General features: G+C 46.1%; 2 protein-coding genes across 4 annotated transcripts; one reads left to right on the top strand and one right to left on the bottom strand.

The window, feature by feature from the left end:
- Positions 1-20,395: 20,395 nt before the first annotated feature.
- LOXHD1 (lipoxygenase homology domains 1) lies at positions 20,396-171,321 on the top strand. The gene is given in 43 exon segments (XM_030968988.1): positions 20,396-20,822; positions 37,831-37,945; positions 38,988-38,999; positions 47,720-47,800; positions 48,598-48,782; positions 62,639-62,737; positions 64,375-64,523; positions 67,461-67,584; positions 69,318-69,568; positions 71,361-71,496; positions 74,915-75,075; positions 75,399-75,485; positions 78,037-78,172; positions 80,845-80,999; positions 84,307-84,467; positions 91,442-91,518; positions 92,350-92,546; positions 92,876-93,068; positions 93,895-94,055; positions 96,783-97,080; positions 97,605-97,759; positions 99,124-99,257; positions 100,165-100,313; positions 101,499-101,603; positions 102,327-102,455; positions 103,204-103,368; positions 107,702-107,883; positions 112,641-112,757; positions 117,198-117,360; positions 120,051-120,205; positions 120,992-121,201; positions 123,249-123,372; positions 126,782-126,816; positions 126,819-126,992; positions 131,598-131,783; positions 135,314-135,441; positions 139,344-139,461; positions 147,563-147,740; positions 153,065-153,250; positions 164,795-164,965; positions 166,122-166,260; positions 167,749-167,910; positions 170,841-171,321. Coding segments are annotated over 43 exon segments (6,951 nt in total).
- Positions 171,322-176,157: 4,836 nt separating this feature from the next.
- On the bottom strand, positions 176,158-231,785 carry RNF165 (ring finger protein 165). Of its 3 annotated transcripts, XM_030968422.1 has the most exons (8): positions 231,670-231,785; positions 191,723-192,032; positions 189,688-189,813; positions 185,141-185,270; positions 184,035-184,139; positions 183,419-183,514; positions 182,187-182,293; positions 176,158-181,067 (listed from the first exon to the last, which is right to left on the bottom strand). In XM_030968422.1, the coding sequence occupies exons 1-8, from the start codon at positions 231,728-231,730 to the stop codon at positions 180,950-180,952; spliced, it is 1,053 nt and encodes a 350-aa protein (XP_030824282.1). In that variant the 5' UTR covers positions 231,731-231,785; the 3' UTR covers positions 176,158-180,949. The 3 variants fall into 3 exon arrangements, with proteins under 3 accessions (XP_030824282.1, XP_030824284.1, XP_030824285.1); XM_030968424.1 differs by lacking the exon at positions 183,419-183,514; XM_030968425.1 differs by lacking the exons at positions 176,158-181,067; positions 182,187-182,293 and adding an exon at positions 182,510-183,284.
- Positions 231,786-232,070: the final 285 nt, after the last annotated feature.

Here is a 232,070-nt window from a genome sequence, read left to right as displayed (position 1 = left end):
GCTCACCAGATGCTGACTGTCCTCAGCAGGGTCTTTAATGCACCAGCTGTGTGTCTTTATGCACAGATCATTTCCATCTCCTCTGCTGAGTATTTTTGGCCACCCCCAGTGCAAAGTTTTGCTAAGTATTGCTAAGCTGTTGCTTGAAAAATGTATTTTTATGATTAGAAAACGTTATAGCTGCAAGAGCAGAAGATCTGATTTCTGGGGATTAATTAACCTTTATGTTAACAACTTTTTCATCTATTAGCCTTTTGATTTTTAATTCTATATGCACAACCAGCAGGAAAAAGCAAACAAGATGCTCTCACTTAGCAATCAAACATGACATTAAAATAGTTTGGCCCTACCTCCTTATCCTAAGCAAGACTATTTTTATTAAAAACTATTGGGTTTTGTTACATAATTTTATAGCATGATCATGGCTATTTAAAGGAGCTTGCTATGAAGGACAGCTCATTGTAATCCATCCATAAATCACACAGACTTGGACGGGCCTGGTTGAGTTGTTAACCTTGACTCTCTCTTTTTAGGTCTAATCATACCCTTTGCACAAGAAAACCAAATCTGGCTCATCTCACAGTGTCACGTTTCATCATTTTTGAGTGAAAAATGAACTTTCTGCCAAGTGGAGAGCTCAGCCTGGCTTTTTCTAAAGCTGCTGTCAAGATCCTGCTTGTTGAACAATTGAGGCACAACCCCTGTGTGAAAAGAGCCTGGTAAATGCAGGGGTGAGAGCCTTTCCCTTTGTCCATTGATTTCCAACAGCCTGGGGAGCACTGATAGCACAGCTGGGTGTTGTTCACATTCTCCATTTACATGTGGAAAAACAGACTGGGAGAAGTTGAGTCTGTGCCTCCTGCAAATTCAAAACAACAATTCTTGGGGTGAAATGAGTCTCTCCTAGGTTCAGGCATGTCCCGTGTAGAGCCAACATGTGAGCTCCTTGCCAAGGCTCTGTTTAGCAGAAATACAGCCCAGATTTATCAGTTTAGGCCAGGATTTGGTTTTGTTCCCTACAAAAGGCAGTTTTCCTGATCACCATCCTGCCTTTGTTCTCCCTCTGTGGAGGGAGGCACCAGAGCTACATGGAGATGTCATCCCTCAGCTTTCCAGGGCCAAAGCTGGGCATTGTTCTTTCTGAAAGATGAACTCCTGTCCTTGAAGATATCTGCTTAAAAAAAAATAAATAAAATAAAATTGGGCTGACCCTAAGCTTGGAGCTGATTTGCATAGCTCCAGAGGGAGTGAACATGCAGCCGATCTGTAAGGCTGTAATTTAGGAAGCGCCTCCATGCCCCCAGAACCAGCTTGTGTTGCAGAGCAGTTTGTGCTCATGATATGGGCTCTGATATTGGGACGTAATTGCTTTTCTAATATCCATGTATTATTTACACCATGCTACTGTTGCAAGCTCCTTCTGACTCCAGGTCTGTTGTTGCTGTACTGTATTTATTGGAGCAACGCAAGGTCAGGCTAACCTCCACTGCTTGTCTGTAAATGACCCAGCAGAAACCAATAGTTTTAGTGCTGGAACACCACTGTAAGTGAGACACAAATCAGGACCCTGAAGTATTAATTTACTTTATTGCCATATCTTTATAGACGGTTATTAAGTGCTTAACTATTAACTATTAATGTTGCTGCTTTATTTATTACACAGAGATATGTCTTAAGTGTTTCCTGGGTATTTTTTCAGGAGAAGGGCGTCAAGGGAAAACAGATCAAGACAGGCACATCAAAGATGATTGGATCAACAAGGAGTGGGACAGCATTAGTCTTCAAATTCTAACTAGAATTGGTTAATATCTTTGCAAACCACAGTCCAGAATTCAAAATCTATATAAACATGACACTGCAAAAGATAGTTCAGATTAGTCTGATTTTTTTCAACGTGAAATCACAGATTAAAGTGGGCTGAGGGGAGTGTGAGGGCTTTGTTGGCTTAAAATCTAACTCAAAATATCAGCGTAGTCAGCTCTGCCATGCAAAGAGCAGCACAGGAAAATGTCAAGCAGAAACATTCCCAGACACAGCTCATAACTTGCCCTGCTCATATTTGAGGGGGTAATGTTCCTGCTCACCACCTACTCATTTCTTTCCTTGCTCTGAGCATCTTGTCCCCGCCTTTACCTTCAAGGACACGTCCTTAAGTGTTCCACATCTCCACCTGTGCTAACCATGGAGCCCTAAGGCACCCAGGGGCAATTGCCTCTCAGAATCATGATCTGATTGTCAGATTACGGCTTGCTGATGCTCCTGTGGGATGGAAGCAGCTCAAACCCCCCCAGTTCTGGCAGAGTGAGACAGTTTGGGGTGCCAGAGCCCTCCCACAGCGCTGGTGTGCCCATCAGTGTGGTGCTGGGCCGCCTCTCCTGGCTGTGCAGGATGGCTCCTCGTGGCCATTCCCTCACAGCCATGCAGAAACTCTGCCTTTAACAGCAAAATATCTCAGAAATTGTCCCCAAGCCACTCAGCTGAGCTGGTTTTTGTGTAAATGAGTCACAGTTGCTCTGCCCTTTGCTGAATTCCACAGCTCCAGCTGACAGTGGACTCACTCCTTCTGTGATGGAACGTCTTCTTCACCCCACCAATACCTCTGCCTGGTTTGAATAAGGGTAGTCCAAATATTTTTATGCTTTTCTGTCTTTTTGAGGAGTTTTCTGTGGTGTTAAATATATATCCAGGAGGTGTAACTGCTGCCAGATCAAAGGGATGCCAAATAAACCATGCCAAATGAAAAATTATAAAAATTATAAAAATTTCACAAGCACAAATTTTATTATTTAATGAGGATGTTAATGCAGTGCCTGAGTAGCAGTTTTTCCTCTTGCTATCACAGTCAATGAGACTGATATGAAAAACACCTAAAAAAGCAAAACCCAACCCAACTCAAAGGACAGCTGCCAGATAGGAAATGCAGGAGGAGAAGGATGAGGTGGGCAGGCTGGCACTGGTATCATGTGCCTGGGAGCTGCTCCATATGCTTGGAGCATATTTGCATCCAAAGGAATGGAAAGACCTTTTCCTTCATATTGATTATTCCTGTGTTTTGATTTTTTCCCACATCTTTCACATATGCTGGGTTTCCATTTGATAAGCTCTGGCTCATTTATTCACCTTTCAGCAAACCTCCCTGACTCTTTTTCCCTGCCCAATACTTGAATCAGCCCACACCTTCTTTAGCTGATTAAGTTATTTTCCACTTCACAGTTTATTCCATAACAGACTAACTTGCAAATATATGAGAGCTGGTGCATTTTCATTCCTTGAAAATGTAGTCAGTAATCAGAAAAAGAATTCATGTTAGTTCTCTCAATTTAAAAAATCCACGTTGCAATGTATCTTATTATTTATTAACTCCAAAGTCTGACTCAGACTGACTCTTTCAGTATGTCTCTCATCACTCCCTTAAAATACTCTTTATATTGGAAATAATAAGCTTTGAACTTCTGACACAAAAAGTCTCCAATACTCTGTTCCCTCAGCCCTCTGAAGCAGCTGAGCTCACTAACCAGCTCCATTACTTGTTTCAAGGTCTGTCCTTTTGAATTTACAAAAGCCAGCAAAGCAAAGACCACTTCAGTAGGTGCTCACCTGAACACAGGCACAGAGCACTGGGGCAGGCGAACAGAAATGGTGCCTAAATTCAGATATTTCTCTGAGGGATGGTGTGCTGCAGGGTGAACATCGGTGGTTGGTGTTGTGGGCTGGCAGTGCCACCCCAGCTAAGGCTTGAGCACCTTGAGACCCCCCCAACACCCCCTGTGACAGGGCTGATAGGTTTAATGCCTTCAAAGTCCAACATTAAACCTCAGAGTTTGCTCTTTCAGAGACACCTAGTGATATATCCTTTTGTTGGCAGCCAGATCTTCACAAGAGCAGCTCTGTAATTATGCAGCGTTTTAATTACAGCGAAAACTATTTGTTTTACAATAGAAAGTGCAGCTGGTGAGTTGTGACCTGAGGAAGAGCAGCAGATGGTGTCCTCCACGCAGGGCTTCTTCAGCACATTTTCCTAAGAATTCCTGCTCTGACCTGATTTTCTTCCTACTGCAAAGCAGCAGTGACCTGCCCTTTGGTCAGGAGTACAAGCTGGCCATGGTGTACAGCTCTCCCCAGTGTCCTTTGTTCCTTTTCCCAAGCAGAAAGTGCTGGGGAAAGAGGGAGGGAATCTGTGCTGAGGTCTGCATGCTGAAAAGCACAAAAATATTGTAAGGTCCTTTTGTCTTCATGACTGAATATCCTCAGTTAAATAGGATTGACTCCATCAAACAAACCTGGGTTGTGCCTTGAGAAGTGGATTTGACTCTTCTTTGATGTTGAAAGTCAGAAACTGCAGGTTTTCTCCACCTTTGTACAAGAGGATAAAATGGATCTACTCTCTATTGTATGGAGAAAGTCAAAGCGAATTAAGTGGGAATTCTTGGGTGAACCTGCAATGGCTGAATTAGTGGAGAATTCTTCTTCTTCTCATTATTATTATCAACAACAACAACAACAACAACAACAACAACAACAAAAATAAATAATGAAAATAATGTTGATAATATTGTCATTGTTAATAATAATAATAATTTTCTTCTTCTTCTTCTTCTTCTTCTTCTTCTTCTTCTTCTTATTATTATTATTATTATTATTATTATTATTATTATTATGTATAATTTCCTTGACATCTCTCAGAAGCCAATGGGTCCTTTCTGCTCTGGCTTCATATTTTTTTAAAGCCCTCATTAACTCAGTCAGGGCTCCCAGCTGACTTTGGCATGTAAATACCCCGACTCCCTTCCTGGCTGAACTCCTCTGCTGAGGGCACCTGAGGCCTTGGGAAGAGCTTTTTCCTCTCTCAGGTGGCTTCATTGAGGAACCTGCACCCAGGAGCTGGAGGAGGGAACAGGCTCAGCACTTCCAGAACAAGAGTGGGCACCATGTGGTTGGGGAAGAGGCTGCAGTCTGCTGGTAGGGCAGTGGTCTTCACTTTTCTGTCTTTATTACCCCCAAAGTAAGTACACAGACCCCCTTCCCCTCCAGGAAATGAGCTGAAACAACACTCAGTTAGAATCAGAAGCTATAATATTATTTTTGTTTTCCTGCTGTAATCAGATAGAAAAAAATAATACCTTCAGAGTCTTTTATCTCTATAAGGAGAAAGAAGGAAAAATATGCAGAGAAAAAGCCTTCAGGCTGAAGGGATGCAGCAAACTGCCATAATAGCTTCTGTTTACTTTGAGCCTAATACTGATATTCTGTAGACAGGTAAAAAAGCTACACTGACACCCTTTGTTGTTTGTTTTGTTACTTTTTTTTTTTTTTTTTTTTCCCCAAAATCTCAAAACTTATATAATTTTTATATCATCCCCTGCAGGAGAAGACAGGTGACATCAAAAATGAGTGCTGCTGTTCTTTGGCACAGGTGGAAGGTGCCTGTAAGAGCATGCATAAATTGGGGTTAAGAGCAGTGGAGTGCCCTGTTCACTCCCTGCCACAGCTCCACTCTCAAAGGAGCTGAATTTACATAAGTTAATAACGAGGAACTAAAAACCTGAATGATGATTTGGTAGCTTATGATTATAATAAGCTTCTCCAAATCCATATGGCTGGGGGGGCATAGGTTAGGCTGCTGCAGCACGAGACAGGAGTTTTATTAATATTTTAAATGAAATAACGCAGACTTGAAAATTTAGGGTGGGGGTGAAGGGTTCCTGACCAAATAATCTTTAAAGGTCTTCTATGACCCAAATAATTCAATGTCCTGACCCTGGCAAAGAGGTTTGAGCTGTATTGAAAACCTTAATGGCAAAATGGTAAATGGTCAGGAGGTTTTCCTGCTTTATTTATCTTTATTTGCACATGAGGTGGTGTGAAAGTAAATCTTATCAAAAGACCAAGAGTAGTTACACTGTCACAGGCTCTTTATTAATGACATATTTTAATTATTCTGCTTTGTAGTATCACATGAAAGAAATTAGGGTCCTTCAAATAGATGCACGATTTCTCCTTTATGTGTTGGAGATCATGTACAGCTGAAACTTGGAGCAGTTCCCTGTTCTTTGAGCAGCTTTAACATCACCACAAAAATCCCTGTTTTGGACCCTGGGGTCTGAGGCTTAATTTTAAGCCTGTCTTGGGTGTGCTGCTGGACTGAACCCCCAAGCAGGGGATGGAGGATGCCCAGTGAGGCATGGTCTTAATTACTGATCTCTGAGGCAGGGATTTTTTTTTGGGTGGGTTTCAAACATCTTGGAGGCTGCTGTGATAAGGGATAAGGAGGGGGAAGTTTGTCCTTAGCTCTGCCCAGAGCCCATGAGGAGTGCACAGGCTGCTCTTCTGGTGACACTGGTGGGCACTGGTGGCCTTTGTCTGAGGAAATTTTCTAAAAAACCTATTTAGGTGCACTTATTTAGCCCTGGTGAAAACAGCACAAGATATGTCTCAAGGTAGGACAAGAAGAGTTGGGAAATTTGGCCTTATGCAATTTCTTTGTGAAGGGAATAAAAATAAATTCCATGAGTGCTTTCTCTACAAAGATCTGAATGGGAATTGGCTCTCAATCACATATGCCTCCTAGATTGTAGACACACATTAATAACATTTCTCTCTATGTGTCCTCTTGTAAAGGTGCCTTTTATACATGGGGGTTAGTTTGTTTTGCTTGGGGTTTTCTGTTTGGTTTTGGTTTTTTGGTTGGTTGGTTTTTGGTTTTCTCCGTGTCAGGTTATTTCATCTGCTTTATCTTGTGTGTCTGCTTTGATATTTCATATCTGTCCTTCATGTGCTGTGGCCCACTGCAAAGACAGTGTTAGCTGGGCTGGATTGCTTTTCTCCTTTCTGTTTGTCCTAGTGCTTCAGATACCTGTTTACAGTCTGTGTACTGTGCATACATATTTGCACATTATCCCAACTCTCCCTGCTCCTGCCGTGGTGTCCTTTTCCCTTAGCAAATGGAAGTCACTGTCATCCTCCTCTTTGTTTTGGAGTTCTGCTGTGTAGCATCACAATCATCGCTTAGATGGATATTGAGGGTTGGTCTTGAAGCAGTAATTTCAGAAATCTAATTTCAAAACTACCGGAGTGGAAAGAAAATCATCACCTGCTTGCTTCATGGTGGCTGGTGCTGCAACACAGAGTGGTGGGGAAGGGTTTGCTCTGGAGAAAAGCAGGCTCAGGGGGGACCTTGTGGCTCTGCACAGCTCCTGACAGGAGGGGACAGCCGAGGGGGTCAGGAGAGGGAATTGTACCAGGAGAAGTTTAGATGGGATATTTGGAAAAATTTCTTCACAGAATGTGTTGTTAAATATTGAAACTGATGGCGCAGGGTGGTGATGGAGTTCCCATCCCTGGAGGGATCCAAAGACCATCTGGATGTGGCACTTGGGGACAGTGGTGGCCTTGGTAGTGCTGGGGAATGGTTGGACTCGATGATTGTGGAGGGCCTTTCCAGCCTGAATGATTGATTTCTGCACTTTCCAGCCTGAAATCTGTGATTTCTGCGCTTGTGCTTCAGTGGGTAAAGTATTCCAGGGCTGGTGCAAATCCTTCTCAGGAGTGAAAACCTTCTGGGTGCAGTGGGGTTTGACTTAGCTGCTTTTGGCTCTTGATCTACGTCTTACAAAATGGAAAAAAAAAAATCCCTCTGCTGATCTGTCAGTACATGCAGTGACATAAAAAGCATGTCTACAAGTGTGAAAGCAAGTTAACCACCAACTCCTACTGTGATGGGACCTGTACCTGTGGAAACAGAGTTCAAGCAATAATGGTGAAAACCTTGGCATGGTCTCTGTGCCAGCCTGGGCACCCAAAGCCAGTCAGGCTTCAATTTGCACATGCCAGTACAAAAGGTGTTGTTGAAGCTGAAGCCGGGAGATAATTTCTGGGGAGGTAGTGAACATTTATTGTAACTATGCTGAATTCTCCAGCATTGGAAGCTTTGCTTCTAAAGCTCCCAGCATTCCCCTGCAGGTATCAGTGTTCCCAATCTCAGGATGATCAGCAGGACCTGGAATCACCAGACTAAAATAGAGCTGTTTACCATGGGAAGTGTCAGTGTGAGTAGGTGCTAAACTTGGTTTGCCCTTCACTGGGCTGTAACAGAATTTATTGGTGGTTTTGCAGAAGTGGGCCAGGCAGGTTTTGTTTTGAAACACCAAAACACTGACACAGGCTGCCCACAGAAGCTGTTCCATCCCTGGCAGGGTCCAAAGTCAGGTTGGATGGTGCTCGGAGCAACCTGGGATAGTGAAAGGTGTCTCTGCTCATGGCCCATGTTCCCACCCAAACCAACCTGGGATTTTGTGACCTGAGGGTTTGCCTCTTGCCCACTGTCACAGGAGGGAGAGCATTTGTGCAGCTGTGCTGGCGTCACCTGTGGACAAATAACACAGAAGGAGCTGGGAAAGCGGCTAAGGGTACCTGGGGAGGGAGCTGGTGTTGTGCATTTAGGGGAGCTTTATTTGCATGTGCACGGCTACTTACAGCCATATTCAGATAAGGTGTGTGAAGCAGTGAGTCCTGCTGGAAATAACTAGATCAAGTCTGACAGCCTGAGAGTAAATCCATGGCACAGACAGATAAGGGGTATTGCTGTTGCTTGGGTTAGGTCCGGATCCCTGTAACTCTGACAGCTTTTCTATTTTTTATGTCAGCTTAATAGAAAGTTTTGTATTTATTTGCTGTTATCTGAGCAAGTTCAGCTGCGGTTATTTTACTTTTATCCTTTCCCAGACACACGTACGTACACTTGCACTCTTGTTTCTTGGCAGCTTGTAACAACGTCTCTAATCCTCTTTGGCAGGAATCTTTTAAACTAATTCTCTTTGCAAAAAGAAAAAAAAAAATTAAAAAGAAAAATTGGTGGTGATAATTTTATGGCTGATACCAGAAAAGAGGTGAACAAATATCTGAAATAAGAAAGAAGTTTGGCCAGAAGTTGCCTTTCAGTACCTCTTTGGAGTAGTTTGTGTGCTGCAAAGCCCTAATACCTCTCCAAGATAAGGAGCATTGGGTGGATGAGGATGGTATGATGAAAGATAGCCAATGCTACCAGGGTGACTCAGAGATTTGGTGGGAATTAAAAGAGAAATAAACCCATTCAGCCTCTCTGTGTTTAAGTAGACTCACAGGTACCACTTGAAATCCTATGTCAGAGTTTGGATAGGGCTTGTAGGATCCATAGCATTTCCAGTCTGTAAAAGAACTGCAGAAGTGGTTTTTTTGTTTCCTCCTAACATCAGGTCCTGGAAATTCTGCCTTGTTGTGAGCTTTCTGGGAATGATTAGTGTTAGAAAAGGTGAAAAATCAAGAGGGCACAATTTTTGTACAGGATTGCAAAAACAAAATTTTGTTGGGGTATTTTTGTTTGTTTGTTTAGGATTTGTGTGTGTGTGTGTGTGGTTTTTGTTGTTGTTGTTGGGGTCTTTGGGGTTGTTTCCTTATTTTTATTTTTTCTATTTTTTATTTTATTTTGAAAGGAAATAAAGCCCCAGCAGCTCTGCCCCTGCTCTCAGCTCTCCATCCTCTCTGATGCCTCACGTGTGAGATTTGCAGCTGTGCTTCATCGATGGCTGGTGCATTTTGCTCAACACCCAGACCTTTGGGGTTTTAGTGCAGTTGTGGCTGGTGACTCAATGACTGCTGAAGCAGGACACAGGGATGGAGTCAGGAGGTGTCCCCAGCTCGGCTGTGCTGACCTGGTGGCCGTGCTCCTGCCCTGTTCCTGTGTCCCTCTTGCCTGCACAGATCCTTTGGGGTGAGGACTTTCCCTCTCAGTGTGGTTTCTGCGCTGCTCAGCACAGCAGGGACCCAGTCCCAGCTGGGAACACTAATGCCACTGCAGGCTGAACATGAAATTACAAATAAAGGCAATTTTCCCCCTATTATCCTGGAAGAGAGGCTTCTCTGGTTGGGGCTATGCTGTTAATGACCATCTTAAAATCTAAGACAACATTTGCAGCAGGGAAGTATTTAAGGTGTAGACCACAGATGTGTCTGGGCACTGCTGCCAGGAAATTTCTGTCCATGCAGGTGCTCCATCCCATGGGAGAGGAGGGTCAGGGGCAGCCAGGGAGGCTGAGCAACATTTTGGGAAGTTTCGAGTACATTGTGGGCACATGGGAGAGGAAATCAATACAACAGTTTCAGAGGTAATTTGGCAGCATCTGAAGAGCTGAGTGTTTGAGCCCTTCTGGGGTTGTTGAATTAGATCTTTCTCTTTAGGTGAGCAGGGCAAGGGTAACTTACAGGATTGAGATATTTTCTCCAAATTTCTGTGGATTGAATAGCATGCTGGGGACCACAGGTCTTAATCATTGCTGATCCTCTGGTCTCCAAGACACAGGTCTGATAGAGGAATTGGAAAGGTTTTTCCACAAAAGCTGTGGCTGCCCCATCCCTGCCAATGTCCAAGGCCAGGTTGGAGGAACCTGGGATAGTGAAATGTGTCCTTCCTCACACAAGATGAATGAGCTTTTAGGTGCCTCCCAACCCAAACCATTCCAGGTTTCCCTGAAATATCTTCAAAGTTTAACTCCATTAAAGTCAGAGGACACTCATCGGGGTCTGCATATTACTGCCATTACATCAATTATGGGTCTGAAAGCATTCATTCCTGCTGTCAAATACCAACTGTGGCTGTGGCTTTGCTTGGCAGCCCTGAATTCTCATTGGGATCACACTGTTTAATGGCTGTACTCAATGATCTTGGAGGCTTTTCCAAACTTAATGACTCTACGGTTCCATGTTTACATTAAATATTCAAGGTACTTGGATTCAGAAGACAGTGCATAGGTTTAAAATTTAAAAAAATTTAAATGGTGTTCTTTAGTTGGGTAACTTTTAAGTAAACAGAGCTGTAGAAACATCTGCAAGCTTTGATTTTAATTTAATGTATAATAGCTTACATCATATAATAAATGATGTTGTGTGATTTGGATGTAATTTTGAATTTGTCAGGAAGCTCGCAGCCAAATTGTTGAAGTTAATGGTAGTTCTGCAATCAACTTCACTGTGTGTCAAATCAGAGGAGCCATTATTGAATTTTAAAAGGCTAAATTACTGTGTTGTTTGTATTAAATCTTAATGCCGTTTCGGATAACAGGAACACTTTCCCTTGGAGATATGTGCAGGATAGGGTTTCTGTTTCTGGATAGAGAAATCAAACACGGTTTCAGTGAAATTGCTTCAATTCCAATCTTAAAGGGTTTAGGTATATCCAAAAGTAATTTCAAACCTGTCCTAAAGGAAAGAATAAATTCCCCAGGTCAGAGAGAGTGTTGGAGTACAGTGCTTTTTATGAATTAGGAGAACTTAGTAGCGCACTGCAATGATGGTAATTAGAGAAATTAATGTACTGAGGTGGCTTATCATTCAGAGTAGGGAAAAAATACATTTGCATTTCTTTAGGGATGGAAAAGGAAGGGGAGCTGGCCTGTACTTGCTTTGAGGCAGTCTTGCTTCCCCTGACTGCTGCTGGGTCCCTGGAAAGGAAGGGCTGTGACAGCCCAGGGTGAAAAAGGTCAACACTTGTGCCAAGGAAAGAGGGGGAGAGATGGGACCTATTTGCTGATATTTCTGTCCCAGCTTTGCTAAATCAGCTTGGGCAAGGGGCTGCCATAAATCCACTATCTCCACCCACCCCAAGCCCAAAATTATCTTTTCAAAGGGTGGAAAAGCTTTTGGGCTGGGCTACTTTCTGTTGGGTTGGTTTGTTTTTAAGTTCTGTGAGATGTTGAAGAAAACCAGAGCTCTTCTGGAGCTTTCTCCTTGAAACCCCAGCTTCCTGTCTCCAGAACAGAGGTGGTCCAGCCCTTGGGGCATTTTTGTGTCATCCTCTGGATATGCCCCAGTAAGTTCATGTCATTCCCATGCTGAGGATCTACAGAGCTGGATGCACTATTTGTGTGAGGGCATGCTCACGATTTCCTGGTAGGTTTTTCTGCTGCCTTGTAGGTTTTTCTTTTTTCCCCTCCATAATTTTTGTCTATCTGTGTGGTCCCCAGCCCAGCAAAGCCTCTCACGTGCAGGAGGAGCACTGGCCCGTGGCATCCCTGCTCTGCTGGGAGAGCCTTCCCATCTCCCTCAGGCAGTGCATGGCAGCAATAGATATAATGGACTCATTTGGATAATTTAGTACTTGCTTAGTGTATCTGGTTTCTCTAGTGACACTCTGACGTTCATGCTTGACTTCCCCACCTCTCAGATAATAAATGAAAGAGGTTTCACCTTGTTGGCAGCGCTGGCATTGGCCCCATTATCTTTCCTGACATTGTGTACTCAAGAAATTAAATTACCTGGTTTCCTGGCTACCTCCCTAATGAATGCCATTAATTAATATGCTTTTCAAAGGAGGAGGTGTATTTATTCTTAATCCAAGGGAGAATCTCTTTCCTGGCCTGCCTGTGAGCAGAGCGCTGAGGTGGGAGCAGGTTGGTCAGTTTGCAGGAGACTTGCCCACATGGGTGCTCCCTAAACAGGCCCTTTGGCTCATAACTTGGTTTATAGTGTTGTTTGGTTTTTTTTTTTTGGAAGATCCAGTCCCAAGAACATGCAGGTTAATGAAAAGAATGATTAACTCTGCAGGTGGTAGATCAGTGCAGCAAAGATGTGCTGATCATGATGCAGTGAAAAAGGGATGGAAATGCAGCCTGATCTATTGGTAGGAATTACCAGGAATGTGTGGACCTGACGCCCTCTCTCCCTTTTTTTCCCCCCTTCAAGTCTCCTCTCCCCGGTGGAAGAGGCAGCCCTGCATATGGATGGATATGGGGCTGTTAGCCCAAGCTGGGCAGAGGTGTGAAAAGCAAACAGCTTGGAGTTCAGGGGTGGCTTTGAACATTCTTCTGGATGGAGCAAAATGAGCTGAACTTAGGAGGAAGAAGATCAGGGCTGGGGCAGCGGGTGCTGGGATGGGTGCAGTGCCCAAGACAGCACTGGAGTGAGAAGGGGGATGTTGGGCTGGGATGGTGCCTGGCCTCCCCCACAGACATTAGTTTTGACAGGGTGGTAGGGAATGAATTTATAAGGGTGCAAATTCCCCCTTCGGAGCTGTGCCAGTGCCTTGGCAAGGGAGGAGTTGAGAAGGACCTGGAGCTGCAGCTGGATCCTGAGGCTGTGCAGGAGCAGGCAGAGGGGGCCAGGGCTCTGCAGGGAGGAGCAGCGCCCCAGGTGCAGGCAGCAGGGATGTGCTGCACATCCCTGGGAGAGATGCAGAGTCCTTGGGATTGCTTAACCTGCTCTGAATTTCAACATTGATCAGTCCCAGCGGCCCAATTCATGCTTTAAATGTCACTGTGGTCAATACCTCACAATACAAAGCTTTTAGGGTTCTTTACCCCTGCTGCAGTGCCTGGAGGTAGCTGCTTTGCTCCTGGCACCCCTGGCACTTCTGCTGCTGCCTCTGGTTGTGACCTGTGGTGCTCCTCTTTGCTGGGAAAGGACATTGTCCTTTGAAACACCTAAAGCTGAGGTGAGTCACAGCCTTCTCAGGAAATGCTGGATTTTGTAGCCTTCTGGCAGAACAGCCACATCAGAAAGTTTTAGCAGGCAAGGAGGCAGGCTGATCCTTCCTGGGGGAAACTTAAAATAACCCTGTGCAAGACAATGGAGGCTCCTGGGTGGGATGCTCAAGGACTTGGTGCAGAAGGTGCTCAGAATAACTCTTCCCATGCTTGCTGCTTGGGATAACTTATATTATGATCAGAAGGAAAAGATGGATTGCAGTCTTGGGGCTCAGTCTCCTATTCTCTTGGAATCAGCATGACTTGAGCTGCAAGTCTTTAAGGAAAAAGTCTCTTCAGTAGGAAGCCAGGTGCAATACCAGCAATTGTAGCTAATGCTGTAGCTAGAGCTGCCTGCACAGCTGGTTTAAATAGAAATAATGTCCTTTAAGCTATTTAGCTGATATTTTTGTCCCTTCTGCACTGGAGTTTTACCTGTGTACACCTGAAATTCCTGATCTTCTTATCACTTACTTTCTTATCACCTTGCTAAAAGGCAGCTGAAGAAGCATTTGAAAATATAATAAAGCCCTTTACTGTTTTCTCATATTGTTAAACTCCCTTGAAGAGGGTTTGGATCATATTCTTCCCAACACCCCGTTGCACAACTCCTTTAGTGACAGAGCTTGACTTCTCAGCTTCAAAGCCCCTCTGTTTAAGCCGAAAGTTGCAAATAGAGATTTTTTTTTGAGCTTGTATTTGCTGAGTACATATACACTCAGCTTGACTTCTTAAGGACACATAATCATAGCCACAATCACAGTTCAATCTGGTTTTAATTGTTGCTAATTAATTCTTAGCGGTGCTTAAATCTTGTGAATTAAATGGATTAAAAAAAAAAAAGGAAAACAAAAAACAAAACAACATCTCTTTCTTGTTCTTTTAAGACTTGTTTTTTTAAGGGTTCAGTTTCACACTAACTGCATTAAAATGTTTTTTTCCAGATTTGTGGCTTCTAAAATAATTTAAGATCTTGAATAAAAATTAGTGAATTACTGCATGCATAACTTGCCAGCTGTGGGCATCAGGAGCAGATCCTGCATTTCTGGAAGAAGCCTTCAAACTGAAGGCACAGCAGCTCCAGAGAAAAGCAGATGAGGGCATCATACTCCTGGTTTCTATGGGAAGTCTCATCAGAGAAAAGAAAAAATGTGCGAAATCATAAAATCATAGAATAGTTTGGGCTGGGAGGGACCTTAAAGCTGACCTTAAAGCTAACTATTCAGCTGGAATTCAGGGACACTTCCCTCTATCCCAGGTTGCTCCAAGCCCTGTCCAGCCTGACCTGGGACACTTCCAGGGATGGGGCAGCCACAGTAAGGAATTTCTCTCTAATTCCCAATCTAAATCCAGCCTAAACCTGCCCTTTTTTCATTTTGTGGAGGCTCCATTGAGCTCAGTGCTCCTGCAGCTGCCGTGGCACCCGGAGCTGGACAGGTAACACTGCCTGTGGCTGGGTCCTGGGAGGTGCAGGTGAGCACCAGGGGCTGCCCCAGGTGCCAGTGGGGTCTGTGTTCTGGTGCCTGGGACACCTCTGTGCTGTGGAGAAGCCCAACAAACACCTGTGGCGAGGTGGATTTAAGATCCTAACTTCAACCGCCTGTTCTTGAAAGATACGCCATCCATATATACATTTTTGGGTTTTTTTCCCCGTACAAAATCTGTTAAGGGCCTTCATGCCCTGTTGCTGTTTTCAGGGCTTTTTCTTACAACCTTGAGCGAAGCAGTTTCCATCATCCCGAGCCGGAGGTGGCTGTGGTAGCTGCTGGCTGGAGGCTTTTGGGGACTCCTTGGATTTCAGCATTTCCCTGCGGAGGGATGCTGCTCTCCGTGGGACGCTCAACACCTCGCTGCGCTTTGCCAGGAAACATTTATCTCGGCTAAGCCCTGTTCTACCAGCAGAGGCCGATATGCCCATGTGCTTGGGAGCGGCGAGCTCACGCCAAACCCCCACGGATATTCTAAAACCCTTGCAGCCTGCCCGAGGTGTCTCTGTACCCCGGCATCCCCGAACTGCCTCTCTCTGCACCCCTGCGTCCCACAGATGGGATTCCCCTGCGGGTTTTGTTATTTGAGTAAAAAAAAAATAAATAAAAAATAAATTTAAAAAGAAAATTTAAGAAAAAGTAGCGAGTAGCCAGCTGGGGTGGAAGAAAAAAGCCAAGCTGAGGGTAGGTGCTGGGATTTGATTAAACCTGCCATGACTGTGCTGCAACACCAGCCAGCAGCTCCCACAGCATCTCCTCTGCCCAGCCTGGGGTAACCTCCTGCACCGCTCACGTGTGTGGCAGAAAAATGAAATGTCTCAGCTAAAGGAATCCTTTGGTATTTATTTTTATGGTGGTAAAGAAATCCATTTTCCTGAGGAGAGGGACTCAGTGAGTACATCTACAATAAGTATGTGATGTGCTGGGCCGCAGGGAGCACTTCCAAGAAACTATCCAGAGGTGGGGGTAGAGCCTGCTTTAATGCCAAGAATATGCACAGGAAAATAAAAAGAAATCTGAAGCTGTGTGCCTGGTGTTTCAGATGCCCTGGGCAGAGCACTGAGTGCTTCAAACTCACCCAAAGCTCTCGTAACTGGAGGTCAAAGTTGCCCTTTTTATTCACATTACACCTCACCCTGAACCCCCCATGGGTTTGCACAGGGGAAGCAAATTAAAACAGCTGGTTCATAAAACATCTGGGAAAGTGCTTTGCCTGTAGTTGACCTAAGCCTTGCTATCTGCCCCTTGCAGCCACTTTCATTGCCTTCATCTCCATGGGCTGTGCTGGTCACCAAGAGAGCACTTAAAACATAGACCATGCATGCAGACACTGACTTTATTTATCTGTTTGTTTTGTTTATTCATTCATTTATTTCTATATTTAATTTTGCCCCCCAGACTGTGCAAGAAAAATGAGAAAACAATCTAGCCTAACCATAACTGCAGAGCAGCTTGTATTGAAAAACAACTTCTGAAACAGGAGGCTTCCCTGCATCTGCCTTGGGAAGGAGGGTGGTGGGACAAATGTTTCTAAGGTTTCTTTGGGATGTGTCAGCTGTGTTGCATGGCACGTGGGTACAGGCATCTGGATTTTATCATAATCAGTGCAAAATAGGAGTAACAGAGAAGAGAACGAGCTAAAGAAAAGGTGTGTTGATGCATTGCCTAATATTTAGGTAGTAATTTTTGTTATTAATCATATAATTGCCTAATAATGGGTAATTCCGGGTTTAGCACTGGACAGGTTTCCACAACTTAGGGAAAAAAATTTACAGGTGAGTCAGGACCTCAAAAAGACAAATTTTGACCTCTTTCACCCTACCAAATCTGTTATAATTCAAGAAGTCTCCCTGGAACATGGTGTTCTGCTGGGCTCTGGCCTGAGTCTTTCTGGGAGGGAGGATTTGGGAGAATCTCTTGCTGAATGTGGAGTTTAAGTATACACCCATATAAATACTGTTGACAGTTGTAACTAATGGTTCTCACCAGTAGCTTGCTTGCTTTTCTGGTACTTCTTTATGCACCAATAAATCCTATTGTTCCTCTCCCAGCTGTTATTCACAAAAAGTACAAAGGCGAGGTGGAGCGTTCTCGGCACTTTTCTTTTTAATTAAAATGAAACGACAGACGAAGGAGGAGTGTGGAGCAAAGCTGGATCAAGACATGGTAAATGTCTCTTCTCCCCCATCATTTCAGCCTGTTTGAAAGAGGGGATTCATCTCTGGCTTGCACCTAAAGTCCTGCTCTACTGCACCAGGACAAGGTGAAGTGTGAGGCTGGGGTTATCGCAGAGGGATGGTTCTCCCTGGGACAACTGTCCTGCTGCTCCAGGGTGCTTTTAGTGCCTCAGATCATTCCTCATGACACAGGAGGCATTAATTGCAGCATTTCTGCAAAGTGGCTGGGTTTTGTCCTTCTTTGGGGCTGCACCAGCCTGAGGCTGCTTCCAGAGGTGCCGTGAGCATCCTAAATCTAAATCTCCCAGTGCAGGAGGAGAAAAAGACATTTCTCCTACTCCAACAGCTCCGCTTTCAAAGCAGTGTTTTTTCTTTCTTGGTGAGGTTGGTTTAACACTGGCACAGGTTTCCCAGAGAAGCTGTGGCTGCACCTGCACCCCTGGCAGTGTCCAAAGCCAGGTTGGATGGGGCTTGGAGCAACATGGGACAGTGGAGGGTGTCCCTGCCCATGGCAGGGGGTGGGACTGGATGGGCTTTAACAGTCCCTTACAAACCATTCTTTAACACTCAGCTGTCAAAATTTTGCTGCATAGAGCTGGAGCTGTTCAGAGCAGCAGCTCTCAGGGACTCGATGTGATGAAGTTTTTACCTAAAACATAACAATGAGTCTTGCTTTTCTCAGGGATTCCATGTTTTGGTTTTTTTTTATTTTTCTAAAGGCATGTTTTTATTCTGTGCTGTAGTGTTTTTTTGGTTTTGTTTTCTTTTTAATTCTTCTTGCTGGAGAGGGCTGGCTTTTCCACATCCAAAGCCTAAATCCATCTCCCAGATTTCAGCTGCAATATTTACGCCTGCAATTTCTGCTGTGTGCTGATGGCTGTCCCAGAGAGGGGAAAGGTAACAGCTAGGAATGCACTGAGCTGCAGAGCATCTGTCTGGGAAAATGTGCTGCATCATCAAATATCCCTGCAGGATCCTTGGGACTGGCACCATCCACGTGCCTGCATGGTGCCTTTGGAGCAGTGTGCCCTTGGTGCCTGCTGAGACAATTGTTCCATGCCTGCTCTCAGAACTGACGTGCAGAGATGCACTATCTGCCTTTCTGCTGCTTTCCAGAAAGTAAGGACCTGAAAACAATCAGGATATTTCAGGCACGATGCAGCTCCTGTGGCGCTGACATCCTGGGAGTTTGGCAAGTTGGAGCTGTATCATAAGGGACAACAGTGGTTATTTTATTTCCTTTATGGTTTTAAGAGCCCGGAAAAGCCATCCTCATGTGTAATCCCAAACCTGTGCTTTAACCTACTTGGAAGCTCTCCCTGAATAATCCGCTTTATGATCCTTCATAGAAAGAGTTTCACTCAGCAAACAGAGACCATTAAAAATGCAGTTGCTTTCTAAAATATTATCAACATTAAATTGTTGGAGATTGGTGCCAAACAACTGCTAAGGAGGGAGGGACTGACCCACACCAACCCTGCAGCCTCTGGGCCTGGTGCTCTCCACCCACTTGCTCCCAGCCCACGCTGAGTGGGCTGCACATCCTGACATCAAAACATCTGTTCCTTGTGACAGCCCAACCCTCCTGCCATCCTCTCCTTCCAGCTGGGTCATGGAAGCCCCCAGTTTTGCCATGTACATGAAAGTTAAAAAGTTTTAGATCACGTACATGAAGGACCCATCGTGGATGAAACCTCTGCTTTACTGGCAGTGCATTGTTAACCTGGGCAGCACACCATCAAGAAAATCACATTTAATTTAGCACTTGAGGAAGCTGTGGGCTGAGTTATCCCACAGACAGAGTGGGTGGTGCAGGAGGTTCTGCATCATCATCATGCTACAACCCTGCCATAAATCCAGCTCTTCCATTACTGGTGTTTAAAGCCAGGCTGACTGCCCTGCCTGCTTTATGTGCGCTTCATCTCCACTGGAGAAATTCTGTATGTTTTTTCTAAACCACAGCTTTTTTATTAAACTTAATTATCTGTGATAAAGCCCATAACAGCACCTTTGAAGAGAAAAGAAGATATTATTTTTCTTCTTTTCTGTTCTCATTCTGTCAGACTTTAAATCATCAGCTCCCGACTGCAGCTGAGATTGATCCAATCTCATGGTGTTTGTCCTTCCCTTATCTGCCATGAGAGCCTGCTGGAACCTAGGGCACAAGTGGGGTGTTGGGCACAGTTTATGCTGCAGTGCTGTGCTGTTATATCATTTATTTTTCCTGTTTCTTTCCTATCTCTCCTCAATATTTGCCCCTGGAAGAAGTCAGGTGGGCATACTTGTGCTTGTGCTGAGTTATTAATCTAAGTTTTGTTTCTATTTGGTTGGCCAACACAGGCAGCTGCCCGGGCACCTTGTATACAGCACAATTTATTTATTATCACTGTTTGGAGGTTCTGGTGGTAGGTACAGCACAATACCAGGTTGGAGGAGCTGGGTGGAGGAGTAAATTGTTACTGCCATGACATCTCCAGGCAGAGGTCCTGGGGGTGTTTGTCTTTTCTGGTCACTGGTTAAAAGAAAAAAAAATCCATGTAAAGTTGAGAGCACTGTTATCAGTAAGGTGATCCTGACACCATGAATAATGGAGAGGAAATACAGTCCAGTGAGATATGGTTGCTTGGTGGGTCTCCTTTTTCACCTGCCCATCTGTCTTATAACCACATGGCTGGGCAGCACTAAGTAATTTTTCATGAGGTTTCTGAAGCTGCTACATGCCATAAGGAGGAGAAATGTCTTTGTTTTCCCCTGCCCTGGGCTGGCATATGAAGGACAAGAAGCGACTTGACCACGTGCCCTCACCTGACCAATTTTCCAGGGAGTTACAGCCTTGATTGGCACGTCCTGATACCCTAGACCCAGATTGTCAACTGACCCTGAGGAGAGGCTGAGGCAGCTCTGAAAAAAGAGGAGAAAGTTCTCAGCACACACCAATGAATAAATAATAGTAAGGAAAAGGAGAGAAACCCCAAAGACAAGGAGAGGCAGAGGAGAGAGGAAGGGGCCTCAGTCAGGGAGGTGAAGGAAGGCAGGAAAAGGCAGAAGGAGAAGGGGGATAGGAAGGGACTCTGGGACACACCTGCACTGAGCCAGTGGGGAAGAAGGACATTGTGAAACAGGGGCAGCCCAGCCCCAGGCAGGGAGAGGAGAACAGAAGGACTTTGGCAGCTGGAAAGGCAGCAGAAGATTAAGGCAACCCCAGAGCGCTGTTAACAGGGTTGGGGCGCAAAACAATGACATGAAAGAAAAGACTGAAAAGAACAAAACAGAAGAGGAGGAAGAGGAGGAGGAAGCGGAAGGGGAGGCAGTGGAAGAGGTAGCTGAGGAAGATGGGAAAGATGAAAGCCAGGAGAAAAAAAGCCAGGAGGAAAAAAGCGAGAAGAAATCAAAGTCTGAGGATACAGAGATTGATGGGGAGGTGAAGAAAAAGAAGAAGAAAAAATCCAAGAGAAGAGAGTATAGCAGTGAGGAGGAAGATGACTATGAGCGCAAAAAGAAAAAGAAGAAAAAAGGCAAAAAAAGCAAAGACAAGAAGAAGAAGAAGGGTGACAAGCCCAAGAAAGGAAAGATAGATGAAAATTTTTTGGAGATGTACGAACAGGAGCTTCGGGACTATCATTCGGACTCCTCCAATGCCACGGAAGATGAATACAACAAAAAAAAAGGTCAGCTCCATCTTTCCCCACTTCCCCTCTTGGGCAGGCACTGCTGGCCCTGCAAATGCCCTTGCTGGGGTCCTTCCTGGGGTGCAGGCACTAGTTATTCCTATGTGGGTCATATTTTTGTTAAACAAGTATGTTAATTGTTTGAGGTGTCACTGACAGGTTGTGTCCGTGTGAGCTTTTCTGTTTATGAAGCCGCTTTGCCGTGCGTGTGGCACTGCTGTAATTACATTCTCCTAATTAATATTTGCATTGTGGGGCTGTGCAGAAGCTGCAATCAGCAGGCTCCCCCTGTGTAAGCAGGATCCATGGCAGAGGTGTGTGGTCCTGATCAAGCAGAAGCAGCAGGAGCGTGCTGGGGATTTCAGCAGCCAGAGGGGTGGAACGCTTAGGATTGATGTAGAAGCAGGATGTCCAGCACACCAGACCTCTGGCTGTTTTTAAGTAACAAAATCATCTGGGGAAATATCAGTATTAGCCTCTAAACCTTAGCACGGTGTTGTTGCAATAAATAGACCACTTGTTTCACAAGCAGGCAGTACTTTGGTTCTGCACGGTGAGCTGTGCCCAAAGGTGCATCAGAGGAGGTTTGGATTGGACATGACTAAAAAATTTCCTCATGGAAAGGCTTATGAAGCCCCGGCACAGACTGCCAAGGGCAGTGGTGCAGTCTCCAGTCCCTGGGATGATTTAAAGGCCATGTGAATGTGTCATCTGGGGATGTGGGTCAGCAGTGGCATTGGCTGTGTTGGGGCATGGTTGGACTCGATGGTCTTGGAGGGCTTTTCCAGCCTAAAAGATTCTGTGATTCTGCAACTTAAGGCTTCAGGTGACTCACTCAGTTTCAGGAGAGGACCATGGTGTAGCTCCACGATAAGAAGAATATAGACAGGAGGATGATAGGAGGATGCTCCCGAGCACAGTGAGGTTATCTCCGTGTCAGGGAGGTGGGCAGCAAAGAGGCCGTGGGTGCAGAGGGGTGGTACCAACAACCAGCAGCTGGATCCGGGCGTGCCTGGGGCAGGACACTTCACCTCCATCACTGCTGGTCCCCCACCAGTCCATGAGAGTCACAACACGTGCTGAGAGAGAGCTGGGTGTGCCTGAGGAGTGGTAAAGCACCCCACACTCCTGGTGTGGCTCTGGGTCAACCACACCTGGGGGTTTCTGTCGTGGTGACAATTGGCTGGGACAAGAAAAATTTTCCCATTCCTCTGAGAAGAGGAAAAAAAGTTGTTCCATTCCTCTGGGGCAGAGAAGTGAGTCCCTCACAGATACGCTGTATTTAGGCCATGCACAAAACCTGCTTCATTTGTGATGGCCCCTGAGGGGTAGGGAGGCTGTCCCACCTCATACTACGTTTTTTAATATAGTTGAGCACTATATAAATATAATTTATATAATATAATTATAATTATATAATATAATTATATAATTTACATAATTCATCATTTCTATAGTTTATATATAAATTTATAATTTAAATTGTAAATTACAATCATATTATGAACATATAATATCTATTATTTATTATATATACTTATTTATTATTATATTATATATCATGATTATAATTATAATTACATTATAAATCATAATTTATATTTTCTAATATAAATTATATATAATATTATATATAATATACAGTCTATACAATATAAATTATATATAATTCTATATTAATTACATTATATAAATTATATAAATAATATATAATTTTATATAATATAATTATGATTATATTATATTATATCATATTATATTATATTACACTACATTTTATATTATATTATATTATATTATATTATATTATATTATATTATATTATATTATATTATATTATATTATATTATATTATATTATATTATATTATATTATATTATATTATATTATATTATATTATATTATATTATATTATATTATATTATATTATATTATTATAATAAATATAATTTGCACTTTTCAAAGACTGATGCTACAGCAAACATTTGTAATAATTTCTCCGTGGTCTTCTGATATTAGATATTGGGAAGAAATTCTTGGCTCTGAGGCTGGGGAGGCCCTGGCACAGGGTGCCCAGAGAAGCTGTGGCTGCCCCATCCCTGGAAGTGTCCAAGGCCAGCTTGGACAGGAATTCAGCTATCCCCTTTACTATGCATCATACTGCTATTCTTACTGTTTTGAATTTAAAAATTAGATTTTTTTTGTGCGACTTATTTGGAGGCTGCTGCCTCTTTTCTCCCAAAGGGCCATGGAGTGAAATGGCTGCTGCTGGCCAGGCTCTGGAGAATTGTGTGACCTCTGCAAAAGCCTCCCAGAAGCTTTGGGGATGTCAGCTGCCTTTGGTGCTGGTGAATATTCAGCAGAGATATATTTCAGTCCACAAGCTGTGATTCCTTTTGCTGTAAAAAAGAAAAGAGAGATGTTATAAATGTTTTATAAGCGGGGAGTTAATGCTGCCTGTGTCATCTGACATCCTCTTCATCTTATTGTATTAGCAAACAAGAGGAGGGATCTCCCCATCAAGTTCAATCGATGACTGAAGAACAAGGCAAATCCAGCTCCTGGGGACAGGAAAACAAAAGATATCAAGTGACTGGGTGATAGTGTATCTGAGAAAATTAAAGCAGAGATAGCCAGGCATTTTTAACTAAATTGCAGCTGTTGTCCATTCCTGTGATCATGGTGTTAATGAGATTGGTGATTTATTAATAAGTGTTTGCAAAGTTATTTCTACAGCAGAGTAAGGAAAGCTACCGGGAGACTTTATTGTGGCTTTTCAATGTTTGCAGGGGACTTAAAGGAAAGATGTAGAGAGGCTTTTTACCAAAGGCTGTAGTCATAAGATGGGGGGAATGACTTTAAACTTAGAGAGTAGGTTTGATTGAACATAAAGCAGAAATTACTCCCTGTGAGTGTGGTGAGGCCCTGGCACTGGTTTTCCAGAACAGCTGTGGCTGCCCCTGGATCCCTGGGAGTGTCCAAGGCCAGGCTGGATGGGGCTTGGAGCAGCCTGGGACAGTGGAAGGTGTCCCTGCACATGGCAGGGGGTGGGACTGGATGAGCTTTAAGGTCCCTTCCAACCCAAACCATCCCACAGTCTTGACTGCCAATAACAGTGCAAATGTTTTGTGTAAGAAACATTTAATCAGAGGAATCAATGACTGTAGGTATCCAGAGAGTGTTCACACAGCTCCTGGGCTGCCCAAACCACCATTAAATCTTCTGCAGGTGACAGATACATGAGGTTCAGGTCTCTTTCAGAGACAAACACTTTGGAGGAATTTACCTCATTTTTTTCCCCCATACCTTTCTCTTGATATCTCAGGTCTTGTCTGTGATGGGGAAGAGTGAGACTGGCATGATTATTTATCCTCCCACTCAAGTTTGTGGCCATAGAATTTTGAAGGAGGGGACCAAATGTCTCTATCTGTTTTCTGGATGACTCCTGCCAAAGTCATGGATATCTCAGTGTTGCTAGGAAGAAAGAAAATGTTTCTCTTTCCAAACATGGTTTCATGCCATTAAATGTGTTTTCCCTCTGGCTGAATCAGTAGCTGCCACCTTGGTGAGCCCAGGCCCAGACGTGCACAGGGTGTGACAGATGGTGGAAAGCTCCTTCCTGTCCTGTGTCACAGCAAAATGCTGATGGCTCAGGAGAACTTCAAGCTTCCCTTTTTAACGTGGCTCACCAAGAGGCATAATTCACTTCAGAGGATAACAGTCCATTTTTTGGAGGTCCTCATGATGGTAAATTACTCCATTTTTCTTTTCACTCCTCCTTTTTTTTTCCTACTAAGTTTCAGATATGGATATTATGGATATTATTACACATATTATCAGTAAGTGGTGGAATCACCGTCCCTTGATGTGCTCAAAAAACAACGTGGATATGGCACTTAGGGACATTGGCTGCTGGTGGGCTTTTCAGTGTCAGGGAATTGTTGGATTCAATGATCTTAGAGGGCTTTTCTAACCTGAGGAGCTCTGTGATTCTCTGCTGCTTTGTCCTTCTTGCACAATGGGTCAAGCTGGACTTCAGTGATGTTAGCAGTGTGAAAATCATAACATGAAGAAAGCTACTCAAAAAATGCATGTTTTTGTTAACATGTTGCCTCAAATGGTGATGGAACGGGGAGACAGCCGCTGTTGATTTGTAAATAGATATGCAAGCTGCTCATCACTTCCCTTGATGTGTGCCATTGGATTTATTGTGTTATGTTTATCACATCATAGTCGTGAACCAGAAAAGGGCTACACAGAAAAAGCATTCAGGACACGCTGAGTTTATTGCTAAGTTCTGTTTAATGCAGTTTAGCAGCAGTGGAGGAGAGCAAGTGCAGTGTTGTGGCCAGCTCTGTCCCTGCCCAGAACTGCAGCGATGCCTTTGCAGACAGTCATCACTTGCAGCATCACCTTGTGTGCACCCTGCACCCACGGATCTTCCCCAGCTGAGGCTTTGATTAATATTCTGAGTCAGGGTGAACAAGGACTCCTCTTTGGAAGACAGGTATTATTTTCACTCCTTGGCACTAAAATGAGCTTGGGTTTCAGGCATAAAACATTCTGAGGAGAGCTTTGTGCCAGTGGCAATTTTATATCTCGCGATCCGCTGGGAGATGCAAACTGCGCTACTGAGAGAAGGTGGTTCTGAACACTCCTTGGAGTTATGGATCTCATCTGCTTGCACCCCAGCATCTCCCACAGCTGCAAATGACCACAGAAAATATGTATTTTGAAAAGTTTAGATTATTTTAAATGTTTGTTAGATGTTTGTGAGTACATGCCTGGAATAGAGAGGACTTTGGAACTATTTAATTGAGTCTTCCAGTACCTGAAGGGAGCCTACAAGAGAGCTGGAAAGGGACTATTTGCAAGAGCCTGGAGTGACAGGACAATGGGGAATAACTCCATACTGGGAGAGGGTAGGTATAGTGTCACCTTGATTTTTTAAAATTTTCTAAACCTTTCTAAACCTGACATTTAGATTCTTGTAACAAACTTTCTCACACACTTTATGTAAATACCTTATTATTTTGCATTCTTTTATGGAGGAGGAGAAGAAATTTGATGGACTGTTGGTTCGTCCAGTGTCACTGGAGAGGTGGCACTTTCACCCTCCAATCCGCTGTCACTTCTGGAAATCTATAAATGTTGAAGTCAGAAATTAAAAGATCTCTTTTACCTTGAAACAGCAGCGTATCTGTGTCATGTTATTTTGTGTCCTATAATAACAGTTTAGAGTTAGAAGTTAGGAAGAAATTCTTCTCTGTGGACGGGTTGAAACACAAGATCTCCCATCCCTGAAAGTGTACAAGGGCAGCTTGGATGGGGCTTGGAGCAACCTGATCTAGTGGAAGGTGTCCCTGCCCATGTCAGGGGGCTTGGGACTCAGCTGTCTTTAAGGTCCTTTCCAGCCCAGACCATTTTATGATTCTGTCAACTATCACAGAAATTCACTATTGTGTGACAGAACAAGCCAATAATAAATTAGTTGTGATACTGAAGTGTTGATTAGTTTCAGGAGTACACTTGAAAATAACTTTTATGTCAGGGCTAAAAATCTTTGTGCCCATCTATTAGACACCCCTGCTACACACCTGTGTATTCCCACTGGAGAGCTGAAGTTGCCTGGAGGTGTCATGCTGGAACTGGGCCTTACAAATTGGAAATGAGTGATTAAAATGCTGGGAGAGGGGCTTTGAAAGGAATCACAGCAGCTCTTCCTAGTCCATAATGAGCCATCGACTTGCAGCAGGGATGTCACTAGTCACTGGTGTGGAAAATCAGTGTCATAAAGCAGATGAACGCAAATAAACCTTTTTGGAGCAAGCTCTTGCTGGTATCTGGAGGTTTGCAGATGTCACCTTTCCTTTGCAGGTGTGTGTTTGGCCAAGTGCAGGCACAGAGCTGCGGGGAGCAAGCACTTGTGCTCCCCCACCTCTCCCTCTGCCAGGGCAGGACCCCAAACATATGCAGAATTCATTCTTGTTAGGCACACATGATCCGTTTGGGATGGCTCAGTCCAGCTGGCAGCCCCAAAAACAGCATCCAGGAACAGCTGTGGGTGCCAGGCTGCCAAAAGCACGGCACAGCTGATGTGAAACCCGCGAGCAGGAGCCTCAGCTCCCCAGCACTGCTGCTCTGCTCACACCCAAAACAATCAGCTCTGAATGGAGTGGTGAGCTCACTTTTATAGAGCTCTGTTTTATACCCTTGATTGCCTGTGGGTACCTTTCAGATTGAGTGTTTGAGTTTGGACTTGAATAGAAAATACCTGAGAGTTCCTGGAGAGGAGCTGAATGAGCTGGCACTGAGATGGATGTTAAATGCAGATCAGTATTTTCAGTCCTGGATGATTTGCCCCCAGCCCAAAAAAACTGAATCCAACCTGGATTCAGTTTTCTATTCAGTTATCTATACTCGATCACATTAGAATAATTCAAGAATATTTGGGGTTTTTACCTTTCCCTCTTCTGTTGTATCCCTCGTCCCTTTCCTCTTTCCTCCCTTAACAACTGAAATTCCTATGTCTTTAAAACATCCAAGCTTTGCCTGGGTAGTTTTTCATTCTCTGGCTGCAGAAAGAGAACTGAGGAGATGCTTTTGTCACAGGTACATCAGTTCCTCTAGAGGTACATCAAATTCCAAGTTTCAGGACTGCATCGATATTTTAAGGATCATTAGTTTTGTTCCCATTTATACCTTGTTAAATATACATCTTCTAGGCCCTCTGTGAAGCTGTTTATCATCCTGTCCCTGGGAATTTGGACTAATATCTGAATACTGTTCCATTAAAACAGCAGAATTACATCCATCAGGATGGGAAGTCTAAGCAAAAAATAATACTGAGCTACAAGTGGCTAAGCACAGAGAGGGGGCCAGGGCAAACCAGTATTTTATTCTAGCCTGGGACAATCCTACAGCCTCAGGTGAGGTGGCTTATCCAGCTGAGACCCAGGAAAGCCAAGAGTCATGGTGGATTTGTTCTCAAGAGCCTCTGATCACTGCTGGGATGTGGTGTTTTACTGAGGGTTTATTTTAGCTGTCAAACATGCAATCAAGATGTAGCTTCAAGATTCACAACATGTTTTTGTCTGGTTAAGGCCTCCTCTTGGTTGACTACTGCTGCTCCAAGAAATATTTATTTACTTATTATCAGTGTCTTGTGGGTGCAGCTATTTCTCCAGGCATTGTCAGGGGAGGTTTTTCTTCCTTGCAACACAGTGACACAAATACCTGAATGGCAACACTTAAAGAAAGACTGAAAATAATAATTGTGGCTTTTGTTGATGGATTTACGTGCACTGAAAGACAGGCTGGACACTTATCACTGAGGAGTTGTGCATTGTAGCTGTAATTCAATGTAGTTTTTGGAAACCAGGTTTTTTTGGCACTTTGTCACCTGATGTTCAGAAATGTTGTATTTTTCAGCATCAGTTTGGAGGTCTGCATTTTATAGACATCTGTATTGCAGTAGTATCTAAATCAGAATTTCACTCTGATCTGTAAGTGTTAATTAAGACATATTTGTAAAGGAGGCAGAAGCAGGAAGTGGAAAGGCTACAGCAAAATTTTTAAATTATTCTTTTTATGGTGCTATTTGAATTGTAGAAACTCTGTGCCATGACTGCTTAAGTTGGGTAGTTGTTATTTATTCCTAGAATCATAGAATCCTGGAATGGTTTGGGTTGGAAGGGACCTTGGAAGTAACATAATTCCAGTACCACTAGACCAGTTTGCTCCAAACCTCACCCAACCTAACTCATAACAACATCTAACAATGCTCATGTAAATATTGGTGACACGCATAACTTGTATTTATTACAACCTTCTATCAGGCATTGTTCCCTGCTTAGGCCAAGCATCAACATGAAGCACAGCTAGAAATCAGCTCCAAATGAGCTGGTTCCTCACCCCAGAGCTGCCAAGGGTGCAGTGTCCCCTTGGGCTTGCAGCCAGTGTTCCTGTTGTGGAGTGCCTGTCCCTGCTCATGGTGGCCTCACCTGCTGCTGGCCTTGCCAGCTGTTGACTCACACAGTGGCTTTGCCAGCTGTTGACTCAGTGGCTTTGCCAGCTGTTCCCTCCTGAACACATTCCTGTTGGATTCAGTGCCTCAGGCCAAAGCAGTTTTGAAAGGCTGTTGATGTGGGTGTGTTTTTCTCCGTGTTTTGCTCTGTGAAAACAGCTCAGCCATTCCCTGGAATAAAGGCTGTGAGAAATGTCTTGCCTTGCTCATGTCAGGGAACATCCAACACCTGCAATGCCTCCAGGCCAGGGTTGCTGGGCAGGAATGGGCAATAAAAGAATCCTTGGTGAAATTGCTCTTCCTCCTGCCTGGGTATTGGGGTCAGGGCTGGCAGCAAGGAGAGGGTCTCTCCTTGATCTTGGTTTTCCCCTGCCTAGGTGACTAGAAGAGGGTGGGATCTTGTTAGAGGCTGGTGACATAGAACATAAAGCCACAGAATGGTTTGGATTGGAAGGGATCTTTAAGCTCATTCAGTCCCTCCCCCTGCCATGGGCAGGGACACCTCCCACTGTCCCAGGCTGCTCCAAGCCCCATCCAGCCTGGCCTTGGGCACTGCCAGGGATCCAGGGGCAGCCACAGCTGCTCTGGGCACCCTGGGCCAGGGCCTGCCCACCCTCCCATCAGCAATTCCTTCCCGATATCTCATCCATCCCTGCCCTCTGGCAGTGAGAGCTTTTCCCCGTGTCCCATCAATCCAGGCTCTTGTCCAGTGTCTCTCCCCAGATTTTTTTATAAGCTGTCTTGAGGCAATTGAAGGCCACCAGAAAAGTCACCCCAGACCCTTCTCTTCTCCAGGCTGAGCTCTCCCAGTGCCTTCAGCCTTTCCTCATAGGAGAGGTGCTCCATCCCCCTAATCAGAGACATGACAGACAGCAGGGAATTACTTCCAGCTGCATTCTGCAGGCACATTGCTCTACCGCAGACTTTGTTCAGTGCAGCAGATAAAATCGATTTCATATTTTACCCAGGCTGTGCTGCACACCTCCCATTGGATAGAAATGTCTAATGTTCTTGTCAATAGTGGTGACTCAGAGGCACCCCATGTCCTGGCAGGTCTTTCTTGCCTCCCAGAGACAATGAAAGAAAAGGAGCAGGTTTCTGTTGTGAGTGCCTCTCTCCCCTGAGGCACAGTGTTTTCCTCCAACACAATTTAAGCTTGAATAAAAAAGATGTTGATTGCTAAACTAATTCTACTTTACTGTTCCAGCAAAGAACTAAGGTGGTTTTTCCTGGTAGTGCTCAGGCAAAAATACTCTTTTAAGTGGTAGCTGGACCACCAGGTGAATCGAGTCTGGCTTCCTACAGTGCATGAGAATGAAATGTTAATTTTTACAATAGCTGATTAAGTAAAACACACTCCAAACCATGACTACTCTGACTGTGGGAACAGGCAGGACAGTTTTCAGCTTTGGATTTATATTTTAAGAGATAAATGATATTTCAGAGCTCAAGATAATGACACTTGTGTGTAGCAGCACTAAGTTTGCTTAGAAGAAAACCTCCCTAATTCATGTCCGTGACAAAGTCTCAAAATGCGAGATGCTATTAATTCTGCAATTCCTTGTATAAACTATGGATAGCAAAATGTGTAACAGTGTGCAACCAGTCCAAATATTTGTGAAAAAAAATCCCTCTCTTTTGCTTTGAATAATTAATTTGGCATCCATGCCAGACTCCAAAGCTTCTTTCCACGAAGCATATAAAGAGCAGGCAATCTCTCATAGAGTGTGGGCCCAAATCTGCTCACAGTTCTGAGGTACAAATCCAAAGCCATTGTGCTCAAGTCAATGGAGTTAGTCAGGATTTGCTTCAGAGTGAATGGGAGGAGAATTTGACTCATTTTGTGTATGACAAGAGATTATTGCACAAATTGTGGCTCACTAAAAACAAACAGGCAGCGATTTAAAAGGCTCTTCTTTGTGGTGGGTAAAGGATGGTCCTGATTAAACTGTAACCATCATAAGTATTTAACTGATGTGTTCACAAGCACAGAGCATTGTTTTGTCAAACATAACCTATAACAGCCAGCACAGACCCTTAAAAACTTCCAAGTATTTTGCATAAATGTCAAGGTACTCTTCAGGTGCTCCAAGACAAACACACTCCAAAGTGTTTCAGTAGAAGCCAGAGTGATTGGTGCTTTGCATGAATCAACATGAAGTGAATATTGAGGATAATCAGTGAATTCCCAGCTGGAGGTGCAGCGAAGTGCAAACAGCCATTAGTGCTGCTGAGGTAAATGCATCCTGCCAAACAGAAGCGTCTGAAGGTAGCTCTGAGAGACACAGCTTCAGAGCAGTTGGTGTTGATTTGGGCTTATACTCAAGATGAGTCACAGAATCCCAGAGTGGCTCAGGCTGGGAGGTACCACAGTGGGCTCCCTGGTTCCAGCTCCCTGCTCCAGCAGGGTCATCCCAGAGCACAGGGTACAGGATTTTGTCCAGATTGCTCCGGAATATCCCCAGTGAGGGAAACTCCACACCCTCTCTGGTCTCTGTTTCAGTGCAGACTTCCTCACTCTGCACAGTGAAGAAGTTCTTCCTCATGTTTAGATGGAACTTCCTTCTGTTTCTCCCTGCTCCTCTCCTTCCATTGATCTGCATCACTGAGAAGGGCCTGGTCCATCCTCTGACACATCCCCTCAGAAACCTGTGGGTTTTGCTTTCCCTCTCCCTTCCCTAACTTCTCACTATCTTTTCTGTCTTACTTCACCTGCTTAATCATTCTAGTGGCACAACCCTAACTTTTTTCCCTCCAAGGGACAGTCTTGCTAGACAGAAATTAGGCACCAATTCAGTTCTTCATATTCACTTCATGAGAACGTGACCTGACAGGGCCTGCAGTCACTGCCACAACTGATGGTGAGCAGTGCCATGTTGTTGGAGTCAGAAAAACCTGAATTTATCAGCCAAAGCATTCTTCTGCCCTGGAAATATTCCTTTCTTGGGCAGCTAAGGGAACTTTCCATGCTCTTGGCTAAAGTGTCCCAGTCTGCACTTGTCAATGTTTATAGCTTTACAGTAATTTTAGGAGTCATTTTGAAGCAAATGTTTCTCTACTCTCATCATTGAATGGATGGATTTATATTAGCCCACTTCATGTTTATCATCTCCTCCTGCAAGGCAAGGAAACGGGTGTGAGTGTTTCCAGCAGCGATGCAATGTAACTTGAAACTGATTTTATGCTCTCTGTATCCTGCACTTGAAATGGCCATTTCTGAGTGCTTGTTTTCAACAAAGAAAGTACTGTCTGTAATTTCCTTTATTGAGCTTGTATTTGCCTGAGAAAAGCAGTAATGGGTTTGCAGTTCATAGCAAATCAGCCCTGTTTAGCTTGCTGGAACTTTCACCAGCTTCTGAAGGCTTCGTGCAGGATAGCTGAGCAGTGGAGTCAGCTGGGGATTCAATATCTACCAGAGGAGATAAGTGAACTAAATTCCACTTGATTGAGATAATATTTGGAACAAAAGAGCCTGTATCAGTAAGTTTATTAAAGCTTTGTATTGACTCAGCCCGGCCTATCGGGAGAAAAGCAAGATTTGGAGACTGGGCTGAAAGTCAGTCATTCCCATACTAACACTTTGGGGTTCTGTAACTTGGCCATGATCTGAGCACTCAGAATAGACTCACTTTGACCTTGAGGCAGGGTTGTTTGCCATCTAAGAGCACTTGATGTAGGAGCCTTCCTGTGAGCAGAGGCCCATGCCGCACGATGATCAGACTCGGGTCCAGCCTTGCCCTGGTGGTCTCCCTCTGGGGCTCCTCTGCCCACGGGCTGCCATAAACTTCATAAACTTCATAAACTCAGCCAACATTGCTAGGAAAAGCAGTAAGGAGTACCACAGAGTGATTTGGCTTGGAAGGAACCTTTAAGAATATTTAATTTCAAGCCTCTGCCACGGGCAGGGAAAGTCTCCAGTAGAGCAGGTTGCTCCAAACCCCACAGCAGCATCAGAATGCTGGCTCCATGACCTGACCACTTGGGTGAAGGCCTTTGGGAATCCTGTCCATGTCTGAAGGGAAGTGAATGACCAGTGAAAGTATTTGGAGACATGGGAATGTCATGGTTTACACCTTGTGTTTGACCAAGAAGGAAATAGGGGCATCATGGGTGTAAAGTCATACACAGGGAGGCCAAGAAGCCTCAGCCAAAGTGCATCTCAGTAGGTTAAAACAGCAGGAACATGTAAAAGGAGTTGGTTTTTTACATCCCAGAAGCCAAAAGTTACTGCACAGTTCTGAAGAGGCACTTCGTAGGAAAGTCTTTGGTGAGCATTAGTGGCCATGATCCAGAAAATAATAATGGGAGTGGACCCTCCGTGAGGACTTGGATCTTTTGAGTGATGAAGAGTGTGAAAAACAGGGACTCAAAATGGGAAGATTAGAAATACCATGAAGCCATCTAAAAAGGAAGTAGGGAAATTGGTTGGAAGATGTATGAAATTTATAGGATACCTAAAAATTCAATTTCTGTATTTTCCTAATGTTGTCTTTCAAAACTGGAGCACTGAAGTAGTAAATTTGATCCTTCTAACCTAGATGCCAGCTTTGGTTAGATAACGTCCACAGATATCCAATTTCAAGCTTTTTAGTTAATTCAGTGTTACCATCCTAAATCACTAAATACAAGATGTTTATGCTTGGGATTTGCTACCACTGGACAAATTCTCTCAAAGCCAGAATATGCAATTATTCAGGAACAAACTTGGGGGTGGTTATGAAATGTCACTAACCTACAGTTCTTGTTGAACTATATCATGGGTGCTGTTCCCAGCAAAGGGGCTGGGGTACAAAATGTTCATCCCCACCCCAGCTTTGCCCTTTCTGCCTCCTGGGCCCTCAAACTGCAGAGCAAATATGACAGCTGTCAAGGGCCGATAAAAAATTATTGAAAAAAAAATGCAAAGAAAAGAAACCATCCTGAATCTATATTGCTGAATTCCCATGCCTTTGAAGGATGTGGCTAAATAATCTGCATTTGTCTCCTGCCTTTTGCAGAAGGAGCTGGCATCAATATTAGCATTAAACTTTAATTTTCTTCCTGCTAAGGAAATTATGGGCCCTGCATCCATGACATCACTGGAAATCTGGGACATCATGTATTTGCACAGCTGGCCATCCAGCTGTAATGCTGAAAAAGAGGTGGCAGGGCTCCTTCCCCCTTCCAGCAGTGCACTGTAACTTGTGTCAAATGCAGTGATGTACTGATGTCATCAACCCAGACCCTCCTTTTGTCCCTCAGTGCCAAGTTAATTAACATGGTCTCAACCCCAGTGTATGGCTGGTAATGGCATGAGCTAATCAAGCAGGGCTCAGCACATCTGTCCGGGTAAAAATTACACATCCACATGCTGCCTGCCCACTGCAGTGCATGGAGGCTGATTTTGGGGCTGTGGACCTAAAGGGCAGCCCATCTACTCGGGCTGTCATTGTTTTCCAACTGTGAGAAATCAGTTGAGGGATTTGGTTTTTATGGTGGGGAAAAGTGTGGCTTGGTGGTGGGTTTTGTCTTAGACAATATCCCTGTATCCAGTCGCCTCACTTGCTAGGGATTGAGAAGGGGGCAGATAACTTTCTACAGCTTCAGCAAGGAAATTAGGATTGTTTGCATAGATAAGGTGATGTCAATACCTGCACAGGTGCAGCAGACCAGCTCAAGAATGAGTTCCACTTGACAAGTAGGTTTATCATGTCAGACTCTGTTATATGGACATATAACCTATAAGTCCTAGCACTTCTCTAGCAGTAAAAGAAACTCACTAGAAAAACTGTCTGAGCTTTTGAAAGGTCTCTGGGAACTTACAGATTGTTGTGATGGCTCTTTTTTTCTCCTCTCATGCTGCCTGCATGCCAGCACAAAGTTGAACATGACCTGGCCTCACCCCTGAAAACCACAACAGGGGCAAGTTTTGCTTAGGCCCTGTGGTGAAAGAGGAGACAATGCCTAAAGATCCTTTTCCCTAAAAAAGCTTGGAATCGTGGAATCACTGAAGTTGGAAAAGCTCTCCAAGATCATCAAGGATCACCAAGCTTTGACCAAACACTTGTTGTGAGCTAAACCAGGCACAAAGCTTGTGGAGGGATGCTGAGCTGTAGCTGCCATTTTGGCAGTGCCCATAGCAGGCTCTGACAGTGACAAACACTTCCACGGCACAGAAAAGTCATAATGCTCCTTGAGACGGTCAGGCACAAGAGGCTGCTCAGGATGAGCACAGCAATATCCCAACTTGAGCCAGTTGTTTCCAAAGCTGCAGCCCTGGGGTGGCGGGAGGTGACTCACCGGGACAGGGCGGGCCACAAACCTCCCTCCTGCTAATGGTCCATGCAAGCACCTCGCCTGTGAAAACACTGCTCATGATGTGCAAGCTGTGGATCCTGAAATAAACACGGGCAGGAGACCTTTCTCCTTTTTAATGCCTTTATTAAAAGTGATCAGCTCGGGTGGGGGGAACCGACAGGCCGCCGCTGCTCCCAGGAGTGACTCAGAAGGAGGAAGAAGAGGGCAGCTGTGTCCATTGGTCTGTGGGCAGAGCTGGGGATTCTGTCCTCACGAAAACATCGGGAAATCCCTTGCTTTTTGGTTCAACATTCAAGGTCCACTGTCTAGCCAGCATCTTTACGTCAGGGTGAGGAGTAAAAAGGCCTTGGTGGATACTAAATTCTGTTCCTCATGTCTAGTCATCACTTTGATGCGTCAATTTTGTGTTGGCTCATTGTTTTAGGGGTTTTTGGCTAGGTTTGGTGAGGGGTCTCTCCCACTGCATGCTGGATCCGATGTCATTTGCATGTCAACTCAATGTCCCTTCCCTTCCCCGTCTGGGTGCCATCTTCCAGGACCAGCCGTGTGTCACTCAACAAAAGGGGGATTCTTAACCATCAGCGACAGGAGTTAACGAAAACAACCAGTGATTACAATAACAAACAGTTAGAACTCCACCCTGGCAGCAACTGGCCCAACCTGTTAACTCTGCAACCTTTTAAAAAAATGGGCAGCTGTTCTACTCATAACAGTTCCCATATTCTTCTTGGGGTTTTTTTTGTGTTTGTTTGGTTTGGGTTTTTTTGCAAACAAATCTCCTCTTCCTTTGAGCCTGTAAATGAAATACACCAGCCCAAGGGATGCTTAAAATGTTGCTGAGCACAGATCACAACTTCCTGTATTTATTACAATAATGTCCCCTTTCCTGTCCTATCTATATTCATAGGAAGGTGAGATTAGGAAAATATTGCACTTTTTTTTTCTCAATGCAATAGAGCTGATGGAAATAAGGAATAGTTTTTAATCAGTTTTACATGAGTGCCCTGCATTTTGCTCTTTTGGTTGAAATGGTGATTAAATTTAGTTCTGATGATGTTTTGAGGGAAGGGAGTTATTGTGGAAAAACATTTGATGCTCAGAGCAGAGTTACAATATACTTTTTGTGTCTTTTGAATAAATACAGAGTAGAATAGAGTTGAGAATAGAATAAAATAGAATTCTAGAATAGACTAGACTAGACTAGAATAGAATAGAATAGAATACAATACAATATAATGCAATGCAATACAATACAATAGATATGTGAATAGAATAGATTAGTGATGTAGTGAGGGAGAGATGGACACTAATAAAAACATGTAACTGTTCTGATACACCCATGAAGAGGGACATTTTTGCAGCATTAGTTGTGAGAAGTCCCATAGTTAGCAGTCAGTTTGTGCAGGATGAAATGCTGAAAGTACAGCCTTCCCTCTAGCTGATAGGTCTGAGGTTGAGATGCCATCACTAGATCATGAACATCACATTGTCTGAAGCCAAAAAGGGCCATCAGGGTGCATAGCTTGGCCACAGGCAAGGTTTTGTTATTTTTTCCAGTTCCTTCTCTGTTGAGCCAATGAGGACATGTCTTTCAGTAAAGTAACCTGTTTTCAAACCTCAAGTCTTGTTCTAACATCACTCATCATCCTAAGAAATGTATGTCTGACTACAGAATTTTTGTTATTTGAATCTGTCTACCCCTGCCTTTTGGCCATTGGATCTTGTGATGCTGCTTGAGTAAAAGGCATTTTTTAACTTGTGTGTCTCCCAAGAAGAGATATGTGTGTGTAAATAAAGCTATCACTCAGTCTACTACTTGGGAAGACAAATAGATAGAGCTTTGAGATTCTAATTTAAGTGTTTTCCTACCTATTGTCAGGGGGGTTAGGTTGGATATCAGGGAAAGGCTCTTCCCCAGAGGGTGCTGGCACTGCCCAGGCTCCCCAGGGATGGGCACAACCCCGGGGCTGCCAGAGCTCCAGGAGTGCTTGGACAATGTTCCCTGGGATGCATCCCTGGGATGCACAAGGTGGGATTATTGGGGTGTCTGGGCAGAGCTAGGAGCTGGACTTGATCATCCTTGTGGGTCCTGTGAGACACTGGAAAGACTGATGTCCTGTTGAGCGAGTTTTTTTGGGGCCTCCTAGGCCTCTTCCAATTCAGGACACTCTGTGATTCTCCTCACGATTTACCATTTTGTCTTTGGTAAAATCTCCATAACAACCAAAATGCAAAATTCCTGGCTGTAGTGATGTCCCAGCTCCCATACAAATATCTTATCAGAGCAGACAGGAAAGCGTGCATTGCATTGACATGTGCATAAATGAAAAGTGGCTCAACAGCTTTAACACTTCACATAAATTCATCTGCTCTATGTAACACATGCTCGTGCATTGTGGTAGGGGAGGCAGCATGTTCACAGAGAGGTATTTTATTTGCATCAAGGTCCATCCTAATCCAGTCCCTCTCTGCTCATGTAAGGTGTCTCCAGCAGTTTTGTTTGATATGATGATTTTCCACAGCTGGGGTTCACCACGCCCTGTCAAGAGATGGATTTGTTTGGGCAGTGGGTGCATAGATCCCTCTCTAGGGTGTGTTTATCTGCTCAGGTTTGGTGATGACTTGGATCTACAAAGGGTGAAGGCTCTCTCCTGTTGTCCTGATGTTTCTTTTCTCTTTCCACAGTGTATGAGGTGGTGACAGTGACAGGAGACGTCCGAGGAGCAGGAACCGACGCCAACGTCTTTGTCACTCTCTTTGGAGAGCACGGCATCACTCCCAAGACTCATCTCACCACCCAGTAAGTGTCTGAAAGGAAGTCTGTATCTTTGAGGCCTGCTCTTCAGGGACTGCTAAAGCATTTTGATGAAACATAATATCATGCTGATGGATGTGGAGGGAATAAATCTATACAGTATTTTAAGATCACCAGGGAAATCTGAATTTTTGCCATTGCATATTTCGTACCCAATCCGTTGCAAACCTGCATTCCCTTCTGTAGGTGGAAATCCATGTTACATAAGGCTCATATTTGCAAGGTGTGGGGATGTTTGCTTTTCTTAGAGCTTAATTTTGGAGCTCCCAAATTAGGAGCTGAGCATATTCATTGCTTGTTGAAGTGGGCATAATGGGCTGTATTCCCATGCCTAGATCCCACAGAGGTCTCCATGCTAGTCAGGTACAGACAGAAGTGTCCCTGAATGATTCTGAAGAGTAACTCAGTGGGTTTGAAGTAATGTTGATAGATGACCACCTACAACCAGCCATAGGAAATCTGAGGCAAGCAGAAATGGAAGAATTTAAGCCAACTCCTAATTTAGACTGCTTCCATCCTATCTGCTGTATGCCTTGCTGCACACCACTGTAGTTGCACATCACTCTGGTGGCCCTGTTCTGTTTTCCTCCAGCTGATGTCAACACCATCCTATGGATGGATCTTCTCATTTCTTATCAGCATGTTGAACTTTGTGGGAGCCATATTTTATAAGAACCTATTAAGATGCTTTTGACTAAATAGCTTTTTTCCTTTTTCTTATTTAATTTTTTTAAAATTTATTTACAAAATGAGCATCAGGGTCAGCAGGCGCTCATTTCCCGTGAAATTGAGATGACTTTTAACAAAGTACCAGCTCTGCATGTACTAACTTCCCCTTAGTCAGGCAATTGCACTAAGATAAATCAGAAGATAAATCAGAAATCCCTTCTCCTGAGGGTCTGGGAGAGGCTGTGTGTCTCTGTTTTTCGGTGTTCTTATTGTTTTGGTTTTCTTGAAAATGTGTTTCAGAATTATTAATCCTGTGCTAATGTCACACGGTAACTTCACATTTTCTCCATTTCTACAGCACCGACAAGAGGTACCTGCAGCTATTTTAAATTTTACCCTCAAAAGAGCTTCTCTTCCCAGTGAAACAACTCAAACATGAGAGTCTGTAAAGAAAATGATATGGGAATGGTAAAGAAAATACATGAAATTTCAGCCCTGTTTGCCATATTTCAAATTCAGAAACCAGAGCTAGGAGAAAAAGTTCTATTATCCCAGAAACACCAGGGAGAGCTTCCTGATTGTATATTTTATGTCTATGTGAAATGCTTTGGTTTTTGTTGTGTGATTTTCATCCAGACATCCCAACAAACTGACAAAGTGGAATGCCATTTTCTTTGATGTAACAGAGAAGGAAATGAGGCAAGGACCTAGAAGGGAACGTGGTTCCACTGCAGGTCAGTGACAGAGCTGGGAGCAGCAGCAGCAGCTCTGCTGGGGAAAGAGCTTCTAGCCTCCAGACCTGCCCTGTAGTATTTGACAAAGCCACCAAAGCAACATCTGCTTTTCAGGGAGTTGACTTGTGGTCAGCACTTACATAAATGGCCATTTCACTGGGAAAGCACTCATCTGCTTGAGGCTATGGAAAGAACCCAAATATTACCCTAAAAAATTAATAAATAAACTCTATGCCCTTTAGAGAAGTCAAAATATGCCCATCAGCTGTGGCGTTAAACATGCTGCTGGCTGTGCAGGTGGTCTTTGCTGGCACTTGGGTTAATGCCTCCTCTTTCCTCCTGCTCTCACCACTTTCATTTTGCAAAAGGGAAAAAGAAAGGACACACAGAGATTATTTTAGGTTGCAGCAGCAGCTCTCTGAGCTTGTTTAGACCTGAGTTAGCCTTTTGGGCTTGGTCCCTGTTGCTGCAGTGAGCAGATGGCTGAGGTGTGGAAAGCAAGGATGAAAGAAGCCAACCTTCTGCAGTTCAGGGCTCTTGAAACTGGTCCCGCAGGAGGTGACCGCTAGAACTGCAGCCACAGCTTTCTACTGGGGGTTTCCCAAACATCATCAAAATTTCTGTGTCTCTAAGCAAAGTCTGGCACTTTACAGTGCTCCATCGAGGAACGCTGAGAAAAAAATCTAGTCTGGACCTAGGAGTGCCTTCAGACCTGCTTAATTGATAGTCTTGTCTCCTAATTATGAAGAAATAGTGAAATAGTCCGTTTGCCCCCCTCCCCACCCAAACTTGTTATGCAGCTTTGTGAATATGGCAAAAGGATGGAATCTCATGCATCTTTCAACTAAATGTTTACACGAGTTCACTTATGACTGCAAATGCATGACATTTTATAGGTGTTTACATTTCCCCATGTATGACAGACAGCTGAAATATCATGCATTGCCTAAAGATGGTTCTGCCACTTTGCCTTCTGGTTAAAACGGGTTTTTCCTGTTTCTTTCCTGACTGTGTGCTGGTAGTGAAAGACATGACTGTCCAGGTCTTTTTGTCACGGGCTGTAAGGGGGAAGACATGGCAAGCTGATGAAATGTTATGTGTTTTTAACATTGGCCAGCAATATGGTAACTGTGAAAGACACAAATCTTTGCCATGACTGGTCAGGAGGAGCATCTGTTCTGGAAGTGACAGCACTCAAAATCTGAGCCAAGAGCTGAGTTTCAAAGGGGGGGCTACAAGAAAGGACATGGAATGACAGGACAAGGGGGAAACTGCTTAAAAATATCAGAGGGCAGGGTTGGGTGAATATTAGAAGGAAATTCTTGGCAATGAGGATGGTGAGGCCCAGAGAAGCAGGGGCAGGGATACTCCAGGCCAGGCTGGATGGGGTTTGGAGCAACCTGGCGTAGTGAAATGTGTCCCTGCCCATGGCAAGGGGTAGAATGAGATGGACTTTAAGGTCCCTAAGGTCCCTTCCAACACAAAAACCTTGTGATAATGTGATTTATTTTGGAAAGGAGGTTCAGGCAAGCAGCTGAGTGCCTGGGTGGGGCTGGGATGACTCCACCTTTGCAGTCACTCTCTGCTGGTTTGGGGGGACTCTATCACTGGTGCTGGCAAAGTGCTGCTTGGGCCCAGAAGCTCTTGGCAAAATCCCACTTCAAAACCCAGCTCATGCAACTCTTCAGTTCCCCATCCACCACCCTGCACCAGGTACAGCTCAGCCAGAAACTAAAAGCACTACCACAAATTAATTTCTTTCCATAGGCACCATCACGGACACGTGGGTGAACACCAAGGCTTTTCTTGGTGGCATTTTGACAGTTGTCAAAACTTTTCCCATAGGTGTGAATTGATCCTCTGTGGTCCCACTGTGAGCAAAGAGTGCTGATCCTCCACAGTATTTTACTTCTCCATGTTTATGTGCTTCCCACCAGGCTGAGGCTGGGGAAATGGTACAGCACTCAGCTGGGAGTGCCACTGCTGGCTCATTCACAGTTGTTAGTCCAAATCCATGTTTTTCTTGCTAGTGTAACTTTTTAGTGTCAGGCTTACTTGGTCCAGTTGGGGACAACTGCAAATAATGTCACAGAGAGGTTTTTACCTTGAGGGAAAAAAAAAGAAGAAAGAGTTAAGAGAAGATTTAGCAGCTATGGCAATGTGGAAGAAAGATGAAATAATTGGTGACAGCTGGCTTTCTACAGCTGGATTTCTACTATTTGATGACAATACAAAGGATTTTTTTTTAATTTCTGATGCTGAAGACAATTAATTGGCAGTCTCTTCTACCTGATTTTGGGTGACCGTACGGAGTTTTTCCTGTTCCTTAAGCCAGCAAATACATATGAATTGCAGAGTATGTACAGGATAGTCTCTAGAAGATGGTTATGCTTGTAGCCCTAATATAGTTAAGGTAAAAGCCCAGTGGAAGAAGATCTGATTTTGTTATTTAACCTCTCTGGAATAAATGAATAAATACAGGAAAGAGAGCTTATTTACTCTGAGCAGTTAATATAATAAGTTAGGAAGGGTTAGGCAGTTGGTGCAGAAAGAGCTGTTCAGGTTAGGAAGGGAACAAACACCAAGTGCAGGAGGGAAGGATTCTCACCTTGCTGCCAAAATGCTGCTTCAGTGAGGAGCTGTGATCCTTTTCCTTTAATGCCACAGGAGGTTTCCCATTTTACAGCTGTTTATGTATCTGACTGTGTCCTGATTTATGTCTGCACAATTCTGCAGCACCTTCAGTGCTCTCTAAAGACTTAATGGTCTGGGACAGCGTTAAGTAACAGCACATTTTGGAGTCCATATTCACTTCCAAAAAAGAAACTAAATGGGATTTTCTTCCCTCTCTCTTGCTCAGCCCTATTAGCCAGCCTATGTCTAGTATTTCAGGAATAAAATACCTGAGAGAGTGCTTAGACTGAGGTGTTGAACAACCTAAATGTAAGACTGGATATAACTGGCATATGTATAAATTATAATCCACCGGCAGCTATGAACACAGCAGCTGGTGGTCCAAGAAAGGTCAAGCCTTAGAGAGAAAAACAGGACTTTGCTTAAAATAGCCAGACTTTTAAGGGAATTCAGGTGTTAGACCCAGGTCTCTGCTGATCAAGAGTCAGCTGCATTTTTCAGACTGTAAAGCCTGGCCAGTTTTCCCCTTGGGATGAGAGTAAGCTGTATTCCTGGAACAAACCCAACCATTCTGTCTTGCTCAAAGCCCTGCCCCTATCCCAACTCATTAATGTCAGTCTTAAAAATGTCTGAGCTCGTTCTCATTGAAAATTTTAAAATATTTCTCCATGGGAAGGGGATGAAGATTTTCAACAGACTAAAATTTACCTCAATCTGGCAAAGTGAATGTAATTAAAAAGTGTTATTTAATACTGGGAGATACTGAGCAAACTTTGCGCTGTTCTTGGTGGCACTGTTTGCTTTGCATACAGTTTCTCTAGAAAATAATTGCCAAACTGCAGATAACAAAGACATCTCCATGCACAGCAGTGGGGTTGGAAAGAAATTATCTTTAAGGTCCCTTCCAAACCAGGACATTCTATGAGTCAATGATTTCAAGATAAAGCACAGCTAAGATTATCTAAATTAAACACCACTACTTTATTTTGTTTATGCAAATCACACCACCAAAGATGAAAATATCTGGTATTAAGATGATGCTGCTCCATGCAGTACACAATGAAGGAGCACTTACTCAATGTCTGTAATTAAGGCTGTCTGAATCTGTACCTGGAATGCTTATGGATAAGGCAGAGCCTGCGTGTCCTCTGGCACTTTGTAAAGTTTTGGGGTGGATTCAGACTCCCAGGGTTTTGGCCTGGTGTTTGGCTCCTGGGTGTCATCACTCTGCTGCAGCCCTGAGCAATTCATCCCATCCAATTAAACCCTTTCAAGTGGGGCTGTTTTTTCACCAATTTTTTTTCAGTGCCTGCTGAAGCAGGATTCATTCTGCTGGTCGATAATGTCCTTGGTGCAGACACTGACAGTGGCTGTGCTTTTCTGCTGGTTTCTTTTCCATCTGGAGTGGTTTTGGACGTATGCTGCCTCACATGGTACTCCCAGCCACCTGCTGACTGATGCTGTCAGCTTCATGACAGCAGCCTTGGCTAAATATTTGCAGACCAAACTCCCTGGAGGATTTGTTGCTCCAAGGAGGAGGTTAATGATGCTGCTATTGGAGCTCTGTGCTAAGAGCTGCTATGGTTTGAACATATGGGGGATGTTATTTTTTTTTGTTGCAGTTAGTTTGTACATGACAATGTCCTCTCTCCAGGAGTGATCGATAGTGGATGTGTAGGGAGGGACAGAGGGATGAGGCCAACACATTGTCAGCATTTTTCCAATACCTTTTGCATCTTCTGGCAAGATGCCATCTTAGCCAGAGGCCTGATAACACAGGTTCACACAGCCCATAATGTGTGTTAGACAACCTGAGGATGAGGGAAGCTGTCTGTACTTTCAAGCCAGGAAAACAACAGGGACAGACCAGTGCTCATCCCTGACACCTTTTCATGGCACCCTTACAGATGGTACTGGCTGAAGGGTGGAAGGGAAATCCTACATGGAAACAGGACATGGAGAGAGAACACTATAGCAGTTGCAAATATATGGGGAAGGGAGCAGGGTTCATTGTGTGGTTTTGGGCAGAAATTTCCTTTCTGTCCCTCTCAGTTCAGCTCTGACACACATAAATTCTGGGGACAGCTCTGGGCCCTCAGGACAAGAGAGACACTGAGGGGCTGGAGCCCCAGGAGAGGCTGAGGGAGCTGGGAAGGGGCTGAGCCTGGAGCAAAGGAGGCTCAGGGGGGACCTTGTGGCTCTGCACAGCTCCTGCCAGGAGGGGACAGCCGGGGGGGTCGGGCTGTGCTCCCAGGGAACAGGGACAGGAGGACAGGGAACGGCCTCAGGCTGGGACAGGGGAGGTTTGGATTGGATATTAGGGAAATTTTCTCCACCAAAAGAGCTGTTCAACTCCAGAACAGGCTGCCCAGGGTGGTGGCGGAGTCGCCATCCCTGGCAGGATTTAAAAACCACGAGGATGTGGCACTTGGGCACGTGGGTCAGTGGTGGCCTTGTCCAGCGCTATGGACTCAAAGTCCTTGGGGGGCTTTTCCAACCCAAATGATTCTGTGGTTCTGTGGCATTCTACACTGCTCATCCATGGTGCATGAGAAACTCCCCTGACCTAGCAGGTGAACCAAGGAGCATTTATTTTTTCCTAGAGAGTGGCAGCCTTTAGGATGGTTTGGGCTGTATGACTTTCCGAAATCATCCCCGATACTCAGCTCCTCCAGCTGCTGCTAAACATCCATGGCAGGAGCGGGCAGACCTGTGGGCAGCATTTCAGGTAGATACAACCAAGAACTGACTCTTTCTAATGGTTTAATGGAGCATTTTTAAAATTTTGTTTGAACTGACATCCAGAATAACATTTTGTGCTTTGTGCAGCCCTTAATCCATGGCGCTTCTGCTGGCAGCTCTGTGTGTACAAGGCATTTTCAGGTAAAACACCAAATGCAAAGGCAGTTTAAAGGATTGTTAAGCAGGGATTCAAAGCTAAATTGGCTTAGGTTACTCCATCACTGCTGAAGGTCATTATTTTTATGCCTCTGCTGTGATCAGTATCCAGGTTTTCTGTCTGTTCTTAAGAACTGACCTGTGAAAAGGGTGCTGTTAGCTGATCAAAAGGGAAGACTATTTTCTACAAACACTCAAAATTTCCATTTCAAATGTGACTTTTATTTAGGTGGTGGGCCCACTCTTTTTAATTCACTTTCATAAAAAAAAAAATTTACTTGTACAAATGTTTGTTTTATGTACTTTTGCAAAGAAAACTGCATTATAGAGGCTTTCTGGTTATCAACCCATCAAGAACTGGCAAAACTCTCATGGCACTGGCTCTGTTGTCTGTGCCCATGGCCTGCAGAGGAGATGCATGCAGGGATTTAAAAATGCTACGCTTGAATATGTACCAGTTCTTGCAGACTTTTAGCAGCACCACTAACCCAACCAGGGAACAAAGTGTTCTGAAGGATTGTACATTTGCAAAGCCACAAGCAGTGCAGCCTGCAGGCAATTACTCAGCTGAAAAAAATCTGAAAACAGCTTCAGATTAAAAAAAAAATTAAATTAAAAAAAAAAATAGTAAGAATTTTGTATACTAGTCTTTGATGAACCTCCTTAGATGTTTCTTACAAAGCAGTTGGGAAAAATGCTGCAACAGAACATGGAAAAAAATAGAGCTTCTAGAGCCAATCAAATATGTCAAAATAAACAAACCCAACCAAAACATATTTCTGGAGTTGCTCTGGTCTGTTATTTCAGATTAATGACAGGGCTCTGGTGAAATTCAGAAGATCTTTATGGTCTAAAATCCCTGGGTTTGAACCCAGTCAAGCCTGAACTTTGCAAATTTAGTGCTGCAATTTCCAAGTCATATTTTTCCTGCTTTATTTGTCACCAGGGCTGTGCAAGCCAGTGTGCCTCATTGTTTGGTGCCACAAGTTCCTTATGGTAATCTGGCTGTGAATGTCTCATCCTAGTCCTAGCCTGGACCAGACTCTGACACAGCCCAGCTGTAATTTCTCCTTTTCTTTCAGTCTTTCATTTTTCTAGCCTACATTTCAGTGTAGCCATTCACTGTGGGATATTCCCTCACTCACTCCCTCCCCACGCAGTGCTAGAAGGGAGGACTGGATTTTTCTTTCCCATTGATGCTGCAGATCCATCTCAAGGGAAGAGACTTGTCACAACTCTTCCCACCCTTCCACAGCAAGGCTTCCCAGGGGTTTGACTCCTGGGCTGGGTCACGTTTTCCAATGCTTCCCCAAGCTGTTTTGGGATGCACTGTGCATCTGCTCAGGGGGCACTTTTGGATGCCCTGAAGAAGAAGGTGTGCTCCCCAGCATCCCCCCCTGCAAACAAGAGAGCCCAGCACGGCGGCAGGAGTGCCACAAACCAGCAGCCAGTGGGACTGGTGCACTGGGAGCTTTGGGCTGATTATTCTCACTTAATACTTCCATGCCATCTCCGTAGCAGTCTGCAGCACTGCATCGATCTCTGAGCCAATGCGGGGAGAAGCTGCTGTCATTACGATGCTCATTCAAGCCTGACAGACTAATTGCCTTGCACTCGCTGGCTGCTTTCACTCCAGCAGCCAGGCTGGGGGAGGCTGAGCCGGGTTTAATTGCCTCTTGTCTTCACGGCAAGGTTAACCAATTTTAGCCTTTTCGTACGCTGGTGCTGCGCCTGGCGCGGGGTGTGAAACAGCAGAATGGACGAGGAGGAGGAGGAGGAGGAAGGCTGGGCATGGGTTTAGCAGGGCACAAAATGACCTGTAAGCAAGGCACACACAGGTCCTTCAGCAGCGTGGAGAGCAGCACGCAAAGCCAAACCCCCTTGCTGGGATTAATATTCATTAACTTTCTGCGTGCAAACCGCTTGTCACCGTGGCTTTGGGCTGCTCGAGTGCTGTGGTTTCTTGTTCGTTTTAATACAACTTCTGGGTTTTGCTGTGTTTAATCATCCGTAGCCATGCTCAGCAGCCCAGGGGAAATGGGGGCCCATCAGGGAGGGCAGGTGGGAGAGGCTGCGTCTTCAGAGCTTTGCCTTGATGTTATTCATAGTGTTTTCATGGAAAACACGAGCTCAGAAAAGGACAGAGCTGCTTGCCAAGGATGACGCTGCAGGCTAGAGGCAGAACTGGGAATTAAGTTCTACATCCCCTGACCTGGGCCAATAGACTTTGTATTCTGCACTTGCACCTGTGAAATACAAACTGCACATTTAACACTTCCCCAGAAAAGTCAAACTACCTCCTGCCTACAATTGTTTTACTTGGAATGAGATACAAATTTTAGGAGGAAGCACCACAATTTCAGTAGTTGTTTGAAAAAATGATGGGCGATGGGCCTGAAAAGTTGGATGTGGTTGGATGCTTTTATCTCTGGCTGTGTCCTGGGCAGATCTGTGGCCACACAGGGAACTTGCTGGAGCCCTTTGCCCCACCACCAGGAGCAGGTCTGCTTGATGCCTGGAGGCTAGGATGGCAGGAGAGGACACATCTGGGAGTGGGACTCTGAGGCAAAAAGCATATCGCATTTCCCCCAAAAGCTCCTACCTCAGCTTCTGGAAGAACTCTTGGGAGTCTCAGAAGGAAAAAAAGTCTGCTGAATGTCAGTACCTAGAGCATCCAAAACCTGTCACTGGGGAGAGGGCACTGAAAACTAGGTCTTTCCAGCATTAGGAATGACACTTCTTTATCCTTACACGCTAGCACTTGCGTGCCTGCTGTCAAGGCTGCTGGTTTCTCACCATTCCTCTTGATGCATGTGCATTGCAGGAGCAGCACGGCCTTTGAGAGGAGCAAAACAGATGTGTTCCGAGTGAAAACCAATAACGTCGGACAAATAAAGAAAATAAGGTACCTGCACAACGCTGCTACCACAGCACCTGCTCTGTGAGGTGCTAATAGGATGACAGGCTGTAGAGGTTTAAGCATTGCCATGTTTTATTCATTATTCCTTAGCGTGCTCCCATCAAGGTGAAGTTAAGGGGTGGTAAAAGCTTGTTTACTGCCGAAGATTTGAACTGAAGTGTGAAATCACCTATGGTATTGCTTATAAGTATCCATGCTCCCCACCAAGAATTGTATTTCTGTCGTATGCAATCATGGGGAAAGACGTTTAGGACTGTTTTAATGTCCCAATGGAGGTAAATGGGGTTTGCCATCCACTTTTGCTAACTTAGTGTAATGTAAATGATAATTATTATGTTTAACCACTGTCTGACTGACTGATAAAAAATTTAAAATTACAAAGTAGTACAAAGAAAGCTGGGAAGAGGTGGTTAAAATGATGCAAGAGGAGAATAGAGCAGGAGGGGTACTGGGTGGGAAGAGATTCCCTTATGTTTCAGGTATGCAGTGCAAGGTGAATGAATGCATATGTTGAATGAATGTGGAGGTGTAGGTATGTTTGTGAGCAGATAAAAGATTCACAGACTCACCTGTGATCTCTGCCCATATGGAGGGCTGTTATTTTTAATATACCCTGTAAAAGCACATAAGTTCCTTGAAACTCTTTGGACAGTCAGCCAATAACGGGAATTATGTGTATGTACAGTTGCTCTAGCCTCGCCTAGTAAATAATATTCCACTAAATTATGGTGCTAGTAGCCAGCCTTAGCCAGAATACTGAAACAGGGCTGTTCTTCCTCCAGGATTGAGCATGACAACACCGGGCTGAACGCGGGGTGGTTCCTCGACCGCGTCATCGTGACCGACATGAACAGACCTCACCTCCGCTTTTACTTCCCCTGCAACAACTGGCTGAGCAAGGAGGATGGGGATGGGCTCTATGTCAGAGACCTCATTGGCAGCCTGGATCCCATGGATGTGCCCAAAAGTAAGGTTTTTAAAAAAAAAATACAAACTACTTGGCTTCCTGGTGCCTTGTCGGAAAGGACAGGGTCGCTTTGAGATGATCTCATAGCATAAAAAGTAATTGTGTAGTCTAAGCTAATTCAAGTTTTCTTTATAGTCAGTGGAGAGAGATATAGGAAGATGCAAGATGACTCAAGAGGGTAATTTCTTTTACCAGTGTTAGATCTGATGTCCTGGGGTGGGATAAATCACTGTTTGGAGAAGCTCCAGTCGTTCGTTGAATGCTGAGGGATCTGTGATGACAACATTAAATTAGATTGAATACCTACATGTAGATGAGAGGCATCCTACCCTGGAAGATGTAGCTGGTACCCCTGTGTGCTCCCCAAAGAGGCAGCATGGTTGCAGTCCTCTCCATAAAGTTAAGTGTTTCCAGGCTCTGGTGATGTCCTGCAGGAAATTTCCACAGAGGACCCAACCCTTTCGCTGTAACTCTGCGCCAGTTTTGCTGTAACTCCACATTGGTGTTGCTGTATGTGTGTATGATACCCACACTGAGCTGTTTTTTCAGCGTGTTTTTAAGCTAATGACGTTGAAATGAGGCTAGGACAGCTTGCACACCAGACGTGTACTCCCAGATTGGTACCAGCGTGGCAGCCACGCAGGGATGTATGGTGCATGTAACGTGAGTGATCAAGATGTGAAAGAGGAGCCAGCAAACCAGCCTCAGGTGGGATGTCAGCTCTCCATCTGCAAGTGCTAATGAGGAAACAGAGTTGTGTGTTCCTGATAGACTCACCAGGACACTGCTCCTTTCTGGGAGCTTAATTTTGGGCATGGAAGGTAAGGCCATCAGCTACAGGTCTGTAGGGAAACAGGTCTGCGTGGTTTGGTGCTAAAAAGAGGACACCTGTGCTTTTGCCAGGATTGAATCTTATTGGAAATAATTAGTAGACCTCTTGCAACAGTGTTGCTGACATTACCACTTAGGAGCAATTATTTGGTAAAACCAATTTATTGCCAGACTTACAAATGGCTGTGAGCATTGACAGATGCTCTAGAAGGGCAAAGTATTGTTATTTTTATTGAGGTCATGTTAACAGTGAAAAAATACACTAAACTGACCCAGAATTGTTGAGTACTTTTGCACTGTTGAGATACAATCTTCAAAAAGAATGCTGGTATGTCAAATATGTAAGCATTAAAGGATGCTGCATGTGAGCTAGCATGCACAAATAATATCCATTAACAAGAAATGCATATTGGAGCATTTTAGAAATGCAGACATCCCCATGATGACTGCCACAAGGGTATGAGATAACGTCTGGAGATGTTATTTGCCAAAAACCCACCCAGTTACTACTGGGGCTGAGTGTGCTGAAGTATCTTGCTACATTTTAAATCAAATTGATTTGTGAAATGGAGAATCTAAGGACACTTGAGGGGCAGGAGGGCTCTGGAGAAGGTGGTGTATGAGTCAAAGCAATGTATGATTAAGGAGAGGTTCCCTTGAGGAGGAAGTCAACCATTCAATCTTAATAGATCTTTAAAAGACACAACACCTTATCCAAATTTAGTATTGCCTCTGCCTGGGAGAAATGATTCAAGGGAACGTGTGTGATTTCCTCCATCCTGTTCAACACCTGTCTCACAGCAGGAAAAGACTCGTGGGCTAAACCCTCAGCTGGTACAGGAGAGTGCAGCTCCAATGAAACTGCTGGAGCCACTTTGCATTTCACAAGCAGAGCAGCCAGTCCCGAGCGCTCGCTCTCCTGGAGAAGCAGCTCTGGGATATGGATGAGCTGCTCTCCACGTGCTTGGCCCGGGATAAATATGAGTAAGACCATCTCCTGAGCGTGAAAGAAGAGATTTAGGCAGGCATTTGTCAGAAATGCATCAGCTCTCACCACGTTCATCAGAGATAAAGCCCCAGTGCTGAGCGGCGCGGGCTGGGCTGTGCGCGAACGAGGGAGCTGGGCCGAGGCCAGAGGCACGGGTGAAGGGTTGGATGTCTTCCAGGTGGCAGGTCTGAATCTGTAAGAGGAGAGGGTTAGCTCAGCTATCTCAGGTTGCAGTTCCCCTTGAACCATAATTAATGAAAGATAAACATCCCCAGACTGCTGTGGTGAACTGCCAGCTGCAAATGTAAATGTATCTGAATTAATATGCCTCCCTCTGGATCTGTAAAGGTCTGAAATGAGATTGTGATATGATTTTTGTTGTACATACAAGTCGCTTGCCCTGAATTTGATTGGGTTTTAGGATATTTTGTTTTTTTCTTTCCAATGGATTAAATAGTGATGTTTACTCTTTGAGTATTAATATTTTCTAGGCCCCTAGACAATGAAAAATTATGTAAGTTTATGTAAGGAAAGATAAGTAATTCCCTCCTAAGTCTGTGTTCCCATTAGCAGTTCAGTGCCATATTCTTCTCCTTTCTAGTTATGTCTCTTCAATCATATCTTCAATCCATTTATTACTTCAGTTTTTCTTTGTAAACCACTCAGACACTGTTGCTGCCAAACTTACTTTCATGCTTTGCTTTCATGCTCCATTTGCTGTCACAGTCAGGAACGTTTTTGGAGGGAATCAAACAAGTTTTCTCCAGGTTCCCTCTGCTGCAGCACCCTCAGCTTTTGATCTTCTCCCAGAGAACTTTCCCGTCTTTGTCATGAGGATTTACCTTCCTCATTTGGAACTGGAGGTCACTGCTGGGACCTTCTCTGTGCTTTGCGTGGGAAGGATGTGGGCTTGAAAAAAATAAACTCCTTTTCTTTGTCTTTTTTTTTTTTTTTGATTCATTGAAAAGGCATCTGAAGCCTATTTGAAGGGGAGCTGTTTGTGCTTGTACCAAAACTGACTAAACTATGGGCAGACTCGGCCTCTTTCTTGGTGAGGAGCACAGGCCAGATAGAGAATTCCTGTAGACTGTGAGTTAGTTTTGGAGAGCTTAATTTTAAGGGGAAAAAAAAAAAAAAAGTGGAATAATTTAAAAATGCAGAAAAGGATGTGTGGCAGAAAACCAGTCAACGAGATATATATTTATATGTATATATATGTATATATATATATGTGTATATATATATATATATGTATGTATGTATGTATGTATGTGTGAGTGGAAATATATAAACATATATAAATATATATGTATGTATGAATGGAATTTTTGGGTCACACACACCCAAAACCCAAAAGTAGAGTACTTTTCATGGTCCAAATAGAACTACCATGGATGTCTGGCATGGCAATTGCAGACAGCTGAGTGACTGCATTTACTTACCCGAATGAAATGCCTCCTGTCAGGTTCCCTGTGGAATGCCACGCGCTTCTCAAGGAGAACAGGTTACATCTTAAGTGTTCCTGCTTGAATGACCCTCTATTCCCTGTATTCACATCCATGGCATCATATGCCCACGGGCCTTTGACAGGGATAATGTCACAGATTCTTATTTACCCAGCAGCTTCTATTGGCAGCCTGGATTAATTTACACTACAGGTATTAATTACAAGGGAGGGCCATTGTTCAGCTTTGTGCTGCTTCACTTGAGTTTATGAAGCCTTAGGATTGTATGGCTGTGGCTGAGCCTTTGTGCAAGGGACAGGCTCAAAACTGGAGCCAGGTGCCGGTTTTCCTTTGAGTGTTGCCGGTTTTGGATCACTCTGAGGGTGTCTGATGTCCTGCCAAAGTGGTGGGGGTGCATTCATAACAGCTTGCAGCTGCACTGGGAGACCTGCTGACCCCCTGGAGGTGTAAAAGGAACATGAAATTCAGGGGTCAGCTCATGGAATCACAAAATCCTTCATGTTGGAGAAGCCCTCCAGGATCACAGAGTCCAACCATTTCCCGAGCACTGCCCAGCCCACACTGACCCATGTCCCCAAGGGCCACATCCACATGGCTTTTGAACCCCTTCAGGGATGGGGACTCCCTGGACAGCTGTGCCAGTAACTGAAGTCCCCAGCCCCTTGTTTGATTCTTGCAGAGTGGTCAGGAGTCATTTGTACCACTCAGTGGACAGATCCCCATGTCCCCCACCCCATGGTGACTCTCCTTTGCCTGGACCTTGCCACCCTTTGCCTCATGGTCTTCATCCCTGCTGGTGGGACACCAAGGTTGTGTCTTCCTCCATCCCTATGTGTGATGGATACAGCTTTTCATCACCTGGCTGGAAAGCAGGGAGCCCTGAGAGCTGGTCTTCATGTGGGTTGCAGGATTTCTCAAGACATAATAACAAAACATATCTGCAAGGCTGAGTTTTGTCCAGATTCATAAAAGATGCTGAGGTTTGGTCGGGTTAGATGACATGTTGTTTATCCAACAATAAACTTCTTTTCTCAGGGGGTGACCACAGGCAGTTAAGGCTACCCAGCTGCTTGGGGTTGGTCTGGGCTCTGTGCAGTGTAACCTCCAGTTATGCTCAGAACAAGGGAAATAGATATTGGCTGTTCCTGATTTCCCTTGAAACCTCTCACTAATCAAACAATGCTCTGTACATGCTTTACTCTGAGAAAGCAGAATCTTTCATTTGCAATGGGGATGTTCACTCACTTGGTCCTTAAAATCATGCTCAAGAGCAGGGTGAGCTGAAAACTAATTCACTCTCCTGTGCAATTCTATCTTATACTAACCTGTCAAATTTTGGTCAAGTCTTTGCAACCTGCCTGTTGCAAATGAGGTTGATAGCCAAGGACTGGTTTTCCTCTGGCTTTTAGGCCATCAGCATCCTGAAATTATTTAGGATTGGACATGACAGGTTATAAATGTGCTTGGGACAGCAACTCATGTCAAACTCTTTCAAGGCTGAATATTCCCAGTAGGACAGAATTTCATGTGTCACACCAAACTGAAGAACTACTTCTATCTTTACTATTTCTGGGTAAATTTTAATCTTATTTGGCCTATTAATAATGAAAGTGAGGAGCACACTGGTGTGACATACCTTGACCTTGGGGATGGGAGAATTCCAACACAGCTGCATTGTGTTTAATTTTTCCATATTTAAATGTATTGAAAATTGGCCACCTATTGCTATTCTTTATTATTATTATTACTATTATATTTAAAAAAAAGGATCACAAGAGGAGATCAAATATAGCTGTTCTTTATCTAGGTGTGGGTCTTTTGCAGTCAGACACAACATTTCTGCTTTGCTGAAACAAGAAGCAGTTTTGAAAGGGAAAGTTGTTGGTTGTGTCAATTCTGGCCTGATTTGGGGCGATACATTGTGCATCTGAGAGTTTGCACAGATATATCCTAAGGGAAATGGCTGTGGAGTCACAATGAGCAGCTGGGATTTGGATTCTAGCAGAGAGGTGAAATCAGAGTGGTGAAATTTCTTTGAGTGTTGGTGCAGGCAGAGAGGGGTCTTGCCTTTCAAAACATTAGAAAAATGTCTATGAACAAGACATTAACCCACTCCAGGTATTCTCTGAGGTTTTCAGATCCACTATGACCTAAAACTCATGTATTTGAGCTGTGAATGTGAATGTGAACTTTGCTCTTTGGAGAATTCTCGGGTTAAGGCTTCACACTTCATTGTCCAGAGTTTTAATGCTGGCTGTTGGCTTGAAGGCTCATGATCACTGACCTGGCTGTGACTTGAGGAAACATCTGGAGCAGCAGGTGTTGGTGCACAATTCACTTTGAGTCAGAAGCTAAATCCTCCCTTCCATTCTGGGATGCGCATGTCCTCAAGGGCTGGGCTGGATCAGAACTGAAACTGTGACCAATATTTCCCAATTATGTTAGAAGCTCAGATAAGGAGCAGAATTTGGGGTGTGAGGCACCAGTTGATGATGCCCTGTCGGATTTGCAACCTCATTTTATAATAGGTTGGGCTTGAAGGCCAGCATTGGTCCCTCATGGATGAGACTTTCTCCCTGGAGGCATTTAAAAGCTGTGTGGATGTGGCGCATGGGGACATGGGTCAGTGGTGGCCTTGGCAGTGCTAGGGGAATGGTTGGACTCCATGGTCCTGGAGACCTTTTCAAACCTAAGTGACCCTTGGATTCCCCTGGGTTTTGTTTCAAAATGAGGTCACACCATTCCATGCTTTTGGAAACTTTCATGGCGGGAAAAATGAAAAAAGATAATTTCTAAGGATGCAGAAGTTGAGGAAGAGGGAATGAAATATTAATATGTGTTATCTTCTCATCAAAATGCATCTTTATTTGCTCTGAAAACTGGAAGTGTATAATCAGCACAGGAAAATGCAGATAAATATATTTATGAAATACATATGAGTTGTTTGCTTCTGAATAATGGCGAGTACCCTCTGTGTGCAGGATGAGGCCTTGCTGCATGGTGAAGCATTCAATAAACAGGGTTTGTAGAAGGAGTAAAATCTTCTACCACCCATGTAAAAGACTGGGGAAAAAAATTGTCATGCTACCTGGCGTACTGAGCTTCCAGAAACGTCTTTTCTTTTTGATCAAAAATACTTTGTTCTAACAAGGACTTCACTTTCCCTGCAAACTCTACCCAACTTATTGTCACAGTGTCCAAAATGAGGGAGCTGTGGACATTTTACTTGTCGCACCTTTTTTTTTCCCTTGTGTTTTTTTCTCTTGTTTTTGTTTTTTTTTTTCCTAAAGATAGGTAAAAGGAATGAGAAATGGAAATGTAAAAGTAAAAAGAAACACTGGTGACTTGAAAAACACAAAAAATGCACAGAGACATGAAACGGGACAGAAAAAGAGATTTGTAATTCACATAGAGAGAAAAGATTTTGGAGAGGCAAGAGTGTGTGGCTGGTAAATAGATCTCTGTGTACCCAATACGAAACAGAGAGTACAGCATGTTTTTGAAGACATGTGATAATTTTGACTAATTATGTCTATATATGGAAATTAATTCAGCTTTCAGTTTTGAAATGATGTAACTTATTTAAAAAGTTCTGATCTATTCAAAGCAAGACTGAAGTACAGTTAACAATATGATTTTCGACAATACCGTAAATTTATTTCACTCTTATTTCTCAGCAAATGTGTTTAAACCAAGAGGATATTCTCAACGATTTCTTCAATTTTTATAATAGCAGATGTGGGGAAAGCAGAAAAGAGATATTTCTTTTGTGAAATATTTGGCCTTTTTTTTTTCAATGAGCTCCCACCCTGGGGCTGAACTAATGAAAAATAATGATAAATCTTGGAGAATTAGATGAACAAGGATTTCTGCACCGCTGTCACAAGGTGAGTTGCCATGTGCTAAGCTCCATGCCTCTGCAACTAAACCACCATTGTCTCCTGAGCAAGGTCATTTAAAGCTCACTTCAAAAAGTCATCATCACTTTGAAGTCGCAGTAGGAACATCAGTTTAGCATATCCTACAAGCAAAGCCTCCTGCATGTGGTAGATTGCCTCTCACAGGCCCTGCAGAGGGATGATCCAGGCTGAATCCTAATACATTAACTGTTTGGGTGCACGCCTTGCTTTCATACAAGAGCTGCAGGAAATGGAGGGGAATCTCATGGTTTGTGGCCAGGGTGGGGAGGCCAAAGGGACTGGGTTCATCATGGGAAGGGCATGAACAGTGGCTGAGGGTGATGCATTATTCAATCAGAGTCACAAAGTACCCCGAGGCCACACAGACCCCCAAGGAGCATCAAGTCCAAACCCTGGCCCTACGCAGGACAACCCCAAGAATCCCACCCTGTGCCTGAGAGTGTTGTCCAGATGCTCCTTGAATCTTTTCCTTTTCCCATGCCTCCTTGAGTGACAGCAATGATATCTCTCAAGCACACACTTTTGGAGAGCTCTTGTGGGATTAAAGGAGTGCTGAAGCAGGTACAAGGCAGCCCTGCATCTTTAGTGCTGCCTCCAGTGACAGGAACCCCAAACCCTCGCAAAGTCTCCTCAGCATTTCTCCCCTGCTAACGCCAGGTTTTGGCAGAGGTGCTCACAGCCAAAAGGAATGGAATCACAGAATGCTTTTGGGCTGGAAGGGGTTTCTAAAGCTCAGCTATTGCAAGCCCCCACAACGAGCAGTCACGTTTGCAACTAGACCAAGCTGCTCAGTGCTCTGCCAAATGCAAAACTCCTCCTTCTCCAGCACCCCCTGCTCCAGGTGTGCTTGTAATCTGCATTTCCAGTTTGAACCCTTGGTTAAAGATGCTGTTCCCCACCTCTGGAGGCACTGCTCATTAACAAACGTAGCTGTCAATCACCCTTGAAAGAGATTAATTATGTTTGAGCTCTAAACCAACCCTTAGAATTCAACACTTTTCTGAATGGGAGAAAAAAGTCCTCTTTATCTGTGTGCCATTGCTTTGTGCAAGAGCAGGACTGAGTTTTTAGACAGAACTGGCTGCTGGTGAGCTCAGAGGAACCCCTCTGCTTTTACAGGGGTTGCTTTAGGCTCTAATCATATTTTGCTGTGCAAAGCTGTCTCTGGGGTCCCTGCTACTGTGTCACAAAGAGGTTTAATGGGTGGGCTGGGTGAGTTTTCCTTTCATTTGTAGAGACTCAGTTGCGGGATACACAAGGCCAGCAGGACATCTCCAACCAGAAGGTTGCCAGAAGCTAATGTAGGAAGAGGTTATTTTATCCTGGTGGGATGAGCTCTCTGGCAGGACAAACAAGAACTAAATTCAAATGTTTGCTGTGAATCAAGTGTGTTGGGAGGCCAGGTCCCAGCTTTGTGCCCTAGCCATAGGCTGTCTGACATTTTAAGGATGCTCTGACCCAGAACTCCGTCACTGAGGAGCTTGCTGTCAGCAGTGGTATAAAGGAGCTTCCACTTTGACAAGTCAGTCCCTTCCATCAAGAAGAGGTTTTGTCAGACAGTTCCTGGTGGGCTGGAATGACTGACTCGATCTGACAGGCAGGAACCAAGGCATCTGGGTATTAAACAACCATCCTGAGCTGGTGCAAGGCTGTGGCATACTCAGGTTGAAACTGCACCTCGTCTACAGGTCCAAGCGCCTGCCTCTCCCCCCAGACACAATTCTTTTCACACTAACCACAAAAGTATTCCTTTTCCAGCAGCAATTCAGAGATGTTAGCAGTGCCTCTCCCCTATCCACCCAGCCCCTTTCCCCCAGCCCCCTCCCAAACCTGCCTGCTCAGTGCTGAGCAGCACAGGATGGATCTCAAACACTGCAGCTCCTGGGAGCGCTGTGAAAACAGAGGGATAATTGCCAAGAGTTGCCTTAGGAGAAGGATCCATCCCTGCCTACGGCTTGGTTCCTTGCTTTTAACCCCATGTGCTTTGCCAGTGAGGGCTGTGACATTTCCCAGATATTGGATGCTGCTGCCCTGCTCCACAGCAGGTCAGGCAGATGGGAGGCAAGCACAGCTGGGAATTCACTGTGCCCCGCAGGAGGTGATAACCCCAGGTAATGAAACACAGTCAAATTTGTTTTCCTGATCAAATCTCAGGCTTCTGCTGCAGGAAACTCAGTAGGTTGTGCACAAACACACTACCTAATGCCCCAAATAGTAGTAGATACAAAATTTCTTTAGGCATTTCCATCCTAGGGTGCTTCAAGTGACCATGATATCATACTGCCAAATAAATGACATTAACAGATGAATATCACACGGCTGGACAGTCAGCTGCAGGTTGCAGGTGGCAGGATTTGTCTGGGATATGTCCATGCATTTTCCATGGCTGGAGGCAGGACAGAGGCTGCACAAGAGCACCCAGGGGTGTTGGGTCTGGATGGAAATATTCTGGGCAGTGTATGGGGCTAATGCTGCATCCAGGATGGGGATGACAGTGGGGACAGCCTGGATGGGCAATTCTGGGGGCTGGGAGAGCAGCAGCCCCATGCCCTTCATCCCCCAGGATGTGTTGGGAGTGCATCCCATTCACAGACAAAAACCTCTTGGGCTCTCAGTGGAGAGAACCTGACTCCAGCCCACAGTGCAAAATTAACCTTTCCTCTTGTCTGTTGAAAGCTGAGGCTGAGTTAATCAGTAGCAGACAGGCTGATTGACTGCCACTCCACTGCTAAATTAATGCAGTAGGGTCACATCAGTGCCACCCCACCGTCTCCCAGAGATGGCATCCTGGCAATGCCTTCAAATGCAGACACACAACTGTGAAGAAAAGGAAGGTGCTGTTACCACACAGGGCATGTACACTTGTGCATTGCAATGTGAAAGTGGAAAGACAAGAGAAAATAGCTCCTGCTCTTCCTACTGATTTTTTTGTTGGCTGTTCTGCTCTTGGCATCTTGCAGTACGTGCCTCTGAAGCTGCTAATTTTGCTCCTAGGAAAGCTCCCCTCCCCGTGCCTGTGCTGCAGTGAGCCTGTGCACTGCTCGATGGAGGCACAGCTTTTACATTAACATTTTGCATGTTCTCAGTGCTAGGAGAAGCATTCAGGAGGGAAAAAAAAATATATATCCAGGCAACATCTTGATCTGTGTTTTACAGATGAAGTCAGAGCCATGTACTGGGATTAAAAAAAAAACAAAAAAAAAAAAAAGTCAAGTGAGTATTTTTGAAAAGATGCTTCTGCCACGGGCTTAAAAAATAGGGAACAACATCCACCCATGATCAAAATGAAGAGTACTTGACTTATGGCAGATCTCTTCCTGGCTGCAGTGAGAGCTTTCTCTTGCATGCTTTTAGCAGCTGAATCCTCGCTGTCTTTTTAAGAGGCAGCATCCCTTTCCATTTAAATTGCTCATCCACCATGTCACTCTGTAAGATGTGCTGATGTACGAAGCACAGAAGGACCCCTGAGCAGCATGAAGAGCTCCTCTCCTTGCTGCAGCTGAATGTCAAATTGCTTAGAGAGGGAGAAAGTGCTGGCAAAAATTCAGCATGGCTCAGGGTTTGCTTTCTGGAGATGGAGGAGCTGAAATTTTTTCTGAAAGCAGACCTAAGGGTCAGGTGTGGGGACAGGTTTGAGCATCCAGTTTCAGAGTCGTTAAGAAGGAAAAAACCAAAGAAAAGACCTTATGAGCCCAGTCTAGGCATTGTTTGTGAAGCAGGAATGTGCTCTAACCTAAGCCAAGGACCTCTAATGCTCTTGGGGTAGTTTTGCCTACAGAAACACATCAATGGGGAAAAGAGCCATGCCAGGACATGCCACACACCACAGCCATGCTTATATTAGAGGGGACAACATAAAACCCTCACAGCATAGTGCCCTGTGACTGCCACCAGTCCAAAGTGATGGCCCATCCCTGGGCTCAGGAGCCAGCTCTGCCACAGGGCTCCTCGTGCTGACACTGAGAGCAGCACTGTGTGTGTACAGAGCCCTTGGGACCCCTTGGTGTTGCAAGCAGGAGGTCAAAATATGTCATTCTGGACCTTAGACTGAAAATACAGCCATGCTGAGAAACCTTTAAAGGTTTTTGATCTGGCAAGTAATTTCACCAGCATTTTCCTTGCTGGCCAGATGTGCCCTAGCAGTAGCCACGCAAGGTGCCCTTCCTGCACTGTGTGTGCTCACTTGCTTTTCATGGGCTTGTTCTCTGCATGTCTTCCTTGATGCTCTGCATGCATTGAGACATCCCTCTGGTCTCAGAGTCTCTATATCTCAGAGGCATAAAGCCTTTTCCTGCAAGGGGAATGTAAGCTAAGCCACTGTAGCTTGTCCTGTTATCCTGTCAGGTTCTTCTGGCTCCCAAAAAGTGGAGTGGAAAATTAATCACTGACATCAGATTAAATATTCTAGAGGAGGTACAAGGAGCAAAGCTTCTTGCAAAATGTGGTCTGTAATTAAAGACTGCAAGGTACAATGGGTCAGTTTTAGTTAGAGCAGCTTAGTGTCCAAGTAGGAGATGTAAATTGCACCATCACCACAATTTGCTAACGCAAATGAACACTTTTGGTGTTGATGTATCTCTAGCAGGTTGTTAGAGCTCTGTGAACTGAAGCTAAAGAGTCAAAGAGAATCATTAAGGCATTTTCTCCACTGTCTGAGCCCAGCTCTGTTCTTCTCTTTCTTGTTATTTAGTAATTGTTGCAGTTTTATCATTATTATTTTATTTGCCATCGCATGTTTTGCGATGAGGCGCCAGGGATGTCAGCTCGATTTTTAGCCTTTTCCCAGCACATTCATTAAACTGTGACAGGTGATTTTCCCTTCTGTTTGGGCTCTGCCCTTGCACTCCTCACCCTGGGAGCTGAGAGCATCGTTGTGATTCAGGGGATGGTCCAACAGCCGCTCCTCATACGTTTGCTCTCACGTCCTCTGCCTCTGCGGGAGCACGTGCACCAGGTCTCTGCTGTATTCTGGAATAACTTTTAATATGCACTGATTATGTGGGAGGAGGTGGGGGATCTGTTCTGGGAATGGTAGCCCAGTGTTGGTGATGTTCCATGGCTCCTGAGAATCTGTTTCTGTACCTGACTGAGAAGCCCAGGAAAGATTATCCTCTAACTTGGCACTTGCCAAAGGGGGAAAAAAGTTGCAAACCAAGAATCACGGTTAATGGTTGGACTTGATGATCTTAGAGGTCTTTTTCAGCCTTAATGATTTCATGATTCTGTGGTGCAAGAAGTTCTATTTTTGCCAAGGATCTGTGTGTGAGGAGACTTGTGCATTTGACCCTTTCACAGAAGCAGCGTGCTCAGGACTCAGAAATACAGAAGTGACATTGCATGAAACTCTCAGCATCAGCTACCCAGGGTTCAGTAACAGGAACTCTGTTCAGGGCTTGTATGACATCATGTACTGCTCAGTAGCAGATTTTGCATTCATCTTCTTCTGTTTTGTGCCTTGCTGCCTGCCTCCAGCACTCATTTTTCACTGCAGATACAGCACGAGGTGTCTGTTATGGCTGTCTGCTTGGAGGTGGTCAGGGCACTTCAGTGTTAGATTTTGAAAGTTGCTCACACTTGGCTCAAATTTTGCTCATATTTGGCTCAAATAAAGTCACACTGAAAGTCATGAGAGTTTTTCGTTGGTTCCAGAAGAAACTGAGGTCACTTTTGCTGTCCTTGGGAACCAAGTGTGTCCCACCCTGATCTGTCTGAAGAACTTGCTTCTCAAATTCACTGTCATGATGTGTGTAGTGTCCATGATGTGCCTCATCCACATGGGTTTAGTGCCACAGATGATGTATCTCCACAGTGTTACAGCTCCTGGGTCTACTATTGTTTTCTCATTAAATAAAAAAGACTGGATGACTGTGGGTTTTTTTTTTTTGTTCTTGTTTTTTTTTGGGGGGGGTAGGGTTTAAGGAAAGGGTGGCCACTTTCATATTTTTGTTTCATGCAGTGTGGCTGACATTTCAGAGACTCATAGAATGCTTTGGGTCCATCCAGTTCCACTCCTTGCCATGGGCAGGGACACTTTCCACTGGACCAGGTTTGTCAAAGCTCCATCCAGTCTGGCGTTGGACATGCCCAGGGCTGGGTTGTCAACAACTCTGAGCAACCTGTGCCAGTCCCTCACCACCCCCCCAGGAAAACAATTTCTTCCGTATATATTCAGTCTAAATTTCTCCTTTCTCGGTTTAAATCCATTGTTCCTTGTTCTATCACTATGATATTATTTCCCAAAACTACTTGCTTGGTATAAACTAAACTTTCAAAATAGCTCTAGGAGAGAACTGGGGTCAGGCCTGATCTTGGGCAGACTCCGTAACTCATCGACATTCGGAAAAAGCACAGCTGGTCCATAGGTCCTTTGTATTCACATCAAAATTTTCACTTTCTCTTCTATTTCACTCCTCAGTGTCAAGGCCAGGAACCAAGTGATCTGTCCTCCTGCCCTGGGCAGTGAATATGCAGTGTCAAAATCCTGTGGATTTTATTCCTCTTGTGGAGAAGGGGGTCATTGTACCAAGAGCCGCAGTTCAGACCACGCTTTCAAGACAGCACCAGCACAGCCTGGATTGGTCTGTATTGTTGGGTTTTGCATCAAACCATTGAGTTATTAATGTGTTGGGATTTTTGCCTCCCTCATTGCAGTCAACAAATACGTGGTCCGGGTTTTTACTGGCGAAGTCAGCGGCAGTGGAACGGATGCAGATGTCTTCATTAATATCTTCGGTGAGAAAGGAGACACAGGTATTCAAATGCAAATCATTTCCTAAAATATTTCCTCCTGCTCTGCAGGCCTGTGATCTGAACAACACACACACACACACAAACACAGGCAATCTGGCAAATGCAGAATGATTTGGCTGAGTGAAAGGCACAACAAATGGTGTGGGGGCCCTCACATCCACAACCCCTGGAAGGTGCATCTGCAATGCAGCAGCTGTGGCTGGGTGTGGGCATGACTCAAATTACCCAACGTTAAAAAAAGCAGATTCTGGGAAAATGCAGTGTAAACCACCAGCAGAAAGCAGTGGAGAAAGTGCCAACCCATAGAAGGGTCCAACACCAAATTGCATTTACAGGGAATGCAGTGGGAGCTGTGTGTCTCATTTTCCAGGTACCTGGAGGGATAATGACATCCCTTCTCTGTGGCAGAGGTGATGGCTGAGCCTGCTTGGCCACTTGTAAAAATAATTTAAGCAAGGTTTATATTAGTTGGGTTTGAACAGCTTTTTTTAGAAATATTGTAATTATTTTTAAGTGTAGATTGTACTGCAACAGTGGTCTGGAAACTTTAATTTTTTAAAAAATTAATGGAATCATATTAAAAGATGTGCCCAAACCAAGCTCTCTGGGCCATGAAGACAAGTGGGTGGAGATTCCTGGAGACTCCTGTAACCAGGGAGCAAATATTTTCTTGCTTCTACACTGCATCTGTCCTGTCAAATTCAAGAAATAATGGTATGATGTCTGCCAAGTGTCCTTGAACAGATTATAAAACCTGGTGGATAGGGCTCACCCTTGATTAATCCTCCAGAGTTTCAAGGGGGATTCATCTGATCTCCCTGAAGACATCCCAAAGTGGGAGTCTGAATCTTAGCTGCGTGTCCAGGCATTCTGTCATATCCACACAGAGAAATAACACCCCTAGAGGATGATTCATCCCCTCTAAGGTAAAAGGGATGAGTTGCCCGCTGACCTCTTTCTCTGCACTGGAGCCTTGGGTGGGTTTCATCCCACTCACAGCATCACACAGGCTGCAAACGGGGGCACAGCTTTAATACTTTTCATAAAGGCAAACCCCTGTGGGATCAGGAAAAAGCCAACAGCCCTGGCTGGGTCCTAATTTGAAAATAAATCCTTCCTCTCGGATACAGCAAAGAATTCTGTGTCCTGAAATGTCAGAATCTGCAGCTTGTGACCAAAGCCTTTCTTGAACAGTTTGGAGATTTTCAAAGACAGTAAAAATAAAAGGGAAATGTGGTGATATGAAAAAAAAAAATATTTAAGAGCCATCTGGATATATATTTCTGAAAGCTCTGAGAGCTGCAAGTAACTGTGACATTAGAATGGAAATCCTGGTCTTTTGTGGGCTTGAGAAAAGGTGCCTTTTTTATTAGAATAGAAAGTCCTCTGCCTTTACCTTGAATCCTGGGTGCAGAGAGCTGATATCTAGGGAATATTTGATTCAGTCAGTGGTGACTTTCTGACATTCCTAAATACTCCTTCACTTACAAACATGCGTGTTCCAGTAACCCTTTCCTCCTTGGAGTTATTATTTATTTCTTATTTGTTTGGGGTTTTTTTGTTTTGTTTTGTTTGTTTGTTTTGTTGTGGGACTTGTTTGTTTTGCTTTTACTTTTACTTTTTCTTTGCCCATTCAGGTATGAGGAAACTGGACAACGACAAAGACAACTTTGAAAAAGGAGCAGAAGACAAGTTCACGCTCGATGCTCCGAATCTGGGAAAATTAAGAAAAATTAATATCGGGCATAATAATAAGGGAGGCTCTGCTGGCTGGTTCCTTGCAAAGGTTAGTTACTCCTGAGACATTCAACATAAGCATCTCATGGGCTCAAAATATCTCACCCTCTCAGTGGTCTGATAGCAAGAGATTTAAGGATAATTGCTGGTGATACAGGTTACTGAGAAGGACACAAATCATTTCATTCTCTTGGCTTGACTCATTACCATGACCATAAAAATACCAGAATCCAAGAGTTATCTGTTGGATCTGTTCACAGTGAAAATTTGCAGACTCACAGCTTGCCCAAATTTAAATGATTTATCATTGGCTCAGCAAAAGAGATATGCTTGCCACAAAGACCCTATTCTTCCATTTTCATTTTAATCTCCTGCTACAGGGTAGGAAGGTATTACAGCTTTTAGGATAATAGTTGAAGGAATATTTTAAAAGGGGAAGTCTGTGGCTGTTCTCTGGTCTCATTTTCTTTCCTCTGCTGAGGTAGTTTAACACAGCTGGCTTTAATCCACAGAAGACCTGACCCCATATTTGTAAATCCTCAATAACAGGATAGTTCAGTGTAATACAAATGCAAATATTAGCACGTGCTTCTCCCCCACCACACAATGCAGGAAAAGTTACAATGTTGGCAGCCCATGAAAAATGTGGAAATGACAAACAGAGAGGTTGTGCTCAATGTCATAAATAGTGGGGGACAAAAAACACAGAACCTCATTCTCACATCAGAGGTGTAACGATGTAATTTTTGATGAGGTTGGCGAGGTTCCTCAAGTCCCCAAAACCTGGTGTAATGTCTACTTGCAGCCATCGCACCAACCCTGTACTCTGCCACAAGCCTCCAGGATATTTAAGTAAATAAGTAAAATGCAGCTTTGGCCTTGCAAATTCAGATGGAAGGTTGGAGAACTGAGCTAAAATAGCTCTGTTATTGTCTACTGGTTTTAGATGGTTTTTTTTCTGTAATTTGGTTCAATGCTTGGACAGTCTAGTGTTGTCACTCCAGGATGAAACTCTTTTCATGTTTCTTGTGTTTTCAGAGTGGCTTATACTCAGAGATGGTTTTCCACCTCTAAATGTAATAATAAACCCACTGAAAGGAACCCAAAGAGGATCAGCTGGTAGAGAGGCATTGGAGTGCTGATATTTCTCCCAAACCTTGTCTATTTTAGTCTCTAGCACTCCAGCTCTCTCATGCTGACAATCCCAGCCCTGGCAGACTCTGCTGTCTGTGTCTGTGGAGGCACAACAGGACTCAGGAGTGCTACAGGCAACAGCACGGTGTGGGATGAATGACAGGAGGGGAAGCTCTGTTTCCCAAAGAATGGTTTCATAAATTTATCACAAAGGACAGGTTTCAGATTCTCCCTCATTGTTGAGAAAAGTGTCAAGAGCTTTCTATCCATAATAGTGATTTTTTTCCCCCCTCTGACACAAACCCACACAGAGGAGTAGAGATTTTGATTTCTTCTGACCAAAATCCTTTAATACTGTTCTCTGCTGGTTTAAAATACTACAGTAACTCTATGGCAGGATTCAGGAGTCCAGCAGAAGATATCTCAGCAGGAGATGCCAAAAACTAGTCTAATATTAAAGGGGAATATTGTTCCCCAGCTTGTTTCAGCAAAGTATCACAGAATTCTAAAACAATCTGGTTTGACAGCGACCTTAAAGACCCTCCAGTCCCACCCCCTGCCATGAGCAGAGACACCTTCCACTATCCCAGGCTGCTCCAAGCCCCATCCAGCCTGGCCTGGGACACTCCCAGGGATCCAGGGGCAGCCACAGCTGCTCTGGGCACCCTGGGCCAGGGCCTGCCCACCCTCCCAGCCAGCAATTCCTAATTCCCAAGATCCCAAAATCTGTCCCTGCCCTCTGGCCCTGGGAAGCCATTGCCTGGCTGCTGTCCCTGCATGCCTTGTCCCCAGTGGCTGTGCAGCTCTCCTGGAGCCCCTGGAGGCCCTGGCAGGGGCTCTGAGGTGTCCCTGGAGCCTTCTCTTGTGCAGCTGAGCAGCCCCAGCTGTGCCAGGCTGGCTCCAGAGCAGAGGGGCTCCAGCCCTGGCAGCATCTCCGTGGCCTCCTCTGCACTGGCTGCAGCAGCTCCAGCTCCTTGTGCAGTTGGAGCCAGGGCTGGGGCAGCTCTGCAGGTGGGCTCTCACCTGAGCCCAGGGGCACAGGGGCAGGATCCCCCTGCCCTGCTGCCCACGCTGGGGCTCAGCCCAGGGCAGGGGGTTCAGGCTGGGGCAGGCCCAGCTCTCACCCACAGCACCCCCAGCTCCTTCTCCCAGGGCTGCTCTTGATCCATTCTCTGTTCAGCTTGTCTTTGGATTGCCCAGCCCAGGTGCTGGACCCTGCCCTTGGCCTTGTTAAACCTAATGATATTTGCACAGCTCCACCTCACTGTGGTCCAAATCCTTCCAAATTAGAAACTGTTTCCTGCCACAGGGTTTTAATGGCAGTGCCTTTGCAGTGGTTCCACTCTGGAGTAAATGTCTGGAATCTAGTGATAATACTGTGTCACACAGACTCATCTGATGGTCTGGATTTGCCCTGAATTCCTAGGCATTATTTTATAACAAGTCTGTAAAGCAGAGAGGGAGAACACAGGCTGTTCCCAAAGCAGAACAAAGAGCTGTCGTTCAGCTGATGGAGAAGAGTAGCCAGCAAACGGGCTCTGGAGAGGAGGAGGACAGGCCAGGCCAGCTGGTCTTGATAGCAGAGACATCTGGTCTCGTGTACTGCTAGAGATGCAGAGTGGGCTAACTGGATAAAAAAGAAATAAAATAAAAAAGCTGTGTTTTTACTCACTGACTGTCTGAAATTCTATCAGCACTAATTAGGAAGTGGGGTGGGATCTGCTGGAGTAGTGAGTATGTTAAATACCAAGTGAGGGTGTGTACATTAAGCTTCTGCTCTTCTGCCACCCCGTTGTGTAAAACCCTTGCTTTTCCCATGCTGTTTTCCAATGTGATGTCTCTTTTCTCTTAGGTGATCATTGAGGACATAGGCAATAAATGTGTGTACCAATTCCCAGTTGGACGCTGGTTCGCTTTAGACGAAGATGACGGGAAAATACAGAGGGACATTCTTGTTGGGGGCACTGAAGCCACAGGTAAAATCATGGCCCAAAGCCGTGGTGGGAAATGGGAAATGAAGGCTATTAGCAATGTTTTCTTTAGAAGATTGAATGGCTTTTGCTCAGGGAGGCCTGCAGTGAAGGATCTGCTGTTCTGTGTGAGGGTTTCTGAACTGCCAGCACATTTCCCACCTTTGTGCCTCACCTGTGAAGCTGTGCAGGACCTATGTGCTGTTTTATCATCTGGTGCACCTGGATAAGGGGCTGGTGGGCAGGGAATCAAAAATACAACTTGTACCTTCAGCAAATTGCTCACCAGCACCCAAGTAAAGTGTTTGTTATTTCCGAAAGCACAGAGTAGTGAATGTTGTACTTCAGTTTCTTGTCTGGGGGGCTAAACATCCTTTTACAAAACAAGAAACACAGTGCTGAGCCCTAAATCAGTCTTTTTTATTATCCAACATGGTTAAAGAAAAGACAGCCAAAGTTTATGTCTCTGTTAAAAGAAATCTGGATGTAAAGTCCATAAAAGATCTTGTCATGAGGGAGAAGATTATTTGGATAGCGTCCTGCCCATATTTATTTAACAGCACGAAGGCTAACACTGTAATGATGCTTGTAACAACTGTTCTTTGCTTCCTTGTATGGACTTCAGCATCTGCAGTCCTCGTATTTCCCCCTGCATGTGCATGAGGAAAGTGGTCTGGGAGCAGATCCCTCACTGCAGGATGCTTGTTAGGGAAAATCAAGGGAAGAAACCAGAAATAAATGTAATTAAATCCCAAAAAACTTCCTTTTTCTTTTACTGCTCATGACTGTGTATTTTGTTTTCCTGCTCTCTGGGATTTTGTTGAAGATACATCAACAGTAAAGCATGCTTGAGTACTTTTTAATGTAAATTTCAAAGGGAGAATTATTTGTAAGAGAGTGAGTTCTGACGTTTTTGCTTCATCCCAGGTCCCTGCTGAAATTTCTGTCTGATTTAATCAAAAAACTTGGCTTAGGTCTCAACTATTTTCTATGTGCTACTGTAGTGTTTAGGTGTGTTTTTGATGCCATGAGACAGGTTTAAGATGTGCTTTTCTGTGAGGTAAGGCTTGTGGGAAGAAGTGTTTTCATTCTTACACCAACAGTTGGAGATAGAAAAAAAAGCCCCATGGACACTTTTATGTAAATGGGTTTCTTTTCAGAGATACTTTTATTTTTACCAGCTGGGCTGGAAAACCAAAGCTTTTTTTGCTGAGATCTGTGGGTTCTCACTGTGACTGTGGAGGTCCTGATGGCTTCAGCACATTATAGGCTAAGAAACAAATAAACCCAAAGTTTTCAGAGTTTTGTGATATTGCAGATTTTGCCACCACTGTTTAAAGGAACACTTCTCCATCCTCTCAGCATTCTCTGACCTAATTGGTGCTTGGTATTTCTCAAAATCAAATTACATACATGCCAATTAATTTTTTTTACCTTTCTTCACCTAATCAGCATCACAGAGTGAATAAAAAAGATTTTTTTGTTCCCCCATTGGGCCATGGAATAGGGAGTTTGTCACCCCATGCCTGTTTTGCTTGGGCAGTCTGAAGGTAGATGTGCATTCCTCAGAATTATGTGTGGGACAAAAACAAATGAAGCATTGCACTGTTTGTAAGAGAGAAGTTAAAACAGACCAGTGGGAAATTAGAGTCTCCAACATAAATCCAATCAAAGCCACAACTCTCAAGCTCTTTTCCTCCCTTCTTTTTTCCCCCTAACCAAATTTCTGATTCCTCCAGGCATTGTGTACAACGTGGCTGTAGTGACCGGAGATATCAGAGGAGCCGGCACCAACTCCAAGATCCATGTAATCCTCCACGGCTCCAAAGGCCTGAAGAACAGCGGGAAAATTTTCTTGGAAGGAGGTGAATTTGAGCGTGCCAGGACGGATCTCTTCAACGTGGAGATAGCTGCCCTCCTCAGCCCTCTCAGCAGAGTCACCATTGGGCATGATAACTGTGGGGTCAGCTCTGGCTGGTATTGTGAGAAGGTGAGGCTTAATTACCATAAACTCACGGAATCATTCGGTTTGGAATGGTTCAGTTTGGAATGGGCTCATGGAGTGCTACCACGGGGCCAGCACTGCCAAGAGTTTTGTCTGCAGGCAGCTGCTCCCCATTCATAACCTGACCCCGACAGCCCAGACCAGCTCAAAAATAAATAAATAAGCCTGCTTTTGTTTGGTAGGCAATATCCCCGGTTTAACAAGTCAATATTATACATCACACACGAGAGCAGCTGATTGCCTCAAAGGCAGGTTAGATGCATAAGTCAATCACTCGCTAATTGGGTTGATTGCCCCTCTGCAGTCACAAAGACAGAGATTATTGTTTGCTCAGCTCCAAAAGCACCTTCAGATGTTTGCCCAAGGGGCCAGACAGAAATGCAGCCTTGGATTGTGCTGAGCATTTCAAAGTTATCATCTATGCTCAGACTGCCCTGAAGTTTCTAGATGCTGTTCTGGAGGCTCAGAAATAATAATAATATTATTTTTTTAGAAAAAAAAAGGGAAAAAAACAAAAGAAAAACCCAACAACAACAAAAAAACCCTATAGAAAGTGGCTGACCACAGCTGCTACTGGGAGGCAGTGGAGAAATATGCAAAGTTGTTGCCCAACAACTTATATTTATTTGAGAAGAATTCTACACAGCAGTGGGGGAAGATGTTGGAAAATTCTTCTAAGTTTAGCACATGGTGTGTGATCCCTATATCCGTGGGTAATGTTTGGTTTTGTACCATCCAGTGCTTAGTACACATGCCAGAGATTAATGTGGCCTTGTGTTAACTCCCTGCATCTGTGACTAATAAGTTTTGTGCCAGCTAACGCTTCCTTGTTTGCTTCCACCAGTGATTAATACATACTGGTAGATATCTTAGTTTTGAGAGTAAAGATGGAGTGCCAGAGCAAAGAATGATAAAGAAAAGTGCATCACAACCTGGACACAAATTTGAGATACTCTCCAGGAAAGAAGATTCACCAGAAGATCCAGGACAATAAGCAAATTTTGGGAACGGGATGTTTCCAAATGACCACCAAAAATCCCCAAAAGACCCCTACTCATATCCAAGTAACTTAATGGAAATAATAAGCATATATTCATGCATACAGGAAGTGTAATGAATATGTGATAGAAATGTGACAAATATGTATTAGTTTGATGTTTGGTCTTTTTGGTTGCTGCTCATGCTTTGAGGTGAAATTCCCATGCATCCAGCATCTTTAAGAAGTAATTTTGTCCTTCCAACCCAGCAAATTGGTTGGAGAGTTTATTTCCCAGCTTTTGGTGGCAATAGTAGATCATCTACAAGGTCATCAGGAGGGTGGAGAGGAAGGCAGATGCCCACCCTCAAGCTACAAGGAAATTCAGTTTTCCTGGCAAGCAAAATCAGCTTGGAATGGATATGTTTGAAGGCTTTTTGTAGCCTGTGTTTTCTGCAGAGCCCTGGCGTGGTGCAGGGCCTGTGCTGCGCGCTGACTGCTGCAAACACCCTGCCTGCTCCCATTCCTTTCCCTCCCGGTGTTTCACCTCTTCCTGCTTGACACATTGTGATGTACTGCTGCAAAAATGGCAATAACGGAACAGATGAGTCGTAGCTGTATTCAAAACTGGGATTTGTGCAACCGGTCTGGCTCATATTGGTCAAGAAAAGCTGATTTTGAGAGCAGGACCAAGACCTCCAGCTCTGTCTTTGCTCTGTTTGTTTAAGTTTTCGGTGCCAAGGTCCTGTGGGCTGCCAGTGGCAGAATATTCAAGCTCACAGTCCCAATTTCTTTTCCCAGGTGGTGGTTTACTGCCCCTTCACTGGGATTGAGCAAACTTTCCCATGTGGGAAGTGGCTGGATGAAGACGAAGGGGACGGCCTCATCGAGCGGGAGCTTTACGAAATGGTCTCCCTGCGCCAGAAAAGGCTGAAAAGTAGGTGCAAGTGTCCAGGAGCCTCCTGTGGCCATCACCCCTCCTCCCACAAGCCACATCTCCCTGAGTGTCACCTCAGTGACATGGGTATAGCCAGGGCCAAGGAGATGTTTAGGTGGATTCAGTCACTGGATCACAGAAGGGTTTGGGTTTGGAAAGGACATTTAAAGGTCGTCTAATTTCAACCCCCCTGCCACGGGCAGGGACACCTTCCACTATCCCAGATTTCTCCAAGCCTCATCCAGACTGGCCTTGAATATTCCCAGGAATGGGGCAGCCACAGCTGCTCTGGGCACCCTGGGCCAGGGCCTGCCCACCCTCCCAGCCAGCAATTCCTAATTCCCAATAGCCCAAAATCTGTCCCTGCCCTCTGGCCCTGGGAAGCCATTGCCTGGCTGCTGTCCCTGCATGCCTTGTCCCCAGTGGCTGTGCAGCTCTCCTGGAGCCCCTGGAGGCCCTGGCAGGGGCTCTGAGGTGTCCCTGGAGCCTTCTCTTGTGCAGCTGAGCAGCCCCAGCTGTGCCAGGCTGGCTCCAGAGCAGAGGGGCTCCAGCCCTGGCAGCATCTCCGTGGTCTCCTCTGCACTGGCTGCAGCAGCTCCAGCTCCTTCTCATGGTAGGGAATGGGTTTCAGCTTTGAAAATACTGCTTTAGGGGAGTATAAAATTAAACTCCTAAATATTTTGAAGAAATATACTCATTTCCTTAAGGTCCACCGGGCTTGGGCTCCCTCAGACATCATCTTACCTTTGCAGACAAGCCAGGCTACGTAGCTTATCACTACAGAAGCAAAGCTTTCTTATTAGAGAGAGACAGGAACAAAAAATACGACAAGGAGACAAACCTTGGTGGGGGAAGGGAGTGAGAACGGGAAATAAAACAAAACTCTTCCTCGTTGACTTCAGCAGTTTTTATTCCTGACCTAGATAAATAACAGGTCCCAGCCCTGTCCATGTGGCAGGCGTGTGCTGGCTGCAGAGCCTTTTCTCTAGAGGGAGGCAATGGCACACATTTGCTGGGAGGACTGCTCCGTGCCGTGCCATGCCATGCCGTGAGGGCATGTTCATCCATCCCCAAATTCTCCAGCTCCACCCTGCTTCTGCACCAAGCCAAGAAATATCGCTGCTGCCCGGCCCGTGCCGGTGTGCTCATGTGTAAACAGAATATTTTAATTAGGATAATAGACACGGTTTAATCCGAGAGTGCTTCGGGTGGGCTCCTGCTTAAACAGCAGTTCATTTGAATAAGCTTTATCTAAATGTTAGTCAGCGTTGTAACCACATTGCACCTCCTGACTCGGTCCATTTAGCTAAAGCATCTGCAACCTTTGACCCCCTATTATCAGCTCTGATTGTTATTGACAGGCTAATTCCCTTACCACTGCATTGCAGGAGATAGACGGAGAGCATTAGCCTTGAGAAATCTGTGACCTTTAGCTGCCAGATTATAGAAGTGCAAGACTCGGAGTTGGAAAAGACCTATTATGTCATCCCGCCTATCTCCCTGTGCACACAGGACTGTCCCTTTCTGCAGAGATGATCAAAGCTGGCTTCAGCCCCACTTGGGGTATCCATGGTGAAACGTCTTCCAGCACAGCATCCAGAAGCTGCTCCCGCAGCAGATTGCAGCTCCATATGTAGCTTGTATTTTTTCTGTGGGTTTTTTATTCCCTCCTCTCCTTATCTTGAGTGTTATCCTGGAAACTGTTGTGCCAGGTCTTGTCCTCCCCGGTGTTTCTGCCCTGGGCTTTTGAGAATTTCCAAAGTGCCTGGATACCTCAGTGTGGAAGGATGGGAACCCGGGGGATGCGCCCAGCAAGCCCTGGGAGGATGATGATGGGTATTTGGGGAGATGCCTGGCCTTCTCCAGCCGCCTCAGCCCTAGCTCAGCCACATCTCCCCTGTGTGGTTTCTCCCTCACAGCCCTCTATCAGCATTTAATCCTGGTACAAGGTCCCGTTTCCCCCTCCGTGCGTGCTTCACTCCTCCCTTCCCTCAGCAAGGGGTCAGGGAGGCCAAAACAGACAGACGAGAGCAGCCTTTGGTGTCTGAATTGCACTTGCTTTCCCCAGGGAGAACAGGCTTCTCCATCACATGCCATCCACAGATTTTGCTTCATTTCTGCTCATCTAAAACTTGCTGATGCTTTTCAGAGAGGAGTGATCATGAATATTTTGTATATTATTAAAACAGGGGCAAAACTTTTTCTGAGAGATCTCTCTTCCCCTCCTCATTTTTTTTTTCAGTAGCTCTTGTCTCTTTTTTATACAGTCAAACACTGAGTAGACCAGTAAAAACCTAATTTATATGCATGCCATCATATTTTTATATTCCATTCTGGGCTCTGAAGGTCAAGCTGTGCTAGAGTGGGCTCGGGTGTACCGAAAGGGTTAGCAATTCTCTCATTAGGATTTGTTAATAATTCAGCTGGTGTCTGAGTGAGGAAAGAAAGCTGTTCCTTCTCCTGTAGGTGCAGCAAGGCCTGCAGAAGTGACACACATTGTGGTCAATAAGGCATGCAGATGAGGGGCTATCTAGGGGAAATAATGTCACCCTTATATATGCAACAATATTCTGGTATGAAAACCAATGTAAAGTTGCTGCAGGTGGACTGGACTTATGGTTAAAATGTTGGACAAAGACTTCAGATAAAAATCTGGCAGATTGGCCACAATCTTTGGGTATGTCATGTAGTATTAAAGAAAGTGTTAGCTGAAGTTGTGTCAAATTTAGGCAATTAAATAATTCAAAACCTTTTGGAAAAGATCTTTACACTGACTAAAGGTATTGTAGTTCTGAGTGTGTTTGTCCCACATGGTGCAGCCTCTCTAGGGATGGATGCCTGAGTGGCCTTTGAGACAGCCTGTCCTGCAAGAAGCATTTTTGGGATAATTAGTTCAGTCTTGGGAGGCTTTTTATTTCAGGATGAGGTGATAGCACGTCGGTGTCCTATTCCAGACATAGATCATACAAGTTTTTAGGAGCTACCTGGAGCTGCATTGCACTGTGCACAAGTAACTGCATACTGACAAAAGGAAATAAGACTATTTCCCTGAATTTATGATCTTTGAGGCTGGAGTTGCAGGTATTCGAGAAGTGAACTGAAACTACAGGGTTGGGTCACACCCCTGCATTACCCTGTTAGTAGAGTGTAACAAGAGAATATGGTTCACCTGAAAAGAGGTTGTTCATGTTTTTCCTCATTTTCTTTTAAATGAAATTGGAGATTTATGTTTCCAATCTCATTCCTGCACATCATGCAGCAGCTGATTATGTTTGAGCAGAAGAGGATGAAAGGTCTTTGTCTTTCTTCACCCTATCCTCTCTACCTACCAGGGGAAACCATGATAATCATGTTTTTTTACCAGGTTGCCCTATAAAAATTACTTTTTAAAACAAATATCTTTAACCTTTCTTTCTAGAAAATCCCTGGTCTCTGTGGATCTGGACAAGTGACATTAAAAATGCAGGAACAGATGCCACCATCTTCTTCCAGATTTATGGAGACAAAGGGAAGTCAGATGAGATGAAGCTAGACAACAATTCAGACAACTTTGAAACTGGACAGACTGACAAATTCATGGTATGAATCTTGTGCAAGTGGTAGATTCGGCTTGGTATTGTTTTCCAGGGGTTTAGCTTCAATCCTGGGCAGAAAATCATCAATATGAGATTTTTACTCCATTAGATCCTTCTAAAGTTGAGATCAAGTCAGTCCATTTGGTGGTGATGCAAATTATTTACTTGCATATGGATGTGGCTTGTCTTCCCAAAACAGGGAATAGGCTGATATTTTTGACTTCTCTCTGATTTAGCTCTTAAAAGATGATGTTCAGAGATGCCCTTTGTGTGTGTGCTTTTCTGACTTACAAAAACGGATGTTGCACCCTTTCTACCCATTCACAGATAGAGCTTCCTGATCTCGGCAACTTTTATAAGCTTCGGATATGGCACGAGAAAAGAAATCCCTTTGCTGGCTGGCATCTGAATAAGGTGAGGGGACAGCAAGGGAAGGTAGAGCTGGAAAGGCAGGCTCATGGCAGAGCTCTCAGTGCCAGTCCTGGGTCACTGTGCTCCCCAGCTGGCAGCTGAGCTTCATGGGCAGGGCTCTGAGGTGCCTGCCTTGTCAGAAGACAAGATAAAATGGTGTTAAGTTGCACCTGAGAAGGATTAGATTGAACATTAGAGAAAATTCCTTCATGGAAAAGGCTGTCCAGCCCTGGCAGAGCTGCTCAGGGCAGTGGTGGAGCCCCCATCCCTGGAGGGATTTAAAAGCCATGTGGATATGGCACCTGGGGACATGATTCAGTGTTAGGCTGGGCAGTGCTGGGGAAATTGCTGGACTTGATGATCCTGGAGGGCTTTTCTAACCCAAATGATTGTGTGATTTTGTGTGTGGTAAATGAGAGCAATGGGGAGAGGCAGCTCCCAACAGCTTGGACTGGTGGTGAAAATCCCACATTCCCACTCTTCCCGTGTCAGACAACTGATGTACTCATCTCACTGCTACCAGGGGTTACTTACTTGCTCTTCTGAAAATTTCCTATTCTTAGACACCACTATTTTTTAGAAAGGCAAACCTACCCTTCTGTGGCTTATTTACAATGCCCATAAGAAAAGAACTGATTCCAGCAGAGATTGCACAGTGTAGCATCCCCTGCCCTGAAGGGCTGACAGCCCTGTGATGGGGCTGAACTCCTGCAGGCTGGAGGAGGCCACGGAGACTGCGCAGAGGAGAGCAGCCCTGTTCTTTGTGGGAGATGACAAGGGTGACCTGCTTGATGTCCTTTGCTCCACCAGCATTGATTACAGTGCTATCACCCCTCGTCTGGACAGAAAGTTCACCTCTAAGCTTCACCCCTGCTCCTCCTGAGCAGCTTGGATGGCACTCTCTGCTCTTAGCAAAACACACACTTTGCTCTGGATCTGTAAATAAGTGTGTTGATAAATCACAGTTTACCACTTGGAGCTTTTTCTGGGGCTCCTCTAATGCGCTTTGACAGATCCTGCTCTCCTGCATTGCCATGGAGCTGTAAACCATCCACTGCCAGCGCCCATCTCCAGGGGTAGGAGGGCATCAAGTGCTGCTCTTGTCACCACATGGTGGGAGCAGGTGTCTGGCTGGGGTCTCTTATGACAAAGAAATTCCTGGTCAGATTTTGGGCCACTGCAATCATCCCTATTAGTTTGTTCACAGATGATGAGCAACAATGTTTGTATCTTCCACAGCTGTATATTTGCCTATGATATCTTATTTTCCTGCAAAAAAAATTTGTTCAGGAAGGACAAGAGGTAACTTAGAGTGTGTCTAAGATTCCCTTCTGGCCAAACTGTCTAAGTAAACCTGGTTAAGATGCATGAAATGAATTTATGTTTTTCTTGATGGTTGGACTCATTTTAGGCCTTTTTCAAACTAAATGATTCTATGATTCTATGACTTTGGGAAAATAAGTCCGTCCATATACATCTATTCTGATGTTTTCTGGATGGATCAGGCTCATGGTACCTGAATCCCATCACTTGTGCACCCATTATAGCATCTAGGAAATTAGATGAAACCTGACTGATGCTTTGTTCCAGTCCTCCCACATTTCATGCCTGGTTTGCTTCATGTTGGGTCAGGCTTCCATTCTCTATCACAAGAACCCAGAGCAGCCACACTGGTCAGACCAAAAGTCCCTCGAGCCCAACATCCTCTCTCTTGTGTCACATAAGGTCATGGTTTTAGAAGTGTAAGAAAAAAGACAAGCATTTATGATACTTCCTCCTAACATTCTTTCAGGTTTTGACTATTTCCAGTTGGACACTTACTTCCTAAACTGATCTACGAAACAGAAAGCATTTAGCAGGTTTACTTTTCCAGTTATTGGTTTGCAGTTTCCAGCCTCCCCTTGAACCTTAATAGCTTTTGGCAAGGACTTCACAGGCTGATTTTGTCCTTTTTTTTTTTTTAATTTTGTTCCACAGGTGTCATTTGATGCCCTGTATTTCTTGAGGCAGAAGAGAGAACATCTGATTCCTCTCTGCCTTCTCCATTGTCACCTGTGATTTTACAGACCTTCATCACAACCTTGCTTTACACACTTCAACAGACAACTGCAGAGCACCACCTTATTTGCTCATTGCTCCTTTGGGAGTTACTGCAGATCTTTTTTTTCGGGGTTCCTGCAATTTTATTTTTGTTTTTTTTCCCCTCAATGCATTGATTCTCATCAGCAAGGACCCACAGCAAAAGCCCCATCTCCAATTTGCTCCTTGGGGTTGTAGAGTGGCACACGATGAGCCATTTACAGAGCCCCAGAATCCCTCAAAAGTTCCTCAATGCCATGGAATGATTGGAGAAAGGAAGAATGAAAAGCCATCAGTGTGGCAGACTTTGCTCCATGCATCACTACAGTGCACAACCCGAACAGTCTCGTTATTAATGTGTTTTATTTCTCTGCTGCTACCTGATCTTGCCTCCCTGGCAAAAAAACCTGTCAGGATCTTGTTGCTTTTTTGCCTCTGAGCCTCTGAACTCACACGGTGTTTTGGTTTAATGAAGGTAACTCTGCTGAAAACGCTGACAAAAGAAAAATACACATTCAACTGCGGCCGCTGGCTAGATATAAATGAAGAGGACAATGAGATCGTGCGGGAGCTCCCCGCCGAGGGATCTCTGGTGACTGAAGTCATGCCAGGTGAGAGCCACGGGCTCTGTGCAGAGGCTTGCTTAGGACTTGAATAGAAAGAAACCCTCTTTGTGTGAGAGATGCACAGGCAGACTGATGCAATTCAATTAACTTCTCTTTCTGGCACTTTCTCTCTGCAGTATTTTCTGTGTGCATCATTAGCTGCATGAAGCTCGAGAAATCCCAGCCTTTTATTAATTTTTTTTTTTTGTGGGAACAGATTTCTCTGTGGTGGGAAATGGAAGAGATCTGGCCACAGCACAATCATTTCCAGGGCTTGGGTTTTTTTTAAACTTGTGATTTTTTTTTCCAGTCTCCCTTAAAATGTGAAATGCAAGGTTTGAGGAATATTCATGGAAAGCAAGCTTAGCTGAAATGCAGTCTAAAATTTGACAATCATATTTTGGGCTTTAAAGTTTTATTTAGTTATATGCAAATTCATGCAGCTGTATGTATAAATATATAGTAAGTTGCACAGCACAGTGGTTAGTGCATATGCCTCTTTCAGTATGTATGAGCAATCCAAACTGTTTATTCTTTTAATTGAACTGGAGATTTAATTAAGGAAAGCTACAGAACTTTGCCCTGGCTTCTTGAGTGACCACTTCTGCCTTGACCTTGAGTCACAAGAATTAAATCTACTTAGCAGGAGAATTTGGAAGAGCAGAACATCTCAAGGTAGCCGGTGGGATTTTTCATCTTTCCACTGAAGCACCCACACTCTGCAGATCTTGAGTCCCCCATTTTCTGAGATTTCTGGCTCTGACATTGGTGATCTGCATGCAGTGGAGCAGTTTCTCAGAAGAGGAAGAGTAATTGTAATTGCAGATGTTATTAAAATGTAAATAAACCTGGTTTTGAAATGTATTTTTAATCAGCTGTGGAGAGGGCAGCTTGAATCCTCACTCAGGCACTTTCCTGTGTGGAGAATTTGTGCTGATCAGAGGTGAGATGCAGCATCTCCGTGTTGGGCTTGCAGGAGGATTTTAGGATTTTGGAGGGAGGGTGGAGAGCAATGCTTCTTGTCCCTTGCCCAAGCTGGAGAAAAGGGGCTCTCTCTCTCAAAAGTTGGTCCATAGGCTGGCTAAAAATGTTGTTTTCCCCACACACATTGCAAAGTTCCCCACCCCCAGGGCCATCTTGGGAGGACAAGAGTGGAGGTAGCAGGACAGGGACACTCCACTGCATGATGTTTTTCTTGAAAGGGCCAGGATTTTTATGTCCTTGTTTGGAGGACTTTCATGGGTTCTCTCAATGCTTCAGGCCTTTCTATTTCAGCTTTTTTCCCCCTCTCCTTTTCCTAGTGGTGATATGGAAAGCATCTAAGTCAATACACCAGCAGAGCCACCAACTGGAAGAAGCACGAACACCTAAAGTTAACTACAAGACTGTCAGAAAAGCAGCAAATTTTTAAAAAATGGTTTCTGGGGTTGTTTCTGTGGTTTCTGTCTCTCCAGTGATCAAGTATCGCGTGATGGTGTGCACGGGCACCATGAGCGGCAGTGGCACAGATGCCAACTTCTTCATGTGCCTCATCATTCTGGGGTTGTTTCTGTGATTTCTGTCTCCCCAGTTATCAAATACTTCGCCTGCCTCATCATTCTGGGGTCGTTTCTGTGGTTTCTGTCTCCCCAGTGATCACATACCATGTGGCGATGTGCCCGGGCATGGTGGGCAGCACGGACACCAACATCTTCATCTGCCTCATGATTCTGGGGTCATTTCTGTACTTTCTGTCTCCCCAGTGATCAAATACTTTGCCTGCCTCATTGTTCTGGGGTCATTTCTGTGGTTTCTTCTCCCCAGTGATCAAGTACCGCGTGACAGTGTGCACGGGCACGGTGAGTGGCAGCGGCACGGACGCCAACGTCTTCGCGTGCCTCATCATCTGCCTCATAATTCTGGGGTTGTTTCTGTAATTTCTGTCTCCCCAGTGATCAAATACTTTGTGTGCCTCATCATTCTGGGGTCATTTCTGTGATTTCTATCTCTCTAGTGATCAAGTACCACATGACAGTGTGCACGGGCACGGTGAGTGGCACGGACACCAACATCTTCATGTGCCTCATGATTCTGGGGTCATTTCTGTGGTTTCTGTCTCCCCAGTGATCAAGTACCGCATGACAGTGTGCACAGGCTCGGTGAGCGGCACAGACACCAACGTCTTGGTCTGCCTCATTGTCTGCCTCATCATTCTGGGGTCATTTCTGTGATTTCTGTCTCCACAGTGATCAAACACTTCATCTGCCTCATCATTCTGGGGTCATTTCTGTGGTTTCTGTCTCCCCAGTGATCAAGTGCACGCGTGACGGTGAGCAGCATGGACGCCAACATCTTCGTCTGCCTCATTGTTCTGGGGTCATTTTTGTGGTTTCTGTCTCCCCAGTGATCAAATACCACATGATGGTGTGCATGGGCATGGTCAGCGGCATGGACACCATCTTCATCTGCCTCAGTGTCTGCCATTATTCTGGGGTCATTTCTGTGGTTTCTGTCTCCCCAGTGATCAAGTACCGCATGACGGTGTGCATGGGCATAGTGAGCAGCACTGTCACGGACACCAACATCTTCGTCTGCCTCATGATTCTGGAGTCATTTCTGTGATTTCTGTCTCCGCAGTGATCAAATACTTCATGTGCCTGATCATTCTGGGGTCATTTCTGTGGTTTCTGTCTCCCCAGTGATCAAGTACCGTGTGACGGTGTGCACGGGCACGGTGAGTGGCAGTGGCACAGACGCCAACGTCTTCGTGTGCCTCATTGGTGACCAGGGGGACACAGGCGAGCGCGTCCTCTACAACTGCATCAACACCGTCAATAAGTTTGAAAAAGGCAACGTAAGTTCGCGCAGTGGCGCCTCAACATGGTTTTGTAAATTAATTTTTCTTTTTTTTTTTTTTTTTTTTTTTTTTGAGTGTGTGTGTGCAAACTCAGGTGGTTTCCTTGCCAGCTCGGGCTAGGGAAGTGGGGAGAAATGAATCTTGCTGACAGAATGTCGTAACAGGCTGCAGCTGGAGGGAGGCTTGGGTTGGGGACAGTGTGCCCTTGCTCGATGTGTGCTCATGGAAGAGTCTCATGGTTTGCTCTCCCAGCTAAGTTCTGACTGCTGAAATTGCATCTTCAGATTGGGCAATGCTTCCAGGAAATCTTCCAAGAGTAAAAGAGAGGCTTTTCCCTTCCATCTAATATAGCAAAAATTTGACTCCCTGGGGCAAAGGAAGAAAAAAGCATCTTATTTAATGTGAAAGTCAGAACCCAAAGCCTAACATGTTTCCTTTGTAATTCCTCCAGTCTCCCTCAACCGTGCTGCGCTCAATTTTATGTCTTATTTTCTACATATTTTTGTCTGTCCATGTCCAGAATGCAGGGGGGTGGAAATGGACTGAAATAAAGACAGAGATTATTCTCTGGAAAGCTGGAGATAATGAAGAAGTCAAACAGTAGTTAAAGTCCTTGCAGCATTGGCAGTATCAGCAAGCAAATAGTTTGCTGATCTGATCTGTAGGGTCAAGCTACTTAATATGTATCCAATTTTGGATCTCTAGGGTCCAACTTAGACTGGTAAATTGTAATCAATATCTCCAGAAGGAGATTTTGAGAATCTGATCACAGAACTCTGCAGGTTTCCCATCTCTTGTGTCATTATTTGATTGAAGGTTCAGAGTGGAAAGAAAATGAAGATAAGAGGAGGTCACGTTTTCAAAATAGACCGTTGAATTTAGGCTTCTGAAATATGCATTAGCACTTTGAATTTGCCTTTGAGTGTCCAGAATTTCCAATTCTTCACTGAAATCACCGAGTTCTTCTGGACTTTAAAGGAACTTTCATCAAGAATTTCTTGTGCTTTCAAGATCTGTCTGTGGAAATGTGGCAGTGTGAGGGTCCATTCTGCTTCTAAATCATATATGCTTGCATAAATGGACTTCGCAAACATCTTCTTCTTTTTTGCCTATGCATTGACATTATAGATATTTTAGTTTTAAAAGGTAGATCCAAGCTGTAAAGGATAGCATTTTGTCATTTGATGAAGCCTGTTTTGTCAAAATGTTAGCAAAATGAGTCACGTTTTGGTGCTGAAGACTGTTTCAGTGCCTTTCCAAAGAAAGATGCTTGGTTTGCAGAGAATACAAATATTTTAAATGCAGATAATGGCTATTTTATAGGACAAGGTTCCATCCTTGTCCATGTTCATGCTGGATGAGACTTGGATCCACTTGGTCTAGTGGAAGGTGTCCCTGCCCATGTCAGGTCACTTTAAGGTCCTTTCCAACCCAAACCATTCTAGGGTTCTGTGATGATTCTTTGATATTTATACACAAAAATAAGTTGCAGGCTAACTTGCATAGCTAGTTAGCTATGTTATGTTAGCTATGTATTCTCCTTGCACAACTTGAAGGAGGATAAAAAGGGAAAAATAGTTTTGGCAATCAAATGGTGTGATTAATAGCATGCAGATGACATAAACCAAACTAGAGCCTTTTAGAGGAAAACTGCTCTCCTGGCACAAGGAGCTGAAAGCTGGTGAATGAATGGGAAGTTGTTTAAGAATTGATCCTGACAAACTTAGAGCTCATATATTCAAGAGGCTGAATGAGTATATCTACACTGATTAACTCAGATGCCCTGTTAAAAAGAAATGTTGCTAAGTCAGTATGGTCTCTAATCTACAGCCACTTAAACCAATAGAATGTTGATTACCAATTTGGCTTAAAAAGTTTGCCTGCAGATGCAAACTAACAGCCTGTGTAGAAAGTAAGATTTAAAGATGCCTCTAAATTAAGTGTTTGCCCTGTTGTGGTTCCAGTTAGTTACTTACTCATTAATTTATATCAACCATTAATAAGTAAGGTGAGCATCAGGACTAATGAATTAAATTATATTGACTTGGACTGAGTCAGTGAGGTTTTGATGCCTTAAATCTCCAATTCAGCAGTTTTGAGTGTGTAAGTAGCATTGACATAGGTAAGCCCATCACTAGCACTTTAAGCAGTGGCAAAATGCTTAGCTGTCTTCATTCTAAAGGTGACTTTGGAGTCCTGAATGATGACATACTTCTTATGTTATTTAACAAATTATATTATTTAATAATTTTCAGCATTTGCATAAATACTGCCTTGCCACCATGCTTCCTGGGAGCTAGCTGGATATATGCTACCACCATGACTGCTTTTGGGATGTGAAGAACAACCAAAAGATGGTGGTTTTCTACCTCTTACCTAAGCAAGGCATCTCATCCAGATGGCCACCAGAGCAGTCATGCCTCCTTCTTGGGCTACACGCTGCAGATATGCTGTGTGTTTACACCCAGGATTTACCATGTTAGTGCCATGTGTGTGCGTCTGTACATGGGCCACAGATACTTTTGCCTGGCCTGGTTGCCAGAGGAGTAACTTGCTGTCTTAATGCATTTCTCTTCCCTCATCCCTCAGGGATTGTTGGTGCCAGTCAGCTCTTGGGAAACAGAGCTCTGTTCTTGAGGGGCCGTCCCTCGAGCTAATCTGTACATTGGTTATTTGAGCCTATTTCCAGGGGGAAAAAAATATATATTAAATCCATGTCTCTTGTGAGGTATGGAGGGTATTTATCTGCTGGGTTTGGTTCACAGCACCCTCCAAACACAACTCATGGAGCAGCTGGAAATACCCCTGTGCAGCCCTGCCCATACTGGCATGCCAGGGAATTAAAAGGGTTTAAACTGTGCTGGGTAGTCAATGCTGCCTGACTTTAACACAGTGTAATGACTTTGAGCTGTACCGCCAAACACCTCCATAGATTTGGTCTGAAGTGACCTGCTTCTTACTTCTCAGAAAGCTTATGTCTGAGCAGGGGTTTGAACTTGGATTTCCTGCCTCTCTGTATGAATTTCTTAATAATCAAATTATCTTTTTTTACAGCTGTGGAGGGTGTGCAATGACATGGCAGATTTAAAGTGCTGGTGGATCGTATATTTACAAATTTAACCTTACACATCTAGCACAAATATTCTTTTTATTCTTTGGTAAATTCATGCTTTCTCCTTCATCCTATCAAGAATTTTCTTGCAGCGTGCTGATGATGTTGGTTTGATTGCAATAATAAATTTGAGTTGTTTGTGTGCTTTTAAGGAGAAATATTGCCTTACCTTTTTTATTCTCCTCCTCAAAGGCTGATGAATTCTTCATTGAAGCAGTAACGCTGAAGCAGGTGAGGAGGGTGAGGATAGGGCATGATGGCAAAGGAGGAAGCAGTGGCTGGTACCTTGCCAAAGTGATAGTGAGGGAAGAAGGACAGCCAGAAAGTGAGGCTGTGGAATTCCCCTGCTACAGGTACTGGAAACAATGCTTGCAAATTAAGTCTCTGTCTCTGCATTTGCCAGACTTTGAAGAGCCTAGTCGTTGGTCCATGACTGGAATTTTCTGAGCACAGCTTAATCCTTTTTATTTATTCATGTGTTCATTTATTTTTTGCTAAGCCTGAAAGCAAAGAGTGTGTTTTGGGAGGTTTAAGATACAGTTAACTCCCCTTACCAAATGACCAGCAATCTGGATTGTGAACTTCTCAGCAATTAGCTCAGTAATGCAGAGAATTTCCAAAAGACAAAATGCAACCTTCCAGTACCACACCCAGTCTCACTGCAATTGCCTGCTGCAGAAACACACTCTGCAATCTGCTGGTGTTACTGCATGTAACGAGGTTCTGGTCCCTCACATGCACATCCCATCTTTCTCAGAGCAATGGGATGCTATTTTTGTGTTGGGAGCATGCAAAATTTTTATGCTGCCATCTCGAGAGCTCTTTGCATGAGGGGAGATGTACATCTTGCAGACAGAGACAGTGTTAGGGCAGAGGGCTGTGGCTTACCCCTGTGGGTGAGTTATAAAAGTGTAGTCTTCTCTTCCCTAGACAATCCAGTGGCCAAAAGAAATGTGCTGTACTGAGGCTGCCTGTGAGGAACAAGAGGCATGATCTGTCCTGGCACTAACTGGGGTCTGCCTCACCACTGCAGCACAAACTAGAGAGAACTGGGTGAATACTTTAAAGACTGTCTCCAGTGCACTCCCACTCACCCTCTCAGGATGTCCACCCCATAGGAGGGACATCCAGTGAGTTCCACTTAACAACACCATGTACCTATTCTACAAAATCATCTCCCAGGGACAAGTGGAATTGTAAAGCTCAAACACAATTATTTTTAAATTGAAGACAAAGGTAAAGCCCCTAAGCTGGTTACTTGTCTCTTTGAAAGAGCTCCTCTATAATGAGGGGAGCCAAATACAAAGCAGGAGCCAGCCCCAGCCTCTTGGCATTGCTAAAGCCCCATCACATCAGAGAGCAAAGTCACTGTGGAGACAGCACGGAGCAGCAGACACAATGTCATCTTGGTTGTGAAAAGCAAGCCACTGTCTCCCTTCTCAGGGAACAAACAGCCACATACTCATTGCTGCCTTTTGATCATATTTAACAACCATATGTTTTACTGAGTTAAGCAGGCAGGCTAGACAGGTTTTTCCTTGGACATGAAGTGTCCATGTGAAGGGCTGTTTTGCTCAGGCTCCTCAGAGATATTTCTGTGTCTAACTGCACACAGCAGCTGGCTCATTTTAGAGATTTGATTTTTGAATTGTATCCTTATGTGACTGCTAAATTGGGTGTCTTCCATCAGCTCAGAGTGACTCCCTTCCCCTTCAGTTTGTACCTCTTGATCAGAAACACCAGTGGGCATTCCCCTCAGGCCAGGGATGGCAAAAGGACTGAGAGAAAAAACCCAAGATCTTATCCCCAAAAACATTCATGGTGTACCTTCAGGCTCCAGGTCACCAAGCAATGGAATTCCACTCATCTTTCTAAATGTCTCTTTTCCCAAGTGACACCAGTGTTGCTCACCAGTGGCTCTATTTGCTGTCCTTGTGCCAGCATTATCTCTTTCCTCTCAGATTGAGAAGGTGACATGACTGATCGCCACCAAGCACAGGGACAGCTGCTCCCTCTCACTCCCTTTGGTGCCGGTGTCTCCCGGGAGACTGCGGCACCATCGCAGTGTACGGGTGTCGTCATGGACTCTGCAGAGATCTGAGGGCAAAGGTGCTCACCCACTGCATCCTCCAAGGGGAGGGATAGACACTTCCATGGCCTGCAGCGTTTGGGTGTTGCTCTCCACTCCTGTAGGCCAAGGACAGCTTATGTCCTCGCTGCTTTGGCTGGAGCTCAGGGAGTCCTGCTCCACGCGCCTCCACAGGGGCAAGAGGTTGGAAAAAGTTTTGTCCAAGAAGAGGAAATGCAAGTGAGGTTAGTTAGAGACTCCATCCAAGGGGTGCACCAGGGAAGATTCTCTTTCTGCTTGTTGTTGTTTGTTGCTTGTTGAGACATGTTGTTCTCACTGCCTCTATCCCCAAACTTGATTACCTTCCACTCTTCCACGCAGCACAATTTCATGGTCTGGAGAAAACACCTTTTGCTGCTGGGTTCATACTGAAAACTACTCCATTGACCTTGTGACACTCAGCTGCTCCTGTGAGACAGCTAGGGGACAAAATGCCTTCCAGCAGAAACACATCTCACCTGTGCAGAAAGCTCCAGAAACACATCTCTCCTGTTCAGAAACCTCCACAGGCTCCTTGCCCCTGTGCAAACCAGGCTGCAACACACATGGGAGCAGACACTCTATCAAAAAGCAGCCTAACCAGCTTCCTCTCTAGCTAATATCTTTAACATACCCTTATAGATCTTCATTGCATAGAACTTGTAAAAATCTCTCTGTTCTTGTTATTTACATATTTATATACGCAACTATGTTTTGCCTTTTAATTTGGAATCTTTTCTGTGACTCCATAGGATCATCTATCATTTAGCAATCACAAGAGCTCTGTGAGAAGAACTAGCTTTGTTGTACAAGGGAGCCAGCAGAGATAAAGAGAAGCTAAGTGGATTAATTGTGAGTTTGTGTCAGATTCAGGAAGAGCATCGAGAAATAACGACTCCCAGGCCTGTGCTTTCAACTCTTTAAACAGCTGGCTTAGAGTCAGTGATTTTTAAAGTGGTCATCTGATCCGTGCTTGCAAGAAGTAAATGCAGGTTACTTCCCCAGGCGTTATTTGCAGAATTCCTAGTACATCACTTGGATGCAGTACTGTTCCTCCCTTACGACCACATGGCATTATAATATCCATGCTTTTAGGAGCTGAATACTGAATCATTCAGTGACATCACTGAACAGTTTATACCTTGTAGTACCTGGTGTGGTTTAGGTACAGTGATGATGAATACTGCTGCAAAGCTCAAAATTAAGGCAGTTCAACTTTTGCCTCAGAAATGGAGCCAAACTTTTTTGAAGATCAGAACTGAGTTTTTCTGGTGTCATTTTCTCCTCAAAGATCTCTGGAAGTCCAGGAATGGACTACCTGACAGGCTCTAAACTAGCCTATTTTTTATAATATTTATATACCAGAAAGAAATGAATTTTCAATCAAAGTCGTGAGTTCGTGATAGGATAGAATTTTACATGCTATAAATCATTACAACTCCACTGAAATCTTCAGTGATACATCATTAATTTTTTTTTTCTAATCATACGGCCCCCACCATCCTAATTTGTCTCCAGCACAAGCATAAGGGAACATTGTTAATTCTCTGAAGAACAACAGACCACAAATGGGATGATGCACTAGGAGACTCCTGCAAAAGAACATTTATTCAATCAAATGCCAAAAAAATGTTCATCATACAAAGGAGCCAGAGAAACCTCCTTTTCTTGCCTAAAAATAAACTGAGATGTCTATCTCTTTTTACACATTTTTGTATATAGGTTATATTTAAAGGCACACACAAATACATATGTGCCTCTGAATCTAATGGATGTGCCAATCATTCTAATTGCACTCAAGCTGGGTTTCAAACACTTTATATGATATCATATTGTATTTTTTCTAGTGGTCACCTGAATCTCTGATCCTCTAGAAATTCTGAAGTGGCTTTCATGTCATATTTCTGTCCTCTTTGAGTTATATTGGTCATAAAGCATCTCTTTAAACCAAGGATGTGACACAGGACATGGCTACACTCTTGTAAAATCCACAGTGGCATGTCAATTACGTTCACTGAACTCATATAGAGCTCTGATAAAATAAAAGATTTTGACATGCCTTTTGTACCAGGGATATGATGGTGCTGCACTGAAATATTCTATTTTCTGCAGCCAGATGTGTCAATCCATTTTGTGTTTGGGGTAAGACTATAAACCCCTGGTTTCAATCTGCTGCTCAGTGATATGCTGTTGGAATTACACTGAACTGAAATTAGGATATTGATGCATATGTAATGAAAGGAAGGGATGCAGGGCGTTGCTCATCCAAATATTCCCTCTGTCACTAATCTTCTCCAGAAAATAGTGCTGCTGCCACTCCTGGCTGTTCTCTTGGCTGAAACAGCACAAGGAGCTTTAAAGACACCTCTGCTGATAACCTCCCTCTCCTCCTCCAGCAACCTCCCTCTTCCAGCCCAAGATATGCCCCTTCCCTTGCCATCACTATCTACCAACACTGGCAGAGGGAATTTCTTTATCTCAGGGTGTGTTCTGCTTTTCTGATTTGCTTTTCTCCTCTGTCCTCACTGCTGAAGCAGTTAGCATTTGCTGTGCTGCACAAAGGGATCTGTTTCTTGTGGGAGGTATTTTTATCCTGCCACCTCAGTGCAGGAGAGATTCACTCAGATTTATCCCAGATACCCCTAAAATGTCAGCAGTGGCAAAGGTGACAGAAAACAGCCGCATGTCCACTGGCAACAGAAACAGCATCTTGCAGGGCACAAAAAAGAGAAGGAAAAGAGTAGAAGTGTGTCTACCTTGTGAACTTCTGCCTTCCTGAAGTGGTCCTGGGGTGATGGCTTAAATTTTGTGGGTCCTCCCAGTTAACATCCATGTACACAGAAGCATCTTGACTTTTGGGATGACGTGATCCCCTAGTCATTGGATACCTGTCCAAGGATTTGAAACCTCAGCCAGCATCAAGAGCTACATAAGACAAAGGTATTAAGGACCACTTTTAACAGGTAAAATAATCCCATCCCACCCCAGCCCCAAACTATCAATAAAGGCTTCCCTTCTTAAGGCAACGCGATGTCTCAGCATGCTCTTATTGCAATCTACCCTTGCTCAATTCTTGTCATCAGTTTCATGGTCTTCGCCACGGATTTTTCTGCTCCTCTATCCCACTACACCCCTCGGCCTCCTCTGAGGCCCAACACCATATCAGATGCCCTCACGTGGTGCTCGTGTGATCACATGTCCATGTGCTCTTCATCTTTAGGCTGACCACCTGAGCTTTTAGCCCTGCACAAGGCCACCTGCTTTACTGAGAGAAAGGGAGGAATTTGGGTGGAGTGCATGCACAACAACCTCCCAAAGCTTAGAGGGAAGCTGTGGCTGGAGATGTGTGTCTGCGTGGTGGGACTCCTGTGCACCCCTTTTGCATGAGAACACTGCTGCTCGTGCTTCCAGACTGGCTCTAGCTCATGTTTGGATTTCTTTCCTGGTGCTGGCTTTTTTTTTTTTTTTTTTTGCATGGTTTCTTTGTGCTTATTGTTTTCCTCTGGGTGGGAGGAGAGGGGAGAAGATTGAAAATGTAATATTCCTTCAGATGGATGAATTGGAGACATACCATCCTGGGTCTTCCAAAATATCTGGTCCAGCTGGTGATGACTTTGAGCTGTGCTGGCTTTTAACCAGCAAGGTGCCTTAGGTTTGATCCAGCTCCCAGCAGCTCTCTTTGTTCATGTCCCCAAGTCCTGGTTCTGAGGGTCATTTTCAGGTTTCCATACATACTGACTCACTGTCAAAGTCAAAGAGGGAAGCTTCCATGGGAGGTGAGCTCCCCTCCTTTTCGGCACACGGGTCAGCCAAGGACAAGGTTTGTGTCACAGCGACACCATGGGAAGCTCACAGGGCACATGGGCTCCATGTGTTTGTGCAGAAGCAGCTGTGCTCCAGCATGGCCACCTTTAAAAGAAACAGTTTCTGGGGATTTGTTTTTACTCCTTCTGCTTCTGGAGCCATTTAAATACTCTGCATGACCCGGCAGAGAGTGCTCATTTGTCCTTTTCTCGCCCCTGCTGGTTTGAAGCAGTATTTTTAGCTGCTGCAGATAGATGTGCACCTGGGAACAATGAGCATTCTGGGAACTGCTCCTGCTCTCACAGCACCACTGTGGGAAACCTGACCCCAAGCAGATGCTTACAGGAATATACTGAGTGCTGCAGCAGCCTGGGTGGAGAGAGGAAAGCGACAAACCTCTGCCAGGGCCCTGGCTGCTTCATGCAATGCTTGCTGTAGGGCACATGATGGGGTTGAGGCTGTGAATCCTTTACCCTGATTGTGAAGGAGTAGCTCTGAAGGTTGCCAGGCTAGCAGTTAGTTCCCCTCTGTTTTGGGAGGGGCCTTTTAGAGGGGGACTTAAGAGGAAACTTTTGGAAAGGGCATGTTATGGTAGGATAAGGCAGAAACTATTTTAAGCTGAAGGAGGGCAGAGAGATAAAATATTAAGAAGAAATTCTTTACTATCAGTGTGGTGAGACCCTGGCACAGGTTGCCCAGAGAAACTGTGGCTGCCCCATCCCTGAAGTGTTCAAGCTCAGGTTGGATGGGGCTTTGAGCCACCTGGGATAGGGGAAGGTCCCTGCCCATGGCAGGCAGTAGGAGCTGGGTGGTCTTCAGGGTCCCTTCCAACCCAAACCATTCTATGATTCTATGATTTTCCTTTCAGAATTTTTTTTCCTTTGAGGTCACGCTACAGTTTGCTTTGTGCCCAGCTCCTCTTCTCAATTAGCCTAGTTGTATCTTTAGAGTTGAGAAACTTTGCAAATCCTTCCTTTTTGCTGATGCCAGCTGCCTGCACATACCCAGCCCCGAAAATGGGAATAACACAATTCATCCCCTCCCTTCAGTAGTAGAGGCTGCAAGTCTTTCTGGTCATCGAAGGTCAAATCTTTCAAGACACTAAGACTGCCTGTTCACAGGAATAACTTGTGGTTGTGGAGCTTGTGCTTTTCAGACAGATGGACATCGCAGCAGATGCTTATCTACTGCGAGCAGAGCTCTCACAGTCCCTCTTCTTGGGAAAATGGAGATTTAAAATGTGGCTGCCGTATGGTCTGGTCAAGTCCCTGCTAAGACAACAGAGATACAGAGCCCTCTAAAAATATCTTATTGACTGTAGTGTGGATATGGGCTATGTGTGAAGCCAATGTAGATTATGAAAGGTCTAACAGGTGCTAATTATTCAAAGATAACTTACTTCTGTTTGTAAACCAGATGGCTTGACAAAAATGAGGACGATGGTCAGATTGTCCGAGAATTAGTGCCTGCTGGGGAGTCACCACTGCTAAAAAGTGAGTTTAGCTTGGAAAAAAGGTCTGGGTTTTAGTTGTACATGGATGTGTTTATTTGCTTTATTCTTCTTAATAATTCTTGTCAGTTCCCACTAAATCTACTGGGCCTTTTTTGCCATTCTTATGCAAGAAGCTGCAGTAGGTCATGCTGAGAGAAATGCCTCTGACTCTTAAATTCTAGTTTATGAATGGCAAAAGAACATAATTGCAACATTATATAGGTAGAAAGAAAAGGTTTTTAAAGTTGTGATTTGTTTAAGAACTGCTTTCTTTTATATCTTTCCCTGAAGGATCTTGAATTGCTACTGTTTTAGTAGAGTAAATGCCACCAAATAATGACATTCTCTGAAGGAAATCACGAAAAATATTATATTGTCCTTTTCTGGAGAACCAGGGCTCCAATGCTACAATTTTCTTTAGAAAATGGTGCTTGCACAGTGCAGGTTGTTGTGTTTAGAAAAAAAAAATACAAAGAAGGTCAAAGTTATTGAATTAAATTGTTAAGTATAAAAATGGTGAAATAATCCCATTTGCCTAAGTGCATTTTTATGCTGTGGGTAATCATCTAACAGTGAGAGGAAGGCATACAGAATATTTTATGCTTACCAGTGTCCCTATTGGATTTCTTCTTTATTTCGGTTAATAACTCCAAGGTGTGACAGCTTCTCCAGCATGGCCCTGAGGTGCTGGATGCATGAATGGAGGGCAAGGCCCTTTCTGTGTCTGTATCTGGAGCCTTCCTCCCCTGTCAGCTGTTAGAAGCCAATTGCCTGGCTGGGCACTGGCAGTGCCACTCACCTGTCTGTGTTTTGTGCATCGATCTTTCTCCAGATGTCAGTTATCACATCAGCGTGAAGACGGGAGATATCCCCGGTGCCAGCTCAGATTCCAGGGTTTTCATCAAACTCTACGGTGAAAAAGCAGACTCCAGCAAAGAGTTTCTCTTAGTCTCTGATAATGATCTAGGCAATTATTTTGAACGTAGTCGAGTGGATGAGTTTACTCTAGATATGATGGATATTGGAAAGGTAAGAATCAATTGCAGGTGGCTCTATACTTTGTGCAAGTGCCTGAATTCAGGAGCAAAATAACATTCCATATTGAAGGTGATGAAAGAGCCTTTGACATTCACACTGGATATTAAGAGGCACATTTTACATAGATTTTACACCAGTGTATTGTGTATGCTGGCACGTGAGGAGTGTTTTAAGCCTGCAGCTAAATACATATATTAACTATTTACACGAACACGGTGGAAGAGCACCGTGCCAGGGTAAGGAGACTGTTTTACATTAAGCAAATTCCGTTGTGTTGGGTTTTTCCCTGCCCTCTGGGTTTTTGTTTGCTTTTTCCAAAGATCAACCGAATTCTGATTGGGCACGATAACGTGGGTCTGCGGTCCGGCTGGTTCCTGGCCAGTGTCCAGATCACAGTTCCAGTCCAGGGAAGGCAGTACATGTTCCCCTGCAACCGGTGGCTTGACAAGAATGAGGCTGATGGCAGGGTGGAGGTGGAAGTCTACCCAAGTGAGATTTTGCCCATTGAGAAATGTAAGAGAACACGTGCTGCTTTAAAGATAGGGCTAAATGTGTATTGCTCCCATCCTTCAGGGCAAGGTCACCACTGTCTTAGACAATAAAACCAAAAAAATCACCATTCCTATGGGCTTATATTTGTGAGGAAAGTAAAATATTCCCCTCATGTTTTCTGAAAGAGTTGGAAAAACATTACAGAGATTTTCATCTCCATTTCTTGAGACCATATGAAAAATTTACATCCTGGGCAGCACAACACAGCACAAGACAATGTGCTTCTTCACTGCAATATCAGTGGGTTCTTCTTTTTTCTACATTTATCTGCCCCAGTACTTTTTTCTCTTTACACACCAGCACATGCCCCATCCTGTCTTTATTGCCCTGTTTCCTGGAAGGGAGAAGCTGTTTGATAACTAAGTGCCAAATCCCTACTGGCCACTTGACTTTTATCAGTAGACCCATTTTGTTTTAAGGCTGCAGTTAAAATTTGCTGCTGGGTCCTGAGAAAGAATGCTGTGGTTTTCCCCTGCTCTCTGCACCTCCCTCCCTTGCACTGTACAAAGGAGATCATTCAACCATTCTATAGTTAGTCCTGAAACAAAATTCCCTTTTAAGGCTCTGTTTTGCACCCCCCTGACACTGGCTAACACTTGTAAAAGGAAAGCTATTAGGTTAGTCCTCAGTGAAGAGTTCTGTTATCTCACATTTAGTTCGGATAAGAGCAAATGGTCGGCTATGTGGACATTTGTTAAGACAAGGTAATTTAATTTCAAACCTGAGCCCCCAGGAATGTTGTTATCTGAGTTTCTCTGCTGATTTAATTGCTTTATTTTTGGACCAGTGATAAACTATGAGGTGTCTGTAGTCACTGGAGGCGTGCGAGCCGCAGGCACCAACGCCAACGTCTTCATGCAGATTTATGGTGAGACTGGCAAAACGGAATTGATCATCTTGGACAACAGATCCAACAACTTTGAAAGGGGAGCCACAGATATCTTCAAGGTATGATGAAGGCAGTCACTGCCACTTCTAAAAGGGGAAAGAAATTATCAGCCAAAGTTGAGACATCAACAGAGCAACTGGCCCAGCTATACAAAAAAAAGACTTTTCAAGAAAATTGCATGTCTGGCAGTATCAACTGTCCTCTATCCTTAGTTTTGGAAGGCTTTTTATTTCTTTATGCGGTTTTGTGTTTTGTCGAGGGGCTTCTATCTTCTTAGGGGCTACTAGCAAAGGTGTCATTGAAATTTATGATCTAATAGCAGTATTTGTTTATATTTACTTTCAAAAGGATCTCAAAAGACTTCAAACTTTGGGCCTGACCACGTGTTATTGCCAATTCTCATTGTGTAGCTGGGGGAAAAAGAAAACACCATTGTATGAGAGTAGAAGGAATCCCAGGTTTGCCTGTGGTCACACACACCATTAACTACGGGTACAGATGTCAGCCCTGCAGAGGTTTGCAGCTGTAATTCCTGAGAATGTGTGAATGCCCCATGGATTTTACAGTGCCTGTAACACTGTCCCAGCAGGCCCTGCACAGCCCTGACACTCAATGTGCACAGCTCAGCCCTCCAGGTATCAGGATGGTCAGAATTCAGAGCTTTTTAAAAATTCAGGTTTATACTGCAGAGCCCACACCTCTTTCTGAGCAGCCCAGCAGCAAAGGGAGTGTTTAAAGGGCTGAGGCACCTCCAACAAAACTCTAGGGAATGAGCCAGGTCTTGTATAATCCAGCAAGATAATCCTGGGCTGATTAGGCTGCCCAGCAAGTGTGGATCACAACGTGGTCAGGCATCCTCTCCCTTTGGGACCAATGTTCTCTTCTGCCTTGTTAGCTTGGGGTTTCTGCCCAGAGGAACCATGGCTTGCAGGACAGGAATGGTCCTAGCACCTGCCCTGATGTGGGATCAGAGCAAAGACAAGGTGCTCTGTCAGAGCCACATCCTTCTGTAGGGCAGGAGAGACCAACATCTGGACAGTGAAGCAGAGAGCGCAGGTGGGCACAGGATTTCAGGCACATCTGCCACATGTGCTCACAGCACAAGACTTGGCACAGCAGTGCCTAAGTGTTCCTGAGAATTTGCAGCCCCACAGAGGCTGGATCCATCTCAGCACGGCTAAGCTTGCAGCTAATTGCTGAAGGTCCCCTGAATCATCAAGACTGGGATATCCTTCCTGCTGTCAGCGGACAAATGGAGGTGCCTTTATCCACAGCTTCACCAGTTTTGTACTGTGTGTTTTTGAGATCAGTTCACCTCCTCCTGCCTCATTTTCTTGCTTTACTGAATGGAGTTACTGATGTTTATATATTTTTAATGAGTTTTTGGGGATTTGAAATGAATAGTACCTTATAAATGTTTGCTTTTTAAAAACTCTCTATAATTTTAAGATTAAGTTTCTCTGATTTTAAAGGAAATAAGCTTTCTAAAATTTATGAGTAAGAGCTATTAGCCAATATAAGATTTATAATAAAGCCATATGTACAGTGTTCTGTTTACTTAGCTTTGCTTATATCCTCTCTCTGATATTTATTGCCAGATTTGAAAATTATGCCCATTTCTGTGATTTTTTTAATAAGCACACAAGGCAGAAGCTCTGGAGCATTAATAAATAGATCGTCTATCTCTTTCACTATATGAATGTTTACAAAAAGACACAGGCAAAAATAAGATTCTGTGAGCTACATGATAATAGGAAATGCCATCAGTCATGGACAAGGCATGCAGGATGATTACAGTAAATCTAAGAGTAAATCCGTGTAAGGAAAGATACATTCTTTATGTCAGGACAGTGGGATCAATTTCAGTTTTCTGATAAGCATCTTGTGTGCAATTGATTTTGTTTTAATCTACAAAACGCTTCTAGACTAAAACCTTACATGCCAAGTGCCAGATTTCAGCCTGAAGCAAATGTTTGCAAGTTTTATAACATAAACACTGCATAACAGCATAAGCAATCACCAGAAACAAGTCATGGGCTGTTGAAGGATTGTGTGGAGTAAAACCTTCTATCCAACTTCATTAGGTAGTAATCCAGACAGATAATCTAAACCAAGAAGGTTTTGTGTCTGCTGTGCTGACTAGAGGGATGTAAATCTTCTTACTGATCAGCCTTCTGCCACTGAAGCACTGTAACCACCAATGATTGTATCCTCTCTGCTCACCAAAAAAGTGAGAAAATACTTCTCTAATTTTCCAGATGAGAAGGAGGGAGAAGGGCACTCCAAACCCACAGTCTGTGTCAGAGATCGCGTTATATGAGTTAACTGCCTTTTCACTACACCATTATTGCTTCTTGCTGGGTTCATATCCTGTGCTGAGTATGAAAGGCATCTTATTATTAATTTCAAAATGCCTCATGCACTGAGAATCTGTAAAAACCTGGTGAGGTATTATCATATATTCATCTTCAGCGACAACACAGAGACAATACAGGTAAGGAGAGCAATGAGGAAGTAGGGAGCCCAATAAATATGAATTTAGCTCCTCTCCTCACCATGGCTGCTCTGAATGTCTTCAGCTTAATCCGTTCAGATGATATTTGGTGATGGGAAGTATGAAATAGTAAAGCAGAAAGGAAAATGTAAACTTGCATTAGGAAATTGTTCTTATCCTTGCTTAGATAATTTTGTGTGATGGAGGCCTTGCTTGTCCTTTTTAAGAGAGTGCTTTATGAAATTAAGATTGTCTTCTATCCCTCTGGGTGCTGACTTTCCCTGGGTGGCAGAGAGAGGCTGCAGATGTTGGCAAGATTTACAAGATCCGGATAGGCCACGACGGGACAGGCATTGGGGATGGCTGGTTCCTGGAGAGCGTCACGCTGAAGCGCCTGGCCACCAAAACAAAGGGGTCGGATGAAAACACGGAGAAGAAAAAGAAGTCTAATGAGGAGGAAGGGGAGGAGACCAAGGAGGAAGAAGGAATGGATGTCTACACGTTTGTGGCACATCGCTGGCTGGCTAGGGACGAAGGGGATAAGGAGCTCGTGGTGGAGCTGGTGCCTGATGGAGAATCTGACCTGGAGGGTAAATACCATAGGGAGAGTGTGTGTGTGAGTGTGTGTGTGTGTGTGTGTGTGTGTATCCAGCCTCTCCATGAAGGATGATAACCACATTTGGCAGGACCATTTATCCCCCACAACCACCCCGTTGCCCCAGGCATGCACTGGATCTGTGGCGGGTCAAGCTAGGGAGGAAGAGGATGGTGGGTAAGCTAAGGCAGAGCGCAGAGGAGACAGCCTGAAACTGGAATATCCTAAAGGACTCCCATAGGATTCATCAAAGGTCATCTGGAGCACTTGGATCAAGAGTCCCAGAGGCCCCCACTGCAGCTGAGAGTTTAGCAAGATGTAACTGCTGTTATGGCCAAAGAGAGGGGCTGGAGGAAGGCAGAGCTGCTCATGTTTTAATATAGATGCCAACAAGCTCCAGGCAAACTCTTTATGTGCTGGCATTTTGGGGGTTAAACACTTTTGTGGTGAGCCACAGATTTGATGAAATATGGCCATTTCTGGGGTCCTTCTGACCTGCCTGTGCTATTTTACTTGCAGAAAATACATATGAAGTCCGCGTCCTCACTGGGACTGTGGGGGGAGCTGGGACAGATGCTAATGTCTTCCTGAGCATCTATGGCATGCAAAGAGGAGACACGGGTGAGCGCCAGCTGAAAAGGTCAAACAACCTCAACAAGTTTGAGAAAGGACAGGTAATGCATGAACTCCACTCACTCAAGCAAGAAGGAGGCTGGCAGGGCTCTCTCGGTTGATGTGCTGGCCGTTCACTACACTTTCTCCTCACTTCTTTCAATTTTTTTTTTATTTCTGAAATATATTATATAAAGCAAAATGCCTCAAAACATTTTCCAGGGGAGATTCATTTGAATAATAAGCTGAATACCAATTCCATGTTGGAGCCATTTTCTGCATCTGCTTCCTGCAAGCTTTCTGGTAATAATGCTTCCTTTCAGGAATACTTAAAACTTACAAACTTTAAATTAATATTGGAGAGTATTTTTTGGGGGAGTTCAAGCATGTAGATATTTAGATACAAAAACTATTCTAAGTACCCAACTAGCCAGGGAATAAAAGCAATATCACACAGTGTGCTGTAATTACGTTATAATCCAATCCAATTAAAGATCATCTCTTGCATGTTTAGTATTTGCTATAAAAAGTTTATGAGCAATTAACAAAAATCTACTGTTATAGCCAGGAGTTTTTCAAGGAATAATTCTGAAGAACAAAAAATTATAGAAACAAAAAGCAGCTGTGGAAAACTTGCAACTACAAAAAAAAAAAGAGCCCTAAGGTTGTTAAATAAGCTGTTAGCTGTGATTTATGAGCTTGGCACTGGTGAAACTGCAACCTGTACATAGTTCTTCATTCAGTGGGAAGAGCTCCAAGCTGCAAATGTAATGCTCCTTACTCTGGGGAATACAAACCCAAAGTCTACCGACATATTAATCACATTAAGATGTTTAAACTGTTATGATAACAAGGGCCATCCTGTCACACTAACACAGTTAATAAATGATCCTCTTGGTTGTGGTAAATGGCAAAAGGAAGAAATTCTGAAATATTTGAAATAAAGCATATGGGCTGCATTTTGGGGCTGTCCCATGCAGAGCCAGGAGTTGGACTCAGTGATCCTTGTGGATCCCTTCCAACTGTGGATATTGGAAGATTCTACACAGAGGTGAGCAGGAGAATTTCCATGGAGCCAACATGGTTTTTGTCCGGTTCCAGATTCAATCTGTGGGAAAATACTAAGCCTGAAAGGAATGATATTTAGCAGAAAGGAGTTAAACTTACAGAAAGCTGTTACTGGGATGAGGTAAAGAGAGGAGTGAAGGGGGGAGCAGCTCCAGGGCTGTCACTGCCTTGTAGGAGCCCAACATGAGTGTTAATGGGAGACCTCAGAGCTCTGTAGTTATTTTTGTACACCCACACAAAGAGTACAAAGAGAACTTACAAATAGCTACGTTTTAATGGCAAAAAAGATTATTGCCCTTGGCCATTTCTTTCCTTCTTTCTTGGAAACACAGCCATTTGACTCTTGCCTCCTGTGCAGGTAGACGTGTTCACCATCAAAGCCATCGACCTGGGCGAGCTGAAGAAGCTGCGGATCCGCCACGATAACTCTGGCGCCAGCCCCAGCTGGTTCCTGGAGCGGGTGGAGATTACTGACCTCAAAGAGAGCACCACGTGAGGAGCCTGTTGTGCCCTTTTCATGGGGTCAGGAAAGGGGCTGTGCCCTCAGGAGCCTGCAGAGCTGTGGGGAGGCAGAGGAGATGCAGGAGGGCGTTGTTGGAGCTCCTCAGGGAATGGCCATCCCTTGGGAGCCTTGTGGTCCCTGTGCCATGACACAGAGTGTGGGGCCATTCTGGGGTACCCGTGGGGGGGTTTGCTGTCCCAGCACCTCTGTAATTTGGGAACCAGCAGTGTTTGGAAGGCAGCCTCAGCTCTTTTCTGTTTCTCCTCATGGGATGGGCTCATGTCTCCCTCCTGGAGCAGAGGCTGCACTCAGGCTTTTCCCTTCTAGGCCTCACTTTGGAAGTCTCTGAGTTTTATTTGCCCTTTCTACTTAATGCAAAGATCTAGGCCAAAAGCAAATTCTGATCTAAGCAAACTCTCATGATTTCCACAGACAGCTGGATGAGCAAAGAATGGGCTGCTCAAAATCTGAAATATAGGCTTGCCTTCGAGCTGGAACTTGCTGGAAATCACATGCTTAAAAGTTGCACAATGCTCTGATGGGTGGGACCACTCTTAAGGACAAGATGGGTTCAGTCTTCATAAACATAAAATGCCTGGGAGACTGGAGGTCCTTGAAGTTACTGAACTCTTTCTGGGAGTGAAATTAAAATGAATCAACCATGTGGGGCTGGCAGCCCAGAAACAGCACTTAGCAGTATGTGCTCCCTAACCTATTTATGGATTTAGCTCCCACAACACCAGATCTCAAGGACGAAAACAGAGGTATTGCTCAGCCTTGAGTAATCTTGTTGTTTCATTTTTTTTTTCCTTCAAGTAGCCTCTGATCTGTGCTTGTTTATGTTATTAAAGCCTGTGAAGTCCTGTGTATACACCGGGTGCTGCTGTCATTTTTTAGGTATTACTTTCCATGCCAGCGGTGGTTGGCAGTGGAGGAAGATGACGGTCAGATTGCCAGGGAGCTGGTCCCAGTGGATGAAGCATTTGTAAAGAAAGACTCGGAAAATGAGGGCCAGTCTCCTGCAACCTTGGGCCTGGAACAGAAAGGTGGAATGTATATGTTGGCCTTGAATTTCTTCCAGTGTGGGGTTGGAAAGGAACCAGGTTGTTAGTGCTGCTGAGGGCATTAGCAGTGAGCAGGAGCAGTTACTCACTGTGCTGGGAGTAATTTTGCCCCAGAATGAAATTTTCAGACATCAATGAAGCATCAAGTTTGTTTGCGAGGAGTGGACCCTCCTCATTTTTAGTTGATTTAATCTTTCAAGATTGGACCCTAAGTGACAAGGCTAGGAAGATGGGTAATAGGCTCAGTTCTTGTTTTTGAACTGAAATGCATATTGGTTGCTAGTATCTAAGGAATAAATCTCATTCATTTCACATCATGGACTGTTATGGTTAAATGTTCCAACATGAAACTGAGCAGAGAGGAAACACACCCAGACAAGGAGAAGGGACCTAAATTTGTCTCACTCTCCGTCTTGCTGCTTGTGTCTGTTGTCCTCCAAAACAACTTTGCCTCATTTGTATATAAATTTGCATGGTAACCACAGAGCAGTGACACACTCCTGGGTCACTGGGACACACTCAGCAAGGTGCTGAGAGTCCAACATTTTAACTTATTTCTTTTGGAAAGAAACCATGACATCCAGCTAGGGAGGAAGTATTCAATTTTGGAAATCTTGAGGTCATAGCAGCTGAGTGAACACCATTATTAGACTTTTCCATGAGATTTTTTTATTAGTTTACTGCATTTTCTAGATGATGTTGCAGTAGAAACATCCCTACTGATGCTGTTCTGAAAGGTGTGTTTGTGAATATGAACTGTATATGTCAGTGTACACACTTTCTGGTATGTGTTATATGCACATGTATTATTTAATGCCAATGAAATTAAGGGGGGGTATGTGGATTTTTTAAATGAAATATTGCAGTCAGAGGCAGCTTTGAGGAGGGTTGGAGGTTCCCAGGAAGCAAATGGGAAGGCTTGAGCACATTTCTTATCTGTAGATATTCAGGCAATGTGCTGAGTGACTGGAGCAGTAGAAGATTCTGGAACCAGACAACCCAGCTCACCTCAAGGGCTACCGGAGCATAGGACAGGAATTAGAGATTACAGCATGGTTGTGATCAGTCAAAACAAAACTCAAACCAAGCACACATTTATGCAAGGAAGAGTAGAGTTAACTCCTGGTTGGACATCACACTCTTAAATTAAGATATTTTATCTGGCAGCTAAATCCACGACATACACAGTGAAAGTGAAAACGGGGGACAAGAAGAATGCTGGGACAGATGCCAACGTTTTCATCATACTCTATGGAAGTAAAGACGATACAGGTATGGCTTCAAATGATGGAAAAGGAAAGCAGCTCCCTGTCTGACACCTGAAAAGACAGGTCATTGTTTCTTTTCATTTCCCCAATACCCATTTCTCACTTCTTTTAGTGCGACTTTGTGTTTTCGCAGTCGGTGCACACGTCGTGGTAACTTGGAGCACAGCACCAGCTGCTGTAAATCACTGCCAAGCTTTGCGATGCTGATTTGCACCAGCTGCTGGTCTAAAGGTTTTAATTTCAATTATAGAAACAGCACAGTTGACTGGGACTACATTATTGAGCAGTGAATGCACTGGATGATTTGCTTTCCTCAGCAATGAATCAGCATGCTCCTGAAACCCAACCCTCCTCTGCCTCTTTGAGTGGCCCAGAAGTATTTAATCAGCTGATGAGCAAATCCTCTTGGAAGCAGCTGAGCTGTGTGTGCAGTGGCTGGGATGCCTGTGAGAGTGACAGGGGAACTGATGGGTAGCACTGATTTCTTTAGCTGCGAGCACAGCACAACAACATTGTCCCTGTTGCACTGCCAGAGGATCATTCAAGGGAGGAATTCTGTATATTTTGGGTGTTGATACAGACTTGGGCTCAGAGGGAGGGACAAAGCTCAGATCTTGAGATGAAAAGCCAATTTTTGCATTTTAGCCCCTTCCCTCATCCCACTGTTGACATTCCCAGCGGATTTGTTTCACATGCTGAACAATGTCCTTTTGCATCGCCACAACAGGGATAGTCAGCCTAAAGGCCTCAAAGATTAACAAGAACAAATTTGAGCGTGGGAAGGTAGATGAGTTTACAGTGGAGTCTGTGGACATTGGAGACCTGAAAAAAATCAAGATAGGCCATGACAATAAAGGTAAGATAATCTGCTCTGTAAAGCAGTGTTTCTAGTGCACAGGGTGCATTGCTGTATAAAATAACCTGCCTCCAAGACCCCAAACGTAATTTATCTCTTGGTGACAGATCCTTGCTGTCACTTTGGCTGCTGCTGCTACTATCTTTGCTGCTGATTCCATTCCCATGTGACATTAGGAGCTCAGTGGTGCCAACTTGAAGGTAGCTTTGCATCCTCTCCCTCTGCAAGGGTCTGCATAGTTTTACAGCCAATCTTTAGAGAGATTTCACAGGTACAACCAAACCCCATATTTTTTTTATTGCATGGGACCTATAGGCTCATTTCACTTCTTTATTAAGGTTTTGGTGATATTTTGATAATCAAGTCTTGGCTGCTTTTTTAGACAGAATTCTGTGTATCTACTACAAACAAGGGAGGCAGTGGAGCTATGCATGGATCTCTTCCCCTATGGGTCAATAAATACAGATTTATTGATAGCTGCTCTTTATTATTACAGAGGCCAATTGATAAAAGTGATGCAGTAATTAGCATTTCCACATGCACATCTTTAGCCTGACACTTATAGAAATGTGAAGCATTTTACCTCAATCCTGGGCAATTGCATCCAATGATCTTTAAGCCATATATTCTACATTCCCTTTGGCAACAGACAGAAAGATTTATTTCTCTGAGGCTTGGCGGGCAGTGATTCATTTGCTGTTGTCTGTAAAGGCTTCGTGGGTTATTCACTGTTATCTTTGCACCACAGGTAATTCAACTGGCTGGTTTCTGGAATGGGTGGAGATTGATGCCCCATCCCTGGGACAGTGCCTCAAGTTCCCCTGTGGCCGCTGGCTGGATAAATCCGAGGATGATGGAGCCATTGAGAGAATCATCTTCCCTGCAGAACTGCAGACAGTAGAGTACATCCCATGTGAGCAGAATGCCATTTCCCCAGGATACACCTGTCATTACAGAAGATAAAAATCTCACTGTCTCATGCAGTTTTATAGGTTTCACCTCTCCCTTGAACTGGCTTTGGGAAATTTAAAAGTAGATCTCATGCCAGCTATTCAAATTACTACAAGAAAGTTCCACTGGGTGCTCTAGATTAGCATTTACTACGTTTGCCAAATCAGAGAATCATTAGAAGTCATGTGGATGTGGATGATTTTCTTTTTCTTCCCATTTCCCCATCCCCTCCAAGTCCGCTGCTCATTCCAAGCTGTCTTTCTTGTCTCCAGTTTCCCTTTGATCTTGCTCCATTCTAATATTGCCATTTCTGGTGCCAAAGCAGACACTGTGGTCTTGCTTCCAAGTCAGTTCTTCCAGTGCCTTTGGCATTGCACACTCCTCTCTTGCTGAAAGACCCTCTTCCAGAGTTTCTTAGTGTGGTGCTTTTCTAGAAGTGTTGCACTGATCTGCCTTTTTTAGTGTTCTCCAATTTTTCCTTACTCTTCACTCCCCTCCAAATTAATTTTTTGGGTAAACATCCTTCTGAGTATGAGCTTGAGTCTGCTATGGCAACTCAAACTCTTTAGCTCTGGAATCTTCTTTTCCTTTTTGCAGAATACTAAGCACCAGATCCCATGGTTTTCTTGAAATAAATGAAATATTTTGCTTACTTTTTAACCCTCTCCCCTCTCATTGCTCCCCTTTCTTAAGCATCTTTGACAGTGTGCAGAGTACAGCCCTGAGACTGTATTTGACTTGTCCCTCTCTGATCTGCTTTACTTCAAGTGGTTGATGAATTTTGCTCACTGTCAGGGTACTGTCAGAGCTGCCTTTTCCTTACATTGGGTTGGATGCCACAATGATGAGGGATGAGGTCTGACACCTGGGAGTTGATTTCCTGGTCATTCGTAAGAAGAGCTAAAAAATTTCACACCAAGGCTGTTTCTCCACTCATCCCCAGTGTATGCACTGAAGGTATCAAAAGCCTTATTGCCTGCAGTTCTTTATTTAGATATCAAAATTTAGAGCTGCCCAAACTCCCTTTCTCTGCCTCAGTTTCCTTTTTCACAAGTAGTTGTAGGAATAACCACAAGGAAGGCCATCAGCTGTTTTGCCTCCTTCTTTTTTATTATGAAGATGAAGGTTCATGTTGAAGGTCCCTCTCATGTTCAGATCCCTGTACCCTGCAGCCTGTAAGCTGAAATAATTTCTTCTCTGAGGATCTGCCATTGTCATGTCTTTGTGCTTCACCTATTCTTTGATCAAGGTATTTTTATTTCTCATGTTGAACCTTCTTTATCCAAACTCTCTAGAGCAGAAGAAAGGATTCCCTTTGCTCCCTTCTGCACTTTTGTCAGTCCAATGGAAGACAAAGTAAATTCACAGAATTGAAACGGATCTTAAAAATCATCCAGTCCATCCCCTGCCATGGCAGAGACACCTTCCACTATCCCAGGCTGCTCCAAGCCCCATCCAGCCTGGCCTTGGGCACTCCCAGGGATCCAGGGGCAGCCACAGCTGCTCTGGGCACCCTGGGCCAGGGCCTGCCCCACCCTCCCAGCCAGCAATTCCTAATTGCCAATAGCCCAAAATCTGTCCCTGCCCTCTGGCCCTGGGAAGCCATTGCCTGGCTGCTGTCCCTGCATGCCTTGTCCCCAGTGGCTGTGCAGCTCTCCTGGAGCCCCTGGAGGCCCTGGCAGGGGCTCTGAGGTGTCCCTGGAGCCTTCTCTTGTGCAGCTGAGCAGCCCCAGCTGTGCCAGGCTGGCTCCAGAGCTCAGGCTCTTGGAGCATCTCCATGGTCTCCTCTGGATTCCCTCCAGCAGCTCCAGGTCCTCTTTAAGGTGGGCACTCCAGAGCTGGATGCAGTATTCCATGTCTTTGTGTCTGAAAAAATAAATTGATTAATAGATGCACTCCTTTTATAGGAGTGACTGTACCTCACAGACTCAATACATGCTTCTCTTCTGTTTTTACCATGTTATTCCAATCAATATATATTTTGATGCAGATGTTGACTATATAATTTATTAATACGGAATATTTTAATGATGTAGGAGCTTCTGGCATGCTGTGCCTTTGAGCACATAGTTCATGTTATCCTGATTTTTGTCAGCAGTCCACATCCAGCCTTTGGAAGCAGTCAGGCCTCTCTGGCAAACATTTTCCACCAGGCCCGCTGTCAGCTTAGGCTTTTTCACCATTTGAGCCATCCCCACTGTGCTGTTTACTACATTCTGGTTTCCTAGCAATTAACCTGTGGGTTTCAGTTTGCCAGAGGTAACTAAACTGGCTTGATTTGTTTTATGATGACTCGTGCCAGAATTGTTTCACGGTGAAAACATGTCATCCACAGTCCAATTAAAATCATCCCTGTGGGTATACAGCTTTAAAAGTGCCATGTAAATGAATTGGGCATCTGATAGCTGAAAGTTGTGCTGTTGGTGACCTTGTTAGGGCGCTGCTTTGCTGATTCAGTTCTAAGCTGCTGTTAATATTCAAGCAACAAGAGCAAGTGCTACAGCCTTCAGCAGAGAGGATAATTTTTAATTCATAATGCATAGTGTGTGATTTTTGGTATGCAGGATTCCCCCCCCCACCCCCCCTTCTTACATTCTGGAAAAGCTATTCCAGTGTACTTGCAGCACAGCAGAGCAGATTTCACTGGGTTGGGCAGGAAGAATATTGAGTATCTCCAGGCTGACTCTCTATAGAAGAAAACTTCTTCATCTCTGGCCTCCTGAGAGCTGTATTTAGAGAGCCTGAGCTTTTAATGGATGATTAATGTCTTATATGGATAATCAGAGTTACTCCAGCAGTAATAGAGGTGGTGCTGAGAGACTTCTCCCTACTCTAACAGAGATACTGAGTCTGAAACACAGTGCAAGCTGCTGTAATGTAAAGATCAAAAACTACTGAAGATGTGGCAGAGTAGGAGGGTGAGAATGACAAGCAGCTGACAAGACTGTAGTGAGGGATGGGAAAGGATGGAAGTTTTTTAGGGATGCATGAGAGAGGGATGGCCAGGAGCATATCATGGCCATGGCAGAATCCTGATGTTGAAGGCCGTGCCTATGGATAGTGGGACTGAGGGAAAGCCTCCTCCTGAGGCAGGAGAGGTCCCTGCAGAGCTGTTCAGGGATGCCCAAGTCTTACCTGGTGTTTTGATTTCAGAAAGGATTTAAAGGAGTTTGGGACAGGACACAGTTTGGGACACGATACAGTTTGGCACAGCTGACATCACATGTGCTCATGACAGTGGAGTGTCTGAATTGCCATTGTGGTTATTTGGTCATTCAGAGGTTGGATTGGGGAGTGATTCAGCTAATCCCAAGGCAAGTGCCTTCATTCCTTGATTAAGTGTTTCTGCACTTTATTGACTTTATTGCTGACATCTGGAGATGCACACACTTGTCCGGCAGACATGTAAACCTATGTTTCTTACTCTGTGAGCTGAACACCATCTCACCTTGAAAACTGAGGATATATTCAGCAAGTCCACAGCAGAGCCAGGAACAGAGCCCCTGTTCCCATATCCCTGGGTCAGCCTCATTCCTGGGCAAGTCTGAGTCATACTCCAGCAGGACTCAGGACTGAGAAGCTGTGAAGACAGAATAGAACAAAAGGAGGCAGCATATTCTGGGGTCATGGGACATTCTGGAGAAACCACAGGAAAAGGATATAGGGGTATTTATGGTCTTGAACATTACTGTTCTGCATCCACCATCATTCTGAGTTGTAATTTAACCTGTTTGCCTCAGAGTTTCAGGGGAGGTGTTACCAAGTGAAAAATGGAACAGAGGAATTATTAACTTCCTTGTGATGGATTTTTGTCATCTGTTTAGTAATGGAAATATTAGGACTTTTTTATCAATAAGACTATCTTGAATATTTTTCACTGCCTCCAGTTGTCTTAACTTCATCCATCTTCTTAAATGCTCAAAAATTTGCAAATTCATGTTTTGTTTTAACTCTTGAGCTGTTGAAGTAAATCTTGTTTCACTAACTTTGGATGGCAAGTACAATGAATGTCATATGATTAACTTAAAAACTCATTACATCAACTCATATCAAGGTCAACTTGCCTTGTAAAGAAAAGGAATTTCCTTATGAAATGAAATTCCTTTGTATTCTCATAGGACTGATCAACCTGATAATTTAACTGACCACAAGTGATTGCTACCCTCTCCTCTTTCACTGTTGAGATTTAGAACTCATTTTTTGTTTCACTATTTTTTTTTTTCCTTAGGGGCATTGCTATGCTGGCTCCTAACTCCTTTTGGCTTGTTTCTGTTTTCTGTCATTTCCTGAACCAGTTGTTCCTTACGAGATCACAGTGTACACCAGTGATATTTTTGGAGCTGGCACGGATGCAGATGTCTTCATTGTTCTTTATGGAAGTGATGGGATTTGCACTCAGCAAAAATCCCTGTGCCTCAACAAGAGAGAGCAAAGGATGTATTTTGAAAGGAATTCAGTGAATCAGTTCATCGTGGAGGTAAGATTGAAGCATGGGGAGCATTGGGGAGCATGCAGTGATCAGGAATAAACACCCTCAGTCCTCTCTATTCTTGTACTGTGAAACCATCAAATTTATTTAGTCAACAAAAAGTGCTTTAATAACACCTGAGATGAGGCTTGAAATGGTAGAGGAGGTCACAAAATGTAGCTGGCCCTTTACCAAATGAGGAAGGCCATGTGTCAGCCCCTGCCCCTCCCTCCTCCTCACCTCCACTGGCCCCAAAGATGAGTTTCCAGGTTCAGGAAGGGCCAGAGGTCGTTTCCAAAATGACAATGAGAGTGGAAATCCTGACCAGGATGTGTCACCACTGCTCTGCTCCTCACTGGTCTCACCCAGCTCGGTCACTGCTGCTCTGCTCTGGCCTGGGGCAGCCTCACCTCGAGTGCTGAGGGCACTTTTGGGTGCCACAATATTAAAATAGTCATCAAACTGTTAAAGAGCATCCAAAGAAAGCCACAGGGAGGTGGTGGACCTTCAGGGGAAGCTGTGTGAGGAGCAGCTGAGGGCACTGGGTCTGCTCAGCTGGAGAGGAGGAGACTGAGGGGAGGCTCCACCACAATTCCAATTTCCTCACGAGGGGAAGAGGAGGGGCAGACACTGATCCCTGCACTCTCATGGACAGACAGGACTTGAGGAAACAGCATGAAGGGGAGGTTTAGGTTGGATATCAGGGAAAGGTTCTTCCCCAGAGGGTGCTGGCACTGCCCAGGCTCCCCAGGGAATGGGCACATTCCCAAGGCTGCCAGAGCTCCCGGAGAGTTGGGTCAATGCTCCCAGGGATGCCCAGGGTGGGATTATTGGGGGTCTGTGCAGGGCAGGAGCTGGGCTCTGATCCTTATGGGTCCCTCCCACCCCAGGGAGTTCTGTGATTCTGTGATTCTCTTGCAGTTTGCAATACTTAGAAGCATAATGCTTTTCCTTCTGTATCCTCAGGCAGAGAAACCATTTCTTTGCTGCAGACAATGTGATTTTTGAATACCCAGGCTAACTTTTTGAAAGATCTTACCAAGTATTTCCTGAAGTGTTTGCACAACTGTATGCAAATAGTAAACCAGTGCACATCAGAGAGTGAGCTCATTTACATCCACAGTATTAAGCAATTCCTATTCACAGGATATTCCTACTGCTGAGAATTTGTAAGAGGCAAAAAACACAGGCAGACCTGCTCTGGCTTATCCTGTTGGTGCTGCTCCATGCCCTTCGCTTCCCTTCTTCCTGGCTACAGCACCAACACTGACTTCACAGAGGCTTTTACATCTTCTCTCTGTTTTGAGTCTGGTTTGTTTTCATAATTGAAGGGAAATTTTAAACCAATTCTTAAAATGCTTGCAGCCCACACTGTTGTTGTATGTCATGAATAATAAAATAAATCCCCAGTGTGATTTCTTTAAAACAAAGAATAAGACTTTTATTTCAGTGGAGTTTCCACACAATTTTTCATAGTAGAGGTTGCATTAATCCACAGGTATAAATCTTAAACTGAGTGTTCTGCTTAAGTCTTTATTACATAAGATTTATTTCAATTTTTGTGGAATCTGAAACATCACTACTTTTCCTAGATTAAGTGAGAGAAAATGCAGTGTGTTCTACCGATTTATAACATCATATTAACCTGTCCTCAAACTTCATTCTCACTTCACCAGTTCCTCTTTCTTCAGGAGATGGGAACAAAGCAAAATATATTTTTCTTTCACCTGCTTGTGTAGGGCCATAATTTGGAGTTCAACAGACCTTGAAAACAATTTGGGGGGGTTTCAGAAAACACAAACTGGGAATTGTCTGTTTGCTTTGTGGTTTTACCTCCCTCTATCATTTTGTATTTTGCAAAAGAGGCACGAAAGATTAGAGACTGCTCTTAGCTGTGCTTCCAAGTGATGATTTGCTGGAGATGCCTAGAGCAGGGCAAAGCCTACTTCTTCTTCAACATGGATCTTGACTGCTCAAGCATCATTTTATTGCTATGTATTGATTAAAAGTCTCAGTGAAAGATGAGTATTTGGACAGGACAAAAGAGGAAAAATAATTTTTCCCTAATGCATACTTGTGTGCATGTGTGTGAGTTTTAGAAATGAGTTTGGGTAGTTCAATTATTTTGTGGTGAATCTTGTGCTGTCTAAAGTCGGAGCAGGGCTGCTGGAGTCAAACCCAGTTTGTTCAGTGTGGTTTCCTTGGGTAGTGCAGACCTACTGACCTATGGAGCCTTCTAAAACTACTGCTGTCTTTGCTTCTGTATGGCTGGAGAGAGAATGGAGGAGTCTCCAGTGAAGCAAATGGATATGCTCCATTTTCTATCCAAGAAAATCAGACTCTGAGGCCCCAAGGACAGAAGGACAGCTCAGTGTTCTACATGCAAAGGTTTGAAGCCAGCCTTGGGTGTTTGAAGGCCAGATACACAAAAGTTTGCACTGGAATAACCAAAAGCTAATACTTAGGGGCAAATTTCAATTTTTCCTGTTCAAGCCTTTGAAAGGGAAGTGAGTTAAAAGTAATGCACCAGGAACAAATTACTCAATTATTAAGGGAGGCATAAAAACCCAGTAGCAACTTCATAAGATAATCAACTTTTTGGCTTTCTCAGAATGGCATTGGGATTCTCTGGCAGAAGAGGAGAGACAATATAAAATGCCAGACTGTTTGTATCAGAGTTATTCTTCCAGTATTAAGAGAGTGCACAAAAGTGTTTAAAAAAGAAAGTGAATTTAAAAGAGCAGTTTAAGATACAGCTGCATTTCAGATTCACAGAACCACAGAATCAATTAGGTTGGAAAAGACCTCTGGGATCACCAGGTCTGGCCTGTGACTGATCCCCACCTTGTCACCAGAGCACTGAGGGCCACATCCCCTCATTCCTTTAATACCTTCAGGGACAGTGGCTATACCACCTCCCTGGGCAGCCCATTTCAATGTCTAATCATCCTTTCTTGTGAAGAATTTCTTCCTAATGTCCAAACTAAACCTCCCCACAGCCTAGGACTGTGTTCTCCTCCCGTCTCTGTTCCCTGGGAGCACAGCCCGACCCCCCGGCTGTCCCCTCCTGTCAGGAGCTGTGCAGAGCCACAAGGTTCCCCCTGAGCCTCCTTTGCTCCAGGCTCAGCCCCTTCCCAGCTCCCTCAGCCTCTCCTGGGGCTCCAGCCCCTTCCCCAGCTCCGTTCCCTGCCCTGGACACGCTCCAGCCCCTCAGTGTCCTTGTTGAATTGAGGGATCCAGAACTGGACGCAGCACTCGAGGTGGTGCCCCACCAGTGCCAAGTGCAGGGACAATTTCCAAGCAATTGCCTTCATTCCCACTCATGCAGAGAAGCCTGAGATGAAGGATTGCTGCTGCGCAACCAGACCTTTCTCATACAGTGGGTAAATTTGTGCAGAGCAAGGTTCTCTCCATTTAGGAGCAGAAATCCGGGGAAAACTTTTAGCCAAAAAGCAAATTAGGGCATAACTCCAGAGGAGGCCACGGAGATGCTGCCAGGGCTGGAGCCCCTCTGCTCTGGAGCCAGCCTGGCACAGCTGGGGCTGCTCAGCTGCACAAGAGAAGGCTCCAGGGACACCTCAGAGCCCCTGCCAGGGCCTAAAATGGACTTTAAAAAAGAGGGTTAGAGGCTTCTTATATAGGCAGATAGTGACAGAGCAAGGGTCAATGGTATTAAACTGACAGAGGGCAGGGCTAGATGGGATGTTGGGAAGGAATTCTGGCCTGTGAGGGTGATGGAGCCCTGGTACACATTTTTCAGAGAAGCTGTGGTTGCTCCATCCCTGGAAGTGTTCAAGGATAGGGTTTGGAACTCCCTGGTCTAATGGAAGGTGTCCTTGCCCATGGCAAGAGGGTGGAACTGGCTGACCTTTATGGTCCCTTTGAACCAAACCTATTCTAGGATTTTATTTTATAATTCTACAATATATCAGCACTAACATTTCCTCCCCTGGGACTTCAAACAGCCTGGAAAAATATGAAATAAGGTAGAGAAGTGGTGTCTGAAAAGCCACCAGTTGTTCACACTGCAACATTTCCCTTTTTAAAAAATTTTTTGGGGTTCTGCTTGTTTGGTTTTGTCTCGGGTTTGTTGTGTTGCTGAAATGGCTCCTGAGGTATAAAGAGTCTTTTTTCCCAGCACTGCAACCAAAGAAGTCAGGATTCCTCGGGCTGTGGTTCTCAAGGTTGTTTAGTTTCTCTTATCACATTCTCTTTCTGCCCTGCTGAGATCTGTCCAGCAGGTTGGTTTGTGGCACAGTCCCTGCCCTTGGGGTGGTGCTAGCTTTTTATGCTAAAAACTACATGTACTTTATTTACAATAATTTTCCAATACCTATCACCTATGTTAGGCAGTCTGTCTCTACTCTAAACCAATCCAAAAGTGTCACCATCCCAGCAGAAGATGGAGGCCAAGAAGAAGAAGAAAAAAGACAGAACATGCCCAGATTCCTCCATCTTGCCTCTTGAACCCCTATTCTAAAAACCCCAACATTCTACTTTTTCACCCTGTGATAAATTCACTATCATTCTACTCAAACCCTTGTGTCTTTTACATCTTCACACAAAATTGGTAACTTTTTCCGTGGGCTAAGATCGAAGGCACGGGTGTTTTTGACCCCATGCCAAGGTCTCTGAGCCCCCTGCCAGGGTCTCAAGCCATCCACGGCAGTCAGAGGAATGTCCCGGGTTCTGACAGTTTTGGTGCTTGTTCTGGTGCTTGTTTGGTACTTCTTTGTTTCTTTGTTTGTGTGTTTGTTTCTCTGTAGCTGGAGGACGTTGGTGACATTATTGAAAAGATTCGCATAGGACACAACGGCGGAGGGCTGAACTCGGGGTGGCACTTGGACCGTGTGAAGATCCGGAGGCTGCTGCCAAACGGGAAGGTAGGCTCTGAAATCCCTGCACATCCCCCAGGAGCCGCCACTTCCATCTCCCAGATTGCATCTCCTGTGTACAAAGTGTGATTAACAGTGAAAAACGGCTCCCTGAAGAGCAGTGCGCGCTAAACTCGCTGGAGCCTGGGGATCTGGGGACAACAAACGCGTATTATCGTGTTTTGTTCTTCAAATGTTGATGATAAGGCTCTGAAATAATTACTTTTTTTGAGGCTTCGTGTTTTCATGTGTACTTCTGTTTTGAGGGATCACAGGGAAGGGAGTGGAAAGTGGGCGTACTATTTTAAAATAAAAAAGTATTGTTGCCAAACACGGACAAGAAACAATTTTGTCAGTCTCTTAATCCTGGAAGAAAAAAATGCAGGGAGCCAGCAGAATTAAGGCAAGCGAAATGCCTCTCAGTGCAAATCCCTGAATCACATTAAAAAAATCAAGTTAGATGATGGGATTTTTTGCTGTTCATGTGAACAAGACTAACACAGTACAGTCAGATTGGTCACCTTGGTCCTGTCCACGTAAGAAAGTGTCCCTCAGCCCTGCTTTCATATGCTGGCTGTAGCAACAGGGATGAATCTGGCTATGGGGAAATTCAAAAGAAAAACACCTCTTCAGGGCCAGCTCAGAATTGGAGCTGTAGCTGCATTGGAGAACACTGGGACTCTTTCCCCTTATTCCAAAGGGATGTCAGCTTTTATCTCCCCTTAGGTCTGCCCACTCGTCAGGTGACTTCTAATGCCAGGATCTAAAACAGCTTGTTCAGTCATGGTGATTCCACTTCTCATCTTGATTCCTCCTTCAGAATTTACAGGATATGTTTTATTCTCTTTGCTACACAATCAACTCACAGGTCTTCCTGGAACCATCCTCACCATAGAATTGTTTCTGGGATTGATTGGGTTGAAAAAGAATTCCAAGACCATCAAGTCCAAGAATTCCCCCAGCACTGCCAAGGCCACCACTTACCCAGGTCCCCAAGTGCCACACAGCTTTTAAATCCCTCCAGGAATGGGGACTTCTCGACAACCCTTTCTGGGAATAATTTTTCCCCAATATCCAGTGTAAATCTTTCTTGGTGAACCTTGAGGCTGTTTCCTCTCCTGCTGTCTCTTGTTCCCCAGGAGCAGAGCCCAACTTCCAACTGGCTCCAACCTCCTGTCAGGGAGTTGTGCACAGTGAGAAGATCCCTCTTCTTCTCCCATTTCTATCCTCCTGATCAAGCTTCTTCACAAGCCAATACCCTTGGATTGCTCTTCTTTATCACCTTTTTGACAATCTGACATTACCAGATTCTCAGCGTATTGCCTAGCCCTTGCTTAGATTAATGAACAGGTATACAGTGTTTTCAGAGATATTGTTGTTGGTCACAAGCTGGAGAAGATAAAGAGAGGGGCGCCCAAATGTGTGGAAACCAAGGGAAAAGACATTCCTGGGCTGCCTGTTTCTGCACTGGCCTTAAACTGAGCACTTTGGGAAGTGCCTGAGAGCTCCGTCTTGGGTGCTCCTCAGCTTGCCAAGAGAGGGTCCCAGGGCTGTACCCCCTCCTCAGTCACTGCAGCAGCTTTGAAGGGCAGGTGGGGAGGAACCTGAGGGGGGAGGAAGGGAGGAAAGCCCTGAACAACTCGGGAATGGAGAGATTTACAATTCTGCTGATCTTTTGATTATGGCACGGGAAAAAAAAAAGAAGAAAGCAGAGCGCTGCATGATGCCGCTGATCAGCCGCAGGATATTATGACCTGCCACAGGATAGCAATATGCTGCCAGTGCTTCTAAAAGCTCTGCTACCTGATTAGACTGCTAAGATGTGTCTAGATGTATCTGTAAAGCTGCAAAAGAAAAAATGAGGTCAGTAACTTTTCAGATTAAATTGAAAGCACTTGGGTAAGAAACTAGGATTGTTGCGTGCTGAAAAAACCTTCTTGGCATGCCAATTATGTTTGATAATTATATCTCATTTGTTACAACTTGGAGAAGGGGAAAAGCACTGACTTTTAACACAGTATCATACCCTGCTTCTAGCTTAGGTCCAGACTCGGACTCTAACAAATTCTGTTCAGGGCTGCAAGAGGATTTTACAGTTGGTAATATAAACCAGGGCACTTTACATCACTTAAATATTAATACAATCACTAACAGGGAAACCCCAATAAAAACCATGGCAATGGCATGGTGATTATCAATAATGAGACAATTAACTCTTGCAGTAAGTGCACATTATGCCCCACTGTGCTGTCACTCCAGTGCCTAGATATCTTGTTACCAAATAAACAGTGTTTGCATCCATGGCCCATACAGCCAGCAGCATGAATGTTCAGGAGCTGCTGAAAGCTTCAGTGAGAAATGTGACTGAAGTGGGATCTCTATCAGGAGGAGAGAGTTTCAGCACTGAAGCATCGTTCTGGAAAGCCCTCTCTTCCCAGCCTGCAGGTGTGGAGATAAGCACTGTTCATCAGCTCCGCGTGCAGTCAGATAATACAGGTTAAGTGGTCAGACAGCCAGTGCAGAAATGAGGAGGCAGGAATTATTAGGTGCTGCATTCTGCTTGTGTCGCATAAATAACACTTGAAAGTAAAAAGATGTGAAATCACCTGAAGTGCTGCTGGTTTTCTTTGACACCATTTTGTATGCCATGCTCCAAACCTCCTCCTGGAGTTAAACATCTCTGTCTGGGGTTAAACTGCAGCGCTGCGGGGAGCGGCAAAGGGGAGGAGAAATGGCCTTTCATTAGCAGCAGAAGGTTTGGGCTGTGCGTACTCCAAGTGTGATTCTGCTGCAGACAAAAACATGCAGCCACACAAGCCCCTTGGAGGGGCTCTGCTCCCACAGACCAGCTTCCCTGGCATCTCTGGGTGGGGACACTGTGACCTGCTCATTCCAGGCTGGCTGTGATCAGAGCGCTCATCTGCTCCTGGGCGCACAAGCTGTTCCTCCCCACTGACGGTGTCAGGGAGGGCAGGATCCGCAGTTCCAGGCTGTAACGCACAGTCACAGCAATGTTCAGGACTGCTACAGCGAGATCTATTCCCTTCCCTTGCCATGTATTAATATTTAATATTTAAATAGAAAAAGTAGTGAAGAAAGGGCCCTGTATTGGCTTGGTAAGTAATCACAGCAGGGTAATTAAGGTGGAAATTATTCATAAGAGTGTCTACAAGAGAGATGGAGAGGGATTTTGGACAAAGGATGGAGGGACAGGACAAGGGAAAATGGCTTCAGATTGACAGAGGGCAGGGTATTAGATATTAGAAAGAAATTCTTGACTGTGAGGGTGGGGAGGCCCAGGTTTCTCATAGCAGCTGTGGCTGCCCCTGGATCCCTGGGAATGTCCAAGGTCAGGCTGGATGGGGCTTGGAGCACCCTGGGATAGTGGAATGTGTCCCTGCTCATGGCAGGAGCCTTGGGACCAGATGATCTTTAAGGTCCCCTCCAGCCCAAAAATCCCCTCTGGGTTTCTGTTAACCTCCATTGGTATGTTATATATGAAAGTGATGCCACACAATATGCTGGAAAGAGCAGAAAGTCCCTGTGAAGGGTAAGAGATAATTTATGAGCTTGTCAGTAAAGAAAGGGCCTTTTTTCTGTATTTATTTACTGTGAGATTAAAACTAACTTCCTTTTTTTGTTTTTTTTTGGTTTTTTTTGTTCAGACTTGTGGCCTCTGTGTCTTGCATGGTGGCTTATACTCCTCTCTTCATGGAGTCATAGCCTGGGGTACCCAGCAGAAAAGCTGCCTGCATCTTACCATCTTGGAGGCCTTTTGGGAGTCTGTTCTTAATGAATAGTCTGGGATTAATTTTGTTTACCAAGTGGGAAACACATGTTCTATTGTTTTTGTCTGTTTGATGATATAAATCATATTTGTTTCCACCAAAGTGAAGTCAAAACAAAAGATCAAAAATTAAATCATTATTTTTCTCCTCTTATTGCATGTATGGGAATTGCCTGGAACCCAGCTTGAGTCACCGAATTATAGGCGAAATCATGAAGTATTGAGCTCAGGAAAAAGAAAAAAAAAAGAAAAAAAAAAAAAAGCCCTACTGGCTTCAAAGAAAATGCTGCCTGGATAAGGGTTGAAAAGAAATTGGTCTCAGCAAAGTACAGCTTCAGCAGGAATGGTGCAGTCCTGGTTAGGAATTTACAAGTTTTAATACTGGGAAGGGCAGAGATCTGCTGGGTCACGCAGCCGCTCTCACACACCCACTGGGAATCCTGTTTTCTGCTGCATGCTCAGTGCTTCTTCTGAGAACCCTCAGATGTCCTCTTTCTGGAGGAAATGCATTTCTGTGTACAATTTTAGGTCTACCTCTACACACTCGTGCACACATACATGAGTTGAAAATCCTTGCCTGCATGTCAGAGTGTTTTCAAAGGGAAATGCTAACGTGTGTTTGTGTTGTTTTGAAGAGATTTCCTCTGTCATGTTGACTCCAGGGCTCGGAAACTGTCACATTTCCATGTGAAAGATGGCTTGCAAAGTCTGAAGATGATGGTGAGACTGTCAGAGAGCTGGTGCCGTCTGATATTTTTACTGAAAAGCTCATGAAGGATGGGACACTCAAGCAGATAGAGGAGGAAGTTGAAGAACCTTTAGAAGGTAATATAATCCTAGGAGTAGGTAGGGATGATTTGTCTGATTTTTTTTGAAGGAAAACATTTGGATGTGTGGTTCAGTGCCATGCTGGTACCACTGTTCACTTCTCTTTCCCTTCCTGTTCTCTGCCTCTCTCACACCTGGAGCACTTCTGTGCAATAATGCATTATTTTCCTCTGGGGCTTTTAAGAACCTGTCACAGACACCCTTCCACACCCATAGTTTCCATGTCTCTTCTGATGCCTAACAAAAATCTTACATCTTGTCTTCCAGGCTCTGTTAACCTCCCTTCACTCATTTGCCCAATTTCCCCTGTCCTGTGCGCTCTGCCTCTTCCTTTCCCATCCTATGAGTCTAATTAATGCTCCTCTTTCCTCCCAAAGTTGTTTCACATACATATGCATAACCTTTAAAACCTGGGTCATTGCAGCCACCTTCACTTCATTAAAGTCCCTCCCAGGAGGAGAAAAAAAATTCTTGTTCAGCTCTGAGTTTATCTTACAAAGTGGTGACATTCGGTGTTTGGCGTTACTGGTAGCTGAAGCAAATGAAAAAGAACTGAAATTTCACCCCTAAGTCATTGCTTCTCCGTATGGCCAGCTGCTTGTACCTCTTTTTCCTCTAGAAAAAGAATCTCCTTTTCTCACCCAGAGCTCATTATGTCCTTGAGAGAGGTCATGAACTTCCTCATCCTGAGCAGAGAAAAAGGAATTCAGCTGCCATTTTCATTCTTGGCTCTTGCATCTGGAAACAAGATGATTCAACTGAGAAAATAAGTTCTGTCACTGCTTCTTTTCTTTCAGAGTCTGACTTGCATTTGCTGTAGAACATTGTCAGGCTGGAATTAATGTGGATTGTTTTCCATTGCCAAGGGAAGAGGTGCCTTGCTGGAAGGAAGACTGGTGTCCTCCTTCCTGGTAGCTTAAGAGAGATTTCTTTTCCTGCAGAGGCAAAGGCAATTTTAAAATCAATGACTAAGTGGTAAAACTCTGGCAAGGGTGGCCCAGAGTAGTGGTGAATGACCCATTCCTGGAAACATTTGAGCTCAGGTTGGAGGAGGCTCTGATAAACCAGGTTTATTCCCTGTGGAGGGTGTCGCTGTGGACAAGGTGGCCTTTAAAGGTCCCTTCCAACCAAAACAAATTGATGATTCAACGATTTTCTGATATCTAAGTGCCTGCATGACATTTTCCTTAACTTGTTAATTTCTGTTGCTTTACCTTGGTTCAGTTACCATTTGTTAATTAACCTACGTGACTCACTTTTCCTTCTGAAGGCAAAGCCTTGAAACAAGTTTTGCAATCTATGGAATAGAGTGTTTGGATTGTTGCAAGTTTCTTCTGGCATGGAGCTAGGGCTAAGTTTGGGAACTTCTGCTTTAGATATGAAATATCTGGGACAAGCATTAAATCTGCGTGTCTGTGAGTCCTCATACATCTTGGGCAGCGACACGGTGTAAATGACACTGATGGAAAATCAGCTCGTGGTATTCTGAGGATCATCTTTTTTTTTAATAATACACTGTGTTTTAGTCTTCAAGGTTTCTAGAACTAGCAAGCAAAGGCCAAGGAGGGATGCATTGACTAATTAGACAATATGCATTGCTTCCTTCATTATTGAAGTAGCAGCTGTCTCTCAAATATGGAGCTGTACTCTGTAGGATGTATGTGAGGAGGAAAACCAGAAAATCCGGCACTGCACACAGTCCTGGTGGATGTTCTCAGGTGGTGACTCTGATCCATTTCTCAGAGAAATCAATGGAAATCTTTCATGGATGACAAAGCAGAATAGGGTCTGTCTTACTGTGAAAGAAGAAAAAGACAATATAGCAATTTTCTTCAACACTGTTAACGTACACAGAATCCTAACTAAGACTTTGTGCCTCTTGCTCATTTGCATTGCCCTGGGATTTGCAGGGAGCCATCCTCCATGGCTCATATGCCACCAGGGTAATCAGAGACTTGTACAGACCCTGACTGTTTTCCTGGAGAGGATGCTCTCAGTAACTGTTTGTTTTCCCCATATAATTGGGAGAAGAGTAGCAAAATAAAAATAGGAGTATTTAACAGGTTTAGTAAAGCACATTACTAAAGGGTTGATGAGGTTTTATTGTCTCATCATTGAGCAAGCTAAAGAGAAAGGATACTTAAACAGCACAGCTCCAGCCCTTCCTTAATTAAATACTCTCTCAGCAAAAGGACCCAGAAACCTGCTCTCTGTCTGTATGGGGAATTTGTAGAGATACATGCCATTAACTCCTGTAGTAATTGCACATCTGAATTCCCAGTCTTTGTTTATGGAAGATGGAGTATTAAGGATTCACAGCTCTGAATGGCTTGTTCTCAGATCTATGTCCCTGGAGCCTCAGTATGAGAAGGTGCTGAGCTCCCTCACCTCTATCGACTTCCCATCCCAGAATGGCCATAATGATTCTTTGCATTTTTAACCATGAGCTGTGTGATCAAAGCAACATACAGGCATTGATTAGCTGGAGAAAAGGAAAGTCAGCAAATGTCAGCCCAGGGATTCTCCAGTCTGTGGATTGGAAACCTCAAAGAAAAACCATATGGGGTGTAATACCTCTACAAGTGACGAGCAGAAAACCTGGGGAACATTTTCTTAGGTAAATTCAGTGTCTAACAAGGATCTTAATATTTCATCTGACCAGAAACCATCTCTGTTTCTTTCTGCAGTTCACACCTACAAGATCAGCGTGTTCACTGGGGATATCTATGGTGCTGGGACAGATGCTAATGTCTTCCTAAATATCTACGGAGACATGGGGGACATGGGAGAGAGAAAACTCAGCAAATCCGAAACAAACTTCAACAAGTTTGAAAGAGGACAGGTACAAATGTGAAGGGTTAATGACACTTTCTGTTTCTCAGTCTTCAATCTGTCAAGTCAATGACTGCCTTTATAGGCTGAGTTTTCCTATGAGGGATGAATTGATTGATTCCATTTACCACATTCATTACCTCTTAAAATGCTTTGTATGGATTGTCAGCTGGGTATTACAGCTGACAGGCACTGCAGCAAACAGGCAGATGTTCCTATGAAGTCACTGATGGACAAATTATGAGCTTGGTCATGGAAACTGGCTTGAGCTCTGAGCTGCAGACTCCCACAGTCCCTGTGCAACTGACTTGCATGTACACAGTACATGCTGGAACTCACCACAAAACTTGTTAAATTGATGGGACTTAAACTTCAGCTGTATCTGGGAAAGTAACACCAAAAGTGATGTTCTGTGGTCACCCCATGGGTCACTTGGATAAAATGGAGGCAAGGATTGACTCATCTGGATTGTTCATGAAAATCTAACTGGATTAGAAAGGGAAGTATACTTAAAAATCTCCCAGGATTTCAATATTCTAACTGGTTGTAAAAGTAGTGTTTCTTGCAGCTCCCCTCCTAGCAGAAGCAGGCTTTAAAACGTTTCCCTGAAGAACAGTTTTAGCCTACAGATATGCCTCAGTAGGCTTCTGCAAAGCTTTTAGCCAAATGCCATCCAGCAATATGGAATCTAAACATATGTGTTCTGTAGCCTCCCTTTTTTTTTTTTGGCCTTTTTCCAGTAGAGGATCTGTTGAGAGTTTGTTAACAGAATCCACTGCTCTTGAACACCCTGCAGGAGGACACATTCACAATACAGGCTGTGGACCTTGGCATTATATACAAGATCAAGATTCGCCATGACAATAGCATGCTCAGCCCTGACTGGTTTCTGGAAAAAGTGGAGATCCTGGATGAAACCACAGAGGAGTCATTCATTTTCCTGTGTGAGCGCTGGCTCTCTAAAAAGAAAGAGGACAAAAAGATAGAGCGGACGCTTTATGAACAGGTACGGTTATGGCTCACAGCAGATTCCACTGCTACTCACACAAATAAAATTCTTGAATATCTGGTGGAAGTCCAAGGCAGCTCATTAGGGACTCAGAGGGCTTTTGGCTTATGCAAAATGAATTTCTGGTTTTCAGACGAGAGCCGAAAGTAAGGGCCACTCTCAGCCCATTATCAGTAACTCTGTAATTTGCAATTTCAGCAGAAAAATCAAGGAGTATAAGTGGAACCCTTCAGATGAGAGTTCACTACCTTGCTGATACACAGCATTTCTCTGCTGCTGTCCTTGCCATGCCCACAAAGCAGGTGATTAGTGGGTCCCACTATTCAAAGTCCTCCAACCAGAGTAGTGGATCCTTTCACTTCATCCTCACTGGGACTGGGTGTTTATTTCTTTTCAGATCCCCATTCCACCACTGCCTGACATAAAAGCCAGGTCCCTTTGCTACCACTCAAAGCACCAAATGTTTTTTTAGTGAAGTGTCCTTTCTACTTGCACGCTCTCTATTGCTTACGAGCCTAGTGCAGCTAATTGGAATTCGAGGTACACGCTCTAATTAAAATTAGCAAACAAGATTAATAGACTTCTCTTACTTCTATACAGTGAAACATAATAAAGCAGCTGATTATAAGTTCATTTTATTTAAGGAGTCCACTTTGCAAAGTAGGCTGTAAGTGACAGTTACCACTAAAGTGATCATCAATGGTATTTTCCTGGACTCATCCTGAAGGCAGCAAAGTGGATGTAAGAGGAGTTACACCATGGATGAGTGTTGCCTTATGCTGCCTCATAAAACTGCAACACACAACCCCATCAGTGCTTGTGGACAGGCTTACCCTGTTGCTTATATCAATTGATAATGAGGAAAAACTAATCACTCAATTTTTTTCTAATTATTTGACAGTGTGCCTCGCACTGTCAAATAATTATTTGACATTAGCCTCACATCTATTTTTTTACAAAAACTTCTCATTTATTGGACAATGACACCAAATGCCTTGCCAGGAACTCTTCAAACACAGCCACTGTTTCACATCACTCAGGTTTGCAGTACTCTGCCTCTTGTGATATTTGACCTGTACCTAATGAGCAGCCCTGGGAGAAGGAGCTGGGGGTGCTGTGGGTCAGAGCTGGGCCTGCCCCAGTCTGAGCCCCCTGCCCTGGGCTGAGCCCCCAGCGTGGGCAGCAGGGCAGGGGGATCCTGCCCCTGTGCCCTTGGGCTCAGGTGAGAGCCCACCTGCAGAGCTGCCCCAGCCCTGGCTCCAACAGCACAAGGAGCTGGGGCTGCTGAGGAAATCCAGAGGAAGCAGCAGGGTGATCAGAGGGATGGAGCAGCTCTGCTGAGAGAACTGGGACCATTCAGCCTGAGAAGAGGCAGCTTTGGGGTGACCTAAATGTGACTTTCCAGTACCTGAAGAGAGCTGACAAGAAAAATGGAGAGAGACAATTTAAAAGGGCCTGGAGTGATGGGACACGAGGGGTATGGGTTCAGATTGAAAGAGAGTAGGTTTAGATTTCATATTAGGAAAAAATTCTTCCCTGTGAGGGTGGGGAGGTCCTGAGGATGCCCAGAGCAGCTGTGGCTGTCCCAGGATCCCTGACAGTGTCCAAGGTCAGGCTGGATGGGGCTTGGAGCAACCTGGGACAGTGGAAGGTGTCCCTGCCCATAGGGAGTTGGAACAAGATGATCTTTGAGGTCCCTTCTATGATTCTATGAGCTCTGGCACTGCTCCATTGATCTGAATTTCAGACAACCTCAGACAATTTCAGACAGGTAGCACAGAAAAGGTCACAACTCACAAGACCCTTATGTCTATTATATTTTCTTTTCATGTAACACACATCCAAAACAGCCTGCCAGGGTTACCAATGAAGTAAATGAAAATCCACCAGTACAATACAAGTCACATTTATTCGAGCTACGCTGACCAAAAAGGTACCTGGGGGACTAGAGGCATTTCTTCTCATGTTGTTCTTGGAGGCACATGGGCACAGGGGACACCATGAGCACTCAGCCTCATTATTTTCCCAAACATCTCCCACCCAGAGCTACAACGGCGAGAGGAACAGCCTGGACGAATGCTCCCTCAGTGTGTCCAGCCAGGACAACAATGACGACCTGAAGGAGCCCAAAAAATCCAGCCTGGTCAAGGCAGCAGAGGAAGGCTTACGTGAGTGGTCGTGCCTGAGTGTTTGGTTGCATGCATCCATGTGCTCTTGGCTTTCAGTGCTTAAGAGGCTGCGTTCATCCCGCCAAAGAGCCAGGAGAGGCAGAACAATTATTTCTCCTTTCCTTGTGCCGTGACTGCTTTGGGAAAGGCTGGATCAGGACTTGTGTTTCTGTGTTTGCTGCTTTTCCTGCAGCTCTCTGACCTCAGCAGTGGGATAAGTCATGAAATTCACAGAAAATCCAGTGTTTCTAAACTGTTTGTTTGACTTTATTGAGATGGCATTTCAAGATGAAATTTTATTTAATTTGAATTTAAATGTGATTTATTTTTAACCTTGTTAGGATTCTTTTTCCTTACCACACATAGTGTGCATCACAACAGCTGTCCTGTGGGTCTAGTGGCGGGTGTCCCTGCCCATGGCAGGGGGGTTGGAATGAGATAAACTTTAAGGACCCTTCCAACCTTGCTTTTCTATGATTCCGTGATCTATATACCCTTTTTATGACTACCTCGGTGTTCCAGGACAATGACTTATGAGCTAAACTGAAACAACACTTCTTTGATATCCTACATGAGGCCTTTTAGCTTTAGATTGAGATTTTAGATGTGTGATTACAATAGTATGTTTTATTGACTAACTGAGCAGGAGCTGCATCGCAGTTACTGTCTGTCTATGTGCTTTTAATCCACAGCAAGCGCAAAATGATTAAATTTATCTTAAGCTTCCATGGTAAATGAAGTGAAAATTATGTCACTTTCCTTAGGAGTTAAAGATAGCTCTCCAGGGGGACGCACACAGAGCCCAGAGGTGGCCACAGGGATGGTTTGCAGCTCCTCTGGTGCCCAGTAGCTTGAGGTGTGATACCTGGGTTGCACATCCCACACCTTTCACTTGGAAGCTGATTTAATGCTGCACATTTCTAAAGCTGGGCTGCAACCCATGTGTCTTGGGGCAGCCCTTCTTCTGTAATCCCACATTGTGTTCCAATTAAAAAAAAAGGGATTTCCATGTTCCTTCTGATATTACTTCTGTGCTGTGACAATGGATAACATCTGCCACATTGGCATTCCATGTAGTTTCACAAATAATGGGAGAAATATCATCATTTCCCAGGAGAGCCCCTCTCCAGCAGAGCTAGGAGAGCAGTTCCCACTGTCCCCATTGTGCCAGGGTGGTCTGTTTTCCCTGAGCCCTGGAGCTTGTCATCACCACTATCTCTGCTCAGTGACATGGCCTCGTTAAGGAAGCTGCTTCCTGAAGGAATGTCAGATTTCCTGAAGGAATGTCAGATAAGATGGACTGGGTGAGCCAGGCAGCCACCTTCCCAGTGGGATAAAAAGCCAGCTCAGCTGGTTCACTCAGGAACTGGGAGTTGGCTGGGAAAGGGAGTGACTTTTGTCACTCAGCCCAGTCCTGACTGTGCTGAGATCAAACTGGCAAATGTCTTTGAGGGGCAGGAGGTGCAGGACGTGAGGATGGAGCTCAGGGAATGGTCCTCTTGGCTAGGATGCTGCTGGAATCTGAACTGGGAACCTTCTCCCGCGTTGGAGGGCAGCCCTGGAGATGGCATGGATGGATCCCTAAGGAAACCCACGCTCCTGAGAGGGGAACACGTGGCCTTGGAGCAGCCTATGCTGGCACTCAAGGACAAGGGGAGATGGGCTGGAGGACCTGGGGTGTCCTGCTGTGGCCCCTTGCCGCAGGTTTTGCTTTCTCCTGTGTTTGAAAAGGGGGAAATATGAGTCCCAGATAAAGAGGGAGAGAACAGGGAGGGGAGACAAACTAATTTAAGGATCCATTTTTCCAGCTTTCAGAGGAAAGAACAGCAAAGGATGTTTCCTGCTCTCTGATAGTAAGCTACTCTGGATCTCTGTATCCGTTATTTAAAGTGGTAAATTATAGCTACTCAAAGTTCTCATTTCTTTTTTATAGGTGTTTCAAGTACCTTGGCTTAAGGATCATCTAGAAATGCTGGTAGTTCTCTGAACCTAGTCTGTCACAGCAGAACAGGACAAAACCTGTATGAAAGAAAATGTCCCTATTCAAAATATACTTTATTTAAAAGTCTGGAGATGTCCTAAACATGACCCCTCAATATATTCTTATAAAATCTACCTTGACTACAATAAACCTCTTTCCTGCTAAATGCATCATGGTGCTGATATACCCACTAGAATGCAAATTATACCATAAATGGGAGAATTTTATGTCGGTACATAAAATCCTCAAACTGGGGCTGAACAAATCTTTTTGGGTTCTGCTCTGTCCAGAGGTAAGGACAGATTTGTTCAGCATGAATTTATGCCTTCTCTGATGTTGCAAAAGTATTCTGAGTCTGATGTGAACGGTACATATTTTCTAGTACAAACTCCACCTCAAAAATGTTGTTAGTCATCATAAAGCAAAATTAGATGTCAATCTTGGGTAATCTGCAAACCAGCCAAATTTTTTGTCAACTTACAAACTTTTTTATTTTTAATCAGAAAAGTGATGATGAAGCCAGGCTGCTTCAAGTCTGTGACGAAGCAAGTTTCAGAGCTCTGAGTCTTGTCAGAACTGTTTGAACAGCCCTGCACAAATGTTCTGAGAAATCAAACGAGTATTCAGCGACCAATTCTGCACCGCCTGCTCGGCTTACCCAAATGAGCTTTTGGAAAGCCCTCGAAAAGCAGTCTGGCACTTCCTCCCTTTTAACAGCTGAACTGAAATTTCTGAAAACCACAGAAAAACCACCTCCTCTTTTACCAAGCCTTGCCCTGAAGGCTTTTCCCCCAACCAAAATGATTATGCAACACACAGAATTATTGAGTGACTTGCCTTTAATACAAGGATTGTTCTCTTCTGTCTGGGTTTGAACAGGGATGCTGAAACCCTGAGCTGCCCCATAGATCACAGCAATCCTTGAATGAGGCACAAAGGAGAGCATTTGTGGTTGTTCTGGGACATTCAGTCGGTGATGGCTTACCTTGGAGTCAGCACAGATTTATTTGTCTTTATTGAATGGGGAGTGTAAGATCACTTTGGCCTAATAGCCTGTTTAAGATTTAGGTGCTCAGACTCATCTTCAGGAAGGTCTCTTGGTGTCAATAAGAATTCGGGCCTTCTGCTGTTCTGTCATGCATTAGGGAGAAATCTGGACTTATAACCTCCTTGAAGCCAGTAGGGTTGTCTGGGGAAATTAACCCTTGCAGAATTCAGTCCCAAGCGCGCCGTGGGAAAGTAGTCTCCAAAGCACACTTGTAGCCCAACAAAGCATGATGTTATCGCTTCTCCAAATGAATTCAATGGGATGTGAACCTATTTGGCATGCACAGCTGCTCCCTCTGATGGGATGGTTTTCTCAAGTCTCCTAGAAGTGCATATGTGTGTGTGGGTTTTGTGCTGAGCAAACCTCTCTCTGTGTGGCAGTGATCCCGTACCACGTCACCGTCACGACGGGCACGGAGAGTACGACTCCAGCACCGACAGCCGTGTGTTCATCATCATCATGGGCCCGCAGAACGTGCAGACTGAGAGGCTGTGGCTGGATCTCCCAGAAGGAAAGGACGAATTTGCAGATGGCTCTGTGGAGAAATTTTCAGTTTGGGGCCTAGACGTTGGGGAGATCAAAAAAGTGGAGGTATGTTGTGACCGCAGCGCGAGCGCTGGAGGCGTATGAAATACGTGGCCAAATAAAGCACGTGGTTCTGTTATTCTTAGCAGTGGAGGAAAGGCTCTTGGGTCTAAAAGGAATGTAAACAAGACTTTGCTGATGAGATTTTGCATGCCTCTGAATCTCTAAATAAGTATGCTTTACTTTGCATAAAACCAGGATCCTCGTGAAGCGGAAGATAATTGTGAATTGTAAAGAAGTTATAACATGTCCCAGTTTTGTCCCATCCCTGGCACTGCTTTTTCTTACTCAATCCCTGCTATTGCTGGATGCAGTGAAGATTCCCAACATGCACTTCCCTGGTCTTTTTCCTAGGTGATTTTTTTCACTACTTCCAATAGGGTTTCATAAATTGTGAGAAACACATCTTGTATAATTTCCCAGATAAACAGGAAAATTGTTTTCACAGCTTGGAGGACACAGACTTAGAGAACAAAATTAATCATAATTTGTAAGTAATGTGCTCAAATAGATTTCGGTACAGGAACCATTTTTTCTGTTATGGCTCAGGGAGACACAATTTGCATAGACTTTCCATCACTGGGCTTAAACTTCGCATGAATATTCCAGAGTGTTTGTGTACATCATTCTTGTTTCATATAGCAGTTCCCCCTCCTTAAAGCTTGCTCCAGCCCCTCAAGTACTGAAACCCACAGCACCTGAGGACTCTAGGAGCCTATTTAATTTTGTTTTTACCACATCCCTTTGTGGAAGTAATCCTATCTGTTGATGTGTGTGCCTGTAAAATGAGAAAGAGACAAGAAAGAAAGATAAATCCTAACTAATAAGAAAATCTTTGCATCTGTATGTCCTGCTGTTGCAGCTGAGGGACTGTCACTCGCACTGACTTTCACTCAAGCAATGAATTCTGACATCTTGAGAAATTTCTGTATCAGATTTGAGTTTATTATCAAGCCATTTTCTTAATGCACTCCCAGTTATTATGTGCATCAGTGGCACTTTCTGTCTGGCCCATCTCGAGGTCAAACTTTTTATAGTGAAGCAAGTGCATCAATCCCTCTCTTCCACATCGTGCACACAGGGAAACAGCCATGGAGTGGGACAGAAAGGGAGGAAAATAAAAGTGTCACCCCTCAGGGTCAGACAGACAGGAAGAACAGCCTGAAGAAAGAAATATAAAGGGATGCGGGAAAAGATGCAGTGAATAGGGTAGAGAATGGGTAGAAAATAGAAGTAGGAGAAGATGCTTTGAAATAGACAGAAGCAAAGCAAAAATTAATTTGAAAAGGAATACAAATGGGAAAGAAGATAAAAGGTTGCAAATAAAATGTAGAGAGCTAGGAAAAGAAATAACATATATCTTTCAGGCTGGTGATGTTCCTCTACACTCTTTCACCCCTGTACTCAGTGATCTCACCAGCCTTCTGCCTCACCCCTGGCTCCCTTTTCCCTTCTGGTTTGTGACTCCCCAGCTCACAGCTGAAGGAGCCACCTGCTCCTGGCCTTCTGCCTTCCCTCATACAGTGCCCTCAGCTTGGAAGGTCCCTTCTTTTGGACCCGTGTCCCAGGGATGACATTGATGTGCTAGTCTGCCGTGGTTGCCATGGCACCAGTCCGCGTTTTCCTTCTAGAAAATTGCAGTGTTCAGGGACATTGCAGAAAATTGCTGGTTATCTACTTGGGGAAAAGTGAGGAACAGCTCGTTCTTGGGTTTGGCATTTGTCTGTTAGTGTGGAAGGTGAAAAGTTCTGAGTGTGAGTTACCATGTGAAAACAGCATAGTATGAGGATTAACTTTCCAGGAGCCCTCTGTATAACCCAGGCAGCAGACTGTACATTTAGCAGGGCGGTGAGATTTGCAGTGTGATTCTACTCCTAGTTTGGTATTATGCACCTGCTACAAATGCACTCCACTGAGAGCAGAAACAGTGGAACACAAAGTAATTTGAAAGGGACCCATTTATTCCTGTCTTGTAAGCATACAGATATAATATTTACTACTGGTGGACTTTAATAGACGCTCTGACATGAAAACAAATAACACAAGTTATTTGGTGTAGACACTTTATACTGTTTTCGAAGTAATTTTGAATATTTCTTCTCCTAATGAATGAAAGTATCTCTGTTCCTAGACTGTTGTTGCTGCAGAGAGACACAGATATGTCTAGGACAGTCCTGCATTGGTTTGTTTTCACAAACCTCTTCTGGTTCAGAGCCTCTCCCCACCATGAGCACAGAGGAAGATCAAGGACACCCAAGTGTTGCAAATGCAAGTCCAGCCCCTCAGTGACTAGGGACCTGACCCTCAGGTTTCTCTAGTATTCCCTGAACCTTCTTTCCACAAATATTCTCTCAGATTTTCCCTCTGCCACTGTGCTCAGTTTCTATGTGATCCTGAGCTGCCCAGTATAAATTGTGAATCTCAGTCTCAGTGATGTGCAGTCCCTCAAGGACAGGAGGAACAAGTTATAAAGGGTTTCAAACAGCCCAAGTAAGGATCTGCCTGCCTTTGAAATTCTATCATTCTAATTTAGCTCAAACATCTCAGCCCAAACCACTTGCTGTGATATTGATATGCACATCCAGGCTACACTGCTGGCGTGGCCATGGCTTGGCATTATTCACTCCATTGGCATGGTCTGTCTAAAGATTTGCCTGGAATTGAAAGTCAAATCCTGGTGTTCTGTTCCTGAAGTCCAGCCACAGGGAGGCCTTGGCTGACACAGATTGAATTTGTCCCAGAATTTACATTGTTCCTGAGGTCCTTGGAAAGCTGTGAGTGCATGGGTTCTCCAAGGCAGCTGGATGCACAGGTTGCTTCTGGCTGTCACTGATATCAAAGAAGTTGAAGTTCGCTGTGTAAATTTGGCAGCTAGCAAGGTCTTTGAAAGAAACTTTTCACAGGGAAGCTGTGCAAAGATGGATATCCCATCTATGGAAGTGTCCAAGACTAGGCTGGATAGGGCTTGGAGCAGCCTGGGATAGTGGAAAGTGTCCCTGCCCATGGCAGCAGGGTTAGAATGAGATGGGCTTTAAAGTCCTTAATGCTTCTATGATGTGAGCAGGTGGAGGTGTGCAATGAACCCAAAAGACCAGCAAATTTTATTAGGCTCATTAGGATTTTCCCTCCAGCTGCTTTGTCACTGCAGAACCATGGCCCTGAACTTTCCCCACTACCTCATCCATGCCATCCTGCAGCAGAGCTGCACCAAGACTCTGACTTTGGGCTTGGAGATGCTCAGCCAAGCTGGCAGGGAGGGAATGGGAAGGCAAATGCTATATTCCCATTCACCTCACACCCCAAGAATCCGAGGATTAATGCATCCATTGTAGACTTGAATTTCCCTAGTGGTTAGCTCTAATTTTCTGCAGCTGCACAGACATTAGTAGAGCAATAATACTCCTAATAGCAGTGATGGCTGAGACCGTCAGACAGAAAAGATCGCTTGTTTTTGGGAAGAAAATAGATACCACAGATATATCACCCTAGATGAATCTGCTATTAAAAATTGCTTTCCGAGCCTCCCTAAATATCCTAATAATTCAAAAACAAAAACCAGTGAGGTATTTGGACTAAGGACCTCATTTTCCTAGAAATGACAGAAACAAAATTTTCCCTGAAAATAATTAAGTGCAGGTAGCTCATTGGAACAACTGACCAAGGTTGATATATTAACTTGGATACATAATTTTGCTTCCAAAATTTGCCCCAGGTTGAATTCCCCACCTTTTTTTAAGAGGGACACATGCAGGTTCTTGGAGAAATTTACACTGTCAGTGTTGTTTTACTGCTGATATACCTGCAGGAACCCTGGTTTTTGGCAGATTCTGTTCCAGGTGAGCTCTGGCTTTCATAATTAACTCATTTCTGCACTGTCTCTGTATTTCTGCAGGATCTCTGGCCCTGCTGCCACCCCAAGTATCCTTCCTCTTTCCACTTAAATTTTTTCAGGAGCTCCCTGTTAATCCATGCAGGCTTGTGGCCACCCTTATGTGACTTCCTGGTCTCCAGGACAGATCATTCTTGAGGCTGGAGGAGGTGGTCCTTGAAAATCAACCAGCTACAGATGTAAGCTCCATCTGTTGTCTCCTGTACAAAGACAGAGCTTTTGCAGTCTAAGGGGATGGGAAGCAGAGAAACAGCCTCATACATTCAGTTCACTCATATGCGGATTTGTGAGGGAAGTGCTTGTAATAATACATGTGGGTGTTTGCTGAGCGTCTTTCCTGTTGGCTACAAAGCTTTGAATAATCACTTCCAAGTGTAGTGACAGAAGAGGAAAGGCTTGTAAAGGTGGAGAAGTGTGTCTGCTGCCAAGTGAAAATGAGCATACAGAGGTGCAGGAACAGAGTGACAAGAGGCTGGACATGTTTCCATGTAGGTCAGTCCAGTTCACCTTGCTTTTTTTTGAGACTGGCCTTCCCTCATGCACAGCAGTTGATGACCTGAGCTCCCTTGCCCATGGCAATGGCACCATTTCCCTCCATTCCCGTGAGGAATGGTTTGTTGTGATGGAGTACACAGCCTCCGAGTCCCTCCTTGCCAGGTGAATCATCCCCTGCCAGAGAAATCCCCTTTCCCCAGGAGGTGTTTTCTCTCTGTCCCCCGCAGGTGGGGCATGATGGTGCTACCCCAGAGAGCTGCTGGATGATGGAAGAGCTCACCATCGTCGTGCCCACCAAAGGTGTCATGTACAACTTTGTCTGCAAGTGCTGGCTGGCCAGAGACAAAGGGGACGGGCTCACTTCACGGATCCTCAACATCCTGGATGCAGCATGTGTTAACATTGGCATCAAGGTAGGCACCAGGCTCCCTTTGTGCCTTTAGCTGCTGCAGGGAGCTCTGCTGGCATAGGTCATGCTTCAGCAGCTCTCATGCTTTGACTTTTGCAAGTGGCTCGAGCCTTTCCCTTCCCTTCCCTTCCCTTCCCTTCCCTTCCCTTCCCTTCCCTTCCCTTCCCTTCCCTTCCCTTCCCTTCCCTTCCCTTCCCTTCCCTTCCCTGCCCTGCCCTGCCCCTGCCCTGCCCCTGCCCCTGCCCCTGCCCCTGCCCCTGCCCCTGCCCCTGCCCCTGCCCCCCCTTTCCTATGCTATTTTATTAGCAAAATCTTTAGGCTTGGTTCAGGATCACGACTGTTTAGGGCCGTGTTTAGTGAGGCTGGCTGGAGGCAGCCATGGCATAGTGGGAGGGCAGAGCAGGTGGGGCACAGTGCAGCAGCCTGTCCTCACCTCGTCACCCACTGAGTCACCTGGTACCCATAGAGTGGGAGCAGCTGCAAGGTGAAGGATTACTTGTAACTCATCAGATTAGAGCAGTGCAAATATCCTAATGTTTTAATCCCTCCATGATGTGGCTACATACCAAATTTTCTAACACGAGATAGGGAAATAAATAATTACTGGAAGTGGTTGAAACATGAAAACATTTGTAAGCCTGATTTTTGGTGAGAATAACTAACTAAAGTTGAATCAGTGATGAACAAAACTCTATCTTTTTTTCATTCAAATATATGAATTTTGAAGTAATATCTGCTATGCCATATTTCAAACAAGTACAAATTGAAAAGCTGAGCTATGCTGATTTTGGATGTAAGATTTGTAGCAGAAATAACAGTCTGGATGAATGTGACAATAACACTGTGTTTAAATACCTGTGGCAATTTAAAATCTCTGTAGATGTGCTTCTATTTACAGCCAGGTTACACTTTCATAGTACATTATTTTTTCTTTATGCTGCTCTTGATCCCCAAGCTAAAGATATTCTCCTGAAATCTTTCTTGTTCCCCAGACATGCAAAAAATTGATAACTTTTTTAGCACTTGTGAAGGATTCACCAAATCAATGCAGATTTCAGTGGTGGAATTGACCTAGGAGGGTATTAAAACCTTCCTCAGACTTAATAGCAAGGTTAAAACCAATCTCATAAAAATGCCCCATCTGTCATTTAACCTCCTGGATGAGGTTTCCAAGCCTCTATTGGTGAGCTGATGGCTTGTCCATAGATTGAAGTGGATCTTAATGAGGACTTATGTTCAGTCTTCCTTTAACAGCACAATCCTGAATATTTATTTTCATAAACACACCAAAAATAGACACATCTAGCAACAATTTTTTCCCTGTGATGTTGGGCCAGAAACTTGATGGGAGACTTGAAGGAAATCTGGGGAGATGCTTGGGACATGAAAACAGAAGTGAGCATTTGACTTTCTGATTAGTCTCCTAGTTGAGGGAATTTGGGACTGTTCTCTCGTTAATAGCTGTAGTTAGAAACTGAGTCTTACAGGCATTTTAGAGTTCAAAGACAACTGATATGTTTAGCATCATTGGGAAGATTAATACTTTTCTATTTGTTTTTCCCTGCTTGGCTTTTGTACAGCTGTACGTACCCATTTCAACCTAATTTTCTTCTTGGCTTCATATTCCCTCTTTCTGCTTTAAATTGAGTATTTGCTTTCCCATAGTTGGAGAAATTACTCAATGTCCACCACAGCCATTAGAAGCCTTCAATGCAGTGGTAAAAGAGTTTTTCTCCTTCCTGTAAAAAAATAGGATGCATTGCTAAGATTTAGAATACGTGTGGATGAATATGTGATCAACAGGTTACTCAGGTTCAAAAAAATGTGAAAAATACCTTTATATCATGTTATTCCTTTGCACTGTTTATTTATGTGGCAGCCAAAATTCAGGCCAATAAAACTAGGCTAGCAGGGCACTATTTAAAATATGTTTCTGTATGCTGTTTCTTGATATTCTTCCATGTCTTAAAGAAGCCTTGGTACCATAGCTATGATCTTGGAAGCATCTAAGTGGCCTAGAAGTCTTAAAACCCCTGATGGCCACTGGGATTTGCACATCTTTGACATATTTATTCAGAGTCTTATTGTTCCCATGTCAGGAGAAAAGAACAAAATTAGGCTAGTAAGGTGAAAACTATAAAAAACACCTTTTCACAAACTGGCATGCCTTCAGAATACACAAGTTCTGGGAGGACTCTGCAGCTGATGCAGTAGTGGGTGTCCCCTTGGAGAGCAAGACAGCTGAATTTTTGTACCACAAGGAGTGTTCTGATGTATAAACCTCCAAACGATTAGTGATATTGGAATAAACATTGCCCAGATAAACACCAACGTTTTGGAGGAAACATTCTGCAGCCAAGAAAAAGAAACAATTGTTTTCCTGGGAGACTCTCTTTTAAAATTAGCAAGAATTTGGTGCAGTACAGAGCTGCAGTGCTGGAGGTGACCAGGCAGAGATGCTGGTAGCAGAAGGTTGGAGACCCGGCTGTTGATGTGATGGTTGTGACTCCTCTGAAGAAGCAGCTTAAGAGATCTTCATCACTGGTGTTGCAACAGGACAAGGGATAATGGGTTTAAACTGAGGGAAGGTTAACTTGGATTAAATAAAAGGAAGACATTTTTTACACTGAGGGCAATGAGGGCCTTGGCCAGGATGCCCTGAGCAGCTGTGGCTGCCCCTGGATCCCTGGAAGTGGCCCAGGCCAGGTTGGACAGGGCTTGGATCAACCTGGGATAGTGGGAGGTGTCCCTGCCCATGGCAGAGGGTAGAACAGGATGAGCTTTAAATGTCCCTTTCAAGCCAATCCATCCAGTGATTCTGTAATTCAGATGTTGTCACAATAAATGTGTCTCCTTAGAGGCTCAGAAAATCTGTAGAAAAGGTCATAGATGGAAAGTCCTGTAGTAAGTTTTGATGCCTAAGTTTGCCTCTGAAATCAATGGTGTGGAGAAGAACCAAGAAGCTGTGTTGGAACCTTTTCTGTCAAGGAAGCAGATCTCCAGGAAAGCCTGATGCCTTGCGAAGGCTGGCCTAGAACAGAGACTAGACAGAGCTACAGAATGAAGTAGGGATTTATTAGGAGGCCTCAATGGATCCACCTTGGGGAGTACAAGAGCCCAGCCAGGGCTGCACCCAAGATGAACCCAAAATGGTCACAAAATGGTCAACCAGTCACGGGGTCTTACGCTTTTATAAATTCTGGTCCACTTGCACATTGGAGTTAATTGCCCAATTACAGCTTTAGGTTATGAAGTCCCATCCTTCTTGATTTCATCTCTTCAATCCACCATTGTTTATGCTCTTGGGCCTGAGATTTGGATCATTTGTCCTTGGTCCCCAGCTAGAGAAGGAATTGTTTGGTCTCCCTGCTCTGTGCAGAGACCCTACCATCCCCTAATATGAAGCTCAGACCCACACACTAAAGCAGCACAGAATCTGAGAAATATGAAAGCTAAAACCTGAGGCATCAGCCCTGTTTAGCTTGGGTTCAGCTGTTTAAATGAGGCCTTCTGATTGCTTCCAACCCTCCCCAGGTCCTCTACGAAGTCACGGTTGTGACCGGAGACATCGAAGGCGGAGGCACCGATGCCAATATTTTCATGACTGTCTTCGGATCCAATGGGAACACTGAGGAGCTGCTGCTGGAAAAAAATGGGGACAGGTACAGTAGCTGTCATTTTTGTGGGTTAGAAGTGGAGTGATGGCAGATTTTAGTGCCAAGTCAACAAGCACTCAGAGCTTTGATCTTGCTCCCACTGAAACACATTTATTCCCATTGACATTATAGATTCAGACCCTCCCCCCTTGTAAGTATCTCTGTCAGATTTTTAGCAAAGCAAAGGAAAAGAGAGCACTGTATAGCCAGGGAAAACACCCTTTGTTATTTGTGCAAGTTTTGTTTAACCTGTTCCTCAGTGGCTTTAGAGATAAGCATCTTGAACAAAAGTATGAAGTCCTGCATTGTCCCCAAGAAGAACTGAGAACATTGCCCAGGAGAGCTCTGGGAAGTGGATGGCTGGTGGCACAGAATGCTGCACTGAATGCCCTGATTTTACTAAAAATGACGAACCTCATGTTTTCTTCAGCAGAAACAGCTAACAAACACTATAACTCTAGCCTGATGCCAGCACTTCCATAAGCCAAAAAATCCACACGTGCCACCACTCATCCACTTCCCAATGCTTTTTTGTTCCCTCCTAGCACCTTTCCTAGTACAGAAAGCTTTGGCATGCTCAAGAATGAACCATCTTTTAGTGGCATCATGCTTAAATTTAATTAATTGACTAGCTCTGATCTTATTCAGCAGGGCATCTACAGAGCATCAAAGGGTGGGAGCTTTTGGCCACGCAGTTTGAGCTCAGCTTGCTGAGGGAATGCTGGATAACTGAGAGGATAAGGTGCACCTTGCACAGAGGTGTTTGCTCAGGAAATGTTTCACTTGAAGCTGTTGTAGCAGAGTGGGTGTCTGGACAAACATAGCTAAGATTGAATCTTCATGTGTCTAGTTAGTAACAAGCACGAGTCTTGTCTGTTGCGAAAAAAATGCAGCAGAGGTGCTGTTACCTAAAATATCTGTGAGAAACATAGCTGAGTCATGCAGAAAACCACAGCTCTTGGGGCTTGCTGCTCCCCATCACAGAGGAACATTCAACACGTGGGACGATGCCCCTGGATTACCAGCAAGTGTGGCCTTCAGTGGCACCCCTCTTACAAGACCCTGAGCAAGCCCAGACTGGCCTGTCTTCCACTCATTTAATCCTAACACTCAGTCCAGGTAGGCAGGAAAATGGACCACTGATGTTTGGAGTCAGAAATGAAGCAGATTTCACATCTGGGTGTGTCAACCAAAAAATCTCCAAAGGGAATCAAGACATCTCCAGCCCCTCAGGAGCATGGCTGTAGATTTGCTGCATCTGGGGCAAGCCATATCCCTAAACTTTGTGGCCTCTAAAAACACATCCCATTTGTCTACACGGGTGGGATGGACAATCTCTGATATAAGAGTATGAAAATGCAATACAGGAGAATAGAAAAGTCTCTGTGTTATTAGTTGCTTTGGTTATCATCTGACAGTAGAGGAGCTGTGAAAGGTGTTGAAAAATCACTGGGGCTGTGTAAAGAAAAGGAAGTGTAAGGCACAACTCTTATTATGTTAATATCCCCAGGATGCTGTGCTATTCTGCTGGCACATCTCTGTATATCACACCTCCAGCTGCACAGAGCTCTTGTCATCTCATTAGCACCCTCTGCAGAGGACATTTCATGTCCCCAAATTCACATCCTGCCTGCTTCCGCACCACTGCCACCAGTCTTCATCCAGCTGCTAACAGCACAGGCTCTCCTGGCTCTTTTCCACATGGAAATCTCTCCAGCCCTTGCACCAGCAGAGCAGGGGATGGGTGAGAGCTGCTGCAACCAAATGGTAAAAGGCACTTCATCTTTATTGGGGCCATCCAGTGCCAATTCACTCACAGCAGCTTAGTGTATTACCAAGAGCCGTCTGTCTAACCTGCCACAGATTTAAGGCAATTTTCGCTACATTACACTTATTGCCAAGACCCCTGGGCAATGGAAATATTTATAAGGGCAGGCATGGGTAGGAAAGCTTAATGAAATCCTGTAGATAAATGGTTCAGTGTCCTGAAAACGGAATAGCAGCAGTCAGCTTGTCTGGCTACTTCTTCCCTTCTCGATTTTTATTTTTTTTCCAGGTTTATGTTCATCTTCATATAAATTAGGGATAGCAAAGAGCTTCTGGGTCACCCATTTTGTCACTTTGGCAATCACTTCCCTCTACTACTTCCCTCTTGGAAGAAGCAGATGAGTATCAGTGTTACAAACTTCAAACAAGGCATTTGCTGAAGATAAAGGATGTTTTATTTTGCTAGCAGGCATTTTAGCTTAGAGCTGCTCAGCCTGGAACCCTCAGAGTGAGAGATTTCTATGGAGCTTTGTAGGTAATAGTGATTGCAATAAAAACTAATCATAGCATCACAGGACAATTCAGACTGGAAGGGTCACACCTTTTTGTTAAATAGATGTGGAAATCAATCCAGTCCAGGGACAAAAGTACATTCTATTTCTCACAGTGAGACAGGCTGCCTCTGTATTCGGTACCACAGAAAGACAAATAAGAAGGAAAAGGAGTTTTTCAAAGAGCAAACATAACCCTTAATAACTAGAAATGGACTGGGACCAAAATGCCCTGTCCAAATGCCTCTGGGAGTGCAGAGGAAGCAATGCCTGGATGAAAACTGAGAGGCTCGAGCCAACCCCTATTACTAACATCTGCAGCTATGCATGCTCAGATAATGGTGCGAGTATAATCACATTCATCCTGCAGGGGGTAATCTGAACAGAGGTTGGTAAAGAAAATGGGTTTTTTTTCTCCACATTCTGGCACTGCACAGCTATGGGAGGCTGTGTGCACTGCCAGGAATGAGATACCATCATTATGGATTGTTTCTGTTATGGCAGTGCCCACAGTTTGCAGGGCTCTTCCCAAACCTCCCAGCACACTCAGGAAATTCCCCCACAAGGAGAAGTTTGCATGAAGGAGAAACCTCAAAAGCAGAGTGGTCACTACATGCTTGGTAGACCTCCTGGGTTTGGCTGCCATTCTCCTTAGCAAGGATTAGATTTCCAGCTCCAAGACCACAGTAGGTCCCCAGGAATTTGAGGGAGCAAACGGGAAGATACACTTGTTTAGAACAGAGCAATATTGAGCCTGAGGCAGCACTTCCACTGAAGCAAGGCTTTCCATCAACACCAGTGATGCCAGGAGGGAGGGAAGGTGCAGTCCTAGCCAATGTAATCTTCTTTGGGAAGCACATGTTAGCTGTTTTTTCCCTTCTCCTGCTTCCTGCTGATTGCTATGGATGAGCAGCTCCTGCACATCCCTGTGCCTGTACACAGCAGCCACGCACCGGGAAGCTCTTTCACACAAGCTTACACAAACCCACCCTGGTTCTTACCAGAGGCAGAGACAGTCTGCAAATCCAAATCCCCCAATTCCATCAGGTTGGCTTTGTCTCCACCCTAACACAATTTGCCTGTGATTACTAAACTTGGGCATTGGGCTCCAATCCCAGTGCCACATTCAGCTGAGCTGCAGCAACTGCCTCTCTCCACAAAACGCAAAGTTTTGTGCTGAGCCTCAGGGGGGAGGAGATGAGGCAAAATTATTTTGCCTTCTAGCTGGAACTGGCCAAGGACAGGCAAGTGGGCAGCTGCCAGGAGGGAGGCAATGTTTAGAAGCCTGACTGTGAGCTGCTATTGTTCCTGCTACAAACACAACAGTAATGCATGCCACAGGCTGCCTGGAGCAGCTCCAGGTAGGCTGTGTTTTCCAGGGAAGGAGGAATCCCTGTCAAATCTGCACGGAGGTGTCTTGCCAACAGCAGAGTAGCTGGTGATTGCAGCACAAAAGCTCAAGTCCAATAAAGAACACCCATAAACTTTTGATTTGAGGCTGTTGGCACGGCCAGGGCTGCAGCACGGGATGGAGATGCGGAGAGGCTGTAAAGCAGCAGGAAAATCTCCCTGGTCTTGCAATCCCTGCAGGTTTGAGCGGGGCCAGGAGGACAGTTTCATCATGGAGATCGCTGACATCGCGCCCCTCAGGAAGATGAGGATCCGGACGGACGGGAAGGGGACGCGCCCGCACTGGTTCATGGAAAGGGTAACGCTCTTGGCATCACGGGTCTCTCACAGCCTGCCTCTCCTGGAGCCTCTCAGCCCCTGGCAAAGAGGAGAAAGGCACCAAGGGGCTCATTTTCATTAATTTTCTACTTTTTTTTTTCTGTTTGGTGTCTCAAGGTTTTTCTGCTGGTTTTTCCCAGCAAGAATTGAGTCACGAAAGAAGAGAGCAGAGGGAAAAGCTGTGCTTTAGAGCTTTTCTTGTGGTGGAATCATCATGTCTGGAAGTGTTCAAAAGGCTTGTGGGTGTGGCACATTTGTGGGCTATGGTTTTACAATGATCACTGTGGCACTGGATCAATGGGTGGACGTGATCACATTGGACATCTTTTCCAGCATAAATGATTGTATGGTTTCACCACAGATTCTGCTCACTCTCCTCTGCACGAGCCTTGGTTTGTCACCAGGACTCCTGCAATATTTTCTGGTCCCTGGATTGCACCCTCAGCCCCTGCAGATCACTTCCATGTGGGAATCTGCATCCTTGGGAGGGTGGGTGTTTGTCTGCTAGACAGAGACACGCTGGGCTGGGTGGGACATTTCCAAATCCATCCATTCCACTGGATCATCCCATCTCTCCTCTCTCCTTCTCCTCTAGCACACACATTTATTTCTTTTCTTGTCCATACAAATGAGGTGTCTTTTTTATCGTGCATTTTGTATGCAGCATGCAAATTGATGGTGCTTTCCCCTGATGTCCTACCTTGCACAAAAGTACAGTGCTTGCCTTTATCTTTGCTGTCAAACCATCCGCTCCTTGTAAGGATCACCTCAGTCTGGGCAGTCAGAAGTTGTTTGCTTGTTGTAGGTCCCTATAGTTATATTTGTAAGACAGAGGGGGAATGATGTGCTGATTGCAGACCATCAGATGTCATTAATGGAGAAACACATCTCTGCCATTTTCCTTACCATGCTTTTCCTGGAGATGACATCCTTCTGGGTTTCTGTATCTTGACCTTTTCATGAGAACAGTTTAAGACCTAGTAGCTTAACCATGGTCAGTGGGAACACTGCATGTTTTTTTAATTGGGTCTTTTTATCCTTTTTTGACTAATTTACTGCAGTCTTTTTCACATAGATAATGTGTTTTTAAACATTGACCCTACATAGCTACCAGTCTTCAGTGAAGTGATGAACTTCACTTTCAGAAGAATTTCTGTGCTGCAGTACCATTTTTACTTCAATATTTTTACTTTTAAATTATTTTCTCAGCAGCTGGGGAAGGAGAGGAACTGAAAGAGGAGGAGTTCAGGCTGGACATTAGAAATAAATTATGTACTGTGACAAAATACTGGCACAGGTTGCCCAGGGAGATTGCGGCTGCCCCATCCCTAGAATTGCCCAAGGCCAGGTTGAACAGAGCTTGGAGCACCCTGGGATAGTGGAAGATGTCCCTGCCCATGGCAGGGGGTGGGGCTGGATGAGTTTTAAAGTCCCTTCCAACCCTTAACATGCCTTGATTTTATGATGATGCTTCTGCAGCTCCTCAAAGGATTAGACCTCCAGCATATATCTTTAGAACTGATGCCACAGATGCAGAGTTTTTCTCTCTGCGCCTAAGGAATAACTCAATCTGGTGTCTGATTTGATTCAGATGTCTTGGTCAAACTCCCTTTGTAATTTCTCACATGCTTTCCCCTGAGTTTTATAAATCTTATTCATATAAAATGAAATCAAATAAAGCGTATTCATCCAGAGGCATTCCAGGTCTTGCAGTCATGAATCAGCAGCAGCACAAAGGCAAGGGATGGCTGCACCTTTAGGTGTGCCTCCCCACCTTCCTGTTGCCTTGTCTGTCCAGGCATTCCAAACCCTCAGCCTGCTGGACTTTCCTACCAAAAGCAAAGACTTCCCAGGGAACTGGGCTCAGAGGACTCTCATTTGGACCTATCCTGTAGACCTACAGCCACCTTCCAGCTCTACAGAAGCCGCAGGTGGACCATGCAACAAGAACAGGTCATGAGACAGACTTAAAAGAGGGCTTGTAAAAACGAGGAAGAGCAATTTTTTACACGGGCAGATAGTGACAGAACGAGAGGTGAGGGTTTTACATTAAAAGAGGAGAGGTTTAGGTTAGACATTAGAAAGAATCTCTTGGCTGTGAGGGTGGGCAGGCCCTGGCACAGGGCACCCAGAGCAGCTGTGGCTGCCCCTGGATCCCTGGGAGTGCCCAAGGCCAGGCTAGACAAGGCTTGGAGCAACCTGGGACAGTGGAACCTGTGGCAGGAGTTTGAACTGGAAGGTCCTTAAGGTTGCTTCCAACCCAAACCATCTTTTATGATTCTATGATTTTAGAAGCTTATGGAAATGATGCCTATAGTTCCTAATTTTTTTTTTTTAGATAAACACATCACAGAGGATTTTTTAACTCCAGTGTTACGTAGATAACTGTATTTATTGGTTTTCTTTCCCACCTTCCCTGCAAAGGTAAACACAGCATTTGCATTCCCAGGCAGAGGGTGGCTTGCAGAAGCATTCTGGAAGAGGGGAGGAAGGATTTTTGTTCTCTGATTTGTATTCCAGCCTTAAAAACTTACGTAGCCTGGTGTGACATGAAAACTGATCGGAGCCCATTTCCATTTCTGTCAAAAGTGCATATTAAGACTGCATAATGAAATACTTGTGGGGGTAGTGCTAAACTCTCAGACAGATGGTTCACAGTTAGTGCTAACTAGCACAGTGAAATGAGAAGCTAGATTAAGCCATCAACCCCGTAATTAACCATTTGTTGCTCCATTTATCTACACGATATTCTCAGTTTTCTTGTTCTATTAAACTAACAATAAATGATCTTTTTAATTCTCTTTGGTCTTTTGGTAAACTGTTGCTAGCCATAATTTATACTGCTTTTAGTTCAGCAGATATCGAAATGCATAAATACAAATTAAAATGCATGAATTATCAATGATTCTGTACACAGCCAAAAGATTCAATTTACAAGCAGGCAAGTAGTCATATTTTTTTTTCTGTCTACATAAAATACACTAAAATTTCATTCAGAATCTCAGCGAAGTAATGAACCTGGTCCTGCAAATTCAAACTTGCTACCACAAGTAGCAATATGTTTTAAATGCTAGTACCTAAACCTCTACAGGGAGCAAAATTTGATTACTGATGTTTTGCAACAAAATGAACATTATTGATCATTACTATGCCCAAACAGGCATCGTGAATGTTCTCCAAAGTTGAGCAATGCTTCCTGATCACGCCACTGCTGGAGGGACACAGAGTGGGGATTTTTTTCCACTGATCTGATGCTGAATCTCATGTTCTCCCACACCAAGCTGCCATGACACTGCTCTGTGTTTCTGAAAAAACAGGGAACAAAATCACAGAATCACAGAATGGTTTGGGTTGGAGGGAACAATAAAGTTCATCCCATTCCACCCCTGCCATGGGCAGGGACACCTTCCACTATCCCAGGTGCTCCAAGCCCCATCCAGCCTGGCCTGGGACACTCCCAGGGATCCAGGGACAGCCACAGCTGCTCTGGGCAACCTGTGCCAGGGCCTGCCCACCCTCAGCATTAAAAAATTTTCACTCTAATTAGGAAACTTATCTAAATGCATACTTTGGAAAACTCTTCCTGGGATAGCTGCTTTCTCAGTCCCTGTGATGATTTCACCTGCTGCCCAGTGTCTTAGCTTTGAAGTTGAAAATCTAGAAACAAGTAAGGATGAAAGCTCAGTGAAATAGCAGGAATTATGAGACTGTTGAATTCTGCAGAGTTGCTTCCCTCAGAATTTTAATGTTACTTTGTGCTGTCAAAGCCAGACAGATAAGAAGCTGCCTTAATGAAGCACTAATTGCATTGCATTCAAACGTCACAAATAATCCTGCATGTGGGACTCGGTCTTTATTCAGTCCTTTCTCCTTTGTATAAAGGAGATTAGGAGAATTTGAGAGTTATTATTGAGAATTGAGAATTATATAGCTGAAGCTGACTTTTATTCTTTGCAAAAGAGAGAAGTCTTTTTGTTTTACAGTCAGAAGTTCCTAGGTTTAAGTGAAGAATAATGACATGCAACAGAAGCATGAAATCCTGTGTATTTGAGCCTTTAAAGGTGAATTCCAGGAGCTGTATATTTTGGTGTCAGAAGAGTGGGAGACTCTGTGGAGCATGTTTTACATGACATCTGGAAAAAGGCTGGGTAGGGGTAAATCAAATAATCGGACATGTCAAACCTTTCCATTGCAGGAGACAGTGTGTAATTAATTTCAAATTGTTGGTTTAATGTTCCTGTCAACTACTGTGTTTGCTCAGCTACAAAGCAAATTATCAATGTGTTATTCATACACGCTTCTGCCACTTTCTTTCCATGGCTTATTGGTGTTCTACAGCCCAGTTAAGCTCCTTGCATAATTAGCAAGGAAGTTTGAGCTGAAAAGCACACTGGATGCCCACAGCACACTCTAGGTATCCTAAAAAATAGCTTGGGTGCAGTGCAAAGTAGTGGTCTCACTGCCAAGCAGGAGCTAGTTTTACTGAGAGGAACAGGCAGAAATTAGATATAGTCTCAGCTCAGCTCACCGAGATGACTTGCTTGACCCTCATGATTGAAACCAAAATCCTCCATCATCGTCTGTGTGTGGAACACCCACAAACATCTCCTTGCAGGATGGGATTAATTTTCTGCTATTTTAGTCACTGAAAAAGGCTACATTCAGCTTTCATCCCTTCCAACAAACTGCTCAGGGCCCCTGTGTAGTCATGAGACAGGCAGACCTGAGAGAGGGGGCGATGCCTCAAGAATTCCTTACCTGCCCCCAGTTTAGGCGGGATCTGGGGCTTCCCTGGGGATACCCAGGTCTCACCACACGATGTGCTTGGGCTGGATGACCAACACTGAGGGGGTCCATGCTGTGTAAGTGAGAGGCAATGTACCCACATTGTGACCCAGGGGTCAGCCTGCCCCTGCTGCTGTTTCTGTGTCCCTTGCTGTGACCACAGAATCACAGTTTGTGTTGGAAACAACATTTAAAAATCATCTCATTCCACCCCCTGCCATGGGCAGGGACACCTTCCACTATCCCAGGCTGCTCCAAGCCCCATCCAACCTGGCCTTGGGCACTGCCAGGGATCCAGGGACAGCCACAGCTGCTCTGGGCACCCTGGGCCAGGGCCTGCCCACCCCCCCAGCCAGCAATTCCTAATTCCCAATAGCCCAAAATCTGTCCCTGCCCTCTGGCCCTGGGAAGCCATTGCCTGGCTGCTGTCCCTGCATGCCTTGTCCCCAGTGGCTGTGCAGCTCTCCTGGAGCCCCTGGAGGCCCTGGCAGGGGCTCTGAGGTGTCCCTGGAGCCTTCTCTTGTGCAGCTGAGCAGCCCCAGCTGTGCCAGGCTGGCTCCAGAGCAGAGGGGCTCCAGCCCTGGCAGCATCTCCGTGGCCTCCTCTGCACTGGCTGCAGCAGCTCCAGCTCCTTGTGCTGTTGGAGCCAGGGCTGGGGCAGCTCTGCAGGTGGGCTCTCACCTGAGCCCAGGGGCACAGGGGCAGAATCCCCTCCTCTGCTGGGGGATCAGCCCAGGACAGAGTTCGACTTCTGCGCTGACATCCCTTGGGCAAAAACACTCATAAAATTAATTTCTTTCCCCTGTCTGCTCCTCCCACAGCACCAGCCCAGAACAGGTCTCTGTTTCTGTCCTTACAGCAAGATGCACACAGATGCAATCACACATCCTGGGTGAGGGGCTGAGGATGGGAAAAGCTGGCACTTTGCTCCAGCAGCTTTAGTAGCCAGACATTTTTTTCTCAGACAGCATCTGGAGCGCTCAGCATGGGCTGGGTATTTGTGAGAGGTCTGACCTCTGTGTCTATGAGTGCTCTCCAGCTGACAACTCTAATCTGCTTCTATCCCCACTGCTTCCCTGACAATTCCCTGCAAGATTTGCTCAGGACATTTTGCTATAACAGTGTCACTGTCACTCCCAAGCAGAGATGGGGTACCGCTGGCTGAACCTCTGCCAGCATGGAGTTTACGCCCTGTGGTGGGGGGAAAATAGACCACAGATTTTCATAAATAGGGAAAATAGATTTTCAGTCAACCTGACAGTACTCACAGTTCAATTTTGCAAAGAAAACTTTCTGGGTTGGACTCGTAAGAGGATGCAGGTATCGTTCACACATCCTTGAGAGAGGACACTTCTGTGACCCAGCACAAAGGCCACCAGCTGGGCTGGGGGAGACCTGATTTCTGCTTGGTTCAAAGCAAGGGTCTGATTCAGTATCTCTTGACTCACAGAACAGTTTTTTTGACCACAAAGTAATAGTGTCACTGGCTTTGAATAAGAAGCTTTTTAGAAAAGTGGGACATCTTCTACAGCCAAAAATGTCCTGTGCCCCTGGGACAGGGGGTGAAGGTGCTGTGCTACAGATCCCTCTTTAGCATCAGGCAGACTGAAAACCCCAGATGAGTGTCCTACCCACAGAACCATTCAATGCACAAACAGCATGGCTTACTGATCATCTCCAGTGTAGCTACTGCCCTCTTTAAAACAACTTTTTTATAACCTGGAGCAGTATTCTCCCTTTGAATTGCTGAAGAATCCAGCAAGGCAATAGAATTGGTTGGGGTCAATAGAAGGCCATGGACTGGGACACCTGGAGTTTGAAGACAGAATTTGAGCACATTTTATCTCAAGATAAGTTTTACTGAGGTCTTTTTTCCTTAGGCTGATATATGAGACACAGTGGAAGGGCACTGAGATGGTCACAGGGCTACAAGAAGCATGTGGCACACTAGGAAAGGCAGAGGAAAATGGAGTTTTTAAGCCATGACAAGAAAAGGCTGAGGGGGAATCTTAGTCACAGTCTTCTGCTGCCTGAAAGGAGGTTTCAGAAACCATTGATCCACACTCTCCTCAGAGGTGGACAGCAAAAAGTCACGAGGCAATGGACATGAGCTGCACTGAGGAAAACCCTGGTCAGATACAAAGAATAAAATCTTCCCAATGAGAGTGGTGCACGCTGGGATGAGGACTCAGAGTGCCTGGGGAATCTGCACCCTTGGAGATTTTCACAGCTCAGCTGGACAGGGCTTTGCACGGCATGCAGCCACGCTCGGAGCAGGGGATGGAGCTATGCACCTCCGGGCATCCTTTTCAATGGGACATCTCCCACCACTCCTGGGTCACTCCTCCCTAATGCTATGCCACACTTCCCTGGCACTTCTGGGCTCATGGCCTTTGCAGAGGCAGCGTTTTCTGATGCTCTGCTACACACAGGTACAGCCTCTGCTGCTGTTAGATGGAGACACAAATGGCAATTTACACCACGGTCCCCTGCCTTCCCTTCAGCTCCCCCAGTTTAGTCAGAGCTTACTGCTAGGTTTTTGCTCCAGGCAGGTGTAATGCTTTCCTCCCACTTGACTGATGCTCCACTGAGCCCACACAAAACAAGAGACATAAAGGTGGGTATTTTATTAGGCATTTGTTGGAATAACTTGTTGAGCTGCTCTGAATTCATTCCCATTCTGTTCTTATCACCACAGCATCTGAGTTTCTTCCACGACACGTTAGATAGTGTGACTAATATCTGTTGCATACTGTTTGTTCTGTCACCTTTTCCCAGAGGGAGAAGTGTGTGAAATATTAAGTTTTTGCTGGCCTAATTTTATCTTGTGCCTTGTTTTAACTTGTTTGGGCTTGCGTCTCTCTACAATGAATTCTGCTTGTTCACGCAAAGGAGACAGGCAAAATAAAGATGCTGAGTGCTTCCAGGAGAGGTAGTGAAGTTTTTAATCACTCTGTTCCTTCTTTGGAGTGAATTCCTTGCTGGCTTACAAGAGAGGTCTGACCCTCTTAGAGATGGGCTTTGTCCATTTGGTGAGAGGACCAAATTTCTCCCTTTGCTTTGCCACATGGTAGAAAAAGCATTATAACACTGGGAAGACCATTTCTCAGGACAAACCAACACAGCAAATACTGTCCATAGGAGAGAACTCCCTTTATCCCAGAAGAGTTCAGTGTGGGCTTTGGAGCTATGGCCAAGCTCTCCCCATGTCCTATAACATCATGCACTTTATGAGTTTAACATTTGCCCTCATTCAAATGGTAAGGTTTTTCCCCCCCCATTTTGGCTCTTCACAGATCACCCTGAAGAACCTTACTAACCAAGAAGTGGCCACATTTACCTATGGGGATTGGCTGTCCAAGCTGAAAAATGCCACGGGAAGCCTGGTGTGTGAGATGCCAGCTGTCATAAACGACGAGCAGATGATGGAGGACACCACATACACTCTGCAGGTTAAAACCAGTGACATTGGAGGTTGGTCCTTGCTGGGTATTTTATTAATTTTCTACTATAAAGTTTGTTTTTTAACAGTGAAAAAAAAACCCCATCTGCTTAATTTGAAATTATATTTGAAAAAACATAGTTTAGTTGGAATACAACCACTTTGGCTGGCTGTTCACCGCGGCAGTGTCTAAGAGACTCATTCTCATCTGAGCTCTGGCAATAACATATTTAGACACAAGGCCCAGGTCTGACTGCTCTTTGATTCCCTAACAGAAACTATTACCAGACCAAGCTGCAGAGGTCAGCAGCCACATTTTTCTTTTTTGGTCAGGTCCATCCATGTAGGGTCAGAGCTGGTGTGCATCAGGTTTTCAGTCAGCACTGTCTGCCTTGCCTAAAGCAGGCAGCAATAATTCACCCACCTTTCCAAAGTGTTTTGAGACCATTTATCTCAGGCTGTGAAAAAAAAAACATTTCTAAATGCACACCGGATAGAAGAGGTGCAACAGAGTATACAGAAAGAGCTTCAAAAGCCAAGAATTGGGGTTTCAATGTAATTTCCTGGGATCACTGCCTCTTTCCATGGGAAATTTTGTCAGGCTGCTGGATGAAATCTGCTGCCACATACAAAGTGAATAGCGCCAAGATGGGGCAAGCCAGACATCGTCTTGTTTCAAAGGTGTCTTCCTCAAGTGAGATTCTGTCACACCAGTGCACATAACCAGCTGCTGACCTCCAAATATCTTTTCTTTATCCCTTTGTTGCTTTTTTTTTTTTTCCCCTCTTTCTCCTGGTTTTATCAGCAGTAATTTATGCAGCTTCTAAGGTTTGATCCAAGAATATCAAAATTTCTCTGGCAGAGCATCTTTGTGCCACCTTACCACTTCTTATCTATCTTCTCTGCTGGTTGCTTGTCTGAAAAACATGCAGTGAAATACAAAAAACAAAGAGAGAGAGAGAGAGAGAGAGGAAGATTTCTTTATGTATGTGGCCATCCATCTAATATAAGGGTAGATCTTTCTTTGACCTTTTTTGTGAAAACCAGCCCTAACTCACAAAGGTGATAGAAATAGAAGTGAGGGGAGAACAGAAAATGACAGCAGCAGCAGACAGATCTGCCCTTCCCATTGAATGAAGGATGACAGGTATTAATGAAGAAACATTTTATTTCATTATGAACAGCGACAACCAGCAGGAAAGAGCAGATTACAGAGAGGTTTCAGAGAGTCTGTTTGTGATTAGATCACACAGCTCACTGACACAACGCTGAACTTCATCCAGCTTTTCTAAAGCAGGTGCAAGTCATGAACCATCTCCCCCTTTTGATCATTATGTATTCCACAATTACTCCTGGTTGGACCAATTCAGGAAGGAAAGACATTTTATCCTTGCTGATGTTTAAACATGTTCTATCATCTCCTGCCACACTGACATTGTTGAGGAGCAGCAATATTCCAGCACAAGGGCTGGAATCAAATGTGCTTATTTCTAGGTATAAATTATTTCTTTGCAGCGGCTTTCAACTTTCCAGCTTGTAAAAGTCACAGAAAGGGAAAAAAAACCCAAAAACCAGGCAAAATAATCTCACCTATTTGCCACTCTCTGAAAAATTATATTTCTGGTTTTAGTTCCTCCTAGTCTAGACTGTCTCTGGGAGAGATTCATCTGGGAGAGAAGTCCTCATCAGTGGTCTGGATAACTCTCCTGAGGGTCTCTGACTCTTGAGTTTTTCTTCATCAGACTCAGGCAGAGACTTCATTATTAAATTAGGCTAGATGGCTAAAGTTAAGGAAAATTAATCCCACAAAGACGATTCTGCAGCAAACTAGAAAGCACAAGCTACTTCCTCTCCACCACACACACATGTTTAACAACAGCATTGTTTTACATTTTCCTCAAGGAAACATTTAAGTTACATTTTGTCTTTCACAAAGTCACTCTGCTCCGGTGAAAATTTAACCTACAGAGTTTGCAGCAGGGAACAGCTCTGCTCCTGAAAAGCTCAAATCACCTCTTTTCCACCACCAGCAGTACCTCAGATGATTCTCAGGCTGCACATAGATAAGAGGAGGTTATTAGGGCATACACCTCCCAAGGCAGATGGGAAATCTTTGGACAAAACCAAGGTCTTCATCTCAGATGTAAAGCACAATCTGATTTTCTTCAAGGCAGGACCCATAGACATAGATGCAATAGGGGCAGACCACCTGATGGCTCTTTCTGAGGCACAAAAACGTCCTTTGGCTGGTTAATTTTTACTTTTTCTATGCAGGCATCACATACGTGTTAATGCAATAAAGATGGAGAGTGAATAAATACTGCTTTCTCATTTTCCAGGCATTAATGCAACAGAAGCTTCTTATCTCTGCTGTTATAAGATTAATTAGGATGTTGTCAACTCAGTTCCAACCTACAAATTACATAATTTAGGACAGTTGGTGTCAGCTCATAGTGCCTTATATAGGTCTTTTTCATGTAAAAAGAAAGACATTCTTTGGCCTCAGAAGGCTGTGACTCAAGCCCAGATTTTGTTTAAAAATGAAGCATCTGCTCATATAATCGTAAGGAATTGTATAATCATAGAGATTTCTGTTTAAAGGGTCCTCTAGAGGTTATTTCACCCATTTTCCTTCTCAAAGGAGTGTTGCCAGCTAAGAGTGCCCAGCCAAACACCGGACAACTCCAGGAGCAGTGATGATGCCACCACCTCCTCAAGCATCTGCACCCAGACCTGCACCATATTCCTAAGAAACTTATTTTTCCTCATTCCCAGCCTGAGCATCCCCAGCAACCTGTGGCTTTGGTTTCTTGGGGAATGATGTGACACAGTGCATGGCCCTGTCATGCCTGCAATGGGGCCCTTGTGCACTGCCCCAGCTCCCCTCAGGGCTTCTCCTCTCATTGGTGTGTCCCAGCTCTTGCTCCTCTTCGAATCCACCCTCCAAGCTCTTCTCAGTGTCTTGACACAAATCCAAAGCAATTCAGTTTGGAATTCAAAGCACCAGTTTGAATTCCACTGAGCTCTGGAAACCTCCTGCTAGCTCAGATCCAATCAGAATATGAAAGATACTGCTGCAAACTTTGGGACATCTTCAGCTTCTCTTCAGCATGTGCAAGGTTTATTCCAACCCACACAGAGGAGTTTGCACTTCTCCTTGCTGGATTCCATGGGATTTCTTCTTTTCCAGCCCTCAAGTTTCTCAAGGTCCACCTGGGCTGGAATTCTGGCCTTCGGCGTGTCAGTCACTCACACAAATCTACCCTTGGCTGGAAACCTGCTGAGGAAACACTCTGCCATTGTTGAGGCTGTTGATGATGAAGTCCAGCTCAGTCCTGCACATCCCAGGATCAATCCATGAGCTATTGCACTCATCACCAGCTAGAGCTGGTGCAACCACAGTACCTCCATCTCTTCATTTGTCAGGTTTTTTACAGTTCCTAAATGTCCCTGGCAGTTTCCTGGAACTGGCAGCAACAACAACAACAAAAAAAATATTAGTGACCCAAATAAGTGAAATGTACATTGATTTAACATTTCTGTTTTTTACTTTCCCATCTCCTGCTAATTGCTTGTGAGGGAAATGTCACAGCATGAGACCTTCATAAGTTTCTTCCTGCAGGGACGGTTTTGCTAAGAAACAGTTGGTTCTGTGCTTTTTGAGACCTGGCATTAATTAGGAGCCTGCTCCTTGCAAGGAAAGGGACTTCAGTTTGCTTTGTTCCTCACCTCAGCAAGCTTTGGGGTCATAAAAAGTACTGCCAGATGAACTGCCTGGATCCCTGATGCTTTCTCTTCCTACTTAAACCCTTCCCAGGGAACTGTTGAAAATTGGCCCCAATTTAACATGGGCAGCTACTCGCATGGACACATGTTGCTCTGCCTTTCCTCTCTATGACTCTTTTTCTCCTCTTTTTCTTCTAGCAATTTCTTTTCCCCAATCCTTCCATAAGAACAGTCATGATTTCTTCCTAACTTCTGTATTCAATAATCCTGTGGAAGTGGGACCTTTCTCCAGAAGTTTACAGTCCCCCTAACTTTGTCTCTGCATTGTGTTTGAATGGAGCTGTGGGAAATACTGCCTGTGTGGCTCAAAGTGGATTTGTGATACTCTTGTGCATGAAAGGGCCTGGCAGGAGGTTAGACTTTCAAAGCTGGGCTATCCGAACGAGGGCAGCAGATGCTGAGTTTCTTTGTCAGGCAGATTTGAGCTTGATGGTCTGGTTTTCCAAAATTTGAGGGCCCTGGTTCTGACACAGCAATGACTGTCTGCCCATGTGTAATCTTATTTCTCTCCGTGAATCTGCTTTTATATTACAGTGTCAAAATTAAAATGCGGTCGTTTTGGTGGAACTATAAATAGTGCCAGGTGAAAATGTAACACTTGCAGCTAAAATGTAAGGTCACTGCAGGTGGTTTGGTCTTGAACTTCCCAAAAGTCAGGAAAACAGCATGGCTGTTTTCTTTGGCAAAATAGGGACAGTAGAGGACAAATGATGCTCAATATCAAATAATATAGATCATCTTGGAAATTTTTTAATTTCCTAGCATATACACAATAAGAAGGTGGAAGGTGGTAGGTCAAACTGTTGCATGAGAAATTGTGACTTTTTCCATTGACTGCTGCATGGTCAAAATTTTGAGAAAGAGCAATATAGAAGGGAGATCTGTTGTGAAGTGGGCCATGAGATGCCAATAGTGGCTTGGTTGATGATCTGTACGTAGCTCTGAAATCCCTGTACCATCAAACACAGCGAGAGCAGGAGGAGACAGACCCCAGCAGAAGGATCCCGAGTGCCACAATTGCTTGGAGAAGGTTGTGGGACAGCAGGAGGGAATGACTGAGTGCTGAAAAAGAATACTGCTTCAGTGGGAAGCCCAGGACACCACTCTGTGGCTAGAAAAGTTATAAAGTATGTTCTTTAACACTCCTCAGCAGATTGCTGGACTCTGCTGGGTAAGTCACTTTACTTCCCCAGCCACTTTGGAATAATGGGAGTTACTACCCTGGCATCCCCTGCAGAGTGCTGTGATGGGCAGTCCTCCATCAGGAACAGAAATTTCTGCTTCCCACTGCACTGCCACCACCACAGTCACTGCACCTCAAGTGCCAGGAGAAAGCATCCAGCTGTATTTGCAGGATGGACTGGAAGAGCTGATTGTCCTCCCTGCAGGATCCTGCGCAAATCCACCGAAATGTCTTGGCAGTGCCCAGAGAAACATGAGCACCCCTGCAGCCTCTTCCAGCCTGCCTTTGCTGCCTCCCCATGCAGCTGGGGCTGGGAGTCAGCCCAGGGTGGCAGGATAACCCTGGGCATTTTTAATAATGGCATTTTTCTCTGCTCTCTCCTTCCAGGAGCAGGCACCGACGCCAACGTGGCCTTGATCCTCTTTGGGGAGTATGGGGACAGTGGCACCCTGCCTCTGAAGGAGTCCAACAAGTCCAACAAGTTCGAGAGGAACCAGATGGATGAATTCAGCTTCTCTGAAATGCTGAGCCTGGGAGACCTCTGCAAAGTGAGGATCTGGCATGACAACAAAGGTCAGGGCAGTGACGGGGCGGTGGGAATGCTCAGGATGTTGTCACTTGAGGGAACACACAGACACAGGGCAGGCTGAAGGCAGAGTCCCCAGCTCTGTTTCAGGCTGGGAAAAATTACCTGGGTAATTTTACCCAGATATTGATTTTTTTATTTTAATTTTTTCCAGGATTTTACGCAGGTCCGGGGAGCTGGTGTCCCAGCTCCCCTGTCTAGACACAACCCTTCAGGGTGCCCCTCTCCCTGGCTGCTGGTGCAGCAGGTCCCCAGACTCAGTCTGAGCTTACAGCCACCTCTGCAGCACTGGGGATGCCTCCCCCAGAGCAAAGCCACCCAGCCTGCTGTCCCAACACACTGAGTCCATCCCCACCTCTCACACAGGCCAGCGTGGTGCTCCCAGAGCAATTTAATATTCTCAGCCTGACACTGACACGCGGGGAAATGCAGCCTGGCATAACACAGCGAGCCTCAGAAGAAAGAAATAAAGATCTGTGTCTGGCTTTATTAAGATCATTGCATCAGCCAGTGAGCACGCAGCGTGCTGCTCAGAGAGGCTCTGACACTTCCCTGCTGCTGGACACCCTGACTGGTGTCACAAACTGCAGAGCAGAGCTCAGTGGGACTGTCATAGTCATTTGTGTTGTCATTCAGGCACCAAGTGGTGTCTTGTAACAAATGCATCACTAACACTGCTGTGGTGACATCCCATCCCATCCCATCCCATCCCATCCCATCCCCATCCCATCCCATCCCATCTTCATGCAAAAGAGATTATACTGCATTAGCAATGGCTAGCTCACTGGTGGCCAGCCCTTGCTGCAGCCCAAAGGTGAAGCTCCATAGCTCACACAGGCTCACACCTGAGCCACTCTTAACAAAGCTGTTTGGCAGCAATATTTATCACAGTCTGGGGAGAAATGGCAAAGGGACCACCTGGTCATTACCTGGTTGCACTGAGGCAGCTGGTTTATGGCTGGGACGGGTTTCATGCCAGCATTGATGTGATGTGACCTGGCCACCATCCTCTCAACTACTCCAAGCTGTGGCAGATGGGGAAGGCTGCATGTCATGCTCTAGTAATAAAAGATGCTATCTCTGGATTAGACTTTCCCATTGGAAAGTCTTTGAGCGGGAGAAAAAACACATCTAATGGTAGCCTCTGTCTGCAGTGAAATATGGGAGATACATCCACCTAACATGATTGTTTACTCCCAGACACTGCAAGCTCTGAGCTCATATTTATCACTCCCATAACACAGCACAATTTAGTTGATTAAACTCCATAATATCATGTTATATAGCTGGTGCTGAATGCAGTAAGGGAGCTGCTTTCACCTGTTTACTTTGCCAAAACACTAATTCCTTAGATCTGCAGTTTAGATGTAGATATGGAAAGGGCTATTGAATGAGAGTTTTAGCTCAATAAACAGGCTTTTTGGCTGTTCCAAGACTGGTTCAGACATCCTTCTGATAGCTCCAAGAAATCAACATGGACTTGCAGATTTGCTTTCAAATCTATTACCAGCTGAAACGTGTACTAAAAGAACTTTTTCCCCAAGTGGGATCATGGCTCCCTGGCGACTGGCTGTGCTAACAGGATGAAATAACCTCACCAAGCAGAGCTGATCCTTAGGGCTCAGGCACATGGACAGACTGGGATGCAGGAAGGTGGGAACTGGATCAGATCAAGGGTCTGAGCAGCTCTTTCCAGCAGCAGCATCACTGGCTGCCTGAGGAAGAGGACGGGCTGAACGTGTAATCCTTTCACAATCCTCTTCATTTCGCATGATGAATAGCTCAGGGCATTTCCTGAAGTGGGTATCATTTTTGTCCATTAAATAATTTCCAGTGATTTTTCTCATTCGAGGTCTTGCCCAGGCCCTTCAGGTGCCATTGGCACCCACACATCCTGTGGCAGTGAGTCCCATGAGTCTGCTGCCTCCTGCGGGATGAGCAAACCCTTTTCATCCAGGAGGGTTTTGTTGCCTTTCCCTTCTTGCACAAGTGATCACAGTTCACCCTCTGAGTGCCACTGGTCATGCTGCTGACACAGGTTGGTAATTGCTGGCTGTGTGCAGCTGCTTGGTGGCAAAGGGAGGTAACAGAGTTTAGCCTTAGGTTAAGCAGTAAATAGGCTCAATTAGTTTAAATTTGCTCTGGGCTAAGAACTTGTACCCAGATTACCACCACAAGTCAGCTAAAATACAAAGCTGGGTGTCTAGAACCTAAAATATGTATATAAATACACATGGCAGCCTCATATTCTCTTTCCTTATTTCCTCATAACACTGGTTTCCACTTATAAATACTAGTCCTTACCAGGCCTGTCTGACAGCAAGGTTAATTTAAGCCTTGGATAAACACCATGCTCAGGTTTTGTTCAGCAAAAATGTTCTTGCTTTTCCCCACAGAAAGAAGGAAAACTGTTGTTTAAATCATAACATATGTTGTCTACATTGTTCTTGCATTAGTCATGTGAAAGGCATCTCCTATCTAAAACTTCACACAATTCAGCATGACAGTTTGTTGGGTGGGTAGAGTATTTATTACTGCTGAGATCCAGGATATAGCTATCCTTTAACTATATGCCTGCTCCCTATATATAATTTATATAAATTGGCTGTGGCACTGCCTAGAAATTCCTGGCTCTATTTCTTTTAAATGAGTAGTAGGGTCAGGGGTCAAGTATGTTTTTTGTCAGATGTGTGAGGGACTTTGGGTATTAAATAAAAATGTGTTTGTATTTACCATTGCTCTGAGGCTTCAGATGTTCATCATTCTTTCTTTACCTCTTTTCTGACTTTTTTGGACTAAATGGTTCTCTACCAATGGCCTGTGGAAGGCTTGGCCTCACACTGGCCCACCCCATTGCTCCTTGAGTCCTGAATACTTGGAGCATGCTTGGTGTTCTTTTCCTGATCTTCTAAATTATCAGTCTCAATCACAGAATCACAGAATCACAGAATCACAGAATCACAGAATCACAGAATGGTTTGGGATGGAAGAGACCTTAAAGATCATCTCATTCCACCCCCTGCCATGGGCAGGGACACCTCCCACTGTCCCAGGATGGCTCCAAGCCCCATCCAGCCCGGCCTTGGGCACTCCCAGGGATCCAGGGGCAGCCACAGCTGCTCTGGCACCCTGGGCCGGGGCCTGCCCACCCTCCCAGACAGCAATTCCTAATTCCCAATAGCCCAAAATCTGTCCCTGCCCTCTGGCCCTGGGAAGCCATTGCCTGGCTGCTGTCCCTGCATGCCTTGTCCCCAGTGGCTGTGCAGCTCTCCTGGAGCCCCTGGAGGCCCTGGCAGGGGCTCTGAGGTGTCCCTGGAGCCTTCTCTTGTGCAGCTGAGCAGCCCCAGCTGTGCCAGGCTGGCTCCAGAGCAGAGGGGCTCCAGCCCTGGCAGCATCTCCGTGGCCTCCTCTGCACTGGCTGCAGCAGCTCCAGCTCCTTGTGCTGATATTTGGGGCCAATGACAACACCACATGAGGTGCCCCATCAAGGTTAGTTAGGAGAAATACCAACCATCCAAAGGCTTCCTTCTCCTTGCCATATCAAGACGCCAACAGCCTGCCTGTATTTCAGGATAAAATGCATTTAAATGCCTTTGCCCATCGTGTTCACTGTGCCATGCACCACAGCTCAGCATCCTTCTCCCTTGGTGCAGCCTTGCTGCAGTGGCTTCGCTCCCAGTTCTCATCTTTTGTTTATCCTTTCACTGAAATTTGACTGCAGTGGGGTGTTCAGAGTTGAAGAGACAGTAATTGCCATGGCAAGCCTATCAGGAGGTCTTTAAATTGCAAACACCGTGTTTTCATCCTCTGGAAAAGCACACCGGTTTTATGGTCCCACTTTAATGCTTTTAAATGCCATTTTCCCCACAAAAACTGCTGAGTGACATCTCTGTATGAGACATAAAGGAGGAATGAAGCCCCCATCTAATTTCTCTAACTTCAGTAAAAATGATTAGGGAGGAAGTTGTTGCTCATTTGAAAACGGGCAGCTTAAAGACTTCACAACTGCAATTTCAAGGAACTTGCTCCTGATTTTTTTAGATGTTTAGAGCTCACCAGTGAGATTCTGGTAACAGCAAAGTGATATGAATGAAATTTAGTTTTAATTTTGCTCCATGTCTTTTTATCTTGCCCCTGTTTACTTTGAGATAGTGATGTTCAACCTAATATATTTAGACTCCCTGAGCAAATTTAATCACTTCCAGACTCCCCATCTCCTGATCTCAGATAGGCACTATGTATTTTCTCATATCTCAGTTCATTTACTTCTACATTTATGCAAGATCAGTATCTGTAGGTCTGTAGAAATGCTGGCTTTCTAAATATAGGCCTCAATTTTTTTAAAAAAAAATTTTTTGGTCTGCTATAAGGACTAAATCACCACTCTGGAAGAATGACGGAAAGTTTGTCAGCATCTCAGTAACAGAACTGTTTACCTAGAAAAAGGCTGGTTTCCCTCCTGTTTTATGTGGCGGGTTTTTGGGTGTTTGTTTGTTTGGTTTTGGATGGCTGATGCCTTTTTCTCCATGGAACAAGGAAGTATGGGAAATCTGGACTTAGCTCCCTCATCTGCCTGAGTAGATTTGAACCCAGGTGATAAGCAGTCTGTCTAAAGTAATTAATTTCAGATTCTTGATTATCTCAGTTGCCATCAACCAAGGGGAGCCAGGAAGAGTCTAATTATGGATAAACCAGACTTTTCTGCGTTGTGGGAGCAAAGACAAAAGTAAATACCAAGGTTATGAAACCAAACTTCTTCTTTGCCTCAGCAAGGCCTTTCTCTCAATTCACCAACTGCTCTGACATTGTCCAGCAGAGTTTTAAATAGCCCAGCTGCCCCAGTGACTCCTTTTGGGTGGCTCTTCCAAAAGAGAAAGTATCTTATTCCCTTTTTGAGTTGGACTCAAGTCAAAACAGTTAATATACCCTCCATTTTCCTTTCCTTTCCCTGAAGGAATTACCTTTTCCAGGAGCAGTCTCTTGACTCAGATGTTAAATGGCCCAGGCCTTGAACTCACAACACACAGCCATTCCAGAGGTCTGGTTCTGCAATTCATGGACATGATTCCAAGCCTGTGGGGCGCTTGTAGGCCATAAATTATTTTTTAAAAAAAAACCAAAGAACTGTCTTTTTTAGCCCTTTGTAAGGATTTACTCAGCTATCAGGCCCGAGAAGGGCTTTTCTAAGCCCTCCCTCTCAGCTCTGGACTGTTGCCTCATAAAATCTGCTGATCCTCAGGGCAGATTTGTTGAAGAGTTTCTGCTTTAAATAAAAAGTGAGAGGACGAGAAATAGATGTGTAAAACTGCCCTAGGAGAGGAGAGTCCATCACACTCTCTGTTTTGCTGGTGGCTCGGTACAGAGGAAGACAATGCCAACTCCTGCACATCCTTCTGCATGCATGGAACAACTACAACTCAGACTGGGCTCAAGTGGGGGTAGACTTGCAGCATGCCACCAACTGTGGCATGGCTGATTAGTCCTTCAAATTGTCCAAATCTGGCCTCAGCACCTTGGGAGATGCCAGCAGTGAGCCACAGAGCCCCCTCTCGTGTGCCTTGCACCTTCCTCTCTCTTCAAGGCCAGGTTTTTCACCCAAAGGTGTTGTCACAGAGATAAGGATTGCACCCTGTGAGGATTATGAGACCCTGGCACAGAAGAACTGTGGCTGCCTCACCCTGGAAGTGTCAAAGGCCAGGTTGGACAGGGCTTGGAGCAGCCTTAGATAGTGGAAGGCATCCCTGCCCATGGCAAGGGTGGAATGGGATGAGTTTTAATCTCCCGTCCATCCCAAACCATTCCATGATTCCATGAAAGGTGTGCTACAGGTGTTACAGCTTAACCAAGAGATACTGCCAAGGTATCACAGTCTAGAAGTGACATGAAGCAGAAAAAAACACGTGAAGAATTCAAACTGCAGACCCACAGAGAACACAAAGCCTTTGGTGTTGACCTTGTGCATTCATTCCTTTCCAATCTCGTGAATTGCAGAACCTTTCAGAAGGAGCCCAAAAGGACAGATGTAGCCTTAGAATTATCATTTCTGTAAAAGCTTCTCTTTTCTACAGGCCTCTTTTGCTCCTCTTGGGGACAAATTATCCTGCATCCTTTGTAAAAGCTTTTGCTTCAAGTATCCCTCTATAAAATACAAAATTTCCTTCAATCACAAGAACATAATCTGAGAAACTGTTCCATCTCCTGTGTGAGTTAAGTGTTTTTGCACAGGAGTAGTTCATCTGTAAAATGTGAGGGCTGAGGAGTGGGGTGTGTCTGAGGGTAATTTATGGGTGGTTTTGACCTGAGTCAAATCCTGAACTCTGAACAACTTGCAGAGACAACAGAGGAGAGGGGGCGCAGGGCACCTACTTTCTAAAACTATCCCAAGTGTTAATCTTCTGCTTTCTCAAAGACTGTGAGAGGTTTTTTTTGCATTGCCTGTCTGCCCTGATGAGAAATGTTGTGGTGTGAACCAACATGAGCCTAAAGGAGAGATACACAAAATGGATCTATTTTTATTCTGCCACTGGCTTGCTGAATGACCTTGCGTAAATCACATCCCTGTACCTCATTTTCAATTATGTAAATTAGGGATAAAAATTATTCACCTTCCTAGAGTGTTTTGAGACGTACTGGTGCACAGCTAGATGCTATGATTTTAACACCTCACAATTAATGCTCCGTTTCTAGCGGTTTGAAGCTGCTATCAAAACTCCCACCACTTTCTGGGTGATGCCTCACGAGGTGGGGTTTAGGGATGAATGCTCACCTCACCAGGCAGGGGACAAAAAAATGTCAGAGAATGCAAGGCTGATGAGCTATCTGTGCTATGGCCGTCACTTCATGTGTCAGAAAACGTGAAATTTTTTAAAAATAAATAAATAACAAATGCAGTTAAGGGGCTCAGGAGTGCTGGCTGGTGGCTGTGAATGGCTCGGCAGCAGCAATTCTTCACTGGCCCTTGAGCAGTCAATGTCCCTAGCAGGAGGGATTTTTTACTCCTGTGGAAACATAAGCACCAGTAATGACTACTATTATCCTTGATCAGACATCAGCTGCGTCCAAAACCAAACCAGAAGAGATATTGCTACAGAAAGTTAAGGGATAGAGAAGATAGTCAATGAATATGGCTGGAGAAAGTGGAGACTTCCATGGACGTGTGTGTATCCAAGCATGGATGTGGCTCTGACTGCAGATATGATCCCACCAGGACTTTATTTGCCAGGAATAGTTAATATTCACCAAAGCAAGGTCAGGGACCAGGTGCCTGCTGAGCACTGAACCCACCACACTTGTTCCACCCCATTTTTTTCTCCCATCCTCCCATGTTTCTGCAGGTGTCAGAATGGTTTAATATTCTAGGGGTGAGTACAGGCAAGTCATGGCTGTTCCTGAGAGAGGCAAAAGAAGCTTCTGGTGCTGCAGGCTGGGGTTTTAGCTAAATGAAGCAGTAATGTCATTATCTGTGTTTCATCTGCGCTTCTACCGTCAGGCTCAATTGTGCTAATCACTGCAGAAATGGGTGACAAGGAGCTTATAATCCAACCTGTCCAATGTCAGGAAAGCACAGACTTCCAGCATCACCTGGGGAAAAAGGAAAAAAGGTCCTGTCAGGGCCTTTTAGGTGGTCCCTGCCCAGAATCCCCCAGTGGCCAGCTTGGATCCTTTTAGGAAAGAGGATAAATGAGACAAATAACTTCTTTTGGATAAGGACATTTGGGGAACAGAATACATTTCCCTAGATCACACTGAATTATACAGAGTCAAGCAAGCAAAGTGATTCTTTTTTCCCCAAAGCTCTTCTCTTCCTCTAATTACATTTGAAATGTTTTGCATGCTATTGAAAATGTCACTTCCAGCTGCAGACCATTAAGGAGCCTATGTGGCACTGCCATGGGTTTTATTAAGGCAGGTTTGTTGCTGGGGATTTCAATGGCAGCAAAATGAGGCCCGGGGTGAAATACCTTTTGTTACAAATGTTGAACACTTGTTTTGGTGGTAGGGGACCTTTCACAAAGGCACAGTGCTCGCCAAATTATTTTAAAGACCAAGGGATGAATAACGAGGCAGGAACTACTCAGATGTGTGCTATTTCTTCCCTTCTGCCCCAAAGCATTAATGGAGGCAAATGTGGTGGTCCTGGTTTGTACTGGGCTCATGGCAGTTGTGCAGCTGATGTTTTCCTGAGCACTTGTTTTCCTGCTACTGCTGCTTGAGATGCCAACAGGACACAGGCAGGTCTGCTCTGGTTTTTTCTGCAATCATCCAAAACTGAGCGATGGAGCAGCTCTGGCTCTGTGGATCAGAGTCAGGGACAGTGTCCAGGGGAAAGGCTGATGGGCCATTGCTGCAGAGATCCTTCAGTTTCTCCTTGCAGCCAGGCTGTGTGGGCAGTGGTCAGGATCTGGGGAAGTCCTTTCACACTCCTATATTCACATCACCTTTCTGGCTCCTCTTGCTCTTCTGCTTATGCTGCTCTATTAACCCAGCTTGGGCTGTGGATTTGGTGACGCTGGGGTAGCAGTTTCCTTTCCTATCATTGCTTAGGTGCTGTAGAGTCTCTGAGCCCATTGCAAAAGTCAGAGAGGAACAAAAGGGGTGAACGGGATAATAGCCTGAAACCAGGATTTCATGACCTGGACAGCAGTTCTGCAAACATGACTTGTTCTCCTTCTGCTGACGTGATGCCCAGCACACAGAGCCAGCCCAGTAGAGGGGAAGTCTCAGATTTAGACTCTGTATATCACTGGCCTTTCCACTTTCTTTTCCATACCAATGCAAAGAGCAATTTTATAAATAATTTCCCAGTCCGAAACAAAAGAAAAACAATACCTTTTCCAGTAGAGCAGGGTGCATTTTTCAGACATGAACCAACCCTTCCATTTCCACATCAGCTTTTAAATGGTGTTTAATGCTGTGGCAATGAACCTCTTGATGTGACACCACTCCTGGCACAATGGGACATGGACAGGGTGGAAAATATGCTGCTATGGACGTAACCAGTGCAGCTTTTACCTGGGGTGAGCTATTTCTCCTAGAAATTAAAAGTACTTAGGGATCCAAATACAGGTCTCATAATCTAATTTAAGTCACTAACAATCAGGAATGAAAATGAGAGAAGGCAAATTTTAGTGAGAGAAAAATGTTTTTTTCTTTAAAGGAGACAGGAGGATGTTTAGGGGAAGTTGTACCATTTTTCTAGGACCGTCCACCAGCTCCTTAATTTACGTACGCCTGTGCTGTAAGGGACAGCCCTGTTGGCATTTGCTTTTCAGTGCTGATCCCTGACAGAGCTCAGCACTTGCTCTTTAAATAGCCCAGAGCTGATAAAAGCATTTTTGTGGGGAGGAGCTGGCTTTGTCCTCAGCTCCAACATCTGCAAGAAAGTCAGGTCAGTCCCATCTCTGCCTCTGATAAAAGAGCAGGAATTTGTTGCAGCTTCTTGGTGAGTGTGGCTGCTGGCATCAGGCTGGAGAAGAGGGAGGAGGGCATGTGCATCTCACCCAGTCTCCTTTCTGGTACTTCTGTTTAGCACTGATCCTTACCCCATCATCCTGTTTGCTGCTGGCAGCCAGGCTGACATCAACAATTTATTCCATCCTAGTCTGCAGGCACTGACATCTCACACTGCAGAAGGCAGGCATGTTTTCCTTCTTTCATGCTGTACTGTTGTCACCATGTAAAGTTTTGATGGAAGCAGAGCAGCCTCCTGAATATCCTGCAGAGATGTTCACTGAACTTAAATGGAAAAGATCCTACCAAAAGATTAACAGCTGACACTGCCAACATGTGTAGAATAAATTTCCGAAACAGCCCCAAAGAGCAAGTTGCTTCAGTTAAATCACAGTGGGAGCCCTGGAAAACTTCACAGAATTGTAGAATCACAGAATGGTTTCGGTCGAAAGAAACCTTAAAGACAATTGTGTTCCAACTCCCTGCCATGGGCAGGGACATCTTCCACTGTCCCAGGCTGCTCCAAGCCCCATCCAGCCTGGCCTTGGGCACTCCCAGGGATCCAGGGGCAGCCACAGGTGCTCTGGGCAACCAAATTAAAGCAGATGGAACCAAACTCTTCTCACCAGTGTCCAGTGACAGGACAAGAATGAATGGGCTCAAACTGAAATAGAGGAAGTTCTATTTAAAATAAGAAAATAAAGCTTTTTTCCCCTCTGCATGGGTAATCAGACTCTGGCACAGGCCACTCAGAGAGGCTGTGGAATCTCCATCCTCGGAGATATTAAAAACCTGGCCACACCTGGCCCTGAGGAACCTGCTTTAGCTGAGTTTGCCCTAAGCAAGATGTTCTGCAGATGAACATCCCAGGCACAACGACTTTGCAATTCTGTGCCCCTGAAATTTAAGGGGTGAATGGTGGTGTTGGTTGAGGTCTGCGCTGCATAGCACACAGTTTAATTTCCTAACTTGGAGAAGGTTCAGGAAGCCAAAGCACAAAACAGCAATGGCTGTGAGGCTGGTAAAGGACTGCCAGCACATGGTGTGGAGGCTCACAGTCCACAGGAGAAGGGCAGCTTGTTGACATTACTCAAAAAATGTGCCATCATTTTCTATTCAGGGATAATGAGGATTAATTTTTGCAAATGTAGGAAACAGGCACACGGCAGTGAATTCCTGGAAGAGCAAGAGCTGTTTAATCTCTCCAGGATATACATAATAAGCGAGCAGATATGTCTCATCATGAACATAACATTTTTTGTCTGACTAATAGCAGGACTTGAAAGTAGAACTGTCAGAACCTCCCATCCCCACCGAGGTCAACAAGTGCTCCTGTGATTTTAACAAAGAAATCAGGAAAACATTCTCAAATGCTGTTTTCTTTGTCTTCAAGTTGCTTTTCCAATGGGGAAAAAACAAACTGAACAAACAAAGTAGCAAGCTAAAAAGGTGCTGTGGCTCCTCAGAAGGCCCCAAGGGAAATGTAAAGTGATTTGGTCATCCATGCTGGAACATCCATCACTTTACTCCGTCCTGTTTTCACATCCAGTCCCAGCACTCATTAATTTGCCCTCGTTCCTTGGCAAGGATGGGAAGTTTCCCTGCAGGTGCTGGCTGGCAGGGCCGAAGGAGGAAGCTATGTTTCACATTCTGACTTCAAATCCAAAGAGGAGAGAGCCTCAACCTTAGTGCTTATAAAAAAGATGGGGACAAATGTTTTAGCAGGGCCTGCTGCAAACAGGGCAGTGGGGGTGGTTGAAAACTAGAAGAGAGTCAATTTAGATCAGATATATAAAGGAAAAAATTTTTTACAATGAGGGTGGGGAGGCTTTGGCACAGATTGCCCAGAGCAACTGTGGCTGCCCCATGCCTGGAAGTGTCCAAGGCCAGGCTGGACAGGGCTTGGAACAACCTGGGATAGTGGAAGGTGTCACTGCCCATGGTAGGAGAGCTGACCTTCAAAGGTCCCTTCCAAGCTGAACCATTCCTCGATTCCATGACTTATAGCAACTACCAAGGAAAGGTACCTCCCCTCCTATGTGCAAACATTCAGACCTGTATTATTTCTGTTGTTTTACCAGGAATTGCCCCAGGCTGGCACTTGGAATATATTGATGTGACGGACTCTGCCATGGACAAGACGTTCCGGTTCCAGTGCGATCGCTGGCTGGCTAAGGGTGAGGATGATGGGCAGCTCATCAGGGAGCTGGCCTGTGCCAATAATGACATCCTGGAACTGAAGGAGCGGACTGGTGAGTTTGGAGTGCTCTTGTGCCATTTCCTGAGGGATCTCGGAGGTCATAGGACCACATCTCCTGCAAGCTGGAGGCGCCCATGCAGGCTTTAGGGGTTATTTCATGTACACTTCAGTTCATGAGTGCAGTTCTGGGATAAGAAATAAATGAAACAGGACTTGTGAGGAAGAAATAGATCACATTCTGGGTTGAAAGCAAAGAGGGGCCCATCTGCAGTGGTTCAGTCCATCAGTGAGCCATGAGAACACATGGATATGATCTCATTAGAAGTAATGTGCTTGAGCCTTTGAGGTGGAAAATAAGTTCAGTCCTTAAAGCTTGGTAAGTAACATTGCTCCAGCTTCCTCCTTCACTGGTTCTGGGCTATGAGCTTAAGAGTCCCAGCTGAATATCACAGCTGAGCTTAACAGCCCATGGTCCTGGATCTGCTCTGGGTAATCCCACTGGGGCCAAGGCAATTACACTGCTGTCTGATGTGGGGGTGACTCAGCCAACAAGAGTTACTTAACCACACTGAGGATATGCAGAGTCCATCTCAAGAACTACTGCACCAGTGCTCTTCTTCAGGAGAATCCTGGAGACAATAATCACATTATTTCTGCGATTGTGCTCTGCCCCTGAAAAAAATATCAGCCTTGTGAGGGCCATTCTGGGTACTTACAGGCCACCACAGCATCTGAGCACATCCTGTTAGGTGCATGGATGCCCTCACTCTGATAGGAACAGTGGCACAAATTTAGGGAGAAAAAAAAAAAAAAAAAAAAAATATGGAGGATTCAGGCTGTGTTTCAGATGAAGTGCTTAGCACAGCATGGATCTGGACACAGATTGTTCAAGAGGGACCTCAATCATCCTTGTGGGTCCCTCCAACACAGAATATTCTATGATTCTAAGAATAGCTCCATCTATTCTTGCTACCCCATTGAACAGGACACGTATTTTTCATGTATTCTATCCCCAACCACTTAGAAGTGAAAAGTCCCACAGATTTCGGTGTGTTTCCACCCTTATTTTGCAAATGCTTGCTGTCTTGTGTGCTGTGATAAATATTAGGAAAGGGATTTTTAAGCAAAGTGACAGCCAAATGAAGAGATCTTGCAGGCCATCTGCTCTCCCTTTTCTGTTTAACGTGTGCGTTAATTGTGCTTTAAAGCCTATGAGATTGTCACAGTAACCAGCGACAGAGAGGATGCAGATACAACGGAAAACATCTGGATCATCCTGGAAGGGAAGATGGGCCGCTCAAAGGAATTCCTCATGGAAAACTCTTCCAAGAAAAGGAGATTTGAAAGGTAGTAAGCAGGATGGTGGACTAGAGGAACCCCCACACCTGTTGTTGTCCTCCCCAAATGCCACATCTTCTTGCCGTGGGGAGCTGTGTTTGTGCCATGCTGCTTCCAAAAAAGCTTGATGGCTTCCCACTTGGATTACAGGGAAGATATCAAGTGATGGTGGGCAGCCACAGAGTAGATTTTATAACAGCAAGAAAAAGGCATGTGGCAAAAGGAAACGTAGATATTGTGTGTGTGTGTGTGTGTGTGTGTGTGTCCTTTTGCATCGGTACATACAAAGAGGCTCCTGGCAAGCCCCCAGGGAGGCTGTGTGGATTCTGAGCTGGGAGGAGCAGGAGGAAGCTGGAGGTGGTTTTAGTTCCTTTTACAGCATCTCACTGGGAGTGGGAATCAGAGAGAAAGTAATAATAGTTGGAGGCTAGATGTTGTCAGAGCTGCTCAGATTTGACTCTGCAGACGGATCTGGCGGGTAAGGCTGCGAGATCACTGTGGTGTGAGGAAAGGCAGGGATCAGCCTCCTGCTGGAGGGACATCCATGGAACAGGGGGCATATTCCTTCTCCCACATGGGACCAAAGGGCTCCAGGTGTGAGCAGGGTTTTCTGCTTGTTTGAGGACAGGGAACACCCTCTGGAGATGGAGATCTCGCCAAAGTCACGGGCACGGCTGATGTTCTGCTGCTTTGCAGGGAGGAAAAGTGATGGATGACCAAATCACTTTTTCTGGTAAAGGAAGGTGAAATTCTGGCCTATGTGGAACACAGTATGACTGACTGAGACATCACATGAAATATGAAAGAACAGGAGGAGCTTCTTGAGCTGACGGTGCCTGTGGAGGAGTTAGACACCCCTCTTCATTAGGCACAGTCTGTCCCTTGGAGGGACCAAGGGCCAGTCCAAGGAAATAAACCCAACAGATACTCAAGGAACACAACAGGAATCCAGTCAACGCTTTGTCAGAAACCCATCAGGCCTGCCCATGGCAGGGGTTTGGAATTAGATGATCTTTAGGGTCCTTTCCGACCCAAACCATTCTGAGATTCTGTGATTTAATTGTTCATGTGAGCTATTTCCAACTCGAGCTTCAGGAAGGGTGGCTCAACTAGCAAATTTAAAACAGCTATGGTGGGTAGATGTGTAACAGATACAGTATCTGTCAAGAATGAATGAATAAGTGCTGGAGGGGAAATTAGTCATTCTTTAGGTTTATCTATAATGAGGCAAATTGATTTTGTATGTGGAACAGCTCAAGTTTATCCTAGAAAGTCCTAGTGGCAACAATTTAAAGTGTCACCCCTAATCAGAGAAAATACTAAATTTAAATATGGAAATTATACTTTGTGTTGAATGATTGTAGGTTAAATCAAATGACTGTAAATGAAGGCTTATCTTCTATCTTCCATAGCCATGTGCAAATTACTTAATGTCCATATGAGGCAAGTCACTGGCAGCCTCCAGGATGCTGAAACTGCTCCCTGTTTCTCCTGTAGGGGAGCAACTGACACATTCCAGTTTTCTTCAAAGAACGTTGGTGATATTGCAGCCATCTGTGTTGGTCACTGCCCAAAGGATGGGAAGAAGTCATCTGCAAAAGCTGATGTCTTCTGGCACGTCCAGGAGATTACTGTGACAGAGATGGAGCTTTGCAACAAGTAAGTGCCTTCTCATCTGCAAGGAGCTGCCCTGGGAGGACATGGGCCAGCTGAGCAGCTCTGCACACATCCTCCTGAAGCATTTCAGGTTTAGGAAATAACAGAAAGTCTTGTTTCCTGTTATGTAGTTTGGTGTGTCAGGTCCAGAACATCCTTGTCTGACTTGCCTGTGCAATTTCTGAGTTCTTAGAGAGGGTATTTGCATGTGCAGGTAACTTTGTAAACAAGTGGGCTGGGGTGAATCTCACAGCCAGCATGAATTGAGGTCTCCCATTATGGAAAATAACCAGGGTGGCTGAAATTCAATTGTAGGATACTCTGCACAGACTGGTCTTTAAGTAAGCCTTGTGAAAGATTTCCCGGAAACGAGAGTAAGACAAAGGCTAAGCCTCTGATTCCGACCAGTTTGGATAAGAGATCCTTCTGGTCTGGTCCAAAAGGCCACACGTGACTGGAAGGGTGCAGTCCTGCAGCTCAACCATGCCTGAAGAGCCCTGAGCATGGTCAGGTCATGCACACTTTGATCTGAGTCCCATCTTTGGGCGGGGAGCAGATTCCACAGGGACTGTGCAGGAGCAGAGGAGATCACCCATCTGCAGAACAAACTGCACTTCACTGAAACAGTTCACGACATTAATTGTGGATTTCTTCTCTTCTCCACGATATTTCCATTGCTGCTGAAGAATTTAACTACGAGGAGTTTGCTCCAGCTGAGACAATTGAGTGTTTAAGAAGAAATCCTTGAAGTGGTGGTGTTTTTTTTTAGAAGCTAAGAGTCTCTCCTAGCAAATTAATCAACCAACTGAAGAGCCTTAATAATATTTGCTGAATGAAAACTCAGTCAATTGCATACTAAAACATGCTCTTTTCTGCTGGTGGGGAAAAGCCTGGAACCCTCTAAGTCCAGCTGTGCAATCAGATCCGTACACTGAACTCACTGGGAGCATGCTGAAACTGCTGGGACAGTGTGCTGTGAAGGGGCCAAAGGTTTTCTCACAAAATCTCACTTTTTAAAGATTGTTTTAAATTAAAGAGGGCAGCCAGAAGGTGTGGGCAAAGCCTGCAGTCTGTCCTTGCACTGGAGCAGGGCTCCAGCTCTGCAGAGGCAGCACTTTGCAGTGGTGTTTGCTGTGCACACGAGCAACTGGAGAGCTTGCACCATGAGAACAAGTTCTCACTTCAGGTATTACCCATCCCAGATATCAAAAAACCTACCCAGACAAGCCAAAGACCAAGTTTAAAGAGTTACCAGATTGTTGCAGCAATAGTTTTGAATTATACCGGGATTTTTCCTCTCTTAGTACGTAAAAAGATAGTATTTAAAGATTTTCCTTGCATATTTCAGGGATATAAAGGTAATTTTTTTCTTTTTGCCCCTCATGAGGATTGGCATGCACTATTTCACTTCCAGACCATGAGATATTACACAGCTGAGGAAATCAGTCTGCAGCACTGGGCATCCTCTACATCACACTCTTCATGCAGTTTTTCTGCCCCTGAGCCTAAAATTTTTTTCCGCCTGGAATTTCTCATTTACAAAGCTTCTTCCCAGGGAATAAGTGCTTCACTTTGCCTGCAGAAAATGCCAAGAGTATAGAAAGTGCTTAAGAATGTCATGCAGCTGGATTGACAGTGACCCTTCCTCCAGGTGCTTATTTTACACACGCACTGCAATCCAGCCACACTCAATTCAGGAGGACCTGCTGCTGTTCAGTGAAGGTGGGGAAGGGGCAGAAGCTCATTTGGAACTGATCTGCATCACTGGAAATGAAATACATCATTAAAAGCAGAGTGCTCCAGCCCCTGGCTGAGTGCCAGCTACGAGGCAATTTATGGATGTGCTCGGTGTTCCCTGCACATCACCAGAGACAGCACTGCAGGGACAGGGGCTGTTGGCATCTGGTACCTCTCATTCCCCTGTTCCCACTTTTTTGTTCCCTGCTAAGGATGAGACAGGTGATCTAGAAAGAGCAGGGGAGATTTAAAGCTCCTCCATCTTTCCCGTTCCTTTTTTTTATGCCTTTTTCCTGCTTTAGCTCTGGGCCTGACTGCTTGTCCTGCCTTGGTGGGTCTGGAACTGGTCATGCCATTGCACAGGCTGAAGAGGTGACAAGAGCCACAGAGATCCTTCCCATGTGCAGTGTGTCTGCAGCTGAGTGGGGAGAGGTCAGATTTTTCCAGTTGGAAAGTTCCATCGTGGCTCTCTTTCTAGAGAAATATCCAAGTTCTGGTACATAGAGGGGAAAATGCTGAAACAGCATTAATATTGGGCAACTTAGTAGAATTCACACTCCCTAACTTGCTGGCTCCATGTTTGTACCAACAACGTGATACAGATGGACAGGGCCTGTCCCTGTGCCAGCACTGCTGAGGCACCTCCAGTGCTGGGGACAGCTCTGGGCCCTCAGGACAAGAGAGACACTGAGGGGCTGGAGCGTGTCCAGGGCAGGGAATGGAGCTGGGGAAGGGGCTGGAGACCCAGGAGAGGCTGAGGGAGTTGGGAAGGGGCTGAGCCTGGAGCAAAGGAGGCTCAGGGGGGACCTTGTGGCTCTGCACAGCTCCTGACAGGAGGGGACAGCTGGGGGGGTCGGGCTGTGCTCCCAGGGAACAGGGACAGGAGGAGAGGGAACGGCCTCAAAACGTGCCAGGGGAAGGATAGATTGGATATTATGGAAAATTTCTTCATCCAAGGAGCTGTCCAGCCCTGGCACAGCTGCCCAGGGCAGCGGTGGAGTCGCCATCCCTGGAGGGATTTAAAAGCCGTGTGGATGTGGCACTTTGGGAACACGGCGCAGCGCTGGGGTGGGGTAGCACTTTGACTTGATGATCCTAGAAGGCTTTTCCAACACAAACAATCCCACAATTCTCTCACATTTGCCCAACAAAGTGGCCATCCATGCCACTAACCTGCCTCTTATTCCCCGCGTCAGGTACTTCTTCAGGTGCAACACGAAGATCCCTCTGCGCTACAAGCGGCAAGACTACAAAGTCTTCGAGTGTGCCAAGGTCACCGAGAGCTTTGCCAGCAAAGCCCGGAGCCTGGTGCCAGTGAAATACGAGACCATCGTGGTCACGGGCTTCGAGAAGGGCGCGGGCACCGACGCCAACGTGTTCATCACCATCTACGGCCTGAACGGCGACTCGGGGCGGCGCGCGCTCAGGCAGAAGTTCAGGAACCTCTTCGAGCGAGGCAAAACCGACAGGTTTTACCTGGAAACGCTGGACATGGGGGAGCTGAAGAAGGTCAAGATTGAGCATGACAACAGCGGGCTGGCTCCGGGCTGGCTGGTGGAGAGGGTGGAGATCACAAACTCAGCCACTGGCGTCACCACCATATTTCCCTGTGGGAAGTGGCTGGATGAAAACCGAGGGGATGGGTTAATCTGTAGGGATCTTTTCCCTACGCACTGAGGAGGGTTTTGGTCCCTTCAGTATGCTTTTTTTTTCCTCATTATACTGTTTTATATTGCCTGTTACTTTTTAATAAACTGCCTTTTGTATTGAGAGATTTTTAGCAGCAAGACTCTCTTCCTGGGTTAACATTTTGTAAAAGTAATGTTGCTTTTTTTTTTAAGTGCACATAAAACTGTTAATTAAATAAATGCATTTGTTGCTTACTTATGATTAAAAGCTACAACCAGCAGAGATATAAATTTTCCTTTACCAGCTTAGACGTTTCTGGTTTCAGTGCTATGCCTTGACAGAGCTGAGAACACCCACTGACCTACTCCACTGATAGACTCCACTTTTAGGTAAGCATAGAGGTTAAGATAATTGAGACACTTTTATTTAAGAAAATTGGAGATCCCAGTTTTTTCCCACTTCTGGCAACTGGAAGCTCTGCACGTCCATACACACATATGGACATCTCCAGAGGGCACCACATCAAAAAACAGCAGGCACAGTAGGATGTTCCATGGAGAGTTTGGGGAGCATCTGCACCCACCCAGCTAGGTCTCAAGCAGCGGGATCTGGGTGATGTTTTCCACCCTGTGAGCTTTTTTCCCCCCAGGGCAGACTTTGCTCCCTGGCTGAATTCCTACAACTCTGCCAAGAGCTGAGATCTATGGTTACAGCTGCCAGTGCAAAAGACCTTCCAGATAATCAATTCCACAGCAAGGAAGCTGTGCTAACTATATTCAAAGCTGACTCAGGATAATCATACCCTACATGGCCTGAATACCAGCTCTGTTTCAGAGCAACTGCCATTCATTTCAACTTTTTTTCCCTTTAATAAGGATTGCTGTTTTGTCTTTTTCTGTGGCTGAGAAGGGATTTCCCGGAGGCAATAAGGGCCAGTGCTCCTGTCAATGAGCTCTTCCCAGGCACTCACATCTGTACAGGTACCAACAAGAAAATCTGTTCATAAATCATTGCTTCTGGAGCCCTGTATCTCTCTCTGGGCTACAAAGCAGCAGGACACATCCTTAGGAGGAAAAAGGGAGGTGTTTGAGCCATGAGGACCTTCCTCCTGGCCCACCCTGGAGATGACATTCCCTCTGCCAGAAGCTGGTTTTAAACAAGAACTTTGCATGAATAGGGATTAAAGGAATCAAGAGTGGGCTCAACCCACCAAGCCCACCCACCCCACCAGCTCCTGGGCTGAGGATGATGCTTCTGCTGGGACCGTGTCTGGATGTGCCAGGCCACGAGGCAGGACTGTCCCACTGCTCAGTCCCTCACTGCTCATGGGCAAAGGAGGCCCAGCAAAGCCTGGTGATGCTGAGACAGGAGTCAGAAGCATCTTAGAAATACTGTTGATTGCTCAGAGGTATTTGAAAGCTGCTAACCCACTAAAGCCCTTCCAGGGAAGTTCTGGATTCCTGTTTCCCATAGCAGGCACCACCAAAGAGACATGACTTTATATCATGGCTGTCTGTGCCAGCTCACAAATAATAGCCGAGACTAATTCATTTTAGAAACCCTTATGGTAACTGATGGTTCTGGAGCAGAGCAAGTTGCTTAAATGAGCCCAGTAATCAACCTCATCAGGGATCAGCTACTCACTGAGAGGAATAATAATAGCAGGCTTTGCTGGCTGTGCTCTCCCTCCTCATGGCAGACTGGTGTGCCCAGCCCTTAGGAAGGAGCTGGGAGCTCACAGGAGGAGCAGAACAGCCCTTAGGAGGGCTGGAGGTGATTGCTAGGGTCTGATTGCATCCCTGGGACCCTGCTGGGATTGAGTTCAGACTCCCTGGATAGCCAGGGGGTCCCATGAGCAGAGCATGGTGCATCTGGGTTTGCTGTTCTTGCACAGTGTCATTGCAGCTCCCCAGTAGGTGTTTGAAGCAAAACAAGGGTCAGGCTTTTGATCTCCCTGCACTCCCTCCCGCCCAAGTTTAACCAGCACTGTGGAAAAAAAAATCGTCTCCTGTCAAGAAGTTTGGCCCCTTTTCAGACAAATGTGTGCTGCTGTGAAATAGGAGTTTGTCCCTGTACAGTGCTGCAGTCCCAGCATTTCCGGCTGGCTCCAGTCACCCCCTACTTGGTACAGGGTGGGGGAAAGCTGGTTTTAGAGCTTCAATTTAACCCCTGCAATCCCCTGGGTGAGCTCACTGCACTGGTACTTGCTTCCATAGCCAGGTTGGACACGGTTGGGAGCAACCTGTTCTAGTGGAAGGTGTCCCTGCCCATGGCAGGGGTGGGAACAGAATCTTTGAGGCCCCTTCCAGCCCAAACCATTCTGTGAGCCCACGATGATTCTATGATTCCATGATTCTTCTATGATTCCAGCCCTGGAGAGCAGTGAGGCAGCTCCTGACCCACACACCATCCCTCCCTGGGGCAAGGAGGAAAGATAAATTCTTACCTTGCGTGTGAAATGTGCTCACGTCTGGGAGGAATCACAGGTGGCAAGTGGCCAGAAACACTGGTTGAGGCACAGGAATTAGTATCTTCAGGGTGACCAAACCACTGTGCAGGTGGAGATGGGCTTGTAGGTACCTGGGGTCATCAAGGCCTCCCGCCATCCCTGGACAGGCCTATTCAGCACCAAAGCTCCAGGGAGAGCTGCCAGGAGCTGAAAAGGGCCGAGGAGAGTTCGCTGATAGAGGGTCGGCACCCACACTGACTGCAGGAAGGCAACCTTGGCAAAGCATGAAAGAACTCTGCTTTTTTCCACTTCAAACAAGCCCCTCCTTAGTGCAAAGCCCAGCTCCACCCTGGCTCTGGGGGATCCCTCTGTTGCTACAACAGCTGCTACAGAAGTAATAAGGCAAGAGTGGAGTTTTTCTAGAGGCTGGATTTGTGTTAAGCTGCTAGATTCAACACTTTCTTGGACAAGTGGAGATCTTGGGAGGAGAAAAGCCAAAGCTTTCCTAGTCCTGTGCCTTTTGCAGGGCTTAGTCAATCTTTTCCTGTGGAGGCCAAGCAGCTCAAAGCTGGTATGTTGGGCAGCTACAAAGCTCCTGCTCCCACCACCAACCTCTACCTTCTTTTTTTTCCACTTCATTTCCTAACTGGTGGCATTTTAATGCACATTCCTTCATCCTAAAACAACAATGTAAATAAGAAGCAAGAGCAAAGGACAAGATTGGTAGCACTCAGTGTGAGTCTACAATGGCCGTCCCATTGTATTTGTGTTCTCCACCATTTTGGGACCCTGATGAAGTTCTGTGTTCACCAAATTTAGGTTTACTAAAGCACTTGGGTGCTGCCAGTGAAAACAAGCATAAACAAGGAGTACTTAGCAGTGTTTCATGCTGAAGGACCAGTTGCCCCTTGGTGCAGGACACAGAGAATTATTTGCAAATCTCTTTGAAATTGTTGCTAAGCATTCTTAGTAGCATCATATCCCTATGTGAACCCTAGGCTCATGAAGGGGCAATGACTGAGAGATGTCAAGTATCTTATATTCTGTATGTAGAAAGTATCTTACAATCTTCCTTGCTCCTTCCTTATGTCTAGAGGCCAATTCTAAACTAGAAAAGAGCTAAAATTAAAAAAAAATTTAAAAAATTATCAATGGGATTGTACAGCTCTGAGCTGCAACCTGTGGGCCAGCTACAGATTTAGACCACAAACCACTGGATAATAGTGGATAAGGGCTCAACTTCCCAACCCTGGGCAGCTGCAGTGAGAGCAGATGCTGGCGGTGAATAAAGATTTTGCATTTTGGTCCATGCTGCTGTGCCGTGATGGGCAGAGCCCCTCTCCCTCCCCAGGCAGGCTCTGTGCTCAGCAGGACTGTTATCAGATTGTGGCAGATCCTTTGCTGCTCCAGCTCCAAAACAAAACCGATTGCCATCTGCAGCACCTCTCTCAGCGGCGTCACCCTTCTGAAGGACATCAGCAGGATCTCAGTGAGAAACTGAGATTTTCCCCAGCTGGACCAGCGGGGCACTTTTAACCTGTTTTCTGTTTTCTGAGCTTCTAAAAGCCTCTTGTAACAAGAGCTTCGTGTGGTGTGAACATGGTTCATCCCTTATGCAGCTTTTGATGGATGCTAGGGGAGCTGGCAATTCCCTTCAGCCAGGGGAACCAAATCTCTGTGATCAGCAGCCACTTGTCTCCAAGGTTTATTTAAGTCTAATCACACAGTCAAAGCTGGGCACTGGTGTCAGCTTTTCAGGAGGAGCAGCTGAATCAAGAGTGGGCAGGAGCAGAGACAGGCGCTATTTGTTGTGGGAGGAAACAAGAGCACGGGAAGACCTACAGAATGGATTTTGCAAGATGCAAAATTGGGTGTATGACCCATTGGATTCTTCAATGGGTAGCGAAAAGGACTGAAAAATCCCCCAAATGTATTCGTTTGAAGGGTTTGGGGTTTTTTTCTTCCAGTCAGTTTCCCCTTCCTTAGTTATTAAACTGGAGACCCAGGCAGAAGGAAATCCTTCTCCACCAGGAGAGAGGGTGGGAGAATCTGTTGATACCTCTGCAGGACTTGCTAGAAATACCTTACAGGCACTGTGTGATGTGTTTAGAGGAGAAATCTCTCTTTAACAGGCAATTTTCTGAAATTCTAGAAAGCAGTTTTGGTACCTGATGACCAAACTGGTGCCACAGGCCATCACACACAGTGATGTGCCCAGTGTGGAGAGCCCCATCTCATCTCTGCCATGGGGCCCAGCCACCAGCAGCCTCTGCAAACCTGATGGGCAGGGCATTTTGTACCCCAGCAGAGCTTCTCCTGCACATCAAAGACACAAGCAGTGGAAGGAGAATTGATTCCAACCCAAAGAAACCAGAAATGAGCAGTAAATAAAGACCAAGCGACCGCCCTGGCCGGTGGCTTCTGCGTGGCACAAGTTTATAGTTAGCAATGCGGTTTGTTTTATTAGTTATAAATAAAGTACAAAAAGTCCACCAAAAGTGAATCTAAGCATTTACACAATTTCTAATGTCTTTCCATTTCTTCAATGCACTATTGCTTTAATATTAATAATAAATATTTTTCTAGCTTTCTTCTATAAAATAGTCTATGTAGCAAAATGTTGCACAGCACAACAGAACAGCAGTAGGAATACAAAAATGTGGGTGATCCTTTCACCTGCCCGGGTCATTAAAGGAGAGGGGGTTTTGTTTACTCGCTCCTTGTTTTGCTTATCCCTCTTACAGTGACTTTGGGGGGGAGGACAGCCAGCCCCCCAGTCCCCCAGTCCCCACACAGCTCAAAATCACAGCTCCAGGCTACAGGGGAGGAGTGTTACAGAGCAGCAAGGTAAAAAACACAGACAGGTTTAAAACCTGGGGTAAGGCAAAGTCAACAAAGCAGCGCAGCACCCTGAAGGGACAGAGAGAAAAGAATTAAGGTACTGTGATTTTGTGCCTTTCTAACCCAACTGAGAATTTCATCCAAAGCCTTTTTGTGGGGAGGATGGCTACTGGCTGAGCACATGCATCAAACCCCACTTCTGCCTGTACACTAAGGCTAAATGTCTGCACTGACCAAGCATGGTTATGGCTTAAAGCTTAAAATGTTATCAAAGGTTCTCTAACCTTCTGGCAAAGCTGGAACTCGTGATATTTCAGGAGCCTTTGGGGAAAGGGCAATGCATTGCAAGAGTGGCGTAGCCACAGCAGGATGGGGATGCTTGGCCATGTCATTTTGGGGCTGACCCCCTTCTTGGGGGCAGGAGGGCTCAGGGGCAGGTCCCAGCTCTACACTGGATTAAAAAGTTCCAAATTGAGGTTCCCTCCTGTACAGGAGGGGTAAAGCCAACTGGTCAAGATCAGTGTTAAGTGCTTCTGCCCCATGCATGTGTCAGAGCTGGGGGTTACAGCCAGTGCCCATGGCAGGCGCTGCAAGGAGATGGCAGACGGATCCCGTGTCCATCCCAATCGCTCTCAGCTAGACGTGGTGTCACAGGATCACAGAATTGTTTGGGCTGGAAGGGACCCTAAAGCTCATCTTATTCCACCCCCTGCCATGGGCAGGGACACCTTCCACTATCCCAGGCTGCTCCAAGCCCCATCCAACCTGGGCATGGACGCTTCCAGGTATGGGGCAGCCACAGCTTCTCTGGGAAACCTGTGCCAGGGTCTTCCTAGCCTCTGAGTAAAGAAGTCAACCCCTAAAAACTGCATTGAATCCCTCAGTTCTGTTGCCTCCAAGCTTAGGCTCACCCTATTGCCTCCTTCACCCCAGCTGGGTGCACACACAGAGGGGGAAAAGAGCCAAACCAAGCACTGATAGACGCCAAAAATTACAGAGCCACCAAACCTGGGCTTCCTCCCTGGGCTTTTGACACAATCTTGCACTAAAGGCATGCATTGCCCCTTGCAGTGGGGGCCTGCTGGGTGTTATTGCAGGGTCACACAAGCAGCAGCAGCAGCAGCAGCAGCAGCATCACCAGAGGCATCAGGGACAGGGCAGTACCAAGAAACAACCAAAAAGTTTTGGTTTATGCAGAGCGTCGTTAAACGCCTTCAATGCGCAAGGACACAAGTGAAAGGATCACCAGAGTTTGATTATGAGTGCAAATAATATTCATATATATGTGCTAAACACAGTCACTATATTGCAGTTTTCCACTATGTCACAGCATACAGAATCAAAGGTTTGCATTTTTATGGAATGTATCCAAGGTAACAGCACCACAGTAATACAGTTTGTAATCACACACCCTGATTTTTTTCTTTTTTTTTTTTTTTCTGTTTTTGACAAGATAAGCATTACCCCCCACATCCCCTGTTTAATTTTATTTTAAGTACCGATGCATGCAAAGCATTCCATTCCCAGAAACAATGCAAAAATGAGGTAATAGGAGTAATAAAAAAAATTAGTAGTAATTTCTAAATAAATAAATTATAATTAAAAATGCAAAAAAACAACTATAAAAATAATTAAATTAGAACCCACAATATCTACAAGTTAGTCATAAATTATGATTGTTAAATATAAGGCATTTAAACTCACAAAACCCTGTAAACTATTGATGTTTTATTTCTAGATTTTGTTGTTGTTGTTGTTGTTGTTTGTTTTGTTTTGTTTTTAAACTCACAATCCTAACTCGCAACCTACTTGTACAAATTATTTAAACGCAAAGGAACCTGACACACTGATACAACTCCAGACACTGTAAATTCGCACGCACCTTGGGATCAGTCACTCACACGAGACCATGGGAGTTTGGTGCTTTTCTTCATCAAAGGTTTGCTTGCTTTTTGTTTGGTTGGTTTTGGTTGTTTTTTTTTTTTTCAGTTTGATCAATTTTTAATTTTTTTTTAAAAACTGTGCTTGTTTATTAGGCAAATAGTAACACTTTCTCATAGGCTTTAAAAGAAAACACAGGGTCCAGAAGTGTTCCTCATTCCCTCCCCACCGAGTGGAGGTATCAATCCCCCTGTTGCTCTCCCTGCCTCTCCCCCACAGGTCACACCTGGGCAGACCAAACCTGCGCAGAGTATTTTACCACCAAAACCTCGCTTTGCTTGTCATGATATTAGTATTATTAGTATTATTTGTAATGCTGCTTCAATGCTGGTGGAGCAAGACCCATAGGTATCCATGGGCCACTCCTTGACCCATGGACATCAGGGCTGGGACCACCACATTCCCCAAGAAGCCGTCACTTGTGCTGGGTGGCAAATGTGCCATAAAGTCATGGAACGGCTTGGGTTGGGAGGGACCTCAAAGCTCATCTTGTTCCAAACCCCCTACCATGGGCAGGGACACCTTCCACTAGACCAGGTCACTCCAGACACCATCCTGCCTGGCCTTAAGCACTTCCAGGGTTCTCTGGACAACCTGTGCCAGGGCGTCCCCACCCTTACAGCCAAGAACTTCTGCCTTATACATCTTCCCTTATGTCACCATTTGTCTCCTTCCACTCCCTCCCACCTGCTTTGGCACACAATGAGAAAGGCTCCTGCATCCTCACGTAGGGCTTCCCTTCTTCTCTCTCCTCTCTCACCGGGAGAAAAAAAGAAATCTCTGTGTGCCTCTGAGGTTGGTGTTTTCCAGTTACAGCTCATGAGAATCTTGCAGTTTCTCAGATGAGGGTTTATGACTGAATCTACTTGGGAGAGCATTTCTCTCCAGTGAAACATATGCTCAGGGGAGACAGAAATCATTCCCACCACACCAGAATTTTCAATAGATTATGTTTCTAATTCCCCTGCTGCCTCTCTGCAGCTCCTTTCTCCCTTAGTATGAAAGAAAAAAAAAAAGAAACAAAAAGAAAACTACAGGTTTTGGTTATGAATGTTGGTTTTCCCGAGGGTTTTCCGCCTGATCCCTGCGGTCGGCGTACTGAGGTCTTTTTTTTTTTTTTTTAGAGGGAGCATGGATTGCAACAGCTCACTCCTTTGGGTATTACCTCTTAATTCTGTTTTGAGTGTTAATGTGATTAAGTTTCATTTTAACAGCCACTGATTACTCCGTGTGGGTACGGCCTGAAACATGCACACAAGCCCGTGTGGGCGCAGGCACACACGCTTTGGGGCGGGACACGGCTCCCAAAAGTGGCAGCCCCACCTCCACCCTGCCTTCCCCTGCCATGACCAAGGGTTCATGGTCTGAGCAGTCTCTTGTGAGCATCGAGTTCTCTTCTGTCCCCTTATTAAGAGATGCTTTGGCAATGGGAGGAGAGTCAACGTTTTGCACCTCTTGGCACCTCTCTGGCGTTGTCATGCCCCAAAGAACAGCGGAAGGCGCCAGCTCGCGTAACCATCACTTTGGAGCAGTGCTGGCGAAGCCAACACGCCACACAGCTCACAGAAGAAAGCATCACGGACAATTGCAATCATGTAGACAGAACTTCCTTGGATTTTGATATGACAAGCTACTTTGTTAAAATACAGAAAGCAAAGAAACAGCATCTACTCAAATACTGTGCCGCTACAGAAAGTGTCCAGCACCAGCAGACAAGCAGGAACGAAGCTTTTCCCTATTGCTTCGTTCATTTTATCCCCAATTTTTATTTTTATTAAGCTTCTCTAAATTTGCAACACACTGTAAATGCAAGGGAAAGAAGCACACGCGGCTGAGGCAAAGAGCACAAACCCTTCTGACTGTAAACAGGATTTGCTTTTTCTCCTCTTTCCCCCACCCCGAGGATGGGGATGTTTGACCTCTTTATTCCCCCTCTGCAATGTATTAATCAGGCACCAAAATAAGGAATCTATGAAAAAATATTTGGTGCAAATTAGGTAACAGCAACATGTCCACCACAAGATGAGTAGGGCATCAAACACAACATTTCTTAAGCTAACATGCTCCAGCTGCCATCCATAGAAATAGCTAAAGGACCCCTAACATGTTTCTACATATTTGAGAGGTATATATACAATCCCCATGAAAAGCAGGATTGACAGGCCGGACTAACCACAACTAGTTCCTTCATATTCAACACTAAAATCTTCTGCAGCACGGGGTCTCTGAGCTCCGGGAATGCCAGCTCCCTTTCACTGGGCCTGTATCCTGCATATATGTGCAACATCTCCTACTGCTAGATATTGTATCACCTCCTCCTTCTCCTCACTACCATGCCTGCAGACTTCCCCTCTCAATCAAATGGCTCAGAAGGCAAAAAATTTCGCTGCAAGGGTTTATGGCCATACGACCTGGTAAGGAAAATGGTGTGTCCAGCCAGTCTTTTCAGCTGTCCGAGCCGAGCTGTGTTTCAATGTCCACCCTGCAGATCGGGCACTTCTTGCTGGTGGCCAGCCACTGGTCCACGCACACTTGGTGAAAGAGATGCATACAGGGCAACCGCCTGCAGAGAGAAAAACACCACTGGTTTTTAGGGGTTAGGGTGGAGGAGGTCCAAGGGACCAAAAAGAGATGAAAAACAGCATCTGGGGCTGCTTTGAACAGGGGAAACATTCCTGTGGTGACACCATTGCCACTAAGGTCTAGCAGCCTTTCCCAGCCATGTCAGTTCACACAGGGCAGTGGGCTGGAGATAGCATCCTCCTTGGCCTATTAGAAACTCCCCCAGATCATCCTGAACTGAGTTGTTCCAGTTATTAATTGTGCTGGCTGCTAATTTTTAATCTTTCAGGAGCAAGGTTATACTCCAAAGCCTCTTAGCTCTTCATGGTTGTGTCAGTCAGGTTGGCCCACACCATTCCTGCGTGGGTGTCCCCAGGGCACCTGGTCACATTTCACCTACATCACCTCTGCCATCACCATGTGTCACCCCTGTGATACAGGGGAACCTTGAACCACAAGAACCAACAGCAAAAGGATCAGAGCTTTTCTTGAGAATTTAAGGATGAGAAGCAGACCTGGGTACTTCTCACCTGCAGTCCCTTCAACCATGATAGTTCAGCCCCTTGCCATTTCTTGTCCCCATCCTCTGTCACAAGCAGAGATTGGACCCAGTGAGCAGCCTGGGAGGTCTTTTAGAGACAACTGGAGTTCTGTTGGCTGGAGATGGTTCTCTGTGACCATGTGGGCAAAGTAATCCTACTTATTCTACAATAAAGCAGCTGTGTCTCGGACACAAGCCCAACTCTCCTGGACTTCTCACCAACACTGCTTTTTGTCATACTTTGGTCATCTGTGAGGCTCAGGTGTTGATGACCCCAAGCTCCAGACAGTTGTCAGAGATCAGTCTAACCTATCCTTCTCTGACACTTTGCCACCTGGCCAGCTGGCACAGCCTGGAAGCAGATGATCCAAACCCAGGGAACACTATAAAAACCTGGCCCATTACTGCTGCAGGGCTCTTCCTGTCTACAGGCCATTCCAATGTCCATGCAAAGCATTTGGGTTCCTGGACCCCACAACAGCCCAGGTGAGTTTCTCAGGACAAGAACAGAGACATTAATCCAAATAAACACAACTCAGATGGCACTGAGAGGCAGAGGAGGAGATGGAAGGCTCTCACCTGACATCCTCTCCGTCTTCAAGCATGGACAGACAGATTGTGCATTTCTCGTCGGTATCTGACTCCTCGCCATCGTCTTGCTCAGCTTTGCCTTCCTGTGGTCTTCTCTGCAGCAAGATTAAAGACATTTGGTTAGACCTTGCCCTTCTAACGCTCTCCCAAGCTTGGGCAGTTGCAGTAAGATAAATAATGAGATCTCCATCTATCAGCCAGATCCTCCAGCTCGGGGAAGCCAGCCCAGCCAAAATAGCCAGCGAGATGAGTGTGCCACCAACATGCTGCAGGTTGGCATGTCTCCTCCTGAGGCTGGTGGCAGTGAGGCTGTTGGCAGTACCCTAAGGAGCAGCCTGTCCTCTGCTGCCCTAATACAGCCCCCCACCACTTCCTTGCAGTGGGGATGGCCCCATGGTCTCCTTTGCTGAAGGCTTCTCCTTGGGGAGACCCCAAACCTCATGGTGCCACCACTGCCAGGAAGGGCAGCCACTGTGCCCCACGCCAGCTTGGCCACTAGCCCAGTCCCAAGCACTAGCTGCACCACAGGGCCGTGCTTATCCTGTCAGCTGCCCCTTTTTCTCTTCCCCCACACATCCATTCCTATTCATATCCTTTTCCTGGGCTCACTGGAGATGCAATGAGAGACAAGTGCCACAGGAGTTACCTCACTTCCAGCCTGGGCAAGGCAACATCCCTACCCTCCAGCCAGGAGTGACTGACACCAGAAACTACTACCCAGACAAGCATTCTTCCCAATTTCTACTGAGCACAACCCAAAAATGTGCCCATCTCCTCATGGGTGGGGAGGTCAGCTCCGACAGAGGAGACACTCCTTGTGAAGCCAGGGGAGAAGAAGGCTCCCAGCGACATGGAGCCCTCACGCGGGCGCGGGGCAGCGCCGCTGGCATGCAGAACGGGGCGGGTTTGCATGCACCAAGCCCCCTTGGTGGTGTGCACTTTCTTACCAGGTGCGGACAGGGGGGAAATTGCACCCGCTGGGTGGGAGAAGGTTGAGACCCTTTTGAAAATTTGGCCCGCAGCTTCCTAGCCTAGAAGTGAGAAACAGGCAGCTGAGCTATGCCACTGCTCCCGCCCCCAGGAGTCCTGCAAGAAATTAAAGCACCCCTGCTGCGGTGGGATTGTGACCCACCAAAGTCCTTCCTGCTGCCTGCTCCGTGCCCACAGCCCCTGGCTGAGTGAGAGGGGCTGGCAGCCGTGCTGTGTTCTGGGGCACTCACCTTCTTGTACTTGTGGGGGAAGGTGAATCTCTCGATGGTGTTCTGGACGGCGCCCCGGCTCACACTGCCCAGCCTGTCCTCCAGCTGCAGCAGCTCCTGCGGCACAGGAACATCAGGAAAGCGCCATCCCCACTGCTCCCAAGGCACCAGGTGCCACCACACAGCCATACCTGCTGGCAACCGAGGCTCCCTCCTGTCCTCTCCTCAGTGGGAATGGCCATCAACCCCAAATCAGCCATGCTGTAATGATGGAGCTGCTCCCTGGCACTTGGGGTAATAACTAAGAGCTCGAGGCAAAGAGCTGGATATCCAATATTTCACAAATTAGGATGGGATCTGAGCTTCATCTGACAGGCTGGGAAACAAAACCCCATAGATGTGGAGCACTTTGTTCGTAAATGAAAGGAGCCAGAGCCAACCCAAGCCAGACTCAGGCACCTTGGAGTGAACCATCTTTAACCAAACTCAACCCCATCACTTCCCAGCTATTACTAAAATTGATGAAAGACTCATTGCAACTACCACACCACAAAAAACAGTCTTACAGCTTTATAGCAGAGCTTGCATAAATTCACAGCACTTTAAAAATTAATAATTCCAGTCCCCAGATACGTACTTCATAGCTCTCCCGCACAGCGGATGTGTGCCTGCTTGGGTTCAGTCCCTGAAGAGCAAGCAGCTGAAGCTGAGGGTAAGGGTAATTTCTGATTTCATGAACAACCTGAAAAAAGTGAGGGAGAAAAATAAAGCCACCTCTATACTTGCCTACAGAAAACCCTTGTGTGCCCTGATGTAAATCTAATGCTTTAAAAATTCAAATTGAAGGAGTAGATGGATATTTTCACCAATTTAAGCCTTTGATAACAAAAAATGAGGTTTTATCAAATACATTTCCTAGAAATGATATCTAAGAATGTGCACTCATTCAAAATAAACTGTTATAATAATTCCTATATCATCCATAGCATCGTAGTTCCAAACTCCCAACATGGATTAGATTACAATGAAATTTTATTTCATTTAAATCGGTGGATTTGTGTTCATCCAAGCTTTGATAGGGTTTTTTTAAGGCTTGCTTTAGTACACAGGTGTCAGGGTCTGACACAGCACAAGGGAAAAGCACCCTCATGGGATTTCTGGGGATGTTTTAAGGATTAGCAATGGTTGGCATGACTTAGCTCCAAATACAGCACCCTGCTAAGAGGAGGGTTGGAAAATTACCCCAGCCAGCCTGTGTTCCCATCAATCCCACCTCCACCTGTGCAAGAGGTCATGAAAACCTTTACAGGTGGCACCAAAGCTGACGTAGAGAGCAACGATTGATGAGGGATGGCCCTGGAGGCTGACACCAGGGAAGGCAGTCACCCACTGCCAATCCTTCAGCAAGCAAAAAGTCGTGGGAGACCACAGTTCCTTCCAGTGTTAATTATATTATTGATATTAACTGCTGAGTCTCTCACATCCTGCCCATGTTTTGCAGACCAGCTTGTGAACGTGGTGCTGCAAGCAATGGACCGAATCCTTCCAGAACAGCTGAAGCTTTTCTTTTCTTTCTCTAATCCAGTGCCGTGATGCAACATTATCCTTTCAGACACTCCCTCCCACGGCCGGAGATAAGTGGGATTTGCAGGAGACAGGTGATAGAAAGATAGCAGCCTTTATTTTGACTGCTTTCTGGCAGACAATGCATAAAACATTTCTCAGTAAGAGCGTTTCACTTACCACCTGGGTTGAGGATGTGCTTCTGGGGAAGTGGTGCACCCGAGGAGTGGCCAAGTAATGCTGATAGGGCTGGGGCACCGGCCGGACCTGGAACTGGGCGTGGGTCAGCCCCGCGTCCACGCTGAGGTCCCTGTGGGCACCAGGAGGGACATGTGGCTCTGAGTGCCTGCTTGTGCTCCAGGGGGCTGCAGCACACCAGAGGCCACACACAGGGAAACCTCCCTGCTGAGCTCTGGGCTGCTCCTCAGCCTGGGGAGATGGTACAGCTTAGCTTGGCTTGGCTTTCCTCCGGTTTGGGGAGTCACCCACCAGGCTACCTTGAAGCAGTGAGGGGTTGTTTCTGAGCCCTCCCTGTGGGCACCAGGAGGGACACATGGCTCTCAGTGTCTGGCTGTGCTCCAGGGGACTGCACCACACCAGAGCCCACTCACAGGGAAACCTCCCTGCTGAGCTCTGGGCTGATCCTCAGCCTGGGGAGATGGTACAGCTTGGCTTGGCAGGGAGTTTCCTCTAATTTGGGAATCACCCACCAGGCCACCTTGAAGGAGTGAGGGGTTGTTTCTGTGTCAGGTAGCATTTGAGTTATTTGGGGTCAAGAGCTGTGCAGACAGACCCTGCTAATTTCACAGCAAGAGCATTTTAGTGGCTCAAAAGGATACCCAGGCTCAGCAACTCAACCTGATCAGACAGGATCTTCCAGTGCTGCAAACTATTACAGTTTGCTTTGAATGTTTTGCAGGAATACAGTTAATTACTCAAGGGACTAAAAAAAATGGTAGCTTTTAGAAGCTTCTGGTAGTTTTTAGAAGCTAGATGGGCACTGTCTGAGGGCTTTTTTGATGTGCCCGTGCTCTCCTTAGAGGCCTCCCAGCCCAGATCATGGCAGGACTTGGGGAGTCAAAGGACACTAAGCCTTGCCTGAATCCAGCCTCAGGGTGATGAGGGTTTGAGGTGTGAGGGTGGTGAGGCCCTGGCCCAGGGTGCCCAGAGCAGCTGTGGCTGCCCCTGGATCCCTGGGAGTGTCCCAGGCCAGGCTGGACGGGGCTTGGAGCAACCTGGGACAGTGGAAGGTGTCCCTGCCCATGGCAGGGGGTGGAACAAGATGATCTTTGAGGTCTTGTCCAACCCAAACCATTCTGGAATTCTATGACTCTATGAACTCCAGAGCTGTGATTTTTGCAAAAAATATTTTAAGGCTTTAAGAAATGGAAATCAAAAGCCCCTGGATGAAGCAGCTGAAGGAAAGGATGAAACAAAACTAGAGGGCAAACACCAACGGAGCAAGACATCCCTGGTGGCCCTGCTTGCCTGAACACAGCAGAGATGGAGCTCAGCTTGGTGAATCTGAGCACTGTTACCCTCCACAAAGCTAACCCAGCTCAATCCCTGGACTTGTCATAACCAAGATGCCATCAAACATCACAGCTCTGCTCAATCCAAGACATGGAGACAAACTACAGCCCCACCACTACCACACCATGTGGAGGGAGTGGGAGGGGGCCGATGTAGCATCTCCAGCTCTAATCCAATTAGCTGATCCCCATTCTCTCCGCCCCAAGAGTCACTCGGCAAATGAGTGCTTTGAACATCATTCACTTTATCAGCATTACAAAATCCATTGCTCTAATAACAATTGTCTTCACATTTCCCAAAGAAAAGCTAATTAAAGGGTGGTTTCCTATTTCAGCCTCCAACTTCTCCTCCCCTTCACAGAGGACAGCATCAGTGGGTACCACACCTTCTTGGGAGCAGCCCAGATGTGTCCTTCAGCAGCTGTGAAACTGCTTTCACCACCCAGAAGATGGGGACCCTGAAGGGACAGTAGATGCAGAAATCCTTCATCTAGAACAGCCTGTGCACCAGGCAGCAGCACCGGTGCCCTAGAACTCCCTAATACCCACACCAGGCTGGATGCAATGACACTCATGGGTCCCTTCCAACTCAGTATATTCTGTAGTTCTATGATTCTAAGTTGAGGGACTACCTTTGCTGGTTCTGTGTTAGCCATGTGCTGGACAGACAACACCTGGCAAGGATGAAGCACAGAAGGCAACTGGCAGGAACACAACCAGGGGGAGAATCCACAGGTCTTGGCACTTTCCAGCTCCTGTGTCCCAATTTTGGATCTTTACCCAATTGCTTAAGGTTGTTTGCAGGTTGATGGAGGGCTGAATTGGAAATCAAGAGACTCTGGGTCCATTCTCAGCCCTGCCACCTTCTTGATGCATGACCTTGATCCACTTCCTCTCTGCCTTCCCATGTTCCCTGTCTATGAAATAGATGTGGTAATTCACAGAGTGCTTTGAGATCAAGGACTGAAAACATCTCTCAAAGGTGAATGGTCATTATCAAACTGCACAGGTAACTGCAGTAACAGGACTGCTGAACTGTTTGTGCATCTAGAGACTTAAAATCAGATCTTGAGGTTCCTGAGGTGATGCTTTGGGTCTACAGATGTGTCCAAAGAAGAACAGAGCACAGAACAGTGTTTTCCCAGGGTTTGGGGCTGAAGAGGCAGAGCACATCTGCTGAAGAGATGGAACTAGCCATCACTTTCTACCCCATGCTACAGGAACAAGTGTACAGCATCCTGGTGCTCGGGTGCAAGGTCCAAGATCTGTGATGCTTGTGGTAAATGGGCTGCCAAAAAACAGCCAAGGAGTGAAGGATAAAACACCAGATAAAACAGGTAGGATGGTCATCACTGCATGTGTGTGCAGAAGATGATTTAAGGAACCAAATGGGAGCTTGTTTATTCCTCACCAGAAGATTTCAGTCGGAGTTGGGCTGTCTGAGACAGCCTCAGATCTTTCCTCCATCCCCACTTCCACCTCCTGTGGCAGCACCCACCACCTACAGCCTCGGAGAAAACCCTGCTGCTGCTGCTCATCCAGGGGTAACACATTGGAGGGGAGCTTTTGTATTTGTCACTGGGCAAAACTCTTCGTGTGCCCCAAGGGAAAGTGAGTCACCCAAACTTATGCTTACCCTGTATGGTTTCCGTCACCCCCACTCCTTGGGTTTTATAAGGCTATGGAGCAACAGAGGGGAGGAAAGGAGGGAGGGGGGAAGGCACTTAGTGATGCTTTATCAGATACTTCTAATGATCATAATTAAGCACTCTGAGCTGAAAGAGAGGCAGAAAGAATCGCTCTATCCAGATGGTACATGAACTGCTTTGCAAACCAATCCAAAAAATGTCATCCTGACCACATTCAGCCCACAGGATTGCCAATAATGGGAACACCTGAGAAGAAAATTGCAGAAGGATGTGGTCATATTTTAGATTGTGTATTATGCACTGAAGGGGCGAAAAAAGCAACAACCCTGGGTTAAAAGGACTTTTCATTTGCAGAGTGGAGTGCTCAGATGTTAGGAAATGCCATCATTAAGATTTCCTCTGCCATTTTATTCCAGTCCTCTTGTGCAAACACATGGCGATTGTCTTTAATTACAAGTTCACATGCTATTTTTTCCATTCAGTGCACAGAATGGACTTTGCTCAGCTTACAAGCAGCTACTCAGAAGAATGTTTTTATTTTCTCATTCTTTCAACCAGGTTACCATACTTTATTAACTCTTCAAGGGCTCTCAACCTGCTCTGAAAATGAAATGAACAATTCTTTGCAAAGCTTTTCCAGGGTATTAAACACTGCAGTTGGAGAATGATGAACAAATCCCCATTCATACCACTCTGCATGGCAGGGTAGCATGGTGCTCCCTAATTTGGACCACAGAAAATATTATGGGCACTGGGTTTTGAGTGCCTGAAGGACAGCAAAGAGTCTAGTTCAGGCAGACAGTGGTCTACAGGAAAAAAACACTCTCTGTGCCCTACAGCATAAAGATGCTTGGCTTCACTATTAATCTGTAGGTGAAAAGGTATGAGCAACAAAAATGGAGTATTCCTAAAGGGGGGCAATGGAGCTGGGGAAGGGAATGGAGCACAAGTCTGATGAAGAGCCACTTAGGGAGCTGGAAAGGGTCTCAGCCTGGAGAAAAGGAGGCTCAGGGGGGACCTTGTGGCTCTGCACAACTCCTGACAGGAGGGGACAGATGGGGGGGAACAGGATCTTCTCCTAGGATAGAAGGGACAGGAGAAGAGGGAATTGCCTCAAGTTCTGCCAGGGGAAGTTTAGATTGCCTACTAGGGAAAATTTCTTCATGCAAGGAGCTGTCCAGCCCTGGCACAGCTGCCCAGGGCAATGCTGGAGTCCCCACTCCTGCAGGGATTTAAAATGTGGCACTTGAGGACATGGGTCAGTGGTGGACTTGGCTGTGCTGGGGAATGGTTGCTCTCTGCAGTCTTAGAAAGCTTTTCCAACCTAAATGAGTCAATTATTTGTTTATATAGGAGGCTTTCACACTCTCACAGACCTGTCAGAGATGAGTTTTCCCGCTGCACACTCCCCACACCACAACCACTGAGCTGGCTCGTTAGCTCTCACCAACACCGTGATCCCTGGTGGCGTTCCCCAAAACCCGCAGCCTTCCCAGGACTTTTTAAACACCTCAATGGATGCAGGAGTGAAATGGGGATCACTCACCAGTCCGTGCCCTCTGCCAGATACCTGGGCTGGGGGCCCATGGGTTGTGGAGTCTGCAGTTGGTGGCTGAAGTCGAAGCTGGGGTGTAGGCGGTGAGGCTGGACAGACATGCGCTCTTGGGCCCGCCTGCAGGAGGAGAGCAGCAACAGGCAGGGTCAGGCACACCTGGGCACTGCAATTCCTGTCAGGAACCCATGGGCAACCCCCAAAGGCTGGGCTTGTGGACAGGTGTCCAAATCCAAGCACTCCAAGCAGGTGTAAGTGGAAGGGGAACCCAGGGCTGTCATTCCCTCAGCCATCATGTAGCAATCCCCTTTCAGGCCCTGTGGCACCCAGATATGCTCAGTTTGCAGGAGATGCTATTTGCTGGCAACGTGCAGAGAAGGAGGGGAAGCCAAACAACTTCTCAGCAGCTTTGTGCAGTTTGCACTATTTCCTTTCCTGCTGCAGTCGGCCCCATAAACAACACACCAAGTAAAACGTGCCCCTGCTCCAGCTGTGATCCATCATCATAAAGAAGCTGCAGGTTGTCTCATCTCCCGTGCAGTCCATAAACTCCTGGGGAACCTCATTCATAACCAGATTACTCACGAGTGACTGAAAGCAGAATTTACTCTCACTGGCCTTTGCCAACATTTCTTTGGATGATGGACGGGCCAGGCTGGGCTCCAGGTCCTTCTCCCTCTGCTCTGCTGCCATTGCAGGCAGGGAAAAGAAAGTGCTAGAAAATACAGCAAGGTTTTTCTAGGGATTTGAGTCTCATGATTATTGCTTATTTGAACTACTCAGGGAAAGTGCGTGTGCTGCTGGATCAATGTCCACATTTGGCAAGAGACAAGGAGGATGCACAAGCAGGATTTGCATTACAGACAGGCTCCTACTCTTTGCTTCCTGGCCAGCGGAACCATCACAAAGAAAATCTTCAGGAAAAAACTAGGGCAAATGGAGCAGGGGACTGCCAGGTAAATAACTTTTCATGCAGCCTCAGCTCAGAGGCTTCACTCTCAAAGGCAGAACCCATACCCCCATTACTGGGACCTCCTGCCCCACACCTGTAAGGGTTCTGACATCCTGCTCCACTGCAGCTTTCAGAGACAAGCACTGGGACTGGGCAAGAGGTTCCTGCCTTCTTCCACACTACAGCTCACTTGCAAATACAACACTGACAGCATTTACCAAAGCAGGTTCTGCATGGAATTGTGCTCTGTGCTTTTATTTGAATTCAGCTTATGACTGAGATAAACACTTGTATCATCAGTTTCTCAGCCTGGAACATACTTGCTACTCAATTATTAGCTAATCATTAAACCCACCTAAAATCCAGTTTATGCATAACAAAACAATGATGAGAAGAACACACAATTTTCAGACAGAAAGGACACGGAAAGAAAGGATTTGCTATCCATAGCATTCTTTCCAAATGAAGCATTATTGCAAAGTCTCATCCTCTGATTCTTGATCCATGGGTACAACCCACAAATAGCTTCCATATGTTTCCAAAAAAAATCACTCCTCTCTCTTGAAACACAATCAAGACAAGGCCAGGCATTCATTTCCATCTCTGCTGAGTTACAGCAATTCTGTCTGCGTCTGTCAGCTCAATGTGGATTTAGGATGCTCTCTGTGACACAGTGTGCTGCAGGTCAGTGGCATCATTCCCTCACAGAGACAGAAAGCCCACCAAACCCTGAGCAGCACGACCTCCATGTGCATGACCTGATGAGGCAGGTGGGCATGCATGGGTTTGAAACAGCAGCTATGAGAAGGCAGCTCACGCATGCAGAGACTGGAAAGGCCCCCGGCAACACCACCATGATTCTCCCAGGAGTGACAATAACGGGACACACCAGATGGGCACAGCAGGGATCCCCACAGGAAGGGCACACCTTCAGGTGCAGCCTACCCTTCTGGTGGATGCATTTTCAGTGCACACAGGCGAGCTGGAGACGAAAACCCAACCCCACCAGCATGGCTGCAGCTCCATAGGTGATGCGCGGTTGGCGCGGCTCCTCCACATCCTTGGGGATGCCCTTACCTGGGATGGGGCATGAGCCGGCGGTGCTGCGCCTCGAGGAGCTGCTGCTGGAGGAGGTATTGCTGGTGAAGCGCCTGAGGTAGGAAGGAGGGCCCGGCCACGTCTTGGAAGGGCAGGGCGGGCACGGGCGGCAGGGGCTGGTGCAGGGCGCCGCTGTGCTGGTGCGCGGGGGCCATGTGGGGAGCCAGCCCCGGCTGCGACTGCACCGCGTGAGGCAGGGCGAAGTCGGCCGAGAGCTGAGGCTGGGGACCCAGGTGGAAGTGCCGGCAGGAGGTAGCATGGGGATGCTGAGACCTTTGAAAGGGAGCACCTGGAAGAGAAGAGCACACGGCGGTCACTGACGTATTTTCAGAAAAAATCTCTTCACCGGGATTTTTTCTCCTGAGAAGCTTCAGCTTTTTTCTCCTGGGAAGCTGGGAAGCTTCAGCTTATCCATGTTTTGCTCCTTTGGAATGTGATTTGGAGAATTGCTTACCCAATGTGTGAATTGTTTTTAATTAATAGCCAATCACAGCTGTGTTGGGCTCTCTGAGTCAGTCACAGGTTTTTTATTATCATTCTTTGCTAGACTTCTGATGCCTCCTTTCTTTAGTATAGTTTTAGTATATAATTTTCTTTTAATATGATATCATAAAATAATAAATCAACCTTCTGGGAACTTGGAGTCAATTCTCATCTCCCACCTCATCCTGAGACCCAAAACAACACCATAACAATTAATAACCACACACAGCAGTCACGGGGCAGTGGGCAGGGCAGAGCACCACTCAGGGAAAGAGTTGGGCAAACGGCTGTCACTCTCCACTTGCAAAAGGTTTGTAAAAAAATACAAGTAAAAGGGAACAAGTTAAAGCCGATTACAAGAAAAAGTGCTAGTTTTGACTAACGGTGTTTCTTATCCAAGAAAATGCTGGAGCCAAAACATAGGTTTGGGTTCAAAGTCCTGTTTTGGCTCCAAGTTAAAGTGTATACTGATGAAAACTGCTTTGAGCTTGTTTTGGCTTTCCTGTCTTAAACAGAAAAAGAAAAAAAGTCTTAACAGAGCCTTTGGAGATAGAAAAGGGAGTGATGGTTTTAAACAAAAAGAGAGGAGATTCAGCCTAGATAGGAGGAAGACATTTTTTGTGCTGGGGGTGGTGGGGCCCTGGCACAGATTGCCCAAAAAAGACATGGATGCATCCTTCTTGGAAGTGTTTGAGGCCAGGTTGGATGAGGTTTGGAGCAACTTTGTCTAGTGAGAGATGTCCCTGCCCATGGCTGCAGGGTTGGACTAGATGACCTTTAAAGGTCCTTTCCAATACAAACCATTCTGTGATATAGACTCAAACACTCTAGAAAAGGAAATAAACAACAAAACCTGTTTTCTAAAATATTTGGGTTCTGTACATTATCTCACAGAAGTTTCAAGTGTTTTCCCTGAATTACAGACTTTTCCTGCAAGTAATTTCTTTGCCTCCCTAAAACTGTCTCATAGGCAAGGAAATAATATCTGCTCTAAAAAACTGCCTCACACTGACTTCAGGACATGAGTGAGACAACTTCCCCCTCTCAGAGCAGGGATGGAGGCCCTGTGTGTTTGCTGAGATCCTTCAACAACACGTCCTCATGGGCTGCAGGCAGGGAGAGAGCAGCTGCTGTAAACACAACATGGAATGCTATAGGACCAGCCATGAAACTGATGGGAATGAGGAAGAAATGAGGTGTGAAAGATATCCATAGTGGAGGCATTTTGCAAAACATCTGGCACTGGCTTGTACCTTGCTCAAGATCCTAGCTTGGACAGGCCCTTGGCCCAGTCTGGCCTGTTAATTCCTACATTCCTGGAGCATTTACAGGCACCATGCAAAACTTTTGGCTCTTTAACTGGGGAAAGAGTCGATTCAGAAATGAAGGATGGGACTCGACTGAGGCTATTAGAGATGTCTCTTTGCTGAGGATAAACCCCAGGATGGGACACCTTCCTTTTTACAGTGTTCTGAGCACCCCATCTTCTTCTTTCTGCTTTAATCTTTGTGAATGGTACAAAACATCCCAGAACAACAGCGTCAAGAGAAACTATTTCATCCCAAAGCACAAGCATGTGCATCATGCATTCTTCACCCAGCTCCCTTCTGCTCACATCTCCCTGGCAGGCAGGGCCAGTCCATCACACCAGCTCAGGGAGCCTGAGCAAGCCAGATGACAGCAGGAGAAACAACAGGAGAGGGCCTATCAGAAATTGATAGGTTTGCAAAACTGTGCATAATTACACACAGCATCTCTTAAATGCAAACTAATCCTCCACAGTGCCCCTCAGAGAGAGAGCAGGTTACACAATATGTGCCACCCACAGCAGTGCTTCTTGAGGTGATAATTTCCCCTGCTGTCAGATAACAGCATGATTCGACCACGATATTAATTAAGACCAGAGGTGGTGGGATCAGACCTGCTGCTCTGCAGTGACAGAGCTGCAAACCCAGGCCAAAGAGCCACTCACATACCCTGTTTCCCTGCAAGTTGTATTTGTTGCTGATGGCCTGGCCCAAATTCACGACAAAGAGGTTAAAGCTGCGTAATGAATGGGGATCCTGCACTCCCCCTGGCCTACTGCTGAAGGGAATTGTGAGGAGAAGCCTCTTGGCTGCTGCGAGGAACTCATGGTGAATTGCTCAGCCTCTGATGGCCGTGTGCTCTCCCAGGCTGCAGCAGGTCACAGGCGAGGCACTGTGCAGGCCTGCAAACAAGGTGTGAGAGCAGGTGAAAGTGCCAAACCCTCTGCACACGCCAACGCTCCAACCTGTGCCACCACGCTGAGGTTCAGCTGTATTCCAGACAAAAACGTCTTAGGGCCACACCAGACAGTGAAAGCCAGGGAGACTCCCCCACATTTCCTGGGACACATTCTCTAGCACATAAGTAAAGCAGAGAAAGCCTGTCTGTCATCTGCTGTGACTCTCTGGTCTCTCAATGCTTGGTGTAACCTCAGCCAGCGATTCCCAGCTTTTACTGAGTTGTGGGAGCCCTTAACTCAGTTAAATGTCTGGAGGGCCTTTGATGCCAGAGCCATGCTGAACTAGAGAGCACCAGGTGGGCAGATCAGCTGGTCATGGTTTTGATTTTGATTTTGCTTCTCATACAAAGACAGTCCTTGAGAGGAACTCAGTCATGCACTTTCCCAAGGTCCAGAACACACAAACTTTATCTGTGGTATGTGTGCAGGAAGATACACAGAGCTAACCTATCTGAAAGCAAAAGCCTGACTCATTTTGGTTCAGAGTCAATTAGCCTTATCTTTAGGAATTAATTAATTAAATAAAGCATTTTTCACTATTTTTTGCTAGTGCCTACTGGTGCAGTGATGCATTTCTCTTCATAGGAATAACACCATCAAGATGTGACCGAGACCATATGATTAAATAAAACCCATCAATTTGTCTTAACATAACACATTACCCTACGTAGTAATTGTTCATTCTCTTCAACTAATCCAATTGCTGATGAGGATTTTTACAGCAAAGCAAAGACTTTGGGGAATACTTCAGCAATCCTATGCTTATTAGCAGTTATCCAATTACACTGCTGGCATAACCAAGCCAGTCTGCAAAACAAAGAGCCAGTCCTCACTAAGCAGGGTGCTGGTGAGCCCCAGAAAGCCCTGGCAAACAAATAACAGCTCAAAACAGAACATTACATTTTAAAGTTAGTTATTTTTGAGTTTACCTTCTCCTGCTCATTGCATCTAGATGCAAAGGGCCCTGGCGGGGGTTGCTTTCCCAGCCCACATTTTGGTCTGGTGTACACAAGGTAAATGCAGTGTCACCCTGCAAACATGAGCTGAGCATCCTTGTCCAGGTAACCCACCAAAATCAACACCAAAAGCACTCATCCCTTTGAATTCCACAGAGGTTCACACATTAGCAGTGTCAGAGAATCACAGGATTGTTAAGGTTGGAAGAGTTCTCCAAGATCAGAGAGGTCATTAACTCAGAGTCATTGTGTTCAACCCTTGCCCCCAGGTGCCACATTCACATGACTATTGAACACTTCCAGAAGTGGGGACTCCACCACTTCCCTGAATGCCTCCTCCAGAGCCAGACCACACTTTCTGTGAAGAAACTTTTCCCAATATTCAACCTAAACCTCTCCTGGAACAGCTCAAGGCCATTTCCTCTCATCCTATCCCTTGTTCCCTGGGAGCAGAGCCCAACCCCCACGTGGCTGCCCCCTGCTTTCAGGGAGTTGTGGAGACCCAGAAGCTCTATTAGTGATTACTTTGCTAGCACAAAGTCTTCTCCCTCTTTTCCAAGCCACAAGTGTGGTCCTAGATCACACTTGCATTGACACCAACAAGCATAAGCATTGCCCATAAGACACTTCAAGAAAATTGAATTCACAGATTTCATCTGCTGTTTGCCTGGATAGCAATGTCTGCCACACCAGAGACTAATCCATGACTAAAACCAAGTCCTGATACCACGTTCCAGCTTTTGTTTTCACTCCCCACTGCAAGGGCAGAGCTGACACTTTCATTAGCCAAGCTTTGGGGACACATCCACAGCAAAGACAATGAGGATGCAGAGTGTGCCTATCGTGCTCCAGAGCCACTCACTGCATCCTCCAGGATCCTAGCTCCCCATCACCTGCCCAGTGGTGCCCATATGAAGGCAATGTTGCTCTGGGATCAGCAAGGCAGAGACTTTCTTTCAGCTTAATCAGCTCAAGTTTTGCTTGTCATACCACAGAAGGATTCTCCACCTCCATTGGGATACTTTGATTTTGCAGGAAGAGAGATTAGCCAGATCTTGGATGTTTTTATGGTTTACCCTCCATGTCCAAGCACTTGCTTTCTCCAGCCCAAGAGACAATTACAAAGTCCCACAATTAAGATTGGAAGGACCACTGGAGATCATGTAGTCCAATCCTCCTGCTCAGGCAGGACTGAACACATTACTCAGGGTTTTGTCCAGCTCCTTAATATCTCTAGGGAAGATTTTCAGGGAAGTCCACAGAGCCAGTAAAGCCCTCACCAGCCCTAGATAGGCTTTTGACCCAAGGCCAGCCTGGAAACACCTTTTGCTGTGCCCAGCCTGCTGGTTGGGATGAGAGGGCCAGCCCCCTGCATGAGGCTGACTGCTATGCTCCTGGTGCCTTGAGTAATTCCTGCTGGTCCTGTCTGGAGCTGTGGAGAACTGATTTACCTGGGATCACTGTCAGGCTGCCCACCAGCCAAAAACCATTTTGTTGTCCTGATGGTGCTTCCTTTCATTTAAATGCTGTTGCTGTAGCAGATGATGACAGCTCAGAGCAACATCAGATCGGCAGCTCTGAGATGAACAATGCATCACATCTGTGTCAGCAAAGCAGGTGATTATTTGCTCCAGTTTTGGGCAGTTTTCCTTTCACAGGTTGAGGCCAAATCTCCTCAAAATGCCCCCAGATGCCCACCTAAGCTCCCAGCCTGGACAGCCCTTGTTGCCTTATGCTCAGCTAAGCCATGGAGACAGATAATGCCTGAATCTAGATAATCCAGCTCTAAAAGGTGCTTTGCAAGCCTCCAAATTTGTGATAATACATGGAGACTGAGACAGGATCTGCTGGAGAAATGAATCATGTCTTGGGCAAGCCAGAGCTAAGTGGTTCTCTGGCATAACTGGGGACAAGTCTGACCCAAAAGAGGCATTTTGTGATGGTGTAGGGCCATGTGGCCAGGGATGCCTTTGAGTGACCACCAACAACACCTCCCTGCCTTGTGTAATGTTCTGCTGGTTGCTGTTTCCAGTCCCCCTCATCTTCTTTGATCACATCCTAAAGCCAAGTTCAGCACCAGGGATCAATGGGTGAGGATCAGCACTCGGCTGATTCCTGCCACTGACAGACCATGACTGTGGGTCAGTGGCTGCCCCAGCTGGCCTGGCTCTCCTCTGCTGCTGTGAAGCTGCAGCTTCACACTGTGATGCTGAAAACCTGCTATGGAGCTTGTCTGTGTGACACCCCACTGCTCTGGGCCTCTACAGCCTGCAGTACACCCCACAGATACTCAGGTCTGCAATCACACAATCACAGAATGGCTTGGGCTGGAAGAGGTCTTTGAAGGTCATCTAGTTCCAATCCCCTGCCATGGGCAGGGACATCTTCCACTATCCCACGTTGTTCTGAACCCTGTCCAGTCTGGCCTTGGGCACGGCCAGGGATGGGCCCCCCACAGCTTCTCTGTACAACCCGTCCCAGGGCCTCACCACCCTCACAGGAAAGAATTTTTTCCTAATATCTACTCTAAACCTACTTTCTTTCAATTTGAAGCCATTCCCACATGTCCTGTCACACAGGCTCTTGCCCCATCTCTCCTGCAGGTTCCCTTCAGGAACTGGAAGGGAATGAGGTCATTCCAAAGCCTTCTCATTCCCAGGCTGAACAATCCTAATTCTTTCAGCCTTTACTCATAGCAGAGGTGGTCCATCTCTATCTGATAATCTTGGTGGCTTTCTCTGGACTGGCTCCAACAGATCCCTGTCCTTCCTGTGCTGGGGGCCCCAGAGCTGGAGGCAGCTCTCACCTGAGTGTGGCAGGGAGGCACAATCACCTCCTTGATGCCATGGCCTCACAGAGTAATTTAGCATCACAGAATACAATAATAGAATCATTTGGGTTGGAAAAGCCCTCTCAGATCATAAAGTCCAACCCAGCAGTGCTAAACCACATCCCTCACCTGCACTGCAAACACAATCCTCCACCAGCCCACGGGCAGGGCTGCTGAACAGCAATTTACAAAGCACCCAAAACACTTAGCTGGAAGCATCACAGCCTTCAGCCTCAGACTGAGGAAGGTTCAAATTAGTTTTTAGAAAGCCAGCAGATGATGCAGGCCTGTGGACAGCTGAACCTGCTCGGCTGCTCGCTGCCGTTTCCACCCTTCGCTCTCGCAGGCATCGAGCGCAGTGGAAACCCGCAGGGGAACTCAGCATATCCTCCTCACCACCTCTTTCTCACTTCCACTGCTGCTGCTTAGTGTTTTTTCCCTTTTCTCCCTCTGTTCTACAGTTATATTTATTGTTTCCATACATTATCCAAAGCAGTACAGACATTTTTTTCATTAACAGGAATGCTCTCTTTGCACCCCCGGGTGAACCCTGTGAATTATAAATTTTGGCAGGTGGGTAAGTGATGTTGAGTCACAGAAATGCATTGATCTAGTCCTAGGTGATTCTGCCACTGGGGATTCTCCTTTAGCATCAGTCAGGGTTTGACTACATCTAGGCACATTCATATTTATCCACCCAGCAGTATTTCAGCCCAAAAGGCTCAAGGGATCTGTGTGCTCAGTCCAACACTGACCCATCTCTGAGATGCAAAGCCTCTGGGTAATCCCTGCTGTTAGACAGGGGATGCTACACGCTTTTATGAAAAGAAAAACCCAGAAAGCAGAACTATTTATTTCCACCTCCCTTCCTCAGGCCATAGCACTCTTGATGCAATCAGGCTCCTGGTAAGGGACACAGGAGCTGGGATAGGTGTCTCGAGCAGACAGCTGCAGCCCAGAGAGCCTGGCCACCTTCGAGGGGAAAACAAAATCTGTCTCATGCTGTTAAAATGCCTGCAAAGCACGTGAATATCTCCCCTGGGTAAGGCAACCTGGACTGCTCACTGAGGCCTCCACGGTCTGCATGTGGGGGCTGGGGGTGTCAGGGAGGCTGGGGCTGGTTCACATCCAGGCGCCATCGTGGCAGAGGGAGATGGCAGCTCCTGGAGAGCCCTGGCTTCGTTCACGGACAGGTTTTACAGCTGAGGACGAGCTGCCTGTTGTAATCAGCCAAGCTACGGGATGGAGCCTGGTTATCTCAGCCACTTTGTCCTGATTAGACACCCTGTGACCCCTCCTCCTGCACTGGGCAGGCAGACATGCCCCCTCAACAGGAGCCCTTGTGGTGCCTCTCCGAGCACCAGGAGAGCCTGCCAGGCTTTTACCAGCCCAGGAGCCTGCAGCTCACTTCCCTGGATGTGCATTAAAATTCCTCTCGGAGCCAGAAACGCGGTGGGAAGTTTGCATGGGCCCTGACAGCGTGCAGTTAGTAAAGGCCAAAATCATGGGAGCAGCTCCAGCTCCACGTAGCACATGGAGAAGGACACCACAGGGGGATTCACACTGTGTCTACAAACAAGCTCCTAATTGCCTGGTGTCATCACACACGTGTTAATGCCTTCAAATTGTTTGTGAATACACCCTTATGAAATGAGTGAAAATTCACTTACTAATGGGAAACAAGGCATGACAATCACAGAACAATTGAATGGCTTGGGTTGGAAGGGACCCTAAAGATCACCTAGTTACAACCGCCCTGTCATGGAAAATAAAACTTGAAATAGATAACCCCTCAGACCAAATTAATGGTATTCAGCTGCATAAAGGCTGAGTGCTGTGGCAGAGGGAGATGCTGTCTCACTGCTGTTACAGGACAGCTGACTGCAGGGTGAGGATGAAGGAAGAGGAAAGAATTTAAGTGAAATCTATCAGGCAGGAAGGAATCTGTCTCACTTTCAGCACCTTTGCCAACAGCTTTCTCATTTCATCCATTGAAACTGAGAATCACAGAATCCAGTCAAGATTGGAAAATGACCATCAGGATCACTGGGTCCAGGCATTAACCCAGCACCACACATAACCATTCCAAATGCCACATCCGGGCACCTCTCAGACACTTCCAGAGGTGGTGATAGTAAAACCTTCCTGAGCAACTTACTCCAATGCCTGACCACTGCAGCAGCGACAAAGAAAAATTCTAATATCCTGTCTGAACCTCCTCTGGCACCTTTTTCCTTGTCCTGTCCCTGTTCCCTGGGAGCACAGCCCGACCCCCCCGGCTGTCCCCTCCTGTCAGGAGCTGTGCAGAGCCACAAGGTCCCCCCTGAGCCTCCTTTGCTCCAGGCTCAGCCCCTTCCCAGCTCCCTCAGCTGCTCCTTATATTACTTGTTTTTTAGACACTTGACCAGCTTTGCTGCCTTGCTGGGGCAAGATGCAAGAAGCCAAAAATAATGGGCTGCCAGCTCCAGTGTACAGACTGCCATCCCACATGTCTAGTGCCAGGGAAGTGGAAAAGGACCCCCAGATCTCTGGCAGGGAGATGCAATAAATGGATAAAGACTATTTAAATTTGCCTTATTTACTTGTTGAGGTTGTGCTGTGCCAGCAAGGAGTCAGGATGAAGGGCTGATCTGTGGTGGCTGGTGGAGCATATTTGTGTCCTGGGTGGCAGCTTGAGGTTCTGGAGGTTTATCATCTCCTGCTCAGAGTCTTTCACACCTGACGGAAAAATGCTTCAAAGGAATTCAGGGAAAAGGGGCTCAGATGGGCTGATTAATTCTTTGGTGGTCACAGCAGCCCTCTTTGCACTGTGCCTCTGTGCAGGCACAGCACAGCTGAGCTCTTCCCAAAAATCCTCAAAAACACAGACCTCAGAGCCTGCACAGTGCCCCTGCCTGCTTGTACAACCCCCATTCAACATCCTCTTGCTCTAATGAAGCTTCTCATTAATTGCTGAGTGACACGAGCTGGTGTGGCTCAGAGTCCCTAACACAGAGCACAGCATCTCCTCTCCTGCACACCACGCAGGGAAACCACGTGCAGCATCAATACACCAAAAAAAAGATGATGTGGGACCCCTACCAGGGCCTAAGCTCAGCCTTCAACAAAATCAAAACCTAGCATGTGGTGTGATTCTTAGGGCTGTTCAGCACAGGGCTCAGAGCTGGACTCAGTGATCCTTATGGGTCCCTTCCAACTCAGGATAATCAGTGATTTTGTGATTTACAGCTGGCAGTGACCACCGTTAATCAGGATATTTACAGAAAATCATAGATAGTTAAGGGTTGGAAGGGACTTAAAGATCATCTAGTTCCAACCTCCCACCTCTATTTACACCAAGACTGAAGAGGTGCTGAGTGCTGGGGATGGGAACCAGCAAGAATGAGGGATGGGATACAGCCAGGCAGCCTGGACCCATCACAGAAGGGAGACAGCTGTTTATACAGCACTGGATGAGAGTATTTTTCCTGCAACTCTTTCCCACTAGCTTCAGGGGGAAAAAAAGTTTTGTTGAAGCTGATGTTTCACAGCAACGTGTTGAATTCAGCAATATTTTCCAAGGAGGAAGGAGAAACACTTCAGCAGCATTGCTACACTTAAAGCTGTCTTTTTGCTTTTATACTTCTCACTGTGTTTTAATTATAGCCTTATTCTCAGTGTTGAATTCGAGGGTGTATTTGAGATTTTTGGATCATCACATTAAAAGAAAAGAAAAAAAAAAAAGGAAGCCAATTTGCACTGGGAGAAAATGTTTTCTGGGATTTAGTGGTCCCAGTTTCATTCCTCCTCTCCCAGGCTCCGGAATGTCTGGAGGGATGGCATGATGTTTCAACAGCCTGGCACGGTGTTTCTCACCCAGCCCAGCAATTTCTCCCCAGGTTGCCCTGCTTCTCCTGGGTTTAGGCTCAGCCCTGCACATCTGCCAGGAGCAAGTCCTGGAGGAAATGTGGCTTTGGAGGGGTTGAAAAGCCCCTCTGAGAATGGTGTTTTAAACAATATTTCTCCTTTCTGTTGGGTCTGAAGGTGCTGGAGAAGGAGCAGCTGACAGGAATCACTTGACCACAACTCCCCTGCTAAAAGCAGGAGCCACACTGCAGGTCTCATTTTTTGGGCTGCAGGGCTTATGGCCAAGCAAAATTCCAGCAATTCCAAGGGCAGAGAAGGTTTGGCTGGTATCTGAACTTTAAGGCAACTCTTGGGGATTTGCCCATCAGCCCAACTGTGTGTGCTCAGCCACCCCTTCTCCCTCACCACCATTCCATCCTGTGTACAACTCAAGCCTGTTCTGCACTGCTCTACGCTGGAAAATGCAAAAAAAGTTTGAGTATTCCCAGTTTGTGGGAAGATATCTGGGCTCAAAGGTTCCTCTCCAGGGTCTGGCAGTTATCTCAAACTAAAAAATAAAAATGTTGAAAAGGAAGTGGAGTGGGGTCTGGATCCCCTTTGGTCAAGGGAGCCAATAAAGCTCAACTTTTGTGGTGTTATATTGCTAGCAGTGTGATACATCCATGTGAATGAATCCCCAACCTGGAAATGTGGTAATTAACCAGGGGAAGGAATTCATCCCCTATTTAAAAATAAGAAATAAAAAATCCTGGCGTGACAGCAGCCTATTACTTGGCTCTCCCTGCAATGGGGAAGCACTTGGAGCAATCCCTATCTCTGCCCTTGGGAATGTAAAAACGTGCTGACTTGTGCCTTCAACTTTGACAGGCAGTGATAGGCTGCAGCCAGTTGTTTGGAAAAGGAAATTCAATACTTGTGTTTCCAATGTTTCCTTGCTTTCACAGTGTCCAAAGCCCTCCCCAGGCATTTGGAAGTGCTCAACACCTGCCTTAAAAACACTCTTAACTGCTCCTAATGACTGGCCAGGGAGGTTTGCAGCAGCTCCCTCCTACCAGTAATGACACGCAGGACATCCAGAAACAGGCAAAAAGCCAAAGCCATGGGGGAAAAAAAAATCCAGCCAGACATTGCAAGGGCCTGGCAGGGTCTTGGGGGCTGCTCTGCATTGTTCATGGAGCCTCTTAGTTCTGTGACAGCCCCATCCAAAAACTGCCAGACCTTAGGGGTCTGAACTCCGCATGGGGCTTTAACCCAGAGAGGGAGTCAGTGGGAAGAGCCAATGCCCTCAGCTGACTCTGATCCGTGTTTAAGCCAAAGGTTTTGTGATCAGCCCCGGTCTCACCCCTGCAGGAGCTGAGCACCAGCCCAGCACACACAGCAGGGGCTCGGCAGGAGCAGAGTCCTGTGTACGGCGTGCCCCACGGGCACTGGGGATCCAGGGACCATCCACAGCCCTGCCGGCCACAGCACCCCAGCCCTGCGCCAGCCTCAACATCCCCTCCCTCCACAGCAGCTTTTGGGTGAGGACCTGTGTGGTGGTCTTGGCCCTTTCCTCTCCCACACACGTTGTATACCCCCAAAGGGGTTTCCAGGCTTTCCATCCTGTTCTCCCCCTATCAGCAAAGAGGGGAGAGATGCCTTTTTTTGGAAGGCATTGTTTGCCTGACCTGCTTTAAACCTCCCCTCTAGGGACAGATTGGAACAGACTTTGAAACCTACCCTGGAAACACAGAGGAGGCTGCTCTGGGTGGGTTATTCTGCATCAATCCCCATCCGCCTCTGTTTTGCACGCATTAATTCCCCACCCACACACCCCTTGTTTCAAATGGGACTGTAATAACCAGCTGGGTTTTCCTGAAGGATTTATTTATCTGCATCTAAAGCCCAGGGGTGGGAGATTCCCATCCATCATGTCCACAGAGTGCAGGGTGAGTGGCAGTGGTTTGTGGGGAGGGGGGCAGGTTTGGGAAACGGGTGGAATGTCTCAGCATTTCTAGGAACAGCACATCAGTTTGGATGGGAGATGTTTGGCAGCCCAGCCTTTCTTCTTTCCTGGCTCTCTGGCAAATCAGCCCCTAAGCCAGAACATTTTGGCAGGGAGTCAGGACACGGGACACCCCCTCGCAAAGGGATTGGTTGATGATGGCATGTTGCAGGTCACCCTCTGGGCTTTATCTTAAATCCTGTAATCCCATATCAGGTAGGGGATTTACCAGCCTGCATGATACCCTCAGAACGCCAGGAGGGCAACTCGTGCAGCACCTGACACTCAGGGAAGACAGTATAATGTGTAGTCCCCCTTGAGTTTTTACAGATGGCTCAGAAGCCACACCACAAAATGTCCCTCCTCACCCCAGAAGGCAGTGAAAGCTCAGCAGCTGGTTCCTTTTTCAAGTGACATTACACAGAATACAGGAGCATCTCACAACTGCTAAGGTACAAAAAAAAATGAGGATTATCTCTTAAGAGAGAGCAGACTGCTCCTAGGAGGTGGGTGTGTTGGGTGCAGTGCCAGAACAATGCTAGCAAATCCCCTGTAAACCACTCTTAAGTCCCCATCTTGAGCCAAAGAGCTCAGCCCCACATCCAGAGCAAAGTGGGGGAATGATTACACCTGTGGAGTTTCTGCAAGTTCCCTGTCCCCACTGGACCTCTTCATTTAATCAGCCTAAAGGATTTTGGAGTTCAGACCATCAGTGTGCTCTGGTTTGAGGCACCCAGGTCAGCATCTGGGCTCAGGGTCCAAGGCTGGTGTGGAGCTGTGTGAGGTGCAGTGGATGCTGGCACAGGTCAGGGCAGCTCAGCAGTTCTCTGCACTGAACTGACTTGAACTCATGTTTGGGAAAACCCCAGCTACCGTGAGTCCTGCCACGCTATGTCCTGGCAATTCCCCTTTTACGCTCCATGAATAAGAAGTCTGTGGCTAAAAATCAAAGATCCTGGAAGCCTGTTCCCTATTAAATTTAATATCCCGAACTTTATAGGTACATGTCACTCCAGGAGAGACAGAGCTGTGTTTAAAGTGCAAGGGAAACGTCAGTTCCTTGATGTGGAAATAGCTCTTACTTTACATTTCTGCATGAGGTCCTGGCATGAGTTAGTGCTGCTAAGCCCTGCTGTAATAACATATAAAGGAAAAATCTAACCAAACACCAAAAAAATACGGATTTTATACAGCTAGATGTAAAGTCATCCATCTAAAAAAACCCGTACAGGTGCTATTTGCAGGTGTCAGGGATCCGAAGGAAAGTGAATTTTGGTAATCAGCAAACCATGAGCTCCCAGAGCCCCAGAAGCATCTGAAGGCACAAATGTTTGCTATATAAAAAGCAGGAGGTGGGGTTCCTTGGGAGCAATAAGCGCCTCAGATTGATGCCAAAGCTGGGAAGGAGGCTTGGAGAGGAGCCCAAGCATCCATCGTGGAGGGAGGCACTGCAGCAGACCTGTGATTCCACGTCAGAACCAGCAAAGGTAAAACCATGGCTGAGCAGAGCCTAAAATGCTGCCACACATGAGCTGGGCAGGATGAGGTTTGTCCTCATCAGGCAGGCAATGAGCCTGACAAAACCCAGAGGCCAGGTCTGGCCTGCAGCAGGCACAGCCTGAAAACCAAGTGCCCACAGCCAAAATCCCTTCCTCAGCACCAGAGCTGGTTGGTTTCGTAAAGGACATCTCCCCACTTGCACAGGAATTAATTTTGGGAGGTGGGATGGAGAAGGTGACAACAGCTGTCCCTTCCAGCATGGAAATCCACTCCCTGTGGGTATTTTCCCCTCCCTCTGAAGCCAGAGAAGACTGAGTGCAAGGGATTTTCCACCACAATGGGAAGAGGAATCACATTCCTGCTTATTCCATCATAGAATCACAGAACACCCTGAGCAGGAAGGGACTCACCAGGATCACCCAGTCCAGCTCACAGCCCTGCACAGACTCCCAACAATCCCACCCTGGGCATCCATGAGATCATTGTCCAAACCCTCCTGGAGCTCTGGCATCCTGGGGCTGTGCCCATTCCCTGGGGAGCCTGGGCAGGGCCAGCACCTTCTGGGGAAAAGCCTTTCCCTGATACCCAACCTAAACCTCCCCTGACAGATCTCCAGCTGTCCCCTCAGGTGTTATCACAAATTGGTTTCTATTTATTCCATCCCACAGGGCTGCACGCAACCCCACAGGATGCTGCAGATACAGCTCCATGTCAGGGCCAGCATCTCAATTCCCTACAACCAGCTTTGGATCTGTCCTCTCTGAGAGAGTTAGGACTAAGTCAATGTTTCCACCATCAACCTCACATTTGAGGGGCTCATAATTCTCAGCATTTGTGCTCTCACAGTGCCAAAACTTGGCGCAGAAACACATGGCCCAGATGCAGTTTTATTTGATAATAAATAGCTTAAATCTCATAAGCTATTTTTCATTTTGGCTTAAATGTGTAAAATGGGAAAAGAAAAACGTGTGGGATTTTTTTTTCTACCTTCCAATAATTTTGGAAAAGTAGATTATACTGAGTAATGGCAGGCTTTTTTTCAGATGCAGACAGCCAACAATGCCATTTCTCAAATCTTTTGCCTTTTTTACATCCACTTTTTAATGGGATTGATTGCAGTGCCATCATTGCAGCCCCAGTGTTCTGGGGGTGTTTTGGATTATTCTATTTTTGGCACGTTAAGCCTGAAGTTCTGTGAGAGTTAAAACACAGCAAAATTCCACGAGCCCTTTAACCAATAACAGTAATATTTTTAAGGATGCATTGCTGTTTTAACTGTGCCTCTGTGACCTCACATTTCTCTGGAGTTCAGCAATTATTGCATCGCAGCGCTCTCTGCCCAGCCCTTGGGTGAGCACTGGTTTTCATCAGCAACCCGCCAGGATTTCAGCACTTTGGGATTTACTCCAAACTCAGGCTGTGCTCTACCTACTCCAGCTACTTCCCAGTGGCCAAAAGCCAAGGAAACGCCCCAAACCCCCAGCCTGAGGACTTGGCTGCCCTTCAAAAGTCCGCCTCAGCTGGAGCAGAGAGAAATAGTGATTTTGTTCATATGGTCAGCTCCAGTCAGAGGAGGTTCCCCAGTGGGACACTGGGCTACTGTCCAGATGGTGCCACTGCCGAGTGATTTGTTATCTGTGGGGCTGGGATTTTTTCACAGAAGGCCATGGGGGGATTCAGGGAATGAGAAGGGTATGGGGAGCTGGGCTGATAATGGGTCAGAGACGTGTGACACAGTCCAAGGAGGACTCTGCGGATTTCACAGAAATCCGAGAATGGTTTGGGTTGGAAGGGACATTTAAAGTGACATCTTGTTCCAGCCCCACTGCCATGGATATCTTCCACTGTCCAAGGTTGCTCCAAGACCCGTCCAACCTGGCCTTGGACACTGCCACAAATGAGGCAGCCACAGCTGCTCTGGGAAACCTCTGCCAGGGCCTGCCTGCCCTCACAGGGAAGAATTTCTTCCTAATATCCAATGTAAACCTCTCTGCTTATAGTTTACGACCTTTCTCCCTTGCCCTGTTACTATCTGCCAATGTAAAAAATCCTTTTCCCTCTTTAATATCAGCACCCTTTTGGGTACTGAGAGGCTGCAATGAGGTATCCTCAGAGGCTTTTCCTCTCCAGGCTGGACAACCCCTTCCTAATCATCCCCTCAGACCCACATCCCCCTTTCCTGGGAAGGAGGGCTGAAAGCAACATTGCACAATTGCAAAGATTTCCACCAAATTCTCCATCTCAATGCCCAGCTTGCAACCCAGCAGCATGGACAGTGCCTCCCCATGCACTGATCCTGTGGCTCAGCCTCCCCAGATCCCAGCAGATCCAGTGCAGTCTTGCCCCCAAGACAGGGAATTTTGTGTCTGGAAGCAAGGCAGGCACCACCCCTTGTCCCAGCGGGACCCAGGCTGCTGTCAGCCCTGCATGCACGTGGTCTCCAGGAGGAGCAGGGTGGCTCCCATATGGTATGGATTCACAGAGGAGCAGGCTGACTCACTGCATGGGGGAGTGCTGGATGGAAAGAAAAACCCCCCAGTACACAGGTACATTTTGGGACATCTGTCCTCGGAAATGCCAGCCATGAGCCACCTTTCAAAGCTCCTAGGAGAAGAGGTCACCCATGTGGAATGACTCTGCCAGGACACAGCAGCCACACCCAAGGAAGAAGCATCAGCCTGCTGCACTTTTTGGGGGAAGTTTTCAGTGCAGAAAATGCAGCCCTGCACCCTCACAGCAGCCTAGAGACCTTAGAATGCTTTTTTCCAGAGCCTAAAGGGCTCCAGGAGAGCTGGAGAGGGACTTTGGACAAGGGATGGGAGGGACAGAACGGGGGCAATGGTTTAAGCTGGGAGAAGGCAGATGTAGGGTAGGTATTAGGAAGGAATTGCCAGCTGTGAGGGTGGGGAGGCTCTGGCACAGGGTGCCCAGAGCAGCGGTGGCTGCCCCATCCCTGAGACTGTCCAAGGCCAGGTTGGAAGGGCTGGGAGCAACTCGGGATAGTGGAAGGTGTCCCTGCCCAGGGCAGGGGGTTGGAACTGGCTGAGCTTTAAAGTCCCTACCATCCTGTGATGAGGTGTCCCCAGGGCCTTTTCCTTTCCTCTCCATGCTGGACAACGCCTTCCTATCATCCTCTCAGACCCACATTCCCCTTTCCTGGGAAGGAGCGGGGAAACCCAAACCATCCTGTGATTCTGTGATCCAAAGCTACCTCCAGCCACAGCGAGGCCTGCCCACCCCTCATTCACAGGAGACATAACCCAGATCCCACAGCTGGGTCTTTGGAGGAAACACCAGGCATGCTCCACGGTTGGGAAGCGTTTGCTCAACATCAGGCTCATGCCAGGAATGTCTGTGCAAATCCATGCAAGCTGGCTTCAGTCTCCCTGCAGGAGAGATGCAGCAGTGGGTCTGCGCTCTCTGTGCTTGCCATCAATGAATATCTTTTATTTTTTATTTCAAAATTAAAGTCAATTGAGTAATTGGACTCGTCTGAGGAAGCAGACCCAATCACCCCAAACAGAAAAGCTGTTGCAGAGGCAAAAGACGTATTCATGCACACATTAAAGACACAGGAACTACCAACAAATCCAGAATGAGCCAAGCTGGCTGACAAGGGAGACCCACACAAAGCAAAGCAGCAACCCCTGGCTTCATGAGGAACGAGCAGGTGAGGAGGAAAGGGACCTGTCAGCTAAGTCTGCTCCCTCCTTTGAGCTAAACATGACTTCCAGCAGTCTGCTCTCCATAAAATCAAATCAGGCAGAGCCAAACTGAGCATCACAGGGTGGGAAACTGGTCTGGGTCCAACATCCTCGCCCTGCACCAACCCTGTGGCTGGGCACCTCATGGGATGGGAGCACTGGGGAGCAGGGGAAGCTGCTAGGAGAAAAACATTGTTCTCACCAGAACACAAGCCAAACCAGGTCATCTCAACTCACCTTGAGGCAGGGTTGCAAATGCAATGGCAGATGAGTGTATCTCCCTTTACCATTTCCTTCCAAAGAGCTGCATCCTCCCACTGTGTGCCCTTCCAGGACCTGAGCTGACCTCCCACTATGATTTTTAGCATTCCTGACAGTGGTTTAGCCAAGCCTGCTCAGACAGAAACATTTTTCCTCTCTCACGTGGATGTTGTTTTTATTACCTTGGAAACCTCCACGCTGCTACTCAGCATAACCAGAAAGCACAGCAGGTACAGGGGGGCTGCACAGCCCTCTGCCCTGCTGGACCAGCAAAACTCCCTTGCTATATTCCATTAACAGCACCAGGTTGCCGCCATTATCTTGTTTTCCAAAGCCAGCCTTGCTGTTGAGAAATGAAATTGACATTTAGAAAGAATTTGACTCTCAGGGCTGCAGGCAGTGCTCTTAACAGAGACAACAAAATAAGAGGTTTTTTGTTAAAGGGTGAAGAATAACCTGCAAATTGTTGTTTAAGGGGCTGGTTAAGTGCCCCATAAATACAAAGAGTGGCACTGACTGGAGCCCATGAGCTGTCACACGGCGGGGAGGAAGGTGGGATGCTGTGGCATTTCTGCACCCTGGGCACCAGGCACTTTTTATTTTAACTGATGCATCCATTCGACAAGTTTTCAGGAATAATCACTACCCACCACATATCAGAGGATATTCCTCTAATGCCAGTGGGTTATTTCATGCTAGCAGGGTTTCTTAAATGGGCTTTTAGTGGGTTTAGTAGGTGTGAAGCTCAGCTGCTCCTCAAACTCCAGGTCTTGGCTCTCTGGGGTTTGTGGGAGACCCAGTATAAGGCAGCAGAAACTGGATGGTGATGGAATGAAGGGAGACCATCCATCCCTGACAGATCCAAGGGATTTGCCATTAAAATAGAGCAGTGCTATGAGGAGAAGGTTGGTGGCCTTGGGGAGCAGCCTGCAGCCCTGCTGAGCTCTTTCCACGAGCGCCTGACCCCTGGTTAAACTGATGTTTGACACTGCTTTTCCCAGATGAAATTCCTGGCCAGCACAGCTCCTGTACTGGCAACTCTGATGTCAGATGAAGCCTCCAAAAGACCTTCAAAAGACTCTCAAACAAATGCAGGATGGCTTGATGTACCTAGCAGAGAGATGTCCCTTGCTGTCCCCAGAGCCAGGGCTGGAGGCTGGCAGACAGACAGCGCTCCCTTTCACAGCTGCTGATTAAACTGCCATGACAATGCTTGGCACAGGGCCAGATTAATTAGCACTAGCCACATGGTCTACAAGTCCCTTTTGGCTTCGAGGGGAAAAAAAAAAAAGAAATATCTAAGGATTTTCCAAACTCAGTTTCACACACCTCCCCGGCCTGACACTCTCCCTTGAATTTTCTGTCCCTGAAGTTGTGTCTCTCTTCCACAGGGGCATGTGCCATTTTTAGATGCTGTGAGCCTGGATGTGTGGCAGGAGGAACTCGGAGCCTGTGTGGCTCTTGGCCTTTCAGAGAGGATGGACTAATCTCTGGCTGATATTTAGCAGAGGCTTGCAGCACCACACGCAACCTCCAGCTTGATACTGTTGTGACCTTTCAGCTTCATTTGCGAGACCATCTGAAATTTGTTTGATTTCGGTTCCTCTGCAGGCTTTTCGTGCCATGGCAAACCACAGCACACACAAATTAGCTGTTTCTCTGCTTAAATGGCACAGAGGGAGGGTGGCAAAGTGCAGTGAGAACCAGGGCTGGTGACTGCACCCTGTTTTACGGAGAATATGGGGATGGGGCAGGGGGCAGAGCTGTCCTGGCCAGCAGAACCAGTGGGTGGGTGGTGGATCCAGGACCAGATTCCCCCTTCTGCATGTGTCCCATGGAAAAATGTTTGTACAAGGGCAGGCTGCTGCCATGCTGTTCCCTTCCCTCTCCCTTTTGCTGATGCTTTGAGGATCAAAGCCACTTTTCCCCCTTTGACCAGCCAAGGCTTCACACAGGCCTGCAGAGCATTTTCTGTTCATCCCCTCATGTCCAAGGGCAGGCTGGATGAGGCTTTGAGTAAACTGGCCTGGTGGAAGGTGTCCCTGCCCGTGGCAGGGGCTGGAACTAGATAAGCTTTAAGTTCCCTTCCAAAACCATTTTATGATTCCACGATTTTCAGATATCACCCTCCCAGGGTGACAATATGTAACAATATGACAGTAAGTGTGTTATCACTGCTAGTAGGGTGACCCAAACACAAACAGGGCTGAGTTTCTACCAGGAACAGCCTAGATACCCTATTTTTGCCTTACGTGAGCCCTTTTTTCCCAGCAGCAGGCAATTTTCTGCCCTGCAAACCATGGACACACACGACCAGGAGTGGGAAGATGCATCTGGAGGGCACTGGGTCAGCCCCACGGAGGTGGGCAGCACATTCACAGACTGTAAGACAGCTCAGCTTTTAACAGCTCAGCTTTTATCAGCTCAGCTTTTGGCCATGTATCTCACCCCTGCTTCTTACGGAGACATTTCCTTCCCAAAGGACCTATTATGGTGTCATGGCCCTAGATTTCCTGAGGCATTCAAGAAATAGTAATCTGATCTTTTGTAGAGTCATGGAATTGTTTAGGTTGGAAAAGGCCTCTAAGATCATTGAGTCCAACCATTCCCCCAGCCCTGCCAAGCCCACCACTAAACCATGTCCCAAGTGCCACAGTCCCCAAGTGTCCTTTTTTTGGACACTTTCAGGGATGGTGACTCCACCGCTTCCCTGAGCAACCCTATAGGAGAAGATATTTTTTCCTAACATCCAAATAGAATACCAGGAATATTTTATCTGGTCCTGTGCCAGCCCAGAGCTTCCTTCCTCCTGGCCCCAGAGAGACACTTTCTTCTGCTCCAGACTGAGGAGCCAAACAGCTGGAATGGCTCATTCTCCAGCTTTATTTTCTTCTGGCAAGGACCTTATGCTGAGAACCCTGCCTGTCCTGCTGCTCCAAGGGGGCAAGGGAAGAGAGGGGAACAGGCAACAAACCTCTGGTCACTGCAGACCTACTCAAACCTGTTATCTTTGGCACTTGCAGGGCAGAAACTTGTCGATGCTGGGGCCCAGCTAAAGCCCAAAGCCCAGAGACAAAGGCAGAGATTTGTGCGTCTTGAAAATCCCACAGGAGGAGAAGAAAACCTTCTCCAGCCAGCCTAGCTTGTGACCCAGATGCACAGATGTTCCCAGCTGTGGACAGCCTCCCCAAGGAAAGATCCCAAAGCAGATCCAAGTGTGTCATATCCCATGCACCTGCTGCCTGCAGGCCCCGTGCGGCAAGGCCTGCAGCCGGGCACCGAGGATGAGGGGAGACCACATCCCAAATCCACTCTGGCAAACATGGATTTTCACAGGTGACAGCCCCGAGGCCAGATGGGGACCACAGGGAGCCAAATTGCAGTGAGGAAGGTGCCATGAGGTGCCATGCGGCGCCATGAGGTGCCGTGAGGCATGGTGAGGCGCCGTGAGGTGCCATGAGGCGCCATGAGGTGCCATGAGGTGCCGTGAGGTGCCGTGATGTGCTGTGAGGCTCCGTGATGTGCCATGAGGCTCCATGAGGTGCCATGAGGCTCCATGAGGCTCCATGAGGCGCCATGAGGTGCCATGAGGCGCCATGAGGCGCCATGAGGCTCCATGAGGCTCCATGAGGCGCCATGAGGTGCCATGAGGCTCCATGAGGTGCCTTGAGTCGCCATGAGGTGCCATGAGGCTCCATGAGGCTCCATGAGGCGCCGTGAGGCACCATGAGGCTCCATGAGGCACCATGAGGTGCCATGAGGCTCCATGAGGCTCCATGAGGTGCCGTGAGGCTCCATGAGGTGCCATGAGGCGCCATGAGGTGCCATGAGGCTCCATGAGGCTCCATGAGGCGCCATGAGGCGCCGTGAGGCACCATGAGGCTCCATGAGGCTCCATGAGGCGCCATGAGGTGCCGTGAGGCTCCATGAGGTGCCATGAGGCGCCATGAGGCTCCATGAGGTGCCATGAGGTGCCATGAGGTGATGGGTGCATCAGGAGAGGCCCCAGGGGTGAGGGCCTCGGGGTGACAGACCCAGAGCATCTCAAATAGACCAGGAGGGGGATGGTGATGGTTGTGAGGCTGGAAACACAGAGTCATTTAGGTTGGAAAAGCCCTCTAAGGTCACTGAGGCCAGCCATACCCCAGCGCTGCCAAGGCCACCACTGACCCACGTCCCCAAGTGCCACATCCACAGGGCTTCTAAATCCCTCCAGGGATAGTGACTCCACCACTGCCCTGGGCAGCTGTGCCAGGGCTGGACGAGCCTTTCCATGGAGGGATTTTCTCTGATATCAAACCCAAACCTACCCTGGCCTCAGGCCGTTCCCTCTCCTCCTGTCCCTGTTCCCTGGGAGCACAGCCCGACCCCCCGGCTGTCCCCTCCTGTCAGGAGCTGTGCAGAGCCACAAGGTCCCCCCTGAGCCTCCTTTGCTCCAGGCTCAGCCCCTTCCCAGCTCCCTCAGCCTCTCCTGGGGCTCCAGCCCCTTCCCCAGCTCCGTTCCCTGCCCTGGACACGCTCCAGCCCCTCAGTCCCTTTCTCATTGTGAGGGGCCCATCCGAGTGGGGCCGAGGGCATCCCAAAATTTCCCACCAGTCCAGGACAAACAAAGTGCACCCCACTCCTCCCTGCAGCACACAAGATCCTACCAGGAACCTGTCCAGCTGCCAAGTAGAAAGAAAAATACACTTTTTTTTTTTTCTCTTCCACATGTGACCTCTAGGCCCCCAGGATTTTTTACTAATTACCAAATTTAATTTACTTTGCTGCCTTCTCAGTGCTAAGGCTTTGCAATGCTGGGCCTGTATTGTTTCTGATGCAGCCTGCTGGTGTCCACAGAAATTTCAAATTAAATATCAGGCACACATTAAGGTCAGGCAGCTCAATTCCATTAGCAGGCAGCCAGGCTCAGCCTCTCTGTAATGAATGCTGCTCTCGCCTCCTAATGATAGCAGCAGAGGAACTGGGCAGTGCCAGCCTGTGGTGATTGGCACCCCACTGACACTGGGGACCACTAAATTGATTTTAAAATTCCATTCATCTTCTGCAAATCATGGCTTAAGTCTTCCTGACCTGTGACAGATCTTCATGAGCTGCAATTTGAAAGATAGAGCCAAGAGGAAAGAGAGGGAAAAAAATGCACAAAAAAACCCGACAAAAAAATTTCCCAGAGCAAGGAATATATTTCAGCTGGGTTGTTCTGCCTCAGCTTCAAGCCCTCTCCCCCAGGTATGATTCTGCACTCACTTTGTGAGAGAGGTTAAAGGTTTTTTAACCCACTGCTCACCACAAAGAGGACTCAGAGGATCCAAGGATGCTACAAGAGCCTCCCTGTTGCTAGACTCTGGGCATTGGAGGAGCCATGAGCCACAGAGGTGTCCTCCCCATCATCACCATCCTGACACCTTCCTGACCCATTGCAGCACGGCCAAAACCACAGCTCACAGCTCCCTGCTTGTTCAGCTGAATGGGCTGGCTGCTCTCACCCTTGGGCAAAGGAGACCTACAAAGTTATCAGAAAATGGGTTTTCCTGCACCCTTTAGCACAACAAACTCCAACCCAAGGGTGCAGCCAGCTCATGTCTATACCAGAGTTCTATACCAGGGTTTATACCAGAATAGTCCAGGCTGCAGCTTCCTCTGGATCCACATCTCATAGGGTGCTGAGGCCCTGGCACAGGGTGGCTGACCCATCCCTGGAAGTGTCCAAGGCCAGACTGGATGGGGCTTGGAGCAACCTGGGATAGTGGAAGGGGTGTGAGCAACACCATTGTTTCAGAGATAGTTTGACAATGCTCTTGGGGTGAAGAAGAGGACATGAGGAAGGGGGTGAAACAGGACTTTGAGGCGCTACCACAGCACAAGGAGTCTGGGTTTCAGGCTATGAGTTGTCATATTGTTATTGCTGAGGCATTTGGGAGGTTTGTAATAGCTCTTTTAATCTGTAGAATTCACCCTTCCTAAAGAAAAACATTTATTCCCCTCAAATACAAATAACACCTAAACACAGGCTGATCAGTTTAATAGTGCAGTTGTGCCTATTAAACGACTGCAAAGCCAACATCAAGGCATTTCACATTAATTCCCTCTCAGTGACTCCAGATCTGATTCACTTTGACAAATCCCCTGCTATGAAGAAGTGGCCACAAATCCCCACAGCCCTCTCTCAGGTGGCTTTGAAAAAAAGGTTGCTGTTGGACTCGAAAATTTTGTCAAGGTCTGTCAGGGAAAGAAAACCTGTTGATCAGAGCAGCTAGATAAGGAAGTTGTACAGTTGTTAGTGCCAGCAGATGGGTTTTCCCCCAGATCAGTATTTTTAAGCAGATTTCATTGGAGCAGAAGGGGTGTGAGTCTCTCCTCCCACTGCTGTAGTGAGTGACCTTGGGAAAGTGCCTCCCCTTGGATTTCAACCAAATAATGTTAAAGCTATTATTTAAAAGTAATATTTGTTCATGTCTTTGACATTAGGAAAGAATTGAGGTTTTCATTTTTCATTCAAAAATCTCAGCTTTGTCAGTTTTCTGTTTCATTTCCAAATCTGTTTCCTGAAGAAAGCAGAGACATCTGATCAAGCTTTTATGGCTAAACACAACCCTCCAGACATCTCCTGTAACACATTTCCTCAAGAGTGACCACAGAAAGGAGGATATGAGACAGAAATCTGCTTTTCTCACCCACATTTACATTTACCCATGAATTTCACATGCAAAGGAGCAGAATCACCTGCATTTTCCCCGTTCCCTGAATTTTACACCCAGTGGCCTACGAGACAGTCACTGGTGCGTTGTGCAGGTGGAGAAATGAAGGTGGGAGATCCAAAGCTCTTGCTCAGCCTTAGGAATCTCCATTCCCAGAGATTCTGATGGGGATCTGTAGAGCTGGGGCTCAGCAAGCTGTATCCACACCCACCTGAACCCAGAGAAGGATGTTTGGGAGACCAGGAGCACTTTGCGAAGAGCTGGGTTCTGCTCCAGGTGCTGGGCACAGGTATTTGGCCTTGGACCACACCCGTGGTGGTTTGGGTCATAGAATCCCAAAAGGGTTTTGTTTGGAAGGGACATTTAAAGCTCATCCAGCCCCAACTCCTACCACGGGCAGCGATATCTTCCACTACTCCAGGCTGCTCCATCTTCCACTACCCCAGGCTGCTCCAAGCCGCATCCAGCCTGGGCTTGGACACTGCCAGGGATCCAGGGGCAGCCACAGCTGCTCTGGGCACCCTGGGCCAGAGCCTCACCACCACCCTAAGCATAAAAAAATTTCTTCCTGAAAGTGTTCTTCCTACTCAACTCCTTATGGGACAGCTGGGAGATCTCAAAAACCATAATGAAAATAATCCTAGATTTTCCACTTATACTGTCAGCTCACAATGTAACTGGACCTTTAGAGAGCAGAAAAAGATTACAAGGGTTTTTATTTCCTCCAGTGCTAACTGCTGAATCCAGGGGTAGACTTCTGCCTGGGTGGAAATAATAGAGCACAAATAACACTAACCCATGTAATATCCAGTTGATGGGGGTTCTGGCAGATATCAAGTAGAGGAGAGAGGAGCAGCAATTACAAAGCAGTATTTCAGATTAAACCCATCTCTGAGGGGAAAAAAGTAACATCTGTTCGAGACACAAAACCTGTTGACACCTCAGAACTCCCAGTTATATACAGAAAGGAATTAAATTTGAGATCTGAACTTCTCAGTGATGTTAATTAAAGGCTGGCGTCTCTAGAACATCAGATGAGCCACACACTGAATTTCTCAAATCTTTCTTGTGCTTTTGAGAGCGATGGACTACAAAGCATCTAACCCTTCTCCTCCATTCAGAAAAAGCATTTTGAACAAGCAAATCAATCCGAGCCCCCAGTTAGGAGCTCTGGGCTGGTTCAGAAGCTGCCCAACATTTGGCAGGTCTGCAAACATCAAGCCCTGAAGAGGTGTCTGCTGGCTGTCCCCAAGCCCTGAAGACCCTCACCCAGGAAGCTTGTGGGCAAAATCCTAATTCCTGACCTTTTTGTACATTCCTGATGGGAGCAAACAGCCTCAGGTTGTGGCGGGGGAAGTTTAAATTGGATATTAAGAAAATATTTCTTCACTGAAGGAAGAAATTTTCAGGTCAGACTTTAGAATGGGCTGCCCAGGACAGTGGTGGAGTCCCCATCCCTGGAGGGGTTTGAAAGCCCTGTGGAGGTGGCACCTGGGGACGTGGGTCAGTGGTGGCCTTGGCAGTGCTGGGGGAATAGTTGGACTCCATGATCCTGGAGGATTTTCCCCAACTTCAAGGATTCTATGATTCTATGATTTTGCAGTGGGCTCACCCCTACTTTTTACAGCAACAACAAAAGCTGTGTGGAGGGCAAACTTCCTCTGGGACCCTGAGCTCAGACATGCACCTGAATGCCCCATTTTCTCAAAGACAAGGGGTGGCTCATTCAGAAAGGTGCCCAGCCCTGCAGAGCAGCTCAGCAGGCTGGACCAAGGTTTCCTTTCCTCTCAACTTTGCAGGAACCAGCCAACAACCTCCTCCATGCCAGCCTGGAGGTGGAGACCCACAGTTCTCTACCATCACCAGGCTGCCTCATCAAGCAGCCCCAGACCAGTGTGGGTTTTCTCTGTGTGTTGCTGTTTCCCCTTGACCTTCTGCTCCATCACCTGCTGCCCTAAGAACTTCCTGAGCCTCTCTCTCTGTGTTGCACTTCCTCCTCCCCTATCCCCCAGCACTTCCACAACAGAGCTCAGCTAAAACCTCCCCCACAGATGAAAACTTCCAAGGAATTTTAAGCCCTGCTCTTTTGCAGAGAGATACCTTTCTCCCCCAGGCAGGTGGTGTGCCCTGACAGACAGAAAAAGCAACTCCTACAGCTGATGGGCTGCACCCCACCCAACCCCAAACTCAGATGTGGGGAGCAGATCACTCACCACGGGTGTTGATAGCAACAAATCACTTTCGGTGATTTGTTGGCTTTTTGGTGCCTGAACCTTGGCAAACACTTCACATTTCCACCACGCTGTTGTGCTCTGGGCTTTCATCTCTTTTCTTTCTTTCTTTCCTTTTTTTTTTCTTTTAATCTCAAAGTCTCATTATATTTGTTGGCTTTCCCAAAGCTCCAGCTCCCTGGCGTGATGCAAAGTGTGCGCATCCTGGCATCACTAGAAAAGGGCTTGTTCTCTTTTGGGGGTGAAAAAACCCCAATAGCAAGCAGGATCTGGGATTATTATGGGCTGGAGAGGAGCACTTCGGCTCAGGGGCAGGGTGCTCTGCACACCCACCTGCTCCATTAAACTTACCTCCATCAGGCTGCATTCAAAGAGGGCTCCCCAGGGCCTCTGCAGTGGTGGCAGCTCCAAGCAGGGCTTGTTGGATGCCCTGGTGCATCTCTCCTGCCCTGCACCACCCTGCTGCCAGGCCCTGGCACCCCTCTGATGCCCTCTGCCCCTTGTGCTGGCCTGAATGTCACCTCCTCCTGCAGGGAATGCTGCTAGCCAGTCGGGTTTCTGCAGAGCATCTCCATCCCTGTTTCCCATTTAAATTGGAGGGGCTGCGGCCCCACTCCCATCATGGGGCCATAAAGCTGTGACCAGTGGTGCCATTGCAGCAAAAAGAGGAGAGGCACCAGTGCTCCCTGTTCTGTGAAAGAGCAGCAGCCCTTTAGCACCGGGACTTCCTGCACAGCATCCATCAAAACCACCACCCCCACCAAAAGCAGTGTTTTCTGGAAGTGAAACTGGAAGAGGGATGTGCACCGAGAGCCCACTTGGCACCACACCACAATGTTCCTTTCTCCTGGCCAAATAATGAACGTGGCTGCTCTTTAAAGCCAGTTATGAGAGAGATCCGCCCAGCTCCGTGTTCCCAACACCACTTATTACACCATCCATCACAGACAGCCCCCAGAGCAGCAGCCAGAGGACAGGGCTTGCTCTTCAGCCTCCTCATGCCTTCAGCCTCCTCATCCCTTCAGCCCACACGGAGCTCTCAGGGAGCTCTGGACACATGGAGAGCAGTTCCTTACCCTCCCCTACCCCAAAACCAGGCCAGTGCTGAAGCATCTCAAGTGTTTTCAGCAGGTTTGGGTCCCAGAGCCAGCACCAGCCAGGAGGGAGGTGTTGGTGCTTGGAGGAGGAATGCGAGGAAGGAACAAGTCCAAAAAACCCTTTGCATCCTCAAGAGAAAGCTCAGCAGGTATTGTAACACATGGTGGGAAATGAGACAGGTAAAGGTGGAAAGGTCTAGTGAAGGTGATGCCAAGAGTGGTGCTGGCTAGGAGGAGGGCTAGTTTGGCTATCAGGGAAAGGCTCTTCCCCAGAGGGTGCTGGCACTGCCCAGGCTCCCCACGGAATAGGCACAGCCCTGGGGCTGCCAGAGCTCCAGGAGGGTTTGGACAGCACTGCCAGGGATGCACAGGGTGGGATTGTCAGGGGTCTGTGCAGAGCCAGGGTGTGGATTTGATGATCCCATTTGATTTGTGGGTCCCTTCCAGCTCAGATGACTCCTTGATTCCCAGACTACTCATCCAGCACACAACCAGGCTCAGAAGACATTTGCTGAGGAGCAGCAGAAGTTGAATCTGCAGAGAGACAGAGGATGAGCCTGTCTGACAGTGCCAAGGTCAGCCCAGGGGGAAAAGATCTCCCTCATGGCTCAGTTTCTCACAGGAAAATGTCCCGTGAGAGATGCTGGGCTGGGAGTAAGGAATCCCAGGACAAGGACAGGGGTCCCACAAGGTCTGCATGATGCTTGAGTGTGCTGGTTTGGGCTGGGGTAATTTCCTACACAGTAGCTGTGTTTTGGGTTTGTGCTGAACACAGGGTTGATATAACAGAGATTTTTTTTTTTCTTGCTGAGCAGGGCTTGCACAGAGCCAGGGCCTTTGCTGCTTTTTTGTGGCCACAGTGGTGAAGATAATATAAAGTGAGGGGAAGAAGGAGGAAGGGAGGGATGTTTGGAGTGATGGTGTTTGTATTCCCAAGCCACTGTCATGTGGGAGGAAGCCCTGCTCTCTGGAGATGGCTGAACACCTGCCTGACCGTGGGAAGCACTGAATTAATTCCTTGGCTTTGCTTTCCTGATGTGCACACTTCTTGCTGTGCCTATTAAACTGCCTTTATCTCAATCCACACAAAAGTTTTCCAGCTCTTACCATTCTGATTCTCTCCCTGATCCCGCTGGTGGGGGATTGAGTGAGGGGCTGTGAGGGGCTGGATGGGGTTAAACCACAATGAACCACTGCAACATACCCCAAAAACTGCCATGAGCTTCCCAGATATTGAGGTTTGGCCCTGGATTTTGCTAAAGGGGCTAAAAACCACTTGTTGCAAGAAGAAAACAGGGAACATAAGCAAACATACCTTGCATCCCAAACCCTCTCAGGAGGAACTGCTTCCTGTCCAAGAGAACATGCCTGCCTTCCCCCTGACACACATCCTATTTTTCTAATCCTCTAACTACCTCCTGGCAATATTTTCCTTTCCCAGGACACCCCTGCACCATCCAGAAGGAACTCCTGGGTAGCACCACAGCCATCTGGACCTGGCAGAGCAGGACTGTCCCTGCAGGTGACCCAGGGCAAGATGACACATCCTGACCCCCAAGGTGCCTCTGGGGTCTCCTGTGGCAGAACATCCTGGATTTCCTCTGGCAAGTTTGTAATCACACCTGCCAGGCAGCTTTTCCTGCCCACAGCAAACAAGGCCATGGAGAAGGTGCTGTTTGCACCTGCAGGATGGGAGAGAATCACAGGCTATCCTGAGTGGGATGGGAACTCACAAGGGTCATGGTGTTCATGTCTCTGCACAGACCCCCAACAATCCCACCCTGGCAGTGCTGTCCAAACCCTCCCGGAGCTCTGGCAGCCTTGGGAATGCACCCATTCCCTGGGTCCTGTCACTGTCACCGGAGAGGGAATATCAGTACCTGCCCCTCCTCTCCCCCTCACAAGGATGTTGAAGACTGCAATGAGGTCTCCCCTCAGTCTCCTCCTCTCCAGCTGAGCAGACCCAGTGCCCTCAGCTGCTCCTCACACAGCTTCCCCTGAAGGTCCACCACCTCCCTGTGGCTTTCTTTGGATGCTCTTTAACAGTTTGATGACTATTTTAATATTGTGGCACCCAAAAGTGCCCTCAGCACTTGAGGTGAGGCTGCCCCAGGCCAGAGCAGAGCAGCAGTGACCGAGAGTGGAAATCCTGACCAGGATGTGTCACCACTGCTCTGCTCCTCACTGGTCTCACCCGCCTCTAAGATACTTTAAAAATTATGTCAAAGTCAAACATTTGTATATGAAAAACCCAATTTAAAAACCACGATGAATTGGTTTTATTCCCTCCATCCAGTTGGTGCTGTTTCATTTTTTTGTCATAAGATAGAATTTCACTTCTGGGGTTGTGGCCTATTTCATCTCCCCTCAAATGAACCATTTAAAAGCCTCTCCCCACCCTCTCATTTTGTTGAAAAACTCAAGGACAATATAAACCCAGGAAAATAAATTTTCAGCCAGTGAACTGGAAAATAATCATCATCATCAAAACCAGATATTCTTGTTTTCTAGTCCCTGGCAACTCAGTTCAATAGAACTGCCACCAGCTGAGCTGCTGGCCCACCACCCACTGCTCACCCATGCACTCCCCTGGTGCTGTGGGGATAGGACATTCCTTGCCTTGGGGCCCAATATCCATGCCACACTCCAATGTTCAGCTCACAGTTTGAAGGAAAAACCTTGGGGGCAAGAGTGTGGCCACCACTGGTCAATATACTGCAGGAGGGAGGCAGGCAGAGCTGAGCCGCAGATTAAGGACAGAGATGGGTTTTGCTGCTGCTTTGATAAACTCGTGAAAACAGAGAATCAGCAAATCATTTAGACTGAAAAGACCTCTAAGATCACATCCAAACACTCCCCAGCACTGCCAAGGCCACCACTGACCCACGTCCCCAAGTGCCACATTCACAGGGCTTCTAAATCCCTCCAGGGATGGTGACTCCACCACTGCCCTGACCAGCCTGTTCCTAACCTTTAATGACCCTTTCCATGAAAAAATATTCCCTAATATTCAACCTGACCCTCCCCTGGCCCAGCCTGAGGCCGTTCCCTCTCCTCCTGTCCCTGTTCCCTGGGAGCACAGCCCGACCCCCGGCTGTCCCCTCCTGTCAGGAGCTGTGCAGAGCCACAAGGTCCCCCCTGAGCCTCCTTTGCTCCAGGCTCAGCCCCTTCCCAGCTCCCTCAGCCTCTCCTGGGGCTCCAGCCCCTTCCCCAGCTCCGTTCCCTGCCCTGGACACGCTCCAGCCCCTCAGTGTCTCTCTTGTCCTGAGGGCCCAGAGCTGTCCCCAGCACTGGAGGTGCCTCAGCAGCGCCAGCACAGGGACAGGCCCTGCCCTGGGGCTGTGTCACAGCCTGGCTGGCTCCCAGAGACCATCTGCTACCAATACTGAATCCCTACTTCCCAGGAAGTAGCCAGACATCACCCGGTGACGGGAAATAGAGTGTAACTCTGCTATTTTCCTTCGCTTTTTTAAAATTGACTTTATCTCAACAACTTCTTTTCCATTTCATTTTTCTCCCCTCTGCCCTCCTGATGGAGCAGCTGGGTGGGCACCTGGTGTCCAGTCAGGGTCATCCCACTGCAGTTTTCACAGGAATTTCCCACTCCAAGACCAAGGAGGGCTGAGCAAAACCAGCTCCCCAAATGTTTTTGGTGCACACTGGATAACATTTTCTCCATTCAGGCTCGTGGAGATCTGCCTGTAGCCCTTTGATCTCAAAGGAGGCTGTGCACAGAGGAGCATGAGAGAGTTTGGGGCTGCCAACGGGCTGTGCAGCTGGCCAGCAGGGAAGGGGGCATTTTTTACACGGTTGCATGCAATGAGGCATTCATTATAAAAAAAGAAACAACTTTGTAACAACCCCAAGCCTGCTATCTCTGTGCAGGAAGCCTCTTCATTCCTTATCTCAGCCCCAGGAGATTTGTGGGATATCACAAATAACAGCTGGTTAAGATAAGGTCTCTCCCAACACGCTGCTTGCTCCCAGCATCTGTAAAGCCTCATCCTGACGGACCTGAATGGACCAGTGCCTGGAGCTGCTACGTCTCATCCCTTTTCAGTCCAACCCTGCTCTTTTCTAGATGTTTTGAGCAAACATTGTGAGGGCTCTTCCCTGCATTTCCATGCCTCAGACGCCCATCTCCACGCCCTCCCAAACACCCTCACCAACCATCAGGGGAGCTCAGCCACCAAAGGTGCTCTGTTTTGGCACAGCAGAACTTAATCCATTGCCTGTCCCTTCCAGCTCCTAGCACAGAGGGAATCTCTTAATTTCAATTAGGAAAACCCCACCAAGGAGGAGGAGAGCTGTCAGGATCCCCCCATGCTGACACGAAACCAGCAAACAAGGTGTTTATAGCCCAGTGATTCATAATACTGCAGAGTTCACAGGAAATGTAGCGCCATTCATGGTTAAGAAATTCTCTTGTTTTCTGCTAAATATATAAAATAATCACTCATCCCCTGAGCAGCAGATGCAAATTACACCTAGCATTAGGCTCGTATGCCAACTGCTATAATTCTGGTGCAGCATGAAGCCATTTCCCAAGGCTTTAGAAGTCCCTTAATCTGCCTTCTGACGTCAAATGACAAATTTCTTGCCTGGGATCATTAACGGGATGACTAATGAAAGCTGATAAGTGAATTTATAAATGAAATTAAAGATATTAATATTAAAGGCCAGGCTACAAGGGAGAGAAGTGTGGATTTAGCAAACCAGAACAAGCAGCGTGGTAATCTGCATGAGATTTACAGCTCCTATCCTGACAGGCAAACGAGTGGTATTTTCCGCCTGGAGGTTGTGGAAGCTGCCAGGCTTGATGGACACTTCTCCTGAAGCATCACCACCCCCATTACCTTCAGACGCTGGCTGAGATTTAAAAAGCTCCTGCTCAAGTTTAACTGCAAATGCCAAAGCAGGGATTAGTGCACCCCAATAGTCTTTGCAAAGATAGCTGCACCACCAAACCCTCCTGCAAACAAAATACCTTTACTCTGCAGCCAGTTTGCTGCCAACTTTTTTTTTCTCTCTCTCTCTTTTAAGATAAAAACACACCTCAGACTAGATTCTCATCTCATTCACCCCAGTATAAATGCCAAGCAACACCTTTACAAGCTGAGGAGTTTGGAGTTTTTATGGGTTTATGCACGTACTAACAAGTTCAGGCCTTGCCAGATGGGAATCCAACCCCATGCCCAGGCAGCTTCACCATGAACCCACAGCTCCTTCCAGACTCCAGCTGTTCCTCACTGAGGTTTGGGGCTCTCAGGAGAGAGTACTCAAGTACCAGCTCCCACCAGCTGGTGATGGCCAGCTCTGAATGGACCAGACAAAACCTCCTGCATTGCCCCGGGGCACACAGGCAAACACAGGCAGCTCCTCTGATATTATAAAACAAAAGAAAAAAAGAGAGAAGAAAGCTTCCTTTTGTCTGTAGATGCCCCGTTTTCATCAGAGGCAGCATCAAAACTGGCTAGCTAGTTGGGCAAGTGGTCATGAGTGGTGACTCCTCATGCACCCAGAGCCTCCAAAAATCCCAAGAGCCTGTGGGAAGTATCAGTGCCTCCATCTGGCAGCGAGATTGAAAGAAGTGTCAGATGCCACCAGGAGAATGAGGAATCCCAGAGACACAGAGGAAGCACAGCTGGGGAGGGCACATTTGTTACAGGGATGTTTCCCAATCCCTTCCTTCACTGGAGAAACCCAGGGTGGGGAGCAGCTGCAGCAAGACAGATGTCCCAGGGATGGTTTTATTGAATGCCTTTTAGAGACACGTTCCAGCCTGGAAAAAAGGACAAGAGAATGTTTCCACAGCCACTCTTAGCTCCAGAGCTGGACATATGGTTTGATAGGCTGTCCAGTTCCATCAGTCCTGCTCAAAGAAGTCTCAGAAGATGCCCATGCCTGGTGCTCTCCTTGTTTGGGGACACATTTGCTCTCTGGACCATTTGGGAAAGGGTGTGGAGGGGTGGTGCATGGCAACAGCTCCACAGCACCACTCAAGCCTTCCAGAGGGAGGAAAAAAAAGGAAAACCAGCAACAGCCAATGGCTCTGACTGAGCTGAGGGTCACCCACACCTCGGGGTGTCACCTACACCTCAGGGTGTCACCTCCACACTGGGAGCAGCTGGGACCCCAGGGATGTGATAAGAGACACACAGACACCTGGATCCTTCCCCCAGGTACCAAAATCCTCACCCAAACATTTCCCTGGCAGGCGTGTCCTCACTCCACAGGCTCCCAGCCCACAGGGCTGCCCCTTACTCTCTCTCTTTGTCCCCACAACTTGCACCTTTGCTGCTTCCTGCTCTTCTTTGCTGCTGAGCCCACTGGGTGCAGTCCCTCAAGCCAATGAAGAGATTCTGTTCATTAAAGAGACACAAGCCACACACACAGAGCTCTCCTGCAGGCACACTTTGCAGCCTTTAAAGGGAGGGAGAGAAAACAAAGGAGGTTAAGGACACTTACCAAGAGGGATCCATGACAGCATGGGCCAACCAGCCCAATCCAGCTGAGGCTGGGACATGCAAAGGACCATCAGGCAGGAAAATGTGTGAGAAAAGGTCCTGGGAGACTGCAAAACTGAGCAGAGGAGGAGCAGAAAGGGTTAAGAAAAGGTGGAGAGGAGCAGACAAGGGTTTCCTTTCCCTCCATCCTGGCGGCTGCTGAGCTCTCCAGCACAGGAGCCCAGACCTTGCCACCACCAGGACCTGTTGCAAGAGACTAAGGAGTGATTGCAACTTTTTTTTGGGGGGAGAATTTAACCTTTCTCAGAAGACAGAGTTTTCTCACTAAGAAGGTTTAGGAGTAAGACAAAACCACACAAGGATTTAACTTGTGGATCTCCCATGGGGTCCTGTGCAGAGTTGCTTGGGAAACCACTTTGCCAACCCCAGCTGCAGACCAACCCACTCCATCCACCCAAAATCAACCAAAAAAGGGGGAAAATTACCATTTTCCCCACTGGGTGTTGTCCCCCCTCTCACAGCCTCCCTGCAGCCCCACATTCCCCTTCTGCTTCCCAAACCCCCACATCAGCTGAAACACCTGCTGAGTGCAGACTTGTGAGTTTTGAGGACCAAGTTAGCCATAAGCAGCACCTTGAAGCTCTACATTATGTGAAACCCCTTAAGATTAAAGCCTCGTGCTTTAATCTCCAGGAGCTGCAGGGTTATGCAGGAACATCCAAATTCCATGAGATGCCCAAGAGTCACAGTATTTGGCAATGCTATCACACCTCTTCCAGTTGCCAAACCAGCTCTGCCCCTGGGGGTTACAGATATTGGAGACAATTTAGCATAGGAGAAGTTGCAAATCTCCCCTTGGATTTCTCGCTCCTTAATTTAAAGCCTCCCAAAACAAGCACTCGCAGGTTAAGGGTGGGAAAGGCTTTTCTCTGCTGACCTGCTGCAGCGCCTGTCCTTTTCTGAACACCTCTGCAGAGGAGAATCTTCCAGCTTAGACATGAGGCGCCCCAGTGCATGGTTTGGGGTTAAACTAACATGTAAAGGGTGGGAGGGGATGTCCTTGCTACCCCCAAAAGAGCTGTATTCCCCTGTCCTTCCCCCTCTGCACCCCCAGTGGTTGCCACCATCGTCCCTCTGGTCAGGGGAGATGCATGAGCCAGTCTGGGATGTTCCACATGCTCCCTGAGGTACTTGGGGGGTTTCTCCTACATTTTTGGGGGCAGTGCTTGCCCCAGCCATGCTCCATCCTCCCCTTTCAGCTAACAAGGAGCTGCCCAGGTTATGAGTAGGGTTTGAAGCAACAACAGAAACGTAACTCAAGACTTCGTCTAGGAAAGTCCTTCCAGAAAGGTCACGGAGGAGGACTCGGGTGGCTCTGTGAGGACACCCACACTCTGCCCAGGGCACCCCGAGCAGCCTGGGCTGTGCCCCCACCATGTCCCTGGCACTCCGTGCCCCTGCACCAGAGCAGCTCCGGGGTTTTGTGGCAGACACACCCCCTCGACCACCCCCGAGCTTCACAGCTTCTGCTGCTGCCTCCCTCGCGCACCAACTCACCGGTTCTTAAATAACACACTTCCACGGGGCCAGATCCGCACGCAGCAAGGTAAATCCAGATCAGCTCTCTCTTTAGGCTCTGCTGATAATTCCCAGCATGAGCAAAACGTGACCACTACTTGTTTCCGTTTCTCTCAAAAAGGATGGAAGCTGTGCCACCAGCCCAGACCCTATGCGAGACCCATCATTAAACGCGCACGGATGGGTGTGAGACCTTTATGCAACCCTTACAGAAATGAACCTCAGAGCCCCTTTTGTCCGAGTTTGGGATTATCCTTCTCCCTGTTACTGAAAGGAGTTATTTAAGGGAGCCCGGAGATACAGGTTGGTGCTGGAGAGACGTCTAGGCTTTACAGAAATCACTGCATGTGCCTCCACACCCACAGCAGCACCACCAGCACGTGACCCACCTTGGATTTCCTCAGCCCACCGATGCTAAAACAAAAACAAAAACCAAAAAAAAAAACACAACCAAAAAAAACCAAAAACCACAAAACAAAACAAAACAAAATCATTTTTCTTTGTACCAGGTGGCTTTTATCAGGACTCAAACGCGGCTTTTCCAGAGTGTCAAAGGAATTAAGTCATTAAAATGTGGATGAGTTTGATGGATTATGAGCTATGAAAGCCTGGTGGTTACTGACTAATAAGGCTGGGAGGTGGAGGGGAGGGGATGCTTCCTCTTGTAAGGATGTGTTTCTAACAAGACAGGTCAAAAATATGATGCGGATGATAAATTGCTTTAAAAGTTGCCATTAACCCAGCAGTTTTCTGCATTATTAGATTACCAAGGCATCCTCGGAGTGGGCTGAGCACGCAGCCCTGCTCTGTAGCAGGGCTAATTTGCAGAGTGAGACCTGGGGGGGGTTGTCACGCTCGCTGCAGTGAATCCCCACTCCCAACAAAGGGGCAGCTGCCGGCAGGTGTCCGTGGAGGGGATGGGTTTATCCGTGTTGGGGTTTGGGCTGGGGGGAGAGGAGAAGGGGGATTTTTTATTTTTTTCCCCCCACGCCATAACCCGAATCTCATTGTCTCACGTGGCGTGGGGTTGGTGGGGGGGGAGGAGGGTTGAATTTAAAAAAAAAAGGAAACGAAACAAAACCAAAAAAACAATAAAAAGGGGGGGGGGGAGAGGGTGGGAGAGGGGGGAGAAAATAATAAAAAAAAATCACATTGGAAAATGATCAGCCCCAACAGGCATGCATGTCTCCCTTCATGCAAGCGAGAAGCACAGCCTCCCTCCTCGGGATGTGTATGGGGACGTGTCAGGCACGGAGGAGCTCAGCGCTGGCCCGGGGCGAGGATGGAGCGAGAACAAAGGGCCACGGCATACACTACATCCAGGGGGGAGCAGGGGGCACCCCACCGGTGCTCATACAGAGGGGGACAGGATGGCCAAACAGTCACCGAGGTACACGGAAAAGGAAATATGGAGAAGGAAATCATAAATGTTTATAGAGAAAACCAACCAAACTCAGGATAGAGCTAGGAGAGAGGTGGAAAGGCACAGCCTTGCGAAATGATGCGTCTCTGGGAGGGATGCTGGGGTAAAGGCAGGGCGGGCTGCAGGAGCCACTGGCTTTTGTTTTGTTTGCCAGCGGCTCCTCGTGAAATTTTAGCGGGTGGGAACCACCGACCTGCTGAATTTGTCTTCCTCTCATTAAAGACCAATCACCAATGCTGCGTCTCCCCCCCGCTTCTGTGGAAATGTAATTAAAGACAAGATGCTCCCCCCGCCTCCCCTCCCAGCCCCGTCTCCTGGCTTTGGGAGCCCTGACTTCCCTCAGCTCCTCGTGGCACCCAAGCCAAAACGGGGAGGTTTTACAGGACCGTTTTGCAGACCTGGGAGAGGAGGTCTGCTGCAGGCACAAGGAGAGGTGACCACAATGATTATCATCGCTTTGCAGCCGCAGCAAAGCTGCTCGCTGACCGCAATTCATCCATTCCTCCATGCTTCCAATATTTTAAGGCTCCTCGTGACTTTTTCTCCCAACCCCATAGTTTGCCTTTTTTTTTTTTTTTTTTTTTGATCAAATCGAGTTTTTTATTCAGAAGATGGTGGGCCTGGAGGCTTCGAGCAGGAAAAATGCAGTTACAACATTAGCAGCTGGGACGTTTTTACGAGCCCTGCCTTGCAGGGGTCTAGTGGAGATATTTATAGCGTGCCAGTCACCGCGGGACCAAGGCACGGCAACTTCTCGCCTGGCAGATGGTGGGCAGGGCACTCGCAGAGATGTATACGTTTAAAACATACAGCTTGAAGATTAGAGGGGGATTTTCTAATTTTTTTTTTATACAGGTTGGTTTACCTCTCACAATCGGGACTTAAGAAAAATAAACAATTCCCCCCACCCCATCCATACAGAGGGATCAGTCTGTTAAGGAAGGTGCAATGTTGTAACTAGAATGAATAAGCAGCAGACCCTTCATCAATTTCTTTTTTTTTTTTTTGATTAATAATGAGGGATTGGATTTGTACACTTTTTTTTTTTTGGCTGTTCTGCAGTAAAACCAGAATTCTGCATCGGCACAACAGCAATATGGACTGTGCGCTGGGAAGTATGTACACACAGACTAATGCTGAGGGTAGATATGGGATAGGAAGTGGGGGGGGAAAAATGTATTTAAAAGCCCCCATATCTGTTCTACGAGGGAGAAAAAATCCACTCACTCAAACCTCACGATGAGGGGAAAGCAAGGAAAAAATCTAAACAGCAGGATACGACAATAAATGGGAAAACAGCAATAGAAAAAGCACACTAGGTTAATATAGGAAAACTAGTTTCTTTATTGAGAGATCGTATATTAGTATTAGTGGAATTGTGTGTAACAATGTCATCATGCACACAATACAAAAAGGCAAGGCCCACCATGCTATGGAAGGGCAACAGAACAAAAGCAGCGTACACTGAGCAGATGTATAGGCTACAGCACATTACATTTCAGCAGGGTATGTCTCTACAGAGAGATTTACATCAGAAACTAGGTAATGTAAAAAAATACAGACCATGCTTTAGTTTTAGTACAAGAAAAAAGGTGGAGATACACAACCAAAGGATATTCGGTACAGAAAAAATTACCCACAAAATAAGAACAGGAAGTAATTTAGCACAGCAGAAAAAAATGTTATCCCTGTTTAATGGAAAACCATTTTGCCAGTCGTCTCTTTCGGCAGCTCGGTTTGTTTGGTTTTTTTGTGGGTTTTTTTTTTTTTTTTGGAGGGTGGGGGGTGTCGCTGGGCGGGTTGTCGGGGGTGTGCCGGCGGGACGGGACACTTGTGGCTGCAGGGAGGGCCGGGGCTGGGGGCGATGCCCGCGGGGACAGCGGTGTCACCGCGGGGACAGGGATGCTGCACCCCGACCACACGCACCTCGCTGCCCGACCCTCTGCCGGCCCGATTCTGGGAACCGCGGCCAAGCGCTGCGCTCCCCCTCCCCAAATTTGATGGGTTTTTGGAAGGTTTTCAAGCAGGGAGGTGGGACCAGATGACCCCACCGTGGTGCCCTCCAAGCTCAGCCGCCCCGGGATTGTGGGCTTGGCCGCAATTCGGGGGCGTTTGCCCCCGCCGCACCCCAAAGAGACTCTGCGACGACGACCACAGCAAAACGAATCCACTTAACAGGAATTTACAGTGCAAATGTAACTCAGCTACTACACAGGATGGAGGTACAAAAATGGCTGTTATCGGCTACAGCTACGCTGGGATGGCCTGGTGGCTACGGTGAGGGGTGGGGGTGGGGGAGAGGGTAAATTAAAAAATAAAATAAAATCCGTAAAAGAAGAACGGGAGGGGAGGGGGGGATGGGGGGAACAGATCTACCGCAGCGGAGTCGGGAGGTGCGGGCGGGAGGGGGGTCCCGAAGCGGGGCGTGTGTGGGGCGGCAGGCGCCCCAGAGCGGGGGACGCCGCCGGGCTGGGTGAGGTGCGCTGAGGGGAACGCTGAGAGGCAGCCCCCCCTTCCTGCCGCCGGGGACCCGGGACGCGCCGCCCCCCCTCGCCGCCGCCAGCGGCCCCGGGACGCGAACCCGCGTTGCCGGGAGCGGTACCTCTGTTGCGCACGGAGCCGAAGACGGGCAGCACCAGGTATCCGACGTGCACCAGGACCATGCTGCGGCCTTTGTGCCCCCCGGACGCGCCGGCGACTGGCGGCGGCCGCGCTCGGCCGGCACACAAAGGGGCGCGCGGCCAATGGCAGCGCGGGGGCCGCCGCCGGGACACGCCCCTCCGCCCGCCGCCGGCCAATGAACGCCGAGGGCGGGGCGGCCCTCGCGCGAGGGAGGCGCGCACGCGCGCGCGCGGCGGCGGGGTCGCGTGCGCGCGCACCCGCCCGCCGGTCCGGCCGTGCTTCCATCCGTCCATCCATCCATCCTTCCGTCTGTCTCTCCGTCCGTCCATCCATCCATCCATCCATCCATCCATCCATCCATCCATCCATCCATCCATCCAT

This window comes from Camarhynchus parvulus, chromosome Z (genome assembly GCF_901933205.1).
Source record: "Camarhynchus parvulus chromosome Z, STF_HiC, whole genome shotgun sequence".
In the NCBI taxonomy this organism is placed as follows: domain Eukaryota; kingdom Metazoa; phylum Chordata; class Aves; order Passeriformes; family Thraupidae; genus Camarhynchus; species Camarhynchus parvulus.
This window is presented reverse-complemented; position numbering and strand designations above follow the sequence as displayed.

Bases quoted from the DNA above. Each gene is read 5' to 3' on its own strand.
- RNF165 (XM_030968422.1), bottom strand. From the start codon at position 231,730: ATGGTCCTGGTGCACGTCGGATACCTGGTGCTGCCCGTCTTCGGCTCC. The intron at 192,033-231,669 runs GTACCGCTCCCG...CTTCTCTTCCAG, and splicing joins CGGCTCCGTGCGCAACAGAG to GTGCTCCCTTTCAAAGGTCT. The intron at 183,515-184,034 runs GTACGTATCTGG...CCTGTGCCGCAG, and splicing joins CTGTGCGGGAGAGCTATGAA to GAGCTGCTGCAGCTGGAGGA.